This window comes from Python bivittatus, unplaced genomic scaffold (genome assembly GCF_059951505.1).
Source record: "Python bivittatus isolate LINGU-HERP-01145 unplaced genomic scaffold, Pbiv_v1 ctg000480_np1212, whole genome shotgun sequence".
NCBI classification, from domain to species: domain Eukaryota; kingdom Metazoa; phylum Chordata; class Lepidosauria; order Squamata; family Pythonidae; genus Python; species Python bivittatus.
The window spans coordinates 58,929,383-59,143,419 of NW_028277075.1; the positions used below are offsets into that span (position 1 = coordinate 58,929,383).

At 38.9% G+C, this 214,037-nt stretch overlaps 2 protein-coding genes across 2 annotated transcripts; both read left to right on the top strand.

The window, feature by feature from the left end:
* Positions 1–42,139: 42,139 nt before the first annotated feature.
* MYOD1 (myogenic differentiation 1) lies at positions 42,140–47,133 on the top strand. The gene is made up of 3 exons (XM_007442183.2): positions 42,140–42,682; positions 46,332–46,410; positions 46,874–47,133. Exons 1-3 carry the CDS (start codon positions 42,140–42,142, stop codon positions 47,131–47,133), a joined length of 882 nt encoding a protein of 293 aa, XP_007442245.1.
* A 31,712-nt stretch (positions 47,134–78,845) lies between these two features.
* Positions 78,846–204,758, top strand: KCNC1 (potassium voltage-gated channel subfamily C member 1). The gene is made up of 4 exons (XM_007430650.2): positions 78,846–79,415; positions 184,961–185,894; positions 201,381–201,569; positions 204,694–204,758. Exons 1-4 carry the CDS (start codon positions 78,846–78,848, stop codon positions 204,756–204,758), a joined length of 1,758 nt encoding a protein of 585 aa, XP_007430712.1.
* The last annotated feature ends 9,279 nt before the right edge of the window (positions 204,759–214,037 follow it).

Below are 214,037 nucleotides of genomic sequence, written 5' to 3' on the forward strand. Positions count from 1 at the left end.
CAGATGTTGATTGGCATTGTCCTCTCTTGTGAATATTAGTCATTGCCCACTGCATTAAAGGGAAAGACTCCTTGAAATCCCGCACAATTCTTAGTAACTTCCATAACACGATCACGAAGGGTTTTTTGTTTTTTATTCTGGCAACAACACACAAATGTCTTCTTCTAGAATGGGGTTATTACTGTTGATCATGGTCATCCAGATGTTTAGATTGGATTTGGCATTTTTGTCCACCTATTGAGTCCTTCCCAAGGACCTAGGGCAGGCAGATGTTGTTGTTTGATGGCGTTAAAGGTATCGTCACAGGATATCAGCTGTTCCAACTAAAGCTGCCTTTTGCAATGGACCGATGGTGATTTTGTCAACGCCAAAGGTGTTCAAGTGGTGCTCCAGATGTTTTGGCATTGCACCCAAGGCACCTATTACAATTGGTACTATCTTTGCTTTCTTTTGCCACAGTTGTTCTATTTGCAGGTCTTTGTATTTTGTGATTTTCTCTAGTTCTTTCTCTTCTTTTCTGCTGTCTCCAGGTATTGCAATGTCCACTATCCAAACTTTTTTGTCTTTCTTATCAACAATTGTTAAGTCTGGGGTGTCATGGGCCAGGTGCTTGTCTGTTTGAATTCTAAAATCCCAGAGCACTTTAACTCCTTCATTTTCTATTACTTTGTCTGTTTTGTGGTCCCAACAATTCTTGCTTGCAGGCCAATGGTATTTCTTGCAGATGTTCCAATGCACAACTGTTGCTACTTTGTCACGCCATTGTTTGTAGTCAGTTTGTGTGATCTTCTTGCAGCAGCTAAGAAGGTGGTGCACCATTTCCTCAGTTACTTTGCAGAGGTGGCATCTGCTGTCTGTTGCTGTTGCTGTTGTTATTATTATTCCTTCTCAATCCAGCCTCCAGCCCCAGTATTCCATTTCTGATCTCCCACCGAAAACGGAGCAGGCCCAGTCCTGCTTAACTTCTAAGCCTAGACAAGGTTGACTGGATGCTGCCCCCTGCTGAGAACGAGCTAGTCTGGCACAAAACAGGAAAGGCCATCCCATTCAGATCCGAACTGGAATGGCAGCGTAACCCAAGAAAGGTCAGGAGTCAAATCTGTTTGCTTCAGGGAGAGCCCAAACAATTTTAATCAGAGATCCAAATATGAGCTCATGTGAACAGAGTGCATGAACTGAACCAGAGATGCCCAGAATAAATGCATTTGTTAAAGCTTCAGCTAGCTGGATGGCCTTGTCTAAACAGAGGTATCTGCAGGGTGTGGTCAAAAAAGTCAAGATGGCAGCCATGATGGTGCAGTGAAAGCTGTGCCTGTATCACACACAAAAAAATAGTGGTGCTTCAGCTATCTCGTTGTAGTTGTGGTGTTGACTTTTTTGACCATACTCTGCAAATACCCGTGTAAATGTAATTATACACCATGTTATCATATGATTATTCTATTCCTCACCAAACTCACTCAGTTTTGCTGCTGATCACTCCCACCTTTCCACCACCTTGGCCTCCTGAAGAGGCTTATCTTAGACTGACGTTCTGCTTCCCAGCTTTTTATTTTTTCCAAATACACACATTGCTTCTTGTTTTCTTTCTTTACTGCTTTTGAAAGATATAGATATAAATATAGATATAGATATAGATTTATTTATTTTTTTTGGCAAGAAAAACAGCTACCTGCTGAAAAGACTCCAGAAGGCCACGAAGGGTCCGTTTCATATCATTTTTGCCTCCCTTCAGAAGTGCAGGTGCAAGCAGTGGGCATGTAAAGAGGCTCTGATCATCTTAGAGAAAGTCATTTCCCAACGCTGCTATAATGGTTAAAAGGCCTGCTGAAGCACCAGCTCCTTCCTGTCTGTCATCGGCCAGGCCTTAATGTTTGGGCTTGTGGGTTTTGTTCACTGCAAGTGGGCATGCTCTCTTTCTCAGCCATTTGCCAGCAGATTTGCTGGCCTGTTGCCCACCTTAAGTACCGTGTAGGCAGGATGGCGCCTCTGCTACTTAAAACAATATTTAATGTTTTACATCACTGCGGGCTTGCAGATTAATTTCCAAATCCATGAAGCATCAGCGGATCAGCATGAGGCTTGCTAATGCTGCACTAGGAAATAATGCATGAGAGGAAGAGCTTAGTGTACAGAGCACAAGAAATTAGAGGCAATATTAGCTACAGAATAATTTTTCAGCCTGCAATAAAATGTCCTTCTCCTACAGAGGCGCGTACAATGGGCTTGGGGAGGAGAAAAGCACATTCAAAGGTAAGGAAATCTGAGCAAAGCCTTAGATACAGTTCTTACATTTAGGCAATGCTAATCTGCACTAAAAGGAATCCTCAAAGAAACAAAAGTGTCTTTTGGAAATGTTTATAACCCTCATGTGGACACTAAGATAGGATTTTCCATCCCTAAAAATATATGAGTGAAGGAGTAGCAGAGACTTTAAACTGAACATACAAATTTACTCCAACATTCATAAGGAGGATTGAATTAGCCTGAGAACAGCCATCTTGTCAATAAAGTAAGCTTAAAAAAACTTTCAGTGGGATGGGGAGGGCCAGAGCCCTTGAAATCTTCAAGGCAATCTTGGGATTAAAAAGAAAGAGAGAAAATTGACCCCAGAGGCCAACAAGATGAGCTTCACTAAAGTGGGCCATTTGTCCTTCTTTGCAAAGGAGAGGGATCTGTTTATAATCTTCTATTTACAGGACTTACCAATCAATTCTGATCTGAGAATAAAGAGTGATCAGAGGAAGAAAAGGTCTACAAGTTCCCACTTAGCAGTTGACATCTGGAGAGCAGCAGAGCAAGGAGACAAGTAGGGCAACCACATCTGGACTGCAAGAAGCCGGATGACCACTAGAGAGCAGCAAAGAATTGACAAGACTTTCCAACTATGAAGAGATGTCTTATGTTTCTATTTAAAAGATAGTACACACACACCCTGAATCAGAATATGCATATTCAATGCAACTCTGTGTTTTCTTTCTGGTGGTACATTTCTTCATTTGAAATGAGGTGCCTTAGGCTGAGCAAGATGGACCTCAAGGACAGAGCACTTCACAACTCAGATGCCAAGCACAGGTGTGCTCACCTTAACATTGAATAGGAGAACATTTGCTACTTTGTGGTAGGAGCCATTTCCTGCAGGCACAAGTAAGGTTGGTAATTCTGTCGGATTCACAGTTTTGTAACGATTCAGGCAATTTGAATCAGCAACATAAATCAAGAGGACTTGTCATAAATGTGAAGCAGTTGCTTCACTGAACAGGTCAAATACATTCCTCCATTTGGTCACAGTTATGGCTAAACAAAGGTGTTAACAAAGAAAATATCTAAAAATTCACATTTCACAAAAATAGAGATGGTCAGTTGCAAAAACAGTCCCAAAACCACAAACTTGGAAAATGCAACATATATAATCCTTTTATAGCTCAGTTGCTGTTAAAAATTGCTCCTGTATACATTACCTGCTTGAAGCAACAATAATGTTAGTTGTCCACGTTTAATCAAAATAATCTTGGAAAATAAAAATACAGAGGCAAAGTTTCCTGATGAATTCATTCAATTTTGGGGGGACAAGAGTAATATGATTTTCTCCATTTGTTGTTGTTGTTTAGTCGTTAAGTCGTGTCCGACTCTTCGTGACCCCATGAACCATATTGCGCCAGGCCTTCCTGTCCTTCACTGCCTCCCTGAGTTTGCTCAGTTTCATGCTCATTGCTTCAGTGATGCTATCTAACCATCTCATCCTCTGCTGTCCTCTTCTCCTTTTGCCTTCAATCTTTCCCAGCATCAGGGTCTTCTCCAAAGAGATCTCTCTTCGCATTAGGTGACCAAAGTATCTGAGCTTGAGCTTCACTATCGATCCTTCCAATGAGCAATCAGGGTTGATTTCCTTTAAGATTGACTGGTTTGACCTCCTAGCAGTCCAGGGGACTCTCAAGAGTCTCCTCCAGCACCACAGTTCAAAGGCATCAATTCTTCGGCGCTCGGCCTTTTTTATGGTCCAGCTCTCACAGCCATACATTACTACTGGAAAAACCATAGCTTTGACTATGCGGATCTTGGTCGGCAAGGTGACATCTCTGCTTTTTAATATGCTATCTAGGCTTGCCATAGCTTTCCTCCCAAGGAGCAAGCGTCTTTTAATTTCATGGCTGCAGTATCCGTCTGCGGTGATCTTGGAGCCCAAATAAATGAAGTCTGTTACTGCTTCCATTTCTACCCCTTCTATTTGCCAGGAATTGATGGGTCCAGATGCCATGATCTTAGTTTTTTTAATGTTGAGTTTCAAGCCAGCTTTTGCACTCTCCTCTTTCACCCTCATCAAGAGGCTCTTTAGTTCTTCTTCACTTTCTGCCATTAGGGTGGTATCGTCCGCATATCTGAGGTTGTTGATGATTCTCCCTGCAATCTTAATTCCGGCTTGTGATTCTTCCAGCCTGGCATTTCTCATGATGTACTCTGCATATAGGTTAAATAAGCAGGGTGACAGTATATAGCCTTGTCGTACACCTTTCCCTATTTTGAACCAATCGGTTGTTCCATGACCGGTTCTAACTGTTGCTTCTTGGCCCGCATACAGATTTCTCAGGAGACAGGTAAGGTGGTCTGGTACTCCCATCTCTTTAAGAATTTGCCACAGTTTGTTGTGATCCACACAATCAAAGGCTTTTGCATAGTCAATGAAGCAGAAGTAGATATTTTTCTGGAACTCTCGTGCTTTCTCCATGATCCAGCGAATGTTGGCGATTTGATCTCTAGTTCCTCTGCCTCTTCGAAACCCAGCTTGTACATCCGGTAGTTCTCGGTTCATGTATTGCTGAAGCCTAGCTTGTAGGATTTTGAGCATAACCTTGCTAGCATGTGAAATGAGTGCAATTGTGCGATAGTTTGAGCATTCTTTGGCGTTGCCCTTCCTTGGAATTGGAACATAAACTGACCTTTTCCAATCCCGTGGCCACTGTTGCGTTTTCCAAACTTGCTGGCATATTGAGTGCAGCACTTTAACAGCATCGTCTTTTAGTATTTTAAATAACTCAGCTGGAATACTGTCATCTCCACTAGCTTTGTTGTTAGCAATGCTTCCTAAGGCCCACTTGACTTCACTCTCTAGGATGTCTGGCTCAAGGTCAGTGATCACACCAGCGTGGACATCAGGGACATTAAGATCTTTCTTGTATAGTTCTTCTGTGTATTCTTGCCACCTCTTCTTAATCTCTTCTGCTTCTGTTAGGTCCCTGCCTTTTTTGTCCTTTATCATGCCCATCTTTGCACTAAACGTTCCTTTCATATCTCCAATTTTCTTGTAGAGATCTCTAGTCTTCCCCATTCTATTGTTTTCCTCAATTTCTTTGCATTGTTCATTTAAGAAGGCCTTCTTATCTCTCCTTGTTATTCTCTGGAAATCTGCATTCAGTTGCTTATATCTTTCCCTTTCACCCTTGCTTTTCGCATTCCTTCTTTCCACAGCTATTTGTAAAGCCTCATCAGACAGCCATTTTGCTTTCTTGCATTTCTTTTTCTTTGGGATGGTTTTAGTTGCTGCCTCCTGTACAATGTTACGGACCTCCGTCCATAGTTCTTCAGGCACTCTGTCTACCAAATCTAATCCTCTAAATCTATTCATCACCTTCACTGTGTACTCACAAGGAATATGATCTAAGTCATACCTGAGTGGTCTAGTGGTTTTCCCTATATTCTTCAATTTAAGCCTAAATTTTGCAGTAAGAAGCTCATGATCTGAGCCACAGTCAGCTCCTGGTCTTGTTTTTGCTGTCTGTATAGAGCTTCTCCATCTTTGGCTGCAAAGTATATAATCAATCTGGTTTTGGTATTGACCATCTGGTGATGTCCATGTGTAGAGTCGTCTCTTGTGTTGTTGGAAAAGAGTGTTTGCTATGACTAGCTTGTTCTCTTGACAGAACTCTATTAGCCTTTGCCCTGCTTCATTTTGTGCTCCAAGGCCAAACTTGCCTGTTATTCCGATTACTCCTTGACTTCCTACTTTAGCATTCCAATCCCCTATGATGAAAAGGACATCTTTTTTTGGTGCTAGTTCTAGAAGGTGTTGTAGGTCTTCATAGAAGCGGTCAACTTCAGCTTCTTCAGCATCAGTGGTTGGGGCATAGACTTGGATGACTGTGATATTGAATGGTTTGCCTTGGATACGCACTGAGATCATTCTGTCGTTTTTGAGGTTGTACCCCATTACTGCCTTTCTCACTCTCTTATTGACTATGAGTGCAACTCCATTTCTTCTAAGGGTTTCTTGCCCACAGTAGTAGATATAATGGTCACCCGAATTAAATTCACCCATTCCCGTCCATTTCAGTTCGCTGATTCCCAAGATGTCGATGTTCAATCTTGTCATCTCATGTTTGACCACATCCAGCTTGCCTTGGTTCATAGATCTTACATTCCAGGTACCTATACAATATTGTTCTTTACAGCATCAGACCTTCTTTTCGCTTCCAGATACATCCACAGCTGAACGTCCTTTCGGCTTTGGCCCAGCCGCTTCACTCTTTCTGGAGCTACTTGGAATTGCCCTCCACTCTTCCCCAGTAGCATATTGGACACCTTCCGACCTGAGGGGCTCATCTTCCGGCGTCATATCTTTTAGCCTTTTAACATTGTCCATGGGGTTTTCTTGGCAAGGATACTGGAGTGGGTTGCCATTTCCTTCTCCAGTGGACCACATTTTGTCAGAACTCTCTGTCATGATCTGTCTGTCTTGGGTGGCCCTGCACGGTATAGCTCATGGCTTCACTGAGTTACGCAAGCCCCTTCGCCACGACAAGGCAGTGATCCATGAAGGGGATTTTCTCCATTGCAGAGGTTTTTGTTCTGCTCCATCCCATCAGAAGAGCTTAAAAAGCTAGGATCTCACTGGATATTATCAGCATCGTTGCAGTTTCTCCACTCTGTGTATAGGGCGGGTGTGCACACTGAGACGTGAAAAAGTGGTTGAAAATAATACCTGAAGATATGAGTGTAGTAATGCTTGGAGTGTATGTACAAAGATGTCTGTTTTGTGCATGTATGCATTTGTTTCCATATGTAGTCATGCATAGGGACCCCATCCATAGTCAACCGCCACTTAGTTTCTTTGGGAGCCATTAAGATTGTCAACCATTCTCTGTTGTCCCTCTCTGTAACATCTGAAGATGTTTGCTGTTATCCAGCTGTGTTGTGTTTTCTCTTGCACTCACTAGCAGTGATCTATTTCTACAGTAATTGAAATCCAAGTTTCTATTCAGAAATTGCTGCCCATTTTTGCATCGTGTGAGTAATGGATCAAATCCTCCCATATTCTGTCTCCAAAAGAAAATGTATGTTTACTTCTGACAACACATATTCTGATCTAGTGGTTCATTTCATTTATTTATTGTTTATCAATTAATCTAATTTTTTATCCTGATGTAATCCAACAGACTCTTGGCAGCTTAAATATACTATAAAACCAAAATATAGAAAGATTTTTAAAAAAACATAAAAAACATAAATCATTCAGTGCCAAAGAGAGAAGCATCATAAACCAAAACACTCTGAAAAAAAAAACTTGGCCACTTTCTGGAAGATCTCCATCTTCAACTTCTTCCAGAAGATGACCAAGGTAAGTGCAGACCTAACTTCAAACAGGAGGCCTTTCCAAAGGGTTGGTGCTACTACCGTGAAACAACTGAGCCTTGGCTTCCCTAAAGGGAGTTTAAAACTTCACTTGCAATTGTTTTTGATGAAATATGAAACTGTCCCTCTATACAATCTATCCTTTAGTCTCAGTAGCTCTGCCATTCAATACCTTTTCTTTGCTGACCACAAACTACTTCCCATGCTTACGCCTGTCCCTTGATTGGAAATACAACTAAGGGTCAAGCACATGCCTTGCACATAGAATAAATCTGCCACCCACTAAATGAAAGGCTTTGGGAGCAGATGATGTGAAAGACCTTTGCCTTGGATCTTTGAGGACAGCTGCTGGTTTGCACAGAAAATAACGGGTGAGTTGGAGTTAACTATTTGATCTGTCTTGCTATGTACCTGCAAATTGCAGATTTTGTGTCCCTTCCTGTGTCCCTTCCTTGGTCCTGTGTCCAAGGTTGCTTGGGCATGAGGAATTGCCACAGTTTGGCAACTTGCCATTCTGAACTTGATGTACACTCAGAATCAATATATACTTGCTCATTGGGCATTAGGTCCCCAGTGGAAATCTACTTGAAAAAGGCAAAGCAAATCATCTTAGATGTGAATTAATGAAGATACAGAAAGGCATGATCTGGTGTGCAGAGCAGAAGCCTGTCTGGCAGTTGTGAGGGACCACTACACACTTATACAACTGTGTGAATCAGCATTTTTTCGGGCCAAGCTTGTCATGGCTATAAGGAATTCAGCCACCGGTGTTAACCACTAAATGATATTACAGATGGGTATTTACATACTTACTGTCAAACCTGATCCATGTATAGGATGAATAAAGTGGTCCAAGAGGTGGCTGTTTTGATGCCAGCCAGACGGCTGAAAGCATCATTGCATCTGTTTTACTGCACTGACCTCTGGTCTTGAGTGTTATAATTTAAGAACCAGCTGTATATTTAGACACACGGAACTGTAGTAAGTCATCCTAGCTGAGTAGGACAGTGTTGTGCCTTCAAATATCATCTCCAGAGGAAGTCAACCATGTAGCTCCTGACTGAGACAGGTGCATTCTACAGTCACAACCACAGCGGGTATCAACTTAGCTTAGACAGTGGAGTTGTGAGTAGAATCAGGCTCCACACTGTCCCAAGTTTATCTTCAAAAAAGACTTCACTTGGAGAAAGTTATGGTTCAGATGACCTGCTCCAAACATCAGTGCAGGGATAACGATTTTTCAGAATGTCATTTATTTCATAAATTAAATAATGTACCATATATTTAATATAAGAACCACCTTATATTAATATATTTAATATATTTATCTCCTCATCCTTTTAAAAAACTGCTTACCTGAATTGTATGCAGTACAACATGAATGGAATATGCACCCAGGACAAAACTTGCAGAAAATATTGCAGCAAGGTTATACCCACCATTGATGAGGATTAATGCAGTAGTTCCTTCATGCACAGAGCTTCATTTGCAGATGGAACTAACTGACCATACTGGAAAGGTAGCCAGTAAGAAGTTCAGCTATACCTACAGAGGGATGCAGAAGGGGACTGAATCATACTTCTCCAACGTATAGCAAAACAAAATGAAACCAAAACCAAACAAGGCAAAAAGTTTGTGGATACTGCAATCCTATGCACTATTATATGAAATGTCAGGTGGAATAACTTCTGAATAAAATCAGCATCCGATTATGATGCAGTTGCCTACAGCCTCACAGTTTTTTCATATGCCAAGGAATATTGATCAGCAAATAACCCAACTGGACAGGTGAGAAAACTAAGATGATCATAGGAAGGAAGGTGAGAGACCCAGTATCAAGGCAAAGACATTAGTTCACTGACAGTTCACATTTTCATTTATAAAATGTTGCCAGTGCATTTTCAGGTTCAGTTTAAAGCAATGTTTCTGAACCTCAGCAACCTGAAGATGTGTGGACTTCAGCTCCCAGAAATCCCCAGCCAGCGCTGATTGTCCTTTAAAGATCTGAAAAATTTGGATCCAGAGTTGTTTGAAAACATGCCATCATTTAGCAGCAGTAAAAGCAGCAGAAACTAGAGAAAGAGAGAGAGAAAGAATGGCCTCTACCCTATGAAATGCATTCCCAAGCTCTCATGGCTTTCAGTTGAAAATGCTTAACGGTATTTGAACCACTTCAGGAAACTGTATTTTAACTGTTCTTTTAAAATTGTTTATGTTTTATGTGCTTTTATAATTTATTAATGCTGAATGGTACAATTTTTATTTATGGTATGAAACTTAGGAAGACCGTGATCTGAAAAGGGAGATAAGAAATATATTAAATAAAAATATAAAATAATGAATAATGAATAATGAATAAATACATCTAGAAAAAAACTTCACAAGTTAGCTTATATTGAAACTTGGCTCTTGGTGATTGCACAGAAAGTACATGTTTTCTTGGCAACAATATGGAAGTTATTTTCCACTGCCTTCTTCCAGGATGTTTTGCAACTACCTAGCTTAGCCTATGGTCTCAGATTCCCACGTGGTCTCCCATCCAAACAGTAACCAGACCTTCACTTTTTCAAAAACAGCTTGATGCTGCCATCTGCTGTGATGACTTAAAACAGGATTGAATTGTTTGCTTTGCACACCAAAGGTCCCAGCAAGTAGGACTAGGGAAATTCCTATTTTAAACCCTAGAAAGCTACAGTCTTATCATACAGCTACCTAATCCTCTTTAGCAACTGCACCCAAAAGGAAACTTCATCAGCGAGAAGATATTTGAACTAGAGATATCTTATATTACAGCAGGAGGGGGCAGTTGGGACCTTACGTAGCAACCAAGCCCCTATTTTGTTGCCCTTGGATCACCTCGGCCTGGAAATGCTGAAAATTGATAGGAGAGCTTCCTGCCATTTTGGGGGGGGGGGGGACACTTAACTATAGTGTAAGCTCCCAGAAAAATTCAATTTTGGTTTAACACCCCCCCCCCACACACACACACACACTAACTGCAGGGGAAGAATAAGGAATAGTTAATAAGAGGAATTAAAGGAATGAGATAAAGGGAAAGGTAAGGACATCTAACTAGTGTTTGGTATGATTGTTTTGGTTTTTAATTTTGTAAACCAGAGTGTGATCTGGATGGCCTAGAAATGTTTGTAAATAAACAAACCCAGCTTGTATTGACTCTATTCACTATACCTTTCTACACCCCTCTGTCCACCCAAATAAGCCTTGCTACCTCCATACACTACTTTTCATACATTGCCTTTCTTCTTTAAACTGCTCAGCTCTCTCTTTCTGAGGATTTCATCAGCTTCATCCACCCATGATTTTCTCTGTCTTCCCTTTCCTCTCAGCTCATTCCTCCTCCCTTCATATATGTGGAGGACCACAGAGATGACCTTGGAGAGGGTAAATGGAGATGATTAGCAAAACACAAGCTCAATCTGGGGAAACAAGGAAGCATGAGAAAGAAACTCAAGAATGCCCTGTCTTGGCTCTGTTTGGTATAAGAGGAAGGGAAGAGGAAATACTTTCAGGCATTCAAGATTCTATTGTTATAGCCTACATCAAATAAATTATAGTCCTAATATTTCTTGTGTTGTCTATTTCCTGACCTGGCCTATTTTGTAATTCATTCTCTCTCTAGGACCAAATCATCTCAATGCCCTTTTGTTCTATTGATCACTCAATTTTGCATTCAGTCCACATCCATTCTGGACTCTATCATGTTTCAGAATAAAGACATTCACCAAACTCCCCTCAAAACCCTCCTGGAAATCCTGGCTATCTCAACTTTCCATAACTGGGCTTACCATATTTTCAAGCACTTAAAGGGAAACTCATGACAGTCCTAATATTAAAATATGCCTTTCCCTGATCAAATCTGCCCACCCAATTCTGACTGTCAGAGAACACCTGCTCAGGGTCCCCACCTACCAGGAGGGGTGAAAGAAGAGGGTCCAAAGGTGGGAGTTTCTGTATAGCCCCCCCCCCCCCCATACAAAGAACAGCTTGCTCTTTCCCCACACTTGGGACCATTCAGAAAGCTTTGAAAACTTAGCTTTTCTGGAGAGGATTTCAGGGCTGATTCCAGAGCCATCAATAGGAATGTTAGTGTTATTATATTTATATGTTGTTTATATTATTGATTTCATTGTTTTTTTGTGTCTTCAACTTAGTCTTGACTCCTGGAAACTGCCTGTGTAAGTTTTATCAGTAACATTTTTTGGAAATGGTTTGCCCTTGCCTCCTTCCTCGGGCTGAGTGACAAATTTGCACTTAGTGAGAAATGTTTTTCTGTAGTTGTTGTGATTGTTTTAAGTCAGAAGGTTTTGCCACTGTAGAACACAACAGGGTGGTTTCAAGACCCCTGAAGGCATTCAGCTACACGCCGGGACTTCCTAATGGGTTGTTTCTTATGAGAGGCCCAGGCGGTCGGATGCACAGAAGACAGATGATCTGTTCTGCAGGTGCAACGCAATGCAAAGTTATTAGTAACAGAACGTGTGGTCGACTCAACCTCTGTGCGTCCAAGTGCTTATGACCTTGCATTCAGTTCTGCTTTAGGTCTCCCAAGTGGAAAATTGGTGCCATTTGTAAAAAGATAACAAGCAGGCCACCCACTGTATCTAAGATCTCATTCGTTTCTCTTCCTACCTGCTGTTTCAGATCTCAGGCACCTTCACAGCCTCTCTGGGTTCAGTTGACAGAATGTACTTTAGAGGCACCTGTTCACATTGTCAGCTATTTGTGATTTGTACCACGTATGAAGGAGAGAGGGCAACACATTGCTATTTATGGCCTGTTGTCATTTTTGTCTGGCTAATGAGAATCTGAGGTTCTTTGGGGTACCTAAATTCTTTGAAGGCTCTTTTTTAATGTTCGGCAGATAAACCAAACTTTACAAGTGCTCACATGGAAGATCTTATAATTTAGTCATTTTCAATATTGTTAAAGACAATTCTATGTTACAAGCTACTACGATATACACAAAACTCTTGTTTAAAGTAAACAGTACATAAAAATAGTGCTATTTAAAATGATGTAAGGTTGATTGACTGCCAATGAAATGAAATTCTGGGGACCTTATTCTATTCTGAATAAGAGAACGGATATATCCTTTATTCTGAAATAAACTTTATTGTATTGTAAGATACTGAAGAATATAGAACAGAAGAAAAAAATATTAATTTTCCAAAAGTCGGATCTATTTCATCAACTGTCTTACTTACAATATCATTTTAGTGCATCTTCAACATATTTTGCTAGGGCCTATAAGAAAACAGACACATTCACAGGTTAATCATGTAAACAATAGGCAATGAAGCTACGTTGCTAACCTTGCCCCGTGAATAGGTTAAGTGCACTAGGTAAAACCTGTGCGTAAGCAGGTGCTCACACAGGGCTGGGCCAAAACATGTTGTTACCTGAAGCCAAGGACAAGATGGAGCCCATTCTGGACTAGCAGTTGATTCCAATATTCTTGGTGTACTAGCATCCCCTATCAGAATGGTACCTTAGTAGGAACATGACAAGGTGCGTAACATTAATAATTCTGATGATTGCCTAGCCTTGATAATGAAGAGAATACACTGAAACTAAATCTAGAAAGATTGGATTGCTAATGAAAAAGCACTGGGATTGAGGCAAAGCTTCCTCTGGATCAGATTGCACGATCTCCAGAAGTAGCAGGTTTAAAGCTTGGGAGTGTTTTGTGTTCCTAAGTTGACCCTGGCCATGGCAGCTCTGGTGAGGAATGCATCTGCATAGTTGCAGCTAATGAGCCACCTGAGAATCTTCCGGAACCAGCCAGACTTAGTAATGGTGATCCACTGCTTGGTTTCAATGCACAGTAGGTGGAGGGCTCTTGAAAGTGCCTGGACATTACTCTTGGTGCAAAATGTAGCAAGAGGATGCTGACTGAGACAAGGTACCAGGATCATAGGATTCTTGGACTGAAATGGCAGCCAGGTCCCTACCTGGCACAATTCAAAGTGTTGGTATTGATTGATAAACCCTAAATGAATTGGGATCTGACTATCTGCAGGATGATCTCTCTTGCTATGAACCTGCCTGGTTACCTAAATAGCAGGAGAGGCTGTTCTGAAGATACCGTTGTTGCCAAAATGTGCCTGTCTGTTACATGGAAAAGGGCCTTCTACTGTGTGGCTCTCAGGCTGTATAACATGCTCCCTAAAGATATGTGCTTGGGCCCCACTTTCTCAGTATTTCTGACGCTTTTAATTCTTTGTTATTGTTGTTGTTAATATTTTATTTTTATCTGGATTTTAATTGTATCAATGCTGCTTTGTTTACATGTTGTATTTTCTTTACTATGGTAAGCTGTCTTGTTTGGGATAGGGAGGCAAGATATAAATCCAATAAGTAATTTAATTTTAAAAATCATAAATATCTTTGTTCAGTGTGCTGTAATAATCTTATAATGTATTTAAATTCTATGCCCTTAGGCTTAAAATAAAATGAAATCAACCTACATTTAAATTCCGGCCAAAAACTGAGCTTTTCAACTCAAAATAGCTTCTCTTTGAAAGTGTGAAGGTGTATTTCTGTGTCACACCCACACCCATCTCTCTCTCTCTCTCTCTCTCTCTCTCTCTCTCTCTCTCTATATATATATATATACACACACACACACACACACACACACATACACACACACAATGTGTGTGTATGTATTTGTGTGTGTGTGTGTGTGTATACAGTTATTATATCACATCACATATATGTACAGTTTACACACACACAGTAAGTTTCAAATATTACTCTCTCCAGGTAACTGGATTCTGAGATCTTGAATTTGTGTGGTCTTTTTGAACCAACTTATTGTTCATGTTTTTATAGGCATCTACTTGAAAGTACCTATATGTGTTTGTACAAGACAGCATTGATGGGTAACGCAGACTTAGGCACAGTAGGCCATTCAGAATACTGTCAGAGAGGAATGCCCTCTTCTGATTTATGAACACATTATAGTTATTCAGGTGGAGCAACAGGACCTGTTGTAATCTCCATTGTAGCTTATGCATGTTTTTAAGTTCAATAGATCAGACTAGATTTGTACCGATGGTCAAAGGGTGGTAAAGAAGGGGTAGGGTCATTCTTACAGCAAGCTCTTTAAAATAATAAATCTAAAATTATCCAAATTCTTGTCTTTGTGAGCTTTACAAGCTAGGATCAGGTTTTATGGCTGAGTTAAAATAGTCTGACAACTTGACAACGGATTCAGGTACAACTTAAAATACTTCTGCCATCAGCCTACAACACTTGTTTATTTGCAAATCTGTTATAGTATTTTCAGGATGACCTTCCTTTATCCTAGATAAAGTTGGACTCGAAGGTCTATCCTCGGACTGCCCCTGAGATGAAGTGAGGAAACCACCTCCGGTGACAGCTTCTGTATGGCAGCAGGGGGCATCGCTTCGGCCATTCAAGCTGAGTCTCTTTCAACCATTCTGCTTCTCAGACAAAACAGCTTCTGGGCCACGTGACTGGTCTGTTACCTCTAAATTAGTCGCTGCCCTCAAATGTGATGCAGGACTCCATCCCATTGCCAAAAATGAGGTAAAATGAATCAGTGGAGTCATCAAAATGTTTCAGTACATGTGAGAGCCCAAGCACAGCACCCCTTTAAAGCTTCTGTGTTTTAATTTCAGGATCACTGTGACAGCCCCCTTGTCTCACCTCTGAGATGTCCTGTTTACCAGTTGAGGGCATGACCTCACATCAGAGCCTGCATCTCAAAGCCAGCCTGCAACTGAGACAGGCTGATTCTGGATCAAGGACTTTTGGCAGGAAAATTATTTCCATGGAAATGGGCACAAGCCCTCCTCTATGGGAACATTCTAATTTGCATAGGCAAGGAGCTGAGGGAGGTCTGCAACCTGCAGAGTCAAATGGGCCCAATGCAGAATTGCCACCTCCTATCTGGCCATGGGGCTCTGTGCCTCTGTGGCCATCTCTCCTTTAACTGCCAGAGAGAACGGACCTGGCCTGGCAGCCAACGTTTTCTTTTTCTTTCTTTTTGGCTCCAAGAGGAATACTAACCATAAGGTCAATAGCTCCATAAGGTCAATATTCCCCCCAGTAATGTTTGCCAACTCTCACCACAACAATCCCTGCCTTTACCACCATTCTTGCTGAAGATCACCATGGCTGCCCTCGACTATGAGCAGCATTGACCAGCAAACTCAGAGGAAAGGGCCTGGATCACTGTGGTGAGAGATGGTGAGGGATCCATGCTTGGGGGTGAGAGAAAGGGAGGGAGCAGCGAGGGGAAAGAGTGCCTTACCTGTTCCTCTTCCCCTACAGTAGGTATGGAAGTAATGGCGGGGCTCACTTGGTGGGAAGGGATTGGTGTTGGAGGGGAGGCAGGAAACAGAGAAGGGAAAGTGACCCCTTTCCTGCATCTTGTTCCCCCATAGCACCAGCAAAAATCATGATCCCTGCCTTTGCTTGAAGACAACAACTTGGAGTTGTTGGGGCAGCAGCAGTTTTCTGGAGGAGAACCCAAAGGTGGGAATCTGGGGAAGGGCCCTCTTTAAGGAGTGAACACATTAAAGTGCACGCATCTGGAGGAGATGCTGCACGCATACTCTGGTCAGTTCTGAATCATTTTGAATCATATTCTGCATGCAGAGAGAGAGAGAGAATGAGAGAGAGAGAGAGATGAATGATACACAGATGTCTATAATTTTAGCAGTTTGGAAAATGCAATATAATTGTCAAAACAGATACTGTCTTCCTTCTTATATTAGTGATTTGAGTTCACATTAATGATTCTTCAAATGGTCAGGGACATAATTCTGTAGAAGACATAACTACTCCTATGTATGAACCATCATTAATTTTTCATTATTTCCACTGCAACTGATTAAGTAAAATTTTCAGTATCAGTAAAATTTTCAGTACCCCTCCTTTAACAATTCATTTGATGCTTAGGGACCCTGGCATCTTCTTTCATTTTCCTTTTTTTTTATTAAAAAGGTCTTAAACGTACAAACAAAAATAGTAAAACTGATAGAGATATCACTGCAATTATCCAGTGCTCTAACATCCAATTTCTAACTGCAATAGTCAATGTTAGTGGTTATTAGTACACATGCACATTAACAGGACAAGATATAAATATTTATGTTTCCCCACTCCAACTTCCATTATGGCTCTTTCAGGAGCCCCCTTACTCCAGAGCATTACATGCACACATAGGAACCAAAGTGCCTATAGTCTCTTCGCAAATGATATAACTGAGCATGTTAAGGTAAATGATGAAATTAGAAGCATGTCCAATCTTCCTCCAGTCCTTCATTTGCCATTGAATAAGATGAATACAGGTAGTCCCCGGTTAAGAATGCCCAGGTTACAGATCACCCATAGTTAAGAACAGAGCTGACTGTACCAAAATTCAAATTAAATGCACAATGCTTCAAGTTAAATACACAATGGTTTGAGTTAATTACACAATACTACTTATACAGTATTATACAATACAGTAATACTGTTCTGGCTGACATACAAATTCGATTTAAGGACAGACCTTAGGAACCAAACTCATTCTTAAACAGGGGACTACCTGTATGCTTTAAGTTGTTCCACAAAACCTGTTTCAACACATTGCTAGTGCCCTTTTTGTATATTTACTATCTTTGTCATTAAGAGCTTACACGCACACAACATGGACCATCTTTGCTAATATTGAAGTCCATTTTGATTTTTAGATATGTCCAGTTAGCCATGTGCCTGCCTTTCTATCTTCTTCCTTGACTTCTTTCAATTCACTTCTGCCTGATATCCTGCAGCAGATCAAGCCCTCGTGTAAATTGCACGAAGATCTATAAATCTATAAATGTACAGTTGAGGCTTATGGTGGCTATCTTCCCTTCGGGCTGCCTCTAAAGTCCATGCTCTTCTTCTGGCATAAGAACAGAGATGTTTGAATTGATTCACCAATGGCTTCTTAAAAGGGATTTTTGCAACATATGAAAGAAATTAGTTCCAGTGGCAAAACTGCGGCAAAAAGTAACCCACTCAGTTCAGCTTCCTAGTGACCTCCTCTTCTGGCTGCCCAGCTGAGGTTGGGATATGTGAGATAACTATGTGTTTCCTCTTATGTCTCTAATAATGATAGTAATAATCATTTGGATGTCAGCCTTTACTGAGATGACAGTAGTACTTGTAAAGAAAGGTTGTAGTTGTCTCCAGCAATGTATAATGATGTATTTTTCTGAGGTTTACACAATAATCCTTGATATACCATGTTGTTCCAAGTGCATGGCATTTTCCACCAATCCAGTGTGTTCACACAAAAAAAGATTTGTGCAATTTAAATGCACAAAGCCACAAGTCAACCAAAAGCAGTTACAATCAGATGGAAGCTTCTGAATATGTGATAGTTGATTCATTGGCTTTGTACAACTTAGATAATACAGCTGCCATGTTAGAAATGAAACAATGATTTAATTTCTAAATCCATTCCCAAACTTGGGTCCCCATATGTTTTTGAATATGACTCTCATTGATAACTGGCTACATTAGCCATGGATTATGGGAATCGAAGGCAACAGCTGCTGGTAACCTAAAATTGGGAACAAATTGTTGGCCTGAGATTGCTCCCACTGATTTTTAAACTTGTGTCTGGTTTAAGGCTACCAGATCTGGGCTACACAATTTTTCACATCCACCAAGAGATCGTGAAAGCCAGTTTGGTGTAGTGGTTAAGGCTCCAGGCTAAAAACTGGGAGATTGTGAGTTCTACTTCCGCCTTGGGCACAAAAGCAGCTGGGTGACCTTGGCCCAGTCACTCCTTCTCAGCCCTAGGAAGGAGGCAATGGCAAAACACTTCTGAAATCTTGCCAAGAAAACTGCAAGGACTTGTCCAGGCAGTCACCGGAAGTCAAAAACTGACTTGAAGGCACACGTACCGTAGATGGCAGCAAAGGATAGAGTTTTCTGTATTTCTTTGCTGCCATTTGGTGCTTTGGGATTTTTGCAGCCCAAATCTGGTATCCCTAATCCAGTCTAAATATTCTGTATCTTCCATGGACAATATGGTGCAAGTAAGATCCAAAATCAGATGACTTTAATCAATCAAAATAGCTTTCTAGATAGACTGGAGGGTTAAACAATGCATAAAAGCAGCTTTGGGGGGTGGGGGAAGAAAGACCCCTGACATTGTTAAAAACTGAGACCACCCCAAAGTTAAATAGCAAGTGAGGAATTAGAAGGAGGAGGAGGAAGAGAATGATGGATTCTGTTAAGTTCAAAATGGAGCCAGGCTCTAAAGAGCCAATTAAAAAGTATAAATTGGATCCAGCTTCCTGCTTTTTCTTATCTTTCATCACATACTGAAGGGAAGAAAAACATCCGTGTATTTTTCTGTCTTAAATTAAGAGACAAATGCTGCCTTTTCAATGAAATGGCTTTTGACCCTCCATACTGATAGTAGTCATGTCTTATGGCTTTTCCTTCAAAATTCTGCTCTTCAGCCATCCTGGGCAAAAAGCATTTCAGGCAAGAACGGGAGAGTGAACTCCCTATGGAGTTAACCCATTCCAGTGTTTAGGCTGGGAAGCAGGAACTGCTTTTTTCGAGGAAGCCATGATTGTGGGGATGGAACAGAGACACCGCTGGAGAAAATAAGGTTTGATTTCAGTGTTTTCCTGGCCAAAAGGCTTTTAGCTCTTTTGAGATTTGTCAGGCTATTCAAAGCAACACACACTAATGACAGTTTAAACCTGAATTGTGCACAGCCTGCCAAGAAGTGTCTTTCTTCATTTGATACTTTACACTGATGTATTGCACCTTGGAGTGTCTGCTTTGTCCTCCTAATGGTGAACACCATTCAAAGGTTATTAGATAAAGTAATAGACATCCTCATGTGGGACCACTCAGCCAATAACAATGGATGAGTAACAAATATGATACCAGCCAAACCAATTGCCTGCCTTGATCATCCTGCCAGGGTAACGTTGTTTTTTCCCCAAACCTCACCCCTCAAAATCATCCCTACTTGGTGGGTGGCTTTTCTGACTTCTTTTGTCTCCAGTGACATTCAGGATTGGAGCCAAAGGCTGATATGCTAAGCAGTGCTGGTGGCCCCAGTTGTACCTCCTCACACCCAGGACAAATCTGCTGAAATCAGCAATGGATTTTGATTTAACTTTGTGGAGTCTGTTTGTCCCAGCTGTTTCATTTTCCAAATGATGCATTAAACCTATTTGAAATACTGTTTTGCTTATTGTTTAATTTTTTTAAAAAAAGGAAAATTGAACCAATAAATTTTCCCAACAATCTGGAGGACAATTCTGTTGGGCACCTTGTTAGCTGCTGGAATACAGAGGCAACCAAGGGGCTAGACAGGTTTCTTCTGGGTGGACTGTTCTTATCTGCCAATCTTAGATGGTTTCTTGGTTTTCTAAGAAGCTCCAGAAGATGAAGTAGGTACAAAACAGCACTGGTAGAAAACAAAAAGTACAGGTATGAGCTGAAATTCAAGGTTACTCTGTGGTGATAAGGCAGGGAAGAAAAACTACTCTGTCTTTTTTGCACCTGCAGAATGCCAGCCTGCTGCACTATTTAAAATGTCCCTGACCTGATGGGGAAGGACTGGCTAGAAGATCTAGTTAATGTAAGTCATGATCATCTGGCAGAGAGCATTTCATGGATAAAATTTCTCATATTTGCCTCAAGTTGGAGCTAGATGGATTGGAATCTGATAGAGGTCCTCACTTTCAGTGTTACCTGGGAGGTATGTGAGTCTGTGAATCTTGAGGTAGTAGACAGGAATCTTTATGATGTTAATTTTGCCACATGTGCATCCAGGTGGAGACTGGGAATTGATCCTGGTGGTAGTCAATGCTGGTTCACCCATTCTTCAAGCAACTAACCTTAGTTAATGGATAATTTAATGTTAATGGATAATTATAATCCTATCCCAGCCTCCCTTTTGGGGAAAAGACTGTGACAACTACAACATGTTCTGGAGAAATACAGGTTATCTGTACAGATGGAAGTCTGCATTCAGACCTGGGCAAGAGACAGAAACTGCATTAATCACACCCAGTGATGATCGGACACAAAACTTGGATCTTTATCCTGCTGAATCTCTAAGCAGCCTTCAATGCTGTCAATCACAGTAGCCCTCTGAACTGCCTGTGATGGCTAGGATCTGGTGGCACTGCATTACAGTGGTTCTACCCTGTCCTGTTAATGGTTGCAAGGGGAGAGGTTGGCCCATCAGACAGCCCCTTATGGCTTCCCCCAGGGCTCAGTTCCTTCCCTAAACCTTTTTAACATCTACACTTAGGCAGGAGAGGAATCATCTCAGAGATTGGATAGGGTACCATCAACATTTTTTTATCTTCTGATTACAGATGATTCCAAGCTGCTTCAGTGACAATGACTCTAAGCAGCTTAAAGTATAACATGGGTTACAAATAATACACTGTAATAAATAAATATTTATCAAGATTATTGTACATTCAGCATAATTATAATAGCCTCATGAGATATAAGACCAAGCACCAGATTCATCTCAACTCAGGTACATCATTATGCAGATGATACCTAGTTACATATCGCCACTCTGGCTGAATGGGAGATGCAGTCAAAGTTCTTACACTATGCCTGGAGGCTGTCAGGGCCTGGATGGGGAAAAACACTCAGCTCAATTCAAGAAAGGCTGTTAATTCTGAAGCCTAGTAATGTTAGGACTATACTAACTTGAAAGGATTGTGGTCCCCCCAGCAGAGCAGGCTCACGGTCCAGGAGTCCTTCTGGACTCATGGTTGCAAGGCTGCATTAAGACCCTTGCAGGCCATCACTGCAGGTAATAATCTGGATGCTGAAGGTTCTAAAGGTATTCCCTGGAGAGAGATCTATTTTGTTCATTGCCTAGAGTGTATTTTGAATAGAGATAATAAATAAATCTAGTAAATAGATAAATAAGGTGGGTTTATAAAATATTCTGCTTTTAAATAATAGAAATAGGTAACTATCATCCCAGGAGTTCAGTTTGTCCTTCTACATAGCTTTTTCTCCTGTTCCAGCATATCCCTGTCCCAAGAATTATCTTCTAATGGAGATTGATGCCTTTTGTTTACATGACTTCAGATAACTAAATCTATTCTTCCTGAATGTGAACAACATCAGAGCTTTTGGATGAGCATTTTTTAATAGTTACTTTCAGTTGTTCTTCACCATGTAAAGTGACCTAAGGCTACTGTAGTTGGGAGTGCTGACTACTTGAAAGAGTGCTGCTTTTAGCCTGAAACAGTCTGAAGATGTGCAAAAGTTGTTGAAATTTACCATTCTATCCCTACTGCCTTGCTCCACAAAGAGATTTATCTGCTAGACTGAAAAGCATTACCTAAATAATGTTTCATCGTTTGGATAAAGCCCTATGTTCCTTACTTTAGTTTTACTAGTATTTATTGACTGCTGAATTTGTACAAAATGTAATTTAATCTCTATGATGCAAAGTTTAAGAACATGTGTGTGTGTGTGTGTGTGTGACAGAGAGAGAAAGAGAAAGAAAGAGAGAGAATGTGATAAACATTACAACCATCCATTGTGCCAACTTATCACTGTTCATAAAGAGAGTACATTTCCCCATGGCCAATTCATGGGGAGTATTAATATTTTAACTGCAATTTTGTCCATTCTTTGTGCAATGTGCAATATCCTTCAGTCAATATGTATACACTCCAAGAAATATGCCTTAGTTTCTGAATGGTCAGAATGGATAATAATTTTTCTTGTGTGCTCTTCTGTTTTAATTTACATCTTTTGTGTAGACAAAATAAGTGTGTTGGTAGTTTTCCTCTCGAACATGCAAGTCATGCAAGGCTCTCTGCCTTATTCTTTCTGGGGGGTAGAGAAGGATTGTGGTGCTTCACAATGTGTTCTTCCTCCTACAATTTTGCTTTACTCTTGAGGAGGCAGCAGTAGACATACACTCGTCATTTTCAACAGCATCTGTACACACCTGCTTTCTGAGTGTCCAATGGAAGATTGACAGTCCTCTTAAGATGTCAACTTGTAATTTAAAAATTAGTCATTATCTGTAAATTTTGCCATCTGTATATATTGCCCTTGAAGTCAAGTATTAGTGGACACAGAATACCTTCACCTTTGCTCATTTCCTATGTGGAAAGAAAGCTGGCCACTCTTTTCCTGTATAATGAATTTGAACCAGATCAGTTATGCTGTTTTATAAAACTATAGCCTGGCTCAAAGAAACTTAATGTGATGGTCTTTTATGCCTATGGATGCATAGAGAAATTTGGAATAATGTGCATGGTCACCAAGCATATGAACTGAGTCTATGTGATTCTATGGAGAATGGAAAATACAGATCTGGTTTTGGAAAACATGCAGTAGCCTTCTCCAACTTGACAGCTTCCAGATGTGCTGGGTTTGTGGTTGTAGGGTTGCAGTCCAACATATCTGGAGACACTTGGATTGGGAAGTTGATTTAGAGGTTCTCCATTCTTTACTATGCTCTTTTACCAAAATTTTCACTCTCATATACACAGAGTGCATAGAACTGTTTATAAACGTTAGCCTTGACACCAACTACCATTTATATGCTAATCCTCCTCACATACAGAACACAAGGTCTGCTAAAGCTTCTGCATCTATTACTATGATGCTGAATTGTCCACACTGTCAGGGAGAAGCTGAAGAGTTGCTCAGCATGTAATTCAATCTGTGCTCAGCACAATGCTTTGCTTGTAGTATCACAGTTCAAGTCAGCCAGCTACTGTTATTCTCAGCAGCAGGTGTGAAGACTGTCACTTGTGTAATTGTACATTACCACTTAGCTGAGTTCCACTGCTGATATCACTTCACTCAATATTTAATGGGGGGGGGGGTTCCAGCACACCCCAAGCAAACTGTAAACTACTCATTGTAAAAAGGACTGCTTAGATATTTATATTATATTGGAAACATCTGTGTCATATAAATGTGGAGAAGAAAGATTGTATTTATGATGGACATTGTCAAAATCTTTCCTGTTGCTGCTAAGACCTCATTTCCCACATTCAGACCAGCCAGTAAGTTTTAATATGTGAAGGAGGTGGTATATTGCAATTAACAGAAATGATACTGACATTCACATAGTGATTTGATCAAATTTCAGGAAACTAGGGAAATATTAAAAGACGTTTTGTAGGCCAGCCTGATGAACATGACACCTCATGACAAATATTACACCTCACTTGGTTTTAGAACAAACACTGCATTTCTCCTTCAAACTGCCTGCCAAAGAATGCTCTAGTTCTCATAGGACACGCAACCTGATTTTCAGTTGTACCACATTGGTATGAAACTGCAAGGATATGCGATGCACTATGCTCTCAGGCACAGAAGGAGCCACGTTGTTTTCTCGTCCAGAGAGAACAAAGATTTTAGGCAATGTAAGGGGCATATATTTCAATTGATTCAGAAGATTTCAGTCCTAGGAACCCTGACTGTCTGAAGTACACCCTTCTAGAGGCATGTTTCTTCCACAGAGAGAACCAAGTCAAAATCATGGGGTTCAGAGGAGACATCCTGCATTGAGATAAGGCCATTGGCCTTCCCATTGAAGATAACAGTGCACATGCAAACAGCTGCCAGAGGATGGATGGAGCACCTGCCGTGGAGAGCAGCAGCTGGAGTTCATTTTGGGTGCAAAGGGCTGGGGCCAAGCAGACAGGCTGCATGTGCACTAATCCAGCACCATCCCCAACTTCACCACTGACAGGTGCCCCCTTGAAGAAGGGAAAGTATTTGGGGAGGAACCAAGTTTTATAAGAACAAATCCCCAGCTGGCTTAATCAGCAGAGCTCCAATTACTTCAAGGGAATTATAGTGGTTTCCACAACTGAGGAGATGACCCATTCCCCATCCAGTTGCTGCCTTGACTCACTGTTGTTCATTTTGCTGTGTTATTTCATTGCTTTATTTGCTATGAATTGGGTTCATATCAGAGTTATATAGCCAGTACAAGAATTTCATTCCACAATCGTTGGTCCCGTTTCATTTTGTGACCTGGTGACTGATTCCTCTACTTGTGGCCTTCTCCCTCCCCACCTCAAAATCATGCTCTGAATGCGATGCAACCCAGTGCACAATGATGTGTTGAGTAAATAAGTACAGCACAGAAACTCTGAATAAAAGATTGGCTTAATGAATATTCTTTTTCAAAAAAACATTAAGGTGCCTTTTGTAAATGTAGGAACAGTGATCCTCATGCTTATCTTGCAGCAATATACTGTATCAGTGGATGAGCAAACTGAAACTTATGAAAACATATGCAGAGTTGCTGGGTTCTCCAATGGCTGCTATAGTTGTGACAGCTTAATCTGCAACAATTCACCAGGTGATACTTTCTCGCTGTGAAAAAATTCAGATGCTGTTTCACAAACTTCAAAAAGACACAACGAAAGCACTAATTAAAGTGCTGGCAATACTAGTGGAGAATGGTTTCTGAGGTAGATATGATACAGTATACTAACAATGTGCAAGCCATAAAATCTCTTAGATTTGATGTAACTGACCAAGTTATCTCCAACATTATGGATGATCTCTCTCACAAGAAGCCACTTGGAGAAAACCTGGGCCATTTTGGAAAGTTTCAAAGATCACAGAAGTCCCTTATGATTAGCTGCTTGATAAATCACCGCATTAAGATATGAGAAGACTATTTGTTTTTGCAAGCATTGTAGTTATTTGGGCTATCCTTGCTAACTTCATTTACTATTCATAACCGAATCCTCTTGAATCTTTGTCCCTGCTCCCTTTCAAATAAAATTCTTAACACACTTTAGAATATTTTCACTCATCATGAACATTCAAGAGTTGCTTTAAATAGAAATGCTTAGAAACTAAGACAGTTGGTATAACAGTGCTGAAGAGAGAATTTCAGCTATAAAGCTGCAGGAACCTTGACCTCTTTGGCATATGCTTTCTTGTTCTATGGGGAGATTTGCACATCATACTAAACTATGGTTTGTTTTACAATGGGTTATGGAAAATGCAGCTGGCTGGATTCACACAACATGCAAAACCATAACTAGTTTCCTGATCTACAGTTGTTAAGTATTCACAATCAACTCAGCTCAAGCACACCATTTTTGGCTTTATGTCTGGTTTACGTGAACCTGGTTGGTAACACAAACAGAAAAGCCATTGTATACTTTGGAAATATCAATAGAATAGCTATTTGTACTCTAGCTTATTTAGTGCTAATTTATTTACAGTTAAAAAGGTTGGACACTAGACAACATATAACACAGAAGTCTATCATCCCAACTCTGGCAACAAAATTGCAGGTATTCATTTCACCACTGAAATATGAAGCAGGCTATGACTGAAATAGCATTTCTATCTCCTTGTATCTTCTGATTTGTGTAAAGGATTGTGCTATGAAATTTTGGGCAGAACTTTATGTGTGGCTGAGAGATTGCTGCTCACATTGTCCAGGACTAGGAATCCTCAGCAGGAGCCAAATGTCATATAAAAAGTTGAGAGATAAATTTCATCTGCAGATATATGACTACATTCCAGTTTTCTGACATGATTTACTAAAGATAGTAAAATAATATCTCTGTCTAGATGCTATATATAAACTGTTCAAATATCTAATCAAGCCTTGATAATTTTGATGCCAAATTTTTTCAAGGAACTAAAAGTAAGTTTGACAAGCCTATTTTTTGTTTAACCTACATATGTATTTGCTAGAATGGTTGGAAAGTAGTCCGGTGGGCAATTTAGAGAAGAAAGAAGTTGGCAAGAGATGGAAAATACCTCTTGTCGACTTCCTAGTTCTATCAGTTGAAGGGCATTGTACAGCAATTCTATTTTGGGGGCAAAATAAGATAGATAAGGAGGTAAATAAAGGAAGACAAGAACATATGGACCCTATTAAAACACTACAAGGCAGATCAATTTCACAATAAGAATATCACCAGAAAACACTATGAATCCTCCTTTCAAATTTTCTTTTCCGACCATCGAGATTTGCAAGGCAATCAGCATTTTACCATATAACTCCTTCAAGTTAAGTTGGACTCCTGGTGATTTCATAGATGTGGACATACCGTTTTTTGGAAATGGTTTGCTACTGTCTTCTTCCAGGGTTTTCTTTTTCAACTCCTGTGTAGCCTAAGGCCCCAGAATTCCCCAGTGGACTTCCATTCAAGTAGTCATCTGCCTAACTCTGCTTAGCTTCTGAGCCCAGGCATGGTCGACCAGATGCTGCCACCTGTGGAATCAGTTTGTTGATTTGTGTATGTGTCTGTGTGTGTGTGTGATTTTACTTCCTACTTTGTGAATAATGTAGTTAAGAGCTCAGTAAGCAGGGATATTTGCATCCAAAGTCTAATACCAGGAAACCTCAAGCAGAAAGAATAAAAGGAGAAGCATGACCTCAGAAACTAGAACATAATTTTCCACTGGTGAAATAATCATAGCTCTAATTCTGCTTTGGGGGATGGAAAAACTACTAAAACTAGCTTAAGCAAAAATAAATCCCAGAACAATGTAATATTGACCTTATAAATCCCCTGCATTAAGGGATGGTCAACTTTTTCCTTTGTAAAGTGCAATGTATTATGGTGATGTATAAATAAATATCTTTTAAAAGCCCCCAAACATTGCCATGAACTGGGGAAAGAGATTTAGCTTCAGTTCAGCATGTGAAGCCATGTTCATCTACTGCAGAAACTGCTACAGATTTTTCTTTGGGATGTGCATTTTATACCCAGCATTGCTATGCCAGTGCACTGTACATTTTGTCACATTAAGCTTGAAGAAAAGGCCATCAGATGGTTTTAGATTTCACAGGTTTCTATATATAAATCACGGGTTTCAGATTATCTGCAAAGGCTTTTCAGTGAGAACTCTGGGACCAATCTGCCCAGAACATGTCTTGTGAGAACTACATCAGAAGGTTAGTTTTACAAATAAAACCGACTCCGCAGGAAATAGAAATGTTGCATATTTAAAGAGGTTTACAAAGTATATATCCCCTTTCTGGAAAAAGATCCGATAGGGAACTTGGTAAAGGAAGAACATGGAGACAAAGGAATAATCCATAGTCCATATTGTTCAGTTAAATACAACCGGTCTTTTCCTAAGGAAACTGTTATTTGGGCTTCCCCAACTTGATGTTGTGAGGAGCACACACTGTCTAACCCAGTCAAGTAGGATGTACAAGGCCTATGGAAATCAAGATATAGCATATGTAGACCATCACAAAAATCAATGGATGGGAGACTCGTTTAGTGATGGACAGTTTGACTGGTCTGATAGTGAAATCTACCTGTGCTGTCAGCAGACAAAAATCTATTCTGATGATCTTAGCTAGTTTTGATTTTTTTCCCCCCATTCATCGACTATCAGAAATGGAAGAAAAAAGGCTTATGGGAGATCAACCTTTCCAAGTAAACAGCAACAACTGAGATATCTATCAGGTGTGCATCCACATTTGCTGCAAAGCCTTATGGCAAATCAGAGAGTCTCGTGGCTTATGGTAGGCAAGCATGTCATGAGGAAAGGAACTAGAAGAGACAGTTCATAATATAGTCCAATGTGAACTTGGTGAGTATTTCAAAGTCATATACTGAAGAGTGAATACAAATGGCAAAAGGCAAGATTCAGGAATCTTGCAAAGATTCATATAAATTGTACAATCACATTGTACTGACAGTACTGAAGCTGGAGCTTGTGTCCCTCATTCTTCACAATTTAGGAATAGGACTTTAGTCAGAAAATGGGAGAGCTGAGATTTCAAGAAAATTCATCTGCGTCATGAACACCTATCTTCTTCTCCGCCCTTGGCAACTCTCCTCCCCAGTTGTCTTCAGACACAAGCTGAAAGGGACCTAAACAGATTAATGGAGGATCCAGAGCATGAATTTATTACTGCCTTATAATTTATTACTTTCCCTCTGGAGAAGGAAAAGAGAGAGCTTTCAGCCACTGCTGGGTTGGCAATATGAGTATCAAAGCTTCCATTTGATTCAAGCTGAGGGTGGTACAGTATCTTTAGTAGCTAAGCAACCTTATGGTTACCACCATTGAAGAAAAAACACAAGTATCTGGATCACAAACTGAAAAGCCAGAGCAGCATGACCTTGTCTCCCATGGAAAAGATCAAGCAAGTATATCTCTCAGGGGCTGAAGACCATGAGATCCTAAAAACCTGTATCCATGCAGTCTTTAAGATGATGGAATAAGGACTCCTTCCTTCAGAAATTAATAGAGGGAAAGGAACAATGCCCTGTACTCTTGGCCTTTTATGAGATGTGTATTTATAATCCCTAACTGTAGGAGTCCTTGTGGATCTAATAGGTATATGTGAGATTTGATTGGATTGTTCTTAGGATGATGAATGTAAGTGACAGGTTCAGCCAATGTGTTTGGAGACTGTTGCTTCTGAAACATGTTCATTAACTTGCCTCTCTGGAATATAGCAGAGCACCTTCCTATGAGTACTCACTCCTTGGCATGACTTGTGACAGGAGTATAGCTGATGAAGCGAGCTGCAGCTCACAGGAGCATTTGCCTTTTAGTAAAAGTGGTTAGTTGGAAAAGGGGCTACCAGACTTCTTCTGATGTTTTGTTACCATAGACCAGTGTTTCTCAACTTCAGTGGGCTGGGGAATTCTGGGAGTTGGAAGTCCATACAGCTTAAAGTTACTGAGGTTGGGAAACACTATGAACATAGCTGAGAGATGCTGAAGAAGGGAGTTAACCAAGAATAAGGTGTATGATGGAAGTATTCAACCAGGCTTTACCTGGGAAGGCAAGCTGGAATCACAGTGCTAGCAGAAAACCCACTTGTTCCTAAGCTTGCTTCTGATCTGTAGTAATTGAGCTTGACTGATCCCTCTACTGCCTTTGAATAGAAACTACTGGAATGAATATTTTTAGTAAGCTGGCATAACTAACAGCTGACAAAATAGTGATACACATTTTAAAATTGTAGTGCAAGAAAAAAAATGAAATGATATATGGAAACAGTAAGGGAAAAGGTCGTAATTTCAACTGCCATGTGCAAAATCATTTCGAGTCACTTATACAATACACTTAGCTTGTTCAATCAAATCCATTCATATTTTTTTTCCTATAGAAAAGTGTTCTAATCACCTAAAACTATTACAAATCTGGTGATTCATAAGTCTTTCTCACTGCCTTTGACTAAAAGAAAGAAAAGGGGAGGGAAACCTTTTCTGCACCATAAAAATGAGCTTTGGAGAGCAGCTGCACATTTTCTGTGCCAAGTGGAGATGCGGTAACTAATCCAGAAAATGAACATAGCAACCATCTTGCAAGACAAAGTAAAACTTGAAAATGGACAGCAAGTTTGCATGGGTATTTGAGTAAAGGGCAGCAATGAAACATTCTCTTTTTCCTGAATATTAATATCAATCTCATAGCCACAGAATTTGGCAGAAGAAATTCCTGAAGTTTTTATTAAGTAGAATTTCCTGTGATTGTCTCAGAAACAGTGTATGACAAAGAATGGTTCAACGTCATAATGGCTTCAGGCTTCACTCTGACACCAGCAGAATGAAAACAATAGTGATTCCTACCTGCTACATGGATCCTGCATGGCCTGGTCATTGATTGTTATAAAGCCAATGCAACAGTAGCTTGGGGATCTGCACCAGTGCATATATATCCTAAAGGGTGTTTAAAATATTTGATGTCAAGCATCCCAATAGGCCTGGTGTTCTGCAAGCAAACAGTCCATGGAATTTAAGTGTATGGCTTAATCTGATTCTCATCTTCAGCAAGTAACCTTTAAAGTTTTATTGAAAATGATGGTATAGTTTTAAAATAAATATATTGTATTAAGTACTCGTTACTTCAGTACATATAAACAGTATCATAGTATACTGGAAATGTGTGGATATGTATACCCCAAATTACTATATTTACAGTTAAAAAGGAGGGAGTTACATTTTATATTTTCTTTTCTAATAAAGTTTGACTTTACTTATCTCCTGTGAGATTGGTTTGGCTCCCAATGAGGGAAAGGAGTGAACCTCTAGTCACTATGCCTATATGATACAAGGCCAGGAGGTGGCACTACTGAAATTATTTCAACTTTTGTAATTTGATCTTTTAATCACCAGAAAAGTAGCACAAAGTATGAAAGGCCTCTCTCACACACCCACACATTCTAGGGTTAGGGAGGACACCAAGATGAGAGGCGGCAACAGGAACAACCCAACTGCAGAAGGTGGCACCAGGATACGAAGACCCAGAGAGCTCCTTGGAGCATGGACTTGGAAGAATCAGCCTCCTATCCTGCAGGCCTCAGCCATCTGCTACAGTAGGGGAAGGCACTAAAAGAAAAATGAGGGAGAAGAATACGGGACAAGATGCTAAAAAGGTGGCAAATCTTGAAGGGCAGAAAAGAGATTATCCTACTGCTCCAATCCAATCAACCCAAAGTCACAGTCTAACGCCATTTAATTTTAGACCAAGATGATAAAAAGGAAAGCTAAGCTCTCAGCTAGCCATTCCCCTTTTTCTAACGAAGCTGGGCAGAACGGCATTTCAAAAATCACCACCAATGAAGAGTTGGCCTGAGTAACTGGTTGGATGATTTCTCCAAAGGTATCCAACCCTAACCCTAATCAACATTTCAACCCTGAGCTACATATTCACTACTGCAATCTCTCAAGAGTAAGATTCTCCCTTAGCAGTGATAGCAGCACTGCTGCATAAAAAAGGTCAGTGGAAGGAATTCCTTTAATGATAATTTCCCTTGGGATTTAACTGAAGAGTGGGAAGCCAGGGAGGCTGTGAACTGATGGAAGCATGATTGCACAATGAAAGAAAGGAAATTCACGCACTCCTTCCTCTCCCCTCCCCCCATCTCCATATTTTTAAGTGGAAGAATGCCATACTCTACTGATGATCATTTCTTTGGAATTCTCTTCATTCTTGAAATAACTTCTATCCAGTTGAATGACAATCAGTTTTAAAATACTGAATTTCTCTTAGCAACATTACTTCCTAAGGCAATTAAGCTCTGTGAAGCTACTAAGTGACAAAAACTGATTCTTGACCTTAATGCATATAGTCTTTTTATATAGTATGATTTTCTTATCTAATTTAATGTGGATATTTATATTTTTAACTGTTTTTGATGCTTGATTTTAATTGTGAGCTGCCCAGAGTCACCCTTTGGGGGAGATGGGTGGCATATAAATTTAATAAATAAATAAATAAATAAATAAATAAGATGCATTTATGATATTGCAGTTCCTAGCGGTCAAACATCACAGAAGCTTAGCCATTCACACATTCCATCCTAAGCATGGGACTCCTAGAACTAGGCTATAAAGTATAGATTTATTGTTGGTTACAGTAAAAAGGAACAGAAACTTCTGCACTAAAGTAGGCTTTGTCAGAAGAGAAAGCCATGGGTAAGAATGTTGTATACATCCCATCAAATCTGGCCACTAGTCAATTATGCTAAGAAGATGGCTTCCTGGAGAACAGCTGTTTGCACTCAAGTTAAGTGATCTTGTGTCAAAGGTCAACTCAATTTAGGACCTTAAGTGGTCAGTTGTCCATTAATTGCAGCCAGAATTGGCAAAACTGGAGCCAAGCAGGGTTCAAGGTGGGCCTTTGCATACCTGTCATTTACCTGCTGGTTTAAGGTACTTTTCTACCCACCTCTCTATCCATTTAATTGCCTGGATTAATCTGAACTTACTGCATGATGCAGATAAATGAATTACATTTACAATAATCAAGGTCAAACATCATAGTGCCAAAATTAGCCAGCGCTGTGGCCTATGGGACACTCTTTTCCAATGTCATGCAATACAAATACAATAATTAGTAAAGTAAGAATGCCTTGCTCATTTGTGACATTTAAAATCTGAAGCTTGAGGTAACCTCACTCTACCTCATGGCAGAGCTGGTCCTTTTGTAAGAGTTGCAGCTGGTGGCATGCAAATCACGCAACAAATAGCGAACTAAAGAAATGAGGCTTCCACTTCTGAGCGGACAGTTCCAGTCAGTAACTATAAGGGATGCGTAGTCAAGCCTAAGAATGTCGAAACATATTTTGTTACCAAAAACGATGAAGAAAGAGATTGATATAGCAGTAAGTGTTGCAGTCTGCAGCCGGAAACTGCAGTTTGCTTGTTTGTTTTTCAAATCTGTCACCGCCCATCTCACTGCAGAGCAACTCTGGGCAGTTTACAGTAAAAAGAATAAATATTAATTAAAATAAAATAAACATTAATTAAAATACATTACAACAAGACTTCCTAGATGAATAATTCCTATATAAAAAATAAATAGGTTTGCTGAAACTTAGTATGAATCTCGGTCTCCTTCTGTTCTTCAGATTTAAATATTATTCAGGTCTTATTGAATGCTCTGTCCAGTTGCCTGTTTGTAATCCTCTGTAGTCGCTGGCTCCCTTGTTGGGGATGTCATGGTACCACATGATGCGCGCAAATGATAAATCCTCCAACCCCGGCCAACCAGAGAGGGCCCGTGAAGGAAGCGTAAACTACGTACGGTTGGGGGAAGAAATTCTTTGTGTATAAGTATTTTATCAGGGGTATAATGATGCTGGACTAGGAGTTAGGAAACGCAGGGTCAAGTGCACCCTCAGCCATGGGAGTTCATGGGGAGACTTTGGGTCAACCACTCTTTCTCAGCACGGCCTACCTCACAAGGTGATGGTTGTGGAGAAAAATGGGAGGTTGCAGTGCCATGGAAGACCTTGAACTCCCACCCAAAAGGCAGGGTATAAATAAATAAGTGACCTGGTAGTGGTGACACACAATTATTGATAAACCAGGTTCTATCAGATTATTGATAAACATATGACCTAAAGAGATGGAGTGGGGAGGCCAAGAGGCAGAATTTCTTAGCATTAATAAAGTCAACAGCAGATGCAACTGTACAATTAAAGCCCCACCCCTTTTTTACATGTGTGCACACATATAAAGAGGTGGGGCACACAAAAATGGAAAGACTCTGATATACCCACAATGGAGGAATGGTTGGTGAAGATGATGGAACTAGCAGAGATGACAAAATTAACTTCTTTGCTTAGAGAAAGATCAACTGTTACATTTATTAGTGACTGGAAACCCTTGATGGACTTTTTTGCTGAAAAAAGAGAATAAACTTGTGATTTATGGGTTTGATGATTAGAAAGGGTACCTTATGGAAAAAGGAAACTATGGCGTAACCCTAGAGAATGAAGGTAAAATATAAATGCATTTATAACCACTGTCAAAAAGATTGGAAGCACTTCTTTGTTTTTTTCTTCTTTTTCTATTTTCTATTTTCTTTCTTATTCACTATTCTTTATTTTCTTTGTTTCTTTTATAATGTTTGTATTGGTTTTATCTTGTTAATTTTTTTCAATAAAAAATTATATTAAATAAATAAAGGCCTCCTGCTGGTACCCCTGCACTAAGGTATGGTATGTTTAAGCATAGTTTGCTGAAAATTTCACATTTGGCCAGATTTCATGCAACACACCAAGTCATAACCAAACAAATCATTTTATGGCTTAATTTCAGATGTGAACCAGTCATTGAGTAGGTTCACATAATACAGTGAGATGCATTTGGAAGGCACCTGATTGGGAAAGTTTGGTTTTGTTGCTAAATAGATATAGACTGAAGTGGACATTCTTGTTACAGGCATGTGAACCAAGTTGCTGGATTAATCTTTTAATATGCATCCAGGACCATTGCTGAGTTCCCAATGATATCAGTAAGAATACATTTAGTAGCTATATTTTCTGCACTTAAAAAAATCCACTGTTTCCCAAAATCAATTTGTAACATTACTAACAGCTGTCCAGGCATTATGGTTAAGTAGCTGTAATTTTTTTGTGAATTGTGTCTATGGAAATGAAGGTTGGACTTTGAAGAAGCAGGATAGAAAGAGTGTTGATGCTTTTAAACTCTAGTGTTGGAGAAGACTCCTGAGAATATCATGGACAGCCAAGAAAATAAGCCAATGGATCATCAAAAAAATCAACCCAGAGTTCCCACTCGAGGCACAAATGACCAGGCTCAAATTATCCTACTTTGGGCATATTATGCAAAGACCTAGCTCTCTGGAGAAGGCTCTAATGTTGGGAAAAGTAGAAGGAAAGAGAAGAAGAGGATGACCAGCAGCAAGGTGGGTAGACTCAATTATAGTAGTAATGAGTGCACTGTTGGAAGATCTGGAATACCAGGTTGGGACGGATCATCATGGATAAAATCTATGTGGTCACTAAGAGTTGACAACAACTTGATGGCACATAATCATTATCAAGGTATGGGGCAAAAGCTTGTCCTCATATAAGATTTCTGAGTTCATCTTTCATCATTTTATTAACAGAGCAGTGGAATTCTTTTTCATACATGCAATAGATAGATTTGTTTCATTCTGTATTATTCCACTGGTAGATATTGTCTTGGTGTTGAAACAGATTTTTTATATGTTGACACACATTTCTGTACATTGTCCTAAATCTGTTCTGGTAGGTTGGGGAATCCAAAGCATATTTGGGACAGATCAGAGATGGAAAGTTGGGGAGCAACATAAAATTCCATTATATGAGTAGCAATACAATCATTTAATGTTGGAAATATTATTATTTATTTAAATTTATTATGGAAGCCCATTCCCATAGACTTTGCCCACAATCTTGCTTCTTTTATTTATTATGTTTCATTAAGACATAGACTGTTCAATATATTCATAGTTATTCATATGTAGACTGAATATCTGACATAGAGTAGAACTCAGTATATAGTTTAGGAATATATATTTAGGGAATATGACATAATCTAAGGAGAAGGACGTGGATTCATATTTCTAATAAACCATTTTTATAAGATTGCCAAGAAAACCACATGAGTGTGACCACATAGTCACCAGGCATTGAGAGGACTCAAGGGAATCTTTAATATGGACTAATGTATTTTTTTTACATCACAATCAGAGTAGCACCTAGATGATTTTGTTTGACCATGAAAGAAGCTAAGCAGGGCCAGACCCAAGTAATATATGGCTAGGAGACTACAAGGAAATCCCAGGTCTCTAGGCTGGATTGGGAGGTTGAACATACTTCCAGGATAACGGAGCATCTTTAGAGACATATATATGTACATCAATATTCATAAAAATGTGGTCACCATGCAATAGCATATGAAATCCATAATGAAGCACAATGTGTTCAGAGGCTATTCAGAGGCTATTAATTTTACTGTCTTCACACACTGCAAGAGCCAGCACAACCCACTTACTTTTAAAATCAGACACTTAATTTAATACTTCATTAATTTATCTGCTGTGATTGTGATTCTTCCCCCTACAAAGGGGTCCTACTGGTTTGAGGAAATTTGTATGAAATGTTCATATCTTGCCCTTTTCTTTTCTTGTCAGTTTTTAACATCTGGTGACTGCCTGGACCGCTCCCTGCAGTTTTCTTGGCAAGATTTCAGAAGCAGTTTGCCCTTGCCTCCTTCTTCCCAGGGCCGAGAAAGAGGGACTGGCCCAAGGTCGCCCAGCTGGTTTCGTGCTTAAGGTGGGACTAGAACTCACGGTCTCCCTGTTTCTAGCCTGGCGCCTTAATCGCTACCCCAAACTGGCTCTCCCTTCCTCTTCCTCATACCTTCCAAAATTTGCTCAGGAAAGATGATGAAACATGGGAAAGAGGGAAATTCACTTGGCTTCCTACTGTTCCCACATGAGGAGAAGCCGTTTATACTCTGCTAAGAATCTTAGGTTGCATTACTTCTGTTCCACAGTTCCAATGATGACATTGAAAAGCATGAAGGGCCTGCACACTTCATGCTTAAGAAGAGAGGAAGTGGTTTATGACCTATTACGAGCTCTGTCCCATCTAATTTCAAGACTGGTGATGCTGCTGGGTAGGGACCCTCCGGAGTTGCCTCAGTTTCCCACCCTTACGCTGTAAGTACAGTATGCAGACGCCATTCCTTATAGGAGGGATAGGCAACCTTTTCTCAGCATGAGGCCATCTTTGTCTTTGAATGCACTAAGGTAAAAAAGTAGGAGGAACCAGAACTAAAACTATTGATTGCATTCAGGTTTGACAAAGTTAATTAAAACAATATATTCCTCTCTGCCCTTATCATCATTTTCCCCTTCTGTTACACCAGAAGTTATAATTGAAATTCAATAGTGACTTTTGGAGAAGACTGTCAAAGAGGCCTTGGGAGAGTTGCATGCAATTCTTTGCTTTATGAATTAGCTTTGCACCTCTGTTTTATAAACTAGCAGGATCTCTTGTGCTGCTCCAGAATTGCTGTTCTTTTACCTAGTTTTATGGAAAGGTGAGAAATAAATAGCCTTAGAAGATCTTGAATCACTTCATTGTCAACTAACTGGAAAACGGGTGATAGAAAGTCTATCTGACTTGATCTGGGGTTTACCTCTGACCCCTCCCCTTCAGACAATTAGCCTTAGGCAGACTGTTCCATCTCAGGCCGACTTGTCACACAGGGGTGGTGTTCGAAAAAACAGGACAATTCTATAAATGCTGCTTTGAGAGCTTCAGAGGAAGATTGGATTGGCATGGTAGTCGCACTTTATTAGAGAGCCAGTTTGGTGTACTGGTTAAAGCACCAGGCTAGAAACTGGAAGACTGGGAGTTCTAGTCCTGCCTCATGCACAAAGCCAGCTGGGTGACCTTGGGCCAGTCACTCGCTCTCAGCCCTAGCAAGGAAGCAATGGCAAGCCGCTTCCGAAAACCTTTGCCAAGAAAACTGCAGGGACTTGTCCGGGCAGTTGCCAGGAATCAACAGTGACTCAAAGTCATGGAAAAGACATTGACCAGCTCAAAATACAAAAGAAGAAAAAAAATTGGGAGAGAGCAAATAAAACCCCCAATAAAACCCAATAATTATAATATTGGAGTCACCAAAATATGGCATATTTTACAAAAAGTAAAACAAAACTTGGCCACATTGAGAGAAATACAATCATGATGATCAGATAATAGCATCTGTAAATAAAATGGATCTGGGTGATCTGGAAATTTGACTAGATGGGGCATTATTAGCTGCAGCCGGGTGCTGGAATAGCAATGTGCTAATAAAAATACCCCTCCCTCCAGTTCATTTGTTGAATTTGTTTGCTTTCCTGGAGGCACAGAGTCACAAATCTTTCTTGGAAGAGAAGACTAATAATGGCTATTCATCTGGTGCTGTTAATACAAGATGCTCTGGGGCCTCCTCAAAACATCTTGTCTTTTGCTGTAGGATAAGACAGGCTTTTCATTTTCAGTATTATTGTAGAATATTGCATTAGGTAGAGTTATAGTCCAAAAACTAGAAAGAGCACCCTTGAAACCAGATAGTGCTATTTGGATATATTATATTACTCCAAGTATGACTGAAAGCAACATTATAAGGCAGGAAAAGAAAAATCTCTGTTTAATAACTCAAGAACAATATAGAAAGAGCATCCCCTAGTGGACACGTAATATAAAGCACCCTGAAGCATTGTTGAAGGTCAGAGTGATAAAGTCTCCAAGCTGAACTCAACTCCTGAAAATTTCATGGGCGTGTTCAGATAGTTTTCTTGGCAGCAATATAGAAGAGGTTTGCCATCCTTTTTTTTTTTTCAGAATGAGTTTTAATTTCCCAATCTAGCCCTTGGCCCTGGTATTTCCACATGGTCTCCCATCCAAGTACCAACCATATCTGAACTTGTTTAGTGCTCACACACACACACACACACACACAGGCACACAATTTTTATTAAGTTTTCAACAGATGAACTTGCTTAACTTCATCTGTAATCTTTTAAGAAGCAATCAACCAAAATTCATTTATTTGACATTAACTAGGACAGTACCTGATGATTTAATAAATGGCCTTTGTGCAAAGATCAGACAGTCATCCTTGGATTCCTATTTAAGTCTTTGTTAAATGATAACAAAGACATGCTTGTTGACATAAACCCCCTGTCCTGTAAAATACTCCATGACAACATACCACTGACTAATTACTTCTACTTATTAACTTGTTTATAATTGTGCTATATCAACAGACAAGAGAAAAAGTAGAAATTTTAATTTGTTTCTCCTGCGTTTGTTGCTGTTCCCAGGTTATGGTAAAAATAAGTAATTAAACCTATGACTATATTATAATGTAATGTAGCCAAAAAAATTACACTGCCTGTCTACATCTCATTATGCAAACATGGATTCTTAGAAGAAAGACAGTTTATTAGAGCTTGGCAGCCTGGTGCTCTCTAGATATTTTGGATTATAAATTCCATAAACTCCAGCCAACATCACCAAGGATGATGGGCTATTATGGCAGAAGTACTTTCTGAAAGATATGATCAGTCCCACTATAGGAGCTACAGTACATATAGGAGTACAGTGCAGTACATATGGGAGCATATAGATCAGAATCCTGTTTGCAGCTGGAGAATAAAAAGGCAAGGGGATCCTTCCTATTTATATGGAAGCCAGTCCCACCCTGCACAATGAGATTTATTTCTAAGTAATCACCAATAAAACATGCTCCTAATTATTCCGTCATTCCTGTATTTCTGGAAAATGTTGAGTGCATACCAACCTGGTGCCAAGACTTAGAAACGTCCACCATCTATTTAGTTTTCCCTGTTTAAAATGACAGGTCCTTCTTTCTGGTAGCTATGGCACTCTCATTGGGCAAATGTCCTATTGTCCAGAAGGACAGAACAACCATCTCCTGCTCCTTCTCTATGCCAAATCAGCTAGGCAAGTCTTTCAGGGCTCTCCTTTCAGAAAGGAAAGAGCTGGTCCCCTCCAGATCAGTGTTTCTCAACCTTGGCAACTTTAAGATGTGTGGACTTCAACTCCCAGAATTCCCATGGCTGGCTGGGGAATTCTGGGAGTTGAAGTCCACACTTCTTAAAGTTGCCAAGGTTGAGACACACTGCTCCAGATTTACTGGGACTCCAACTCCCTAAATGTCCAGCTAAGCTGGGGATGGGCACCAGATTGGGTATCAAGCACCAAGTTTGCAAACCTTGGTGGGCAGCATTGGTGAAGCTGTTCCGTAGACCTTTTTAAGCGCTGAGTCCAATACTCACTGGAGTACAAAGGAAGATTACTATCAAAGACATAAAAATAAGTAAATAGGACTGGGGTTGACAAATTCTGCCCACCCCTCAAAAGGAGATGCTCTAGAGAGGAGGAGGGGGATGGAAAGAGAAAGGTGCTTGGGTGCTTGGGTTACAGAAAGGCCTGTCGACAAGCACCACTTCCTCCCCAGGGCCGAGGGACTTTCCTGCGGGATGCCGGCTCGCCACTCCGCTCCAGGCGCTCAACTTTTGGGCCTTCGGAACCGCTTTTCCCACCCCTTGCTCGTCGGCCGGGGTCTTACCCTTGCAACTGTTTCGTGGGTTGGCTGAATGTTATCAACCATGCGCAAGCCCTCCCCCTCCCTCGTCCCAATTTATAAAACACCCAAAGGATCTTCTCCTCGCTCGAACCAGATTTCGCAGCAACGTCAAAGTTAAGGGGCTGCGATCCACAAATCCTTTCCGTCGGACGTTGGAATTCAATGCCTCCTATCACGATGCCTCTAACGCTTTTTCTACCGGTCTAAGCACTCTTTTAATTTACTTGTAGCTCAAGATAGCCGCTGTTTTCTGATCCCGGCTATTCAGTCTTTAAAATCAGGTAGGGTAGAATAAACCCGAAAAGTAAAGCAACAAACGTCGACGGGTCGTCTTGAAAAACTCCTAGGCTGACGAGAAGAGACGACATCCCACCCACCAGAAATTACCTGCAGAGCGCCCTGGTTTTGTAATCCCACCCACTTCAAAATCCTGCTTCCAATTTGTCCCCAGGGACGGCAAGGTGTATAGATCGCAATCATGCAGCGACTGGAGAAGTTTACCACGGCGACCCTTTCCGTCTCTTTTTAAAGGGCGGCTGTTTATCATCCGAAGGCGGCGGCGGGGGTGGGGGTGGGGGGAGCAATGGAAGAATCTTTAATTTTGTCCCCCTCCCATTCTCACAATAGTTGAAATCGAAAAACAGACACGGAATCAAATCCGCCTTCAGATGAGCAGCTACGATGGAATCCCACACGATTACTTCCCCCCGTGAAGTAAAAAATGTTGAATTGAAAAACCAGAGCGTGTTCATTCAAGAACGAGAAGACGCTTTTCGCGGACATTATTGCCTCCTTCGATGATGATAGATTTTCACTCGTGCGCACCGAGATTTAAAGCAGGGGTGGGGAAAAAACGCCGAAGTTGCTACAACCAGTGACCACATTTCGGGAAACCCAACCTTGGGATCGAATATTACAAACCGGGTCATCGTCGTGTTTTATAGATAGGTCGATTAAAAGCACCCGGCGGGGGTAAAACAGAATAAAGCAGTTGCATAAATAGGACGGCTTCGATGGGAAAATCCTCCAGAAGCCTCTTCCAAACGGAAAAATAGTGATATTGACACTTTCCGAAACCAGGGAAATCCCTGCAAAGCGACTCCCAAACGCCTTCAATTTAACCATCAGTGATTTCGCGACCCTGGAAAAAATAAATAAATTCGGTGTCGGTCTCAAGATTAGTAATTTTTTTTTTTTAACCTTTCAATAGATAGCACAGAATGTAATGTTTTGACACGGTAAAATGATGAATTGTCTTATGGAGAGGGAGGGGGAGGGAGAGAGAATGAATATACAGTATGAATGAGTCTGGGGTTGGAGGAAAAAAGACCATTCGTTTGCAAAAACGGCTCTTATTACACAGCTGCATTTATTCCTTTCTCAAGTTATTCCAAGAGCTGGACAAAGACTAGAAGCACACGTTTAAAACGAACGAAACCCGAGGGCAGTATCGCCTCCCTTCTGACCAGGGTCGATTAGGCGAGCGGATTTCGACCCCCCTTCCGGCTGCGAGGCTGATTCCCCGACAGGCGTTTTGACATTTGCCCCCTCCCTTCCCCAAAACACGGCCACGTTTTCTCCAACTCTCGCCGGACGGGCGTCTCTTCGGCTGCCGTCCAATCACGACGGCGCGGCCTCTCGCCTCTCCCCTCCCGCCCACTTGGAGACCCCCTCCCGGCGACCGGCTTTGCGAGGCCCAAGGGGATAGGCCGGCAGGTGGAGCAGAGGTGGCCGCGGAGGAATGCCCAGCCTCCTCTCCGGGATAAATAGAGCCACGAGGCGACCTGGTTGGATGGCATTGGGAAGGGCCTGTCATTTTCTTCCAGGCAGGCAGAGCGGCAGAGGAAGGGGGAAGGGGGGGATAAGGAAACTAGAGGCGAGAGCGAAGCCCCCTCCCGCCCAAGGCAGTCGGCTACCTCTGTCTCTCGCGCTCGCTCGCTCTCTCCGAGTTAGGGGTCGCGGCCATTCGGCTTCGCTGGAAGGAGAAGCCGACCAACGGCACCAGAGGCCCCGGTGCCCCCCTCCCGCCCGCCTTTAACACTAGGGAGCCCCGCGCCGTCTGCCCGGGTGGAGAGCCCGGCGGCTACCGCTCTTCCATGGACGTGCTAGGCCACATGGACCTGACCGACGGCTCCCTCTGCTCCTTCTCGCCCGCCGGCGACTTCTACGACGACCCCTGTTTCAACACGTCGGACATGCACTTCTTCGAGGACTTGGACCCGCGGCTGGTGCACGTGGGAGGCCTGCTGAAGGCCGACGAGCACAGCCACCACCACGGCCACGAGGACGAGCACATCCGGGCGCCCAGCGGGCACCACCAGGCCGGACGCTGCCTGCTTTGGGCGTGCAAGGCCTGTAAGAGGAAGACCACCAACGCCGACCGCCGCAAGGCAGCCACCATGCGTGAGCGGAGGCGACTCAGCAAGGTCAACGAGGCCTTCGAGACCCTCAAGCGCTGCACCTCCACCAACCCGAACCAGCGCCTGCCCAAGGTGGAGATCCTGCGCAACGCCATCCGCTACATCGAAAGCCTGCAGGCGCTGCTGCGCGAGCAAGAGGATGTCTACTACCCAGTCCTGGAACACTACAGCGGCGACTCCGATGCATCCAGCCCCCGCTCCAATTGCTCCGACGGCATGGTGAGTCCGCGCGCTGGCGCGAGCACCCGCTGCTAACCCAGACACCTCGGTCTGCCTGTGCCTTGCATAGCGTGGGGACACGGACAGTCATCAAGGGCAGCTCCCCCCCCCCCCCGCATGTCTTGACAGTCCGCCTTAAAGATGAAAAGCCTCTGGCCTGAAATAGGACTAGTTGCTCTGGGGTCTGGGGCACCACCGCGGGAAGTCCCCATCCGTGCCTCAGCCAACCCAAACCACAAAATATGTTTGTTTCATTCAGCCTGCTGCCCCGGCTATTTCAGAAACTATAGTCCCCAGGTGGGAGAGGGAACCCCGACTTCCAGTCTGTGGTTATGGCTTCCTAAAAAGCTTCTTAGGACTGTGAGTGTTAGCACACCTTTCTGGGAGTGGTAACTACTGAAAATAGGCTGGTGAGCTGCTTGTAGCACTAGGAAAAATGGAAGACTTCTGTGTTTTAAGAGGAGATATGGTGCAGTTATTCTCCTTTAGTCAGTATGGCATTCTCCCAGGTTTTCTCTGCATGTTTTTTCTTTCCAGGGCTAAAGGGAAAGCTATAATCATTCTGAGATGCCTTTTGATGGGCCATGTTTAGAGCCATCTGTCTGCAAATGCCCTCTGATTCCCTGGCAAAGAGGATCAGTTTTGGTTCACCCTTATGCCCAGGAAAATAAAGAATGCTCCATTCCGGTGCTGAAACAGGCCTAATCTAATCTGAGACAAAGAGAAGAAAAAGTTTCTTAGTTTTTTCCATAGGCAATTTTTTTTTTTTTTGGTGCTCTGAGCCTGGAGTAAAGAGGGGGGTCTGTTGTTTCAATCCCAGTTTAGGCTATTTGTTCCCTCAGGAATTAGGGTGGAGACAGGAGTTGCCCACAGGAGGAATTTGATATGGAAATTCCTATGTGTCCATGGCTGTAATAAATTGATGGAATAAATAGTCTCTGTTCTGCTTTTAACTGTGTAGATGGTTCCAGTTCATCAGGGAAGCTAAATAACTTTTCATCCAGCCATAGTTGTATTAGTAAAGCTGCATTCTAAGGAATGAGCACCACTGAGCTGGTGAGATTTTACTTCAAGTGGACATGCTCTCTAAACTACAGAGTACATTTATTTATTTAGTCAAGTAATGGGTTGCCCTTCAACCGAAGCAACTTTGGTGGCTCCAGCTCAAAGAAAAAAATAGACAGTTTTTTAAACACCTTCAACAAGAGAGCCAGTTTGCTGTAGTGGTTAAAGCACCAGGCTAGAAACTGAGAGATCATAAATTCTAGTCCCACTTTAGGCACAAATCCAGCTGGGTGACCTTGGGCCAGTCACTCTCTCTCAGCCCTAGGAAAGAAGCAGTGGCAAGCCACTTCTGAAATCTTGCCAAGAAAACTTCAGGGACTAGTCCAGGCAGTCGCCAGGAGTGAAAAACTGACTTGAAGGTGCACACACACACTCAAACACACCCCCCCCCAAGGAAGCCACATAAAATACTGTAACAGCAACATTGAATAGTTAGAGAACAAACCATGAGTATCACTCTTTCTGTTCCAGAGGATCTGTAGCATGAAATTCAATCTGTGGCTTCTGAAATTCAAGTCCCTCTGACCTCCTTGCAGTAAAATGAGCCCTTCTGTTTTTTGTTTTTTTTTTCTTGGAGCAAATATAATTACTATTTGCTTATGAAATTTAATCACTGGGGGGAATGTATACTTATCCTGTAAGTTAAATGGAACATTCTCATTTTTGCCTGTCCAAAGTATATATCTCTGTTCTCCCTACCAATACAGCTATATATCCTAAAGTTAATATATTTGAGATGGTGGATGGTAATTAAAATTATACCCTCATCTCATTCACCACCTCAGGAATGGAGCAGTCCAAAGTAAATACTTCTGTATCTACTCATATCTGGAGAACCTTCACTGAAAGGTGCTCATTAAAGTATGCTAATTCAAAGCCTTTCTAGAAGAAAAGCATTATTTACAAATGGATCCTCTGCATGTCTGCTAAGGACCATCCTGAGTTCCTTGGAACTTACTCTCTAGTAAATGTGCATAGTGTTGCAGTTTTAGGAAGTTTTTACTTTTAGAAGCGTCGCTAGGCAAAAAGTTATAAGACTGCTGTGGACATAACTAACGTATTGGAGACTTCTTGCAATGATGAACTGGTTTGATATATCTAACAGCAACATGGAAAAAAGTGAAGATTGTACTTTGCAGTATGCTGCAGTAAAATCTGTTTTGCAATTTCACAGACTTTTCTACCCCAAAAAACTGCACCCTTTTTTAAAAAAAACAACAACTTGTTCTTGGGATATTTTTCCCTTGAGGGTTCAAGGTAACACATATGAGAGTCTCTTCCCCCTGCATCCTGTTCCCACAATAACAAGCCCATGAATTGGGCTAGATTGAAAAGGAATGGCTGTCCCTGAGTGACTCAGTGAGTTCCAATGTTGAGCGGGCCTTGGGCTTTCTTGATACTTAAACTTTGGTTGAGCTGATTTTATTTTATTGTTGCGAGTGTGACAGGGTTACTGTTACATACCTTTCAATCGGTTTGAAACCTCCCTGGCTGCATACATATCCCAGTCTAAAATAGTCTGAGAGGAGGAGTCTTTTCTAAGGATTTAACCAAAGTACAGGAAGTCTAGGAGGCTGTAGCTTGCCAGAGAGATCATCCGACAAGGAAAGACAAGTGAGTCATGCATAATCCTTGGCCACTCTGTTACTAACTAAATTTCAAGAAGGCCACTCTGTGCAAAGTTCTCTTCTAGTTTAATTTTGTTCCCTACTTTCATGAATATTTGGAATTCAGTTAAGAGTAAAAGAGTTCCTCCAGAACAATGGACTTCTCAGTCATAAGGTTTATTTATTTACCTACTTTTATTTATTAATTTAAACATTTTGATGGCCACCCATATTATATAAAATACCTCTGGATGTATAACAGCAATTAAATTTTAAAAAGACGATAAATATATAAATAAACCCTTTCAAACCACCAAGCGCTGTTAACAATTCCATCACAGAACCACAAATGCAGGGTTCCCCTCCCGTCCTGACCCCAACCTCAGGGGAGAGCCAAGGTCTTAATGGCCTTCTGGACAACAAGGAATGTTTGCTTTCTTGTTCATTTATTTGTTGAGGTTTATATGCCACTTCAATCCAGTGTGACTCTAGGTGGCTGCATGATATGAAACTAAAAAATAACACCACAATAGAACAGTGCATAATAAATAAAACTATTTGGTATGGTAATAAAGGCCACTGCTACCATTAGGTGAGATTTTTCTACCCAAATGCCCCCTCATTAGTTCTCTGGGTTGACAAGGGCTCATTCCAACTTCCAGCACCATCTCACATAAAGGGTCATTGTAAGAGCACACAAGACTAGTATTTATATATGGAAAAGTGTTCCACAAGACCTAAATAACTAGAGTAGGGATTTATATAATTCCTGAGTTTGCTCTCAAATGCAATAAAGATCAAATGAAATGCAGAATGAAATATATATATAAATATTTCAAGAGTTGTGAGAAATGTGTGACATCTGATATTTAAAGGGCTGCATATTTATCACAATATGAAAGGATCATTAAACTTTTGAATGGAGATTTGTGGTAGGTTTCTGACCAAATGCCTTATATTGTTGGGTTTTGTTTCAGCTGGATTACAGTGGACCTCCTTGCAGTTCTCGTAGAAGGAGCAGTTATGACAGCAACTACTATTCAGAATCGCTCAGTGGTGAGTTTCTGCCTTTAAATTTTTTTTTTTCTAAATTAAGATATATAATATTGGGGGGGGGGGTTTACCCATATATAAATAACTGAAAGCAATACATTTCATCAAATATAATGTTCCTGTTACTAATTTGCATGCATTTAATTTTCAGTGGTGGTCAACATGAGCAGTTCGGTCAGTGCATAACATTAGACTTAAATTTTAAAACAATTAGTCCATTTTTATGTTCCCAGCTTTGCACTTTATTAATAGCTTATATGCCATTACTGTAATTTCCATTGAATTGCCAGCTACAGGGGGACTAAGTAGGCATTTAGCTAGGGTTAAGTTGAGTTCACTTGACTGCTGAATAGCAATGTATGATATGAGATATAAAACATGTATTTCGTGTGCGTGTGTGTGAGGAGTTGTACAAAAAGTAGCTTCTCAGTTTTGTGCTGAGATTGACTGATCTCCCTGTCTTTAGATTCCAAGCAAGGGAAGAGCTCAGTGGTTTCCAGCCTAGATTGCTTGTCAAGCATTGTGGAAAGGATTTCAACAGAGAGCACAGCCTGTCCTGCTCTACCCACAGCTGAAAGTGGGATTGAAGGGAGCCCTTGCTCACTCCACGAAGGGGCCAGCCTGAGTGATACTGGAGCCCAAACCAGTTCCCCAGCCAGCTGTACTCAGGTTCCTCAGGACTCTGCCAACAACAGTGCCAGCAACCCTATTTACCAAGTGCTATGAAGTGCAAACAAGATGAATGCTCTCTTTTAACCAGCAATCATACTTAAGCCTGCATTTCCAAGACTGAAAATGGACAATACTTACGGCTTTTTTTTACTCGCTTTCAAATCTAATAATTCCTTTTTTCCATGCTAGTATTACTCCAAGAATGCACTTATTTATTTGTTATAAACAAAAGCTATTTAATTTGTATATAGAGATCTTTTAGAATTATGCACCATGAAATGGCCAATGTTTTTACCGTGAAATGGTCAATGTACGGGGATCCTTATAGGTCCCGGACAGGCTGCTTAAATCCCATTTCTATCTATATAGTTAAAGCAGCCTGATGCATTCAGAATTGCTGCCTCTCTTTGCAATTCCCCCTCCCATCTAAACCCCCCACCCCAGAATCACATCCACATATATGCAGAAAAGGTTGTGGACCATTTTTTTTTTGTAAAAAAACCAAAAATAATTATTTTGTATACTTTGCCAAAAAAAAAGTTTCCATGGAAAGAACAATAAAAATGTATGTATTTAATGTTGCTTGGTTTGTTGTGCCAAACTTTAACTTTATATATTTATACAATATGGATGCTGAGAATGTTTTCAACAATATTCTAAATAAAGATCCTTATTTATAGAATCGTTGGAGTTATTTGTCTTCAGCTAGGAATTTCAGGAATGCTCTCACTATAATATTGACAAGTAATTCTTGTTTAGTTTTGTTTTGTCAAGTCACATATTGTTACATTTATTGTGGATGTTCTGACATTTTCATTGTAGATAATTACTTGGCAGGACATCCAAGGAGTTCACACATCTTGCTAAGCCATGTTTATTCAATAATTCTGTGCATAGAATCATGCATTGTGATAAACCATCAAACACAGTTTACAAACTATAATGACTGGATTCCCCCAATATGCTGAGTTCTAATTAAATGCAGAGTGATGTGTGAACCTAATCCATGTTTTCTTAGGACTGCAAACTCAGTCATAAACTACCCATTTCTGAAATGAGCACTTCCCAGATACACTTTTTTTTTATAAATATGCAATTTTAATTTTGTCATGATAGGTCGATAAGCAAATGGAATGTTATAACAAATACATTGTGGGCTATCCCTTCTAATTAAATCCATTATATATTTTGAGGGGTCACTTAACTATCATAGGTTCTTTGTGAGATGGCACTAGTTAAAGTCAGGGAGACCCACAATTCTCATTAAATAGGAGTTTTATTATAAGATTCTAGAAAAATATAGATTTTTTTTAACAGCACCAAGAGATTTCTTCTTTTTCTTACAATAGAACTAGTTGTCTGCTTTATTTTCTCATGTCTATTACTTAATATACTGTCCTATTTTATCAACAATTTTACCTTCTATATTCTACAGTTCTCATTCCTGTTCTTTAACTTTCCCTTTTAACTTGAACTCTGACCCCACGGGGACTTCTGACCTATGCCTGGTCCTCCATAGCCCATGTTAACCCACACTCACTTGTGTGGGTTGTTGGATCCTGCTGGAAAGTGAAGGTTGTTGGAAGTTTCTTTTAGCCAGACTCTAATTCCTCACCTGCTCCCAGTAGCTCTTTTTAGTAGTATTAACTGATGTTTTCTGTGTCTTTATGGAGGAGTGGGTTAGGCTGCCTCCAGTGCTCCATTACTGACTACATGTTGGGCTTCTCTCTGGATGCTTCTTTTCTACTAGTGCTTAGTTCTCAGAGCTTTGGGTTCAGAGAACTTCCCAGCCTTCTGGATCCAAAATTGCTCACTTTCTAGACTCTCCTGCTTTGCCACTGGTCACTGCTGGTGCTGGCTGGTCACTGCTTATTGGGGAGTTGGCCAAGCCTTCCAGATCCCCTGAAATCCCTGTGGCCACCAGAAGGGTCTTCCCAATTCTTGGAGGCCTCTATTTCTTGAGCCTCTTCTTCATCCAACACTTCTAGATTCTCTGGTGTCAGCTTCTGGGGTTCCCTGGCTTGAACTGAGATGCTATAAATGACCAAGTAGCCCTTATTCCTCTGGTCTTCCCTCACTTCTGCAGTTCCTGGGCAACCAGCAGCTGGAGCCAAATGTTATTTCTGGCAGGGATGGGGGAAATAACTTCCATGCAGCTGTTCTTTTTCTGGCCAGTAGGCAGGCTTCTTGGATTTTCCTCTGGCCAAGTTGTTCTTTCTTTGAAGCAGAGGGTACCACCTTCGGGAATGCTGTGCTATTAGCCACGTTTACCATTTTCCTCCTCCAATATATTATTTGTATTGGTGTACCAATATACCAAGAATAGTCTTCCCTGGTGCCTTCCAGATAGAACTGGCTTCAACTCCCATAATCCTTAACCAACACATGTGGAGCAGGTAAGATTGAAAAGGCTCATCAAACGTGGTGGCATTGCACATTGTACCTTTGGATAATACTGATTTTCAGGACCCACTTAAACCAGTCTTTCAACCAGGACATGAGACTGAGTCTGCTTTTCAGATCTGTCAGGACCCAGAGGCGGCGCGGGGAGTGTGGCTCTGTTACTTCACATAAATCTTTTTCCAGCTTTGGACAGAGGCTTGGCAGATTGAGCTCTGAGGGTACTGTATTATTCTGGATCTGATACTTTCTGGCTTAAGACATGTCCAAACATTCTGATTTTAATGTGACCAACTCATATAAAAATGGGCAAAGCTTCATTCTCACCATTGAGGCTGCCAATCATGACTTATTTGACTATGTCCTGCAGACACTCCTATCTATAAGGAAAGATAATATTGACTTATTATTTTTATTTATTTATGTATTTATTTATATTTCAAATTTGTCACCGCCCATCTCACTGTGGAGTGACTCTGAGCAGTTTACAGTAAAAAAAAGTATTTTATATTTTATTTTACTTTATTTTATATATCTTAATGCAAATTTAAGCACATTGATCTGGAGCTGCCCTCTTTGTCATGGTTCAGTCTCCAGTTTGAAGGCTGTTCACCAATTTGCCACTCAAAGAACAAGTTCAGCCCTCACCCTGAAAAAGATTGTGAATCTTATCTTCAGAGATTTAAGCCCAGGTGACAGTACTTGGCTGACCTTGGCTAGGCCTGGAAGCTGAGCAGGGTCTGGACTGGTTAGTACTTGGGCAGGATTCCTTCATGGAATACCAGGGCTGGAGGCTAAATTGGGAAGTAAAAAATATCCTGTAAGAAGGCAATAGCAAGCTTCTTCCTCTTGCCAAGAAAACTGCATGGACTTCCCCATGCATTTGCTTGGCATCACTTTCAAGTGGAAGAAGACTTTCCCTTTTCTTCCTAGAAGGTACCTGTCTCCTTAGGGATCTGGCAAAACCTGCAGGAGAAATCCTTTGGAGAGCAGTGACTCTTACAAAGCCCAGTTGCTGGGCATAAGGGAAGGATCAGTTTTGGTTTCTGAATCCCTCTCCTAAACTGAAGAATTGCATTCCCTTTGGCGTTAACAGTTGCCTCCCTTTCTCTTGGCTTTTGGGAGTGGTTAAACAACTTTTAAATATGGCCTTTTAAAATGCTTCAATAAACGTTATTCCTGTTTTTAAACTTTGGGGATATTATTATTGGTTCTTATGTTTTTTATGTTCCTTTTGGAATTAGAAGTCCATTGCTTTGGTGGATTTTAAATATTAAAAGTAAACAATTTTTTTAAAAAACAGACAAAACTAGAAGTTATCTAAGTCACACTGGACCCTTTCCACCTTATTTACACACAGACATTAGGTTGGCAAATGGGTATTTATTTTTATAAATCCTGCTTTAAAATTATTTATTTGTTTACTTATTTATTCTTGGAGAAAATCTATGTGGTCACTAAGAGTTGACACCGATTTGATGGCACATAATCAAGGAGAAAGAAAGAAAGAAAGAAAGAAAGAAAGAAAGAAAGAAAGAGAAAGAAAGAAAGAAAGAAAGAAAGAGAGAGAGAGAGAGAGAGAGAGAGAGAAAGAAAGAAAGAAAGAAAGAAAGAAAGAAAGAAAGAAAGAAAGAAAGAAAGAAAGAAAGAAAGAAAGAAAGAGAGGGAGGGAGGGAGGGAGGGAGGGAGACAGACAGACAGACAGACAGACAGACAGACCCAAGCAATGGAGTGACTAGGAAGGGCACAGCCATTGTTCGTTTAAACATAATGGTATTGCAAAACCCCTTCCCATGCACTTCTCAAGTCTGATAAATTTGTTTTTCTCACTGGAAAATTCTCTCACTGTTGAAGAGAGGTAAAGGATCAGAAACGGCCACATACATTGCCACAAAAATTTGTCTCACAATTCCCTTGCTTTCTTTTCTACAGCAATGCTTCTTGAAAGCAAGAGAAATTATCTGCTCACATAAAGATGGAACCTTACAGCGCTCTGTCAAAATAGTTGTGCTCAATAACGAACACCCTATTCTACAAGTATCCCTCAGTATTGAATTTCAATGATTTATTTTAGCAGTCCAACTTTCCACAGGCTGCTTCTAACGTTACAACAGAGAATATGCATTTAACACATCTCAAAATAGACACATTCTTTTTCACTCACTCACAGGGGCACATGGTTCAGATGTGCATTTTTTTTCTAACACACCAAGAAAAAACTTGGACAATGTGACAGGACAATGAATTAATAGGATATCAACTTCTCAGTTGTACCACCATAGGATAGAAAGCTGCAGACACACAGATCTCTGTTGTCCATGGATCCAGTTCCAGCAGAATTATCCTATTATCATTTCTACCACCATTACTACTACTGCTATACCAACTACCATTAGTAAGACTGCCATTAGGTGGGGAGGCAGAAGGAGCAGACTTTTCCAATTATAGAAAAAGAAATCAAGCTGTAAGTTCGGAACCCCTCTAGCCAACATTTTTTCTAGCTTACTTTAAATATTGTTAGCTATTTTGGAAGCCCAGATTAAGTTTAATTCATTAATAAACCAAAAAACCAACCAAAGGAATATCACAGGCAGGCATAACTTACTTTTTGTCAATAGTTATAAACATGTAGAGCAAAACTACAATGGGCAAAATAAAATATAAACAGAGCAGAGATCATTAAGATGAATGGGATAAATGCTTCTTCACAGAAAATATTGTGAACCTTTGATACTTCATGAGAATCATGTTTAATTTAGGAACATTAGAATCTCCCAACTAATCAAATTGAAATTCTGTTTATTCCAGCATCCCATATCACAACGTTTCTAAATCTAGTCAAGTCTCCCCGCTTCTGATCTTTTGGAATTAAAACCTAGATTTCCCACTGGCTGGGAACCGTTGTCCCTGTTCTCTGAAATATAAAATCCTCTGTTTAAGTCAAATTTATTCTTGCTGTCTGTGAAGTGCACCAATCCATTGCAGATGAAAAATGGAGAAAAGATCAGCTCGGCAATCTTTATCTCAGGAATGGGAATCTACAGTTTGCAGGGCTTGATGCGGCCCTGGCTTCCTTTGGGTCATCCCTGGATTCCAGCAAGATCATGCTGACAAAGGGTATCTATAAATTGCCATATTACATCAGCACAATTTCCCAAGGACTTTCAGTAGCAAATGGAATTATTTAAATTTATTTTCTTTATTCCATTTAAAACCTATTTTAATTACTATTTAAGTGACTTTCTTGCCCTTCACTATAATAACTGCAGGCTAGTTATGTCTCCAAGCTCCATGTTTGTCAAACAGAAAATAAAATGTAGAACATAAAGCTTTGGAAAGAAGAACTTATACAGCACCTAAAAACCCTATTCCTTGACATTGTTGCTATGCCATATCCTCATGAGTTTCTAAATCACAGGAACTAATGGTGAAACTTTCTACCAAGAACCTGAGAGCCAGTAACCTGTTTATTCTTAAAAAAATAAGCTACTACCAAGAAGCAAAGCACTGCTAGCTGTGAATAGTTAACCAATGATTTCTATCCCATATGTATCACTGAAGTGTGGCAGAAGAGGGTGAGTTGGCAGACAAACCTTATTCCCTTATGAGTCACTTCTCCATAATGGCCTGAGTGTTTCAAGTTTAGGATGAGACGTTAGTCAATTTTAGAAATCATGAAACATTCAGAGCTTTCCTAGGAATAGATATAACAAGGCTTTCTCCTCACATTTTTCCCCCAAAGGTCAAGAGTGCTGTCATAATCTGTGTGACTGTGACCAAAGCTCAAACTATTGCAGTCAACAGATGATGCCAATGTGTTGAAAGGTTGTGTCATTACACAAGCAAATGATAAAGAGAATGTGGCATGTTATTTAGAATATCAGAACTCTATCAGAAAATGTTAACATCCACAGAACCCTTTAAGTAGAGGGATCATCCCCTCTAAAATAGTGATCACCAGTATATATTTTCTAGAGAATTTCAAAGCATGAAATGCTAAGCCTTTTCCCTCCCTCTCTATGATTCAAGAGCTAAAGAACTCCAGAAAGAAGCAAAACCACTTCAGTGCCTTGCTGAGAAAGTTGCATCAAGCTCCTCCATCCATCAAGTTCAGTAGATGTTCCATCAGGCTGTAGCCAGGGGGAAAAGAAGACTTCTGCTGAGAAGTCAGGTGCATTTGCTTTCTCTTTCCTTCCTTCCTTCCTTCCTTCCTTCCTTCCTTCCTTCCTTCCTTCCTTCCTTCCTTCCTTCCTTCCTTCCTTCCTTCCTTTTCATTACTGGATTTAGAGGTCCCCAACTCTCAGAGACTCTGGGCAGCTTACATCTCTAAAAGTAGGAGCAGTAAAATGAAAGAAAAAAGACACGCATTTCTGGAACAAACAACTCAACACATATCAATTTAAGAACTGATATGAGCTGCTATGCCTCTTTAGGAATGGCTGCCTGAGCATGCTTGTTTCTCTCTTTCCAGTCCCTTCCTCCTTTCCTACTATGTGTTCTGAACTGCAAACCTGCTCTTCCATTGGCCACCATGGCAGCACGTTTGTTGAAGAGCAGAGTTCGACATATTTTCAGCCACTTGGAGCATTGATCTTCCTCCCTGATATAGTAAGGACAGTGAGGCATACTGTGTTTGTCTGCCCAGGCCTCATATTCTCTCATTTGTGTGCCATTTGCAGTACCTACCATTCCACCTGACAACATGCTCCTAAAATGTCTGGTCAGAATATTATACACTTCTCTCATTCCTGAGTGCTAGCCTTAGAGACTGTTGTTTACCTGTATTTTAACCACTTGCAATGCCATCCTTCAAAACAGCCTTCAGAATCCCCCCAGGTAATGAAATGGAAATGGACATTGGCAAGTAAAAGAAACATATGGACATTAATTAGCAGGTAGAATGCCATGCCTCCTTCATGGATCACTGCCTTGTCGTGGCGAAGGGGCTTGCGTAACTCAGTGAAGCCATGAGCTATACCGTGCAGGGCCACCCAAGACGGACAGGTCATGACAGAGAGTTCTGGCAAAATGTGGTCCACTGGAGAAGGAAATGGCAACCCACTCCAGTATCCTTGCCAAGAAAACCCCATGGACAATGTTAAAAGGCTAAAAGATATGACGCCGGAAGATGAGCCCCTCAGGTCGGAAGGTGTCCAATATGCTACTGGGGAAGAGCGGAGGGCATTTCCAAGTAGCTCCAGAAAGAGTGAAGCGGCTGGGCCAAAGCCAAAAGGACGTTCAGCTGTGGATGTATCTGGAAGCGAAAAGAAGGTCCGATGCTGTAAAGAACAATATTGTATAGGTACCTGGAATGTAAGATCTATGAACCAAGGCAAGCTGGATGTGGTCAAACATGAGATGACAAGATTGAACGTCAACATCTTGGGAATCAGCGAATTGAAATGGACAGGAATGGGTGAATTTAATTCAGGTGACCATTATATCTACTACTGTGGGCAAGAAACCCTTAGAAGAAATGGAGTTGCACTCATAGTCAATAAGAGAGTGGGAAAGGCAGTAATGGGGTACAACCTCAAAAACGACAGAATGATCTCAGTGCGTATCCAAGGCAAACCATTCAATATCACAGTCATCCAAGTCTATGCCCCAACCACTGATGCTGAAGAAGCTGAAGTTGACCGGTTCTATGAAGACCTACAACACCTTCTAGAACTAGCACCAAAAAAAGATGTCCTTTTCATCATAGGGGATTGGAATGCTAAAGTAGGAAGTCAAGGAGTAATCGGAATAACAGGCAAGTTTGGCCTTGGAGCACAAAATGAAGCAGGGCAAAGGCTAATAGAGTTCTGTCAAGAGAACAAGCTAGTCATAGCAAACACTCTTTTCCAACAACACAAGAGGCGACTCTACACATGGACATCACCAGATGGTCAATACCGAAACCAGATTGATTACATACTTTGAAGCCAAAGATGGAGAAGCTCTATACAGAAAGCAAAAACAAGACCAGGAGCTGACTGTGGCTCAGATCATGAGCTTCTTACTGCAAAATTTAGGCTTAAATTGAAGAATGTAGGGAAAACCACTAGACCACTCAGGTATGACTTACATCATATTCCTTGTGAGTACACAGTGAAGGTGATGAATAGATTTAGAGGGTTAGATTTGGTAGACAGAGTGCCTGAAGAACTATGGACGGAGGTCTGTAACATTGTACAGGAGGCAGCAACTAAAACCATCCCAAGGAAAAAGAAATGCAAGAAAGCAAAATGGCTGTCTGATGAGGCATTACAAATAGCTGTGGAAAGAAGGAATGTGAAAAGCAAGGGTGAAAGGGAAAGATATAAGCAACTGAATGCAGATTTCCAGAGAATAGCAAGGAGAGATGCTAGCAAGGTTATGCTCAAAATCCTACAAGCTAGGCTTCAGCAATACATGAACAGAGAACTACCGGATGTACAAGCTGGGTTTCGAAGAGGCAGAGGAACTAGAGATCAAATTGCCAATATTCGCTGGATCATGGAGAAAGCACAAGAGTTCCAGAAAAACATCTACTTCTGCTTCATTGACTATGCAAAAGCCTTCGATTGTGTGGATCACAACAAACTCTGGCAAATTCTTAAAGAGATGGGAGTACCAGACCATCTTACCTGTCTCCTGAGAAATCTGTATGTGGGCTAAGAAGCAACAGTTAGAACCAGTCACGGAACAACCGATTGGTTCAAAATAGGGAAAGGAGTACAACAAGGCTGTATACTGTCACCCTGCTTATTTAACCTATATGCAGAGTACATCATGAGAAATGCCAGGCTGGAAGAATCACAAGCCGGAATTAAGATTGCAGGGAGAATGATCAATAACCTCAGATATGCAGACAATACCACCCTAATGGCAGAAAGTGAAGAAGAACTAAAGGGCCTCTTGATGAGGGTGAAGGAGGAGAGTGCGAAATCTGGCTTGAAACTCAACATTAAAAAAACTAAGATCATGGCATCTGGACCCATCAATTCCTGGCAAATAGAAGAGGTAGAAATGGAAGCAGTAACAGACTTCATTTATTTGGGCTCCAAGATCACCGCAGACAGAGACTGCAGCCATGAAATTAAAAGACGCTTGCTCCTTGGGAGGAAAGCTATGGCAAACCTAGATAGCATATTAAAAAGCAGAGATGTCACCTTGCCGACCAAGATCCGCATAGTCAAAGCTATGGTTTTTCCAGTAGTAATGTATGGCTGTGAGAGCTGGACCATAAAGAAGGCTGAGCGCCGAAAAATTGATGCCTTTGAACTGTGGTGCTGGAGAAGACTCTTAAGAGTCCCCTGGACTGCTAGGAGGTCAAACCAGTCAATCTTAAAGGAAATCAACCCTGATTGCTCATTGGAAGGACTGATAATGAAGCTCAAGCTCAGATACTTTGGTCACCTAATGCGAAGAGAGGAGTCTTTGGAAAAGACCCTGATGCTGGGAAAGATTGAAGGCAAAAGGAGAAGAGGACGGCAGAGGATGAGATGGTTAGATAGCATCACTGAAGCAATGAGCATGAAACTGAGCAAACTCAGGGAGGCAGTGAAGGACAGGAAGGCCTGGCGCAATATGGTTCATGGGGTCACGAAGAGTTGGGCACGACTTAACGACTGAACAACAACAACAAAAGAATACCATGCAGCATGAAATTCCTCGATGAAAATGGAGCTGTCATTTGCAAAGCTGATGTAGGATGAAGTCACAAAATGAGATTCCATGACGTTGGTGGTGGTTTTCCAAACTGTCTATAGAGCAGATGAAAAGAATTAGGATGCGGTGCCGTCCTTCTACTTAGTTCCTCAGGTGTCTGTTCAGGCAGAGGCCTAGTTATTCCTTTATACTAAAGCAGCATTTCCCAAATTAATTCCCTCCAGGTATGTTGGGACTGTCTCACCGTGCTGGAGGTCCAAGAACTTTATTAGCACTTGAAGAGAGAAATACACAGTCAGCATGTTATGAAAAAGCAGTTTTGGGTAATCACTTCATATGGGACTCAAAAGCAGTTTGATGGAAGAGATGTGCAAACCCCAAATCCAGAATTAAACTACTGCTTTGAAGTGATTCTATGGCTCCATAAGGTGAAACTGGATCCCTTTGGAGTGACCTGAACCAAACTGGGAACAATTTATTGCTTCTGAGTACCAGTGAAATTTCCTGGAAAATTAGCTACACTGAGCTTACACGTACTTATAATATATGAGCATGGGGATAGGAGAGGAAAGGAGCTGAATGACAGAGCAGTCTAAGTGGAAGATTCTACAGACTATATCCAAATAAAAATACTTGTTTGCACATTTTACCCAGCATGCCTCTGGCTGGAATTTGTAAGGTGTTACACGTGCAAGAAGAGGCAACTATGTCTGCAAATGTCATTTCATTTTCTCTACAGATATCAAAAGAATGTAAAGGAGCTGAGTTCAAAAACCTCTGCATTTACTTTGTTGAAACTGGGTGGGATGATGAGGGAGAGAGGTGGGCAAGATCTGCATCTCCATAGATTACCCACCGTGTCTGCAAATTTCTTCCTATTATGATAAAAGTTTTTGTTTGTTGGTTTTGTTTGTTTGAGAAAAATTTACAGCATAGCTTCCAAGTCAAAGAAGTACATCTCACTGCAGAGTCCTTGGTTTTCTTCTGTTGGAAGTAGATCTCATTTTGGACTCCTGGGGCCAATCCAAATATTGTGATCAGAGTATAACTTTACAAACTTTCCGAAGCCTGTACAAAAGTATATGATAAGAATTATACAATTGAATTTGACTACGGAGAACTGTACGGCTCTGCCATCTACAGGATAAAACATGAACACAATTTAGGAATATTTAATAATAATAAATATACAAAGGAGTTATGTTCTAATCTGAAGTATTTCACTATTTGAAAAAACTGAAACAAGATGTAATTTGTTTGCAAGAGACTCATATAAGAAATAGAGATACGAGGTATTTAATATGTAAAAATTTGGGAGAAGAATTTATTTCAACAGGGCCAAAAAAAACAAAACAAAACCTAATGGGGTTATCTTATATGATAACCCCCATTAAAATCTCAACCAATGCTGACTGATCAACAAGGTAGATTTGTGAGGGTGGAAATTGAACTATATGGAGTTAAAACTCTACTTTTGGGACTTTGTGCTCCAACCAAAGATAAAGGAAATTATCTGATACCTCGTATCTCTATTTCTTATATGAGTCTCTTGCAAACAAATTACATCTTGTTTCAGTTTTTTCAAATAGTGAAATACTTCAGATTAGAACATAACTCCTTTGTATATTCATTATTATTAAATATTCCTAAATTGTGTTCATGTTTTATCCTGTAGATGGCAGAGCCGTACAGTTCTCCGTAGTCAAATTGATAAATTTTTCATATGAGAACTGGATTTTGATGGGAGATTGAAATGGTGTTGTTTCTCCACAACTAGACAGAACATCTGAGAAGAAAATTAAAACTACTCAAAGTAGATTATCAAAGACTTTTTTTGATTCGATGGACAATTTAACTTTAGTGGATATCTGGAGACAAAAAAATGGTGATTGTAGAACACATACTTATTTCTCTGAAAGACATAAATCATTTTCAAGGATAGACATGATATAGATATCAAAAAACCTGTTTACTAGGGCAACCAAAGTTGAGATTTTACCAAAAAAAATTTCTGATCATGATCCAGTGTCTTGACTCTTAAAACAAAACCTACTACCTTCAGATTGAGATGAAATGAGACATTATTACAAAAAGACTGGATAATTAAAGATTGGAAAAAAAATAATAGAATTTTTTTGAGAATAATTTAAATAAAGGCATGGATTTAAAAACAGTTTGGGATACAAGCAAAGCTTTTATTAGAGGTTATTTCATCCAATATAATACCAAATTGGAAAAAAAAAAAGCACAAATAAAAACACAAGCTATTTTACAGGAGATTAAGAGAAAAGAGGAAGAATTAAAGAAGTTGCCAACAGACAAGCATTTTATATCAAATCAGACTATTACAGCAACAGCTATCTTATGTTGACAGTAAGAGGAATGGAAACTAAAATGAATTACGTAAAACAAAGGAATTTTGAATTTGCAAACAAACCAGGAAAGTGGTTAGCTTATAAATTAAGGAAGAGAAAGAAAAGAGGATGATACTGAAGCTTCAGGAGTGAAATACGGTTTTATCAGACAATCTGGCTATACAAAAAGTTTTTCATCAGTATTATTCTAATTTGTAAAAAGGACAGGATATTTCTCTGGAAAGAACTAACGATTATTTAAAAATGCAAAATTTACCATGGCTTACAGATAAACAAAGACAAATAATGAATGGGCCTATAACAATAATGGAACTTTCAGAACCTATTTAAAAAAATTAAATTAGGAAAAGCACCCCTGGCCAGATGGATTACCAGGGTCTTATTATAAACGTTTTGAGGATGAAATTTTATGGTCACTTCAAAATACAATGAATTTTATTTTACAAGGAGAAGGGATGCCACAATCCTGGAAATAAGCTAATATAGTTTAATATCTAAAGAGGGACAGGATTTAAACTTAATAAAAATTATAGACCAATATCATTGGTCTATAACAGTGACTGTTATAGTCACATAACAGTGACTATAAGTTATTTACAACAATTTTGGAAAATAGATTAAAAATAGTTTTACAAGATTCTGTTCATGAAGACCAATGTGGATTTTTGCCTAAAAGACAATTAAAAGACAATGTTAGAACAGTAATGGATGTTATAGAATATCTGGAACAGCATAATGAAAAACAAGCTGCACTGATCTTTTTGGAAGAAGAAAAAGCTTTTGACAATCTTAACTGGCCTTTCCTGTTTAAAGTTTTAGAAGATATGGATTTTGGTAAGAACTTTATAAAATCGGTCAAATCAATATCTAAATCACAGAAAGCAAAAATTATTGTTAATGGAGATTTAACAGAACCATGTGAAATTCAAAGAGGAACAAGACAAGGATGTCCATTATCCCCACTTTTGTTTACCTTGGTTTTGGAAGTTTTAAATAGAAATATAAGACAAGATGAGGGGATAATGGGGGTAAAAATCAAGCAAGAGACATATAAATTGAGAGCTTTTGCAGATGATTTGGTGTTGGTGTTGGAAGATCCATTGAAAGGGATAGAGATACTAATGAGAAAACTAAAAGAATTTGGTTCATTAGCTGGTTTTAAGATTAATAAACAAAACAAAGATGTTAACAAAAATATGAAGATACAGGATCAGATAGAATTGATGAACAAAACAGGTTTCAAGATTGAGAAAAAGGTAAAATATTTGGGTGTTAATCTGTCAAATATGAATTGTATGTTGTTTCAGAATAATTATGTTAAGACATGGAATGAAATTAAGAAAGATATGTTAAGATGGGGAAAATTACAATTGTCATTGTTGGGAAAAAAATTCTGTGATAAAAATATTTTGCCTAGGATGCTATTTTTGTTTCAGACAATACCAATCGTGACTACTGATTTACCATTTAAGCAATGACAGAAGAATATAACTAAATTTATCTGGCAAGATAAAAAACCACGAGTTAAATATAAGGTGTTGCAAGATGCTAAAGAAAGAGGAGGTTTAGCCTTGCCTGATCTCAAATTGAATGTTGCTGCTTGTTGTTTAGTTTGGTTGAAAGAATGGGTGTTGCTGAGAAATAGCAGACTTTTGAATTTGGAAAGACATGAACTGAGATTTGGGTGCAAAGCATAAAGTTAAGGTGAATTAGATTTTAAAAATCATTTTATTAGATGTGCCATTTTGAGAATTTGGAATAGATATAAACTTAGATTGTATCCGAAAATACTCTCATGCTTATCTCCAGAAGGAGCATTTTATAGTCAAGAAATGGTAACTAAGCAGAAGTGACTAATTTATGGTGATATCCTTGATATTCACCAGGGAGAATTTAAAATAAATCGAGAGGATTTGCTATCAGAAGGACATGTATGTCAATGGTTTTCATATGTAGAACCTACAGAAAGATTTAAAGTTGATAAAAAGACATATGGTTTCGAACGAAACAAAACTGTTTTTGAAACTGAAATGAGCCACTTGACAGGTGGTGAAAGCCTCCGTCCCACACCCCTAATCACCCAGCACACATTATGAACAGCCCAAAATGGTGTTTTTTCCCACCAGTGTGTAGTGCTGAGTGGGACGGGAAATTGAATTAAGGGGCTTAACTTGAATTGTCCTGCGTTAAACCTGTAATGTCACTAGCTCATTCAGGCAGAGTAACGCTCAGTCATTGGAATTTATGTTGGGTTTCTTTCTGCTTCCTCTTGGCCTAGAGCAGTGTTGTCCAAACTTGGCCACTTTAAGATGAGTGGACTTCAATTCCCAGAATTCCCCAGCCAGCATAGCATAGCTGGCTGGGGAATTCTGAGAGTTGAAGTCCACTCATCTTAAAGTGGCCAAGTTTGGACAACACTGGCCTGGAGGAATGAACATCAATGTGGTTGAGAGGATGAGCCCAAAGACGGACTAAAATACTTGTGATTGTTACATGGAGAATAAACACTAGGTGGCAACATTTACACAAAATTGAGGTCTTGCTTTAATTCCAATTAATGCAAGTCCTTGATGCAAAATAATTGCTCCAATTTAGTAAGCCATTTTTTTCCCCTTGCATTTTCTCTTTGGAGAAAATACAGAGGAATATTATTGTCCCAAACATTAAGCCATCCTTGGTGGCTGACATTTCCTACTTGATAAATCATATACAGTCACCTTTGCAGCTTACAACAGAAGTATGTATTGAATCCTCTCTTGGAGATGCTGAACTCTTGCATGAACACGGGTTGATAATGGTAAACCTGCTTTTGTGATCATCTGATTGTCATCAGAGCAGCACTTCAGAACCAGAAGGTTTATTTTTCTAAATATTGTACACTATTATGCTATATTGTTTATTCAGTGCAATTAATATCCTATTGCTTGCAAATTGTTTAACAGAGTGGCCCATAAATGTGTTTACTTGGAAATGTTTTTGGATTATTTTCATGGAGCTCTTTATAGAAGTTTTAGGAGGTGCCCCTGGGATTCAGCCTCCCCTTTTCTGGCTCTTTCAATTTGAATGAATGCCTCAAAGAGATTTGTTTGCAAAACTTGATGTCTCTTTGCCTGAGTTCATATAACACACCTAATCAGATGAATTGAGGATCCAGTGAAAACAGTTGTACAACGTGTAAAGAATTAAGAGTTTGAAACTTGGCTAATGTTTATATCTCTAGGTAGCCTAGTATTTTGTGCACACCTAGCGCATTTCATTAATTTATTATTCAGTGCAGTCTGTGAATCTAAAACATGGATTAATTCAGTAGCAAAGTATGCTGTGTGAATATTGTCTTTAAACAATAGATGACTAGGGCATGAGTGAGTGACCAGAGGGCCTCCCGAACCAGGAAAGGGCATAACTGGCACTCTACACAAAGTTGAGCAAAGGCCCTCTTGGCCACGACTGCCACCTGCTCCTCAAATCATCAGTCCAGGAGAACCCCCAGATTCCGCACCAGGTCTGTCTGGAGCAGTGCCACCCCATCCAGAACCAAAGATGGTAAACTCCCAGATATGGAGGAGTCCCCGACGCACAGCCATTCCATCTTACCAGGGTTCACCTGAAGCCTGTTGTTCCCCATCTAGACCCCCACAGCCTCCAGGCACCATGAAAGAATGGTCACAGCATCATTCAAATCACCCAGGATGGAATAATGAATGTTTAATAGCACAATACATATAAATAGTTATTTATTTTCTCTGGAGCTAAATATAGTTTATGAGCAGTTTGCAAAACTGATTATATACTACAGCATCAGGCTGCTTCATGAAGACTACAAATAGTCCTCAACTTATGACCATTCATTTAATGACCATTCAAAGTTATGACAGTGCTGAAAAAAGTGACTTACAACCAGTCCTCACACTTATGACTGTCGCAGCATCCCTGAGGTCATGTGATCAAAATTTGGTTGCTTGGCAACCGGCATTTATTTTCAATTGTTGCAGCATCCTGGGGTTATGTGATTGCCATTTGCAACCTTCCCAGGAGGCTTCCGACAAGCAAAGTGAATAGGGGAAGCTGGATTCACTTAATGACCTTGTGATTTGCTTAATGACCATGGCAAAAAAGGTTGTAAAATCAGGCACAATTCACTTACCCACTGCATCACTTAGTGATGGAAGTTCCAGTCCACATTGTGGTCATAAGTCAAGGACTACCTGTATTTGGAACACATACATTAACCCTAGAACCAGATTTAAGTTCATAGAACAGAACTGAATGACTCACTTTATGGAAGATTTTCTGGTGGATATAAGTTTAGTTCTTCCCCATCAAACTCAACACTCTGACAAGCTGATGAAAATATCAGTAGAATTCAGAGTTGCCAAGCTATCAATTTATGCCACTACTCTGTGCCCTTGGAATTTTGAACCCCAGTCCAGCTGAACCCATTAAAAAGCTGTTTGATCTTAACATGGAATCTCATTAAGAATAGCACAACTGCTGATTAAAGGACTGCACTGTTTTCATTTGAAGTGCAAATTTAAAGCACAATTTGCAGAAGGCTTCAACCAAACCTGCAAACTTTTAACGTTTATTTTTAAAAATTCCTGAAATGGATTGGATTTAACAGTCATATTATTTAGAATAGATCAATTTAATTCCCACTAATTCCAGTTAAGCTAAACTAAATATTTGTATAATTAAGGGCAAATCCTCACTTGCCCTTGCCCCATTGCCAGCATAGGCCCCCCACTGCTTTTAGAGTGCAGGAATGGATGACATCATCCTCCACCCACTCCCAGTCAGAAGGCACAATGAAAACTCCTTAGTCTCACAAAACATGGACAGACTCAACCATAGTTTCATCTGGGAAACTGTGAGCATCCTAGGCCAAGCTAAATCCAAAAATGCTAGGGAATTCCTGGAAGCTTGGCATTTAGACAAATCAGCCATCAATAGACACATAGAGATAAACCACATTTACACACCATTCAAAAGAGACAATAAAAAAGCTAAGAAGGAAACAAAAAGACCAGAACACATCCTATCCAGCAGCCAACACCCAGATAAGCAGGGATTAACACCAGGCAAACAATCAAGCAGAAAACAATACCCTAATCAAGGAACTTCCAAGGAGAAAACCACGCCCCCACCAACACTGGCAGGGCAAGCTACTGTATGTAAACAGGGAGCAAATACCACACTCACTAGCACCAATGATGTTACCTAGTTGGGTAATGAAATGTCTACAAGCAAACAACCAAGCTCAGAGAGCGTCAAGGGCTCCACGCTGAGAGATCCACCCACACAAGCACCCGCCAGCAAGACTTACCTTCCCTGGCACAGAGACAAGTAGACACAGGACAGCTGTAGTCTGGACTGAGCACAACCCAGGCCTATTGCCAACACTGCAATCCAGACCAGAATGGTTAAAGGTGGCTTCAGGAACTCCTGGGAACAGCAGGATAGAGAAGCAGATTAGGCTGCAGTGCAGAGTTGCCCTAAATTTGGATTTCCATTTGTTTATGTTTATTTTTAACCTGAAAATATTGTATATTTAAGATTTGAGGGGCTACGAAACACGACAGGTTTCTAAGGCATGCAAATATATTACAACAAAGGCCCATATATATCAGTTATTGAGATTGAAATTAATGCTTTTTAATTTGTATATAACTGATCTGAAGTTTGAGCTGAGCAGTGGGGTGTCATATTTGCTGATATTACCAAGTTGTTAAGGATGGTAAGATCAGAAATAGCTGTAAAGAGCTCCAGAAAGATCATACTGGGAAAGTGCACTTTAATATGTCAAAGGTAAACAAGTGAAAAAGTTATATATGTTGTCACAAAAGGAAATGATTTCAACTTCAGCTATAGATTAATGGGATCTGAGCTGGCCGTGACTGACCAGGAAAGAAATATTGAGTCATGGCAGACAGGTAGGGAAACATGCAGAGTATGGCTCCTGGAATTCTTTCCAACCCCTTTATTAGCAGTGGTTATAGGAGGATCTGTACTTCATTCTATGTGACAAAGTAATGTATTGTGTGTGTGTGTGCGTGCACACACACGTGCATGCACCTGCATTTCTACTTTGCACTTGTGTTGCATCAGGCTGCAAATGTTCTATTATAGGTCATGTGACCAGGAGGGAGGAGGGAGGGGCTTAGAACTGAGCAGACAGCAACGTTCTGAGCCACTGCCCAAGGGCATCTGTCATAGGGGTGCATTAGGGACTTTTTCTTCTCTGCAGCCCCCAGCTAGATCCAGCCCATTTTCAAATGTGAAATTTATTTTGCCAGCTTCTTCTGCCACCCAAATTTGGTCTTGCTTAGATCAGCCAATAGCTTGATCCAGCAGGGCTCTTTTTATGTTTTAACACTACACCAAGTATTTTGGCTTAGTAGACAGTAATCCGGGAAGGTCACTCAGCAACTCACCAATGCAAAACTTCTTCAGTTGCACCATCTTAACTCTGTATAGAATGGATGGCATTACTGCTGTGTATATTTTATTTATTTATTTTAAATATTTATATGGCCACCCATATTACATAAAATAACCCTAGGCTGCTAGCAACCAATAGCCTCACTAGGCTCATTTCCAACTTCATAGAGGTCTAGGAAACACTTACTGTTCATTTAAATATCATTTGGGGAATCTAACATAAGTCTGTTATAAATAGAAATAGGATCAAGGGGAGACCTGATAATAATTTTCCAATATTTGCAGGGTATTTTGCAGAAAATGAAGCAGATTTGTCCTCTGTTACTCCAAGGGCAGTACTAGAACCAAGGAGCGGGAATTACAAAAAAGCCGAGTTCTGGTTACACTTTGGAAGAAACTTGTTATATTTCCCTGGGTCATTTGATTTCTATGTAGGTCTATCCTATGGTGTGGAGAAGGTGTTTGAAATGCTTAAGTTTGTTTGTTTATGTGATTTAGAGGCTGCCCAGATCCAAATGGCTCTGGGAGCCTTACACTTTGAAAGCAAGAAATAATAAAACTTGAGAAACAGATCATGTGCATCCAGAAGAGAAAAACATACATAACACACACAACACCCCACCCCCAACTGACAGACGCTCAACATCCACCCTACTCCAATGGCCTGGACAACACCCAGCTTTTCAAGGACTTTTGGAACATCATCAGGATGGGAGCCATAGAGATCTCTGGGGGAATACTATTCCAGAGGTCAGGTGCCACAACCAAGAAGTTCAGCTTTAATGCAGGTACATTTTTTGATTTGCTTTTATTCCATTATGCAGCATTTTCTTACTTTCAGTGGAATTTGTCTCCATTGCAAAATGTTATATTTGAGAACATATTGGGGTACAAAGATTTTTTATTTGTTGTGATAAATCTGCCATGTGTAAAAAAGTTCTTTGTAGAGTCAGGGCATCCAAACCAGATATAGAGAATAAGTCCTGATGAACTTCCATCCCCTTAATAAAATATATTATCAAGTGATGCAGAATTTCATCCCTTTTCCCTTTGAAGTTTTCACACTGCTGAGAATTGCACTGTAGTATTTCATTTAACTCAATAGACATGAGACACCTTCCTTCCCCAACTGAAAATAAACTTACTAGTTCACCTTGAGACCTCTAATGGTGAGGTGATGTAGGAAGTGCCAGCATTTACTTTTGTTTACTGAGATACAAGATACATTTGTCATTTTTATCCCTGTCTCCATCAATATACCCAAAGAGTAATTGTATCTCTGCTGTACTGTGATAATGTAGAGCAGATATTTGATCAAAATCTGTTATTTAGATAATAGCTTAATCAGCTTCCTTTCCTAATGAAAGATGATATATTTTTGACAAATTTTGGTGTAGGCTTGAAATCCAGTTAATTTGGAATAATTGAAAACTTGATAACATTGTCCATAGTTCAGTCTCACACATATTTTCTGGTGTTGCTAAATCCCTAGTTCTATTTTATCTTCTGTAATCTTTTGTATCAGCATAATGATCATTTGTCCAAGTTTGCCTTTTGCTGCTTAAAAAGCAGTTTTATCTCCAGAGAAAGATGCTTGATCCACAGTTCTGGAGGAATGATGGTTTCTTCAATTAAGTGAGAAAAGCAAGGCTTTGCAGGATCTTCACTGCTGCCCTTAGAAAAGGTGGACTGAAGCAGGTCCAAACTCAAGGAAAAGGACCGAAGGCATTAATTCTAATAGGAAGCTCATCAGAATGGTTAAACAAAGTAAAGAGGGCAAAGCAAGGGGAAAGGGAGAGAAGCAGGTAAGTTAGGAGTCCAACAATCCAGTTTTACATTGGTGCTTCTGAGTGAAGATGTGTATGTTCTGTAAATAGCTATGCATAAGCTAGTTCAGCCTTCTCCAACCTGGTGCCCCCCACCCCATACTAGGTTTCTGCTCTCATAATCGCCCATCTGGCATGATCAGAAATTATCACAGATTGGATCTTGAAGGGGTCCTGAGCAACCATTCAACATTCCTTCAATCTTTCAGCCTTGTTTTTAATCTCATAACATGATACTGAAAGCATGAAAAGCCTGTTTTAGATGTGTATTTTTTGGATAGGTATTGAAGTACAAGGGTATGTCCACATATAGAATGTCCGGTTCTGAAGTCCGCTTCCTCATCTGCCAATATATGCTCTTGGTAGATCCAGTCAACTAATTTGTTGTACACATGTCTGGCACAGAGCTTACTTATTATACTTAAAAGGCTAATAGGCCCATAATTAGCAGGCAGGTCTTGGGTGCCCTTTTTATAAATAGGCACTATGAGGGCTAGGCCCCAGTCCTCTGAGATTCGCGCAGTGCAATCAATATAAGTAAACAGGGAAGCAAGAACGGGGGTCCACCATTCCAAATTATTGGGTAATACCAATAGAAGCAAATATGTGTAGCTCAGGGTTGAACTGTGGAGTCCTTGGGGTTCTCTGAGCTTGGTTGTTTTCTTGCAAACATTTCATTACCTGGCTAGCCACAGTTCAACCCTGAGCTACACATATTTGCTTCTATTGGTACCACCTATGGGCGTCAAATGCTTCAGAAAGCACGCAGATGGGAGAAATTTGCATGCAGGCAAACCTCCACTAAGGAACAACTATTCTTTCTACATGAATGCCTAAGAGCATACCCTGCCCACCAGCATCAGATACAAACCTCCAATAAATATTGGGTAATATTTTGGGAGTAATAAAATCATTGCCTGGAGCTTTACCAGGCTTTAGCTGAAATATAAGTGTCTTTATTTCAGCCCTTGAAACTGAGCCTCAATTAGGGAGCAGGTTAGCGTTAAGATTTAAGTCGAATTTAGGAGACTCTTCCTAGGCATATAATGCCCTAAAGTGGTCCTCCCACACAGATGTAGGTAAGAGTGAGAAACGAGAGGGGCCTGTCAATCGGGTGGGAAGTTATCAGGCACCAGAATGGAATGGGATTTCTGACTTGAGATGCTGTTATCAGTTGCTGCCAGGAAGCCCCAGTGAATTCTCTTTTCTTGTTTTGTAACAGATGTTTGTATTATTTCTTCAGGAGCATAAAGTCCTGGATGGAGTGCTCAGCTAGGTTCTCTTTATGTAATTTGAATTTCCTCATCAATTTACTCTTGGCCTCAAAACATTCCCTTTCAAACCAGGGCTGAGAGGGATAAGCCTTGTCCCTATGTTTTTCTCTCTACCTCGATATCTGGGTGGAGAGCACTGGCTGAAGTAACTGAACCAGTTGGGTGAATGTCTGCAGAAGGGAATTCCCATACCCTTTCTTTAACTATAGCAGAATGGAATTGCAGTGCTGCTTCAGACAGAAGCAACTGAGAGGTTTGCTCATTGAATTGCTGAGTCAAATTGAGTTCCAAAATTGGAGTAAGTTCTGTTTCCAGAAAGCAATTGTTGAATGCTTTTATAACTGTGATACCTGAAAGATGGTCACTATGGACAGTTGATTGTCTAGATAACATTTTTGTATAAGAGTAATTAAATTCCATGAGATTAAAGTGTAATCAATCAGGGAAGGTCTTGAGCCAACCCAGTGGGAGAATTCACCAGAGAAATCACTACTGATAGATCCATTCAATAGATATCAATTTAGTTTGTTATTGTTTGTAATAAACAAGCCCCTTATAAGCTCCTTTTGAATCTTTAGGGTTGATAGAGGGGGGATTGTAACTAGTTCTGGAGGGTATTGATGGAACTGAGTAAAAAGTGCCTTATTATTTGCTCCCATCTTTGTGTTTAGGTCACCAGAAACTATTACATAAGCAGAGGGGTTATTAAACATAATGGTACTTATGTAAGCTTTATATTTGGACTATATGCTGTTAAATTGGGTCCTATTTTGAGAAGGTGGAAGATAAACATTGACCAATAGTAACAGAGCATTATTATATTTTAGCAGTACAGACATTGCGTAGCACTCCATTGGGTCTAACCATGTAATGTTTGAAGGTAGCTTAGTTGAAATTTGTATATTTAAGTCACCACACAATCTACCTTGTCCTGCTCCAGGAGCTGCTGCAAGTAAGAAAAACTTATATCCACTTATAAACTAGCTGTTATCTAGCCAGGTTGCTTGAAACAGGAGCATGTCAAATTCAGCAACTTAATTCGAAGTCTTTGGATTTAGCATTCCAGCCTCAAAATTTCATGAAAGAATAAATGGGTACTCTCACTCCGGTGGGAGGAAAAATGCTGGTGGCGCCTTGGAAAAAAGGAGTCGGGAGCAGTTGCTGGTAAAACGTGAAACCGCGCTCGCCCGAAAAGGGTGCGAAGCAACGGAAACCCCGCCTCCTCCGCACGCCAGCTGGGCACTGCTCTAAGAAGGAGGCTCTGGCAAACTACTTCCGAAACACTTGCCTTGAAAACTGCAAGGACTCATCCAAGCAGTCACTGCAGAGTCAGTAATGACTGAGCGCAGATAAAAAAAATAAAAAAAATGTCAATCTAAGTTCCCAGTGGTGACCATTGTAAGAGGCAGATCCTCAAGAATGGTGGGAACATAAGTTGGTACATACAGTTTGGTGTTAAAATCAACTGTTGGAGAAATGGGTATATTTTGGGTGTCAGAAAAAACAATATCAATATCAGAAGAGGCAATTCCAGGGATGGCATGAGACCCAAACCCAGACTTCTGTCTGCGATAAGGATTCTTCTTCTTTGTCAGTTTGATCTTCAGCATCCCTATCTAGTCCCCACAATGATTTATAAGTATTTGGGGGGGGGGGGATACAGTTGGGAAGCTACACTATAGGAGGGTATTGGTGTTAAAAGCTTGCCTGGATCCTTACCTATTGTCAAGTATTAAATACTGGAAGCCAACAATTGGTGTTAATTTTCCAGTTTGGGCAACATTGGAATACACATATATAGCACCTTTAGTTGGATGGATAGTATTAGGATCTAAATACAACAGAACTCTAATATTTTTGGAAACAATTATTCCAAAAATAGTTAGAAAGCTATGGAATGGAATGTCTAATAAAAAAAAAAAGATGCAATCCTTTTTCCCATGCTAAATTGACTCTATGGGGAAACCCGACATTAATAATTGGGGGAAAAATGATGATATGGAAAAGTTGGATGGAAGCAGGCATATTGACTCTGGACCAATTGATAGACGATGAAGATGAATTTTTAACGTATGCTGTTAAAAGAGATAAATATCATCAGATGTATCCCAATGGCAATATCTACTGCTACAACATTTGTTTGGACCAACAGCATTTTCAGCTTCTGAGACACGTGAGATTTAACTTGTTAAATCCTTTAGAACTCAAAAACCTACTATTAGCTTTTATAGATATTTGCTATCAGTAAGTCAATTTGATATGCAGATGTTAATATGCATATGCATATACCTAGTAGATGGAATTTGACATATGGACAACATAAATGGATTCTCTGTGCCCTTACTATGGCCAAAAGACTGATATTGCAGCATTAGAAAGATACAAGTATGGCCCCATTTATTCCATGGATTGAAGCCCTGATTGCAGTTGCCACTTATGAGTGGATTGCCTATAGACATAGACTTTGTATGGACAAGTACAATGAAATATGGGACTCATTTATACAAAATACAGTAGGTTAAAAAAAATGATAATCACATACATTTATTGGAAATATATATGCACCTGAATAATATTTGCATTAGATAAATATATATTGATTTGCAACTATTTACTGTTATAATGATATATTATGCGAAGTTCTTTTATTTTCTTCATTGTATTTTCGTCGCTTTTTCATAATAGCACTTTTTAATGCTTTTTTCTTCTTCTTGGTAGTGCATTATTATTTTTGTGTTTTCTTTTTCTTTTTTGTTATTAATTAAAAAGCAATTTAAAAATTTACTTTAAAAAAAGCATGCCTGGATCTGATGTAGGCAAGGAACAAGCCTTTTTCTTGGGGTCCGTGTACTTTAGACTCTCTAACTGATGTAGCATTTTGTCAAGCTGCAGACTATCAGAGACTGGGTTAGACATTAATGGTTCTCTATTGGTGGTCTGTGGCATGGGATTTTTGTGGCTGTGGCAGCATTAGCAATTTGCGGATTGAGTTTATTGCCACAGTCCTGAGTACATGGTAGGACCAGACTAATCAATGGTTTCGCTGTGGAGCGTATTGTCCCCAGTGTTTCTCTTAGTTCACCCAGTCTCTGTGTAGTATCTGCTTGCTCTGAATTTGGCTATGCACCAAATGTGTCAAGCAACTTTACTTCCAGTGAGTCCTCAGCAGACTCTCTAGCTGTAGATAATGCAGTTTGTTGATTAGAGCTCCTCTTTCTCAAGGTCATTGCTGAGGTTATCTGGATTCAAATTGTTACAATTAGATTTTAAAGTGGTAATACCCTCTTGGGAAGACTGATCCAAAAGTGGGCTAGTTTTCTCTGGACAGAAGACATGTACTGGCAATACTGAGACGGTGTTCAGGAAGGGCTTAGTTTTGAAAAGCATGCGAAGGACTGTAGATTGTTTAATTGTTAGCAGAATTTGCATACAGCCTCTTCTAGGTGGCAGCCATTCGGCATTTAGTAGATCTATCAAAGAGCTTTCACAGCGGAGCAACTTGCTCAAGGACAGAATAACTGCCTTTTTGAAGTCCCATCGCCCTCTGTTCACTCTGTTGTTGGAAATCTGCAGAGTGATCTGATTGGTCTGTAAGTCATAATTGCACTTTTCTTGTCTCTGCCCTTTTTCTGCTTGAGAGTTCAGCTCTCCACAGTTATTTCTTTCTCTCCTAGTAGATTCGGGAGTGGGGTCAGCTCTAAAGTCCGTGTTAGCTGTTCATTGCTTGTTGGTGTCAGCAGCAGGTGTCTTCACAGCTTCTGCTGTTTTATTTGGGTGACTCTCAGTATGCTTTACAAAGGACTCCTTTAGTAGGTCAACCTTATTCTTGACTGAAGTCAAAAGTTCAAAAATCGAGATCACCGTTTGTTCTATATCTATATCTATATCTATATCTATATCTATATCTATATCTATATCTATATCTATATCTATATCTATATCTATATCTATATCTATATCTATATCTATATCTATATCTATCTATCTATCTATCTATCTATCTATCTATCTATCTATCTATATATATATATTATTGAGTTGTGGCTGGAACAGATAGATGAGCTCCCAGGCATTACAGCTTACAAAAAAGTAAAAGTATATAAAAATGAAAATAGCAAGTTGAAAGATAAAATAAAATAGAATAAAACAGAGAGCATAAATTCAGAGCTGCTCACCCATTGCCATCTTGAGGCCACCCCTAAGTAATTGGATCTATAGCAAATTGTACAAAGCTTAAAACTGCATGAGAATATTTTAAATGGAGATTTTAAACTGGTCCAAAAAAAATGACAAATATCAGTTCTGCATGGATAAAATGGTCAACTGCATTAAGCAAAAAACAATAGAAGTATAGAGCACATTCTTTTGGTGTCTTTTTCTTTGAGTATACAGAGAAGGCAGAAAGGAAGCAAGATGGGAGAGGCAGATTGATTTTTCATTTATAACAAACCTTTCTATATTGTTATTAATTTTCTACCCAGCAAGCTATGTCTTCTAAGATTCCACAGCTCTAAGCCATAGTCATTCATCTTTGATGTGGATGACTATCAAATGTATTTTGTAAATATAAGTGCATTTCATCACTTGGACCTGTCTTTTCTGTTTCAACAGGGATATTTTTTAAAGATTTTTGCAGCTTACTTGAGTTTGACTATTTCTTATGGATTCCTTCAATAATACATTTAATCAGACAGTGTGCAGCTCCTGTGCCCTAACATTATTCTATACTTCCCAGGTTTATATAAAAATTGGGGAAGAGTTGCAGCAAACAAAATAGGTCCAGTTATAAACAGTATTTGCTTCTTTCTGGACCACTCAACAGCTAACAATATAAGTTGTCAGATAAGATCTGTTTGGCACAAATAACTCTTCTTGATTACATGTAGGTGGATTATGAAAATACATTTTATTCAGTGTTATATTTCCTAGAAAAAAGTTATCACTAGAGGTCAAAGTACAAGTGATAGTATTTGTTTTTATAACAACCTACATAAGAATTCTATGTCCATAAATCACTCTCCTCTAACCTGGTTCTCTCCAGAAGCTCTAGTCTACAATTCTCATTTTCTTATTATGATGGGACATATGGAGGAAATTAAAAACCAGAAATTTGACACATATGGAGGAAAGTAGACTGGGGAAGAATGCCTTATGTGCATTACACTGAGAACACTATGTTAAATCTCAGAAATCTCACCATGGCTAAATTTATTACACAACTTTCCTAACATCAGTGCATCAGGAGGTTTGGGTGGAGATGCACAGATCCAATACAGATCCAGAACAGCTGACTTAGTTTACTTCAGTCAATAAGACCAGCAAAGCAGAACGAGGACAGATCACGAGTCAATATTTCTGAACAATCATAAATATGCAAGATGAGTCTGAGGACTCCTGGCCCACTGTAAAAGACAAGGAGGGGGAGGAGCAGATGTGATTTTTAAACATATTTTCAGTAGCTTTCTGAAAAGAATCAGGGCATTGCTACAGCAAAGAGCTGCCTCCTCTTAAATGAATATGTATATGCAAAATGTTAAGTATCAGCATTAAGAATTTGAAAACGTAATGTGGCACTAGCATTCCCATATAAAAGAGTTGGTCCAGTTGTATATCATAGGCTTTCTTGGCAGGATTATAGAAATGTTTGCAGACCAAAAGCCTGAATGAAAATCTAATATCATCTCAATTTCTATCACCCATGCAAGGTAATAGAAAAGAAAAAAAAAGGGGGGGGGTAATGATTGTAGAGTGAAGGTGGGGGGGTTGAATCAAAGTCTTCAGCTTCATGTCACTTTGACCTGAAATCATCAGTTTTGGATTCACTATGGAAAAACAGGCTTTCATCAAAATGCCATAACTATGGACTTTCTGTTTCCATTGTACACTATGCGAGAAGAACTCATCTATATTTCTGTTTCTGAATATGGGTGAAGCAGGACTTTGATAGAGACTAGGTGGTGCCCCAGGGACACCCTCTCTCTTGACTCTTTATTCTCAGTAAAGCAAATCTAACTTCAGGCTGAGAGCTCATAAGAGGATGGATTTCTTCCCTGAAATCCTCTTTCATTTGTAGCTTTTGATTTCTAATTGTAGGGTGTTACTGTAGCAAACACCTACCAGCATGGCGGAACTTTCATTTCTTCTTCCCCTGGCAACTCCAGAATGGTCTCAAATCTGGAGTGAGCAGGTTATGAGAGGTGGCTGCAGAAAAAGGGGAAGCCACCTCTTCCATGTTGTTAACAGAAGCTCCTTCCTTGGAGAGATGCTTCAGCTGGATTTCATACTCTTTACTAATTTTTTAACATTGCTTTTTTGTATTATTCCATTATGTACGCCTTGGGGCTGAGTTTTAGGCTACCAGAGGCATCCATTGGGTTGTAGGTGGTCGAATGACCATTATACTTGTTGGCTACAAAATAACCTTTGCTAAATACATGGATAATTAATGGCAACACTAGCAGGATGTAGAAAGAATAATGTGAAAAAGTCAATAATTCTTATATCCAAGGACAGTGTTGTGACTTGGTGAGTAATGCCACCAATAAATAAGCATACCCTGATAGGAGAAATCAGAATGAATATCATAGCACCTTTTCCAATTAATACATTTTGTTAAAGGGCATAAGCTTTCATGAGCTGCAGCTCTCCTCCTACAATATACCTTAGTAGGATGCAGCTGTTCATCAGTGGCAACTATAAGTGGAAAAGTGCAGTCTGAAACAATTGTAATGATATACAGAAGTGAGGGGATGAAATGCAGTAATACAGCAATGTAACAGTGGTGCAGAAAGCAACAGAAAACTAGCACACTGTATTTTCCCAGGGAATTCAACAATGGCTGAAAACTAGTATCCAGTGGCCCTGATGGACCTTAGGTGGTCAAAGGGTATGAAAAACATCAGAACAAATAGCACTGAGGGTCACCACGCTCTGATAGGAGTCAGCACTAAAAGAGGAAGAATGATGAATACCCAACTAGGTATCACCCTAGTGACCTGAAAGCATTTAAAGAAATAATTTCCACATGCATTTTCTGATTCCTTAGCATCATGAACTTCAGCTACTTGGCGCTTTAGTGCCTTTTTTAGCATCCCCCTTTCTCATAATATAAAATATTGAAGTTTAGCACCATTAAAAAGATTTCAGACCCAGAACTATAAACTAGAACATGCCTAGACATCCAGACTTGAGCCCCAGTGGCATTTTTTTCATTAACAGTACCCTCAAATGAGGGGGGGGGGAACGAACATTTCTATAAACAAATATTGAAAATGAAGCAGCATATGCATATCTATCTATGTCAAAGCAAGTAATGGTTTATATTTTTTGTCATTTGGCAGTTGAGCTGAACTGATATGAGCTCTCTTAACCAATGTTGGAAGAGCCATTTATGCCTTTTTTCTTTCTACTTCTGCTGAGAAATAACTCATGTCAGAAAGGGTTTCTTTCTTTTTTGCTGGAACTACATACATCAACTGAAGAGATGGTGCACGGATATTGGGGGAGACACACATTTTCTCTGGGGAAGAAAAAATGCTATGTGGTTAGTGTCAGATGTTGCTATCTTTGGCAAAAGCGTGAGGAGAGAGGTTGCTTCCGCCCTTGCAGCTGGCTCAGCTTGTGCTCTCACAATGAAGGCTGAATTTAATCCCTCTATTAGACCCGCAGACCTCTGATGGCTCTGGCTATTTCCTCACTGGTAATTTATAGCACCTTCCAGCGTCATCCAACCATCCTGATGCTGATATCTCAGTTATGAAGATGGGCTTTCCTATTGCCACAATGATGTTTCGGTGATGCTAGAAGATGCCATAAATCACTAGCGAAGAGGAAATGGCCTGAGCATCTCAAGTGCAATGCAACACGAAGCCTAGACTATAATCCCTTTCCCACTTAGACGATTCCCACCAGAATCCGAGGCTGATAGACCTAGACAGCAGAAATGCAGGGTCTCTCTGGCGCTGCTCCCTCCTTCTTCAGCGCTAGGGCTTGCTTCTGCTGGAGCAGCAGATTCGAAGGCGCGGTTTAGGGACATTTCGGAAGGTCTCTCCAAACGCTGAAGCTCTTCCATCGGAAACTCTCACACAATAAAGCCGGGAGATCCGGCTGAACCGAGAACCTCGCCAGACGGAGTCAGGATCTTCTCCCTCTGCGTGACTAACGGTGTGGTTCCCGCCTCTCCCTCCCGGCGCTGACTGTTGCAAAAAGCTAAGAAGACAGCACGCGCGCTGCGCACACCCTCCCCGCTCGCTGTGCATCTCTACTCGGACGCTCCTTTTCCAGGTGATTCCGCTCCGCATGCTCCTGCTAGGATCTGCCTCTCCCGGTGCTGCATTAGGACCCAGAGAGAACTGCTCTATTCCTGGCCCAGTGCGCCTGCGCGGAGTGTCCAGAGACCGGGCTAGCTGGATTAGCGGCAAGAACGGCGGCGGCAGAGGCGGCGGCAGCGGCGGCGGCAGCAGCAGCAGCAGCAGCGTGTTCTCTGGCACGGAGCCTTCAGCAGCACCTGCCAGATCTTTTGGGCGGCGGGCGCGTGGGAGGGGAGAACAGAGGGAGAGCGAGGGCAAGACGCGCCGATCTTCCTTCTCACAGCACAACCCACCTGCGGCTTCAGCCTTGCTCGACCTGCCTGGATCGCCGGCTCCTTCAGCCCGTTGTGAAGAAGGGATAAAGATGCCCTCGCCTTGATTTTTCTGGCCACCCGGTCCCCGCATCCCGTTCCACCTTCCGCTTCAAGGCAGACCTATGCCAGCCAAGGCTCTCTCACCCAGAGAAGCTTCCTTGGCGGAGGACCCGAGCGCTGTCCAGTTCAGCACCACGCTCTCGCACCTCGCGCCTCTGGCGCCGCTCTTTGATCAATCCCAGGAGGGGCCCTCGGGCAAAAGCTGCAGGCGCGAGGGGCGCCTTTGGGGCTGCTGCGAAGTGTGAACCGCATTAGCGGGGAGGACGCCAAAGAAGACACCAAGAGGGAAGGCGGATTTCGTGATCTTTTGTTTGAGCTGGGGAATTATTAGATACATCTTCCCCCCACCCAAACATTAGTTATTGCTTCATCACCACCATCGTTTCTTTAGAGCCTTTGAATTTCACGTGCTTGTTGAATTTCTATTGTTAAAAACCGACGCCAGTGTTAGGATTGTTGTGTGTTGAGCTCTTCTGAAGAGCTGCCTCTTGCGCCTGCCTCTGCCTCTAGGACAGAAAGATTTTGTTCAGCATTTTCAGGAGATTTGGTCTGATTGCTGCTGCCCAGCATTGGTATCTGCCCTTTCTTCCTCGCACTGTATTAATCTGTGTGTTTGTGTGCGTGTGTGTGTGGGTTGTGTCTGTGAAACCCTATTTTACTGCCCTCAGCCTCTTGTTGCAGGCCCCTATCACCACTCTTTGCATCTTCTTTGTAGGTCAGCAGTGTGGCACTGATGTGTTAATTGCCACAGCTAAGCAAGGAAGCAATCTTCCTCACTGATAACCAACCTTACCTCCCTAACAAAACACCCCTCACAATCTTTGTTCTTGGAAGGAGCATTTCATCAGCATATTCTATCTGTAGGCACCTGAACCTTACATTTAATGATACTCTAAGATCATGTTAATTTTCTAATAAAGAACTTGAATCTGCCATCATTAACTTTCACTGGTACTCTTGATTTTGCATCACTAGCTGTGAAGGATATAAGTGGCTAAGAACAGTGGGCGTCTCTTGCCCATATGTTTAAGGTATCAAGTTAGTTACTGATTGCAGATGAACAGCCACCCCTCATGTGCTTGCTGTGTGTTGTGCTTGCTTGGATGATTCCACGACATGCCTAATAAGAGACGAGATGGGCCAGGGCGATGAAAGTGATCGTATTGTGATCAATGTGGGAGGGACGAGGCACCAGACTTACCGCAGCACCTTACGCACCTTGCCTGGCACTCGGCTGGCCTGGATCGCTGAGCCAGATGCCCACAGTCACTTTGACTATGACCCCCGTGCAGATGAATTCTTCTTTGATCGGCACCCAGGTGTCTTTGCCCACATCCTGAACTATTACCGGACAGGTAAGCTGCATTGCCCAGCAGATGTGTGTGGACCTCTGTATGAGGAGGAGCTAGCCTTCTGGGGCATTGATGAAACAGATGTGGAGCCTTGTTGTTGGATGACCTATAGGCAGCATCGTGATGCTGAAGAGGCCCTGGACAGCTTTGGTGGAGCACCTCTGGATAGCAGTGCTGATGATGGAGATGCAGATGGCACAGGAGACTCAGGTGATGGTGAAGAGGAGCTGGAGATGACTAAACGCCTAGCCCTGAGTGACTCCCCAGATGGAAGGCCTGGGGGCTTTTGGAAGAGGTGGCAGCCCCGGATCTGGGCGCTCTTTGAAGATCCCTATTCCTCCAGATATGCAAGGGTAAGCCATACAAATCAAAACTCAGACTACTTGTTTCCATGCACTTTAAGAAGGTTTTTAATTTGGTGTCCCTTAATCCCTATTTGTATTTCATGTCCTGCATGTTCTTGCATATACTTAAAGGCAGACAAGGAACAATATTGCCTCTAAGGCAGATACCACATGAAGCCAGCTCTTTGGAACAAGGGCAGATACAATGGCACAACACGCTTTTCTTTTTTTGGTCTACGAGGAGAAAAAACATTCTAACAAGTCAAAATCCCAACAAAAAATGAGACATCTTTCCACGCACATACAAGTAATTGCCTGGAACATGTCTTGGTGTCAAGATTCCTTGTTAACCTTCCTTCCATTTTTTTCTTTCAACAAGATGAAGAGATATTCATTACTAAAGCTTCTTAATGGAAGACTTGTATCTGAAAGTTTTTTTGTCGTGTTTCAATAAGCTGTAATGGCACTGTCTTTTATCTGATTTCCAAGCCAAATGGCAGACACAATGTTCCAGATTTAGTTTTCTCTATAGTAATTGCATTTTCATTAGGCTAAGGCAACTCATATCAAGACATGCATGTAAACAATTATTTTACTGTAGGGCAAGACAACTATTCTACCTTCTCCTCACCAGCAGTTGGAAGCAACAGAAAAGGAATTCTACACTCAGCTTATCACTAGGAATGTGATCAAGTTAGGCAAAGGCTTGTTAGAATAGCTGTATATGCTGTTGTGAGGAAACATTCTGTTGTGCTAACATGGGGACAGATTTTGCTCTCTCTGATGTCATCAACAAAACACACACTGACGTCACTGGGGGCTGGATCAATGATATGCAGCTCTTGCTGCATGGAATATGGAGAGAACTGGTTAATGGATGCAAGGAAAATACAGTTAATTTTAGTGAGATCCTACAGTATCTGTGTGGGTACATGCGTACATATTCACACACTTATAAAACCATACAGAAACGAGCTCCCACATGCATTCTCCTTATGCAATATATAGGGGGAAAAAATTAATGATGGTTCCCCCCTCCCCCTGCTAAGGCGTGTTTACTGGTGTCTGTCTGTCTGTATGCCCGTGCATGCATGCATGCATGCGGAGAATTGATTCATTCCTTCATTGATATTTTCTGTATGGGGAAGGAGAAGGCTCTAAAACACTTCAAAAACAATTGTTGATTGTCTAAAGATGAACAGAAAATTTGATGGGAACAGCTAGATGAATTATTAGGTACATAAAACCATTTTTGTTATTTACTGGAAGCATTTTGCTCAGCCAATATCTCAGAATAACTGGTGCCAGGTTGGCAAAGGAATAAATGAGATGCTCTGTCTGGAGGCAAGCCCTGGGATGCCTTCTACACTCTCTTGTAGGTGACATTGTTTTCGTTGTGTAGTCTTCTGAGATTCCCTGGTGAATTTAGTGAGTTGAAAGTAGCGAGTCTTTAAATAGTATGGAACAGGAAAAGATTAATGAAATATTTACTACAAGATAAAAGCAAAAAGTGTTATTGAGCAGCAACTTTTGAGTCCCAGTAATCTTTCCCAGGAGCATGTAACAGTATGGAAGCAAAGTTGGGGGCTTTTTCAGGTGAATCTTGCTGGCTTTGAGGAAAACTACAAGCATCAATTGGTTTTGGGAAAGTCTGTCCAATGCCTTGCGTCCCTGGAGCTGCTAAATTACACATATATATCAGGATCAAAGACATCCTGATCTAATTTGCAGTTGTTTGTGGAAAGATCCAATTCAATACATTTAATGAGAAACTGTAGTTCATTGCTAAAGCACATACTTTGTATGCTGGAAGTTGCATTCCTAGCAGCTTCAGTTAAAATTGTTTCAATGAAAGATATTCTGGGCCCAGCTAGAGTAGAAGGCAAAGTAGAAAGCATAAGTGAAGGTTCAAGTCACTAAAGCCTTAAGAGAATCAGTATGTGGTGTAAAACATGTATTGTTTTGTGGGTCACCTGCATCAGTTTTGGCTGCACTTGCTCTGGAATGCTATTTTATGTATTTCTTTGATATTTATGTCTTTAAACCTTTTGATTTCTTCTGCTAATAGACCCAAACTATGTTTGTAGATAGTCCTCATAACAGTATTATTATAGACAGGTTTTGCAAAATTTCTGTCAAGAATATATGCATATTCATGCAGACATTTATTTAGGTTGGTCTGTCCTATTTTTCACATGCCACCCATTAAAGATACACTAATGGAGACCTAGCACTACTACATACCACACAAAGAGCAATCAATGAATACGTATATAAGAAATACTTGGATGTATGTTATTATAATTTAATGGTTATACTACAAACCTCAACTTAGCTAAAATGCCATTAAAGAAAGAAACTCATGTAGACTATTTTTAAAACATCAAGTGTAAAGAATAAAACATTCATCTAGCAAAGATTCTCCCCAAAAGTATTATTAACCTTTTATTATACTTTTCCAATATTTGCATTTCTATTACAGTTTACATATATTTTTAATAATGAGTATATATTTAGCTGTAACCAATTTCCAAATGGCACCCATTTGATTGTTTGGATGAGGCTGAATCTCAGATTTACGAAGTCTTTAGAGCCAGACGTGTACTGAAGACTTTTAGATACCTGCAATGAAGCATCTGCTTTCACAACATTTCTTATGCTGTGGACCTGTCTAAGTCCAGGAAAGAAATATCAAATTGCATAGAGCATAGTTGTAGTAGTAATCATCATCATTATCATCATCTGATATGGAATGGAATGATATTGCTTCATCCAGGCCAAAAAGAATGAACCTTTATTATATGTCTTTCCAGTATAATCTGCAATATGTATTCATATGCATAAAGCAAAATGTCTTGCAGGACACATTTCATTATTGACTTTCTGCAATGGATTCATTGATGTGGGACCACCTCTTTCACCCCCTCATATTAGACAATTAAAACAGAAGGTTTAAGTTGAAAAACTGCTATAAAGTATGCATACCTGTTCTAGAAAAAAGCACCAATTCCTGGTCAACGTAACTAGAGACATTAAGGATTTAATTTTAAGGGTCTAAATGTATTACGTATTTAATTTTAAAACCTTGCATAATACATTTAATTTTAATATCAGAGGCACATGTTACTATCTTATGCTAAAATGTTTAGCATAAAATAGATATGCTAAAACCTAGGAGAATATATTCTACATCCACCTCTGAGACAGACACCTTCTTCTTCCTGATATACAGGCCACCCTTGCTCCTAAGGGCTGATCAGACTCAGTGGTCATGAACTAGTTATTGTTCCTAGAAGTTGATGGAAACGCAGGGAAGGGAGCTGGCTTAGAATAACATGGATTGGGTAGTATCCTAAATATTGTAGTTGCATCCCTTTGGCTGTCTTCTTTTTTGCAGGTTCCCCTTATACTAAAAATAGAAGCATTAGAATCAATAGTTGTAACATGTTTGAAGAAGCCATGGTAAGATACATTCTAGGGCCCCCTAACTTCTTAATTTGACTACCCTCCTTAATTTGACTATTGACTCCGTATTAACTCTGTCTGTCCTATCTCCATCATTCTACTTCTTTTCTGGCTTGTGGCAAGCAAAACCTCTTCCTTCCCCTTGACCAAGGTAAAGCCAGTGCCCAAATTGGGTGGGAAGAGCCTTCTCGGTGTATATGTCATTTCTATTTTCTCTCTTTCTGATACCTTCTCCTTTCTGTTTCTCTTTTCCAAGCAACAGGCTCCAGGAAGGCATAAGTGATCTGAACTGTTTAAACTAGACAAGGTGGTATGAAATTAAGATGAGGATTACATGTGTTTTTAGGACTCCAAGTTGCCCATCCTTGCTATAGCTTGAATTTTAGGTGGTTGCATATGAGAAGGAAAGTTTGTGTACAGAAAGGGCTGATATGAGTAATCTGTGTTCTACCCAACATTGTAGGCTTAATAATAAGAATCTATATATTTAACAATAGGCTAGATTAATCATTCAAATAAATCAACACACACAAGCTTTAAATCTAGATGGAGGGGCTAAATACTTATTTAAATCAATGCTCAAGTAGTTAGTATGTGATCTATTGTATGGTACTGAAAATGATTTTTTTCCTTAGCTAACACCAGCCATAATTAATTCCTAAACAGCAACAACAACACCTCTAGCTATTACCATTCTGGTTCACCACATCATCAATCATTTCTACACTGTGTACATTGTAAACATTTCTGAGAACATAAAATATCCATCAAAATAAAAAGAGTTTCTCTCCATGAGAAAGAAGCAGCACAATCTAGTAAGTCTGCAGTTGGGATTTCCACTCATATCATGTCCAGAAGGTTTGGATTTGGATCTAGGTTGTGTTTTTTGATCTTTCATAGTCTCATCATGTGTTTGACCTTGGGTAAGCATCCTCCTCCTCAGTTTATCTATGGAGTGATTTATATCATAAGGTCAAAGCAGTTCAGTATACAGGAAGTCCCCAGGTTAATAACACCAGGGTTACAGAACAGAGCCTATTGTAGCAAAATTTGAGTTATATACACAGTGATTCAAGTTAAATACACAACGGTTCAAGTTCATTGCACAGTACTACTTATACAGAATTATACAATGATACTGTTCCGGCTTACATACAAATTCGACTTAAGGACTGACCTAGGGAACTCATTCTTAAACTGGGGACTACCTGTATTATATTTTGAAGCTACATTTAAATATACACCTAATAACATGGCAATATGATAAATATGTTTGTAAATTCCAGTACACTCATGAGGAAGCCATGATTGACTGTCATTTCCTGTAAACACTTTTGGAGGTGGGGATAATGCGTGAATGGTACTTGGGGTAAAAACACTTACAGTTAAAATGGAAAAGCACTCAGCAACATGTGAACTTTCTCAGGTTTTGAGTAAAGGAGGAACTAAAATGGGATTTATAACTCAAAGACAGAGTATGTATTGCCTGCAAAAAATCCCAGATTTAATTCCAACATCTCAAGTAGTTGATGGGAAAGATTTCTGCCAGAAACCCTGGCAAACACTACCAGTTAGAAAACTACACTGAGTAGATGAATAGTCTGATATGGTACAAGGCAGTACTTTATGTTTTAAATTAATTTAAGTGCTTCACTAAATGCAATAGGAAAATTAAAATGAACATCCTTGCTCAAGTCCTGTTTTATTTACTTGCTTGCTAACTGAGAAATTGAAAAAAAGCATACTAAAAGATGACAGTGACAACCTGCTCCAATATCATGCCAAGAAGTAATGCTGTCAGGAGAACAGCTAAAGTTACTCTACCCTGAACAAAAGAGAAAGGATTTTTCACTGTCCAGTTTTTTGTTTGTTTGCTTGTTTGTTTTGATGCCTTCAAGTCAGTTTTTGACTCCTGGCGACTGCCTGGACAAAGTCCCTACAGTTTTCTTGGCAAGATTTCGGAAGTGGTTTCCCATTGCCTCCTTCCTAGAGCTGAGAGAGAGTGGCAGGCCCAAGGTCACCCAGCTGGCTTCATGCCTAAGGCAGGACTAGAACTCATGGTCTCCCAGTTTCTATCCTGGTGCCTTAACCGCTATATCAAACTGTCTCTCCTAGCTGGTTAACAGGAGATAATCAACATTAAATTTATATGCAGACAGGAATAACCCTCATCCCTTACACTGAATACACAAAAATGAAGGACGTTTCCCAGATATATACATTCCGACATGTGTATGCATAGACATTCCTACAACCAATTCCTATCCTAGCATAAGTGATCATGGTAAGCATATTATATAAAATAATGGAACATCTCATTATATGGAATGCAGAAAACATGTGGCTTCATAAATTCTGTCAATTTTAGCCATATATTTGCAAAGGAAAAAAAATGACAGCAATAAATAAGATAATGTATGATTTTAAAAAAAAACTTACTAAATTAATCATAATACTAATGAAAATGGTAATATTCTGAAAAGCAACTTGAATTGTGATGCTTAAAACCTGATGGTCATTATTTAAAATTTGCTAACTAATTGGGAATAAAGATAGTGGGAATAAAGACTTTTTAGGAAAGAAATCTCAATCTTTGAATTTTGTAACATAATATCATTTTGTAATATAATAATTAGAATCCATAAACTCATGCAAAGTATATGCTCACTGGGCAAAAGAACTGAAGTAGTTTCTTAGGTGAGAGAACATCTTCTCTAAAACAGGGGAATCTTGTTACTGAGACCATATGCCATGGGGCATTGGAAGCTGCCTGTGGTGTAGGTAGGCCAAACCCGTTGGGTGAGACCTTCATTGCAGAATCAGCCCAATAAATTTGGCTACCCTAGACCGAAACCACTTAACAGGCATTGAATCTTATTTCAACAAAGACCGTAGGAGAAGGGTTTCCTTTGCATCTCAGGGCAGCAGCCTAGGTTAGTCAGTTCAGGCCAAATTATATGGCACATGCAACTGGGTCCTGCCCAACAGATAGGGGTTTATGAGGAAGAGCTGGAAGTTATCTCTGATGTTCTCCAGCATCTTCCACAGGAGATGTTTGCCTCACTTTGCCAATATAGTATAATAGCTAAGGTATCAATCTGGGACTGGAGAAACACAGGTTCAGGTCTCCACTCAATCATAGTATTGGTTATTAACTGGGTGACTTTGGGCCAGACACTTTGTCTTGACTTGTTTTTCTAGATATAAAACCAGGATATCCCACTATGTATGCCAGTTGAATTCCCAGAGAAACGGTGAGATATTATGATAATGGTGTTGTTGACAACAAGAACAAGGACAATGGTAGGACAGATCCTACAGAGAGATCCTTTTCATCTCTCTAATTTCTCTCTCTTTCTCACACACACACACACACATCCTTCCTCATTCTCATATTCACAGATTTTCCATGCTTTAGCTCACCCTCCCTCTACATCTCAGAACACGGGTCTGGGGAGATTTAAACCACTGCTCCAGCACAATGAAATCCCATGCAGCATCTCCCTTTCCCCATTACCCAGGAGAAGAATGAAGAAAGGTATATTATGGGATCACTGAAATCCCTCATATGCCTTTCTGGACCAGCTAACTGGAAACAATAGAGGGACATCCCAGTCCATTAGGAGAATTGTCAAACAGAAGATACTTCTTGAAATGCTAAATCACTAAAAGCCATGTTGACAGGATCAGAGGGGTTTCATGACTTGGCTACTTTAAGGAAATGTAATAAAATTCAACTAATAGTAGAAGTGTCTTCATGTTCTTTCTTACACTTTCTGTCTCTTTCTTTCTATGTAACATTATTGGACATTTAAACTGTAAATCCAATAATCTCTGGCCCACAGATTCTTTGAACTTTCACTCTTTGACTCTGAAGGAGGAATTCTGTGATTTATCTTCTCTTTCTGTTTCCCCATCAATCTGTCTGTCTGGCACTTTCTGAAGTCAGGAAATCACAACATCAAAAATCTCCACATATCTGCATGGGATTGGACAGGAGAGAGAACTGACAGATGCTAAGGATCCAAAGGTTGTTCAAAGGCCCTAAATTCTTTTCTATGCCACTAATCCATAGGTATATTTAGGCTACAGTAGCTCTCAAGATGGACAAAATATATATATTCCTATTGTGAATAGTGGGTGGAAACAGGGCCTTTTTGAAAAACATTAAAAAGAAGTTTCCCTTGTGAATAATGGAAGAGGAAAAAGTTGAAAAAAGAGGCTTTTTTCTTGCTCATTAATACGACTGTTCTATCCATTCAGTTGACATTCCTTACTAACGTGTAATTTTAGTACAGAATATGTTTCGTTATAAGCCCTAGTTTAAAATGGCAATTAATTACTCAGCAGCTTTCTGGTACAAAGTAAGTAATAAACAATCACCCAAGGATAGAGTATGTCATTTTGTTTCTGGTTTTTTTTATTTATAATGTGAATATAATGGATCTAGTCTTACTATGCTCACGTTTGCTGCCAACATTTCCATTTAAGCCAGAGAGAGAGAGGGAAAGTAATGTCTCTTGGGTTTAAGGCAGAAAGGCACACAAATCTCAGTGACACAGTTATTTAAGACAGACATTATGCAGACTCAGATAATTCAGAATAAAAATCAAACCACAATTTCAAGCTTTCTATAGTTAGTCTTTTAAAAAGTAGATAGTTTATAGATGTAATTTTGATAATTGTTTAGATTTAATAATAGCTCCTGACAATACCCTTTGTAGAAAATACTAGAAAAATTGCAAAGATCTAATTGTAAGAACAATGAACTGAAAAATCCATAACATGCTATATTTCTATTACAGAGAACTCTGACATTTTACCAGAAATAATAGGAAATGCTAATAGAATTTGTCTTTATTTTTATCAGTTGTAGTTAAATGTTAGCTTATACCAGATTACAATGTTATCTGCCCAAATTAATTCTGACAATGATATCTAGTACCCTAAAACGAAATGGATCCAGAACATATCTTAACACATACTTTAACAAGCAGGCATCCAGATTTTTCCAAAGACAGATTAGAGCTCTCTCATTATTTTCACATTTATATTTAATTCACATTAGCATTCACAGAATTTTTATTTACTTTACTTTTTTTAATCAAACAGAAAAAAGAAAGGAAAAAAGGAAACACACACATACATTATATAAACATCTCATATACACTCCTATATATGTTTTTATATATATAACATTTTAACACAAAAGAAGTTTAAATTAAGGATGATTTTTTTTTACTATAGTCTACATCTGTAAGCAACTGTTTCCTAAGTCTATAATAACATCAGGTTTTCAGCCCACTGATTAATTGGGATCATACATGTATCCTTCCAACATTGAAAGACAAGTCTTTTAGCAGTAAGAATGGCGCAGAGATTCCATTTTTGATGTCCAGCCATTGATTTCCACATAGTAGGTTTTGAACAATCTTCCTGGACATCCAAATAGGGAAATCTCAAAATATGAAAACCTGTTTCAAAGTCAAATTACAACATGTAATGATGTCATCCCAGAATATAACACTTTCAGGAAATCACAAAAACATATGTTTGAATAAAACATTATTCTCATTGCATCTCATGCAAGATGATTTACTCACTCCTTTTCAAACGCAATGGGATCCAACAAGTCTGAAATAATTATTTTCTTGTGAATAATCAATTTAAGATCTATTGACATTTTTATACAGATGTTGAGACAGTCTTCCATTGTTTAGACAAACTGGGGTCTTCCATTCAGCCTTTGATATCTGCATATCAAATTGATTTATTGACAATACTTATAAAGATTACTTGTGAGTTTCTTGGCTTCAAACATTCGATAACCACTTCTAACCATTTAAGTATCTCTTAAGCTGAAAATGCTCTGTTTCAAATCAATATGTCAGAATTTGTGACTATGGAATATTTGGGTGTTATATTACTCAAGAATTATTGTCTGTTAGGAAAGATCTTACATGTTATAAACCTGCAGAGTTTACTTGATGTGGTATTTCATTTATGTCAAGAAGAATTGTTGCTAAGTAAAGACAGAACCAGTACTTTCTTTTATTCAGATTTCATTTAAGCCAGTCTGCTGCATTTTTAAATAAACTGGAATAAAAAGCAATTATCAACCATTTTTGAGGATTTTGAAATTAGCTTTGCAGTTTTAATATACATTAATATATATTGCTGCTGACTGAGCTGGTATCGTCTACTGAGGAAATTACATATTATATATTCCTACTGCAAAGGAAATTCATTGAAATAATTATCACGGAATGGATAAATGCTAGATTAAATGTGCTTTAAAATTAGATGGAATCTTTATCTCTGATCATTCTATTTCAAATTTTAGGCATCTTGAATTGAGTAAGTAAAGTTGAAGCTAACTACTCTAAGCTCTTGACTTAATTCAGAAAGTTATTTTCTTCTTCCTCTATGTAAATATATGTTCATATGATCCTGTGCAATACCCAGTCTTGGTTATGTAACATTCTGAATCACTCTGAGACAGTCAGGTATATTTCTGAAGTTTCTTCTGTTTCACAAAGAGTCGCAATAATTTTTCTGTCACTAACAACAAAAATCAAGGGCAAATGGATCAGATTTCACGGGATTCTCATTTTCTTAAACATGATTTATGTATGGCAGTGCTACTCAAATTAATCATGCTAAAAATTAAGAATAAATCTGTGCTCCAAGATTTTCCAAGGTAATTGCTCATGAAAAGGTCCTTTAATAACAGTATGTTAAAATTACATGGTAATGACCTGGGATGGGGGGAAATGCAATAAATCTCTAATTTCAGGGAGCTGCACAGAAAGCAGTAATGTAGTTGCAGCAGACAATGCTCCATTAATACTCTCTTATTCTATAGTTCTTATTTAATTTTTTGTTACCTGTCTAAGCTCCTTGATCCATAGAAAAATGGAATATAATTTGGATAAATAGCTATGCCAATATTTAGCAAGACATGGTAGATATCTGAGCAGCTAGATTTGCTTTGGAAACCTTGTGAGAAGTGGTATAGAAATAAGCACAGACTCCTGTGTCTTCAATTCTCTTGACTGTGTTTAGGTCTGGCTCCAGCAAATATACTCATACATTGAATAACATACTCAATTCTTCACATGGATGCAAGACCAGGATATTATGTGGGGCAAGTCTTCCTTCACTGAGATCCTGATTGTTTAGGAGTCTTCCATATCCTATAGAGAAGTTTTGGGAGGGAGAGCAAGGGGCAAGAGAAGACTTTCTCACCATTAGCTTCCTTAGGTTAATTTATGGAAGAGAAGATTTATGATGCAAATCTCTCTTGTAATAAATACCATGCTTAATCTTCCACCCCTTTTCCTCAGATTAACTGATACCAGGTTTTACGGATGGACCAACAATTTCATCAGGCTGCAAAAAATGTCAGGGATAAATGGTTTATGTATAAAACTCAGTGGGACTTATTTCTGGGAAAAGATATATAGGATTGCACAGTAAATGCAGCAGATGCTATATGGCTATTTGATACAGAAGCGAAAGGGTTGTTTTCAGAAACAAATGCATTCATTGAACTATGCTCAAGCAGTACAGATGCATTGTAGCTGCACTGATTAGTCTGAGGTGTTTATTCCTTTAAGAAATCCCCAGAGTATGAGCGGCTTTATTAAAAGACTTAATGTAAATTGAAATCACTATGGATTACTTGAAATGTTAGCTACATCTAGGCAGCAATAAATCAATATCCCAAAGTGCACTGGAACTTCTTGAGAAAAGATCATGTGGGAAGACCATTCCATTTTCTTCTTTGCAAGTTTTATGAAAATACATTTTCTTTTCAAGTGTCGTCATCATCATTCCTTCTTGTGAAACTGTTTCTCAGGAATGCAAATATGCACATATCTACTGAGCCACACAGGCAGCTTCTCCCAGCAACATAACCCTCTGCAAAATGTGGAAAGATGCGTCTGATATCTCATACTGTTACAGGGTTTACCAGTTGTCCACTTGGGCCACGGCAGCTCTTGTTGAATCTTTGCCTTTTATAACACAGTCCCAGTGTTGTGATTTCAAAAAGGAACAGGTGACTTTTTAAAAAAAAAATTCAAGGTGATCCTTTGTTACCTCAATAAACCTTTAGATGGGATCCATCAAAGAGCTGAGAAGCTTCTAGACTTTTCAGGAAGCATGTGAGAAAGAGGTGGCTTTCTAAAGATATGTCAAGATTCCTTCTGCTAATAACAGAACAGTATATTTTGCAAAATGAGGCTGGGAAACACCCTCAGTTTAGATGTTCTTAGTAGCCTAGGAAAGTCCTGTGTATTCATCTGAAGTTGCTAACTCTATAAATTGTGAATGCTTTTAGGTTAGTGCCAAAGTTAAAATGGTGACCCATAATTAGCCCATCCTTAAAATGCTCTTCTGTCGTGCACCCTAGTGAAACAACTGATCTTTGAGAACTGCAAAATTGTCAGCCAACCTGAGTAAAAATTAAATAGAAAATATGTCAGTAGAAAAACACCTGGTCTGACTTCTTAAAGAGCTGAATAACTGCATGATTCATGAGTACATCCTTCCCACATTTTATTTACATGGTACACAGTGTCTAAGTAATATAAATAATATAATAATGCACTGCTTATTGAATTTAATTTAGCCCAACTAACCTGATGGGTTATCTAAGGATCAAGGAAAAGAGCCAGACTTTTAATAACCTAAAATTTCTCCCCAGTAATTAGAATATAGTGCCAATCAGACTTTGGGGAGGGAGAGAAATCCATCTAGTAGATTCAGATGGAGAACCTATTTATCTTTTGCCAGGTTCAAACACAAAGTGAACACAGGTCAGAGAGATACACCAAGCATGTTTGGGCAAAAGCCAGACTGTTCCTAGAGCCACCTCTTTTTTAAGCAAATAAAAAGCAACATTACCATTGAATGACCATAGAGGCTGACCATGTGTGGCTATCACAGAACCTCTATATTTCTGATACCAACCTGTAGATGGGATGCAGGGACTTTGAGGAGCAGTAAAGTGACAGTGATGCTTTTCTGGTCAGGCAAAATGCTGGCAATCAAAGGATGTGCCTTTATCTGTGCTACTGTGGGAGCCTATGCTAACAGAGAAGTGAGACATAGAAGACAGCCTACTACAAATAACTGTTTAGGGCAGTGTTTTTCAACCTTGGCAACTTTAAGATGGGTGGACTTCAACTCCCAGAATTCTGGGAGTTGCAGTCCACCCATCTTAAAGTTGCCAAGGTTGAAAAACACTGGTTTAGAGAAACTATTGCCTGTACTCCTCTGGGCAGGCATGTATAGCCAAAAAAAAAAAAAAAAAATTGCTACAGGCTGGTCAGTAAAAGTGGAGAAAAATGACTGCCTGTGCAGCTCTTGAGTTTCCTATACTTTACAAATAGGAACTAATATTATTAATTATTTTTAAAATATTAGCTGTCATTCCACTGAGAGGGAAGGAAGGAAGGAGGTGCTACAGAGCAGTAATAATATTCCTAGATTCCCCTTGAGGGTCCAGTGAACCTAAGGTGGAGTAGAGATTTTTAAAAGTTTTGAGGGGCCTCGGCACAAAATATTGCCTTGAAGTACCTCCCACACACAAAGGTTTCTTTCCATCGCGTGGCCCAATGGAATATACGGAGAAGCCCAAAGCACTATAAGGAAATAAAACAAACAACACCACCCAAAAAATCCCTGAGGTGGAGAAAGCCCACAAATAGTTTTCTAGCAAAAGATGTCTACCCTTCATGGAAGCCTAGAAATAAATTAAATAAAAATAAATACACATGTGATTGCACTCCTATGTTCTGAAGCTACTGCTTAAACTTACTGTAGGTGCTACTTGTTCTAAATTGTTTTGGACTAAAAAAAATAGAAGTTTAATGGCCTTATACAATTAGCAGCGGACTATGGTTAAACATCTATATGACACTTCTTTAAAATAGATTCCTCCCAGAACATAAAGAAAAATAAGTTGAGGGCATTCCTTGTCCTGCCCCATACTGATCACTGGAATGGCCTCAGAACTGGCAGAAGTGCTCTGGAAGTGCTAGACCAGAGGCCTCAGTAACATCTGTGGAGAGATCTGCAGGCTGTGGGGAGGATTTTAATAAAGGAAAAAACTTAATTTTGCTTGTTTGGGCAATTCCCACATCTGCTAATCCACAGGTTGTGATGAACTATGGTCTGCATGATAATATCTGCTCTCTGCATAAGATGGTAGAACCATTGTTGTAAATAAAAATTATATTCAACAAGGCACATTAGAGAATAAAATAGCATGAAGCAAGACAGTAGCAATGATACTTACAGTTTATCTTTGAGCTAAGATCATTGATTATTGGAAAGCAAAGGCTGGGTTTAAAGGAAGGCAAGACAAATACTAATCTCTTACCTATTTGAATATTGGTACTTTGGGAGCCAAAAAAATGTTAAGCTGCTGTTGGTAGTTTCTATCCAAACATAAAGCCTTGAATGGGAGGGACACCCAAAAAAAAAAAAAAGGCTCTGTCAGGAAGAAAAAGAGGCAACGCTACCCCCCACCCCCACTTCTACCTCTGGGGTCTGGCTAGCATAAACCAGCAGGATTTGGGATAAGAATGGCAAACGAGCCCATGGAGCATCATCGGGGTGGCTGACGCCCTGATGACACTCCCCAAGCTGTTCACCAATTTTATCATTCCTTGGAACTTATTTATTATTTATTTAAGATGGTTTTATATTGTATTTTAATTGATTTCTGTAAACTGCTAAGAGCCCCTTTTAATGAGACCGGTGGTGACAAATTTGATATGTGTATAAATAAATAAATGAATAAATAAATGAATAAATGAATAAATTCCGCTTATCACTCCAGATCTAGGATTGCTCTATCCTTCACAGTTACCATAAAACAAATTATCTTCAGCAGGCCACTGGCCAGTGGCTTTGATCATATTCATAACCTTTCTTGCATAAAGATGAGAAAGCACTTCAGAAGCTAACTAGAAACAAGGAAGTATAATTTATGATAAGACTCTGTTGATAAGTCTTTCAAATCAGCCAAAATATTGAAATGCATGATTGCTCTATGAAGAGCACAAATCTGATCCCTAAATGCAGTTTGCGAGCCAAAGAAAACTGAAAAATCAGAAAAGATGTGAGAAAAAGTGGAATAGAATACAGGAAGAGGGAAGGACAATGTGATGGAAAAGCAGGCAGAGATCCACCTATATCTTAGTAACTTTGTAAAGGGAGATTTATGTCCACATTAGATATTTTTAGTCCAAGTAAATCATATAAGGAACAGCCACAGATCTTTAATCTTGTAGTATATTATCTTTTTCTGCAGCTATGGTCACATTCAAAATCATATCACCCTTGGGGTTGCCAAGACATTTGCAATTCAAAGTTAATAAAAAGGAGCCTAGGTCTAGATATCTTGGGTTTCAAAAAAATCACAGCTATATTCTATTGATAGGTAAGTGGGTTCAAAAATAATGTCAAAGTGTGTTCATATATCATACAGGAATTCTTAAGGTAGTTCATGCATGCCCTGCCCATTTCGCAGACAAAGATGATGCTGGTGGTATCTTGGTCATGAAATATGCTTGTAAACCAGCTGCATTTTATAAAGGCTATTTGCTGCTACAGAATCCACCATTTAGGGATCTGGTCTTTGTGAAGTAAAGTATTGCTCTCTGTCTAAACAATCTCCTAACAGGATTTTGTTCTAGTGAAGCCATTAGTTTAGCTATCAGACACATAGTTTTTGATGGGTACCATCAGACTCTGCCAGGACATGTGACTCCTGTGGCCTTAGACATGCAGTATTTATCTTTTAAAGTTTCTTTGTCCTTTTTGACTCAAAAACAAGCCTATTACAACTTAAAACAGGCTAAAATAATAGCAACAGCTTACACATGTAAGTTAGCAGAACATTTTCATAATCAAATCATTAACACCTTTCTACTTATCTCAGGGTTTGTAGAAATAACTGCTTACCAAAACCTACTTGAAAGGGGGAATAAGTTTCCATTTCAGGTAGATAAAATGGCCCCTTCCACATTTGTCTTGTCTAATTATTTACTTAATAATTCATGCCTCATGTCTGGCCAGACATCATGTTCAGTTAACCTGAGATAGCACAATCTTCCTTCCCAATTATAACATCTTCTTGCTTCAAACATTTTTATTTTTATTATTTTATTCATTCTTGAGGTACATTATTGTAGGTAAAAAATCATATGCATGACTTTTGAGTTCTGTGAACGACATTATCAATCCATCATTTTACCACTTCCTGTCATTTGCTGAGAAACACAAATTAGTTTGACCCATCTTGCTTTATGGCCCTCCCTCTGACATGGTCCTACCACCTGATACCAAGTCAAGAAAAGCTGGATGCTTTCTGTCTTGCTGGATATCACTCTTCGCTCAGAAGTATTCCTTGCATTTCATTTGGTCTTTATCATTAAATTCTGTTTCTTTGGAGCCCATATTTACTGGATTTACTAATATTCTTTTCCACATACATGGTGCTCCTCTGATACATCTGGATATGTGAAAGTACACTTATATTTCAGGAGACTCAGATCCGTGGCTTCTTAGGAATGCATTCCTATGTTAGTTATTTTAGAAGCTACATTATCTACTTGGAATAGAAGGCTGATTCAATCTCCAGCCCTACATAAGACACAATGTAGAGAAGTTTGGCGGTATAGGGCAATAGAAAGAATTATGTGGCATAAATAGTGTTGCCAGCTCTTAAAATAAAAGGTTGCTACTTGGGTGGACCTGAGAATAGCTGTCTGGATCACCACCAGAGAAACAGAAAAGATGCTGGACTCAACCCACATGAAGTTGCAAATAGAAGAATAGCTAATGTTAGATGATGTAAAATAGATCTTTAAAAATATTTTTTAACAAGGTATATAAATCTAGATTGGCTAAAGGGAGAATGTTCAGGAAATATCCTTGCAAAGGAACCACCATTTTATCCACGGTCTTAGTTTGAACAACTTGCTAAGACTCCCCAAAATATGACTTCTTGCATGACAGATTTGAGATAATTATTCAAAGGTAGATGTGGTTGCTGAAGGATGAGTGATTATTGTCCTGGCCTGAGGACATCCCAACAAAGCTAAGAATTGACATTGATAATGGAATAGAAGTACAAGTTTTAGAACTTTTGAGAACTTATGGCAGAAGGGTACGAGGGCTTGAACAAGGAGTTTTGATTCAGTGAATCTTAGACTGAATCACTCCATCCAAGCAGATTTGCAAATCACTACAGAGAGCTGCTTTGATGGAGCAATTTGAATCAGGTACTGTAGCTGTGAAGTGCTCCTCATATTCAAGGCCTTCTCTGCTGTTTTTGGGATTGTTGCAGACACTACAAAATATTGCAGCTTCACTTATGCAAATGCAGAACACTGAGAGGGAGTGGAAAAGTGTAATGAGTTTTCTCATAATGACATTAGTTTTATGACCTCTTTAAACTCTCTTTCTGTAAGAGCTCTTTGGGGGTGGCAAAGTTAACAGAGCTTTGGTTTTCATTTGCTTTCTCGGCTTTTAAATTCTTTTATGAGGACAGTCAGAAGCCTTAACTTTGCTCCGTCTTTGCTGCAGGGAGGGGACCTGATGGTGGGCATTCTCTGTGGGGGCTCCCCTTCACTGGAATAGCTTGCCCCCTGATACAATGGCATGATCTCTTGATCTTCCAGAAGCCCTCTAAGATAGAGAAAGATCTCATGATCTTCCAGAAGCTTATAGAAACATGGCTGTTCTGGAAGATCTTTGGGATTTGAATGGTGTAGATCTCCCGGTGCCTGGAATGTAATAGCTATTTCTGTGATTAATTGAAGCTTTTAGCCTATAATCATATATTATTTTTATTGCACATCATTGTATTTTATTGTTACATTGGCTTTATCTGTTGCTGTTCTATGCTGCTTAGAATAAATTGCTGTGTACATTAAAAGAGAAAGAAGGAATGGATGGTTACTTCTGTGTTGATCCTGGCAGCACAACTGGGGCTTCAGCTCTCAATACTGAATATGGACTCAGCACTGATTATGGGTGAAACTTTATTTCAAATTCTGGATGTTTGGGATAAATCTGAGTTTCTCAAGAATGGGTGAAAGGACACCGATGACGGTGCTGGCCTAAATGCTTTCTGGTTTCAGAAAGGGAGGTGGGAGGGAGACAGGTACAACTGCAAGGCTTTGAATCCCACTTTCTTTATTGCCTGCCTGTCTTTGTGGCATTGTGTCACACTGCTCCAGGCTGCTTCTGTTGCCTCTGCTAATTAAAAAAACACAGAGAATTGCCAGCAAGTTACAAACCTGATCCACCTGAGTCCTGCCCAGAAGAGGCCAAGGTTTGCCAGTGTGCCCTACCCAGTCTACAGTGTGAGTAAAACCTGTGATGAGGAGTCCCTTTTCAGGAGGGGTCAAGCTTGCTAAGTGCTTATGTCAACCTTCTTGGTACCCTCTCAAATCCATTGGTCAGCTATGCTGCCTTACAAGAACAAATCTGTTCAGAGTCTGCACAGAAGAGGCCAAGTTTGTCATTCCCCTGATACCCAGTCAAAACCAGGGATGAGTGAGTGAGTCCTTTTCATGAAGATCAAGATTCCCAACCAGCCAACTTTCCAGGATTCTGTTAGTTTACTCTGCTAAATAGTGATTAGAGACATCATCTCAGAAAGGCAAGGGAGAGGGCATGCTTCAACGTCAGTCCAAGCCTCCCACCCCAGAAAAGTAAGTGAAAAAATAAGAGCTTGCTTATTAAAATGCTTTTGAATATTTTATTTTTAAGTAGAGTAGAACACTTTCTACAGCACATTGACTCCATGCTGGACAATCAGGAGGCAGCTGTGCTCTCCTTTCTTCATTCCTGCTATTGCTTTTTTAAAAGAGGCACAAGATAAATAATTCAAAGCTTTATTGAAACTCTTGGAGATATCTGGCAGATATCTGACAGGGTTATTCTATGAGGAATAAGGTTATTCCTTATTTTTTTCATCCCATTCTGCCCCCAAAATACAGCTATAATTAATCCCATTGTAACCTATGACCAAAATATTTCTTCAGATTGAAACTTTATTATCAAAACAGCTTGAATCAATTCAGTTTGTCTGTGAACCTTGGATCACAGACTCTGATAGAATCACGCCATTTTCAAATACTGAATCTCCAATTAAACCAGGGCTAGATCACTCAGGCCTCAAAACCAGCACGGTGCAGTAATTAAGTTGTTGAACTGGGGAGATTTCAGAAGCTCAAGTAGCCCAATCTACTTCCCAAAGTTCTTACTGGGGAAAATGGGAAGAAAGAACACTAAGCATGCCACTTTGATCTCCTGACTGAAAGGCAGGATATAAATTTAGTAATTGAATAAAGAAAAGCTAGAGAATGGGTTAATTCAATAACTGTTGATTCAACTCTTGTCTATGGTCAGTTGAGATTTTAAGAAGGGTGGCAAGACCAAGACAACCTTTAGCTCCATCCCACTTACTGTTTCATCTTAACTTAGAGCCCAAGACCCTTCCTCAAGCCTCAGGTGCTTTCATGGCTGGGTCTATGGAAGGGTCATCTTCTGGGTCTGAGCTCTCAATGAATGGAAAGACTACACCCTCAGACTGAGATGGTGTGCAGAGGATTCCTCATATTCAGAGTCCTCTTAAGGCCTTCTGACTCCTGACTCTGGAGAAATGACAACTATGAAGGAATTTGAGGAATGGAACTTTATGGGGAATGAATATAAAGCATTCCCCTAAAGGAGCTCTCTAAATCAGGACTGTGCAGAAGTTGCGAACTATTGGTTGATCTCTAAGCAATGAGCCATCTATCAACAAAGGTTTCTGACTCTCAGTAGTTTAAGAATGGAAACAACAAACTATTTTTCTCACCTAAACTGAAATGAGTATGAATAGTGCTTGGAGTATCTAGGAATACATTTCTGTGTGAAAGGGATTGAGCTCTACTGACAATAATTTCTTAGGCTTTGAAGAAGCATTCTACTTTTTCATTCAAAAACATGCCTTTTACATTTTGCTTTAGTTGGTACAGTGATAGTGCACATGTTTTGAATAGAGAAGGTCCTAGGTTCAATCAATAGCATTTCAAAGAAGGGTGGAGAAAACCCCCTGTCTAAAACCCTGGAGAGCTGTTGCCAGTAAGCACAGACAATACTAAGTCTAACTTGCTTTTTCTATGCTTATTGTGGGATTATTACAAAAAATGGTTTTTTAAACATAATTTCTAGAGTTGATAATATACAAGCAAATTGTGAAGACATTAAACTAAAATATCACAATAATGATTTAGGCTTTCTTTTCTCAATGACATTTATGAAGTTGCATGTTCTACTAGACCATTACTGGCAAGAGGAGAAACTTACAGTGTGACAGTGTGAGTTCCTCCATGTGTCTCAAAGGTGGTCTGATTCCACGAATAACCAGGCCAGCGGGGCCTACTAACTCCAGCTCTCACCTCCTCTGCCTCTTATGGTGCTTGTGTCACAAAAAAGTTACTGATAAATTAGTGCCAGTGATATTTTGAGAAGTTGGGGTGTTTTTAAAAGCAATTATCTTTATTGAAAGAGATTATGCTGCTGAGCCACTCTCCCCATTGAACCAGGACTATACTTCTGGTTATGTTACTGTGATGGTGGATTTTTCAAAATTGACTGTGTTTCAGTATTTTGCATTAAACAGCAATTCAATTTATTTCTGTAAGCCACCCAGAGTCAACGTGAGTGAGTTGGGCAGCCAGATAAATTGCATAAATAAATAAATACATAAATAAATAAATAAATTCGATTAAGGCTAATAGATTGCCCAACATTACTTATTAATTTTCTCTAAGAGTTCTAGGCAGCTTACATGGGTACCTCCTTCATTTTAGTCCCACAATAATCATGTGAAATAGGGTAGCTCAAAGTCATCCAGTGAGTTTCTATGGCTGATGATGAACTTGAACCTGAGTTGGGCTACTTTTGGCTCAACCTCTACGCCACAAAGTTGTCCCAAAAGATAAATGCCTTAAAAATCCATTCTTAATATTAAATGTCCTCTAGAAATGATTACAACGATCCAGCAGTTAAAATAGCTGTTCCTTATACACGCAGATTGCTCAAGCTGATTTCCTAACGTAACATCTCTTGTTGTTATATATGGTTTTCTCTTCTGGAGTAACACATGATCTGTTCCTCTGTTTTTTGTTGCTTCTTGCTTTTAAAATGTAAGCTGCACAGAATTATTTGGAGTCAGGTGGCCTCTAAATAATATAAATAAATCTCTGAAGTCTGCAGCACAATTTCTGTGACATGTTGTGATTTCCAACTTTATAACAAGCTCAACTATTGACAACAGTCTAGTCCACAGTTATTTCTTCAAGGCTGCTAAAATTCAGGTCTATTGCCAAAGATTAATTTAGGCAGCCACATTCTCCTAAGCCCCCTCAGTTTCTCTTTTTTAAGTCAGGAAAAACTTCTTCAAGTATCCATGCCCTGCATTTCACTGGCATCATATAATTTTGTAGAGATTTCTCCAGAAAGAGAGGATGAACATGAATGTAAGCAAAGCATATGCCTGAGAGAGTTACCACCGCCACCACCACCACCACCACTACCACCACCACCACCACCACCACCTCCTCCTCCTCCTCCTCCTGCTGCTCCTGGTGCTCCTCCTCCTCCTCCTATTATTGGGCCTTTTTTATTTGATCAAAATTAGGGTTACCAGACATCTGCCAAAAGGAGGACAGGTTGAAAAAGTCAAGTTTACAGCTGCAACTGTGCAGTTGAAGCCCTGCTCCCTCTTTAAGTACATCATATGTAAAAAGGAGTAGGCCTTCAGCCAATCATGGCTGCCATACTGACTTTTTTTTTTTTACCCCTCCCCATGAATGCTCCTTGGGTCATCCTTGAGTGGCATCATAGGAGCTACACTCTAGGGCCAGGGTACCACAGTATAGTGTGTCTGAGAGTAAAATAGTCACACCCTGGAGGGGGAAGGAAAGTAATAGTCTACAGTACATGCTGCTGTTGCACATGCTTACACAGTTGCTGATACAAAAATACCACTAAAATTACTCTAAAATATTAGTGAGATTGGTTAGGTACTCTCTTTCATTCTAAATGTTTCTCTCCTGTCTTTTTTCTGGGTTCTTCCCTGTCCCTTATGCCCCGATGGATTTCTTCTCCTTTTCCTCTATTGACAAAGTCAGATCCTTGGAAAGTAAATTTAGATTATTAAGTAGCGTGCACTGCAAATGATTTCATGTAAAATTATCAGCCTAACTCACCAAGCCACTAAAATATAGAGATTGAATGCTTGAAAGAGAGGGTAGTTATATGTTATTGATTGATTGAAATTGCACAACAGCTTTTAAATGAAGAAACCTCGCCTCCTGTGAACACCAAGCAAGGCTGCCTTCCCAGACCATGTTTAAATCATACAATAAATACATGCAGATTTAGCTCTTCATAAAGGGAACAGGTAGATGATAAAATAAAGCAATCTAGTGCAAACCAGTTAGAGAAAAGAAACAATAGATGTATACCAAACATAATATCAAAATCAAAACACCAAACACTAGATTATTTCAGGGTTTAGGGTTTTGAAAGCCAGCGTAAAATTGGCTTCTGCTCTCTGGGCACAGAGTAAGATTAGGCACTGGAAGACATTGTCTGGTTCTAAATTACTGAGAGGATTTCTGGAAGCAAATTAACTGATTAATATTAGGCTCCGATTGCCTGCTCTTAAGACCACAAAGAAGAATTGCATTTAGCGTTGGAAACCATATCCCCTCTTGTAGATTTTTTTAAAAATAGCTCACTTTATTGGTTGTTTGTCTCCTTGTTGCCTTGATGTGGTGAGCTGGTCACAGCTGGCAAGGCTTCAGTGCAGAGGCAGCCTTGTATTTCTTATTTTAAAGTCCTGAGATAAACAGACACCTCTAATAACTGACTCCTTTCACTTGTGGAATTGATCAGCAGAGTTGGTTGCTGCTGCTGGTGCTGTTGTTATTTTAGGGATAGAGGGATGCATTAAATACCTGTTTTGCTTCACCTAATTAAAAAAGTTATTTGGCAAAACACAGGAAACCAAGTGGCAAAATATAGCAGGAGTAGACTAGCCCTGTGAGAATACTGACACTCTCTAAGATTGTTATGGCATGATTTATCAGTCTGTAGGGAATGCCCTAATTTTATTCCAAGCTTGTTCTAATCCAAATACTGGCCACCAATACATTCACAGTGCTCATCTCCTCAGGCAACCAGATGCCCAGTCGGAATAGCATCTTTGATATTTCTAAATTGGTTGACTAAGTCCACAGATTGCACCAAGTCAAAATACAGTTTATGCTGCAATGAGTTCTATGATCTCAGCCATTGTAGTCTGCAAATCATCAGTAACCATGCTGGTTGCAGTTTACATAATTAACTTTGATTAAACTTACCATAGCTTAATGGCAGGTGTGAACCTCCCCCTTGTGGATGTTGGTGGGAGACATTAGGGACATTAGAAGTTAATAACCAGCAGTTTGGGGAATGGGTCTGAAAAAGCAAATGCATTGTGTAATAACGTAAATGATGTAAACATCATAGATACATTGCAGGGTATCTTTCCAGCTTAGAGTATTGCTACATTGTAGCGTGTATCATTTTGGTTCTCCTAAATCCACAGTTAGAGCCAGTTTGATGTACAGGTAGTCCTCAACTTACAACCACAATTGGGACTGGAACTTCCATTGCTAAGCGATACAGTCGTTAAGTGAGTTGCATGCAATTTTACAACCTTTTTTGCCACAGTCGTTAAATGAATCACCACAGTCATTAAGCAAATCCAGCTTCCCTCATTGACTTTGCTTGTCAGAAGCCCCTGGGAAGGTTGTAAATGGCAATCACATGAGCCTGGAACGCTGCAACTGTCATAAATACATGCCAGTTGCCAAGCACCTGAATTTTGACCACATGACCACAGGGACACTGCAATAGTCAAAAGTGCAAGGACCAGTCATAAGGCACTTTTTTCAGCGCCGTCATAATTTCAAATGGTCATTAAACAAATGGCCATAAGTTGAGGACTACCTGTAGTGGTTAAGGGATCAGGCTAGAAACCAGGAGATTGTGAGTTCTACTTCTGACTTAGTGAAGCCAGCTGGTGACCTTGGGCCAGCCCCTCTTTCAGACCTAGGAAGGAGGCAAAGGCAAACCACTTTTGAAAAAGCTGCCAGTAAAACTGCAGAGATTTACCAGGAGTCAACAGTGGCTTGAAGGCATACATACAAGTCCACAGTTGCCTTCCAGATTGGTTCTTGCCTGTAATGTTGAGGTCAGGAGAGGGAGAGAAGTAGGATCTGGAAGCTCAGCTTTCTGTTGTGCCTCTTGCAAATCAGTAGCAGCTATCACACCCAAGAAGCCATTTTCCTCATGACAGTTCATTTGAGGGGTCAGTGACTTCCTAGCATGTTTCAAAATTGAATCCAAAGCAAAAGCAGTGTGCTGTTTCTGGTTGTTGTAAAAGTTATTATGCAAATAATAAATGTTCACTGTATTTAAATTTTTGAATGGTACCTGGGACTGACATCCTAGGTCTCTCAAACCACCAACAGTAGGAGACAACCAAATGAAAGCTTGGTCCCCAAATACAAGCAGACAATGCTGATCTGCCCTTCCTTCTTTTTGGAGGAAGAGCCTTTTTCACATCTGGGGAGTGTGATTTCTACTATCCCATGGGCTGCCTGTCATGTTGCTCCAGGAGGCATATCCCCACCAGCATCAATGCAGAGTTGAAAGAACATTGTAGCCAGCCAACTGGCCAGCAATGGCTTCTGATAATGGAAATCCCAAGGCAAAGAATAAAACAGTCCCAGGTGAGCAGGTGCCCTCATGCCATTGCCCAGAGTGACTTGGAGAAGCAACAGAGCAAGAGCAAACAACCTGCCCGACACTGCCCAGAACTGACAAACACTAGAAAGAAATGATGGCCCATAGAGCACACTAAAGATGCTCCCTGGGAATAAGTTTACTTTCAACAATTACTGTTTCACATCTGCTCTAAAATGTCTCCTTGGTTTTCTCCTCTCTGGTGCAGTTGGCATCTAGCCTTCTGGTTAGCTTTTCTCACATGCTTAATGCTCGTCACTTTCTGCATCTACCAAACACACTGCTCTACTAAATATTGATGGCTGTCTTTCAGCCTATCAGGGCTGGCAAAATAGCACAGATTTCATGAACCAGTGCATAGGTCCTTCTCTTGCTTTGCTCTTGATTATTATGGTCTCTTTTCTCCCAGGCCTTCTTTAAATCCTTCAAAACTCACTTTTTAGTGACAAGATCTTGATTCAATCCTTTCCACCTTCTTCCTTCAACTTCCTTGAAAGAAGCAAACATACTTGCCAACAGGCTATGAGAAACATCTTCCCCCAGAACCAATATTTTCCACATTTTTCCAGCCAGCAAGGTCTTCCCAATTCCTTCCAACTGCTGCTAGTTTTCAAAAGAATGAGGGGACAGGTTTATTTTATGGATATTGATTACTGGATGATAATAGGCAGAGGAGGAAGAAAAATCTGTTTGTTTTTTTAGGAGAAATAGAAAGCCTATGCTCTCTACCCTTTTAAACTCTGGTGTGTGTTTGTGTGTGTGTTTAAATATGCTCACCGTTGAAGAAAGGACAGTGTTTAATATCCTGGGGAAAAAAGCCTACGGTGGATTCCAGCTTATGGCTACTCAAGTCAGGGAGCCATCTACTGGGTGGGAAAAGAAACAGACATTCCTCAGAGGCATTTTATTTTTTCTGGCTGCATTTTTCACCACTCATCAGTAATAGAAATTGTGGACCTGTGATCTTTTCAAATGGATTCATACCACTATTTTAGTTATCGAACCAGCCAGAAGATAGATTAGATGTCTTTCTATATACGTGGGATGGGTGTATGCATGTGAGATAGTCATGGGATCTTTCATATCATGATTCTCATTCATAGCCACCATGGAGTATCTAAATTTCTATTATATGTTTTTTTTTTTAAAGAATTACAAAAGGAATTACAAAAACAAGGTGGAATACTTAGAGATCTGACTCTGTTTGAAAAATGTATAAATTTAAAACATCTGTTGGGGCTGATTTACAGGTTGTTAGCAAAACACAGCTCAGAAACCCAACCAGTTAAAGAATGTGTTTAAATAGATGCAGAATTTAAACAGGATAATTCATATGCAACACTCGGAAAATCGATGGAAGACAAATATTAAATTTACCATGAATATTACACTTACAGAAAACTGATACAAGATGTTTTGCTAGTGATAGATTACTCCAGCGCTGACTGCCAAAATAGACAACACATTTTCTAAAAACTGTCAGAAATGCAATCATCGGTCCAGATCATTCTTTCATATCTGGTGGCAATGCTATAAAGCTCAACAAGTCTGGAAGGGGATTTATTATAGAAAGAAACAAATTTTAAAAGTTGAATTCTTTTTCCTGTCAGCTGTTTTTCTGTTAAACATCACCAAATCTTATATTCCTACAAAGTGTACTGAGTTGGCTCTGTATATGAAACCAGCTGCCAGGACAAATTATGCCTTTTATTGGAAATCACACATAATTCCCTCCTTAGAACAATGGCAAATTAAACTGTGGGAGGATGCATCAATGTCAGAAATAACTTCACATTTGAAAAACAAGTCTGATACAGAATTTAATTCAACTTGGAAACCACTTATGGATTATAATTCTACAGATGGACTTCTACCACATCGGAAGGTCGGGGTTCTTTCACATAAGGCTTTCATATATTTGCTTTTGTTTGATTTGTTAAATAATGATAGACATGTTAGATTAGAGAAAAGCTTTTGTTAATGGTTCGCTCTGACTTATTATTTAAATTATATTGGTCACTTTTGTTAATTATTGGATATTGACTTGATTTTAATAATGGTTTCGAAGCCTTAAACGGATACAAGATACTTGAATATGCTGTACTGATCTAAATTTACTTCAATGTTTTTATTCAATATTATACAGCTTGTAAAAAAAATCCTGTTCTTTCTGATGGCTGTGCTTTCAGATATCTACTTACACAAATGAATGAATGAAAACATATAAAACTAGCATCTTCCTGGAACCTGGACATTATCTGGAAATTAAAAAGAAGTGTCTGATGAATATGAAATTGCTAACAGTTCCATAGGTTTCAAAAAAGAAAAATGGTTGGAAAAATAAGTTGAGAGGCAGGTTGTGTGCTCTGAAACTCTTCTATGAAGAATGACTTCACAATGGCATAGTTGGATGGACAAATTCTTTGGTGCAAACAGTGACATAATGGTTTAGAATAACTATACTGTGGGTTTCTTGTGATGGGCAGAAGATGTGATATCCAGGGTGAATTCACTATTGATAAATAATTTGTTTATATTTTTAATTTAAGTATGAGTATTATATTTGCAGAAAAGTGAGCATGCTAGGTAACAGCATCTTGGATGAGTGTATTTACCAAGAACTATTTTTAAAAATTGATGCATTTCTTTGAAAAATAAACTCTGGCAGGGGATTTATTTATTTATTTATTTATTTATTTATTTATTTATGAGGATTGTGTTAGAGATGTTCCAAAACTTGGAAGATGAAGAGAGAGCCAGCAGCAATAGGTCTGACGCCAAACCCTTGCATTATTTACATGATCCAGATCAAGAATTTTGCAAAGGTGTGACACGGCTCCTAGAAGAATGGCAAGACTCCAGCATGAATATCTCCTCCAAAAACTAAAGTACAAAACTTTGTGCTTCTAAGACCCAAGATTCATAAGAATTGAAGTCTAAAGTAAGTTCCAAGAGTAGCTGGCAGGTTCCCAAAGCAAGGAAAAGGCACTGTGAATAGAGAATGTTATCAAATCATCAGTTATTTTGGGCAAAGCTGAGAAAAAGAAAGAAATTCCAGTTGGAAAGCATTCAAAAGAAACTTTCTGCTTTCATGTTCATAATATAAAAGGATTGTGTATGCTGCTTTATAGGCCAGCCGGCCGGCCAGCATCCTCTCCCTTTCTTTGCCAAAAGCCGATGCATTTGTTCTAAGACCGAAAATGTAATCCACCAAATGTACTGCAGGATGGCCTCCTACAAACAAGCAGTGAAATGGCTCTTTTACACGGTTATCCATACCGCAAAATGGTTGCTTTGACCAGCCTTCCCTAACCAGGCTATCTTCCAGATGTTGACTTGGGTTTCAAGAATTATCCAGCCAGAATGCTCATTGCTGAACATTCAAGGAGTTGAAGTCTACACATCTGAAGGATAACCAAGTTGGGTTAGGAAGGCCAAGAGACAGCTATGTAGCTTTTCTTCTAAAGACAAATATATTCACACTGCGGCTCTGCACACCTTTTGGTTGTACTCAGTGGAATTTTGCTGGAAATGGAACATGATTCTTTAACATATCTAGAGCACAGCTCAGATCAAGAAGACTGCTTGGCTCATGCTTGTTCTAGATTGCTGCTGTCCATATTGTAGATGTAAGAGTGCCTCTGTAGGAGCAGAGATGAAACGATCACTTCAGATGGGAATTTCACTTGTGAACTTCACTTATTAGATATTCAGTGAGGCAAGGATTATGGGAAAGGTGCCAGACAAATTTTTACTCAAGTATTTTGCAATATTTTTATGAAGATCCACCTTTGATATTCTGCTTTTTCTTTATTTGCTTAGTTAGTGCTTGCTTTTTCTCTAGGAGCTTGGTAACACTCATGAACAGTTTCCCTTCACTGTATTCTCTTAAAATACTTATTAGGTTGGAATGGGAAACAGTAACTGGCCCAAAATCTCCCAGTAAGTTTTTTGATTCAGTGGAGACTTGAATCCCTATATAATATCTTTAACCTCCACATCACTCTGTTTTCATACACGAAGTTCAGAATCGCAAATCTTTAAAGGTAGTGAGAGGACATGGACTGTGAATACTTAAGGAGATACATGCTTGGATAATGTTTGGTAATGATCTAGCACTTTTCAATTAAATGGTGTTTCTTAAATATGCATGTATAAATGAGATTTTTCTGCAGAGATTAGAATTAATGACACTGTTGCATGGCAGAAAAATTCAAGAGAGTGGCTTTAAAATAATATAAGTAGCATCTTAACAGTGATTTATTACAAGGAAAGTACACATCCATTGAAAGGTTTGCCATCCAAGCATAGCAGAGTTTTTGCTTCGCAAAGATTCTGGCCAGCCCACACAGCCAAGATGGTTGAAAGGTGCAAATGAAATATAAAAGAGATAAAAGGACTTGCCTAAACTAGTATAGTTCTGAAGTAATCAGTGTCTTTATACATAAAAGGGAAGCAGCGGATGACTAATTTGTAGATTTAAGTACACTAATTGGTTTCAAACACATTAATGGATTGGAAAACTCATCTGCAAAAACAGTGTATCGTGTGAACAAATTTATGCCCAGACCACATTTTCTTCCTTAACCCTCCGTGAAATTTTACAAATAATTCTTTCTTCAAAACCTATTGCTACTTTCTAATTTTTTTCTCCCCATCTGTAATCACTGATCATAGGAAGATAGAATTCGCACAGACCTCTAGTTGAAGAGATTAGATTCTTCACAGGAATAAGAAGCAGCGTGTAGGGATTATCTCTCCTTTTCATGACTTCTAAATTTGTTCTCTTCAAGATGCTGTCCCAGTTTGCTGCAGTGATGTGCACTTAGGAGTGCATGTAAGGTATTGCACTTGGTACATTCTGCCCAGGGCATCACTGGTTCTCTCAGATGATTGCTGCTTGCACTCACACAGAACGTACAGTGGAAAAAGAAAATACTTTACTTATATAAGACTTGGTAAATGCTAACCAGAACTGAAATGTCCACATATTGTCTGTGTGTTCAGCCTTCAGCATTATTTTGCAACACACTCAGTTTTATTTCCCTCTGTGGTTGGGTGAAGGAATGAATTCCTAACCATCAGCCATGGTAACAGATTTCAGGATACTATTAACAGGCAGGAAATTATTAATTATTTACTAGAGAGAGATTGTAAGTGTGCAAAAGATTGCACTCTATGTTGTTATTTTTTGTCATCACCACAAATCACTGTGATATTTTGTCTCAAACGATGTGAGTGTAACTCTCCAGTATACAAACATTTAAACCTTGCAATGGGGGTTACTGTAAATTTCATTTTACAGATAAGAGTAACAGTTGTATGATAAGCTGTGATTTGCTTAAAGCCATTCAACTAACTTCATGACTAAGTCACAAAATTGAATCTGGGTCTCCTGTGCCAAGATTTTATCCTTCAATTGGCACTGAGTAGGATTAGACAAAGGAGTGGTTTTTCAGATACCAAAAATGAAAAGGGGTGGGTTTTGTTATCAGAATGAAAGAAGTTTTAATTGTTCTCTAATAAGGAATAAATCCATATTCACTTCACAGTTCCATCATGAAATTAATTCCAAGTAGCTTAGAGGCATAATTTCTTAACCATGATGGTTTAGAGGCATGCAGAAAAGATTGTTTAAGAATGAGATATTATTATTATTATTATTATTATTATTATTATTATTATTATTATTATTATTAAAATTTGTATGCCACCCAACTCTCAATTACTCTGGGGGGCTCAGTTGAACAAAGAAATTACAATAAAATCATTAAAACCCAAAAATAAAGATAAAAGATGGCAAGCATGATGAAACGAGGGGTCTCAATTTCCCTCACCAAAGGCCTGGGGGAAGAGCTAGGTCTTCACAGCTTTCTGAACAGCAACAGAGTGGGGTCCATTCAGATATCGGGGGGAACCTCATTCCAGAGGGCAGGTGCTGCAACAGACCAGGCACACTTCTGAGGTCCCGATAGATGACATTGTTCAGTCGAAGGAACCCAGAGCGTGCCAACCCTGCAGGATCAAATTGGCTGGGCAGATGCTATGGGAGACAGGCGGTCCCTCAAGTAACCAGACCCTGTGGCGTATTTAGATTGTAAGTGTGCGAAAGATTGCACTCTATGTTGTTATTTTTTGTCATCACCACAAATCACTGTGATATTTTGTCTCAAACAATGTGAATGTAACTCTCCAGTATACAAACATTTAAACCTTGCAATGGGGGTTACTGTAAGTTTCATTTTACAGATAAGAGTAACTGTTGTATGATAAGCTGTGATTTGCTTAAAGCCATTCAACTAACTTCATGACTGAGTCACAAAATTGAATCTGGGTCTCCTGTGCCAAGATTATCAGGGGTCCCCCCCGATATCTGGATGGACCCCTGCAGAAAAGTTTGTTTAAGAGTCAGATGCTATATTATGCCACGTTTATTGCCATACATTGCCACCTTGAAGTATAATGTGACTGATACATAATATCATATCCATTCTTGCTTTTTCTTGCTAGTTGTACATACCAGCAAAAACAATCCTATTAAGAAGCTTACTAAGATAACCTGCACAGTTAAACTGCCCTCTGATTTAATATCAGAGTTATCCAATTAACTGATTCTGCATTTCAAGCTACACAGTACACAAATAGCTTACCATAAACAATTCAGCCTTTGAGGGTTTCCTTTCTTCCATGGAATAATAAAGTATTTTACTCCTTTATAGATTGATTTTTTTTTTTAATACCAGAACTGATGAGGCTACATCTACACAGGATACTGCAGGAAAAACACTAGGCAGTGGTACTTTGTGAAGAAACTTGTAGGGCTATTTTAAAGAAGCTGTGTTTTTTCACTCATCTTGTCATACATATGGCAGCTGAAGCAGAAATTTAGGGGCCTTCCAAGATACTATTTGTCTTCAAGCACAAACCAGGAAGAGTCATTCCACTAGTTAATTTCCTTTAGCAGCAGAAGAATAGCAGCCCTATGTATGAAACCCCAACATCTCCTAATCTTCTTCAGCATTCACATTGCACACTAATAGTGGAAAGCCTATTGAAAGTGAGGGCATGTCAGAGCTGGGTCTCTTAGCAAAGTAAGGCAACCATCTCAGGTGGCAGATGTCAGGGGCAACAACCATGAAAATGTCAAAATGGTGACCATTATATAGTTGCATCTTGTGGTGTGATGCAGACATAAGCTGTAGCATTTGTGTGATGACGCGACATACATTATGTCATTTGTCCTCCTTGCCCCCCTAGATGAACACATGGTGGGGGTGGGGGGAGAATGGCAGCATTAGCAACTTGCTAGCTGTTCCTCTTGAAGTTCCCAGCCATTCCTGTTTCCTGAAAAACCATAATGCATTCCCTAAACTATCCACCTGTCCTCAGGTATACTGGGAAACATTATTCCATGATCAATGGGATTCAGTCAGATTCATCCAACAAAAGTTTACAGAATAAAAGTGGCTACCATTTTGCCTCAAGAAGTGAAATGTCTTGCACTGGCCCTAGGGCACCCTTAGCATACACCTTCAAATAGGTCAGTATAACTAGGTTTGCCCCTGTGGATACAAGACTTTGTTTGTTTTCTTTCAACTTGTTTTAAAACTTTGAGAATAGAAATAATTTTTAAAAAGAGTTGGGTTTGCACAACTTGCTAGACTAGACTAAAATGAGGTTGGGTAATTTGTAGCTCAGTGTGTGGTCATATTATTTCCACACTAATGTTTTATGGTCAGTAATGTCTTAGATACAGATTATGCTATAAGGATGATAAATGATGGTAACAAAAATACAATTTTGGTTCAAGTTGTTTGTAGGCATTTATCCTAGATATCTGGGTGCCGTTAGCATTGTTGTTTATTTTATTATCATTTTGTTGTAATTGCTTGCAGCAGTTACAAATAACATCAAATCAAATAAATGAAAAAACAATAATTCTTCATAGGAAAAGATAAATATGGGATATATGTATGTGTATGTGTATGTGTGTATATGTATGTATGCATGTGTGTATCTCTGTGTGTGTATGTATGTGTGTGTGTGCCTGTGTGCGTGTGTGTGTGTGTATACATATGGCAGGTTCTCTTGGCTTGTCCATGTAGACAAAGACCAGGAGACAGCGGTGGTGATAGATGTAGTAGTGCCAAGTGACAGCAACATCAGGAAGAAGGAGTTTGAGAAGCTGGAGAAGTACCATAGCCTGAAGGAGGAACTAGAGAGGATGTGGAGAGTAAAGGCCAAAGTGCTCCTACCACTACAGGTAGGAGCACTCGGGGCCGTGACTCCTAAGCTGGGAGAGTGGCTCCAACAGATCCCAGGAACAACATCAGAGCTCTCTGTCCAGAAGAGTGCAGAACCAGGAACAGCTAAGATACTGCGCAGAATCCTCAAACTCCCAGGCCTCTGGTAAAGGACCCGAGATTGAGGCACACCACCCATAGGGTTGAGAGGGGATTTTTTTTTTTTAATGGAATATACTGTATATAGTCTCCATCTCACTTTTTTCAAAGATTTGTGGATTCTGCTGCTCTGTTTGATTCAACAAATCATCTACAGTGCTGTGCTGTGGTTTCAGAGTAGATCTTCTTGTCAGCAAAGGGGACCAGGTTTGTGTAATTACAGAGATTATTTTTCTGGAGCTGCATCTGACTTTTCCATTTTGAAGAACAGGCCAGCATTTCATCCACAGGTGCAGAGAGAGGCATAAGAGACACCCTTACAAATCCAACAGAAAAAGGCACAGAAATGCAACCTTTATTTTTTACTGCTTTCAGTGATATATCATTGGTTATCATTGTTAGAAACTAATTCCCAGTGTGAATACAGAATTGTCTCTGCTAACTGCTTATTATAGCCTCCCTGGTATCTAAGTAAATCTTGATAGAAAAAGAAAAGCCAGAATAATAGAAAGCAACTGGCTTTTCAGATTGTTGCCAGTAGAATAAAAAATCATTATCCAATACATATTTTGTACCATAACATCAACAATATGTTTCCACTGGATATCTTTTAAAAATCTGTTTAGAACGTTTTAAAATGTTTTGGTCTGGTGTTATTTGCCAGTGAAGAGTTCTATAATGTATCAAAACAAGAAGTGATAATGAAAAGATTTTGGGTTTAATTTTTGTCTACTATTATGCACGGGCTGGTTTCTGCATTTTGGGGTTGTTTTGGGGGGGGGGGTTACTCAGACTTTTAAAAAACTGATTGCATCAACTCAAGGTCTGCACCAGCTCTGGCAAGGCAAAACCCACTCCCAGTTGGGTGAAGCATAGATCTGTCGGGTGGGTTAAGGGGTCAAAGGTTAGCAAAATTATTTGCACTAATATTTCAGACCTTTAGAATGCCAAACCAATCTAGACAAGTATTTGATGGCTTCATACTGTATTATGTTATTGGCAAGATTTTCAAAATAGCATAGTCAATGTTGAATAACAATTTTAAAATAATATTCTTGTAGAAGAATAGCATGGAACACCACAGGTTCTAATTATCCCAAACTCAATTTTTTAGGGTTTTTTTTTTTAAGTTGTCCTCTGACTTAAAAGGGTAGTATATTTTGCTCCAGATCCCAAAAAATGATAAAAGAGGGAGCCAAAACTTTTGAATTAAAAAGGGCCTGACCACTCAACCCACTACAGCACAACCAACACAAGCTATGAAAAGGATAACACTGCATACATCAGAAACTTCTCAGAAACAACCAACAGACTATTACAACCACATGGCATCACTGTAGCACACAAACCAACTAAAGCCTTCCAAAACATCTTAAGTAAACCAAAAGACTCAGTAGCCCAAGAAGAAAGAACGGGAGTTATCTGCAACATACAATGTAAGGACTGTAACAGCCACTATGGAGGACAGACAGGCAGAAGACTAGCAGAGCACATCCATGAACACTAACTAGCTGTCAGAAGACACAGTGAAAACTCCTTAATCTCATGACACATGGACAGACTCAACGATAGTTTCAACTAGGAAACTGTCAGCATTTTAGACCAAGCTAAATCCAAAAATGCAAGGGAATTCCTTGAAGCTTGGCATTCAGACAAGTCAGCCATCAACAGGCACATAGAGATAAACAACATTTATACACCATTCAAAAGAGACAATAAAAGCTAAAAAAGGAAACAAAAAGACCAGAACACCACCTCAACAGCAATCAACACCCAGATAAGCAGGGATTAACACCAGGATTAACACCAGACAAACAATCATGCAGTAAACAATACCCTAATCAAAGAACTACCAACTCAGACAAACAATCAAGCAGTAAACAATAGCCCCACCAACACTGACAGGGCAAGCTACTGTACATAAACAGAGAGCAAACCCCACTCCCTTGTAGCACTGAAGATGTTACCTAGTTGGGTAACAAAATGTCTGCAAGAAAACCCCAAGGACTCTACAGGACCTACCTCCTGTAGGATCTCTAAAAGCTGCCAAAGGGATGCTAGTAGACATGTGGCCTTTGGACTGTTTTTCTTGCATGTCTGTAGGAAGCTATAGCAATGGTTACTGCAAACACTGACCCACTTCTGTTCTTGCTGTGTGATGTAGCTACCAACTATCCTTCTGTAAGTAATGTGTATTCTCTATCGCCAAGGTCATTCTAATTGCATAATTTCATATAATTTGAACCATGGGGGTTACATTACGGTTATGATGACCCAAAAATAGTGGTCACACAAAATTATGACCTATTTTTAAAAAGTTACAGCCAGGCTGGAAGCAGTGAGCATATTTGGGATATGTCTGCGCTAACCATTTTCTAAGCTTAGTATGACTGACATGAAAACATGGTTATAGAGATATTCACTAGAGGCCTCCAAGGACAACCTGTCTTTCCTCAGCCCTTTTGATATGCATACGGTAGTGCCATTGCCCATGTATTTTTATGAAACAAAGAGCAGCAAGCTATATCCAACTGAAGTTTCTGAAGAAGAGCCATGGAACCACCACAAACTGGTGAAATAACATCCACATGAAACTTTTTAACTAGACACCTTTCTGTTCTAATATACTTCTGAACAATTTCCTTAATCAACATATAATGCTCAATATAAAACTTTAGTTTATGGAGATCAGTGAACAGCATTCAAAGTATCTGGCAAATCCAGCCAAATGAAAGGGCCTTATATGAAGATAAGAAAAAACCCAGGCGTATAAAAATGGGGAAAACCAGACTTCCATTTGCCTGTTTGGAAAGAAAAGTTCTCTTAATAATGGCTTTGGAGTGTTAATTTGATATGACATCACTTTCATATGTAGTACTAATCTAATGTTACTTTAAAAATACTTTTCATTTTTATCCAGCTTGTAAATCTCTTTTCCATTTCCTGTTTTGTCCTTTTATCTCTTCTTGGTTCCCCTTTCAAATACCCATTAAAATAAAATAAATAAAAAGAAAAGTTCTCATGGCGGCCAAGATATCTTCAGACTGATTACTGGACTGGTGAAGTTCTGGCCCTATTAATCACACAGTGCAGGCTTGTGAGAACTCCAGGCTTTCATTGCTTACTAACAGAAAAAAACAAAACACCTCTCAGGTCTGATCTTTCTCAGCCATTGATAATGAAATAGATGTTGAGCTCCCTCTCTTTTTAATGAGCAATCTGCCTCATTAGAGAAGCATGGCAATGCGCCCTTCCACTGGAAAATACTCCCGCAGCAGTAACATTTTGAAGAATCAGACTCAGATGTAAAAAATGGGATCTTGAGAGACAGAGAGAGAGAGAGTGTGTCATTACATAATTATTCTGCACAAAGCAGCAACTGTAATTAATCGCAAAGGAAATTAAAGGCTGAAATTAGAATCGGAATTCAGACACTGCATGGCACCTTCGATTAAAAATGACTAAGAATAAATACCAATGATGAGTTTAAATAAAGGACTAGATCGGCCCAGCAATGGAGGTAAGCTAAGAAAGGCGACAAAAATGCAAAGCGGAATATCCTAACCCTAACCCATCAGGCTTGCGTTGCTCTTACACCAATGACATAAAAGTCCAGCTGTCCAAAGGGATTCCTTCGCAACCCCCGCCCCCCTACCACTTCATTGTTTTAAAAGTGCAGTCATGCCATTATGCAATTAAAACACGTATTTAAAAGAAGAAATAATTGTGTCAAAAGGAAATATGTTCAGCTAAATATATGAGGGAGAAATTGCCGCTCATCGTGGACCATATTCTCATGGTTCGTATAACTTTGTCAACCAGACAAGAAATAGGATTGTGCAGATCTTCAAAGGAGCGTCAGGCTTTCAAGGCAGATTGGTTTCATTTCAGTCCAGGAGGAGAAGCTCTAACTGTTCAAAGCAACAGAAACACATTTCCATGAGGATGTGCGTAGAGTCAACCAAATGCAGAAACAGCTTGGGCTCATTCAGGCAGATTTGATCGTGTTCTGAACTCAAGCACAACTCTATCGGAAGGCTTTTGTTTTGGAGAGATTTCTAGGGACACAGAAATAAGGCGGTGTGTTATAAAAGCAGATGCATTTCTCCTGAAGCTCTCCATGCTAGAAAAATTCCAGGAATAGGAGGGAAAAGAAGGCTTTGGTTTTCTGACTGACAACTCTAGTTTCTACTTGCATTAAGTGATTTTTAGCAGGCTCAGCAATCACAGGGCGATGTGGGGGTGATGCTGAAGCGTCATTGCCACAGCATTCTTTTAGAACACGGCAGTATCGCTTCTTTTCTCTTCCAAGGACAGACATTTTTAAAGAGCTTTGGTGGAGCTTGTGAAATCGGGATGAGCGTATTTTAAGTGCACAGATTTTATTCATCAGAGCTCCCTGGTCCTTGCAGCCACTGTTCTGGAATATTTCCAGATCCCTGCCTAGTCATACATGTATGATGCATGCTAGTTTCATACAGGTTGCTTAGTGGGAGGAAGAGAAAGCATGACTCATTCCCCCCACTTTTTTTAAAAAAAGATTTATTCCACAGGAATTACCACTGCTGCTATTCCTCTGAATATTTTATAACATTACCCACTAAAAGAATGGCATCCCTTTTTTTTTTTTAAATCCCTCAAAATGTAAGTGCTGCTCTTACATAATCCACCCTGTGGGTTATTGTGATGGCTGATTGGTTAAGCATGTTGTGGACCTTGTGTTGTTGTTGAGTTGTCTTGGCCTGCCTGTATAAGTTGCCATTCTTGCAGACTCACTCGAGTTAGTTCTTCCAGAGGTGTTGGTAAAACAAGGAGCAGAGAAACCTAATCCTGCTTCAAATATCTTGTCTGATCAGTAGAAAAGATACCACAGTGGTAATGAAATAGGCTTTTTCAACCTTTCAAGTCTCACCTTATCTCCAGAAGGGCAGAACAGGCAGAAGCAAAACAACCTCTACAAATACGTAATCAGAATAATGCTGAACTGGTCACAGTCAGTAAAGGCCACAGGAAAAAGAGTAGGCGAGATGGCTAGTTTTATCGAGAAGATTTATGTGTTTGAGAGTGCCAGGAGATATATGGAGAGACTTGAATAATTTTATCAGGGAAATGAGATAGTTGTGGAAAAAATGGTGCCTGTTTCCCTGAGCGTTATTGGAGGCAAAGCATGCAGCTTATTAAGAAGATTCACTGCCCCTTTCCAGTCCAGTTCAGCTTTGCAGAACTAGTAAAAATAATGCAGGAACTTTTGGTGCCCAAACCATTATTAATTGCAGAGTGTTTCAGATTTCATAAGCTAAACCAAAAAAAAGGGAAGGTCCATTAGAACATCTGTAGCTAATGCTTAAAAAGCTATCTGAATATTGAAGATTTGGGGAAAGACACCAAATCTCTATTGAGGTTGGCTAGTCTGTGGCATTCTGAAAGTAAGCATTAAAAAAACTCATAACTGAGGCAGATTTAACATTTAAGGCAGCATTTGAAGTTGCTATCTCTATAGAAGCTTCCACTAGAAATACAATAGACCTGCAATCTGGAGTAAAGACAAATGTGAATAAGCTTGTCTTAGTAACAGAGTAACAGATCCAAATGAATTGTGCTATCATTGTGGCAGAGATTCACACATGTTGGATCAATGCAGTTTTAAAGAAGAAACTTGCAAAAAATGCATTAAAGTGGGACAGAGAGCCTGTTGCTCAGGGAAGAACAAACTATTTGTGAAAAATCAAGTCAAGCCATGACTTTTAAAGGAGTACAGTGATGTATGCGATACATAAAGAATTTGATAATGAATGTGAAATAGGATATCTTCAGGAAAAAAGGTGAAATGAGACCAGCAATATGGCTCAACACAGCAGTGAATGACAAAACCGTATCGGTGCATTTGGACACCATCCTATATATCACAGCATGCATTTGAACAGATGCTATAACTAATCAGAAATACAATTAAAAACTTACACTAGAAAAAATATAATACCCATTGGAGCAATATCTATAACTGCAAGATACAATAACCATCAAGGACTTATATGTTGTAATAACAGATGGACCAGCACCAGTGTCTTGATTGGCTGAGGGAGATGCCACTGGACTGAAATTCCATCAACAGCCTGCATTCTATGCTTTCTAACACAGAGACCACTGACAGCAAACTAAAAAAAAAAATAGTTGGGGGCATCTGAGCCTCTTTTTAGAGTTCACATTGGTACACTCAACCAGATCAATGGTACAATACCACTCCAGGAAAATGCCACACCAACGTTTCGCGAAGCGCAGCCAGTGTATTTACTTATTCATTTAAGAGATTGATCTGGCTGCCCAATTTGGACAAATGCAGTTCTGGGTGCCATATATCAATAAGAAGGCACAGAAATACTGATAGGGTTAAAAACACAACTATTCAATATGCCATACACAAAAAAGTAGAAACTAAACTAAATCAGATGGAAGTTGTATTGCTCTGTCCCCAGCCCAGCAGAGTTGGGTTACAGGTTCTATAGCTTCTTTTGGATTCAGAAGCAATGACCACACCAATAGGAGTACTTTATTCCAAGGGATCATAAGAAAATAACATAATCAGAGAACATGAGACAGCAATCAAAGAGTATTAACATAAGAGCCATTAACAATATTTAAAAATACAATAAGAAAAAAGAACACAATAAGAAAAAGGGGGGGGGGAGACCTTATGCCCCTTCTGCTAGTTAGAGAACCCCAAAGAGATGACAGCAAGAAGACCCTCTATCAATCCAGGAAACATGCCATACCCTCTCAGTTAGGTCTGCATCAAAGTTCCATCACATGCAGCTTTCTGACTAGCTCATATAGGCTCTGAACTCTACTTAAGCACCCCTGCTTTTCAGCAGTCTCAGCTCACTAGATTTTACCAAAGAGAAGGGGGACAAGCCTATCTTATCCTGGAATGCTTTGCAGTTCTGCCAAGAGTGAGACTATCAAGATTCAAAGTTGAGGAGTCTTGCCAAGAATGAGACCAACAAGGTTAAGGAGTCTTTGTTTATACTAGGTGTTGATGAGACCACCTCAAAGGTTCTGTTTCTCAAGGTTAACTGAACTGATGAGACAAATTGTTGAACTCTACACAGGTGTCTCACCAAGGACAGGGCAAAACAAAGTATGACCCAAGTATGACCCTTTAGTGAGTAAAATAAATGCTTACTTAATTCTACACTATGTACTGAACTACGACATTAGAATATAAATTCATATAGAGTTCTACGTATCATGCATCTAAAGTAAAAAGGTAGATACCACTATTTAGTTCCTTCTCGTCAATTTTCCAGTGGAACCACCAGCACTACAGAAGCTGAGGGAACTCTCAAAATTTGGAACCAATCAGCTCCATGGCTGTGTTCCAGTAGATAAAACAAATCGAACTGTCGGGATCTGCAGGGATTTTACAGTTACCATTAATACACTATTACCCAGAACTGAGGACATTTTTGCTAACTTCTTTGGGGGACAATATTTCAGCAAATCAGACCTTGCAAAAACTTAGAGATGGAAACAGAGGAAGATTCCAAGGTGTTTCTCACCATAAATACACACATTATATCATTACAAGAGAATGGTTTTTAGAATAGAGTTAGTACCAGGCCTTTGGCAAAGAACCATGGACCAACTGCTACAAGGCTGTCTAGGTACCCAGGGCTATTTAGATAATGTCATTGTCACTGGAGAAAATAACAAAATGTATCCATAGAGCCTCAATGCAGCACTGAAAAGGTTCTTTAATCTAGTGTTATGTATTACAGTCATACCATTGATGCACAAGGCCTACAGATGTGTGTAGGGAAAATTCAAGCAGTTCTGAATGCCCTAAGGCCACAAGAGGTGTCCCAGCTATGATTCTCTTTAGGATTTGCTAATCATTATAACAGGCTCCTGCCAATTTAGCTACTGTGCTATATTCTTTGAACACTTTCGTACAAGTGGGAAGGGCATGACAGTTGATAAAAAATGTGAATCAGTTATCACAGAAGTAAAGAAAATTGTGATATCAGACACAGGGTTCACATGTCATAACCTGCAGTTACCAAGTAAAGTTGGCTTGGGATGACATCAGCACAGTTTATGTCCCATGTCATGAAAGATGGCAGTGAATGTCCAATAGCTTTCACATCACACTCATTCATAGTTGTAGATTAAATAGGAAAGTACTGAGTTTGGTTTGGAGTGTTAAACATGTGAATTAGAACTTGTATGGAAAGGAGTTTACCCTCATCCCTAATCATCAGTCAGTACTGCCAATCTTTAATCCAAAAAAAATCCACTTACAACAGCTGCTCAAATGCAACATTGGGCTTTGTTCCTTCGAAGACATCAATACCAAATAGAATTCAGAAGATCATACAATCATGCACTGAGACTGAGAGTTCTCCCATCATAGCTGAGATTATTCAAACAGAAACTAGGGGAGACCCAACACTGTATCAAGTTGCGCAGCAACCTAAAACATCTGAACATCTGTTCTGCAAACAGTAGAAAAACCTACTCCTGACTCCTGACACCACACCTTGCACCTGCTCATCGAAACTTTGCAGGTATAACTCCTCAATATGGTCAGTTTTATCTACAAGTTTCATCTATTTCCTCCAAGAAATACAAATATGATCAGTAATGCCTTTTTAAAAAATCACAAGGTAAAGGTGCAAGAAAAAACTGCACTATTTGTCTGAAATTTGTCACACTTTCTGAGTTTCCTGGAAATGCAATTAATTAAAAAAAGAGAAAAATAGCCATTTCTATTACACTTCTGTATTTATCAATGGGAGATTCAGAGTTCCACATCAAGATCTGGATTTGGCCACAAAGTTAAATTAGAAGTGGCCTCTGAATCAATCTGAGATTATGTTATTTCCTGAATCTGTCTATCAGGATACATATTTAATTGTGTGATTGATGCATACTCCTAATCTCATATTTTTCCTGAAACTCCCTTTCTATTCTGCAATGATGCAAGATGCCCAGGTCAAATGACAGAAGTAGAGAATGATGAACCACAACTGGAATGTCCTTGCACAAGTACTTGCACATGGCAAAAGCACAGAGTTGCATTCTCACTTCAGGCACTATGTCACATATTTTGGATGGAAACGATCTGAAAACTGGATTCTGAATACCTGATTCCAAGATAGAAAATACCTCTAAAAGATCAGAAGGAGCTACATGGTTAAAACAGATTAGCAATTAATCACAATAAAATAAGAATATTGCAGGATCAGTTTAAATGCCTATTTTTTTTCTAGTATTCTTTGTTACATGGTGGCCAGCAGAAATTTAAGAGAAGCCCTTAAACTGTATGCCACTGCTTTAAGAATCACATCAACTGGAATGAGTGGATTCCTTAAAGCAGTGACATCTTGTTTTCAGGGTTTTCAAGGAAACAATTACTCTCAGTTCCACGTAGGCTGAACAAATATATAGAAAGACTAAATGTGCCATATAAAAGCAGTTCTGGGCAGCTGCTAAAGGATCTACTTTGTAATTTGTAAATCACAACAATAATCTTTCTTTAAAACCTATTTTTTATGTTCCCTGTTGATACATTTTCAAAAGCAATTTTCTTTTGCATCTCCTACCACAAAAGCCATTCAGGCAAATTTTTGCTCATTCCTCAAGTGCTACAGTAATAATATCAATAAAATATTTTGTCTTTCAGAGAATACACACAATACCCAAATATATCAAAGTATCCTTTGCAAAAAATGGACCTTTATTTATCCTAGGTTTGTCCAGCCTTCCACCAAAGGGACAAAATTCATGGCAATAATGTTTAAATAAGAAGAAATCTGAGAAGAAACAGAATTTACTTTGCAGTGTGACATAATTTCAGGAGTGAGAAATATCAACTGTAGGCTGCAGTTTTGGGATCAACACAAAAAACTCATTTGGAGGATTGAATTTGGGGTGCACAATTTTGTTGTTCAGATCAAGAGGACCATGCTGATTTTCCACACAGCAGAAATGGATAGCCGTCACTGGATAGTTAATGCAGCTCAAAGACCCCCTAGAATGATGTTTCACACATCTCCGTGATAACACACATACAGGTTTACTCATTTTTGAAGGAAAAAAGGCTTGGCGTATTCATCGATTTCCCTTCCCCACACCGCCTTGATCAGATGATGTGTCAGAAGCAATCAACATAATGCATAGACTTTAGGAGAGCTTTAGTGCCAGCTTTGAAATCTTAGCATTTTCCAATCTAAGGACGATCTTCTTTCACAGCTAATGTTCGGAACAGTGCATCTTACTTGCCTAACATGCATCTGATGTTTTACATAGGGGAATCTCCTCATGGGGCACTTGCATCCTGGCAGAATCAGCCCTGACCGCTTTGTTCTTATATCACCCAGGCTCAACTGCAGCATATCCAAAGTTGCAAGGGGGGAAAAGCGGCATTTCTTTTTCTACTGCTAAAACTCTACTAAGACCGCATGGTCCGCTTTTCCATTGGCAGAAATCATTCAACCTACTTTCCAGTACCTGAGTTTTAGCCAATGTTGAATTTAGTTCATACGGGGTGGGGCTACAGATATAGGCTAGAAATATTCTGATAAGCACTAGAGGGCAGCAAAGAGAGTTTTCAGAGCCGCCGATTTTTGCTGCACAAATACAGCCACCATAGACTCGAAGGTACGCAGAACTAAGTGTGAAATGCTGAGTGAGTGAGTAGAAAGGCAGATAAAGAATGGAATTGGATTTGAGTATCCTGGGAAAGACATGGCTCAGGAACGCTGAATCCCATTCCATGCCTGGAAGTTTGTTTTTTTGGGGGTGGGGGGGTCAACAGTTTTAGGAGGTTCATGTTCCCTGTATATTTGGGAGAAGATTTCTTCCCTCACTTTGCAAGTGACTTATGGGCATCAGCCATAAAAATGGGTTGCTAGGGAATTTAGCTATAACCAAGAATCACAATTAGGTGGGTAGCTTATCATTTACTTGTTAGAAAAGTGGGAAACCAGAATTGTGAGTTAGCCAAACCAATTCGTTCCATACCTCAACTAGAATGATCTGATGATATTAATTACTTTTTATGGGAGATAGGATTTTATAAAATATCCACACGACTGACTGTGATTGTTTATTTTTGCTTTTCCCAGTAAAATGTTTAGTATGTTTTGGTTAATTTCTCAGAGCTTGAGCGTGTGATCAGTGACAGAGTATTCAGTCATAACATCAGAGAAATGGTAGCCCAAAATCATCCAAGGTTGTTGAAACCATTTCAGAAGGAATAGGTGCAGCGCAGATGGGAGTGACCTGGATGTGTTTGGCCATGTCATTGCAGAACTGAGATAGCCAACCTGAGGGATGTTGATGGTGGGACAGGCAGGCATTGTTATACAAATAGAGCCGTCATTTTCACAGTCTATCCTGTGTTCATGGTCACTTATATGTTTACATTTAATGGAGTGATGGTTGCTTTAATCTATTTTGCACAAAAAAGAGTGTATATAAAATTGTAGTTTTATGCCATAATTACCCAAGATGATATCAATAAATATAGTCTGATGAAATCAGTAAGACGTCCTTTCATTATAAGGAAAGCTACTCAGTCGGTATCAGAATCTGGAAATTCCTGTCAAATGAATCATGGTGGTTCCATCTTCTTGTTTCAATAGTTGGTTTCTCCAGATAAGAGCCAAAATTGAAATAAACAACATGGGAAATCATACACAAAATGCTTACATTATCATGGAATGTTATTAATGCAGCTGCTGGGTGGCCCTCAATGGTACTAAACACAGAATAGGTTGCCACTGCACCCCTGGCTCAAAGAGAAGACATGCTTCAGTGCTTCACATTCTTCATATTCATCCTTTAATACTAAGATCTCCAGGTTTGTAGAACGTTCATAGTGTCACCAGCTAAGCAGAAAGTGAGTTTATTGTTAAACTATCTTGTTAAAAGGGGCATGGGGAGAGACATATTCAGTGCACTTGATAGGCCTGACACTATGTTGTAGAAATTAAGGTTATAGGACTTGAGTAAAAACATTCATTTCCAAATGCATTTTTATATCAGCAAATAAAAATCAGTATAAGAAGGTACATGTCTTTCAACACTATAAAAAAGTAAGTCCTACTGGTTCTGCCACTTGGCCTGGGGTGGGGAGGGAATACCTCAAGCTTGGGGATGGCTAGCCCCATAGAGGCCTCCCGTCTTCAGCCCCAGATTTCTCATCTTCTTGGACTCTCCTTCCCCTTTTTAGTAATGCTTTTAACTGAAGTTTTATGTATTTATATATATTTATGTTTTTAATGTTTGTTGTGAGTCGCCCAGAGTTCCCCCATTGGGGGGAGATGGGCCGGTGAGAAATTTAATAAATAAATAAATATAAATAAATAAATAAATAAATAAATAAAATGTTGGGCTTATTTCTGAGTAAACATGCATAGTATAGTGATAAAGTATGTAGTTTCAGGTTTATAGTTTATCCATCCATATACCACCCATTTGCCAATCATGATGGCTTAGTTGTCATAAAAATGGTTTAGCATGAGGGCCAAGATTTGAAAATGAAGATCCTGAGGTACCAGTTCTTTCATCTTGCTGCAAGGAAAGCTACATGATGACCAGATGGTTTGGGCCCCTTTCATCTAAACATGCAGGCAGGGCCATAGGAAGCCCTTTTGGAGGAGGATGGTTCCTTCATGACTTGCCTTGGCCCAATCTATTGGGTCTCCTCACAGCAGAGGGCCTGGTCAGCCAGCCCATGCAACTCACACTCTGAGGCTTCTTGCACTCGGTGGCACTGCTCTCTGGAAACCCCAGCTGACCCTCACCTCTGGTGAGGATGTTAGGCAGGGATAGTGGGGAGATGAGTTTTGACCAGAGGAGATGGGCTAATGCTTCCCAGGGTGGGAAACATCAGGGAGGGAGGGAGGGAGGGAGGGAGGGAGGAAGGAAGGAAGGAAGGAAGGAAGGAAGGAAGGAAGGAAGGAAGGAAGGAAGGAAGGAGTGTGCCAGGCAAGAATAGAAATGGGAAGGAAAACAAATGAGAAACAGATCAAAGGAAGGAATCTCTCTACTCAGCAAATACAGAGAAGAAAAAGAAAGGCAGTATTTGAGCAGCTCTTAACAGGTTGAATTTCCTTCCTAGATTATATTAACCTGGATATGAATTTGAAACTGTTATATATCAATCCAGTAATAAAACTAAATATTACAATGTTCTGGTTAACAAACATCACTGCAAAATTGAAATCAGGTTGTTTCACAGCCCTGATATGCAAGGAGTTCTGTTTCTTAGAGAGAGAAAAAAGGTAATTCATGTTTAATGGCATATCATGACACTCTTTATTTTCTTCATTTTCAAATAACTTTTGCATCAATACAGTATATGAAAAGTCTTCAGTGTTTTAGTCTTCAGACTAATGAACTTGTCTTCATGTTACACTTGTGACAATCTGTGTTTAAGGCCCCTGCCCTAAAGAATCTGTCATTTCATTGACAGTCAATCTTTGCTAAGATTCTATCTTGGACATTTTGTTAGGAAACTTAACCAAAATAAAAATTAACTGCCTTTAACTCATTCATCAGTACTGGTTAAATAGCTATACTTTCATTAAGTCCAAACCAGAAATAGTGATATTTGGCGTTCAAGATTCAGAAACAAATGAAATATAGGTAGTCCTCAACTTACAACCACAATTGGAACTAGAACTCCCATTGCTAAGCTATGTAGTCATTGAGTTGCACCAATTTTACAAGCTTTTTTGCCATAGCAGTTGAACAAATCACCGTGGTCATTAAGCAAATCACACAGTCATTAAGCGAATCCAGCTTTCCCATTGACTTTGCTTGTTGGAAGCCACCTGGGAAGATCATAAATGGTGATCACGTGACCCTGGGACGCTGCAACCATCATAAATACATGCCAGTTGCCAAGCACCCAAATTTTGATCACATGACTGCAGGGATGCTGTGACAATCATAAGTGCGAGGACTGGTCATAAGTCACTTTGCCCAGCACCATCGTAACTATGAACAGTCGTTAAATGAATGCTCGTAACTCAAGGACTATCTGTAATCAAGGTCAGCCACAATGACTGGCAAATGAAAAATGATGTCATGCAGGGGTATTCACCCTTACCTAGAAGTACTTGCAAAATGAATGAGATTTAGGTTTGATTAGAAATGAAAAAGATTACAGTGTTGAGGTTTCAGGTCACTTCATTTATGAGAGGCATAGGAAACTACAACTGTCTTGACATTAGCCCTGATCAATGGCTAAACCTGAAGGGATTATAAACTGTATTATGAATTTCAGTTTCCCAAGACATAATAGCATAGGGATGGATAACTTGTTGCTGTATGTTGGGACCACAATTCCCAACATAGTCAGTAGTCAAGAATGCTGAGAATTATACTTCAAGAACCTCTGGTGGGTTGTACAAGTACAATAAAGTATTTTCTAATACTTTATTGGTGGCTGGGTAGTCTTAAATTTTTACAGAAACTACTGATAGGCCCTGTCCTTTGTGAGAGCACTCTTCCAGACTAACAACAGCAGATAACACAACCATGAATAATGAAACGTTGAAAAAACATATTTTATATGTTAGAAAATTACTGTGGATAATTTCCAGTTTAATTTGCACCCATCACACTCCTAATTAAACCCTAGATCCAGATCAGAGCAAGCACACGCATAGTTCAGTTCAGCTAGCAAAAATATATAGCTTGATGTTTAATAAATATCAGCATGTATCGAAAACAGTTAACTAGCAAACCAGGACAACAAGCAGGAAGAGAGAGACATGAGCAACAATAAGATAACAACAACAATAAGCAACAATGAGATAACAAGGGCAAAGGAGTTTAACATCAACAATTTACATTATCTATACATTTCTATATCTATGTCAAAGGGCATAGAACTTTTCAGGGCCCCTGGAAACAATACTGTGGGTAATTAGCCTGGAGAGTCCCAAAGGGAGCCTTGATCCTTTTATGTACATAACAGTAGCAGAATAGAGATGGACAGTAGGATAACAGGTGATCTATTCTGTACTTTGGAGAAACAATTTGGTAGTTGGGGATGATATATCCAATATTATGCATAAGCAAAAGCCCATCTGCCATTTAGCACATGCATAAAGTAATTTTAAAAAAGGTCCGAAATAGCTTTATGTGAAAAGCTTTATAACAGATACTGAAATCTGGTCTCTTTTTAGCAAACATGAATACATGAAACCACAGATAAGATGGACTACCTGTATTTTATTGAGTTGCTCGTCATTATATAACAAATCTCAGCTCTGAGTGCAAATAACAGTATACATCACTGCAATGTTGCTACTTTCCCAGATTTCACAAATTCAGATACTTAGGTAAATAGCAGTGTGGTGAATGACTTAAGACCACATTCATAAGTACCCATAAAATGGATAACGCCACAAGCAGCCATGTGTAGATGGTTTCTGTGATTAAATACAAGCAGAAAAGGAACAATTTCCAGTGCTGAATCCAATCACATAGGACATGTTTATTCTACAGGGCATTTCCCAAAAGAAAATGTGGTTCAAGGTTAAACTTTAAAAGTTGGCTGTTACTTTGCCTAATTACACACACACAAAGAGAAAAGAAATGCCTTGCTGGATCAGGCCGAAGCCCCACTTGGGTCACATTCTGTTTTCAGCAAGTGTCCAAACAAGCTGCGATCAGGAAGCAAATGAGAAAGGTACAAAAACAATCTTCTTTGCTACTGCTTGTCCGCAACATGTGGCGTTCATAGATATATTCCCTCCCCACATGAAGAAGTTCCACTAAGCTCATGTTTATGTTTGTTAGTCAAAAGATCTCATAGAAATTTCAGTTGCACAGTCCACATGGTGGTATATAAGGAGGGGTTGAGGAACCTGTGTCCTTCCATTATCCCTGGCCATTAGCCAAGATGCGTTAGCCCCAAGTCTCCCACCCCTAATAGCAGCCGTCTATTGCTTTCAGGCGAAACATTGCCAGGAAGAAGCTATATACCGGGGGGGGGGAACGGTTAGTGGAGAAAAGAAGTAGATAAGAAACAGATCAGTCACTCCACTGCTTCTTCACAGCAAATTGCTCTTTCTGGATGCTGCTTTGCAGTGAGGAAATGGGCTGACCTACATTCCCAAACCATATATAATAAGTAAAGCTGTGCAGCAATCCGGATTCAAAGTGGGAAAAGTTATTTGGATTCCAGGAAGACACATTTGATTTCAGGAGTTGCCAAAAGAAGGGACATGTGTGTCCCTGTGTGCTCTGTGTCACTTTTTCCCCTTTGAATCTAAACCACTGCACAGCTTTTATTATTAAACCCTAAAGAAGCTCTTTGAGGACCTGTATGACTAATTATTCAGTTGTGAACAAGTACTTAGACATTCTTTCTAAACGTCTTGTCATCGTACCTATGAACCGATGAAACCTAATTGAGGTCAATGAAGCACTTGATACCTGTTTCAAATTGTTTTGTATTTTTTTTTAAAAAACTCATTTTTAATTTTTGGCCATCAAATAGAATAGAAGGCATAATCTGGACATATCAAAACATTATGGGCTAATCTAGAAAAATGTGCTGCATGAAAAGGTGATATGAAGAACATAACCTACTTGTGGATCCTAAAAGTAGTAGGAAGAGTTGTACAAAGCACATCCCCCCCCATGTACTTATTTATAAGTACATGCATTCTTTGAAAAAATGCATTCCCCTGTGACAGAAAAATAATAAAATAAAGCTGGAAACTCTCTCCCCCTCCTGCTTGCCTCTCCTGCAGCAAACTCTTTACTCCCCCCTCCCCCTTGCCTCACTTTCTGCCCCCCCCTCCCCTTGCCTCTCCTGCAATCTCTTTTTTCCACTTCCTTCTGCCATTCTTTGTTCATGCAAAACAGGATCAGCTCCAAGCTATTGCATGACCCAAGAGCAACCATGTACTGCTGTCAAAAATAGCCCTCTTAACACTATCATACTGAAACAATGGGAGGGCCATCACCTGTCTGCTTAAGGGTTTGCCGTGGTTTTTATCTCACAATAGAAAAACCATTTATTCCCCCTTTTAACACCTATCCAAACCTGTCCTTGAATCACATCCCTCAGATTTCCCACCTCTCACTCTCAAAAGTGTATAAATTCTATGCTTTTCTATTGCTGAGGGTCCCGCTTTCTTGAAAGCAGGCACCCACTGATCATTGCAATAAACATGGTTCTTCTCCTCAGCGTTGTGCCCCTGTCTTTGGCCAAAATTCCACGACAACCCCTTTCATTACATAATGTACAAGATGGCTGGAAATAATAAATTGCAAAACAAATTATAATAGAGCCACAACACAACCATGTATCCCAAATTACAGAAAGAAAGAATTTTTAAAAATGCCTGCTAAAGCTCAGTATGATATGTTAGCAAAACAATGGTGTGAGGCAAGAAAGCTGAAGGACCGTCAACAAGAACAAGGTGGCTCAGGTTCCATGGGCAGCCACGTTCAGAATCTGGGCAGAGCCACTGAAAATACCTTCTTCTGCATTCGCTGGTGAACATGGCTCTCCTCCTACAATTTCTGGTGGGCTGTGCAAGGCAAGCTGCTTGTAATATTGGCTTTACAGCCCTTTGTCTCATATATATCTTGTTCATCTTCTCCACCTTCCCTGCTGTCATTTTAAATTTCTTTCTTTTCTTTTTTTTCATAATTTTTATTGACAATTTTTATTACAATAGTAAAAGCAAATATAAACTAAACTCAGAGGAAGAAACAGAGAGAAAGAATAAAAAGTGCAAAGAAAGAAAAAGAAAAAAGAAAAAGGAGAAAGTAAGATAAAGAAAAAGAAAAGAAATATATAAAGAAGTGACTTCTGATTTTCATCACAATAAGTATAAACAAATTTGATAACTCTTCATTCCCTATAAGATTACAAACAGATATCTCTTCTTCCCATAACTCATCCCTTATCTATATGCAAATCCATAAATCAAGATTCAGTCCTGGTGTCAGCAAAAAATCCATAAATCCATACCAGGGCTTTATAGGAATGGTCATTTTAACTTTCTGACAAAGTTCTGAAGATAGGTTCAAATGACTAATAGTTCCTCAAGGTTTGGACTGAGTTGCTAACTACATGGTATATGTAACTATATCTTCCCCAATTTCAGACGTGTTGAAAATACAGCTCTCCAAATTCTGAGCCAGGACATCTGGAGGACACTAAGAAAGCCATAGTAAGGCATCTGATTTCTGCTCAAATTGCTTGAATATTATATTCCAGATACCTGCTATTTAAGCAATGCTTTATGCTCTGCAGTCTATTTAAATAGTTCTTTTTTAAAAGTCCAATCCTTTTATAGCTTCACAGAATACCATAGCATTAGCTTCATTTGAGACATTATTTGATTCACTTTTTCAATATGCCCTGACTTCTGAGATACAGCAAGAAAGAGAGGGAATTTTCTGGAACAAGTTGGGGAAGACAAAATAACGTGGTTGCTCAGCTGCATCAAAATGTCTACCAGCTACAGATCCAGCCACTGCTTCTCAAAGCAATACCAGAAATCTAGGAAGGCCCAAGGCAGCCACATTGACCAAAGAATTGTAGCCACTCTTGTAGAAGAATTAAAGAATTCCAAGTTTTTGATTTTGGAAAGAAAGGCAAGTAACAGGATAGAGATGTATAGAATTATGCATGGTGTCATGGATACCCACAACAAATGCAACTTTTGTGAAATAATGAAACATGCCTCTGTCCCTTAAATACTTGAGTGCCAAATCATGGGAGAGTATGATTAACCACAGAATCAGCTTCTAGAGTTCAAATAGTCATCTAGCTGGCCACAGTGGCAAGCAAACATGGGCATATATAGAGAGCGTTGATTGATTCCCCATAGTGCTTCTTATTTTACCAGCCTGTGGAATCTGGCTCCCTACATGATAACTGTTAGGCTCCTTAATCCACCTTTATTTATTTATTTATTTATTTTATATAAATAAATAAATAAATCAGAGAGAGAGAGCATGCGCGCTAGCATTCTGCAGAGCACCAGCCATGAACATTCTTATCTCATCTTAAAGAATAAATGTAGAGTTGCAACAGCAGGCTGACTTTGTCTGGGCTTAGAAGCTATGCAGTGGTGGGCCTGGTTAGTACTTGGATAGAAGATATGTAACCTTGGCCAGGACATCAAAAAACATCCCAAAGGAAGCAAGGGCAAAGCACTATTGTTGAGAAAAGTGCATAGATAGGTCCATAAACCTATCAGGAGAACACTTGACTGAAAGGGGTTTATGAAAGAATAAGAATAGAAATATTTTGATTTCCAAAGGTAATAAATAACACCGATTTTTAGTTATTTTGAAGCACCTGATTTCCTTTGTAATGTCTAAAAATTCATTGTTACCATAGTCACCCATGCTTGGATCAAAAGGAAGTAACCCATTCGTTTCCAGTGGAATGCAGTACATTCTATTCTATACCATATACTGGACATCCAAAGATAATGCAAATGTAGAACGCTCTAGAAGACACAGGCAGATACTGGTCTTGGGTTATAACTGGAATAAACCCAAAATAAGTTTGTTTATTGCCGTATATAAACGTGGGGAGAAGAAAACAGCAAAGAGCAGAGAAGATAGAGAAGTTAGGTCAACAGAGCCAATCCAGACCTCTTATTTTTCAAAATAGATTTTTGCTCCATGCTATTGCCAAGTAACTAATAAAAAAGGAAATAAAATATCAGAAACAGCCTAAGTCAAAAACACTATAAAACCCAACACCTGTTATATACATGATCACTGAATTGATTTGAAACAAGCCAATCCTGGATGCCATATGAAACCTATCTCCCTAATCTGCACTTCTGATATTTAATTTCATAGTCTGGAATACCTTCCCTTTAACCACATTTGGTGAAACATGCTGACTTTAAAAAAAAAATGACTCACATCACACTGTTAACATTTTTCAATCTGTTTTGGAGATAGGGGTAATTTGAATCGCAACAGTAGTTCTCTTTGTTCTGTACTATGATTTGAATTAGTAGAAGAGATTAATTCCTCCTGGAATTCCATGATCCAAAATGTGAAATATAAACACAGTAGCCTGAAGTCTTGGTTACAGACCTTTAGCTACAACCAAACTCTATTAATGGTATGATCTGATTTGCCTGTTAGAGCATTGCTCCTTCTTAATACCTTTTGACTTGTTTTTACATGCTTGGGGCGTATTTTACTTCTTTTAGCTCTCTGCTGTATTTTATTATGATGCTTTATAACATTTTGAAATGGTGAGTTTGGGGTTTTTGTTGTGGTTTTGATTTGATTGATATTTAATGGTATCCTCATGTATCAAGTACACATTTATTAAGAAATCCTTCCTTTCCTCTTCGAAAGCATATCCTAAAGTCAGTAATTCTAACTGAGAACATATACTCCATTATGATGACATTCTGTATTACTAAAAGAGATTCTCCTCCTTCTTTGCTTTCACTCCCTAAGGAATCCCTAAAGAGAGGGAGAGACCTGGAGCCTTGCTTTTCTGACAGTTTGCAGGACAACACTGGCTCTGCTTAGTGCTCAACAGAAGATCATTCATGTATAATAGCAGGAAGGTTACCCAACCATTTAATTCAGGATGACAGCAGATTGCTTCCCATGAATGATCTGCATTTACATACCGCTTTATTTAACCAACTCTTCAGCAGGAGGATGTGAGCAGCCAAGGTGCGGGGCAGCAATCAGAGGTGAGGGGATTTTCATTCCCCTATGAAAAGGATGGGTTCCCTTTGTGCTACTGAATGCAACTGAACAGAGGCGTATGAATGCATGCACGTAGGTTGGTAGGTAGATAGATAGATACTTCCAAGCTTCTCATTAACAGCCTGCCAGTTATTAACACTTGTCTGTGCTCAAGAATAAAGCCAAGAAAACCAGAATCCAGAGGCGATTTGGCATTTTAAAAAGGGTTGTATTTTAAGCCATGTTTTGGCAACACCTCCTGGCTGCACAGTGACCCCATCTACCACCCACCTCCAGGGAGGGGATGCTTTTATTTATTTCCCTATCATTACTGTCATTCATTTATTATTGGAAAATGATGCTGCCTGGGTATATATGTGTCTAAATCTAGCTGTCCCTCACCTCTAGCTTCATGCAGCCTGGCTTTCATCCATAGTGACCCATCAGGGAGGTATTGCACTGAGGCCTTGCATCAGCCCCTTTTCCCTCTGAAGATGGGTGTTTTTCTTGGTCTTATAAAGCAGGTTGTTCACTTCTGACTTATGGTCATGCTGAGCATTTGTCCCATCTAGATGAAAAGAGCCCAAATGAATGGCTCCTTCAGTAGCCACTGATAACCTTGATGGGCTTGGTCTTACACTGGAAGTGGGTGAGATTTAGCAGCCTTTCACTCTTCTCTTCTAAGCTTCATCTGAGTCATTTCTCATAAACGTAGTGATACAGGACTTACTGGTATCACATGCCTTCTTATGTAATAAACATGAAACCAAGGTTAGACCATATGCTGCATTTTTATGATAAAAGGTGGACAACATTTTCTTCTGTATCATTGTCGAGATCCCCAGTAAAGATGATGAACTATTAAGTTACTCTGGCAATGGTATTTAGGTTTTTAAAAAATTAAGCTTCATATTATAGTGTTCCTTCCAATTTCCTTCATAAAAAAGTAACTATTAAGGACATGGTCCATAAGTACTTTTTTAAGAGAAAGATCCTACTCTTGCAATCATTTTACATCAATGTAACAAAACTTTGTGGCTAAACTTAGATTTTAGAGAATTGCAATTACAGTGTACACAGGAAAAGATATCATCAGGAGCCAAATGATTTTAATAGACATAATCAACTTAATTAAGACATAAACAACCCAATTATAATTTATGTGCAATTAAAATCCTGTACATTTCCAGATCTCATTTCTTTAATGATATGATGCTAGTTATGCTGAGAAATATTCAGCAAAAATAATCATTCACTTCTTGTCCTGTCCTCTACAAACTTAGAAGTTAAGTGGTAAATTCAGTACTGCTACATTCACTATAGGCTGCACTATACAATTCCTATCCATACCCTTAACATTTGCTTCCTTTTTCCTTCCTTGTAATGAACATGAAAATGCCATAATTTCAGACACTGTTTCTGAGTATGAGTTTTGCCAGTCCTCTACAAAATCATTGAAAACTTGTCAACTATCATTACTGATATAATTTCAAACTGCATTTCCTGCAACTTGAGGTTCTCTTCCAAATTGTTTCTCTCCTCCCACACATACATATCTTTGTTTTCTAATTTATCCCAAACTGGGCTTTATCTATCTATCTATCTATCTATCTATCTATCTATCTATCTATCTATCTATCTATCTTACTATTTTAAGCCTAAGCTTTTGTATAGAAATCTAGTCATCTCCTTTTACAAAGCTGCCATAATACAGGAGAAAGTGATTCAGCTACCCCAGTTCTGACAAATGAAAACATGCTCACAGAATGAGCCTGGTACCAGTTCTTAATATTTCCACATTTGGTAAATGGTAAATGGTAAATAATCTTGGTAAGTGCTATAAATGGTATCTTGGTAAATGGTATTTACCAAAAATAATCTATCTTCTCCAAAGTATTATAGATGCCATAATCTTTTAAAATGAGAACTCATTATGCTTAATGAATGGCTGAGATCCCATTACTCTAAACAAAATTGGTTAATGATTGTAATAGCACTCTTCAGCTTAATGCTGTATTATCAATCAATCAATCAATCAATCAATCAAATCTTTATTATGGTCATAGACCAGTATAAATGCTGTATTAAGATCCCTAGGTCTTAAAATTGCTTTTATTGAATTAATGCTTTTGGGGGGGCATTTTCATCTAAAAAATGGAGAGGAAAATGGGTGAGATTTTTGGTTGATGTTGGCATTGAACTGATTCATGTTTACATCAGTTATATGGCTATAGAAGTGGCAAGATGCCTTGTTAGCCTTGAAATAATTTGCAAAGGATCTTTCACAACCTCTATGATTTTAGTCAGTATCAGTGAAAATCCCCAACACCTTTTGATCTCGCAGGGTTGTCTCTATATCTGTACATGACAGAGGGAGTGTATTCCCAAATCAAAGCTGATGGGGAGGGAAAAGTTTCCCATGTATATCTCATAAAATAGACATCACATTTAGAGAAGCTGTACATGGCATATCTAACATGCAAAACCAACATTGCATGGCAGAGTTGTTGAAATTACAATATCTAATATGACAGAGAGAAATGCATACAAATTGTGTCAAAAAAATGTGAAGTGAGCAATGCACATTGGGTTTATACATCACTGAATAAATCCCAGTGCTGGGATTCTCACATCACACTAAGCAGTAAGCCATGATTTACAAACTACCAAGGCTGGGCTCACCCACCTTGCTAAATTCAAATCAAGTAAACTCCATTATGGCTTAACCAAATGGGTAAACCTAGCAGCAATGTATAGTACCAAATTGTAATCCCCCTCTTCTGTTGTAGTTACTTCTTCCTAGAAATGCCTTTGGTCAATAAGGTAGACCCCACAGCCTGGAAATTCTGTGCAGACTCTTTTCTTTGATATAAGAATAATCATACTATAAGTGAGGGTGTACGATTAATTGGAATAACATTTGAAAAGGGATTAACACAGCTTGTTCAGTCTCAGAGGAAGGACATAATTAACACAGCTTTAAGTGTATGCATATACTTAAGTATATGAATGTTTTTTAAAAACCTCAACATTTAAATTTAAGAGGTGATTGCATTTAAGCAGAGGCCTCTGGCCAAGAAGATAAAAAGCATTCATTGTGAGAAGTATAATAAGGGGTAATAAGTAGGTAAAGAAAAGCTGTTTTACAGCCTTTTTACATATTTTTTTACACATCAAATATTAGTTTGCATGTTATGTTACTAGAAAATGTGGGTATGTGTGTGAGAGATATTATTTTAACTGAAATTAATTCAATTGGAGATGAAGGAAGAATTTATGAAAATATTTTTTTTCCCTCTGGTGAAGAAAGGACCATCTTTTTTAGAAGCGGGACATGTAATTTTAATCTCCTGATTTTGACTAGGTTATAATAAACAGATAACCCAGAAAGAAATCAGTGCTTGAAGTACCAGGAACAGAAAGCAGAGACCAGCCATCTTTCCCTCAGTTGGCCGAAGCTCCATCTAAGACAATTAGAACCAGCTCAAGGCTGCTGGGAAATTAGAATTGCTTCCCTGCCAGCTGGCTTATTGCTCATCTGTTTGGTCTGGTCTCATGGCAGATGACCCATTCCAACACAAAAGCACCCACATTGGTACATGACAGAGTTGCTGTAGAAACTCAAGCTGTACTCATCTCTAAAAACACCTTACTGCTATGCTGGGAATGGCCCACGTAATTAGTATATGGCACTCCTAGACAGCAGTGCTGGTGGGAGTGCTGGTTTGGATTTAGAGACAGAGGCAGAGAGATTCATTCTGGTATCTCAGCCTGTTGTTGTGAAGGTAAATTCTAGTATTATTTGTTTATATAGCTGATAACTCACCTATTTCTATGACAGAGAACAGTCAACAAAATGAGTAATATTCAAAACTATAAAAAACCCAAACAGCAAGGACCACTTAAAGCAATATTTAAATCCAACAAATGGTAATAACTTTAGCAAAACTGTACTTCCAAGCCAAAATACACCCAAGGGTTACTCATTCTTTTGAGGAACTACATTTTATATTATACTTCATCTAAAAAAATGACATAAAAGAAGAAAGTGCTTGGACCTGGAGTTGTTGTTCTAACATACTCAGGGTGAAATAGACTACTGTAAATAAATAAAATAAAGTAAAATGAATAAATAAATAAATAAATAATCTATCCCATCCTCCAAAGAGGCCAAAGGGTTATATCAGCAAAATTTACGATGACGACGACGACGATGATGATGATGATATCTTTTCTGAAGAATGTTCAGCAAATGTTGGTGATTTGGGATCAATTCAAGCTTTACCTAAAGCCTAAGAATTAACCTAATAAAGGTTAGTAATAAACCTAATAAAGTCTAAAAATTAACCTAATAAATAAGAATGATCACCATAATATTTTTTGTGAGCTGAAGGTTGTGAGGTCCAATAGTTCTAATTTTTCAGCTGTTTTGACAATTTTACTGTTATAATTCCTAAAGTTCCAGTAACTGTAGGGAACCCTTTTGCCAGTTTATTCCATAATCTCTGTATGATTATGATCCAATTCCAATTTTACAATCTCTTCCAGTTCTTTTGAGCTACTCTACTGTCATTTGGCATGGTCACATCTATAAGTAAAACATGCTTTTTTTCAACCACTATAATGTCTGCCATGCTGTGTTCTAGGGGTCAGCCCATCTGAATTCAGAAGGTTCGTAAATTTTTTACATGATCATTCTGGAGCACTTTTTCAATGCCATGGTTGTAACAATACTTTGGAGCATCAAAGCCATACTTTTTACCTAATGTAAATTCCAATATACCATTTTTACTATGTGATCATATCTTGTCTTATAAACTATCTGGGCAATTTTGCTACAGACACATACTAGGTAGTCAACAATCTCAGCATTTTCTTTGCATATTCTACATTTGCTGCTGTTTCTGGTTTCTGGTTTCTGGTTTCTTTTTCTCTTTTTTGTTTTTATGGCATGTGTTGCTGGTGCTTATTCTTGTCTTGCAAATATTAATCCTGTTTCTTTCCCGATTAATCCAATCTGACCCAGACATCTATTGAGCCTTTCTGGAATATTTGATTGATATCATTTGCAAGACATGAATATAAAATGTTAGAGTTAAAATTCACATAGTCCCCTTTATCTCAGGGGATCATTCTGGAGATTCTGGAGGTAGTTCATGGGGGTGGGGCTTATGTTAGAGTTTCAGATGGAACTGGCAAATAAGTTGTGGTGCATGGACATTCTTTGTCCCCTCCCACAATCTCTCCAGTTCACTAGACCTTCCAGTGAATAAGATGCATCCTGCATCTAGAATCCAGAATAGATTCTACTTCATATTACTCTTCTCCATCCATCAGAACAGGGTGGGGGGAAGGAATATGTGCAGAACACAAGGGACAAGATAGCTCCTCTCAAACAAGGAGCAACTAGTGAAATACTGGATGAATGCTTATTGAAGCAGGCAATTGCAGATGAAAGGCCACTGGGGTATTTTGATGTGTAACAGAGAAAGGGCCAAACAATGTTGAGTCCAGCTTTGAGTCCAGGTGGGAGGATGGCAAAAACATAGTGGAAAGCCACACCAAATCCACCATTGCAATCCTGGTGCCATGTTCCCTATGCACATCTGCTGCATGTTTGAGCCTTGGCCAAATCTAACTAATCCTTTAAGAGGAACCGAGCAGCCTGTTTCTCTTGGAGATAGTCAGAGCTCAAGGAACAGTGGAGGCAAGAGTGTGGTGGTGGTGGTAGCCATAGACTGCTTAAAAAAGAGATATGTCAATGGAGGAATGGAGGGAGTCATTATAAGCAAATTCTGCAGAAGGCAATAATTCAGTTCAATTATCTTGCTGATAATAAATGACACTATTCAAGTACTGTAATGCATTCATCTTCTCGATTGTCCATTAGATTCTGGATGAGGAAAGAATGACAAAGGAATACAACAGTCCAGTAAATGGAAAAGGGTCTTTCAAAACTTGGATGTAAATTGAGAGCCACAATCCAAGCTCACATGATTGAATAAGTTCCAGTATCAAAAAATGTGGTCTAAAGAAAGATGCATGGTCTCCTGATCTGATGGTAATCCCTTGAAAGGAATAAAATTAGCCATCTTGTAAACAGATCCACTATCACAAAAGCAGTCATGTAACCATGTATAGCTGGAAGATAAGTAACAAAAACCAGGGAAATCATGTCCCGTGGTCCAGGAGGACAAGGGAACAGCTGGAGCAAATCAATCAGCATAGTCATGATAGCCTCTGCCCAATAACATGACAGCATGAAACATAATATTTGACATGTGCTTATACTCTTCACCACCAAAACTCTCTGAGCACACAATGCAATGTATTGGAGATTCCCCCACCCCTCCCTGTGCCTAATAATTTTATTGTTATGACAGATACATGAGAATGAATTATATCTTTTCAGGATCCATTTCTACTCCTTCTGCAGACTACACATAGTCCAGCTGGAGAAAATAATATGCACATTACACCAACTTAGCAAACAGCTTGTGCCTTCAAAGGCATTTCTGACATGACTTTTGAAAAAATTAGTATGTCATCCAGATATACCACTATATATTTGTCTAAAATATTGGAAAATATCTCATTCATGAATCTGGAGAAGATTGCAGGACAATTAACTAATCCAAAAAGCATTACTATGTACTCAAATTTACCATGCCAGCAAACATTGTTAATAAATAGCATATATTTAAATATCCATGGCCCTCTTTCATTTGGATCAGACTGTAAGCTAAAATCCAACGTAGTGAAAATGACTATCTTCTGAAGGTGATCCAATAGATCTGAAATAGGAGGCAGTGGATAGTGGTCCGTAATGATTACAGAGTTCAGAGGTCTATAATTATGTACCACTCAAGGAATTATCTTTTTTTTTTTTTTTAATGAAAAATGGTGGTGCAGATGCAGGTGATGTAAAAGGGTGAATAAATCCTTCAGCCTGTCATCCAGAAACACTTTTAAAGTGTCTATTTCTTGAGTCTTGACTATGGGGTATTGCCTTTTAGAAGGAATTTGGATTCCAAGTTTTAAGTTGATGGTACAATCACATGCCCAGTCAGCTGTTATCCTGTCTGTATTTTAAATTCCCACAAGATCCTGATCTCCTCATTTTCTTAGCCTTTTTCAGGTGTGTGGTCCTAGTGGTTTTTGTTATCAGTAAAGCCAAGTATTTATATAAATTCCAACCATTTTTGCAATTCTATCATGGTATTGCTTATACTCAGTTTGGGCAATTTTGCTACAGTACTAATAAGGTGATTGACAGTTTCATCTTTGATCTCACAGAGCTTGGAAACATGTTTAATTTTGGCTTTGATGTTTGTTTGCATAGCCTTTTCTTGTACTGCCTAATTGTTCCTTCAGGGTTTTTTTTATTCAGGTTTTCAGCCTCTGCCAAGTCAAAATTTGACCTTATTTTCTTTCAATATCATGTACTGTATATATTGATCATGAAGAGGTTTAGAATTCCAGGAATTAATTTGGCGTTCAGCTGCTTTCTTTTTATGTTATTCTCTTGATTTTGTGTTCTGCAGTAGTTTCTCTTCACTAGTGGTTGTTTTTACTGTGCCTGATACAGTCACTCCAGTTGTGTTTCTCTTCTTCCACTGTTTGATTTAGTTACAGTAATGTTCTCCCATCTTTACTTCTGGCAAAGTTAGAGCCTGTCAGCATTGCTTCTTGGGTGGAAAGCAAGATTCATGGTCATTAATTTTATTTTCCTATCAAGTATGCCTAATTCAGCTTGTGTTCAGTTATACCTGCAGTATATCAAATACAGTAGCCCATGTGTTTATGGCTTTAATTATATTTCTTGCATTTAATTTTGTTTTCAAAAAATTCAGTTTTGTTTTATATAATTAGAGCTCATATTCTTTTTAACTTGTCACATAATAAGACAGAAGCTTCCATTAATCCTAGTATTTGTATCCTTCTTCTGGTGCCAATTGTCTTATGGTTTTTCTATTCATTAGCTGTAATCCATTTTCTTCAACAATTTTGCCTCTTTCAATTGTCAAAGTTGCACATTTCTCTAGACCAAATTGCATTTCTACATTCTCCCTGAATACACAGACAGTGTTCCGTAGGGATTCAACTTCCGCTTTTCATGTTGCAAATAATTTTAGATCATCCATGTGTAGCAAATCAGCTAATTTTGGATTTTGTTTTGTGAGCTGATGGCCACATTTGGGTTTGTTTAAGTTATTGTAAGTGGTATCATTGCTAAAGCTAACAGTAAAGATGACGATTAGTCACCCTGGAATATTCCTCTTTTGACTTCACCAATCTCTTCATCATTGTCTATTAAATTTGTTTTCTATGCATTCATCAATGCTTTCAAGTATCTTTGTCAGTTTTTACCAATTCCAAAACTTTCTACTCATTTTCTAATCCAGCTATCCAGAAGTTAATCAAATGCTTTTTTTAAACGATATGTCCAAGATGTAAAAAGGTTTGTTTTTCTTCTTTGAGGATTATCTTGTCCATTAGTAGCTGGTCTATTGTGCCTCATGAATTTTTGGAAGTTCCTTTTGGCTCAGTGGAAAAAAAATGTATATTTTTTTCAGGTAAGAATAGGTTTACTATGAATCCTGTATAACTTAAATAAGTCTTTTCCTTTATTTTTCTGTATTAGATTCTGCCAATTGTCATCTATTCACCATTCTTGCAGGAACTCACTGAGTTTGTTGACAACCTGAAATGTAGGTGTTTCATCCAAAAGCCGTAAAATTCATCCCTTCCTGGGACGCTCCAATTTTTTAGCTTTTTGGATTGCAGTTGAATCAGTTCAGTATTTCATTTCTTTTCCTTCAAACTCTTTCCTGATTTGTTGATCCATTCTGCCTTTTTAGTATATTCTCCTTCATTTTTCCATAAAGCTTTTGCAAACTCAGTAGTTTTCCCCTAAGCAAGTTTTGTAGGTGTTTCACATTTTCCCAATGAACTTCAGGGCTTTTACAAAATAAATGCTGATTCATTTGAAATAAAATGCTTCACTTTAACTGATTAATCCTATTTTCATATTACTTAATTTTCTTGGCTATTTCCATCGCCATCTCAATTCCACAATTTATGTCTTCCAAAACTTCTTCAGTGATCTTAGGACTAATATTATACTGATTTATAAGATTATGTTTGAGATTTTCATTTTTAATTGCCCTGTTTCAAATTCTTCAAATTACTTAAATCTGCCTAAACTTTTCTAAGTTTTGTTCAAACCGGATTTTCCATTTTAATTTTCCTTTTCTAAATCTCTTTGACTTCTTTATATCAGTTTCCAGGTCTTTTACAACACAAGCAGTGGCATACAGTAGTTTATTTATTTCTGTGGTATTTCTGTTGGAATAGTTTTGATTGATGACATCATGCAAAATAGAAGCCAAATCTTCTTTTTTTAATTTGCTTTTAGTGTAGTAATCATACTCTTACTAATTTTTTCATTTCAATTTTGATTTTTCTTTCTAATTATTTATGAGGATCACTTAGGTGTAATTCTTTTAGTTATTCAGTTACTGTATTTGTTGTCTTTCTTGATTCTTCCATATTTTCTTCAATCCCTTATGTATCTTAGAAGTATTTTCTTTTCGCCTCTGTTCAGTAAAATTTGAATCCCGGAATCTCTGCTTGCAAATTTCAAACATTCTCTTTTGGAATCCTTTTATAGTTGGTTTGGACAGTTAATAACATTCTATTATTGGGTTGATTTTCCAGTTTGCTTAATTTTTTTTTTCATTTTTTTCTTCCTATCTAGTCGCATTACAGTCCCATGCCCTGGTGGCCTAGCAGAGGGAATCAAACCCTGTAGTCCACTTGACACTGGATGCACAAGAACCATATTCCCCATCATAGTCCTTGTTGACCTAGGTGATGGCTAATCTGGAAGGGAAATTGAATTTTTCTTTTCAACATTATTAAGGTGGTCTGGGGGTACTTAGTCTGACTTGCTTGAAGTTTGAGAAAGCAAGTATATCACCAGTATAGTCCTCAGCATCACTGAAGCATGCAATACCCCCACTACAAGAAGGTGACCTCCATGGGGATGATATTATCATCGTCGTCATCATCATTTATAGCACCAAGGCTCATATACAGACTTTGAAACTTTGGAAAATCTTTAATGGACTTGGTTTAAATGGCAAAATTAATAGTATTAATAAGAGATAATATTGTTTTTTAAATTCATCTCCTTATGGCAACCCTTCCTAGATTACATGCTTGTGGAGGGGAAAAATGAAAGTGTTGATTGTGGGTTTTAATAATTAGGTGGTTTGTGTTGATAGAAATAATGTGAATTTGGATTAACTAGTGGTAAGAGATTAATTTTTTTTTAATTTGTATTTATATCTGTGTGGGAGATAGTCGGAAGTCACTTTCTGTTTCATTCTATCTTCACTATTTTAATTTTTGTCTTTTTTCTTTTAGTTCTATTTTCTATCTTTACTGTATTCTCTTTTTTGTTTTTAACTATATTCTTAATTTAATATAATAAAGTTTTTATTTAAAAAAAAAGAAACTTTGGAAAATCGTTGAAACTTTGGAAATCTGAGCTTCAAACCATTTCTCTTTCTCTCTAGGTTACGCAGAGTGACCTTCCAAATGGAATGTAATCCACATGCTATGTACTTTGTCTGCGTCGTGCTTGACAGCTCTCTACTGGTTTCCATGCTATTATCAACCAAATCAATAAATTTAGAAATTAGATCACCAGACTACCTAATGTAGCTGGTTTCACTTATACTGACCACCTGGATGCATCACATGACGTGGTGTTGTTCCATTGGGACTCATCAGACACGGGCAACCAAATGTTGTTCTATGAGGTTCAGACTATCTATGGGGATTGAATTGATGGGCCTTTGCACTTTAGATGACCATGTGTGGTGCATTAGCTTTAGGAGGTATCCAGGTCCTGGTGCTCAGTGGTTGCAGGAAGGGATATCTAGAAGCCCACAGAAGGTATATACAATCTACCTTCCCTTAAGCTCTCAGAGCTGAGAGATACAGATGTTACATTATATCATGCTCCCATAGTAAAATCCCACCCAAGAGGGGTGATGGAAGTCATGTAAAACCCCATACTGGGGTCATGACATAATGTAACATCTGTATCTCTCTGTTTTGGGAATTTAAGGGAAGATGGACTGTATATACCATTCAGAGAACTGTTAATGTAGGTGGATAAGGTATCAAGCCCTGACTAGGGATTATACTACATTTAAAGATGCGGAATGCTGGTTTTGTAAAAGCGCATTTAGCGAAATCCATTTTACTTATAATCTGAGTAAAAAACCAAGTATCATTTCTTAGGGAGCGAAGGTGAAGAAGCTATACCCTGAGCAGCCTCTCCCAAGAATAAGCATGCAAAAAGTCTGTGCTGATAACGTGTGTGCCGGGAAGCCATAAAATCCAGCATACAAGTGAATGTGCAACCTTGTCAGGTAGGATAAGTGAAGAGGAATGATGAATACTAGAATAGCCTGGCTTTGCTGAACTCCTTTCATTAGTAACTTGCTGCAACAAGATTCTTCAGTAAGAGAACTTATCATCATCATTCTTTTTATTGGAAACAGTTAGTGGTGGCTCTCAGAGCTCCCATAAGCACTTCACAAGTAGGCAGGCATGCTCAGTTTAGAACAAGCAGGCAGGCAGGAAGCCAAGGCAGACTTAGTGAGTTCACATAGGATCAGTTCTGCTGTGCTTGCATATGAAGCAACTAAGCTGAAGGCTGGAATAGCAAAGGTAACCAGAAATGAGAAGCACAGCCACATGTTGAGAAAAAAAGCTTGGAGGGGTTTCTTGGTTCTGAGTGGCTATTGGTTATGCATCTCTACTTTTAAACTGAAATCTTTCTGACAGAGCAATAAAATCATGCATCCAGGTTCTAGGTCCGTCAAAGCCTGGCAAGTCATGATTCATATTATACACCAGAGTTGAGCAATTATATTTCTGCCTAGCAACACCCCTGATGACTTCTAACCTCCAGGGCATGATGGGGTAGAAGCCACTTAATATACCATCTAGCACTGAACAAGTCAAATGCAAAATTTACATACATTCAGAGTATCTTTTAGACCAGGGGCCTGGACTTGGTGGCCTATACAATGGCAGCACCCATGTTAAGCATCCCCTGATTGTATTGATGAACCCACAGAGTTGTGTATGGACAAAAATCTTGGGCATTCTTTTTTCACATGGGAAGGACTAGAGCCCAGTGACAGAGTATGTGCTTTGACACTTGGATTTTTACATCCAACACCTCAGAAATACATTCAAATTTTCCTTTGAATTTAAAGTCAAATTTTCTCTGAATGTAGCAGTTTGTGTCTCTTATTCATCAAGTCTACTGCACATTATGGATTGTGTCAGGATGCCAGAAAATATATTTACTTTTATACCAAGGTCTAGCAAGTACATAACAGCTGTAATGCTGTAGCATCTAGCTAACCCATTTTCTACCATATCTACAGGCTGTCTGTTTGAGAAAATATTATATGCTTTAACATCCCTTTAAAAAAATAGTGCAGTACTAGGTTCTAATTAGCAAGGCATCTGTAAATTGCCAGTATTGGATTTCTATTCGACATTCTGAGGAATTTACTTGCCTATTAGCTTTTTATTGAAGGCTGGGTGAAATGAAGACAGAACTGAACCTGGTATTAAACAACAGGGATGCCCTTTGATGCTGTACTCTATGGCAGCAAATATGGCCTGTATATAAATATGAACAATGAAAGAAAAGAGTTTAAATATATACTGTAATTAGCAAATACTAGGCCTGTACAACATTTGATGAAATGCTTCACTTCTGAGCAAAGCACCTCTCTGGATTCTCTCCTTGAAGCTGTAAAGCAGCTGCCATGGCTCAGAGTCTTGATGTGGCTGAACTGAGACCCTTTTAAGTTCTTCTGGAGGCTTTCAAACCAAGGTTGGATGGCCAATTGTCTGGGAAGGTTTGAGGATTCCCACCTTGGTCAAGGGCCTGGGCTAGAACACCTCCACCCCTGTGATTCTATTTTGGAGTAGACTGACATGGCCACACTGTATTGTGACCTTGAGAAGTAGATCCCAGGCTGTTTTGCTCAGAACCAAAGTGCCTCATCAACTGCTGTCCAGGCTTAGCTACTTGCTCCTTGGAACTGCTCCTCAGGCATAGGCTCTTTGCTTTTTTCACTCCCACCCCCACCCCTACCTGTAATACCACAGTAAGATGACGAGCAAAGATACCTTCTGGATTTGGTGGGCACCTTGGGCCAGCTGGAGGGAGCAGTTACCAGTACAAGGAGGGGAGATAGTTGATTCTACAGCATGTAGTGATAAATACAGCTTAGTGCAATGTTGTCCAAACTTGGCCACTTTAAGATGAGTGGACTTCAACTCCCAGAATTCCCCAGCCAGCCATGCTGGCTGCGGAATTCTGGGAGTTGAAGTCCACTCATCTTAAAGTGGCCAGGTTTGGACAACACTGGCTTAGTCGCTAAGCTGGCATTAGACAGCTATGTCTTAGTTGCTTTATTTTCCACACTAACTGGAATTTTATTCCCAACAGGAAAAAATATTAGTGAGAATCATGTTTAATTTTACATGCTTACCAGTGGGATATAAAGCTGAAATTGGGGGCGGGGGCCCTGCAGTTGTCCACTTCAATATATATAGAGAGAGAGAGAGAGAAAAAAAGAGAAAATGACACTGCTACTAGTGATTCAATTAGTTAAGTTGCTGGGATTTCTAAATTTATATGTGGGGGTGGTCAGGTTTATTTCAAAGCATTGCACTATTTGGCACCCTAGGCAGTCTGCTTAGCAGTTTCGGGACAGGAATAGCATAGTGATTACAGGTCAGGATTGAAGAAAGCAAGAGCAGGCAGTATAGATGACTGCAGAGAAGTATCTCAGCATATGTTCAGTAGCTGAACCTATTTCTGCCTTCCCCCCTTTCTATCAGTGGACTTCCTTTAGATCTGTCTTAGGACAAAAGCCACTATGAAGTATGTCTTCGTCGGTAAAGTGAACTTCCTCTACTATTCTATGCATTTATAATCTCTGCATGTTTGAGAAGTATAGTTTCTTGAAAATAAAATGATTTCTCTCCCCCCACCCCTGCATCAAAATGAACAATACAGATGAATTCAGTATGGAAGCATTTTTTAAATTAAGCTAGCTTCAAATGTGGCGCTAATAGTGACTTTCTCACTTATGTCTTCTCTATTTTTTTTTTTTTTAGCATTGCTCTTTTGTGCTGCTTAGAAGGTCATTTTCTTTCAGAAATCATCTGTACGTCTGAATTTGGTAGCATGGAAAGTGCTGATTCATGAGAACACCTTTATTTTTAAACTTGTCATATGGTAAAGAAATCGATCCCAGCATGTTTAAATGTTCTTTTTTTTAAATGACTTTTTTTCAGAGTCAATTTTAATGGTCATATTTTGGGATATATCTTCTAAATGCTCTGCAAAAGATTAGTAAATACTTAATCATGTTGCAAATATTAGTCAGAGCACAGTGCAAAATATATCACTGGGGAAGCGAGCAGTTAGACCTTAAGACCACATGGAGGCAAGTGAAGTGCTCAGTAATGGATCTGACAGATAAATGAACACCCATGAAACAGGTCAAGGTCAAGGTCATCCCAGTTAAAAATGATGCATTGCAATGCATGCATTCAACTGGTTGGCATGTGGCATCTCCCACTGGTTTGGGACTCTCACACAAACAAAAGGGTATTGCATTTTGGACTTCTGTCATGGAACATCACATTTAGGCCTATGTTCCATTGCTGGATTACATGGCTAGATCACTATCTTCTGATTCACTTTTGATTTCTCTGCCTTCTCTCTTATTCATAGAGAGGCTGATAACTGTGTATCTCTGAACTGGGACTATTGAATTCATTGGAGGAAGGCTGGCATAAAAGTATGGCCAAGGAAATTCAATTGTGAACCAGGTTTATATGTCACAGTGTGACTGGCTCCTTTTTAGAACTGGAGGTGTATTTAGGTTTTCAAGGATGGCAATTGACACAGAGAAACCAAGACAGTGTAGCCTTTTAGGCTTCTTCTTTACGATATACAGCAAAACTATTTACAATAGGAATTTACGACAAGATCCCAACTTCTACCCAGTATTGGGTTTCCTCCCAAACACTATTCCCCATTAACTCTCCTCCCGAATACTTAACTTTCTCCCCTTTTACCCCATCTCCCTCCCCCATTTCTGGGATTAACAAGAGAGAGTAAAAGGAAGGAAGATGCTGGATTTATGAATGTTCAGTGCTGCCCGTCATCTTTTCTTGAATTTGATCAATGGATCACCATCTGCAACTCCTCCATCGGGAGATGACCCTTCCCCAAAGATTAGGGCTTTGCCAAAGAGAGCCATCTCCCTCCTACCTGACTTGAGTGAACATGCCATCTCTCTGGGACCTTGCTTCTCTTCCTGTGGGGAGCCACCCATGGACTTTTCTTCTCCCTCTCCAACCTAGGAACTGACAACTGCTCCACAGAGTCATGCAACTTTACTCTCCAACTTTTGCCTCCAGCTACTCTGTTCTACAACAGTTTTCTCTCCTCATTTCATTTCATTTCATTTCATTTCATTTCATTTCTCCGTCTCTTTCTCTCTCCAATTTTGGGGTAGACCAGCAGCATGTCTGCTCAACAGCTGAGGAGGTGAGTGTCCCCCCAGGGCTCTAGTCCCTGACACCTATATACAAGGCTGGGAATGCTGTCTACCTCTGTCCCACAACAGTATTGGCTAGCAGCCAGTTTAGCTCATCAGCCTTTGTGACAGTATAGCTGCACTTCAAGGCCAGAATTGAGCTTCTTCTCCCCTTTTTCCCTCTCCATTTGCTGACTCATGCTAGCACAACAGCAGCCATAAAAGGCCACTAAAAACCATATGCCACAGTTGCCCTCACGTTCTTCATTTCACTCATACACACACACACCCCATTATATTTGGCTATAATTTAAAACATCATTAAGGACCAACATTGACTGTGTAAAGAATAAGAAAATGACCCATTAAAGATGAGCAATTCAAAAACAAGGGAATAATTAGAAAGCTGGTGGCTCATTCTGCTTGATTCTTTAAGTCTGATTTAAAGATGAAAAAAAAAAAAAAAGACGCTGCCTTTATATCAAGTCAAAGAGCTTTTCCATCTGGACCAGTATTGCTTACTCTGACTTTCTGTTTCTCAGATGAAATCTTTCCCTTCACCCGTGACCTTATTCTTTTCATCAGAAACACCAAGGCTCTTCTAAATTCAGCGTCTTGACTTTACCACTGAATTCCCATCCCTTCTTCTGTATGTCCTTCAACTTACTACGGTCCTTCCAACAAAAGGTGCTACAGAGCAACTTTAGCCCACTGTTCCTCAAACAACAGATAGCCCCTATTCCTTGCTTTGCAATTCCTGTATTTTCCTGCTGTCATACTTGGATCCCTAGATATTTACTGGTGGGAAAGTACCCTTAACAAGATGCTCAATATTCTTTAAGAATATCCTTACTGTATGCTTATGGCCGTACAGTAGTTAAATAGCTGTAGGTCTAACAGATCTGGGCTGCAAACATCTGGATGACCACTAGATGACAGCAAACAATTAGAGTGTTCACTATCACTTTGCTGTCATCTAGTAGTTGTAGGGATCTTTCAAACCTTGATCCTTGAAACCCTAGTCACTATAGATATCTGTAACTGTGCAGGGATTTTCCCCCATGCTTTATCACCTGCAGACAATTCTTTTGAAGACATTATGGCTTGGCATCAGCAAGTAGATTTCCCAAGCATGCCATCAAACCATAAATGTGGGTTGCCACAAATATATGGGAGAATTACCATCATGTCTCTAAATAGAACACAGCTTGTGTGTTTCATTATTTTACTTCTGATGAGCAGGAACAAAACTTTGGATGAAAATAGCTGCATTCTTTATGTCAGTAAAAAGAAAATGGGCCACGCTGTTGCTTTGTTTAGAGTTTAATGGAGTCTGATTTCCATATTTTACAATGGCATATCCAAGATATTTGGCACAACTCCACGTCCAAACTCCACAGTTAAAATGTCCTCTTGCTAACTTCTGTACCACTGAAAATGTTGAACAGCCAAGGGAGGAGAGAATCATATTCAAATCACTGATCGCCATTAGCAACAGCCCATCCAAATGCTACAATAGCATGATAGCTTTATTATGACTAAAATGTAATAAAACAATCAGCAGATTCTTCAGCTCTTTTTTTCAGATCAACTTTAAGAAAAAATGGGGGGACTGTGTGGGGAACTGCACTCTTTTCTAGGCAGGTGAGTGACATGAGGTAAGAAGGTCACAAAATATCAAGGCTTTTTGAAATCTGAAAGTGAAGCCATGCATATCTGCCAGAAACACCTTCAAGGAAGGAGCCAAGCACAGAGAACTTAAAGCTTGTTCCTATTCTGGTAGGTGAAAGCTGTTTTGCACAGAGTTTCACATCACCACGGCTTTTTCTGTGACACAGAGGCTGGTTTATTTGGATTTAGCTTAGCATATTGTGTGAACCTGGCCATTATCATTTATGGTTTAGCATCATGTGTTCATTCTTTCACTGTGGTGTATTCAATAATGTAAGAACAATTTCTTTAGCATTGTTTTAAAATTTGATATAAGCTTATATCTAAGTGCAGTATAGGACCTATTTGTCCCCACAACAACAGCCCTGTGAGGTAGGTTGAGCTGAGAGAATGTGACTGGCCAAAAGTCACCCAGTAAACTTCTGTGGCTAACAGTAGACTACAACATGGGTCTCTCTGCTCCTAGTCCACATTATTATTACAATCAAATAATCACTTGAACTGGGCTAGGAGTTGGTTCACATTTACAGTGAGTCAGCCAATAGCTGAGTGCCCTTAAAAGGACTAACAAATACAGTGTTATTTAAAAATACAAAGTATTGTTGTCTTGAATGATGTCTGAGAGGTACTTGCTATCTGGTACCCAAAACACCTATACAATCACATTCTCCATGTTCAGTTCAAAAGGGAAAAGAATTAAATTGGGGGTGGGGGCAACTGAGTTGGGAAATTATTATTTCTCCAATAAAGACTGCATGCTAGGTGAATATAATTCGGAAGTCAGCATGGAAATAAACAAACAGAGAAACAGAGAAACTTATTCTTCAGTTTGCAACATTTGTTATTGTCCTTGCCTAGCTGAAAAGAGAGAACCAGGCCTTTAAAAAAGACTGAGGGCTGCTTGATTGTCCCTTAACCTGGGGGCAAAGCAGTCAAGGGACCAAATGGGGAATCTAACCTTTTGTTTTCAGAAGCGGGTGGGGGAACATTCCCTAACCCAAATGAGGAAGCAGAAGGGCAGGAGGATGTCTTCTATATTTCCAGCTAAAGGCCCAGATTGTAAGTTGAAATGTCTTGCCTTGGTCCAGTAAAGACTGTGATCTCAGGTGCAGCCTCCCATCAAAGAAAAGGACTGGCCTAGGCACACGTTCCAATTCCGCCACCGCAGACAGGCTAGAAATACACTGCCAAGAGGACTTGCAATTCTCTTTGCCCATCCCTACTTCCTCCCAATTAAATTCAATAAAATATTAGCTTACCTCTACCTGACAGCAGTGCCTTGCACAATTCCCCCCCTCCCCAATCTGGTCTTGTTTTTCCCCTTCAGATCTGGAGAAATCAAGGACAGAATTTGACCTTCCACTTGGAGTGGAAGCAGACAATCCCATTGCTTTTATTTTATTTTTCACACCCTATATTTGTCTACAATACCTTTTTGCTTTCTCCTCATTTATTTGACCAATTTTTTCCCCTATTCATTTTAAAACATTAACTTTTCATCTGTTTCTTAATAACGCTTTTATTTGCTTTCAATACTTTCTTTAGCTTGATCTTCCCTCCCTCCCTCCCTCCCTCCCTCCCTAGAATTTCCCAACCTATGCCATCCATCCAGATGTTTTTGTCAGCTACTCTGATCACCTCTGACTCTTTTGGGGATGGGGAGGCTATTCTGGACCCTGGATTTCTATCCTTTGTCCCAGCTGAATGCATTTTGTCAATGGCTCCCTCTGTTTGCATTTTTGAGATCCAGTCTGCTTGCTTTTGATTCAAATTGTCTTTTCTAATTGCTTTAAATTGTTGCTGACAGTTACCTTTCTGGGGCTGAATGGTGAAAATAAATATTTTCCTCAATAAATGAATCTTTCCTCCTGTAAAAGCCCACTGCCAGGGAAAGAAATTATGAGAAATATCATTCCCACAAATAATGGCTAATAGTTAGATTTCAATATCCATATTATACTAGGACATTACACTAGGACACTACTGCACCCCTTGCTACCTAGTAGCAAGAATTTATATTGCCCAGGATACTTTACAGTTGGTACCCAGTACAGAGGCAGAGAAAATTAATTTAAACTTTATGTGCTCCATAAACAGATAAATCATCTGTCTGGAAGACACTATATTAGTCTCAATGACTAGCCTACTGCATGGAAGAACGATCCCCACTAGTGGCTACTGGTCTCAAGGGCACATATTGCATTTTGAACTAAAGGTAGCATATCATGAAGAGCAGCTGATGGGGAGCCCCAGTAGAAGAGTCCTACCACCCATCCTTGTCAGCTTTCCGAATACAGTGGTACCTCGGTTCACAAACTTAATTCGTTCCACGATTCTGGTCACGAACCGAATCAGATTTCCCCATAAGGTTCAATGTAAATAAGGTTAATCCGTTCTGAACCATATGTATTTTTTTTAACCACAAAAATATGAAACAAAGTACAGTACAGTACAGTATGAAGAGAGAGAACACTAACCTTGCTTGAGGTGACACCAAAAAGCTTCACAGCAAGTGTCTCTCTGCGACCGCGATCTCGCCTAGAGGAAGCCATGACCATGTGTCAGAGCAGGGAAGATGGCCGCGGGTCGTGTTCGTCACCCGATGCGGAGTTCGCAAACGGAAGCAAAATTTTGTGAATGCTGCTGTTCGCGAACTGAATTGTTCATGAACAGAAGCATTTGTGAACCAAGGTATTACTGTACCTATAACTGGTCATAGTGTGTCACAAGGTGTTGAGCTGCAAGGCTTCTTGGGCTCTTTTTAGGCACGTATGCTTTCAGTTTATGCATAGATGGTGTCATTTTGGCTATATGCTATCAGGCTCCTTAGTCATATGAGTTATAAAAAAAACTAAGCACCATGTAAACTATAAATGCTTTAGCCGGTGATTGTCAAAACAACCGTCAATAAACATTATGCAGTTCTTTGCAGATCAAGATCAATCTGATTCGTTTCCAAAAACAACTGTTTCCATTTGTGTTTTTTTCTCCATATTTCCTGCTGAACTGTAGAGTTATAGCTACACTCTGAGATTTGCATTTCCAGTATAGGATCATTTATACTAAAATAAATCTACATTATCCTTAATCTTTTTTTCCACTTAGGTCAGGATATAGTGTGAATTACATTATAAACCTGAAACAGTTGCTACTGCTTTATTTTATTCCATGAAGGGATTGGAAAATTCAGCAATCCCACATAATATAAAAAGAACCAACTCAAGATCTGCAAAGGATGACATCATCTGATGTAGCTCATTTATTCATCCTCACAAAGGTTCTTGCTTTGACCCTAATTCTCACCTAGGACCACAACTGATATGATTGCGTGTACCACCACCAAGTTGGGCCACCAGCCTTTAGTGCAGAGGAAGAGATTTTGCTGTTTATTGTAATCCTCAAAACTGTTCCAGATGATGCCTTTAAAAAAAAAAAATCAATAGTTCATCTCATGTGGGAAACAAACTGACTCTCAGTGTAAAGTAATAAAAGCCACATAAAATTCAGTAGCAGAATTTGCACAGCAAAATGTAGATGTTATCTGTGCATTTCTTCACGTAATCAAGTCAATCAGCTAAAATCATTTCTGCAGGCAACATATAGATGCTAAAATATGGCATTAATTTGACCCCATCTAGATTGTGTAGATTAGCCATTAGCCTTGACCCTAGATTTAAATCTGAAGATCAGTGAGGAGGGGGCTTTGACCTCTGTGCTTTGATGTATGCATATGATCTAGAATTGTCCCTAAGGATTTGCTATCCAAATTTTCCTGATCTTGCACAGTAATGTAAATAATGATTTTTTTTCTACAATTAAGGCACTGTAAATGGATCATCTTGTAGATCTTTATTTACTTTTCACGCTCAAGCCCATACAAGCCACCATTTTAAGGTACATATTTGCAGCTCCAAGGAGCATTCCTAAAGCAATACTCAGGGCTTCAGATGGGAATGCCCAAAAGAGAGGTAAGAGCATGAAGGCTAATTTGCGATATACTGGCTGAAGATTACACTCTTCTTAAGGCCTGATGCTATTAATTGTGACACAATCACCCCTCATCCTAGTTATCAGCAGTGAATCAAAGAGGTTTTCAGGAGTTGCCATAAATTTGCAACAATCCTCTGGTTTTGACTCAGGGAAAAAGTGGAATGGTATGTGGGAATGACCTTGGGAGGCAGGTAGAAGAGCCACAGACTAGACAACTGTCATGCAAAAGGTATCTCAGCCCATAGAAGGAAAGGGGGCATAGGAAGCATCTTAGAAGGGACCCTCCCTAGTTTTCTAGGAAGTAGAAGTAAAGGAGGGGACAAAGGCTTCAGTCTTGCATGATTCTGTTTATGTAGCCTGGCAATAAAGGTAGTGTTAATATTCATGCTTTGTACTTCTTGTCTGGACTACCTTAAAGAGCTGACATAAAGACAGTCCTCCAGAAGTTGAATGACATTGAATACTAATCCAAAGTCAGTATCCCCTCCCAGAATAGCAAAACCTTGATAGCCAAAGTCACTTGGCAATCCCCAAGCTACTTAGACACACTAACCATCCCCAGGCTGAGGAAGGATTTCTTCAGGGCCAAGCACAATGTCTATCAACATTATTACAGGGAAGATTCACTAAAATTCCACTAATAGAATGCCCCCACCCATGTGACTCTGGAGAAAGAGAAACTGTTCTACATGGGTCATTTCACTGCAATTTCTATAAGGAACTACATAAGGATTATATGTTTCTCTTGCTGCAACTCCTCCTTCCTCCCAGGAAGGACCGAAGAATATTATGCCAATTTTCTCTTCTCATATTCCACCAACATAATAGCCAAATTCTGCATGGCTGCAGTGAAAATGTGGCAACAATTACAATAAAAATGATAAATTTTCCAGCCAGGACCCACTTTATTAATTTTATTTTTCTTTGTTTATCCTATTGCTTATCTTTGGTCATATTAATAACACTTGATTTGCTTCTCCACAGATATCTTTCACACTCCTTCCATGTTTGTAGCACATTTCTTGTAAAAACTTTCAAGTTGAGCCACTCTTTCATGTGAATCACTCACCAAATTATAACTCATTTTGTAAAATCCAGAAACCTGATCAAGTTGTGCAATAAATTCTGCATAATTTCAGATATTCTGAAAGCTTGTATATTATGGGAAATAGCTTTTTAAGTGATAAGCAACCAAACTGGATTGTCTTTCCTTTTTTTTTTTTTTTAATCTCAGATCATTTCAGCTGTCAGCTAATCTGCCAGCTCAGCCAGCTGTTCTCCCTCAGAGGAAGAAGAGGACATCCTTGCTTTTTCTGTTTTCTAGATTTAAGATCATAATAAATAATAAATAAATACAAAAACCCACAAGCCAGTAATTTAGTTGGAGAAAGACAAGAGAAGTTTTCTGTTTATCAGTTAAGCAGTAAAGCCGTCAAAAGATCACGAAATTGCCACTTGGGAGAGATCCAGGATCATAAATTCATTGCCTTAACACCAGGAAATGCTAATGTTCCTCTTATTGCAAGAGCAATTCCTTGCAGATGAATTGCACTAAATCAAAAATTGTAGTCTTTGATGATGCTTACTCTACATGGGTGGTTAACCTAAATGAGAGGAGATGACCTAATCACAAAAGAAATTGAAAGGTCTGTACTTCAGTGTTTTGTTTACATGGTCCATATATATATGTTGTGACCATATAAATTATGCTTCCCAGAAAGCTTCAGTTACTCAATCTGCTCTTCCTCATTTTTTTTATTAAAAGGGGAGGGCATTATATTTGTGCTGTTATTATCTCGGGTAAAATAACTTCTCAGCTCCTTTACTGAGCTGTCATTTGGAGTTTCTTCAAATCTAAATCATATGCAAGTTAATTTCTTGCATGCTGTTTACATTCCCCCCCACCCCCGCCCCGCAAATGTGTTCCAGGGGTTGTCATTGTACTAAAGACAGGATAGGGCCCTTTAGAGATCAGAACATGGTTACTTCCCTAAAGGTCTAAGTGAGAATATGTATCTTTAAGATAGCTACAGGGTCACTGTCACATTGCAAGTAGCCAGAATTGCTCCTGAGTAACTCAAGTAACATAAAGAACTCACTGTATTAGATAATCACCTGCTAAGATGGGGCATAGTTATGCAGTCACAGTAGTAAAATGATATACTTCGTGATAGTTCCCTTCAGGATCTTTCTGTTTATGCTCATTTATCCTGTTCACCAAGCCATTTTGGAATTTTATTTGAAGAGGCTTTTCATTCAGTGCCTATCATAATAGCCTTCATGTAATTACCCATCAAACTGCCTATTTATTTCCCTCCTTTATTTTCTCCAATTCAAAATGGTACAAACAGCTGACTTGACTTGGGCAAGACTGAACATATTCCCCTCGCCAGCAATGCAGGGAATAAATGTTGAAATATCTCTTCCTGAGTCTCTGTCTATGCAGTGAAGGAGATTGTGCAGCACGTTCTTCTGTTTTGCAATTTTCACACGGGGGCTCAGCAATTGATTACACCTATTTTGACTATATTGCCAGGAAGATCTACTCGGCTTTATGTTAAATATTTACTGGGAGATAAAATTCCAAGGATAATTCCTTTAGTGGCTAAGTTTCTGTCAGTAGCTATTTTCAGAGAGCAGAATTATTTTGAGGCTCTGTTGCATCATATTTATGTACTGTATTATTGGTTGTGGGCCTGCCTTGTGTTGAATTTACTGTGTGCTATTTCACCTCTCAACTACTGACAGTCATAAACTTCAGAGTTATATGTGCTATCAATCATATGCTTAATTTCTTCTTGCTAGGTTGACCAGAATGTAATTTATTTTGTTGACTATCGAGCATGTAATATTCAACGGTGAAAAAAAGAGAGCTATTTCTTTTTCCATCACATCTTTATACTGTTCTGGGTAAAAATCTTAAATGTATGACTTCAGGCATTACACACATATTATTGTGGTTCTGAGTCATTGGATCAATCTCTGAACTTGTTGCTGATTTAAGGGTTAACCTTCCTGTTTTGTTTGCTTTCTTGTAATGCCCTCTGCTTTTTTTCCTATTTGGAACATAGGAAATTATTTGTCTTCTCATATGTGCCTTGTATACTTCCCAGGACAGCTGTAGGAGGAGTCAAAAAAAGACAATATGACAATCACAGCCAAGCAATCAAGCCCCACTCATTTAGGGCTGGGGCTTTGCCATTTTCAGTTGTTTACATCCCCCCAGACACCGTTGCATATTTGTCATTCAATAACATGAAGATCCCTCATTTATATAAAATAGTTTTGAAGCCAGATTGTTAATCATGTCTTAAAATTATTGTCATTTAATCAAGAAGATAACCAGCAAGGTTTTGGTTCTTTTTTTCCAATTTAAGGAAATTCCCCAGTAACAAGGAAACCATGCCTAGGGCATGCTGATTGCAGTTGTATAATGTGACAGGCTATTATGTTCTGGAGCAAAGATTAAGAACTAAAAAGATATTCCAAGCAAGAGCAATTCTAGAAGAAAGAAACAAAGATATCATCTCTCTCAGGTGGGTGGAATAGACATCAGACAATAACTAGAGCCATTTCTCACAAAAGTTCAATGGCAACTATACCTTCTTAGTTGAAGGACTTTATTTATTGAATTAAAATCTCTGCATATTATCAGAAACATAGGTAATAAGGGCAAGTTAGTTTCGATAATCTATGATGCTTGAAGAATATCTAAATTACATCCATAAATATTGATCCAAGAATTTTTTTTTTTCAAAAGACTTGATCATATCAGTAAGATAATGGCATTTAACATTGATCACTTGCAGCATGGAAAGCAAAGCATATTTTTTTTCCATAAAACTTTAAATATAAACCTAACCCCATTGAATCTTTCCCCATTCTATTCTCTCCTTTACCCAGATATGTGTTTCTTCTCAAAATGCAGTATCAGCATTGATTCTCTTACAAGAATTTGTTTTCTTTAAGAATACTCTAACATCTTGCCTTCAGTGCCACAACATTCAACGTTATAATACATAGATTCTTTAAAAATACAGTGTTTAAAACATACAAATTTAAAAACTGTTTTCAGTTTTAAACACCAACATTTGTCAAATTAATGCAAACTGTGGTGTAGCTGTGACCTCTTCCATTTTTTTTCAAGTTATTTGGATAATGAATAAAAGTATAATTGGTTACTTAGCATATAAATATTACGCATGCGCACACACCCACACCCCAGCCAGCTTTCTGGCAAAACAAAAGACTTGCTTGTCCTCCATAATTTCCTTTCTGTAGCAAGGAAAGAGTTTTATCTGATTTTGATCAAATCTCTGCTTAGAAGCTCATGACCATATTTCTCCCTTAGTTGTAAATCTCAAGCACTTGACAATAAATATCAGAGGTTATCTATTCCTATTTGCAGAGTTTTCTTCACCCAGTGAAAGAATGGGATAGGGGATAAGGTATCTTTGAAGGCTTAATTATATTTCAAGAGACAGTATACATTTCATTCAGTTTTCCTGAATACAGTAACCAAGGGTGCTTCCAGATGAACCTGTTACTGCACAATCACATTCCCTAAGTTACAGAATTTTACAAAGGTTCCAGTTGATAACATTGTCTGCTTGTAACCAACTCACCTTTTCCCAACACTTTTTCTGTAATTTTTTCTTTCCCAAGAAAATCCATTAAGGAGGAAGAGATAGAATTGCTATGCCATCTCTTTTGATTTTTAGCACTCGGAGCTGTCTGTCTGGAAACACTCCAAGAGCAGGTCTATGGATACTTTACCGGAAGGACAAAAGTGGGTGAGGGTTTGCCAGTTTGCCTTCCATTTAACATGTAGATCATTATCCAGTTTCAAGTGTCTTTCTGGCATAATTTAAGGATATCACTTAGACTGTCAACGTCTTAAAGGTGAATCCACCCTTTTGTTTCTATATGAGTCACACCTGGAAGACTCTGGAGTTGTCTTATTGAATTAGGGTCACTCACTGCACTGATTTATCACAATTGCATGCAATTCTTTCTATAATATGGGAAAGTAATATTTTATGTTCAGCCAAGTTCAGCTTAGCTGTATATCTGGAGGGAAATAACAAAGGAGTGCAGAGAATATGTAAAATGCTAGAAAGAACATCTTGTACTTAAGCTGCTCATCAAAGAGTTTGGAAGCCAGACAAGCCGTCAGACTAATTAGATTATAAAAAAGAAATTAAAGCAAGTTGCAATCTTTATGATAATTGATCAACTGATAGATATGCATGTGAGCAATACCCAAGTCATATCTATAAAAAGAAAAGAAATGAAACCCAATAGGAATGTTTTTGATTTTGAGGGATTACTTCAGAACATGTTTCTAGAAGAGGAACATGTAATAATAAGGCAACAGTGTATTTATGAACCTTAATAATCTTAAAATCTTGTAGGGGAGTTTTCTTCTATTATTAATTGACATCTGAAAACATCCCCAGATTCATCATCAAAACCCCTTGGTAAGATTTCAGGGCTGAACCCAGACAGGTGTTGCCATGGAAATGATCATCTGTTTCCCTTTATTCTGAAGAAGTAACCCCCCTCCCCTTGCCACGCTTTCTCAAAAAAGATAATTGGTTTCATTCCACCCTTCTTTCAATCAGAGAGCTGTATTTGACACCCCCATGCATGTCTGTGTTTCACAGCACTCTTGCACACACCCACGCAGATCTTCCTAACAACCCGTGAAAGCCTGCCCCCTTAAGCTGCATATCAACAATTGTCCACTTTCATCCATTAACCAAAAGCCTGTGCTGAGCAATGGATATCCAAACATGGGTCAGGCATACTGAAAGGAGACAAGCCAATTTCAGGGTGGGGAGGGGAGGGGAATACACCGCATCGGTACCCTGCATCCAGCTTGGCAGAACTGCCCAGCCTGCCTTCAGTGATATTAGTGAGCTTTCCAATAACAGAATAGTTCAATGCTGTATTTTGAAGAAAGCATCTTTTAGAGAAGTCTGCTCAATTGGCCATCCCTTCAATTGGCTGGTACCAACTTCTATACAATTTGGCCTTCCTGACTGGAATTCAGGGAGCTGCAGTTCCCACACATCCAGAAGATGCTGTTTGGGCTTGCACAACATCAAAAGTCATCCAGTGAATCAAGCAGGGATTCAGGTAAAGAAGAGAAGGGGAGAAGGCCTATGGGGCAATGAGTAATCCTCCTCATCCATCTTCATGTCTCCTGAGAATCAACAGAAGTAGTGCAAGGTTTCGGTTTCTTGAAGCCCCTCATGCTATGAGATGAACTATAGAGCACGAGCAAGTAGATTGCAGCTTGTTTCACATTTCTCTGATTCAGAGAAAGAGACAGAGGCAGCAGACAAAGATTGAGAAGAACAAAACCACATGCTTCTTTGCCTGTTGCAGCCCATTGTATTCAGTATGACTATAAATGCACTGTTCTAAGCTGTAAAACACAAAATCAATTACGATTTTATTTTGACCAAGTTCTCCACTTTCCCGTGATATATCATTGAGCATAAATTGATTGTTCAGGATGGAACTCATTCCAAATTGGATGACTTTAATTTATATGCACGTATTTAATAACGCATTCTTGCCATAGCAGAACAAGAATGCAGATCTCCGAAAAAGCATTCAGGCATATTGCTTGGAGTTAAAATCAGTACAAAAATTATTTGCTTTTAACACAAAAGCTCAGAAGGTTTTTTTATTTTTTGTTTTGCTTTGAAGATACTATTAGTCAAAAAAAAAAATCTTACATTCACACCGTTTTTGTCAAAGGATTCTTCTGTGGCATATTAACCGTGTTAACAGGCCATACATTATTCTTAAGTCTTATGGACTTGAGTGGCTCAAAATGGTTGAACAATTTCTTCTCAAACCAACAGAACGTGAGTAGGTTTGTCTGACTTTACAATAAATAGTATTACTCCTCCAGTTGCCTTGGTAACCAAATGAAACTCAATTACCTTGGTTGCAGCTTTCAAAACTGAATCCCAGCTAGAAGAGTAGCCGTGTTGGTCTGGTACAGCAAAAAGAACAAACAGCTTACCTTGTGGTACCTTAAAGGCTTACAAAAGGCTTATTGTGCTTCAAGCTTTGGTGGATTTGAGCCCATAACACAAGATTCATTTGATAAAATCAGCTTCTAGTCTCAAAATGCTTATGCCACAATAAATCTGTTACTCTGCATGGAACCTCATACCAACAAATACAAAACTCACATCCTTCTTATCTGTGGATGTGTAATTTTAACAACTAAGCCCCATGCTGCAGTGTATACATTGCTACCTAATGGATAATATAAAATACAGGCTTCAAGGACAAATGAGGATCACTTTGACAGAAGTTTAGCTGTGTTATTTCAATGTTGCAACTCATGAAAACTTCTCCCAGAAATTATAGAATAGGAAAAGTAGATTTCTGATTGAGTGGACGCTTCAGACCTATTTTTAAAAGTCTCAATTCCCACTTTTCTTGATGTACTTTCATATCTCAGTCAGCCATTCTAATTTTTCACCCTTGCTAAATGCTATTGTCTAGGGCTCCATGAATAATTTCTTTTTGCCAGGCAGCACTAGTTTTTGACATCTGCTTCCCTAAGCAATAGCAAGGGTCTTGTTGAGTCCCTGTACCTATTCTTGGAAGCCTCTTCTGGGCAAAGTTGGGCTATGAGACCCTCTGGGTGAAGCACCTTTCATTGATTTGACCTTTGTTTCCAAAGCCAATCTGTTACCAAGGGTGGGCAGTGTCAGCAGATTGAGGAGAACCTGTGAAAATAAATGCTGTCGTCAAAACCTGCCTTGCAATACCTTAGAATTGTTATTTCTAATGCAAAAGAGGCTTCTGTTTTCCATCTTACTTGTGGAATGCCTGAGAATTTATTTCAGATTTCTCTGAGTGGTCCTTTGGAGTTGATTTGATGGGGGTGATGGTAGAGTTTACAACTGTTGGTATTACTGCTTTCTGTATACAGCTTTCACACTGAAGCCACCCTGACTGCCAGTGCCCGGTTGGAGAAGTTCCCTTAAGACGTCTCTTTCCTTGGAATGTAATTGAAGCTTAAGATGCCAGGACTAATAATAATTCATAGATGGAACTACACCAACTTAAAATTGCATTCTATTCATCAAAGGCTTTCTAGATTGTATTTGAGGGATCATAATCAAATCAGTGCAAACTGCCATCTCTGAAGGCAGGGCCCATTTAGTTATTCCTTTTGGCAGAAAGTTTTCAAGGAAATTGTTGACATTATGGCTATCTTCCAATAGAGACATAAAAGAAATCCTTCACAGATTGGATGATCCACCAGTATGGATTCTATCATATTTCACAACTCTAAAGTTTAAGGCAGAATGGTACGTATTTATTTCTTAGATTTTTATCCCACATTCCCTCAAGGTTCAGGCAATTTACACAGCATCTCCCCTGCAATTTTACACCCCTAAGAACAAGCTTGAGTTGAGAGACTGGCTGGTCCAAAGTCACCAGTAAGCTTCCATGGTTGAGTTACAGCTTGAACTTGAGTCTCCTCAGTCTTGATGCAGTGCCTTAAATTACACCACAACATACATAGCTAGTAAAAATTATACTGAAGACTCTCTATTTAAGAAATGCATGTTTAAAGAGCGTAAGTTTGGAAAAGATGCATCAGGTAATCTGCTACATTTCCTTTTTTCTTTTCTAACAGAATGGAGTAAACGAATATATGCTACATTGACACAGACTGAATTTAGACTGATCCATTTATGACTCTTTTCTAGCAGCCAAAGCTTCTTAGATATCAAAGGTCAAATCCCAGAAAAACATCCTAGGAATAAGTAAGTCCTACAGGATGGCTGCATAGAGTAGGAGACAACATTAGGCATTCTGTGGAAGTCTGGAAAATGGAAAGCAATAGCAAAAGCTAACTATTTTGTGTCACACAGAGAAAAGTGCTGAAATAGGTTAAATGCATCAAGTTCCAACCATTTATGAAATGGGCTCTATAAATGGAAAAGTAAATGGGCTCTATAGAAATGGGCTCTATAGAAATGGAAAAGTAAATGGGCTCTATAGAAATGGAAAAGTAGAAAACATATTTGCCTAGCCAAAAAGGAAAAAAAAGAGGAGGGACAGGGAGTTGTCAAGTGACTGGCTTACTACCTGCATCATAATCTTAGCAATAGTCTGGTGCCTTTGATAAAATAAAGCATTGAGTTTCCTTTCCAAAAATGTCCCTTCTTTTGCTGCCAGAGATGCCAGAGTTTATGAAAGAAAGATGACATTTGCTGAATTGTACAATGCACATAACTGAAAGCTTTTAGAAAAATGACTTAATGTTTCCTAAGGCCAAGTAAGGATGATGAGTGTCCTGGGAAAAATGGTCTTATGATTGTGCCGTAGGACATGGGCTTCGTTGAGGTCCTTTGCTGTGGCAATAGCAAAACTGCGAAGAGGAGGCCGTGATGGCTATGTATCATGCCTGCCTATATGCAGTGTGTCATCAATGCAAATCAATGAGCTTAAGATGCAAAGGCTAGAAACGTCTGGCTTCTAGGTGCTGCTCTGCTCTCCCTCTTCCCCCACCTATCCAGACCTCCATTCAGGTGTTATTAAAACCAGAAAAGCCCCCTCCCTCCTCCCTAAACTCAGTCAGATGAAATCAGTGCACATTCAGTGCAACTGTCTGCCGGACCGAAGCCTTCATCTTAGATTGTGCTGCAATCCAGCAAACTGTTCTGAAAGCTGGGCAACCTGCCAGGAAAAAGCCACATCTAGGCACATGACGTACCTCCACAACATTCCTTGAAGAGACAGCGTCACCCAGAGTTCCCCCTCAGTGCTCTAATTTGTTTATTGGAGGGGGTGGGATCATTTTTAAGGGGGTTACTCAGAACATTCCCCTTAGTAGGAACGTATAAGATAGCTGGATCGTGGTAGGATTGTTTTGCTATATGTGCAAGTATCTTACACGCTTTATGGTACTGTTGAAAAACCAAATGTATACAGGCTTCTTTGGGGCCTTATTTCTTAATTCAGCTCTGGCTATGAGTCTAAAAACAGTGCCAATGTTTGTGTCAGTACATACCTGCTTGGACATGATATGGTTGTTTGCATCTGCTTCTCTAATACCTAAGCAGTACAACCTCTCCTGTAGAAAAAATAAACCACAGAATGTCTTTATTGTTAAATGGGACTGGCCAATATTGAGGGAGGGTAAAGCATGCCTATAAAAGAAAGCCCTGGAATGGCAGTGTGTCCATTAGGAAAAGCTCTGAAACCGCCGCACAAATCCATTATTAAATTAAAATTGCAAGCAAAGCAGACATGCATCCCCATGACAACAGAAGGAGAACAAACACCCTCTTGAAAGCAAAGAAGAATAGATGCTTAAAAATGAAAAGAGCAGAATTAGAGGCAGAGAGAGAATTTCCTGAAGGAGAGCCGGAAACAAGACAAAAGAAATTTCCTTGGCCGGGCAAACTGCAATATTTGTTCATTTGTCCAGTAATTTTGCTCCCACAGAAAACTAGAAATCTGGTTTGGACATAAAATAGAGTTCAGTCAGCACCTCCCTTATCTCTGGCATGATTTAATGGAGATAGATAGATAGATAGATAGATAGATAGATAGATAGATAGATAGATAGATAGATAGATAGATAGATAGATAGAGTAGATGAAGAAAAACACTGCTTGGAATCATTTTTAGTTAATGGAAATGGTGTTTTCCTTGTTGTCCTGACATGCCTTTTCCCAAGGGAGAATTTTGATGTGGGTAAAGGCAGTGATCTACTCAAATTCAGTAACACGATTGATTGTTCAATCAACCTCAAAGGACATTTACTTAAAAAATCATGTCTATTGTTATAAATACATGAAACCGAAATCATCTGTAGTTGGTAGTCTTCACCAAACATGTTTCTGGAGCTGGAAGAGCATTTGATATACAGATATAAACTTACACATCTAATTTGTTTTATTTGTTTTCTTTTAAATGCAACTGTTTATAAGCTCCTCTGAGAAGCCAATTCTTTCAGAGATGTTCTGAGACTATAAAAATACAGTTGTTATAATAATAGTAGTAGTGTTGCAGCAAATTTCTTATCATAGTAATAATGGCAGTGGCAGATAGGGTATGGAAGGGTATCATGGTAGTATCTGAATCTTAAAAAGCAATTCAAGTAATGGTACTGTATAGGCACTATATGGCACCCTTAAAGAAGTACTTTAGATTGCCCCATGCATTTTATTTTAATTTATTGGGTTTACAGTTTGGTACTTTAAAAAATGTAAACTGTCTTTTAAAAATAAGTACTGTATGGTCAGGTTAGTTAACAACTGAAAAACAGTCCAAGAAGCCGAAAAGGAATTGTTCTTTTGGTAGGAAGTGCTTAATGAAAGACAGCTTCACCCATGATGTTGGGAGTTTTATAGGTAAATCTGATGATGAGGGTTGCAGAGAGGCCCCCCTGGGTAGACCTGAAGAGGGTGGTTTTGGTTTTTGGTTTTGTGCCTTTGAGTCAGTTTTTGACTCCTGGCGACTTCCTGGACTAGTCCCTACAGTTTTCTTGGCAAGGTTTTTCAAAAGTGGTTTGCCATTGCCTCCTTGCTAGGGCTGAGAGAGGGTGACTGGCTCAAGGTCACCCAGTGGCTTCATGCCTAAAGCAGGAGTAGAACTCCCGGTCTCCAGCCTGGTACCTTAACTTCTACACCAAACTTGCTCTAAGTTTGAAGAGCTCTAGATAGACTATAATTGCTCCTTGTGACCAACGTAGCATTTAAAAGATGTCCATTTAAAAGCCCTTTCTTCTGCTATAGCATCAGATCAGGATTATAGCCTTGTGAGATTATTGTATGCACAAAGATGGAAAAGATTTGGCAATACCTACGATAGAGAAATGGTTGGTGAAGATGACAGAACTTGCTGAAATGGACAAACTGACTTGTCTGATTAGAGAAAAGACAATATCTATGTTTATTGGTGACTGGAAACTCCTTATGGACTTTTAGCATAAAAAAGAAAAAAATGAACATATGATTTCTGGTTTTGATGATTAGATAGGACAGATCATAGAAAGAAGAGAGTCACGATGTAACTTTAGAGAGAGAGGTCAATTTATAATTGTACTAATAACTGCTGTAAAGAAGATTGGAAGCCACTTCTTTATATCTTTTTTCTTTCTTTTCTATTTTTCCTCTACCCTTTTTCTTTTTTGCGCTTTTCTTTTTTTCTTTCATTTTTTCCTTTTTCTCTTTTTTTTTCACTCTATTTTAGTTTGTATTGGTCGCATATATATATATGGATTATAGTCTCATCCACAGGTTTCGTGACATCTGATGTGTGCATACAGTATTTGGATTCTGTAAGGAGCCGCACGATGTTTTTGCATGGATAAAAACTTTAGATATTGCTGCCTGGAGGCAGCTCAACATTATGTCTTCACTAACCTGTCATTTCCATGGTTCTTTGCAATAAGAAATTTATGTGTATAGCCAGCAAGGCTACATCATATATATTTAGGAACAGCTGAGACATAAAAGCATTAAAATAATTTCTCACACTTCGTGAGCACTGGCAAATCTCCCATATCTATATATTTATCTCACTATCTACTGTTGTGGATGTGACAAGCTGTACCTTTTAATTTATTACAGTCTCACCTGAATAGCACCAAGGACTCAGTGAACAAACTAAACATCATGATTCATACACTAAATCAAAAATGTCAGTCCTGCTTATTATCTTTTTAGATGTTTCTAATTTTAGGACCAAACACATCCTATCTAAAATATCCTTCAGTTCAGAATTATCTGCAAATGTCTCACCTGCTTGCACTCATAAGAAAGGAACATTGTTTTGCTGCTTTGATTCTCCCCTGTCTGCTTTTGGCCTCATATACCTTTTGGAAGGCTAAGCAGAAGCACACTGTCTCCCATGATTTGATCAGGAACTTTTTTAGTCCTTTCATCCACCACAAAAGAGACTGGGACACTGATACTGCTTTCCTTTCCAATAGTATTTTTTCTGTCCATTGGAGAGAAAATCAAAATCCATTGCATTGTGATTGGAGTCGGCATCACAGTAGAAGCTTTGATGGGGCTGTATAACCTAGACCCATTTCTATCTCTTTTTCATCTTTCAGGGGTACCTGAAACTTGAAATGATCACCCAGAGTAAGTGTGTAGAAAAGGATCTGTTTTTATAGGGCTTCTCCAGGGTTCTCTCTCTGCCACAGACATTAGAAGGGACAGTGAAACATCTGATAAGTTCACATGACTAGGGGAGTTAACTCATTCAGCGGAGCAAGTTTAACTCCAAACAGGAGTGAATTTGTTTGGAGCTAAATCTAACTTCCTGGATTAACTGAGCCCTTTTTAATGTTCCTTTAATGCCCTAACATTCCTCTCTTGATAGTTAAGCATGATCATTGAGCTCTATTGAGTTTCCACACCTGGTAGTTGCAGATGAATCTGTCTGGATTCAAGACAGATAGCGCTAACTTGATGAACTTTTATTCTAAATCTGCAGTCAGATTTACAATGACTAAAATGTCAGTCTATTTTTGATTAAGGTATTGGATAGCATGAACTTGTAATCCTGCTTCCCAGTTTTCCTGATGGAAGAATCAGACAGTGATTCTGTGCTAACTTATCTGGGAACAAACCCAACTGAATTTGATGGGGCTTATTATAAAATAGAAATCTATAGGATTGCACTGTCACTGGGTTTATTTTAAATACTGGCCAGTGTTTTAGAACTCTAAATCAAGTTATTTCATTCCTGAATGCCCTTTCATTATAACTCCCCAACTTGATTTCAGATGCTTAATTTAGGGAACAGTCTTTCAATCATATATAAATAATACTCAGTATAGACTGAGCACCATTTGCAAGTCACATGTACTATGTTTTTCAGAGGACAAAAATTAGTGAAATGTATGTCTCCCATCAGGGGTGTCTGCAGGAAAATTAAGCTCATAAAAGGGCCCAGGCTTCAATCCTATGGCCGTGGCCACCAACTTGACTTTTTTGACCCCAGCTCCACAGATACCCTAGCTTCCACTGACTGCACCTCAAAATTTACCCACGAAATATTGTGTTTTCTCTCATAAGCAAGGGATTCAAGGAGAAAAAAATTATTTTTTTCTCCAGATGGCAGCACATTGATTCTTTCACAGATTTCTCATCTGAGTGCTCTTTCCCAAGACAGAGCCAGACACCTTATAGAGCACAATCCATTCTGTTTTTCAAGATTGCATAATCATGTCTTTTTGCTTCTTTGAATGCAAATGGGTGATCTTTATCCTCCAGAGCAAGCTTAGTCTATCTGCAAGTTTGTGACTTCATTATATCTCACAGCTGGACAAGATAAATGCAAAAGCTTCTGTGGCTGAATGAATGGTGTTCATTGAAGTGAATTGTTATATTTATTACCTTAATATTGGTTCACAGCACTAACCACAAGGAGAGAGAACTAGAAGGCAGATTATTATTTGCATAGAATCCTTCTGTAGAAGAAATAAGACTCACACAAGCCAAGCATCAGCTTCCATAAAATTCACATTTTGGGGAAAAGCAAACAAAAAAGCATGACATCATGCCCCTCTTGCTTGTTAGATAGTTGGCATAATCTATATTCTTTTTGCTTAATTTTAAACCAGAAATAGAGAAATAAAGGAGTACTTACTATTTTTCCCCTTCTCTAGACAAACGTTCTGAAGCATTGAACTTTTAAGGGACAGATTGATGTGCTATTTGTCCTAAGAGTGGACAAGACTCTAAGGAAACCAGCAGCATGTTCAACTCCTGAGGTTCTAAAAGCTCTCAGTCTGGTGTACTTTTATAATCCAGCCAACATGAGAAATTATGTTCTAGGGACTGCATTGTGTGCTTAATCTGCTGACCTCTCCTGACTCACAGCAGAGAAGATCATACTATGAGGCAAGCTACTAAGTACATCTTTGTTCATCTCTGCACTATTATAGAACCTGCTTAAGTTCAGGAGCTGGAATGTTTCCTCCTCTTCTCTCCTGAGCATAATGTCTCCTCTCACTAATGGACTAGATTACACTCCTGGTGCGCCTGGGTTTGGAAATGCAACCAGTTCAGGACAGGCTAGCACTCCCTCTGGACGAACAAATATGAAAATCCAATGCTCTTGGATCTGAGGAAGCTCCTAGGTGGCCACATGGCTACAATGGCAAGGAATCCCTTTGCAGACTCTTGGATAATTCATCAGTTGCATCCCCCTCTAATATAGATAGATTTGGCCTCAGTGACCCCTTGTTTGGATTACTGTATAGGGCTTATCTTGAAGAGTGCTTAGAATTTTAGCTATTGCAAACCAAATTATAGCCAGCATGATATATTATGCATTATGCATTCTATAGATCAGAAAGTGTCATGCTTCATTTGTTACATTGTTCTTCTCTTTATTAGCAAATCTCAGGCTTGTCAGATCGCCTTGAGTCTTTCGTTTCTTTGTTTTAGCAGAACACTGCAGAATTGCCAAAATGTCCATCTAGTAAACTAAAGTGTCCTTTCAGTCAAAGCCTAACTTCTAATGACTTCATAAATCTATATATTTTTCTTGACAACAGGATGGAACTGATTTGACACTGCTTTGTTCTGGAATAGTCTTTTGCTTCCCAATCTAGTCTACAACCCAGGAATTTCCTTGAAGTCTTCCATCCAAAACTAACAAAACCTAATCCTGCTTAGCCTTGAAACCCAAACAAAGTCAGCCAGCTATATCTACCTGCTGAGACTCTAGGTGCATTTCTGAGCATTTTCTAAGTCTATATATTTATCTGCATAGAAGAGTCAAGGTGAATTCATACAGTAATGCATTTCTGGCTACCACCAATGATGTTAATTTCAGCAAGTTCTCTTAGATGCAAAAGGTCATTTTGTTGTTGCTATTATTAAACACAATCCTAACCTAAATGTTGAAGAAATCATTTCTGGGATTTGTATATGAAAGGGGAAGGGGAGTGGCCATCTCAATCATCCCCAAATCAATCAGAAGCATTGGTTGATTGATTATGTGCCATCAAGATGTTTTCAACTCCTACTGACTGCATAGATCAGTGTTGTCCAAACTTGGCCACTTTAAGATGAGTGGACTTCAACTCCCAGAATTCCCCAGCCAGCTATGCTGGCTGGGGAATTCTGGAAGTTGAAGTCCACTCATCTTAAAGTGGCCAAGTTTGGACAACACTGGCATAGATAGATTTTCTCCATGACGATCTATCCCTAACCTATTCTTTCAAGTCTCCCAATGGAGCACTCATCGCCACTGTATCTGAGTCCATCCATTTCTTGTCCACCACTGCTCTAGGCAGCTGATGAAAACAACAGTGCTGCAGTTATATTTAATATAAATAAATTCTATCACTTTGTTCTCTATCATGATAAAAGCTAAAAATCATTCATCAGCCAGGATGGACTAGGAACTTCCCATTGCCTGCTATTACTAACGTAAGTACTTAACATTTCAAGCCACTGAGTCAAAGAACTGCACTTAAGCAGACAAGGCATGAACACACTCTGTTATGACACCAACACAGATACAGCATAAAAACTAGGGCCAATCATTTGCTATTCATGGCAAATAGATACCAGTTCTTGTACAAAGAAAGCAGGTGCCCATTGTAAGCAAGTATTGCCATACAATTATGTTCTGTATTATAAAAGCATCCAATGAAATCCTGAGTGATGATAACACTCATCATGCTATTTCTTAATAAAGGTCACTTAGCTGCAGAGACTGAATAAACAAGGACCATCTGGAAAAATAATTACCCAAACAGCATCTTGATTAAAATCAAGGAGGTATTTAGGGACAGAATAAAGCAAACCAAGAGCAATTCAATGGCAAAATACAGGCCTGTCATGCATAAAGTTCCAAGTTTAGGCCCTGGTATCTCAAGGTCATTTTAGGAGACTTCTGGAGAGCAGATGTCCCTCAGTATAGATAAGATCGAGCTAGATTCATCTATAGTCTAATTTAGTATAAGGAAGCTTTTTATGTCTAATATAGCTAAGGCATAATAAAGTCTTTGAATGCACGTGAATGTTTTAAGTTAGCAGAGCTGTGTAGTACTCTGGATATGATTTCCAAAAAGTACTTCAGAATAGGAAGATGCTTATCCATTGCTGAGTAATTGTTCAGTAGCAGCAGGCCCAGTGAAAATACAGAAGCGTTCTTAGAATTCAATTGGGGGTTGTACAGTGGGAGGAGGACCATTCAAACCTCACCTTTCACAACACACAGAGACAGAATTCTTAACAACAACAATAACAACAACTGTTACTTGTAAAAATTATGTACACTGTTTTAGAGATAATAAGCTTCTAACACAGATTAGTAGTTGATACCAAATAAATGAGATTGGAATTAATCCAATTTTCACCGAAGTCTTCCGTGGGTCATGAAATCCCTTCCAGTCTCAGTTTTCGTAAATCTGGCAGTTTTTTTTTTCTAACAGTCAACTCAGTTTGAATGAGAGAGTCTTTATGTGTTTTTTGCAACTGGAAGACATGAATTTGGAGAAACATAATGCTAAAAAATATAAAGCAATTCTATTCAAGCAACTCTTCAATCACATTAATTAGAAATAGAGAGCCTGGTTTCTAGAATAAGGATGGATGGATGGATGGATGGATGGATGGATGGATGGATAATGTGGCAGCATGTGTAACAAAGAAAGTGAGGGGGAGGAGGGAGGAAAAAGGAAATAATGAATTCAGAAAGAAAAGAGGAAGTAGGGAGGGGTATCTCAGTGGATCTTTTCCTTGACAACCTCAACAAAACTGGACTGAAGTTAAACAATTCTAGAGCATTATTTCTAAAACCCATTCCAATTCCTTTACCAGCAGTGACTATAAGAAGCATAGCATGCTTCATGGATTGTTCCTGATAGTGGTGAAGGACCATCCCAGTATGAGCTATACGGGTGGCAGTATACATTCCCAGAAGTGTCACCTGTGACGGGCAAGTCACAGATGAGATATTAAACTAAATACAGTCCACTGCAGAAGGAAATGTCAACTCATTCAAGTATTCTGCCAAGAAAACTAAATAGACATTCACAACCTGGACAATGTTGACATGATACTGGAAAAGAAGCCAGCCAGGTTAGAAGGTATAAAATGAGCTACTGGGGAAAAACAGAGAACAAATATCAATAGCGCTAGTGCTTATGACATGGCTGGATTAAAGCTGAAAGGATGTCCAGCTGCTAATGTGGCCATAGTTAAAAGGAAACTTCAGTGTTGCAAAAATTAATATTGGAACCATGAATCAAAGATATGTCAAGTTTGAACATTAACATTCTGGGAATCAGCAAACTGAAATGGACTGGAATGAGTCATTTCGTATCAGAGGAGCATCAGATCTTCTACTGTGGACAAAAAAAATAAAAAAAGAAATGGAACAACCAACTTTATTAAGAAAAGGGAATCAAAGCAATGGATACTTGAGAATACGTGATCCAAGAGAATGCTTCAACTACAGAAGCAGAAGAACAAATAATTTGCAACACCTTACTGACAGAACACCAAAAAAAAAAAAAAAACCACCATAATTATTGGAAACTCGAATGCTATAATTGAAAGTAAAATATTATCTTGAATAATGGAAAAAATTGGGTTCGGTGTATAAAAGAAAGCAGGAGACAGATTAATAATAATCTACCAAGAAAATTCAATGTTGTAACAAATATCTCCTTCCAACAATCTAAACTATGACTCTGCACGTGGATATAATTGGATAAACAATGTCAAAATCAAAATCATAGTTTGAGAAGCTTGATTTGGTCAGCAAAAACAAGAGCTTGTGTTAATCATGAACTGTATCTTGCCAAATCACAATGTAAAAAGAAAACAGATAAAATAATCAGGCCAAGATATCCCTTCAGCAATATTCCATACAATTATATGGTAAAGATGAAGAATAATTTAGAGGATTCAATCTGATAAATAGAGTGCCTCCAGAACTCTAAAATTTGTAACATTGTTAAAGATGAAGTAAATAAAAATATCCAATAATAATAATAATAACAACAACAGAAGACAAAATTGTTGTTTGTTTAAAATAGCTGGAGAAAGGCAGAGAAACACAACAGAAACAAAGGAAAATTTGCCCAACTAAATGCTCAGTCCCAGAAAAGTGGAAGAAGAGACAGGAAGTTATATTTAAAGAACTTGAGGATGGCAATTGAATGGAAGGGACAAGAGATTTATTTAAGCGAATTTCGGAAATCAAGGGAACTGTTTATTCAAAGAGGGGTACAATAAAAAACAAGGAAGCAAAGATCTATTGGAGAAAGAAGATAGAAAGAGGAGATAGTATGAATATACAGACAAATTGTACAAAAAACGTCCCCAAATCAATGATACATATGAAGTTTTAATAACTGAACTAGACCCAGACATTCTGAAAAGTGAAGTGAAATGAACTCTAGAAAATATTGCTAAAAACAAAATTGAAGGAGTTGATGTAATACTAGCAGAACTATTTAAAATCTTACAAGATGTTGTGGTTTGGAAGCAGGTTTGGAAAAGATAGCTGTGGCCAAAAAAGCACAGTGCTAAGAAATGCTCAAACTTCCAAACAATTCACTCATCTTACATTAGTAAAATAAGGTTCAAAATTTTGCAAGCCAAACTACAGCAATACATGGTAGAAGATATACAAGCTAGATTCAAGAGAAGGAGAGGTTCCTGGAATCATGTTGCTAAAATCTGATGGATAATTAAAAAGTGTCCAAAAGACAAGGCAGTATCAAAATCATATCTTTTTGTTTTATTGATTATGCAAAAGTTTTTGATTGTGTAGACCACCACAAATTATAGATTGCTCTTAAAAACATGAGTATACTGAGCCACCTCATCTGCCTAGTGAAAATTTATATGATGACCAAGAATAACACAATGGAGGACTGGTTCAGATATGGTGAACCGAAGACATCTCTGCAAAAGCGGAGCTGACAACCGCAGCAAAAACCAAGGAACCAGTGAGTAGACCAGTTTCTTGGAACCTCTCTGGATAAGGAAGGGATGGGAGATTGCCTACATGTGCTCTGGATGGCTACTTCTCACAAGGAGACCACAGGACAGCACTTTTCCATGGGTTTGAGCACTGGAAGATGAAGGGATCATCTATCTTGCTTGCAACTTCGGTGGAGCCTTTTAAAGAGTACTAAATTTGCAAGCCTCACTTTCTAGTCACTTTCAGAAATTGCCTATTAACCACCTTAAAGCTATTAGAGACCTTCAGAATGATAAGTTTGAAAAGTCACTGGGTGAATTTAGCTTCAACTTGAACAAAAGAAAAATTAATTACAAGCTTTAAGAATTTGAAATAAACAGCAAAAAAGCTAAATAAGATTTTGATCTAAGAAAGTTAAGGGTCTAGATAAATTTGGAATATTGACTTTACTGTAAGATTTTGGAATTAAGTATAAAAATAAATCGATTTTCATGGGCAACAGACTTATTTTGGCTATCCTGGCTATTGTAAGTCTTAACAAAGATAAGTTTATGAGTTTAGAAACTGGACACTAGAGGGGACTAATGATTCTAAGCAGAAGGGGAAAAAAATACAAGCCTGTTCTTATTGTCAGTTAATACTGGGACTTACAAAATGATACAAAACATTACAACATCAGAAACATTAGAGATATTTGAAGAATGAAGCCAGAAATTAATAACTACAATATCAACACTGTTGGTGGTGATGTCTGATTCTATGGATAGGTTATGTCTAAAAGATGTTAATGAAGGAACGATAGATGTGGAACAAATTTTATCTGACAAGACAGAGAAAGTACTGAAAGTGGATTTACAAATGACAGGCCAAGACAGGGATTCTCAACCAGGGTTTTGTGGAACCCTAGGATTCTGCCAGAGGTCACTAGGGGTTCCCTGGGAGATCATGATTTATTTTTAAAATTATTTCAAATTTGGGCAATGCGCTCTCGTAGTGATGAGCAGAGACTGAATAAAAATCTAGTTACAACTCATTCTGAGCTCTCTGGTAGGGCACTGTAGGACTGTGTTTATTTCACTGAATCTATTCTTAATTTTTGACACGAGATAGGGGAGACCATTGATAACAGGTGAATGCTACATTGCAGGAAGGGAGGAATATATTGAAGGTAGGGGGGAGAGAAGTGCATTTTTCAAGAAATTAATGGACTCATCCAACTTAATCTGTGATGTCAATCTCCCACTCCTGTATCTTTTCCCTGCAGTTTTCCTGTAGTTATTTTATACCATTATTTTAAATAAATTTCATACATGTTTATTTAGTCATGGCTGTGGGTCCAGTGTGGCAATTTTTGAAGAGGAGGTATGAGAGAGAAGAGGAGGATTCTAGAATGGACAATACAGATAAGTTTAATGATGATAATGATAATGAAGAATTTAAATCTTCTCAGACATTTCCCTGCACTGGAACATCAATGGGCTCAAAAAAAGTCCATCTTTACAATGAAAGCTATTTATTGATTTTACAATGGACTGGTGATCCACGTTGTCCTATTCTGTTGTGCCTCATCCGCTGCAAAGAACTTACAAATGCAGCAATGGCTCCAGCAAAATTAAAAAGATACTTAACTACCTATCACAGCCTTATGACAAGTAAAACTTCTGAATATTTTAAACAGAAATAATATTGGAATCACAGAACAAACAGAGTAAAAATAAAGAATAAAACAAACAGAATTTTTTAAAAAGCCCAAGAAGCAAATTATTTAGTAGCAGAACTTAAAATAAAAGTCATGCTTTGGGTGAGAGAGTAATCATGCCAGCATGTAAAATAATAGTGGGAAAAATGCTAGGACCAGATACAGTACAAGAAATTGTAAAGGTTCCACTGTCAAGCAGTACAATAAGTTGGCATATTGATGACATGTCACATGATGCAGAAGAGGTTTTGTATGGTAAAGTGAAGAAGAGCAGTTTTTCTATCAAAGTTGATGAGTCAACAGATTTCATCAATAAATGTCATGTTATGGCATTTGCAAGATTTGTAAATGATGATGAAATTCAAGAAAACTTTCTGCTGCAAAGAACTACATGAAACATGCAAAGGTCAAGATGTATTTAAAGTTTTGCCTTCATATCTGGAAACAAAAAGTCTGTCTTGGAGGAACTGTGTTGGCATCTGTACTGATGGGGCTCTATCAATGGTTGGCTCCATGAGAGGCTTCATTTCTCTTATAAGAAAACAAAATCCTGATGTCACAACACATTGCTTTTTTCACAGAGAGGTGTTGGTGTCAAAAACTCTTGGAGATGAAATGAAAAAAGTTCTGGATGATGCTACAAAAATGGATAACTTTATTATTTATTAATTAAATCACCTTTATTAAACAAAGACCAGTTCACTCAATAATGTTTAGTGTGAAAATCTGGACAAAGAGCACATAAGTCTCCTGTTACACACAGAAATATGGTGGCTCAGCAGAGGAAGAGTTCTCAACAGGGTGTTTGAGCTGAAGGCAGAATTGCAAGAGTATTTTAAAGAAAATAGTATTCCACATTTTGCTGAGTGCTTTGAAGATGGAGAATGGTTGCAGAAACTAGCATATTTAATGGACATCTTTCATCACATGAACCAGCTGAACAAATCTCTGCAGGGCACTGGAGAAAATGTTTTGACTTCAAGTGACAAGATTTTTGGATTTAAAAGAAAACTGAATGTTTGGAAATATCATGTTGCAAAAGGAAATATTGAAATGTTTCCACTGCTGCTTGGGCTTGAGAGTGAGGAAAGATACCAGAAAGTCTCAAATCTAATTGAAAACCACCTGGAAGTACTGCAAAACAAAATTGATCAGTACTTTCAGCACAAATGTATGACTGGGTGAAGGATCCTTTCTCTGCATTTTCTGCTCAGCCTAAGAACTTCACTTTGAAGGAAGTACTTTATGAGCTGCAGTCTGATCGTATATTCAGAATGAGATTCACTGATCTGCCCATGGATAAGTTCTGGATTTCTGTGAAAGAAGAGTATCCTGCCATTCAAAGGAAGGCATTGAACATTTTGCTGCAGTTTTCAACTTCTTACATTTTTCTTATTTAGCAAACATCAAAAGCAAAGACAGAAATCATCTTATTTCAGTTGAAGATGAAATCCATGTGTGCTTATCTCAAGTTTGGCCCAGAATTGAGTATTTGTGTAGCAAAAAACAAGGTTTCACATTAAAAGAGGTAAATTTCATTTTTTATTTTTAGTTTAAGAACACTGTTAATGCATATATATAGGCCTACACATGAAACGAATATAATAATTTTGTAACTTCTGGCCTATATTTGAGCCTGAATGTGCAGGGGTTCCCTGAGGCCTGAAAAATATTTCAAGGGTTCCTCCAAGGTCAAAAGGTTGAGAAAGGCTGGGCCAAGAAAATGATTTGAAAAAGGACGCTTTACTGGATATACAAAAGAAACTGGCTGAAGTTTTAAAAATTAAAAGGGAAGTACAAATGATAAACCAAGAGAATGACCAGGAACATGTTTTCTTAATGGATTTACAAAAGAGGCTTATAAAAGCCTTGAAGAAATCTGTGCAATGGGATAAAGAGTGTTTTTGAAAAAATGTTGAGAATACCTTGGATTACAAAGAGAATAAATTATCCAATACTAGGTGAAGTAAAAAGCATATTATTTACTAGAAGCACTAATAATAAACCTAAAGCTTAAATATTTTGGACATGTAAGGTAAAGACAAGAGTCATTGAAAGAACTTTGATGCTTGGAAAACTCAGAAGGCAAGGTGATTAGATACCATCACTAATATTGTAACACAAGCATGAGCTTACAAGACCTCAAGTAAAACATTACTTAAAGACAATTTGGTGGAATGATGTTCATCAGGACACAAAGTGTTGGAAATAAGTTACCAATCAAGTAATGACGTGTGTGTGTGTGTGTGTGTGTGTGTGTACTTTCTCCCCAGAGATTAACCCGAATGTGTGAATACATACTCTGTGTGTGTGTTTTTGTGCGTTTGTAAGGATCTAATCATGATGGGTACATATGGGTTGTCTCTTTTTTCATGTCTGTGTGTACTATTTGTGTGTGAGAGGTCTAATCAAATGTTTCTGCTCTCCCCTTATGTTGCATCAATATGTGTTTGTGTGTATGTGTGCACTGGCTAGCTCAGGGTAGATTGTATATACTCCATTCTGGTTCATATGATTGGGGAGAAGGAGGGAGGGAGGCTTAGAATGCAGGTTGGTGTGTGTGTGTGTGTGTGCTTTTGAGTCATTGTTGACTCCTGGTGACTGCCTGGACTACTTGTGCAGTTTTCTTGGCAACATTTTTTCAGAAGTTTCTTGCCCTTGCCTTCTTCCTAGGGCTGAGAGAGAGGGACTGGCCCAAGGTCAGCCAGCTGGCTTTGTGCCTAAGGCAGGACTAAAACTCAGGGTCTCCCAGTTTCTAGCCTGGAGCCTTCGCCACTACACCAAACCGGCTCTCTGCAGAATGGAGGAGTCAGCAGCATTCTGAGCCCAGTTGCCTCTCCCACGAGGATGTGGGGGGGGGGGGGTTCTCCTCTCTCTCTCTACTGTGCCTGGCAGGATCTAGTGTAGTCTGAAACCATTTTGTTCTTTTTTGCTGACTTTTTTTGCCATCCCAAATTTGGTCCTGCTCTGTTCTGTTGCCGCTGTTGTTGTTTTCTTGGAAAGTTAATCTGATGATGGCAGGCAGACAATCCCAACCTCTTTATATAACTTCTTCCCAACAACCAGTTGGGTTGGAAAGAACAAAAATCAAAATCCCCTCAAGCTGAATGCAAGCAAACCTGAACAAAAAACTCTTTAAGAACATCACACCCGATATATTTATGTCCACATTGGAACACTCTGACGTGTCCAGAGTCCTGCTGATCCAAACAAACAGGGCAACAAAGAAAGAACAGCATCTTCCGCCCTTCTTCTCTGCATGTTTTGCCCTCAGCTCCTGATTTGGGGGACTTGTCAGAGAGTGGAAGGTGTTTGGGTCCCCTCACAGGTTACCACTGCTCAGCAGTCATCACATCTCTTTGGGGTCTTTGGGATGCATCTTTTGAAAACATAAAACAGGATGCTGCCACCTGTGAATTGCCATCCTGAGAGTCCCAAAGAAAGGTCAGCAGAAGATGAGGCCCTGTCATCGTTTGCTCTTTCAATCAGAAGGTGATAGGAGAGAGGCAGTGATATACTTCCCTGACAAGGGAAGCGAGAGCCTCGCTTTCCACTTCTCTTAAAATAGCACAATTGAACTATCTGCATTACAATTTGCTGCCAGCTGTAATTGGAGATTATGCATGCATATCAACTCTCCTTTCAAAACATTACATTTTGCATTATTTATCCAGGGATGCAAATTCTTCCCTGCTTCTCCCTGCTTGCCTATTGCCGGTTTTGAAAATCTGATACTAAAATCCATGTTATAGCTTGATTTTTAAAAGAAGGGAGAGCAAGTTGCCCTACTGGTGTCACAGCCTTTTGGCAAAGGTGCCTAGCACATCGCTTTGTAGAAAAAGGCTTTCATTGCTTTGGGAGTTTCTAATGGAATTGATAGTTTAACTGTAGATAGGGTTATATCTGTTATGTAATTTACCACCGCTTAATCTTGTTTGGCTACAGAGATCAAGGAAGGTGATCCTGAATGAGAAGTTGTGGGAAAAATCAACCATGAGGTTAAGAAATACAGGGTCTAGATCATCCTGAAAATCTATTTGCAGTTCAAGGGCATAGATGAGCCCAACAGGTTTTGACTAAAGATTGGTTTTAAACACACACATACACACACAGATTATTCACTTATATATATATTTCCTACAACACCACAGTATCACCTTATCTCAGATCTGATCGTTTTTCTACAGCTGGCCATGCACACATCATCAACTGATTTTACACACAACCAATTCAGTCTTCAAATTTGATTCTGGATGTCTGTGAAGCAGGGAAATCAGGAGAAGAAGGGTTTCTTAGCGTCCTCTGGCTTATCACTGTATACAAGAGTTCTATTTGTGCTGGCTCTTGGTAAAGGTAGACAAACGAACTTGATCAGTAGCTAGAGCTTGCTTTTGCTAATATTAATGCTAGGCCTGAGAGCAGCTGAATAGAAAGGAGGAGGAGGAGGAGGCAGGGCAATGCATTTGAGCAGAAAGAGCATAGGTTGTAGTAGTTTTACAGGCCACATTCTGTAATGTTTTCACTGGAGGTGGTTGAGAATGCAACGCCCAGCATTACTGTTTTCTGCCACATATATTAACGTTCCTACAAAGGCTCCCTGGCTTGCTACAACTTCCCAATTTAAGAAGGCCCCAATGGGGGACTTTCCTCATAAGATCTGCACTTGAGATTTTATCACAACGTGACAGCCATTGTAAGGTTTTACAAAGAAATACAGGAAATTGACACAGACACTTTACCACTTACCACTAAGTGTAGGAACAACACGCTCCACCCATGAGTACTCGGAAATTCTCTCTTCCTTTCAAAGATATTTCTGAAGCAAATTCATGTTCCTCAGCTGGGAAGAGAACTTGTAAAAAAAAAATGGCAAAGAGATCATCTGTCACCATTAGCAAACACATTGTTCACATTTGCGTCAATCTTGAGTACCTCTCAGTATTATATTGAAGTACTGCCAGATAGGATGTTGATGGCGGGAAATGGCTTGCTAAGGACTCTAAAATGAAAACAGTGGTGTCAAGGCCTTTCCACACTGAACTCTCCTGAGTAAGCAGCTCTCCAGTGTTGCCCACAAAACCATGGTTTCAGCCAGTCCTTTAACTCAATGAAAGGCTGGACTCGAGAAACTCAGTTACTCATTTATTAAGGCACCTTAATAATTGAGAACTCCTTCCCAAGAAGAGAGCCCCAGAAGAAAACATTAACCTTTTATACTTCTCAAAGACAGCATCATTATCAGAAACTTCATGATTGGTTACACAGTTGAGCATGCACACTCAGCAACTAACATCCCATAATAATACTACACATTTTTAACATATATGTACCAGTGTCCATAACAATGTTTCTTCAAGTCTTATATAGTTTCACATCTGCTTCTTTTCTTCTGTCTTTTCCTCCTCCGGATTCCCCTGGACTTCACAGCTATTTACCTTATCTAATCAACATCTTCCCACTCCAGCCAATTTGCAACCTTAAAACTGAGATTGATGGCACGCTCCATTGTGGAATGCGAGTCTGGTAGTTTATTGCTTACATGTTCTGGTGAGGAATGCAAGCCTGATAGTTTATTGCTGACATGCTTTGGTGAGGGGTGTAAGTTCAATAGTTTAAGACCCCAGCCTGACTTCAGCTCTATCAATTAATTCCCATTTTGCTGACATCACCAAGAACTCACAGCTGATGGCTGGGAAAGGTGTAAAGACTCTTGAATACACTGATGCCAGATACTAGTATTTAATCATTGATGTTATTCAGTGAACTTGCCTTGGTGACCATAGCAACTGTACGCCACGTAACTTTGACAATGGGTCAGCTTAGGGTGGGTGGGGAAGGTGACAGAAACATTTGTCAGCCACAACATTTTATGACCAGCATACTAGAAAAATAATATTCTTTGTAACTAAAGAATATCTTGCCATGACAGCACCTCTCTTATTATTGTCTATCCATTATCTGGTCAGGAAGTATTAGAGATGAGGCATTTGCATGATTAGTTAAGACTGAATAATTATTTATCCTATTTGGGAAACTTTGGTCCTATGTTGGTTTCTTAGCTGTGATATAAAATGCAGCCTTTTTTGAAGCAGAACAATGAACTAGATGATGATGATGATGATGATGATGATGATGATGATGATGATGATGATGATGATAATGATGATGATGATAATATTGTTCAGCTGTGGATTTTGGAATGATGATGTTCTGATTCATAAGTATAAAATAGTATATCTCTTTCCTGGGGAAAAAATTACATAGTTGTCTCATATCCCTTTGGTTAAGTACCATTCCCTAGAAGTGTCATTGCTCTGTGAGTTAAATCATATCACACATCTGTGCTTTTTAATCTCTCCACAAACATTATAGTGGCCTTCCTACATTTTATTTCATTGCTTCCTGACTAGGTTTCTAATTTATTGTTATGAGTTTTAGTTGATCCTCATTTCTAAGGCACTCAATTTATCCCATTTTCCTGTAAAAAACAATACTGTATGCTATATAAGATAAGGCTGTGTTTTTTTCCCGGCTAACTGATAGTGCTGTTGGACTCAGAGAAAAAGGTGTTTTGGAGTGCATGGAGATAGCTGCCCAAATCTGCCACTTTAAGGAGTTGCAGACAGATGTTTCAGGTGCACTCCTGTATGCTCTGAAGCATTGTGCAGCACTATAGTCTAGGGAGTGTGAATGAGGACATGAACAAGGGCTGCTCCTCAAAGTTTTATACACCAGTCTCTGGATGTCATAGTCAATCAAAGTGGTCTAGTGTTAGCTGCTTGATTGCTCCCACTTGGCTCCCCTTGCCTGGGAGACTTCTGGCTCATTTCATATTAACTGGGAACCTGGAATGGTTCATTCCACTCTAAAAAAACAGAGTCATAAACCATATTTGATTTCTTGGCTTGTGGTCCTGCTGTGTTACAAAACAAACAATCCAAAGTTACTGGTTCACACACTAAACAAATCATAGTTGGAAACATCCTGAGTCTAGTTTAAGCATACAGTAGTTTCATTAATCATAAGCCCATGATGTCTTAGTACAATCTCTGACTTCTTTCTGCACTGATATTTAGTTGAACTGACAATTAATCTTTAACTCAGAATATTTGTGTTTCGCATTTTAAGATATCTATCTCTGGATCGTTAATTCTCATTTCAGAGACTACAACTCGGTAGGCATGCCTAAGGCATTCTTGTAATGCATATGAATAAACCTGATGTTCCTATTTTTACACTGGTATAGAAGTGCAATTCTCACACAAATGATAGTAGCACTGAAGTGAAATAGAAGCAATGCTCTTGTCACTAATGGTTACACTGAAACTGACAGATGTAAAACTGAATCAATATTACTCTGAAAGTTTGGTGTCCTTGACAGAAAGTTATCACTTTCAGGAGGCTTAACAGTGCAATAACCTGAATAGATCAAGTGAGTTCTGAATACCGTAATGGTAGTGGATTATTTGGGAGAAGAACGACTGAAGACCATGGTGTCATGATTCCAAAATATTTAGGTCTTTTCCCACTTCTGAGATCAGAAAAACAGGAACAACGAAAGCAATGAGCATATAATTGGAGAGATCCTTAATAAATTATTCCTGAGCTTTAAATAAGTATTTAAATATCCACCTGATATTAGTAAGATTCAAGTCTTGTGTAGTAATAAATTATGTATTCCTGATTTTCTACTTATAAAACCCTGTGACTTTGGTTGGAGGTTTTAGCTGAGCTTCACTGGAACAAGGGCTTTGCAGTACTGTATAAGGGCTTCATTTCAGCACTAGGTCATATGTATGAAACAGCCCAAGTGGGAAAAATGGATCGAAAAGCAGAGATTTTAAGCATGTGAAGTACTACTTTCCTGATGTTACTTACAACATTATAATCTAAAATATACCAGCAACCCTGTCCAAATAAAGAAAAGAAAAGAAAAAAATGTATGAAAACATCCAATTTGAAATACCAGCATGTTTTCACTGCTGTTACAGCACAAGTGCAGTTCATATTGACATTTACCAGTGTCTTCCATTTTCACTGGCTGGTTCTTCAGTATTCCATAAATGAAAAAAAAATGTATTCATTTCATAAAGCATTCAGCACTCTGTTCCAAACCACTCTTGTTAGTATACGGATCCTCCCTCTGTCCTGAAATCCTTGACCATAATATCTGATATCACTCTTCACTTGTTTTCATACCTACATCACCAACATCATGCCTGCCCAACGCATGTGGACTATAACTGTGATCATGCTGGAATGTACTGTAATTCTGGGAGCTGAAATTAAAATACATCTGAGGAACATCAGATTAAGAAAGGGTCTGGCGACTGAGTTAATTATCTAACTTTTCTTCTAGTTATACCTATGATTATCACCTCCCCCTTTTTTAAAAGTCTTGCCTACATTTTTATTCACTGATGTATTTCTTTTATTGAATTTATGACCTGCTTTGCTCCTTGTGCAAATATTCAAGGAGGCTTACGACAATTAAAATGCTCTGATCCCCAAACTAAAACAGTGCTATGACATAAAATAACTTAATATCTTTTTTTTTTCTCAGTGCTTAACCTTACTGATTATAGCAGCATCAGCTATCATGGGATACAGTGTTAAACACTGGGAATTTTCCACCACACTGAATGAACAGTTGGCCTGGCTCTTTTCACTAATGTCATCTAAGAGTAATCATGCCATACCATATATTTTGGCAAACACTTTCTTGGACTTAATATAGCACCTCTTTTTATGATTCCAGAATGTTGAGTGCCAAAACAAGATCCACTTTTCTCTTTGAGGCAAAATTGTAAGCATGTTAATTTTTTTAAAAAGAGAAATTGCAAAACAAATTCTACACAAGAGCATGACAAGAAGATTCCCAAGATGTTTCCTGAACTGTAGGTGAGCCTTCACTTTGCTCATAAATTAACTAGGCAAGGGCCTGGTTACAAAATGAGGGCCAAGAATCTGCATTTAGGTGTTTGTGCCAGTCTTATTTTCTTTAATGACTCACAAATGGATCTCTGTATGCTTGGTGATCTTTCTATCCTCCCCAAAGAGGCTTTATTCTCTAACTATTTTCTTCTATTTTTCTTTCTACAGTATATCGCATTTGCCTCCCTCTTCTTCATTCTGGTTTCCATCACTACCTTTTGCCTCGAGACCCATGAGAGATTTAATCCTATCGTTAACAAGACAGAGAAGGAAATTGTTGGGAATGACACCCAGGTGCGGGTCTATCAGGAGACTGAGACGGAGGCTTTCCTGACCTACATTGAAGGGGTCTGCGTGATTTGGTTTACTTTTGAGTTTCTGATGAGGGTCATTTTCTGCCCCAACAAGATGGAATTTATCAAAAATACCTTGAATATCATTGACTTTGTGGCCATTCTCCCTTTTTACCTGGAGGTTGGACTCAGTGGCCTGTCTTCCAAAGCTGCTAAGGACGTTTTGGGTTTCTTGCGGGTGGTCCGGTTTGTGCGAATCCTGCGAATTTTCAAGCTGACCCGCCACTTCGTAGGACTGCGGGTTTTGGGTCATACTCTCCGTGCCAGCACAAATGAATTCTTGCTGCTCATCATCTTCTTGGCACTGGGCGTCTTAATCTTTGCCACGATGATCTACTACGCCGAGAGAATAGGTGCTAAACCCAATGACCCTAGTGCCAGCGAACACACACATTTTAAAAATATCCCCATTGGCTTCTGGTGGGCTGTTGTCACCATGACTACCCTGGGCTACGGAGACATGTATCCTCAGACTTGGTCAGGCATGCTGGTGGGGGCCCTCTGTGCTCTTGCAGGTGTGCTGACCATTGCCATGCCTGTACCCGTCATTGTGAACAATTTTGGAATGTATTACTCCTTAGCTATGGCTAAGCAGAAGCTACCAAAGAAAAAAAAGAAGCATATCCCGCGGCCGCCCCAGCTGGGATCCCCCAATTATTGTAAATCTGTCATAAACTCTCCACACCACAGTACTCAGAGCGACACATGCCCGCTCGCCCAAGAAGAAATGTTAGAAATTAACAGAGCAGGTAGGAAACCTCTTAGAGGAATGTCCATCTGACTTGTAATCTCCATCCTTTCTAGAGCTTGAAAGATTCAGTCAGACTGCTTTCGTAGCCCAATGGGTAGCACGTTATCCCATTACTGTCCCACTACCACAAATGGAATCATGTGTGGGACATACAGGTTGCAGGGACAAACGACTAACAGGAGAAGCTGATAAACAAAACTTAGCAGTGCACAGGTCTGTTAGGAGCCTTCAAATCAATCCTGTTTAACAGGATACTTAACGGATCTGAAGGAATAACTAGATTGAGCAGAAGAATATTTTTAGAGTTCTACAACTTTCACTGACAGACTATGTTTTTATTTCAAGATGGTTCTCAAAGTTTGTCTGCTGCCTTAGCATATTAGCAGCCAAGGGCACAGTTTTTGCCCCGGAAAGAAAACACAAATATACAATACATTTTCCTGTAGCTACTTTCCTTTTGTACTTAGCTACTTCTAAAGTTGCAGAAAATCATGGATTTGGGGGGGAGGGGGGGAGGTTAGAGGAACAAAGCAAACAGTAGCTTATATCTACATGCAGATCCATAAGAAAAACACTTTTTTCCCCCCAAATGGTTATTTACTCATTAGAATAACAGCTTAGATTTCCTAAAGACATGTGATGGGGTTCAGAAAGGATTAAATGTAAGGATTTTATGCTGTGGCAGGCAATTCAACCCATTTGATTATAGTAGAATCATACAGAAGCTTAGCACTTAGAATTCAAAACATGAGGTGCATCAATGCTTTCTCGTGAAAACTTAGTCTACAATCAACAGCTTCTTCAACCATCTACTATTAAAAGGCTGATTGAAAAAGGGGAGCACGGTGGCCATTTGGGGCAGATTTGTTCTGAAGAGCCTTGAGCGATAATCTCACAGGGTATCTTTTTTAAACAATGATGATAATAATGATGATAGTGATAAATGAAAGCAATAAGAAAATATTCCCATTCAGACAAAACTATTTTTCACATTGGTTCAACATAGAAGTTGGGGAATAAAAATACTAGTCATCATGGAATATGTTATAATATCCCATGGCTAGTGGTCAGTTATGGGACTATCTCAGTTTTATGAGATTCCTCAAAGAGCACACAAACATACAGGGCTTTGATCTGATTAGTTCAACCCCATAATCTACCTCTACCCATGGAATATCATTGACCTATTCTGTGGAAAAAAAATGTAATTTTAAGGAAAATAGACACAAATTATTATGGCTGGTGAAATCAATGTAAGTTGCAAGCCATGTGCAATATTCAGCCTAAGTGTTAGGAGGAAAAACACTTCTGATTGGTATATATTGAGAAAAAAATCATTTATATAGCAGTTCGTGCTAAACTTTAGTGATTAAGAAATCTGTTTAAAGGATGAGCTTATGATGGTCTTGCAGTACCATTTATTTATTTACTTTTGTGGAAAATCTAATGTATTGCTCCATGTGGGTGAGGACTCTTCTCTTTCCATCTCATAGCCATGCATGTGGATGCTATTGAAAGAACACAAAAGAAGTACAACTTTCCTTTGTGTGTGTGGCTTCACCAGTGCCAAATGCTAATTTCTAGGAGATGACAAAGTGATAGTAGAACTTTTCAGTTATTTCTTTGTGGAACTTGAAAATCCATCCAGATGGGTAAAAGTTTTCATTTTTGCCTCTGTTCTTCCCTGTGGATTTTTTTTTTAATCCTTTAATTTAATTTGAAGACTTCCATTGCTCCAGGCTGGCCACAATTCATGCAAATGACTGCCTCTTTACTATTTTACTCTTTGCACATACCTACATGATTTGTCTCTGCCCATTCTTCTCAGGTTGCAAATGCTTATCACAAAGTCATCACCAAGAATAATGCAACTTCTTCATGAGTAAAGAAGTACATGTATGATTCTGTAACACAGGGACGATAAAACAATGCTTACGAAGCAGTATGCTGCATATTTCCAATTGCTGAGCAATGTCCCTGCATATCGGGTGCCTGTAGTCCAGAGGAGAACCATTTGGTTTTCGTGGAGGCTCTAAAATCTTTTGTCACCCATGTGTGTAACAAGGTTCTGTGGCCACCTGTTATCGTTGGTCTATTTCTTCTTACATATGGAATTCTGTGCAGTATGAAGTGAACTGGACTGTATATGGCATAAACCAAGCAGCTACTTTGTACTGGTTATGACTGGACTAGCACTTCTATGCAGCCCAGTTCACATTAGGGTGTCAACAAATGGTTCTATACATGAAAAGGGTTATGTGCAGAAAACAATTGGCCAGCTTGCATGCATGAGCCTTAACGCCAACAGTTTGTTCCTGCTTTCCATCAGCTCCAAGAGCCCATTTGTAATTTGTTTAATAGAGTTGGATTATAGTACCTGGTTGTTTATTCAGTACAATTGAAGCCAATGTTTAATACTTAATTGGCAGGGAGGGCAGTAAGGAATTGAGGAGAGTTCTGTTATATTGAGAATCAAGAGATCTGGATATTCCAAGGAGATCACGTATACCTTATTTTCTGTGTATGAGCGCCATCAGCACTCAAGCTTCTAAGTATCAGTCTCAGGACTTAGATACTCCAATCCTGGAAGTGAGAAGAAACCGAAGGGAATCACAACTAACACACAATTATCAGTGGCTATGGAATAGATAGCATCTGTAGATACAGTATCTGTAGATGCCCACTTTATCCTAAGTAACTTTAGCTACTCTCATCTCCAGATCTGAAGAAACATGCTTTCTTTATCATTTTATTATAATTCTTACCATGTAGTGATCAGCTACTACTATGTTGTACAGAATACAAGGAAGCAAGCTACTTCAGAGGCAGACTTAATGAATGTTCTGTGCACCTTGCAATAAGATATTGATCAGCTGTAGTCAGTTTCTGGTGCAGTAGGAAATTTTAAAAAGAGATTATTCTACTCTTAATGTAGTGAGATATCCCCGATTTCATTTAAATCTTCCTCTAATGGCCGATGTCATTGCCAACACTAGTAAATTCCAGTGCAAAAATATTCCTACACGTTTGCACAGGTATCTGTTTTCTCCGGCTTTTACAGTCCGTGTTAAGGAAGAGACAGGGTTTTGTTTTGTTTTTTCCTAAAGAGTTCTGGAGCGATTAAAAAGCGACTGAAAAGAGTAAAATGGGTGTATTTGTGCACCAGGTATCTAACTGTCATCAGTCTGGGAGAAATATGTGATGTGGCTCTGTGCTTGTTGCAACTTTCCAATGTTTAGAAGTAGGGAACACGTTCTAGGCTATCAGATGAGCTGAAGCAACTGCCATGCCCGGCCTCAGGCCAACTCTAATAATGTAGTAAAGGTATAATAGAGGATAATATGTATGTTTGCTGATTCTCCTAAGGTAATACAAGCCTATGCACCACACAACTTCATTTAGGATGGTCTAGATGTCTCGGTTTTGAGGATTCATTAGAAACTGCATAACCAGCTTCACGACAGGATTGCACTACCTACCTCATAATGGATAGTTTACTTTAATAGAACTGTTTTGCCTTATTGAAGGAAAAAGTGATTCCTGATCTTAGTTGCACAGAAGCAAAATCACTAAAGCCAACGAGGTATATTTGAATGCAGTAAAAGTCAGGCGAGATTTTGTGTTCGGCGAGCATATTTGCAGTTTTCAGAGCTTGATGTGAGCACTTTCACAAAATGGCTGCCGTAAAAGCACTTACCTATTCACATTCCTAGATATGTTCAGTCAAACAACACCAGTGTATCCAATGGCAGGCTAGTGATGGTGCTCCCTGCCTTCCCCTCTAACCAACCGTCCTCCCCCTGCCTCCAAAATGCAGTCTGTAATCTCCTGTTAGTTTTGCATTTTTCCTGGGACTTTCCTGGAGCTGCAGCCATCCACCATTACAGCATTATTTCTAAGAATGCCTGTGGGGCCCATGTGAGCCCATAAGCACTCTTGCAAATCTGTATGGAGTAAACAGCTGGCTCTTTGCTTTGCAGCAAGACAGCTTCCCACTGCTTTGATTACAGAAAAAACTGGTGGAACGTGGAGTCTGGTGGCGGTGTCCACAGGCATCGTGACGTTCCCATTACCTATCCCAAATGGAACAGTACATTTGGTCATGTCATCACTTAGGAGTAAAGGGTGCTCTTTGCATGCCGAAGGCCTCATATCCATTTCCAATACATCGAGGGTGAGCTTGGAAGTTCTTCTGGAACAATGTAGAATCGCTCCCATTTCATATAAAAATATGCACCAAGTAGGACCAGTTTTGCCTAGCAAAAGTTGGCTCCTATGTTCCTGTGAAAACAACCCTAAACTTTACCCTTCATTAAATGGCAATTTTACCCCAGTTCATCCCACACCCACACGGGCAAAAGACAATGAAGTCATCCCAGTGTTCAGATTTACCACAGGCTTAAATAACAGATATAACAAATACATATTTGTTTTAATTTGGAGCTAGTTACAGAAGCACCATTGTTATGTTTTTTGGACTGGAGCCCTTACCTTTCTTGATATTTTTAATCAGGACCAAGAGGAGAGAATTTGCGTTTCAGACCTTTCCCTGAGGGAGAGAAAAATTACCAGAGATTAACAGGCCCTTTGTTTACAAAAAGAACAAAAACAAACAAGCACAATAGGTTTCAATCACTTAATTTAACACTCTTTGCTGCAATGATCAAGGCATACTGTAACTATGCTCCAGCTCCTCATAGACCAGAGAAAAGGATATAAACATGGTGAGGAAACACGTTCCATTTCCATGGGTAGGCATGGAAAAGAGGTTTACATAGCAAACTTCCTCGCTTGAGCCTATTATACTGAGAAACGCTTTTTAGAGATCTTGCTAACATTACACTGAACATTACTCTGCTGAGACTGATGAGGCTGGAGAAGCTCATTGTGTGACTGCGTAATATCATACAATGAGAAGTCTAAAGCATTAGGAGGTTAAGGAGGAAAACATGATTGAGGGATGCAGCTTTATGAAATGGAGTTTACGATGCTTATTCACATCTTAAAGGATCATTTGGAATGGATCCATTCTGAATTGAAACAGCAAAGCATAAACAATGACATCTTGCTATTCTGGATTCTTCTGAGGCAGGGAAAACAGATTTTTCCAGATTTCAGTTCAAAGTCAATTTCACTTTGGCCCTCTGCTTTTGCTATGTCAGAGTCAGAGGACGCAAGTAGAAATGGAACAGAATTTGAAGAGTTATTTACTTATTTCCCCAAACTTGCATTGAATTTGAATTGTTACTGGAACATTTCAGCACATCTTGATTTAATTTGTCTCCCTAGAATCAACCATAATGGTCTAAAATTCTACTTTTCTTTATTAAAATATATGAGTTCAAATAGTATGCATAGTGTCCTCTCCTCCAATATTATCCTTACTGAGAGATTAGGTTAAAAGACAGGGATTGACCCAAAGTCACACCTTCAGTGGCTGAGGTAGACTAAATCCTGACTTTTCCTGGTTCTAGACTTTTAAATTCACCATGACACCACACTGGCTGTCTTCCAACAAATTCCATGTCTCTACACTTAAAAAAAAATAGTTCAATAATTATGCTTTTTATGATAATCCCAATTTGAAATTCTAGCTTTAGCAATATAATCTCTGTCTAGGAATGTCTAAATCCTGGATTTGCTCATGTGTGTCTAGTAAATAGAGGCAATTGTGTTACAGTTCCTTAAATACCAAGATTGGACAATCATTCACTCTCTGTTGCAATGAAAGCCTAGCAGCTATGTTATTTACTTGACACTGGAAATACATGAATGTGAATGTCAGTTACCCAAGTGAAACTGGGTAGGAGGAAAATGAGCAGCTCTCTACCTTGTGGCATTATCCAAATCTATTTGCTTCACTGAAAATTTTGCAATCACAGGTTACGTTGACAGCCATCTGACCTTCATTGGTCACTTCCTGCACCGATGCTGATCAACATCAATGCAGCTGTGCTAAAAAAAAAAGTCCAAGACAATGATCTGATCTGAATTTGGAATTATGTCTTAAAATCAGAACTTGTAATAAAATGGGAAGCTAAAGCACTGGTGATTTGAATCCTGGAGCTGGTGATAAAGTTTATGCTAGGCCACTAGCAGAGAACAAATGATGATTAGTTTAGTCTAGTTACAACTAGAAAAAGGAGCAAATGATCATTTCATAGGGATCTTTTCAGTGTACTTTTTCTTACTCTCTTATACATGATGTAAACTTCTGCTGAGGTCCTTCTGCATCTGCTATTTTCATTAACTAACCATTCTTGCGCTCATGATCCTTCACATTCATTCCCACTCCACTCCATTCATTCCCACTCCATGAATGGCATATATCCCATGATCATCATGTTGCAGTGTTTATTATCTAAGAATGAACCTAAACCTAGGGATCAAGGGGTAATAGGGAGAGGTAGTACCCACGTTAAACCTCCCTCTCCCAGCTGTATCATGAATGTAATGTTCCCTCAATGTCTGACCTGTGCATAGAGCATCCTATTAGAACATTGCTATGGTTTTAGTATGATTTCATAGATAGGGCCACTATCTATGATAGGCTGTACGTACTGCAAGACCACTTCAAATTCTGAGGTACATTTTTGGAAGTACTGCTGGGAACAAACCTTTTTTTCAGGATTGCCCAACTGAAACTTTCCAGAGTGACCTGTTAAAGAAAGACTGCCTGACCTTCACATGCTTATTTTGACCCCTTGGCTTCAGCTGTCAGTAAACCATTCTTCATTCATTCTTAGAGGTATGAGACACTGTGCCTCTAAAAATGGGGGTATTGTCTAGGAGGCAGGTCACAGTGTTGGTCAGTAAGGTGTAAGAGAGATTATTCGCTGAAGGACCTTTACTGGGACCTACACTTCCTGGAGGGATCCAATTCAACACACTGGTGAGTAAATACTCACAGGTAGGTTGGGTATAAGGGCCTCTGGGTTTAGCATGCTAAGCTAAATTTTACCAACATAAGATCTCTTGGTATGAAGATGACATTGAAGATAACACACAGAGATACACACAAAAGACAATTGGAAGGTTTATTAAAAGCAATAATACTGGTTCAAAAAGCTAAAACTATAAAGCTTTGAGATAGCTAAAAATGCAGCTGCTGTATAGGAACAAATGAAGTCTTTGCATGTTCTTCATGTTTCTCTTTTTCTCTCTTTCTCACTATTTAGTTTATTTATTTGTTTATTTATTTACTCCTATATGTTGCTTCCAACTTATATATGTTACAGACTGTCACATTTTATATTCTGAAGTTTTTCTTCAATTGTCATCAACCTGAGTTCCATACTGGGCAACAGAAGGACATTAGAATACAGTTCTTTAAATCCAAAACAACAAGGGATATCACAGGCTGTAGGTAAACTCCACTGAGGTTGTGACACACACACAAATCCTGATGAAAAAGGTATAAATGCCAAAAGAAAAAGTAAGTACTTGACGTGACATGGCGCTAATTCGCTATGTCACTCTCTTTAGTACTATCTGCATGGAAAACAAGTGAAGTTGCATAGCTCTCCAGCAGAATAATTCCAAAATGTATCTGCTGTAAGAGAATTCCACTCCTGTTTTCAAAATCACTTCTACCATAGCTCCAAGCTGTACTTGCATCCATCATCTTTCTAAGCTGTCATTTCCTCATTTCATCATTACTTGTCTGGTTTTCTTGTCTCTTCTGTAATTCTTCTCTGTTATAATTAATGACAAACAGGCTACCCTACCCTTAACGATCGAAATGAGCCCATGATGTTCAGTGGAACTTACTCCTAAGGAAGGGTACTTAGCACTGGAATGAGTCATCTCCTTTCACAGCAAACAATGGAGCAGGAGTGGCTCTTCCTTCTGGAATCCCTCTAGAGCTCTGGCACATTTAAATGTCCAGCTTGTCTTTCTGAGCACGGTCTGCTGCACAAGGCAGGTGGATCTTTTGCTGCACTAGAGCCTAACTGAAAATGTCCCTTTTATTTTCAATGAAGCAAATCTTGATAGGTGGTCTTGTGTTTAGTTCTCAACAAAAGACAAATAAACGGATGGCTGTAATCTTTAATGATGTATCATTCCGAATGCATACAGAAGGGCAAAAAATATTGAGACTGGATCCTGATTTGTCATATTTTAGTTGAGCCAAACTTAAGTCACAGTGATTAAAGCATGAGGACCAACTCCATTATAAATAACACGTATAAATATGGGATGGGGTAGGAAGAACAAGCAAACGAAAAGTTATTAACAATTCATCCAGAGCACATCAGAATTCTAACTTAACAGTGTAAGTGCAGTCTCACAAACGTGAGTTAAATGTATGATTGAATTACAATTTTACCAAATCTAATGAAACCATGCATATAATCGAACAAATATTTTCACTTTGAGACTGATAGTTAAATAAGTTGCTCTCAGCACATAAACAAAAGTTTGTTTTTATGAAGAAGGAAAATCCTATTTTTAAGTTGGTTTAAAGATTTCTTTAACAAGGAAATACCATCTTTAAGTTTGGTTTCATTGAGTCAGGCCCAGTCCCTGGCAACTATATGGATAAATGTCCACCATCTCAACCTGCCCCAGACAACAATCCATACCTCTTCCAAGGGCATTCCAGGGAGCTCCTAGACCCCATTGATCCACCTGATCCATTCCCCATTGATCCATACTTCCCTCAATTTTGCCAAGCATAGTTGTTTTTCCTAGCCCATCACCTGCTGCCATCTGAAGCCCAAAGTATGTGACTTTCTGCTTCTTGATCATCACTTCAAGTGACTAGTCAGGACTTTGTTTCATCCAGGACCAACTGGTTTTTCTTGAAGTCCATAGTACTTAATAATGGTTTCTACATCCATTATTCAAAGGAATCCATGTTCTTCCTTTTGATCTTTCTCAATGTCCAGCTTTCACAGTTGCATGTTACTCCTAGAAAATCCATTACTTTAATTATTCTGATCTTCATTGTCACAGAAATACCCTTATCCTTCATGATCTTGTTTAAGTTTGCTGTTGCCTTCTTCTCTTGAACCAATCTCCTCTGCTGTCCATCTTGATTTCTGAGTCCAAGAAAACAAAAACTATCAACTACATTCACTCCCTCACATCATCTGTGAGTTCATTAGCGTGCTGGTTGACAATACCTTTATAACTTTAATTTTTAACTTTAATCTATATTTTTCACTTTCCATTTTACTTACTTAATGACCTCATTTAAATCTTCATTTAAATCACTTAAATCAATGAAGTAGGGTTGTCTAGATATCTCAGACTGTTAGTATTTCTAGCTTGAATTATGATTCTAGCTGACATCTCTTCCAGTCCTGTCATGTTTTATAATAGATTTGCTGAACAAGTTAAACAGATATGGGGACAAAATGCATCCTTGTTTCACTCCCTTCTCTATCCTGAACCACTATATCTCTCCCTACTCATTTCAAAGAGTAGGTAATTTGGTCATTTGTGCATTCTTCTGCAACTCCCTCCAGGATACACTCTGGGGCACACAGTCTTCTTTCATGGAGCTGTTAGCTATTTAAGTGCTGCTTCTCCTGTAGCTTTAAATAGTTCAATGGGCATTTCATCTGCACTGGGTACTTTTCTGTATGAGCTGTTTTACTGTCTCTTTATTTGGTGGGGAAGTCAGTTCCTGAATATATTGTCTCCGAAAATGTTTCTGTTCTTCTATAATCCTACTGGTAAAGGATTGCAGTAGATTTCTTTAGCTTCATTTGCATATATTGGACCTCTTCCATGATTACTCCAGTCCTACATCAGTGATAAATTTTCTGTGATTGCTGTTTTTTAAAACATCACTAATCACTCAAATAACACAACATGTTTGTGTTATTTTCATCTACTTGCTGACCATCTTCTTGACTGAGTCATCTTTTTTTGTCTATTTTGCTTGGCATTAGATGTCTGTGACCACACATCCTTCTTATTGCTCAAGGCTTTTATCCTCTGTCTTATTTGAATATCATGATAACTTGGATATTTTTTCATCTTGGAAATTTTAGATGCTTTTCTTGCTTATATCTCTTATTTCGATCCAGAGGTCCTTAGATTCTCTTTTGTGTATGTTAAGTATACTAAATCTGTTCTTAACATTGATCTGAAATTCTGACTGTATGGGTGGGTATGGATATTATGGCCGTATGGCTATAACCTGTTGGTGCACCCACTCTCATTAATTTCCTAAACATAATCATATATTTAAGATCAATAATTCATGGTCTGTTGCACAATCTGGAAGCATCCTGGCTGACAGAATTGCACTTCTTTGGTTTCCTATTGTTAGTTGATTTGATTCTGATGTTGCCCAGGAGTAGAATCTGTGGTTATGTTAGATGGAGCAGGTATCAGCAATCAACACAATATTTTCATCATAAATCTGTTAACTTTTCTTCTGTATTATTATTTTCCCCAATCCAAATCTTCATGTAATTCCAGGTTTATCCATTTTTCTAATTCTTGTATTCCAATCAACCATTTGTAGTACCATATTTTTTTAAAATGTTGTATTTAGCACTTAGTACAAGTTGCTGTAGACGTTGTCAGTGCTTTCCACCACTGCATTTGTAGTAATGACATACACTTATATAACATTAATATTTACCAGACATTAATTAATTCTAATAGATAATATCCTAACATTTATAACCAAGCACATCCTTAGTGAAGTTGTTGTTGACAAACATTGCCCCTTGATTCCTTCATATGGTCTTATGCCTTGAATATATATCAAAAAGTCATCTGATTTAAAGTAACTAATCTGGCCCACTTAAATTTACATATGCCTAAAACATCCAATTTAGTGTGCTTCATTTCTGCTTTGACCATTTCAAATTTCCCTTGGTACATGCTTCTCACATTGTGTTTTCCGAATTGTATTATGTCCTTGAAAAATGAGAACCTCCTCTTTTAATACTGGCATCATCAGTGACCAGACTTCCTTACAACTTTGGTCTGGTCATGTCATCACCTCTGGTTCCTTTCCAGTAATTATAGGTACTGCCTTCCGACATGAGGTTTTCATCATCTGGCACAAAATTTGTTTCAATTTTCAGCCATGTCCATATAATTTTCTTCACAACTGTACAGAAGTGGTTTGCCATAGCCTTCTACCAGGTTTGATTTTGGAATTCTTTCTTCTAAATGGATTGGCTTCCATCTTGTCCGCAGAGCCCCATCTTCCCTCATGCCTGTTGTAGATTATCTTTAACCCTCCATAACAGCAAAGATGACCCTACCAAGAGCTCCCATTCCACCAGCATTGCTCTCAGGGTCTTTGAAGTTACCGAGCCATCCCATCGTGTCAAATTTCTAATCTCCTAGTAGGAATAATTTATCACTCTGCCAAATTAAGTATGATACTGTAAGGTTTCTTGGCATGTCTCCTAAGATATTGAATGCAAATTTTATTTTAGACTGCTTCATCTGCATTTCTGGCTTCAGTAAAGTGCTTCACTGAATTCCTAATCACAAACGCAGATTTCCGGAGCCTTTAAAAAAAATAGTCAGTGTTCTTTTTAACATCCATCCACAGTGACAGTGCGAATAATCTCTTGATGGAGTTACAGTTGCTTATTGGTAAAAATGCACAAATGAAATGATTCAATTGATGAGACAGATCTCATCCCATTTTTCAGCTATCCTAGTGATCATCCCTTAAAATGTTCCATTCCTTCAAAATTAGGTTTTGATACCCATTTCACTTTGTAAAAACCCTTCCCCCAAACACAAAGGGTCAGGGACTTTGGCCCCTCTCCATCTGATGACATCATGACGCTCACATCTATGGACCCCAAGCAATTTTTTTGTTTTCAAGTGTGGCCCTGGTCTTGAAAGTAGTTGCCCACCTGCTTATTTTTGAAAAATGCTACAATATTCTGTCCACAAGCATTTCCTCATTCTGACAGTAGAGAAATTATTTTTTATATTGTGTTGTTTTGAAGCATTATGCTTTCTAATACAACTGTGCAATGCTTGTGTTTTATTGCTATGCCAATTTAAGAAAAGATGCAGCTGCATGCAAAAAGATGGTGCATTCTCACTCCCATGTGCTTTTTGGAATCTAATTCAAAGCATGAAACAGACCTAGTATCTAAAACTTCTGCATATTGAGCATATAGGTAATGCTCACTTTGGTACCATTTTAAAAAAAAACCTGTATTTTGCATTTACAGAATTTGCAAGAGGTCAGAATCAGAGGCATGGAGAGATGTCCATAATTCCATGCTTTTAATTTTTTTTTCATTTTCTATTTGTAAATGCAAGCAAATAAAATATAATAGAAAGCAATAAAACTAAATGTGGCATCCATTAAGATTTAAATAAATACATGAATCAAATATTATATAAGGAGAAAAATAATATCCCTTATCAAGAAGATAATAATTGTCCTTTGTACTTTACTAATATAACTCAAACTCATTAATATTGTGACAAATTTTGAAGCTCAAGCCTCACACAGAGATCATCTGGATATAACATGGTTTGATATCTGAGCTTTCTCTGGCTCCTTCAATGCCATTTCTTACTTCCTGGTTTGGGCAGCCATTGTTGCTGAATCAGAAAATTAAGAATTGTGCTTGTCCACCAAATCCAAATTGACAATCTGTTGTAAACTGTGGGTTAAGGAAAAGCAGCATAGGCTATCGTTTGTGGATTCTGATGTAATGTCTAGATTCCTTCCTTGAATTGGGAATTCAAGAAAGTGGAGTCCTTAGGGTTCTCTAAGCTTGGTGAAATGTTTGCAAGAAAACAACCAAGCTCAGAGAACCCCAAGGACTCCACAGTTCAACCCTGAGCTACATATATTCTCTTCTCTTAATTCAAGAAGGTAATTCGAGAAGGATTGGATGAAAATCAAGGAGATGGAGGATAGAAGATTCCTGTAACTCTTGGCAAAATGTTCATAGGTTGGGCACCATGAAATCATTTTCATGATGTCCAGACAGCTTTTTTTTTTTAATCATTTGAAAAAGAGGCTGAAATCTCCAGTATCACAAAATGTTATGAGAGTTCAATTGTCTTGGCCTAGTTCATGTGCTGTCTTAAGAAATGAACACATAATATCTAACTTGTAAAAGTGCCAATTTCTGTGATCTCCCTTCTTTTTCTGGAGAATTAAATGAATCAATTTTATTAAAACCCATGTATTATTTATTAAATATAATTATTTACATCCTACCACATGTCCACATGCTCGCTTGCCTTGGCCACTCTTATATGTTGGCATTTAATTGATTTGTTCTGTGGCAGAACAAATGATATTTTACAAAACACTATAAGATACACCATTTCCTTCTTAGGAATGGCAATACGTGTATGAAGACTCAGACTTTCTCAAAATCCAAGTATCACTTTTTGGCTGAAGGAAAACATTAACAAACATGTAAATGATATCGTAAAAAATGAAGTACTCTACATCTCCAAGCAGGTCAATACAGAGAATGTAGGATTGGGATTGGCAAATTTTTCAGGTGGCGGGTGCCATCAAGCGATTTCACATAATGACACAAAAGACTGGAAATATAGGATTAAAAATCATCAATTTTTCACAAGTTCCTCCAATCTCATGACATTTTGGCAATCTCACTGTGAAATCTCCTCAGATTTCAGCATTCACACTTAAAATATCATGACATTTCAATATTCTCACCTGAAATCTTATAAGATTTTGAATGAGAACATTATACTCTCTGGTGCATTAGCAGCCTCTTTGCAATTTTAGCTTTTACATTAAATTTTAGTTTTGCATTAAAAATGGATTAAATGCTTGGATATTTCCTGGAGATGTTACAAGTATAGTGTTGTTGCCACCTGCCATTAGATTTTGTGTCTATCAGGATCCAGTTATATTAAACGTATGAGGACCAGGTTCTTGGCACTTTCCATTTATAACAGCTTGACCCAAGAGGCTTCAATAAAAAAAAGCAGGCTATAAGTAGATATGGTTAAAACTCAGCATACTAATTTGGTAAGGAACAACATAATGCCATGGGCTATTTCTATATTATCATTGTCTTCCAGGTAACTGTAAAGGTAAATGTAAAGTAGTTAATTCCTAAATAAGCTATAGAGTCAGTATAACAGGTATAAACTATGGGAATACAAAAATCAAAAGTAATTTAGCAAAAGTAATTTGCCCACCAATTCCACTTACTACACAAGTACCAAATGGCAGATTCAGAGTATCCTTACCTAAAATTTTAAAGCAAGAATAAGAAAGCGGATCAGCTTAGGAAGAAACTTCCTAATGTTATTTGTATATATTATGCTCTTGAAATTCTTAAGTCTCAGAAAGTTTTCAAATTATTTACTGGTGAATACATTTTATTGTTACATGGTCTCTTTTAAATGAGGAGATTGATTTTATTAATTACGCATTATGAATCAGTGAAACTACAGGCTGTGTTGAACAAGTTTGAACATTAAATTTTAGCATAAGAATGGAGTATACTAGTGCTCCAATTTCCCTTTTAGCTAAAACTGTTAGGGCAGCTGCTACGCCTGTCCAGCTATCTTTACGTAATAAGCATTGGGCAACTGAGAGTTTGAATGACACAATTATCTATACTGTGTCAGTTCCTCTGAAAGGGTTGCTTTTACATAAGGTGATTCCTTCTTGGCCACACTGAACTATGCCATATTTCACCTATATTCTTAATATACTAATTTGCACTTTAGTAAACTTTTAGAAGAGCACTTTAAATTGCTTTGAGATTGTGAAGCAAGTCACACAGAGGAAACAAAGTCAATTCTCTTAAAAAAACATGTAGATGGAAACATGTTTACAAGTCATTTTTAATCATGTGCCATGTATGTTTGTTTTCCAATCTCATTTGATTATCCAGAGATACCCAGCATCCTCTGCTGCCATAGAAATACACCAGGGGGGTGAGGGGGGAACCATCATTCAACTTCTTGGCACATGGATTTTTACTGTAAAAGAAAAATCCATGTTCTGCTTTCACATTTTCATTGCATGCTCTGTGTGTCTGCGTAAAATGAGTGCCACTGTTTTGTATATACAAAAATGGAAACTACTTATGTAAGGATGATTTTGTTTGAACCAAAATTCACACTGGAAAAGATGTAAGACAGCAGAGCTAGAATGTACTAGTACCACAACCTGAATCATCATTAGTGCCAGCCTCAAAAATGTTGTGAGTCCTAGGCAGCTAGATGAAAAATGGATAATTTGGGTGCCAGCTTCCATCATACTGGATATAATCGCATTTTGAATTACAGACTTCTTCTCACAGAGTTAGGAGCCATGTTTCTAGCAAGCTAACATTCTCTTTCTTCTGTTTTCCCCCATTAACATTTTTCCTTTAAACAAGAGTGCCCTGCACTTCACCAAGGTACCTAGGACAAATGAGCTCCTTTTTCCCCATACTGTTACCACCTAGTTGTGGAACTCTACGGAGAGATTTCATTTCAACGCAAGCATGCTTAGTGTTTCAATAGCCTTCTGCTTATATGTTTGAAGATTCGAAACTGAATGGGGAGGTGGCCAAGGCGGCGCTGGCAAATGAAGACTGTCCCCACATAGACCAGGCTATGTCACCTGAGGAAGGTCTGCCATTTACCCGTTCTGGCACTCGGGAGAGATATGGACCTTGCTTCCTCTTATCAACCGGGGAATATCCCTGCCCGCCTGATGGAGGAATAAGAAAGGGTATGTAGATAAGGTCCAATCATCACATAGATAGTAAGATAGTTTAAGATATGATTTATTGACCAGTATTGTTTGAAAATATTAGTTGCACTAAAAACAACAGCCTGACATCTTAATCCATGCATCAGGCAAGAAATGGTGATGCCCAAAGTTTGCACTTGTGGACCCTTTGCAGATAATTCCATCCGATATGTAGGTCCAACATATCCTTTTATGAAACCCTATGACCTTAGTGGCCGTACGACTCCACATTTCTTCCATATTGTTGTTATTATTGCAGTACTGGGCCAGGTTGGTGCCAACTCTTTCAGCACCACAGATATTTTCAGCACTATTGAAGTTCTGCTGTTGGTTCCTTCTTTAACTCTTCTTTCCTGTAAGGTGGGCAGAGGCAAGAAGGACGGCCACTTGTGGCAAATGCAGGCCTTTGCTGAGGGAAAATGGTCATCATTAAAACATCCCTTTACCGTTTCCCCTGTCTGGGCTTCAAAATCCTAGTTTGGGGACCACCAAGTTAAGAAAAGCTCCATTATCAAACAGGCTAGTCATCCATGTGTCTTGATTTCAAGGGACAGTATCTCTTCCTGCTTATTCCTGAGACATGTGGAAGACACTATGTTGTTAAAGTTAGTAATTAGTAGCTAATTGGACAAAACAGGCATATTACATTATTTGCCCACCTCTGCATTTTATGATATCTAAGTTAAAATACTTAGTTAAGTGGGAAAGCATACATGGCTTTACAATTCAGAGAAATAGCCCCTTTCCCACATACCACCACCACGGCTTCTACCACCATTTTATGCTCCGGTGTTCAGCTGTATTGACTGATGTTACATTTTTGTTTGTTTTACTGCAGTTTATTGCTGAGGTCCCTGAATATTTCTGACAATATTGACTGCACACATTAAAGAAAGGAAATAAAGCAACTGGTGGCATATTTAATCTAAATCCATGACAATTAAAATGCCAATCTCTTAAGCTCACCCCTTTGATAAGATTAACAAGTGCATATTTAGAAAAAGTATATTTTCTCATTTAAGTCAGTGCAGGCAAAGGTGCTTCAAATGAGCAGTTCCTTCATATGAACAGTATACTGAACGGTATGTTCTCAGTTAAGTAAATGGAGAGTCTCTGCTCAGGCTGAGTTTTGGGTAATTATCACCAAAAAAAACTTGTGGATTGTAGCTGCAGATTATAACAATATAGCTAAGGGCACCTCAAAAACTGTAGAGTGTGAGCCATGGCACAAATCAGTACTTCATCAAACCTGTAGGATGCATTGCACATTGACAGAAAAAAGAAAAAAAAAAGGCAGTTATAGAGTATAGTTAATTATAATGTCAAAGTTTACTAATGATAAGATGTAGGAGGATCATTGTGCTTTCATATGAAAGTGTTTTTGCTTAAATTTACCTTTGTAGCAAAGTGCTTTATACCTGATTCTGTCCTGGATACATGCTGGCCGTTTTCATTCAACTTGAGCCCTGGTTCTTGTTCAGTGCCTTGTGAATTTGCTGCTAAAAGGTTCCTCTTTTAGGATGACAAATGGACAATTCCCACAAAGCAACTGAAAGAATGAGGCTCCCCCAGTTGATTGAAAGTGTGGCCAGCTGGCTAAAGGAGTTATAAATGTCAGCATATTGTTGGCCTGTGTTGGGGTGGGTGGGTGGGGGAATATATCAAGGACACCTCTGGTGTTTCTACAGAATTTCATTCCATAGATTGCATAACAATGCCTATAATTTGCTGAGCTGTTTTGTGCATGACTAAAAACTGGCAGAGGGAAGAGGAAACCAAATGCATGCAAAAATGCTGGTAAACACATTGAGTAGTATCTCTATAGCAACAGAACTATAAATGCTTTTGATTTGGGCAGGGGGGGAGATAGAGACATTTTTAGTATCAGATAATGCCACATGAAATGCCAAGGGTTCAGTACAATCACATACAACACAGTGACTTGGTAGTGTTACAGTTGCTCTATGACAGATTGATGGTTTGTATTTATTTCTTTTATTTCCAGCTCCTCTATAATGCTCCCTATATCATAGCAGGGGGACTTCATTTAAACATAGAATTGTTGTTTTTTTTCCTCCACCATTTCCAACTAGGGCCATGTTGCAAGGGATACTACTCTTGGCATGTCAAAGCATGAAGATGCTGCTGATCAGGCTATACTTCACTGATTTTGACCATTCTGTTGTGGATCCAATACTCTATGTTTTGCCTTTTGTTTTTCTTTTAAAAGAAAGTTATGAAATGTTATAGAGCCTTAACAGCATAGTTAAATGGAAAATAAATGGAAAAATGGTAGAATAATCCTTCAAGCCTGCATCCTGAAATTCTTCTAACGGAATGAGACATTCTTGGTCTCCCATTCTGTAGCATGGATCAGTAGCAAAGAATGGTCTAGATAATCATAATAAAGCTAATAAAAAGAGGGGAAAGAAGAGCAATGATTTCTAATTAGCTTATGTGGTGTCACTTGTAAGCAGATCATGATGTTTGAAAGTATTATGGCTTTTGGTAGCATCTCATGGGGTTGATGTTACTACTGGTGTTAGTAACACTTATTTTGACCACATCCTTGAACACGTAGTACTAAATTGACACTAGATGGGTATCAGTTGCTTTGGCGGGCCATAACACTGCATGATATTGGTACATAAGACGCTAAGCTGGAGGCACTACATAGCTTCTTCTAGTGGTGCACCCCATCCTGGTATGTGCTTTTCTCAGCTAATGGTAGATCCACCGGCTTTCATGAAGTGGGTTAGATTGTCATTTAGTCCAATGCTGAAACTTGCCAATGACTGAAGATTTTTGCTTTTCTCAGGATATTTTTGAGCCATAGGAACCTTACAGGAGTGTGAGCAAAATACAAGCAGTAGGACAAAACTTTGCATGGTGTCTCTTCTATGTTGAAAGCAATAAGATACACTGTAGAGAGGTCTCTAGCTGGCTGGCTGACTGCATGGGAAAAAAATATTGTCGGAGAAGAAAATTGGCTGCCTCTGCATGTAGCTCTTTCTCCTTTAGTCCTCCTTTCTATAAAACACCCAGCTTGGTTTGAAAAGCACAGGAGAGAAGCTCAAGTATTGATTATATTCTTTACATGCAGATCTTTGCAAAGAAAGTCCTGTCATTGCTAAATATATGCCAACAGAGGCAGTCAAAGTGACTTGACATGGAGAGAACGAGATGGACAATGATGGCTTATAAACGTCTGGGTGGAACTGTGCAGGCATAGAAGACCTCTTCTTTTGGACAAATGTAATCTCCCTCCATGCAAGTTTGCAGGATGATTATATGTGGTTTCAAAGATAAAAAGGGAGATATGCAGGATTTCTCTATGGCCAGAATGTAACAAACGGCAGATTTTTTGTTGTTGTTGTTTCATAGCATGAATTGCATGAAAAAAGAAAAGAAAACCCCTGCAATTGTACAAGTAACTTACTTTACTATTAAAGGGGTCTTTGGGGGGGAGAGGGGAGACAAAGTAATATATTTTCTTTCAAAGCTCTTTACTTTTACATATGTTGTGGTAGCCAAACTGTAAAGATATTCTAAAGCCGTACATTCCTTTGCAATGGATTGCTTTTTTGTATACGGGATCGAAAGGGTGGATGGTTTTAAAAAGTGCAATTGGGCAGTCACATTGACCATGCCTTCATAAATTCATCACACAGAACATGAAAATCAAGAACTTTTCATTCAACTAGACTTGTGTAAAATGTACAAACAATCTTCTTTTCCTGTCTGTTTTTGTTGGCATGCTTGTGAAATCTGGGACCAGTTTTTGAACCTGACAGAAACAGCTGGTCTAATCTCATTTTCCAGCTCTGTACTTTATTGGTGTATAGATCCAGTGTGAAGACCCTTCATGACAAATTGTTTATATTAAGTGATCAGTAAAGAATTTAACCAAAAAGGAACCAACATTGTTTTTTTTAAAAAAAAACAACAGCAACAACAACTGAGGATTTACAATATACAAATCAGGAAACTACTTCGATATAAACTTATCTCAGAGTTTTAAGAAACAACAGAACGACATTGTATGCAATTTAGAATTCTGAATAAAATGCATGCACAATGTTATGCAAAATAATTCTAGCATGAAATAAATTTTGTATAATGGTTTCAATGCCTGCTGTATAGTGTAAATCAGAATTCCTTTCTGAAATGTTCAGGACTTCCCAAAGAAATGCTTTTGAAATTGTGAATGAATACTATACAAATATTCCCAGTGGAACTATAAAAGAGAAGAAGCTTGCTTATGCTTTGCTTCTAAAATGGTAAAGTGGTGAGTGCCTAATGAAGTCACCTCCCAAATCCTTGATACAACTCACGTCTTCACTCCTCACAACACGAATAAATATTATCACAGTTGAATAGATAAGATCTAGAGAGTTTGGTAGATCTCACTCTATCCCTCCTTTCTCCATTAATAATAAAAGTTTGGCTTTTTAGTTGATAATGTGAATTCGGTTTTTCTTACTTCTGTGGTTCTCTTAACATCTGGAAGAACTTAGAAAGATGTGGAATTAAATACATTTTAGTAATATTAAATGATGTCTTAAAGGTAGTGACAGAGATTCGAATCGTGCCATTTTATTTCAGATTCAAAGGAGAAAATATATAGAACTTTTGTCAGAAACTTGCTTGTAGCTAAAACACTGAAGCAAAGCATTACAGTTTCACCACATCATATGATCTGACTACTTCCTAGGAAGAAGGTAAGGCTTCTGGAACTGATGATGATGATGATGATGATGATGATGATGATGATGATAAAGCACAGGAATGAAATATTTCATAGAATAAACATAAGAAGAAAAACACAAGGCAGTAGCAATAAGAGTTACATAAACATACAAGATGCTTTACTTTTCCTCATCCCACTCCCAAAAATCTTTCCATTCCTTTTTAAAAAATATAATAAATGAAAAACAAAAAAGGGGAGGGAAAAATCCAAAAGAACATATCTTTCTTAACCTTGAATGTTTAGGTCAGTGTATTTAATAAGAAAAATGAGACATCAAATGTATTAATTAGTATATGCAATCCACATTTCTAAATATCCTTTAATGAAGACATCTATCAAAACATTTATTCATATATAGGAATGTCTGTATATTCAAAACACTGTATAAACTGATAAGAACATGGATATTGCAGTATCAAGATTTAATCTATTTATTTACATCACTATCATAAAAACATATATGTTCCTTTGTTTTTGTGTTAGTTTCCCAACCATCAGTATGTAATACCAGAGCGCATGAAAATCTACAAAAACCTTCAGTCTCCAGAACAATAATTACTCTGTGACATAAGTCTAAAAGGGAGTTGCTACATTATAGGATCACATTACATGAACCAATGGTGCACTTGGAGCATATGTCCAGCAAATAACTGAACCAATTAATTTTTTCCCTAAGCAGACACAAAGTTGTCAAATAAACATAAAATATTATGGAAATAATCATAATCTGATATCAGTTAAAAATGTGACATAGATGCCAAATTGGTCTTCTATTGCCATTCATATACTGGAAATCTCTTGTATATCTAATTAGGTGCCTTCTAACAACTATTTACAATTAGTTATTATAGCCTTATTATTTTGCAAAGAACATGTTAAAGTCTCTCATGCTAAAAAATTCAACACATTCCACCCCTAAAATTTACCATTAGACCAGGCTGGTTGTCAAATAAAGCTCCATTTGAAAGCCAAAGGAAGCACTCTTGGGCTCCCTGGGACAGTAACTAAGAGGACCTTGGCCTCCCAAAATCTCCTTGAGGATCAGCAGAGGCTGTTCTCAGAAGCAACCTGTGGAGCTGCAGAACTCTAAAACTTTATTCTTCATGCATGTCCCCAGAAGGGACTCCAAAACTACACCAGCCCTGAGAGAGGGACAAACAATGGGATGGAGAAGCAGCAGGATCAAGAAAACCGAAAGACATTCTCTCTCTCTCTCTCTCATACACACCCACGTTCTTCTGCCACTCTGGCTTTAGGAAATGGCAGTGATTTGAAGGTGGTAGTTATGCTGTTTGCATAATTCTGCTCCCTCTCGCAGAGATTTCTGTTTTTCCAGTTTGGGCTTAGGGTGCTTGTGAATGCCTTTCCGATTTTTCTTGGTATCTTTTTAAAGTCCCCTTCTCTGAATTGGATGCTTTTAAAGTCATATATATTCTGCATCTCGTTCTTCTGTTAATGCCATAAAATGTTTATTTTTGGCAAGCATATGAATCCTAGGTGCTACTTTTGCCTACCGCTGAGTCAGAGAATTCTGAATTTTTCTGATAATTGGCAGCTTGAACCTCCCAAATTGCTGAAGTGATGGTGATTCTACCCTACTCCCCCTACCATTTTACCAGTTCTAGGACAAATCTTTCTTTTATTTGGCTCTTTTTCATAAAATTGTATCTATATTTAGTCAATCCCAGGGGTTTTTCACAAAGTCTGCAGTTTTTGATAAGGCAGGAGAAGCAGACTTTCTCTCCACAGTACTAACAGTATGGCAACTAAGCTGTGGACACTTTGAAAATTACTCCCAAAGAATCTTTGGAACTTTCAGGAGCACAGAACTTCTCTGTTCCTCATTAAAGCAGCCTTTTTTTTTCCAGGCTTCTGCCTGAAAAAATGATGTAGCTTCTTGAAGATTTGTTTGAACTAGTGATTCTGTGCTGACAGGACCTCAAGGCCTTACTTAAGGAATAATTCTATGGCTCTATAGTTGTCCCTAAGCTACAGTATTTTTTTTTTCCTGGCCCCACTAGCAGGATATTACATCTGGCAAAGCAATGTATCTGCCTGAAAAGAGTTGGCTTTTCTGCATTTCTTTACTGCCATCTAGTGATTTTTTTTCTGCAGACCAGACCTGAAAGCCCAAATAGTAGTCACGCTTTCCAACTTTGCACCTGGGAAACTCCCAGTTGTGGGCCTCCATGTCTGGTGATGTAGAAGGAAGTGGTTTCATTTATTGCATCTTAGGGTTGAAATTTGTGAATTCTATTTTTTTACTTACTTAAGTTAAAAACAAATGGAGGGGGGAAGAAGCAATAAACTATATTTGTGGAGTCAACCATAGTCAGACTGCTTAGATGCCATATTGGTCACTTGAATGTAAATAGACCTATTTGTGTAGTCAGTTATCACCCAGGAATTTTGTAATACTTGAATTGGGTGTATTTAAAACTGTTGGGACTGGATTAAGTTTTATTTTTGCTTTCTGTTCTTTTTATTTTTTGCCTAGAATAAATGAAAAGAGGCAAAAATATTTTTAGTGTTAAAAGTCAGACATGAAAACAATTCAAGGTAATCATTGGATTGGATGGAAATTAATACAGAGCATATAAATATTAGACAAGTTCCCAGTAAAAATACAGATGAAATCCATACTAAAATGCATATAAACTAACACTGCCATCATATCACTAACTTTTTATCAAAACTTGATTCTGCTGTTTAAACAGACTCTAGGCCTGAGAGATAATAGGGCAAGAAGAAAAGATGTGCCAGTCAGGGTATACCTCCCCCCTCCCCAAATTCTGCTGGATTTCTCACCCGTCATGAGATCTAAAAGCCTCCCCCTCTCTCGATGATTCATTTTGGGTAAGATCCATAATTCCCTATATTACAGCAGAAGGGGAGAAGGGTGACTCACTTGCCTTCCAGCCTGGCCTTCTTTGAGGTAACTTCAGGACAGGCTCCCAGATCAATCATCAAACAATTCTGTACTGCAACGTTTTAGAGAGCAAATGGTGTAATCAGGAGGCCTCTTTCAGGATTCATGATCATGAAAGGTTGCAGCAGGAAAGGAACTCCCTAGGGGGAGTAAAACCTAAGCCACCAAGGTTCTGCTGATCAACACCAGCATCTTGATTTGCTGGAATGTCACAGCAACCCCCTACACTCTCTTCAGAAAAGGGCTCCTAACAACCTTTTCTCTTTAAAGGAAGAGGATGTACCTAACTAGAGTAAAACCTGCTAAGATTTAATTCCACATGGCAAAAATATCTCAATAACCAATTCTATAGCATTTGGTAGCATTATCATTCTGTTGCAGTAAAACCAACAAAAATGTTGGTTGCATCTTAAAAATTAGCAAGGTTGTTTGTTGTATTCGATTCTGTAATGGACCCCAGGCAGTTGTAGGTGGACTCATTCTACTTTTAGCAATCCAAACACAGTATCTGGCTATTGTTTGATTATTTTGTTTTGGCAAAGATATTTTATTTGTGAATGAAATAAGATGGAAGCAGCAACTGAAAAGCTGGGAGGTCAAAAGCAAAAGATATCCCAGTCTAGACTCCCCATAAAATTCTGTGGCTGAGAGCATAAACAAACGTACAATCTCAGCATCAAATGGGTTCAATGAAAATAATGTTATATCCTCCAAGAGATTTCTACCTAAATGACTGCTTGAGTCTCACATTAGAGTACATGCCTATCTTAACTGAGGCTAGAAACATTTTTCTGAAAGCTACACAAAAGGACATTGTAGTTGCAGAGAGCAGATTAATGTTGCATTTTCAAGCAGCAGATCCACGGCTTGCTGCATGAACCAGTGGGAGGTGAGAGGCATGGTAGGCTAACCCGGCAAGAAATAGTCAGGAAAAGTCACTTCTATTATTCTCTTACTCAGAAGAAGATTCTAGCTAATGACTTTGTGATAAAAGCCAAGCATAAGCAGCATTAATCTGGGGTGGGAATGGGGGATGATTATTTCATGCAACTTGCCTTTTTTCTTTGGGCTGAGGTTTCACAGCACAAAGGGGAAAAATGATCACTGAAAGAATACTGGGCAGGACAAATGTGGATGTGAAAAAGGGAAGGAAACAGAGAAGAGGGAATGCAAGAAGAGACAGAAATGAGCGGAGTATTGAAGCCCATCAGAAAAAGATGTGACTGTGGAGTCCTTGGTGCTCTCTGAGCTTGGCTGTTTGCTTGCAGACATTTCATTATCCAACTAGGGAACAACAGTGTGAACTTGCACTGATGATGTTACCTAGTTGGATAATGAAACATCTGCAAGCAAACAACCAGGTTCAGAGAGCACCAAGAACTCCTATCTATATTTTAGGGTCCTTTGTCCCCAAATGCCCTGCTGAAAACCAAAGCAGTACTGTATATAAAATGTTCTCCTTGATATTAATCCATACTGCGGTATTCTAGAGTTTGTTCAGTGATAGCCAGAGAAGTGTGTGTTACTTGAAATACAGGAAGAGCATTTCCTACAGAGGTCTTTAAAATGTGCTCTTTTGCAATGCTGTTTAGGTACATCAACATTATGATTACACCATTATGGGAATAAAATTCTGGAGACCTATCATCTTTTTTATAATATCTTATAAGAGGAAACAGGTAGTTAAAAAGTATAAGTTTTCCCCCAAAGCAAGCATCATATCCTAGCTGTTCTTCGCAGCTAGTTTTCACTAGCCAGCTGCAAAATGTCCCTCCCCCATTCGCCAGCTGCACTCTAAACTGCAAGTTATTTCTTCCCATCAGATTCATCAAGCCAAACACCTCCTCACAAGTGTGTAAATATGAACTGCAGTTCTCTATCAATGGACTACCATGAAAAACTGAAATTCCTTCCAGAACACAAACAAGGGTGTATGAATTCCTGTCACTGCTGCTACCTGCAGGTTGGGATGAGATACATGACTCCTCAATAATAGCTACCCATTTTTCAATTCTTTTCCATGGAAGTAGTCCCTGCTCTAAGATAGTAGATCAAATATTGGATTCAGACTGAGCCAGAAGTTCCTTCTACAGTTCAATCTTTGGGTAGCAATCCTCATATATTGGTCATCATGGCTGTCATTTAATTGGGTGAATAAATTAAAGGTTGGTACTTGACTTCTTTCTCACAGATGGACAAATGGACCAGACAGCGCCTGAGCTTTTTGCCATGTACCTCTGATTTGACAGAGACCATTTTTGTGTTTGACAGCTGTGAAACTGGGCTAGCTAATCACCCCACTCAGTTTTTATTTATTTATTTAAATCGGTTACAGCCGCCCACTCCCATAGATTCTGGGCAGCTTTTGCTGCAATCTCACTCATGTAGATTTGCTCACAAATGTTCTAGTTTGTTCATCTGCTTATCAAATGTGCTCCTCTTGTTTGAGCTTCTTTTTTAATGCAAAATATACGGAACTCTTTTAAGAAATAAAATTCTAGCCCTCTTCAATTTTAATTCTCATACTCGTCACTGCCAATCTAACGTTTGAACAGAAGGCCTGCGTTCTAGTCTTAGCCATATACCATGCCATACTTGGTGACTTAAGGCAATTTTCTTGGGCCAAGACTAGAATCAGCATTGGAAGAAGCCATTTAAGTAATGCCCAGCTTTCTGTTCAAGGCAGAAATCCAAATAAAGCATCCCAAACGACTTGAAACATATCCAATGAAGAGGGGCCAATCATCTCTCTCAGTTTTACTGTTGAACTACCCTTAATTATAAACTTATTTCTAACCATAAATTTAAGCCTGCTTTCCTTTAAATGTAAATCCATTATTTTACGCCCTGTGCTCTGGAACAAGAGAAAGCAGGCCTTGACCTTCTCCGCATTATCTTTTCAGGCATTTAAGAATGCTATCCTATTTCACCCCCTCCCCACCCATCATCTTTTCTTGCAGCTAAATATATCCAGCTCCTTCAGTCGATCTTCATAGGTTTCTTTCCCAGATCCCTGATCTTCATTGCTCTTTCTCAGTTTTTCTGAAACTTTCTTAAAATGTGGTGGACTTGAGGTGGGATCTGATCAAAATGGAAAAAAAGTAGAATGATTACTGTCCATTATCTGGAAATGTTATTTCTATTTCATTGCTATAATCGCATTTACCTTTATTGTAGCACCTCACACTGCTGGATGATCTTGGTATCAACTTCTGTTCCAAAATCTTTTATATAAGTATCATTACTGAGCCACGCCAGACCTGTGCATTTGATATTTGCTGAACTTTTCACTTGGCCCTGTTCAATTTCATTCTGTTAATTTCACCTCATTTCTGGAATATATTAATTCATTTTATTTTGGTCCTCTCTGACTTTGGTGTTATCTGCAAATCTTATATGCGTTTCCTCTACCTTTTCGTCCAAATCATTATTAAAAACATGAAAGCTATTAGTCCTCTCCAGATGCACTACCATTTCATCATTGGTCAAGATGACAGGGCATAATGGAAGTTGATTCAACATATCTAAGGACACCAAAGTGCTCATCCCAGGCTTAGGCTACAGTACCTGCCAAGAATAAGTCCCAAAATGTGGCTTGCAACCGAGTAGCTACATAATATCACACTGTTTATGTTTCAGTTCTATGGAATTTTACTCATAGTATTTCTATATCTTTTTACTTCTAAGTAACTCCAACTTAGTGCAATTCTATATATGTAGTACATTCAAAAGTCTGGTGAGAAATTTAAATATATTTTTATACTGAATTTATATTATATGTTTTAATCTTGGTTAGCCAGCCAGAGTCACATTTGTGAGATGGTGGCCATATAAATCAGTATAAATAAATAACTAAATTAAATTAAATTAAATTAAATTAAATTAAATTAATAAGTAAGTCCAACTGAGTTAAAATTACTTACCCCCAGATAAGTTGATACAGGTTTGCAGCACTGACTATACTTCTCTTCTTTGATATATTATTTCATTTATCCATTCATTCAATTTATACAGCCACCCAAGTCCCATAATCAACTTTGGGCAGCTGACTTAAAATGAAGAACAAAAATAAACAAAACCTACATTCCAGGCTGTCAAATTCATCATACACCTCTCAAGACGGGCATATCCCAGCCCAAATGCCCAGCAGCTTCCCAAAGCCACAGGCTAACAGGGCTGGGGCCAATCCAATTTCCAGGGGTGGGGAAGAGCATTCCAGAGTGCAAGCTCTGCCACAGAAAAGGCAGGCTTCCTAGGTCCAACCAGATGGTAATGACACCAAGAAGGGACCTGGAGCCTGAAAGAGCAAGTGGAACAGGACAAGACTAAAGACAGACAACCCTACAAGTAACCCAGGTAGGGCTTTATAGATAAGAGCATCACCTTGAATTGCACCCATAAGCCAGCACAGCTCACAAAGCAGTGATATTACATGGGCACATCATGGTACACCCATAACTCCCCATGCTGCCTCATTCTGGACTAACAGCAGTTTCCAGATGATCTTCAAGGGCAGTTCCATGTAGAGTGCATTGTAACAGTCCAACTGGGAGGTGAGTAAGATATGAGTGACCGTGAGCAGAGCCTCCCAGTCCAAGTACAGATGCAATTTGCCTTACGTATATACACACCATGAATGAGAAAATAAGATTTTGTAACATATAAAAGTAATATCCCTCTCCCATCCCCCAAGGTTTCTGGACTAGAGGTCGCCTCTGAAGTTGTTCTTACTAAAAGTTACTTTACTAGCTCTTATTCTCAGTATCAG

Excerpts from the sequence above, each read along its gene's own strand:
- MYOD1 (XM_007442183.2), top strand. The coding sequence starts at position 42,140 with ATGGACGTGCTAGGCCACATGGACCTGACCGACGGCTCCCTCTGCTCC. Across the intron at positions 42,683-46,331 it reads CCAATTGCTCCGACGGCATG|CTGGATTACAGTGGACCTCC; the intron begins GTGAGTCCGCGC and ends GTTTTGTTTCAG. Across the intron at positions 46,411-46,873 it reads CTATTCAGAATCGCTCAGTG|ATTCCAAGCAAGGGAAGAGC; the intron begins GTGAGTTTCTGC and ends CCCTGTCTTTAG.
- KCNC1 (XM_007430650.2), top strand. The coding sequence starts at position 78,846 with ATGGGCCAGGGCGATGAAAGTGATCGTATTGTGATCAATGTGGGAGGG. Across the intron at positions 79,416-184,960 it reads ATTCCTCCAGATATGCAAGG|TATATCGCATTTGCCTCCCT; the intron begins GTAAGCCATACA and ends TTCTTTCTACAG. Across the intron at positions 201,570-204,693 it reads TGATGGAGGAATAAGAAAGG|ATCTTTGCAAAGAAAGTCCT; the intron begins GTATGTAGATAA and ends CTTTACATGCAG.